Below are 288,358 nucleotides of genomic sequence, written 5' to 3'. Positions count from 1 at the left end.
AAGAATAAACAAGATGGCAAAAGTAAGCCCTTATCTATAAATTATTACTTTAAATGTAAATGGATTAAATTATCTAATCAAAAGGCACAGAGTGTCTGAATGGATAAAAAACAAGACCTAACTATATTCTGCCTACAAGAGACTCACTTAAGTTTCAAGGACACACACAGGCTTAAAGTGAAGGTATGGAAATTGATATTCCACACAAATTGAAATCAAAAAAGAGCAGGGGTATCCATACTTGCATCAGTAAAAAATAGACTTTAAGACAAAAACTGTAATAAGAGACAAATAAGGTCATTATATAATGATAAAATGGTCAACAATCAAGAGAATATAACAATTGTAAATATATATACACACATGATTGGTGCACCTAAATATATTAAGCAAAAACTAGCAGCTTTGAAGGAAGCAACAGACAACAATACAGTAGTATGGAACTTCAAAACCCCACTTTCAACAATGGATAAATCATCCAGACAGAAAATCAATACGGAAACATTTGACTCGAACAACACTTTAGACCAAATGGACCTAACAAATGATACAGAACATTCCATCCAACAGTAGCAAAATATACATTATCTTCAAGTGCACATGGAACATTCTCCAGGATAGATCAGATGTTAGGTGACAAAGCAAGTCTCAGCAAATTAAAAAAAAATAGAAATCATATCAAGTATCTTTACTGACTGCAGTAGTATAAAACTAGAAATCAATAACAGGAGGAAAACCAGAATATTTACAAATACGTGGAAATTAATCAACATGCTCTTGAACAACCAATGAGTCAAAGACAAAACCAAGAGGGAAATAAAAAAAAATCCCAAAACAAACAAAAATGGAAGCACAACATAATAATCTTATGGGATGCAGTAAAAACAGTGCTAAGAAGGAAGTTTACAGTGATAAATGCCTACATTAAGAAAAAGAGAGGTCTCAAATCAGCAATCTGGCTTTATATCTCAAGGAATTAGAAAAACAAGAGCTAACTAAGCCCAAAGTTAGCAGAAGGAAGAAGATAACAAAGATCAGAGCAGAAATAAATGAAATAGAGAGTAGAAACACAATCAAAAAGATCAATAAAACTAAGAGTTGGTCTTTTGAAAACAGAAACAAAATTGACAAACCTTTAGCCAGACTTACCAAGAATAAAAGAGAGAAGACTCAAATAAAATAAAAAATGAAAGAGGATACCTTAGAACTGATACCACAGAAATAAAAAGGATTGTAAGAGACTACTATGGACAACTATATGCCAGTAAATTGGACAACCAAAAGAAATGGATAAATTTCTAGAAACATACAATTTACCAAGTCTGAGTCATGAAGAAATAGAAAATCTGGACAGACCAATAAGAAGTAAGGAGATTGAATTGGTAATCAAAAACCTCCCAACAAAGAAAAGCCCAAGTCCTGATGACTTCACTGGTAAATTGTACCAAACATTTAAAGAAGAATTATCTCTAATTTTTCTCAAACATTTCCAAAAATTTGAAGAGGAGGGAACACTCCCCAAATCATTTACAAGGCCAACAGTACCCTGATACTGAAGCCAGAAAAGGACACTACAAGAAAAGAAAACTACAAGCCAATGTCCCTGATGAATATAGATGCAAAATTCTCAACAAAATACTAGCATAGCAAATTCAAAAACACATTAAAATAATCATACACCGTGATCAAGTGGGATTTATCTCTAGAATGTAAGGATGGTTCAACATATATGAATCAATTAGTATGATAGAGTGCATTAATAGAATGAAAGACAAAAATTGTATGATCATCTTAGTAGATGTAGAAAAACCATTTGACAAAATCCAACATCATTTCATGATAAAAACTAAACTAATTGGGGTATAGAAGATACATACCTCAACATAATAAAGGCCATATATAACAAACTTAGAATTAACATCATACTCAATGGTGGAAGTTTGAAAGCTTTCCCTCTAAGATCAGGAACAAGACAAGGGTGCCCACTCTCACCACACCTATTCAACATAGTACCAGAAATCCTACACAGAGCAATTCAGCAAGAAAATGAAATAAAAGGCATCCAAATCAGAAAGGAACATGTAAAATTGTCTCTTTTTGCTGATGACATGATCTTGTATATAGAAAATTCTAAAAACCCTACCAAAACACTCTTAGACCTAATTCAGTAGTTTCAAAATGCAAAATCAACATACAAAAATCAGTTGCATTTCTATACACTAACAATGAACTATCTGAAAAAAATAAAGAAAGCAATCTAATTTACAATAGTATCAAAAACAATAAAATAATTAGGAATAAATTTAACCAAGTGAAAGATCTATGTACCGAAAACTATAAGACATTGATGAAAGAAGTTGAAGACACAAATAAATGAAAAAATATCCTGTGTTCATAGGTCAAAAGAGTTGATATTATTAAAATGTCTATACTATCCAAAGCCATTACAGATTCAGTGCAATCCCTATCAAAATTCCAATGGCATTTTCACAGAAATAGAAAAAAACAATCCTTAAATTCATATAGAACCACAAAAGACTCTAAATAGCCAAAGTGATCTTGAGAAAGAACAAACCTGGTGGCATCACACTTCCTGATTTCAAACTACATTACAAAGCTATAGTTATCAAACACTATGGTACTAACATAAAAACTGATGCATAGACCAATGGAACAGAACTGAGAGTCCAGAAATAAATCCATGCATATATGTTCAACGAATATTTGACAAGTGAGCCAAGAATACTTAATTTGGAAAGCATAATCTCTTCAATAATTAGTTTTGGGGAAACTTTATATCCACGTGCAAAGGAATGAAATTGGACCCCTATGTTACACCACTCACAAAAATTAACTCAAAATGGATTAGGGAATTAAATGTAAAATTTCCAGAAGAAAATATAGGGGAAAAAATCCTTAATATTGGTCTTGGCAATGATTTTTTGGAAATGATACCAAAACCACAAGCAACAAAAGCAAAAATAGACCAGTGGGAATATATCAAACTAAAAACTTTCTACACGGCAAAAGAAACAATCAACAAAATGTAAAGGCAGCCTATGAAATGAGAGAAAATATTTGCAAATCATCTATATGATAAGGGGTTAACATCCAAAATATATAAGGAACATATACAACTAAATAGCCAGAAAACAAACAATTCGATTAAAAACTGCGCAGAAGACATGAATTGACATTTTTCCAAAGAAGACATACAAATGACCAATAAGTACATAAAAAGGTGCTCAACATTACTTATCATCAAGGAAATGGGAATCAAAACCACAATGAAATATCACCTCACACCTGTTAGAATAGCTGTTAGCAAAAAAAAGAAAAGATAACAAATTCTGGCTAGGATGTGGAGAAAAGGGAAACCTGGTGCACTGTTGGTGAGAATGTAAAATGGTAGAGCCGCTATATAAAACAGTATGAAGGTTCCTCAGAAAGTTAAAAACAGAACTTCCATGTGATTTAGTAATCCCACTACATATATATGTATATACATACATAGATATATATATGCAATATTTATCGTTATAGCATTATTACAATAGCCAAGACATGTAACAACCTAAATGTCCATCAAAGGGTGAAGAGATAAAGAAAGTGTGGTGTATATATATATCATATATATATAATGGAATATTATTATATTATTCCATCATAAAAATGAAGGAAATCCTTCCAAATGCAACAGCATGGATGGACCTTGAAGGCATTATGCAAAGTGAAGTAAATCAAACATTGAAAGACAAATACTGTATGGTTACACTTATATGTAAAATCTAAAATCATTGCCCTCATAGAAACTGAGAGTAGAATAGTGGTTTCCAGGGGCTGAGGAGTGGGGGAAATGGGGAGATGTTAGTCAAAGGGTACAAATTTTCAGTTATAAGATGAATAAGTTCTGGGGGTCTAAGGTAAAGCATGGTGACTATAGTTAACAATACTGTATTGTATACTTGAAAGTTGCTATGAGAGTACAATTTTAGTGTTCTCAAGTATAACAACAACAACAAAATGGTAATTATGTGAGGTGAAGAATGTATTAACTAACCTTACTCTGGTAAACATTTTGCATTATATATGTGTATCAAATCATCACATTGTACACTTTAAATTTATGACAATGTTATATGTCAATTATATCTCAATAAAAGAGGGGAAAAAAGACCAAGTATTCATGCACACGAATCAATATTTATTTGTTAATTCATTCATTCTTCTCATAAACAGTATTGAGACCACCATATGCCAGGCACTATTCCAGGTGCTGAAAATGCAGCAGTGAGCAAACTATACAAAAGTTAGTGATAAATGTCATGAAGAAAAAATAAAGCCAGCAGTGGAGGTGGGGACCCAGGAGTGGGAAGAAGGGGTATAATTTTAAATAAGGTGGCCAAAAAAGATCTTGCTAAAATGGCGATACCTGAGAACAAAATGAGGAAGCCAGCAAAATAAACATATCTTGGAGCATGCCAAATATATTAAGAAATATGAGTAATATGCATCATTTTTACTGTCCACAGACTTTTTGGAGAATTAAGCCATTTTCCAGATTGTAATAGCAATATGTACTTATGGTATAAGCAGAATATTTCCTATATTTCCAATTAAATAATGTATTTTTTAATAAAGCTCCAATTGGATTGTATTTAAGGTCCATTCAAGTCATAAATGAATGCCACACAGAGACAAGACACTTTTCTTAGCATGAATGGAAGGCGAATGAGGGAGAAGGTAAGCAAAGAGAAGGACTTAGGAGCCAGACAGAGCCACTCTGTTACTTACCATTTGTGGCTTTGGTTACATTATTTAACTTTTCCAAGACCTTAATTTCCTCATCTGCAAATGAAGATAATGAAACTCCTTCTTCAGGTAGAGTCCTCATTTACAATATACGTAAACTGCTTAGCATAGGCAATCTTTAGAATCCATTTGGCAGAAAGAAAATGGAAAATACAACTCAGTACCTTAAGCCAGTGGTTCTCAAACCTAGCAAATCATAAAAAATACCCTGGGAATGTTAAAACAACAACAGCAACAACAGAAATTTAGGATTTTCCCATTGGAGATTTTGATTTATCATTTCTTAGCTGAGGTTCAAGGATCTCTAGTTTTAAAAAGTTCCCCTGGTGATTCTTATGATCAATAGGGTTGGGGAAACACTGCAATAAACTATATACAGAGACAAACATGAGAACCAATTAATTAATTGCTTGTTGAAGGACTTCGCCAGTTTATTGGCCATGGGGCATCAGCTTCAGAGCTAAACTCTAGGATTTGAAATCCAGCACCCCCATTTGCGTGACCTTGAACAATTAAATTCTCTATGCTTCAGTTTTCTCATCTATAAAATGGGAATAAGATAGTATTCCCCATTGTTATCAGGGAGATTAAATGTTTAATATATATTTATATATACTTAATATAATAACTCATATAGGAAGATAGATAAAATATGTAAACTTATATTTATAGGTTTATACTTATGTATAATTATAAGTTTATACTTTTATAAGAAAATAGATTTGTGCTTTATAAATATGTTTATATATTATATATTTCAGTATATGAGTTATTGTTATTATTAAGTATATACTTATATATAAATATATATTTATAAAGATATATGTTTATATATATTTTATATATATCACTATAGAAGTTATTATTATTATTACTACCAATACTACTACTACTACTACTACTGTTATGTCTCACCATATGGAGCAAAGCTGATTCTGTGAAATTAATTGCCAATGGAAGTTATGTAAATCAGATCATATTATGTCATTAACTTCCATTAGGAAATTTGATGTACCCTGTGAAAAGCACAGAGGAAGTACCATAATATAGACTATCACAAATAGTACCATAAAAAACCTTGGAACCACATTTTTAGAGATGACAATACATTAGACCTGAAAGTGCCTTTTTGGTTATCTCACTCTGTGTAATACACCACCCAAAAACATAGTGACTTTAATATAACAATTTATCTCTGACAGTTCTGTGAGTTGACTGAGCTCATCTAGGCACTTCTCACTTGGACTCTTCCATATAGTTGCAATCAGATTGAAGCTGAGCCATGTGACCACTCCATATGCTTTGTTTGGTCTTCCTCGCAGCATGACGGTTTCAGTGTAGTTGGACTTCTTTTATGCAACTGAGCTCCCCAGAATAAGTAGTCCAAGGGACCCAGGCAGAAGTTGCAAGACTTCTTATGACCTAGCCTCTGAAGACTCAGAAAGTCAGTTCCATTACTAGGTCAGCCTAGATGCCATAATTTTGGAAAACTTGTATCTGTCAGCACGAGCATGATGGCTTCTCAATACCTAATGATTTTTCTGTTGAGATCATTGTTGATATTAACACACGTCGAGGTTTTTATATTTTGTACTGACATATGTCAACATTTGAAAGATCTGCATAACTCAGTGAGGCAATGTTTTTCAAAGGACTAACGCTTTATGTTACAAAACTATGCAGAGGTAAAAGACCCTTTTAAGGTACAAGACAGACAAATGTATTTTAATGTAACAGAATACAAAAGGTTCATTGATGTAGTTTCAGATTCTACATCACAACAAACCTTTAAGAAACTGCCATTTGTCGTTTTAGTACAGTATCAAAGAAAGTATCCACAGTTATTTGAAAAGTCTATAAGATATTCCTATCTTTTCCAACTACATACCTTTGTGAGGCAAGGTTTTCTTTATATACTTCAGTCAAAATAGCATATTGGAACAGGCAGAAGTCAAAAGAAGCTATGAGAACTCAGCTCTCCTCTATTAAGCCAGATATTATAAAGATTTGCAAAAATGTAAAACAGTGCCATTTTCCTTACTAAGACTTTTGTTTTTGAAAATACAGTTTTCATAAATATATGTTATTTATGTTAACATTTATGAAGCTTATAAATATTATTTTATTTTAAGATTTAAACACTTTATATTTCTCATCTTTAATTTGAATTATGGTATATATCAATAATTGTAACCCAAATAAACAGAAATCTTTGAGGTCCTCAATAATTTAGTAGTACTTTTTAATTGTCATAAAATACACATTACATAAAATTTATCATCTTAACCATTTCTTAAGCGTACAGTTTGGTGGCATTAAATACATTCACATCATTGTCCAACCACCACTATAATCCATCTCCAGAACTCTTCTCATCTTGCAAAACTGAAACTCTGTGCCCATTAAACAACAACTCCCCATTCCACCCTCCTCCCAGTCTCTGGCAACCGGCATTCTACTTTCTATCTCTGAATTTGACTACTCTAGGTACTTTATATTAATGAAATAATACAGTATTTGCCTCTTTGTGACTGGTTTATTTCACTGAGCATAATATCTTCAAGGTTCATCCATGTTTTAGCATATGTCTGAACTTCCTTCCTTTTAAAGGCTAAGTAGGGACGGCCCCGTGGCTTAGCGGTTAAGTGCACATGCTCCGCTGCTGGCGGCCCGGGTTTGGATCCCAGGCGCGCACCGACGCACCGCTTCTCCGGCCATGCTGAGGCCGCGTCCCACATACAGCAACTAGAAGGATGTGCAGCTATGACATACAACTATCTACTGGGGCTTTGGGGGGGGAAATAAATAAATAAATAAATAAAAGAGTCTTCAGGTAATTGTTTAAAAAAATAAAATAAAAAAAAAATAAAGGCTAAGTAATATTCCACTGCATGTATGTATATATATGTGTGTGTGTATATATATATATAAATCACATTTTGTTTATCCATTCATCAATTTGTGGACACTTGGGTTGCTTTTTTCTCTTGTAAATAATGCTTATATGAATGTGGATGTACACATATCTGTTCAAGTCCTGTTTTCAATTCTTTTGGGTATACACCCAGAGGGGAATTGCTGGATCATATGGTAATTACATTTTTAATATATGAGTAACTGCCATACTTCCATACTGTTTTTCATAATGTCTGCACCATCCTACATTCCCAATGGACAGTGTACAGTATTTCAATTTCTCCACATCCTTGCCAACACTTGTTATTTTTTTGTTTTGTTTTTTTCTTTAGTCATAGCCATCCTAATGAGTGTGAGGCAGTATCTCATTATGGTTTTGATTTGCATTTCTCTGATGATTGGTGATGTTGAGCAACTTTTCATGTACTTATATGTGATTTGTATATCTTCCTTGGAAAAATGTCTGTTCAAATCTTTTGTCTTTTTTTTTCCATTGGGTTGTTTGCTTTTTTGTTGTTGAGTTGTAGTAGCTCTTTATATATTCTGAATATTAACCCCTTATCAGGTGTATTGTTTGAAAATATTTTCTCCCATTCTGTGGGTTGCCTATTTACTCTGCTGATTGTGTCTTTTATGCATAGAATTTTTAAATTTTGATGTAGTCCAATTTATCTACTTTTTCTTTTGTTGCCTGTGCTTTCGGTGTCATATCCAAAAAAGCACTGCCAAATCCAAGATAATGAAACATTTCCTCTCTATTTTCTTCTAGGAGTTTTCTAGTTTTCGTTCTTACGTTTATGTCTTTGATCCATTTTGAGTTAATTTTTGTACATGGTGTAAGACAAGGGTCCCACTTCATTCTTTGCACGTAGATGTCCAGTTTTCCCAGCCATTTGTTAAGAAGACTGTCCTTTCCCCCACTGAATGGCCTTGGCACCCTTGTCCAAAATCATTTGATCATAATGTGAGGGTTAGTTAATGGGATCTCTATTTTATTCCATTGTCTGTCTTTATGCCAGTCACACACTTTTTTGATTACTACAGCTTAGGAGTGAAGGGATCTAGAATATACTACTGCGGCATACTAATTATTTTAAACTTAAGACATTTGAGATTCAACAGATGCATAAAGAAGCTTTTTTGGAGCTTCTCTTATTTTACTAGAGACAGAAACTTCTGAGAGAGAGGCTGCCATAAATCCTCTTTCTGGGAAGTTTTACTGCCCAGGAAGACAGAGAATACCATGCACACCTGCATAAACAAACATCACAAACTTTCTTATTTCTCATTTGCTCCCTTGAAAACTCATTTGTCTTTCCTAAAGAAACCATTTGATCTTCCCATAGAATCCCTTTTCTCCTCCCTCCCTTTCCTCTGTTGAGTTAGTTATATAAATCCCTATCTCTAATTATTGATCGAGACACTTCTTTTGTGCACTCCCATATGCATATAATAAACTGTCTTTTCTCCTGTTAACCTGTTTTTGTCACTTTAATACACAGGCCCCGAGTAACTAAAAGTAAGAGGGTAAAAGAAGTTTTTCCTCCCTCACAGGAGTAAGTTTGGAAATCAAAAAGTATGAGACCTCCAACTTTGTTCTTTTTCAATACTCTTTGGTCAACCTGGGGGGGGGGTCCCTTGAGATTCCATATGAATTTTAGGATGAATTTTTCTATTTCTGTAAAAAATGTCTTTGGAATTTTGATAGGGATTGCATTGAATCTGTAGATTGCTTTGAGCAGTATTGACATTACAACAATATTGTCATCCAATCCACGAACAGGGCATGTCTTTCCATTTATTGGTGTCTTTTGATTTCTTTCAGCAACATTTGGTAGTTTTCAGTGTACCAGTCTTTCATCTCTTTGGTTAAGTATACTCTTAGGTATTTATTATTTTTGATGATATTGTAAAGGGAATTGTTTTCTTAATTTCTTTTTTGGATTGTTCATTGTTAATGTATAGAATTTTGCATATTGATTTTGTTTCCTTCAACTTTGCTGAATTTGTTTTATTCTACTAGTTTTTTTTTGTTGTTTTTTGCAGAATCTTTTGTTTTCCCCATATAAGATTATTATATCTGGGAACAGATATAATTTTACTTCTTCCTTCCTAATTCAGACGCCTTTTTTTCCCTTTCCTTGCATAATTGTTCTGGCTTCCAGTACTATGTTGAATAGAAGGGGTACTCAATAATTTTTATAAGACTTTTAGGAACAAAAATTTCAAGAGAGTTGAAGAGGAGGAGGACAGAATCTTAAGAAGAAAAAAAAGATTGTCCATCTTCCCCCTCAATCATAATGATCTTCTCTTATACAAAGTAAATATTCTTTGTTTTTAACTTCATAGTTTTAGCTCTTGTAGAATTTAACCTAAGACAGTGTGGTTGCAAATAATTAGCAAAACTTCAATGAGGAAAGTTTTATCTTTCTTTTATCTTGTGTATGAACATTGATTATTTAAAAGCGTATGTACTGTACCAAAATATTAAATACAGGATCTTAAACTGTACCCTTGAGATACTTGTCATATTTATAAGAAAAACTATGCTTTAATGTGTTGCCTAGTCCTTTACATTTAATTTTTGTCTTTCTCTTTCTGGAAGTAAAAATTCTCTCTTGAAACTCCATGCTTTTAGCTGTTTCTCCTAAACAGGCTTATCAGTGTAATGTCACTTAATGTCTTGTATTTGAAAGCCTCAACTATTTGTTGTTAATGTACTTATTTTGTAAGTCCTCTATAGTGAAGGTCATAATGTCTCTTATGAAGTAAAATTATAAAGGAGATATTATCATAATAGCATATTTCCATAAGTATAGCTCCCTTTTTGATGTGTTTCTTTAAAGTGGGGAACTTTTATAGAGGCTATTTTATGGGGAGTCATAGCAACTGATGGACACTACCAATACCCACAAGTTCATGTGAAAAATATCCAGCCTAGCAATTTTCTGCCAGAGTGTAATAGGATGGCCAGGGCAATGTCTTGTCACAGCCTGCAGCTGAGTACAAAATCTACCAGTACTCTGACCTTAAACAGAGGGCATCAAAGGGAAAAGCCACACTGGCTAGAGTACCAGCAATATTGAGTGAAGACAAGGCTGTTGTTTGCTTTTTGTTCACCAACCTAACTGAATATGTGTTAATTTCTTTTCAGTATATTTCTATTTTTGTGAATTATTACTTTCAAAACAGAATACATTTTCCAAAGCATATTCCCATCCCCTAAGGAAAAAAAGATTTACATGATATGGATATAAATATTTAAACAATAATGTTTATATTTTAGGTATTTTTTGAGCTGAATTACTTTCTTAGTCAGCTGGAGCTGCTATAGCACATTATTGTAGACTGGGTGGCTTAAACAACATTCATTTCTCACAGTTGTGGAGGCGGGGAAGTCCAAGATCAAGGTGCCAGCAGATTTGGTGTCTGGTCAGAACTCTCTTCCTGGTATGCAGACACCCTTCTTGTTGCTGTATCCTTACATAGTAAAGACAGAGTGGGTTCTGGTCTCTTCCTCTTCTTATAAGGCCACTAATCCCACCATGGGGGTTCCACCCTCAAACCCTCATCTAAACCTAATTACTTTCCCTTGGTCTTACCTCCAAATATCATTACATTGGGGATTAGGGCTTCAATACTAATTTTGAGGAGACACAAACATTCAGTCCTTAACAATTATCAATATTACCAATGCATTAACAGAGATATAAAATAAGATCCATTTATAATGAATTATTATAATCAGATATATAGAAAGACTGATAAACTTTGAGCAAATAAAGTGTTTAAAAATTGTCCTACTCTTAAAATCGGACAGAATAAATCCCTGGGTGTCCTAGGCATTGTCTACCAAATCCTCTGGGGATTGTTTAATGTAAGAGGAGTTTTAACTTGGATTTTCTATTCACTAGGTTATTTCCTGTTTTGTAGAGGTAGAAGTTCTCTGGTGGACAACTGATAATAATACAGATAATTTTTGATCTAAGCTACACAAATGGATTTTGTCCAGTAAAAATACATTTGATTGCCACTTGGAAGGAAAAAATAATCCCATATATTACATTTTATTGTCCTATAAGATATAAACCTATTTTGCATATACTGGGAAATTTATTTCAGTATCCCTACTGACTCTTTATGTCTCTAATTTCTCTGAACCAGTCTTAATATATTACTGGTTTTCTCATTAACTTAGTATTAAATACAATTTTTAGCCTGTGTTCATTTTATATTTGCATGTGAGTTATGTTTTCAAATTTCTGAAAATTATACTTTAGCAGATATATAAAATATAATATATACTGAACAAAAAAGGCCTAGTCAGGCACTATTCTGTATAGGGTGCTGCTTACCCGGGCTGACCACTCTTTCCATTAGAATCATCAGTGTAATTGCCAGTTGTATCCTTTCAGTGGTGATATCTGTTTTAAAATGACTGAAGTGATTCCTTTACTTGTTTATATAAGATCCCAAAAGAATTAAAAAGAATGTCTAAACCTGTGGTACAGGAATAAAAAAAACTGTATAAAATATACTTAATAGTTAACTTATCAGAAAATATACACAGCAAATTTAAATATATATATATATTATATATATATATATATATATAAACTTCTAGTCTTTTAGGTATGGTTAAAGTAAATGGTTTTATAATGTTCTTCAGTGGATTCTCCTCTTATTTTGAGATCATGGCCTTGGGTGTTCACTTATGCTCTCTGTCCCAATACATTCCAAGTTCCATAATGTTAAAATGAGCATTACCTCATATCTGGGCTTTTATATTAATAACAGATTATTTTCAGTATCTCTCTCTACAATTGCTTCAAGTTCAGAATTTGTTACAGAATTGTGAGTAACCATATTTTGACATATCTGGGTTATATTTGGAGAGAAGAAAAATTAAAAAATAAGTTAATTGGCTGTTAAAGAATTTCTGTGTAGGAGGTGCTTAGGTAGGTATGAAACACTCTGACAGGAAGAGGACTAAGGAATTTTTCTTGAAACTGCACTTGGAGGGCAAGCAAACTGTTTCTATTGAGATTATTTATTTGGAATAACTATGGAAGGACTGGTGGGATTATGGGGAGAACTCCCCCAGCTGGTCCTTGGAAATGCTACTGAATAAGATGTCCAGTGATCCAAACGAGGCACACCTGTTAGTTATCAAGATAAAAATACTATACTGAAAAGAGCACCTGATTTGTCATTCTGGCTCAGCCATCTACTAGTAATATGACCCAGGTTAAATCAATTAACCTAATCCTTAGTTTCCTGAATCTGTAAAACTGACGATATCACTTGCCTACCTCACAGCTTTATTGTATGATCACATATATGTAACTACAAATTCATAACCAATTTTTTTCTATATAAATGTTAAGTACAGTAAGAAAAAAAATAGGTCAGGTTGAGAAATTACTTTTAAATAGCTACGAAACTTAAGAACTGTTTCTCCTTTATAAATACTAGATTCACTAGAATCAAAATAAAATTTAAATTTTATTTGATTTTACTATTTGCTAGACCCTGGGTGAATTTTGTCCTATAACTCGGCCCTAAGATTCCTTCCTCACACTACGGGGTTTTGCCTGCATCTCTTTTACCCTCTTTTAAGGTCTTTGTTGCTAGAAATGAGGAAAAAAGAAATCCCTCAATGGGTTTAAGACATCTTCAGAGACATTATTTTGCCATTCTCTATGTTTAGTGAAGGTGATTTCAATACAAGTTTTTAAATCTGGCCAGAGCTTTTCATCCCTTATCGCCAACTCTCCTCTTTTTTAAGCTTGTGATAAGTAGTTGCTGGGATAAGAAAGGGGTAGTGGGTAATTATGACGGCAGGTAAACCCACCCTGAGAGAGTCAAGTCCCTCTTCCTGAATATTTGCACTGCTATTAAATATATTCATTGTTGAAGTGTTAGGAAATTGTAAAATTAAGTATAGATCTTTGTAAAGACAAATCCTCTTCAAATAGTGAATAATAATACAGGATGCCCAGTTACATTTGAATCTCAGGTAAACAATGAATAATATTTTTAGTCTAAGCATATCTAAAATATTTCATGACATGTACTCATGACTCAAAAGGTTTCCATTGTTTATCTGAAGTACAAATTTAATCTGCTGTCCTGTGTTTTATCTGCTAGCCCTAAACACAGTCGGGGAGGTAAAGAATTTTCCAGAAGGGGGCAGAGTTCAAAAACCAGAGTCAACCCTTATTGGGTCTAGCATACGCCAATCAAATTTTTTTGACCAATGAGAATATGATTAGGACAGGAAACGTGTTGAAGGGGCCGTTCCTAGTAGGCTGGCGACAGTTGAAAGAGGATTCTGCCATTTGATAAGAGGAGAGGGAGAGTGAAAATATTAAAATCTGCTGGTTTAACTAAGATACAAGCCTTTCTGTCTTGTCAACAACTGATGATACTAGGTGAATGAACTTATATTTAATAAAGAAGTGAGGCAATTATTTATTACTTGCTTAGTATAAATCCTACTAGACCAAGGAAAGGAAACAGCAGGAGCGGCAGGAGCAAGAATAAATTGCTGAAGAGACTGATGGGCGTAAAGATTTTAGAGAGGGTTAAAGCAGTGCAGACGAAGTTCTTGCTTATGTGCCGTTTATAGTCTAGACAAGAATCTTAGGACCAAATTAAGTAACAAAATTCGCCGAAGGTATAGAGACCAGGCAAAGACAGATGGCAATACCTGAGAAGAATTTTCTGGAAACTAAGCCTAGAAGATGAAGAACTAGGTTATAGATAAAATTTAAACTCCACAATGCCTAAGAACTTGCTGTTCTTGGTAATAGTATTAAGCAAGAAAAATGTAAGTAAAGTTTAGTTATGTTCCTCAGAGAGAAAAAAGATGTCATGAATGTATGATTGAATTCTTAATTCTTTTTTCTTTTCATTTCCTCTTTGCTTTTCTACGGTTTCTTAGAAAAATTTCTGCTGAAAAATATTCATCTTGGGAATTTCACAAAATCTCCTCTAAGGTTAGCTTTTAAAATGCCTGTAACAATTCCATCAGGAAAAATTGAGAATTCTGGGAAGAAAATTACTTTGCTCTACCCTGAATCTATTTCTATATACCATGATACTGTTATTCTAAAAAATCCTAGGTCAAGGTATAGCATTCGTACAAATATTTTTAAACATTGTAGCTGTAAGTGGCCTCAGTGGATGAATGAATGCCTTTCAGATTTTTGTATATTGTTCCCCTAAATGTAGAAAATTAAATCTATTTTAAAATTCTATTACATAAGAAGCATAGTGATGAGTTAAATTATAAAGTTCATAATTATTTAGCTTGTCTAAAAATTTCCTCAAAATCAATTAAAAGTACTTGAAATTAAAACAAATTCTCAAATGCAGTTGTAAGCCTCTGCTGCTTGATTGTGACAATCTACTGGCAAATCTTTTTCCTGTTAAGTGTTATATACCAACACTTATAAAGAACCAACACTTATTAGAGACCAAAGTTTGGTCTCTCTTTGATAATATCTATAAAATATATTTAGACTATAAGCTGTTTCTAATGGCTCTCATTTTTCCCTGAGGCATTATACTCTATACCATAAGAAACGAAAGTGCCAACAATTGCTAATTTTTTTGTGGTTGATAAAGAGAAGTGCTAGAGAGTAGAATTTAAAACAAACATAGCTGACTTGCAGACACCATAGTGTGAAGAAAACTTGCATCGCTGTTTTTGACTACACAATGTGAGAAGCTTACCAACAAAGGTGAAATATTTCCCCTTCTATTTGAGTAAGTCCTGTTAAGCAAGGCTTTCTACCTAGAAAACATGTATTTTTTAGTTTCTATGACAGATATATGTATTTAGAAATTTTAGGAGATTTAGAAAATTGAGAGAGGTATCTTATGGTTCTTATGTTTCTTAAGGCAGATTTTCAATATTCTTCTCTTGGCATTGGATATGGTTAGAATGAACTTCCAAATGAACCCACTTAATCTGAGAGCTGGCCGTTTAAGAAGGCGGCGAAGAGAAAACGGTTCCGTTGGGGTTGAAAAGGAGGTACTGTAATCTTTGGACCTAAAATATCATTTTCCTCTCCCATTGGCCCTGGCACTTGAAATTACAAGCATTATAGTGTTATCTTTAATTTGTATTAAAAGAGTACTATTCAGCCAGACCCAGGGTGGGAGTGAGTGGGCGATACCATATCAGAATCTCAGAGAAAGAATGAAAAAGAGATGAGAGTTACATATTTATTAGAACATATAGAAAATAGTGGAGTATTAAAAAAAATCGTTTGAGGATGACTGGTTGTCTATTACCAGAAAATAAAAGTAAAACCTAACCTCACGCCATTTATTCAACAATTGCAGGTGAATTAAAGACAATTTTTAAAATCATATAAAATATTATAAGAAAATATAGAATAATATTTGTATATTTTTTTAGATAGAGGAGGCCTTCTGAAGCAAAACAAGAATTCCAAAAGCCGTAAATGAAAAAATTGATTTCATAAATATTTCTGTATGGCAAAAGGCAGCATCATTGAAGTCAAAAGACAAATGACAGTTTGAGTAATTGACTGCAACATGAAACAAAGTGTTTTCATTGTAAACATTGATCTCAGTAATAAACAAAATGCACTTACAAAATACAGTGAATAAAACAACCAATCCAGTGTAAAATGGGGGGAAACATAAAGGAGCAATTCATAGTTTAGGGAATGAAGATAATAAACATATCAAAAAGGCTAAGCAGCTCCGGTAATAAGAGGCGGGAAAATTAAAGTAACAATAAAATAACTTTTTTCTCATCAGATTTGTAAAAACGCTAAATGACTGATACAAGAGGATGTGCTTGGGCAAAATTGCATGGGTTTAAATAATGGCTCCACCACTTGCTAGCTGTGTGATCTTAGGCCAGTTAACAAACCTATCATTGATTCAGTTTCCTCATCTATAAAAATGATAATGGTTTCCATATCACAGGAGGTATTGATTATGCCCTTACAATGGTTTCTGGCACATTATAAGTCCAAATAAATTTTAGCTATTATTATTATTGTACTGTTATTGTTATTATTATTGATAATGGTGTTACTAGGACAGATATTACTCAACGTTTTTGGAAGGTAATCCAGCAGTGTTCTTTAAAATTATAGATTCATATCCCCTTTGAGTCCCATATTGGAGAATTTATTGGAAGAAATGAAAGTTATCTCTATGAAAGAGACTTGACCAAAGTATGTATTTCCATGTTGCTTGTTACAATAAAAAAAGCTTTAAGTGCCTTTGAGATTTATCAATAGGAAAATGAAGCAATAATATATGGTATAGTGGCAATGGAATGTGACCAAACTACTAAGAAGGATAGGGTAAATTTATATGCAAATACTTGAAAGAATGACCATGATGTTTTGTTAAGTGAATAAAAGCAATGTATAATAACATGTATAGCATGCTCCCACATTTGTACAAGACAAAACAAGCATCTACATGTACATACATGTTTGTGTAAGGAAAAGAAAAGGTATGAAAGGAGAGACATCAAGCTTTTGACCATAGTTATTCTGGGGGAAGGGATGATAAGATGAAAGTGAACCTGCTGATTTTACTTTAGGCACTTCTGGCCTTTTAGGGCTTGAATGCCAGCTCCATGAGGGCAGGACTTCACACATATTATTCACTGCTGTATATCGAGTGCCCAGAAATAAATATTTTTAAATGAATAAGGGAAGTTTAAACTGTCATGAGGGTATACATAACTTTTGCAATACAAATTGTGTCTTAGTGTTTTGTAAGCCATTAAGTACCATAAAAACATATGTTATTATAGTCATAGTTCTGACAATAACTTTGACCAATTTATGACTTCTGAGCCTGTTTCTACATCTCTCAAATGTTCTGTCTTACTTTCTTCAGAGGTATAAAATACTACCTGGTAGGCATGGTACTGTATACTAATCATCTGATAAATGAGCAACAACTACAGCAAGTGTGATTGTAATTTTAAGTTCATTCTTTTTTTTTTTTTTTTAAAGATTTTGTTTATTTATTTTTTCCCCCCAAAGCCCCAGTAGATAGCTGTGTGTCATAGCTGCACATCCTTCTAGTTGCTGTATGTGGGACGCGGCCTCAGCATGGCCGGAGAAGCAGCGCGTCGGTGCGCGCCCGGGATCCGAACCCGGGTCGCCAGCAGTGGAGCGCGCTCACTTAACCACTAAGCCATGGGGCCGGCCCTTAAGTTCATTCTTAATTAAAATTGATAAAGGACAATCAGTTTAATGACCCTTAATCTGTTTTTCCATTTTAGGAACCACCTATATCTTCTTATTCATTCTGTGGTAATATTTCCTAGTGTTACCAGTAGAGGGGTTTAGGTCATTGTATTTGGGGCCTTCGAGTTACCAATTCTCCCATTGGGGCCTTATACAAATTCTGTCATCTATACCACTTTATAAAAGGAAAAACTGGGCCAGCCCCGTGGCTTAGCGGTTAAGTGCACGCGCTCCACTGCTAGCGGCCCGGGTTCGGATCCCGGGCGCGCACCGACGCACCGCTTCTCCGGCCATGCTGAGGCCGCGACCCACATACAGCAACTAGAAGGATGTGCAGCTATGACACACAACTATCTACTGGGGCTTTGGGGGGAAAAATAAATAAATAAAATTATAAAATGGTTAATCTTATAAAAAAAAAAAAAAAAGGAAAAACTGAAATTTGAAAAGTAATTTACTCAAAGTCTCTCAGGTAAAAACTATCCCTGCAACTACTCTCAAAAGTATAACTTACAAGGTTATCAGTGAAACTTCTTGCCAACATTCGCTGCTTAGAAGGTCTATAAATGGTTTGTGGTTTGTAACGTCATGTGCCTTAACAATGCTTTTTTACTTTCTCCTTTCTTAAATCAAACTAATGTGCCTATAATCCAATATAGCAATTTAAATAGTTGAAGGGAGTAGGCATGACATTGGGTGGTGCATGTTTCTTAATTCTCATTTACAGATAACATATATGAAAAATAAAACTTTAATTCATAGAGAATATAGAAATATGAAGTTGTGCCACTTGCAGTTTTACACAGTGCAATCACATTTCATGGAATTCACAATATTTTTTCAAAAGGGAAATGTTTTACATATTAAGATATAAAATTCTGTGGAACATATGTACTCTGTGTTATAGATATAGACTTGGACTGTGGGCATTCACCTAGTCAGAATGGCACATCTGACAGCTCCATTTATACACATTCTTGAAGAAAACAGAAGAGAAATATAGTCTCTGTACACTGGGATTCCCATGCATTATCAACGCTTTATTTTGTGTAGGTCATTTTTTGTACTTGTTACCACAGTTTGCCTTTCCTCTTTCAGACAAATGGAAGTCTGAAAGAAGCTTATCTTTACATCCTGACAATATAATAATACCTGAATAGTGTAGGTAGCAATTGGACACCAAAATCCCACTCACACTCAAGGCTACATTCTTTTTCAGGACAATGACTCTCCACAACAGGAGGAAACAATATGTTTTCATAAATATTTGTAAATACTTAAAAATTGGCATTCAAAATGGAAACATATATTTAGGAACTTCTGAAAACACACACACTCATATGTACACACACACATAGGTGTAGAGAGAAAGAGGAATTGGGAGAATTAGATTTTACTATAAGGTTAGGGTTTGTTGTTTTTAAAACAAAAAATTAGCATTATAATTCAGTTTAGAATCAAAAAAAGGAAGAAAAGTAAGATAAATTGCAAAAACAATTAACAGTAATATTGCCGTGGTTAAGACTTGATAGTTGAAGTATATAGGTCACAGTAAATAATATTATTAGACATTAAAATGCTCTCCCATCACACAAATTAGTCAGCAAATTCAGGCATTTCTTACTGACCTATGAGGTCACCAAATGATATGAGGCTTTTGGAAACAATTTTTTGCTTTTATTGTTTCAGTGTCTTTCATTTTGGCGTGTATGGCATTTATTTTTGAGTTGTGTTTATCAGAAGCTTATGTTTTAGCATGATGAATGAAGCAAGGTAGAAAAATGTTCAGATTAAGAAAAGTCTCAAAGGCTTTAAAACTATTCAAAACACAAGTATGAAAATAACCAGCAAGATCTTAGAAAGTTCTATTTAAGTGGTTGTGCTTTTTTTCAGAGCAGATTTTCAGGAGAATTATCCACCTTCAGCATTTTTAAAGGATCCTGTGTGTGTGTGTGTGTGTGTGTGTGTGTGTGTGTGTCTTTGTCTGTAAAGGGTGCTGGGGTAAAGATAAAGATGGTTATTCAGTTGTCTTGCTCTCTCTGTTAGGATTCAGGAAAAAATACACCTGCAGTCCTGGAAGGAGGGGTGGAAGAGAACTCAGATAAGGTCAGGTATGTGAAGCCCTGAAGGGCTCTATTTGCAGCTAGAGATTTATATCCAGACCTTATTTCCTGTTTGCTATCTTGGATTCCTCTCCACCCCATTCCATTATCACCTTGATATCTATGTTTCTGGCCCAATTATGGCAACCTGACCTTGATTAATGCTGTTGCTTTAACAGTTAAGTTTGGTGGTGTTGGTCTCAGGCGATTTCACAAGAGCAATTAAGTCAGCCAAGTTGTTCAGCTATAAGTACCTAAGTCTATTCTGTTATGTTCTAAGAGTTAGACTTTTTAATGTAACCTTTTTCTCACTCTAAAAGTTAAAAAAATTGTACTTTGCATATATGTTTCCACTTCCATAGTAGTGGAAGTGGAAGTAGATTCATATGGTGAAATAAGACCAGGGATCATGCATTCTCTGAATGTAGGATCAAGTCATGATTTTGTCTTCTGAGATATTCTGTGACTTGGGCAGGTGCTGCTTACTTCAGGGCCTATCAGAAATAATCATAACAGCCAGTTGGAGGCAGTAAAGCCTAGCTGTAAATACCATGGACTCCAAAGTCAGGCTGCCTTGCTTGAAATCCTGACTCTGCCACTTACACATAAAAGTGTAACTTTGGAAAACTTACTTCTTTGTCCTTCAGTTTCCTCACCTGTGTAATGTAGATGACATTAGTACCTCATAGGTAACCAAGTTTGCTGTGTCCAAAGCCCTTGCTCTTTCCATTATACCATGCTGAGATAACTTATGTGAAAGCTCATTGAGATGGAGAAAGTAATATGAGTTAAAAAACATCTACAGAATGAAAAAAATGTAGTGATCAAAAGAATAAATAAATAAAAATAAAGCAGCATTTTAAAAAACGCATCTTGCCACCTCACTGAGGTAAGCGAGCTATTGAAAAAAAGGTCTTGTTTTAAACTTTTTTTAAAACAAAAAACAAAAGTGACTATCTGTCAAACCATAGCAGGCAGGAAATGCCAAAGATGTTGACCTTCTCCTGGAAACACGTGACTTCCATTGTTGGCAGTGTAAATCTGGGAACTTTTGTAGGAAGGAGATGAGCATATCTTAGTTATCATGAGGCTCCATAAGTATCCAGGTTTAAATCATGTGAGACTTCATAGATTACAGTCAGAGTTGCAGAGCTAGTAAAACAAAGAAAAACTTTCTTTTTTTAAATGTTTGATCTACCCATCTAGTTAAGCCTTGGTTCTAAGAGAAGTCTAAGCTTAAATAAACAGCAAAAATATATGTTTCTGTAACATCAAAACCACTAATTGATTCTGTCAAATAAGAAAAGAAAATGTTAATTAAAAAAAATTTAAAGCAAAACAAAAACAAAAGGAAACTGATTATTGGCATTGCATTGGTGAAACTTGTTAAATGAATCTTCCTACTTTTTAAAACTTTGAGCCTTGACTGACTATTTATGAACATTGTGACCATAACATTTGGTCAAAGTAATCAACTAAGTTGGTCTATTATGGTAGCATGATCCAGCCCTAACTTACCTGACCATGATTTGCATGTCTAAATTCCTACTTAACTTTTTAGTTAAATGACTCATGAATATCTCAAATTTGTCCAAAAAGGTACTTGATTCTTTCCCTATCCCTGCCCTTCTTTCTCATTTCAGTAAATGGGAATACTCTGGCCACTACTTTCCATCCCTAATGCCAACATTGTCCAAGCCATTATCATCTCCAGCCTGCACTACCCCAGTAGTCTCTTATATGGTCTCCCTTCTTCTGTGCTTCCACTCCTGACCTTCTCTGATCCATTCTTCAAATAGTAGAGAGATCTTTTAAAAATGTAAATGTAAATCAGACCAAGTTATTCCCTTGCCTGAATAAAAGTGGTTTTTCCATTGCAATTAGAATAAAATCCAAACTTCTGTCTGTTGCCTGCAAAGCCCTGCTTGGTGTGGCTTCTGCTTCTCTTTGTACCATCCCACCTTTTGCTCCCTACACTGTAGGCTTCTTTCATTTCCTTGAATACATCAGGCTCACTCCTGCTTAGCGTCTTTGACATTGCTGTTTCCTTTTCCTCCTGCAGGTGCTTCACATGGCATAGCTGGCTGCTTCTCCTCTTTGGGAGTCTCAGCTTAAATTTTACCTGAGTGAAGCCTTTCCTAATCATCCCATGTGAAGTAACTCTTACCCGTTATTTTCTGTAACAGCATCTTGTTGGTTTCCTTCATAATACTTACTACAAACTCTAATTATATTTTAAATTATTTGGTTATTTGCTATCCATCTTCTCTACTAAAACTTAAGCTCTTGAGGGCAGGGACTATGTCTGTATTGTTTACTGATGATTCCCTAGTGCTTAGCCAAAGTTTGGTATAGATAGACAACTAACAATTATTTGTTGAGTGAATATATCATTGTGTTTAATATCAAGTCTTTTAATTTATCCAATCCATCCCCAGAATCCTCGTGGGAGAAGACAAATTGTCCCAGGGTAACAAAGTACTTTGGAGGTAGAAATGACCAACTATGACTTAGAATTGCTTAAATTGCTTAAGATATATGATTGACCAAAGGTCTAAGGAAAAGTTGTTTTCATGGATTTTGCGTCAACAACTACATTAACATCCTTTGGAAATTTATGGGAGTGGATCCTAAACATCAAATTTCTCTTTTTATTGAATTATACTTACTTGAGGACATGCTTCTCCTCTCCAGAATACCTAGCTCAAATCTTTGTGTATCATAGATGCCCAATAATAACAATCAGTTGCCACTACCTACAATTTGGCGTCAAATGCAAAAGGGGAAATGGCAGAAAGGACTAGGCAGATTAATATTTTAGCATGAACAATAATAGCATATGAAACTATTATTCCATTGAAAGAAAACCCAAGTGTAGGCCTAAGAGAACAGAACATTTGTGGAGAGTCCTAATTACAACATCATTGGCAAACTATTTCAGACTTTTTTATGGCCTTCATTAAAGTAAAGAAAAATTCAAAACCAAGGTAAAAGAGACTACAAGGCAAATACTGTTCTCCATCTTCTGTCAGTTATCAAATTCATTCTTGTTTTAGTGAGAATAGGAATTCAGCTAATACAAAGATACTTTGCTGCCAAAGCAATTTTTATATGTTCAAATAAAATGGAGTCAGACAGAGGAGATATTTTTGCAAAGAGCCCTATAAAGCACAGCCAACTCTAGGGGTATGGGCTAGGGCCAGAGCTACTGTCCTCCAGAAGTGAGGCTCAAGTGAATAATAAATATAGCCTGAATGAGCGGGCCTAGTGAAGATGAGAGGGACTAGGGGAGATGTGTTATGAACTGATTCTAAGTTTCAGAGGCTGAGTGCTGATTTAAACAATTTTGGTACAAACATTTTCTCCAGTAACTTCCTTTTCTTAGCCACTGCCCAGCTAGCAGCTAATTATTTTATTTTTTTTATGCAAAGTGTCACTGGTGTTGTCCTACTGTTACTGTGGTCTATTTGTATAGCTTTTTATGGTTTCTATAACATTTTTATATACATTCATAAACTCACTTAATCCTCAATCAGCCTAAGAAATAGCCAGGACAAGTATCATTATGCCCATTGTACAGATGAAGAAAACCATATTCAGAGAGGTTAAGTGATTGGATCAGAGTTACACAGCTCGGTAGCCCCAGATACAAGACTCAAATTCAAAGCATTTTGACTTATTCCCAGTGTGCACTTGCTCTCACTCTCACTCTTTCCCTCCCTTTCTCCTACACCACGCTTAGCTACTTTTTAATAGTGAATTATATGATTACTTCTAGGCATTAAAGGATGATACTAAAATGGAAATTAAATAGCCTGTCTAGAAACTGGGTCAGTACATGCTGGTCTTTAAAGTTCTTTCCAACTGTTACATTCTATCTATGAATTTACCAAGGTCCTAGCTGATGCTCTGTTTCTTGTATTCTGGGAGAATCTAGTTCACTCCTGTGTTCTGTGATATGAGATACAACTAAAAGTTTCATGAAAGTATTTTGGCAAATTTAGTTTGGATTTCCTTTGCTTAAATTTGATAATGTTGGTATAAATATTTTGGAAAGGGATGATCTTTATAGTAGCTCAAAAGTAGATTTATATACTATCTGTTATATATTATAATAGATGTGTATATCTATTATCTATTATATATTAAAAGAAACATCAAATCAGCAGTTGAACTATTACAACATGTAAGATGAAAATTTAATTCAAGCCAAAGCATCCTACCTTAAGCAATGAATGCAGCCAAGCATTTTTATTCCCAAAGCAATAGTTGTTAAAAGTTTATATAGTTAGCACCAATTTATTGTTAAAGGATCTTCATGAGAGTTAAATCTAGATGCTATATTTTACTTCATAAGTAGTGTCAAATATGCTAGGAATGAGGTACAGCAGCTTAATAATTATCAGAAACTTTATAGTTATTTCAAACAGTTTAAATCCTATCATAGTGTATTAGCACTATTTTAATGTATTAACATAGTTCCTTTTCACATTGTTAAGTGGTAAATAAGAGTTATCTATTATTTTTATCGTTATTACATTATTATCATCTTAGCCTGTTTCTTTTTACCTTTAATTGGTAAGAATAAAAAAGAACATCTGAGTTAGAAATAAAGAACTTGGGGATAATTAAGTGGTGTTAGTTGTAAAGAATATATGGAAACAGACTAAATCATACTTCACTTTGAACCAGAAAATATTTTATATATGTGTGTGTGTTGTATGTTTACCAATGTATTAATATATATATTTGTAACTATTCTTGACATAATTTCAGAAATAACTAATCTAAAAGTATGGGTAATCCCTAACTTCTTTCCAAATATGTCACACAATTAAATGTGATTATTAATAAGTTAACATTGTATCATTACACACTCAGAGATAACTTTGTAAAAAAATACAAATTAATGTTGACTAAAAAACGATTGTCTTACCATAAATTGTAATTTTTGAAATTGACAATCTTCTTTAAGATAATAAATATATTTTATTGTAACAAAGTGAAAAAACAGATAATATAAGTAAATATTAAGGCTATATTGATTTTTCCATTTTCCTTTGATATACTTATTTTCTTTAGAAAAACAGTTTTTATGATGTCAAAAAGGCATTGTATAATTGTCATGGGCCAAATTTCCTAATATATCTTTGAGCCCCTTTGTGCTTATATGATATTACTTCACAAATGGCATTTTTGGAGAAGTCATGTGAACTTTTTTTACTTGTAGTCTCAATAGCATAATCCTTATTTATAATAATTTTAGGCTGAGTTTTATGTTATAGTTTTTGGACTCTGTAATTTGAAACACATTTAGTGCATTTACACACCTGAAATTATACAATAAAAAAAGATTGTGGATAGTATAAAATATATATGTATACACACTGTATTTAGTCTATATCTTTCCTAAGATGGGAATTACAATTTTTCATATTCAGAAAATTTACAGACAGACAATTTCCCACTGTGCACAAGGCACCACATGGGATAGAAAGAGGAGCAAGAGAAAGTCTCTATTACTAAGGAGCTAGTTGGAGCTGTGCCAGATATTTTGTGTTCCTATCTCTTCTTCAGAAGAATAATTTCTCCTTTGGACAGTTATTTTTGACAAAAAAATACACATACAGACATTGTAAATTCTACAGCTCAATGAATTTATCAGTTTTTCACTGGCTACTTGAAAGACTGGAACAAAATGTGAGACATGAGAGTAAGTCATTGTAGCACTTATAGCTTCTATTTTCTCTGTTAATTATGAATCACATTCATCTGATGAAAGTGAGCAAGTGAGATGAGGTAATGGTTGAAGAATTAAAGAGGGTGGGAGTAGTTATTTGATCAGAAAAATATAGTGAGATTGTCAGTGTGAGGAGCTTATTCAAGATGGGTGACCATATCTTTATAGTGTATGGTTGAGGTGGAAGGGAAATCATTAAAGACTAGAGTTTAGGATGGGTCATTCATGTGGATGTTCAATCCAACGAGGATGAGTCGTGAAAGAAGGTTATGAAGATGCTTTCCTCAAAGTGCTTTTTTATAGCTACAAAAATGCTTCATCTAGCTACAAGCATGTCATAGGTCTAGTCAACTCTAAATGAAGGAATGAAGGAGAAAAAAGCTGGAGATGTAGGGATTTCTGCAAAAGGAAAATGAAATGATTAAGAGTAGCTGAGGCAACTGGAAAAATATGTGTAAAAAAATCAATTCAAGAGTGTAGTTTGTGGTTTAAGTAGGATTTTGTTGGCAATTTGGAAATCTAGCCACCACGTAATACATGATTCTATGGGAAATACATTTTAATAACATGGAAGCATAAACGGTAAATATATTTATGTACTTTTTGAAGGCAACCTTGATTGAATTTGGGGGAAACTCTGATTGAATGCCTACTATAAACTGAGCAATGTGTGAAATGTTGTATAGAGTAGAGGTCAATAAACTTTTTCTGTAAAGGACTAGATAGTAAATGTTTGTGACTTTGTGAGCCATATGATCTCTGTTGCAACAACTCAACCCTCCTATTGTAGCATGAAAGCAGCTGTAAACATTATGTAAATAAATGAATGTGGCTGTGTTCCAATGAAACTTTGTTTACAGACATTGAAATTTGAATTTCTTATGATTTTCATGTGTCACAAAATAGTATCCCTTTTGATTTTTCCCAACCATTTAAAAATGTAAAAAGTATTCTTAGTCATGGCCCCCAATTTTCTTTATATAAAATCTAAATCTTATCTATTTCAACTCCAAATTAAATAATAGATTATTTGAATCTGAAGAATTTGGTATATAAAGACTGTAGATAGTTCAGCTTTATGAACACAATTCCAAAATGGGAGGATTAATTAACTAGAGTCATGTGTCACTTAACGATGGGGATACTTTCTGAGGAATGCATTGTTAGGCGGTTTTGTTGTTATGCGATCATAGAGCATACTTGCACAAACCTAGATGGTGTAGCCTACTACACACCTAGGCTATATGGTACTTATCTTATGGGACCTCTGTCATATATAGAGTCCTTCGTTGACTGAAACATTGTTATGCAAGGATGACTATACTTTTTTTTTTTAATTTTTTGTTTATTGCAGTAACATTGGTTTATAACATTGTATAAATTTCAGGTGTACATCATTATACTTCTATTTCTGCATAGATTACATCATGTTCACCACGCAAATACTAACTACAACCCATCACCACACACTTGTGCCCAATTATCCCTTTCGCCCTCCTCCCTCCCACCTTCCCCTCGGGTAACCACCAATCCAATCTCTGTTTCTATGTGTTTGTTTCTTGTTGTTATTATCTACTACTTAAGGAGGGAAATCATACGGTATTTGACCTTCTCCCTCTGACTATACTTTTTAATTGAAGATATTATCATAGTGAGTGGGAGATGGTGGTCTGCCCCTATGCCAGCCTCTAAGATGACTTCCTACCAATGATTCTCACCTCCTGGTATTTGTGTCTTTGAGTGGTCCCCTCCCACATTGAATAGGACTGACATGTGTAACCAACGGGACATTGTAGAAATGACAGTGTGTGTCTACTTAGTCTAAGTCATAAAAGACATTGTGCCTTCTGTCTTGCTCTTTTTTGGATTACTCACTCTGGTGGAAGCCAGCCACCATGCCATGGGAACACTCAAGCAGCACTATAGAGAGGTCCAGATAGCGAGGTACTGAGTTGGAAACATTGTTTTCAAAACAAAAGTAAATGAGTTACTGAGTGTGATGGGCTCTCTGATGTATTATGTTTTATTCTGAACTGTGATAAAAAGAGAGGGGAAAATCATAATTCTGCCTTAGAGATGAGAAAACAATCTTCATAAATTTAATGTTTGAGAAAAATAATTTAGCAAAAGGCTAATACTTGGTATACAAACCTAGGCGGTAGCTTGACATGGAAAAAACATTACACCAAGGATCAGGAGCTGTGCATTCTAATTCTGATTCTGTCACAACCCTGACAAGTTTTTTGAAGCCATGAGCCCTTAGTTCTATAGGTACAAAGGCATGTTTAGCATAGGTGGGCTTTAGCAGTCTCATGATTTTATGTGTAGACTTCCTTCCTTTCTCAGTCCATCACTTAGGAATTCAGCACTGATTTGAGTGCCATCTGTTTAAAAACACAAACAAAAATGGAAAAACAAATATTTGAAAAAGAAAACATCAGAATGTTTTGGAATTTTAAACTAGTAAATTCTGTACTCCAAAACTTACTGAGAGTTTAGCTAAACCTTGTCCCATTTAACAATAACTTTTCACTGCGTTATGAGTGAGTAGCAGTTCCCCTTTCAATTTTCAAAGATACTACCATTCCGTAACTGTGTAAATTAGGTTCGATTTTTTAAAGACAAAGGTTTCTATAGAAGGTATGTGACATGAGATCTAAATCAATGTATTTCTTTTTAATCATCATCATTTTTTATGGTATTGTAGAAATTTACAATCTCATCTACTCAACTTTATTTCACATACACTTAATGAAAATTGACATTGCCCAAACCCTGGGGATGATCTCAGCATCCATTACACATCACAGCACACATTTATTCTCTTTCCTTAATATAATATCTACCCTTTCACAGATTTTAAAACCATATAGATCCCAAGTAAGAATTCAAGTGTTGGGCTGGCCCCGTGGCTTAGCAGTTAAGTGCGCGCGCTCCACTACTGGCGGCCTGGGGTTTGGATCCCAGGTGCGCACCAACGCACTTCTCCGGCCATGCTGAGGCCGCGTCCCACATACAGCAACTAGAAGGATGTGCAACTATGACATGCAACTATCTACTGCGGTTTTGGGGGAAAAAAAAAAGGAGGAGGATTGGCAATAGATGTTAGCTCAGGGCCGGTCTTCCTCAGCAAAAAGAGGAGGACTGGCATTGGATGTTAGCTCAGGGCTGATCTTCCTCACCAAAAAAAAAAAAAAAAGAATTCAAGTGTCATGACTGACTCAAGATACTTAGATACAGGAACAAAGAGGGTAATATTCCTGAGCATCAACAATAGTGTCAGCATAGCTGACACAGAGGATGTAATATTATGCCAAATTTTGAATGTTCAAAATGTCTAATCACAGATAACCATTAGATGAGACAGTGCTTATAATGAAGATAATATGGTGGAGGTGGTATGGTATTAACTGAGAATTATTAAATTAGTTCATCTTCAGTTATTTCAGGCAGCCTCACTAGGACAATAACATGTGGAGAATATATGTGTATATGTATATGTATATGTATATGTATATGTATATGTATATGTATATGTATATGTATATGTTTTGACTTAGCCAGTTCTAGTTACAGGGGTATTTTAACAAACTTAAGTTGAAAAATTCCTCTTAATGCACATATTATTCAAGTCATCAGGAGCTGATGGTCATATGTTCTATTCTCAGGGATAAATCACTCAGAGTATTAAGCAACATCCTGAGGAAATTGAGCTATATCTTAAAGATGCCTGCAGCCTGGCTGGGACGCTTTTCTATAGTCAGAAGCATTTGATTGATCATGATTTTCCTTAAGAAAAATGTACACTGTCGTCATGACAATTGGTCAGCTACTTACAAAGGAACATTTTGGAGGCTTATCCTGACTAATGGAAAAATATTTCAGGATTTCTTATAAATTCTGTAGAAATTCAGTACTAACACCCTTTGGGCAGTTAGTTAAGGAGTCTTCCCTGCCCACTTTCTAAAGCAAAATTCTCCATCATTACCCACCAAAAAATGTCTTTAGTGTCTTTAGTGCTTGATTTATTTCACCAATCTCCCACTTTAAGATTTCAACTAAAGGTCAAAGGAAGATGTTCTCCACTAGAAAGTTTAATGATAAACAGCAAATCTTTACCATGTTTCTTTTGTCTTAATCAAAAAAAGTGAGGATAATATTAGATTCCGGAACTTTTAGGGGGCATTGTAAAGATTAAGTTCAGTAATGCATGTCAAGTGCTTAGCATAGTGCCTGGTGCATAGTTAAAATTCACCAAGTGTTTTTGAAGTCTTGATTCATGACATTCTCTGAGATTGATTTCTAGCAAAGATTACAAATGACAGCTTCATAATTGCTTACATTTAAATTTGATGAGCACCCTGGGCTAACATCCGTGCCCAGCTTCCTCTACTTTGTATGTGGGATGCCTGCCACAGCATGGCTTGATAAGTGGTGTGTAGGTCCATGCCCAGGATCCAAACCTGTGAACTCCAGGCTGCCAAAATGGAGCGTGCAAACTTCATTATGCCACTGGGCCGGCCCTGAGCATTTTCATTTTTTAATATTAAAATAATATATGTTTATAATTTTTCAAAAATGTGTTTACAGGGATACTCCAAGTCACTCTCTCCAGAGATGTCCATTGTTAAATTTTTGTATATATCTTTTAAGAAATTCAAATATATATATATATTTTTGAGTGAGTTCTATAGGTCCTTTTTTTTATTGTGGTAACATTGGTTTATAACATTGTATAAATTTCAGGTGTACATCATTATACTTCTATTTCTGCATGGATTACATCATGTTCACCACCCAAATACTAATCACAATCCGTCACCACACACATAAATACCTTATTTCTGAGTGATTTATTGGGATTTCATTCCAATTTGATCTTTGGTCTTCCTTCTTCCTTTATACTAATATGGTTACCCATTTCCAGGTGTTACTTACCTACTCAGATGCTATCTCTAATTAAATTCCAAACAAAAAAGCATTTTATTTTGTGTAGCCATTAAAAAAAAAAAAAGTGTATACACCCAAAACAACAAAGTCATGAGGAAAAATATACAAACATAGTCAATGAATTCAGACCATGGAAAAGCACAATGGGCTTGATCAATACTAAAAGTATTTTTTGGGGGAAAGGGAATTCCCAAATCATGATTTTAAAAGTTCTTAGTAGGCCGTAAATTGCCATATTGGAGAAAACTGTATTTCTTGTTGTAAAAAGTCATCAGATAATTTACAATATCTACATGCAGAATTCTATGTACAATAATTAAGAAATAATAGCTACCTAGAATAATTCATTTTTTGAGAAACAACTGCTGAAATCCAAAGGGTTTTTGATGGAATGAGTCAAATAACATAAAAGAAAGTAGGAATAAACTAACCTGGTAGACCATGCACTCTGCACTATTAATATATGTACTGACTCGTACTTACTGGTACTTTGGAAGAAAATATTATCAAATCAACCAGCAATTAGAAGCAAAGCAAAAAAGTATTTTCACTATCTCCGTGTAAAATCATGGTGCATATGTACCATTACAACAATATGTGATTCTGGTTGCCTTGCCTCAGGAAAGGTATAGTGGAATTGGTTTAGAAAAGAGTAATATAAATAATCAGTGTGATATGGGAGCTATTTATAAAGAGAGAATGAAAAAATTGGGACTTTTAACTCTACAAAAATAAAATTTGAAAGAGAATACATATCAAGTCAAAATATTAAATTACAAGAAAAGGGTGAATACTTCCTGTTAAAAAGTACTAAATGATTTAGGACAATCTTTTGTGTGTGTGTGAGGAAGAGCAGCCCTGAGCTAACATCCTTTACCAATCCTCCTCCTTTTGCTGAGGAAAATCGGCCCTGGGCTCACATCCGTGCCCATCTTCCTCTACTTTATATGGGACGACGCCACAGCATGGCTTGACAAGCGGTGCATCGGTCCATGCCCGGGATGCGAACCTGCGATCCCCGGGCCACCAAAGCGGAGTGCACGAACTTAACCACTATGCCATCGGGACGGCCCTAAGGACAATTTTAAGTGGTGCTAGACAGAGTATATAGTTTATGAAAATTATTTTCTCAAACTGAGTTATACAGATTCACAATAGGAAAGTCTTATAGAGCATTAGATATATTTATTAATGGTTTATTGTGTAAATCTGGGGTTAGTTTTCATCCATACCCTTGAAGGTTAACCTCCTGAAGGGCAGCCATGCCCGCCCCACCTGCCACTGCCACAGAAAACATCCTCAAATGACCGTTTCAGAATTTATGGTGGATTGGTTGGATCTTGGATCAAAAATTAATGTGATAATTATAAGGAAGAGATGTAAAAGATATATCTAACGTAAAAAGATATATTTAACATAAAATTAAAGGAGATTTGTCCTAAGCCATATGACTCTGCTTCACTACTTCTAGCTGCAGTTTCTACCAATACTGCAGATTGGTAATATTCTGCCATACTCATTAAGGATTCTTCACAGTTACCAAAGGGCAGCCACCAGAGTGCCTATGAAATCAATCACCTTATACCTTGAGAGAATTGGAGACCAAAACAATGATAACAGTGATAACTCTCAGGCTTGTTACTTTATATTTAAAGAGTCGAATTTATACACCAGCTGCAAATTTACCTGCTATGTGATCTGATACTTGTTTGATCTCCTCTGAACAGGAAGCAGGCTGAGCGAGGGATCAAACTCTTTGAGCATTTTTATAATGAGCTTTACCTTTCAGTCTTCTTCCTATATCTTAAAGGGGGAGCATGCTAAAATAAGACACATGGGCACCTAGGTCTTTTGAGGTAGAGCAAGTCAGTTTACAAGGCCTATGGGTTTTAAGCCGGTACTCACAAGTCTGTGCTGACCATCACATTCTCTCTGACTTGATCCTAGACCAACACTAAAGAGTGGTTCAGCAACTCACGACTTATGGGCTTTAATGAACATGTAGGTAGTCCATAAATTAATCTCTTACAACATTAATGTTTATATTATGTTATCATCAATGTTACTTTATTCTCTCAGGAAAATATAATTAATGACCTCACCTAACTACTCTTTCATCAAAAGCAGCAACATTTGGTCCATTCATAACTAAGAGAGGTTTTGTTTTGTTTTTAATTAATAGACTAGTTTTAGAGCAATTTTACGTTTACAGAAAGATTGAGAAGAGAGTGCGCATATACTTTGTCATCCCTCACCCTCCCAGAAACACACGTTTTTCATGATTATTAACATTTTGCATTAGTGTGGTATATTTGTTCTATTTTATGAGCCAATATTGATACATTATTAACTAAAGTCCATAGTTTACATTAGGGTTCACTCTTTGTGTCATACATTCTATGAATTTTGACAAATGTATAATGACATGTATCCACCATGACAGTATCACACAGAAGAGTTTTACGGCCCTAAAATTCCCCTGTGCTCCACATATTCATCCCTCCCGCCCTCTTCCCAAACCCTAACGACCACTGCTCTCTTTACTGTCTTTTTTTTTTTCCTTTTTCAAAATGGCATGTAGTTGGAATCACACAGTATATAACCTTTTCAGATTGATTTCTTTTACTTAGTAATATGCATTTTTTTATGGAGATGGCTTCTTTCCTTAAACCTCATGAACCAACCTCTGCTAGCTTCAGACTTTTCTTCTGCAGCTTCCTCACCTCTCTCCTCAGCCTCCATAGAATTGAAAAGAGTTAGGGCCTTGCTCTGGTATAGGCTTTGGCTTGAGGGAATGTTGTGGCTGGTTTGATCTTCTATTCAGAGCACTAAAACTTTCTCCATATCAGCAGTAAGGCTGTTTCACTTTCTTATCATTTGTGTGTTCACTGGAGTAGCACTTTTAATTTCCTTCAAGAACTTTTCCTTTGCATTCACAACTTGCCTAACTGTTTGGTGCAGGAGGCCTAGCTTTCAGCCTGTCTCGGCTTTTGACATGCCTTCCTCACTAAGTGTAATCATTTCTAGTTTTTGATTTAAAACGAGAGACATATGACACTTCCTTCCACTTGAACTTAGAGGCTGTTGTAGGGTTATTAATTGGCCTAATTGAACACATACATTTATGGATTAAGTTCGCTGTCTTATATGGACGTGGTTCATGGCACCCCAAAACAATTACAATAGTAACATTGATCTTTGGATCATTGATCACAGATCACCATAACAAATATAATAATAATGAAAAAGTTTGAAATATTGTGAGAATTACCAAGATGTGACACAGAGACACAAAGTGAGCAAATGTTGTTGGAAAAATGGTGCCAGTAGACTTGCTCAGTGCAAGCCTGCCTCAAACCTTCAATTTGTAAAAAATGAAATATCTGTGAAGTGCAATAAAGTGAAGTATGCCTGTATCTGGACCATATTTTCTAGTTTCTTTGCGTGTTGAAAACTGGATATTTTAAATAGTATAATGTGGCTACATTGGAAATCAGATTCTCCCCATTCCCCAAGATTTGTTTTTGTTTGTTTGTTGTTGCTGCTGCTGCTGCTGTTTATTCATTTAGTGATTTTCTTGAACTAATACTGTGAAGTCTGTATTCTTTATCATATCTGGCCACAGAAGTCCCTGCTCAGTTAGCTTAGTGGTCGGCTAAAGATTGTACAAAGATTTTTTTAAATGCCTGGAACCAGTAAGTCTCCTAGTCTTTGCAAAGGGGCTCTGTGTGCATTTTGGGACACGCCTTCAACCTTCAGCCAGGAAGTCGACAACTCTGCCTTAGCTTTCACTTCTTGCTTTTCAGAACCTCAAGGTCAGCCAGAAGTGAGAGCTTAGAGCTATCTTGGTCTTTCCTAAAAATATGCCCAGCCCTGGTCAGGTGCACTACCCTACGTGTGTATGTGGCCTTCTAGATTCCCAGGAATATATCAGAGCTTTTCAAAACCTATGTCCTATGGACATCCCATCTGCAACTTTTCCTTTGAGGTTTTTTTTTTTTTTTTTTTTGGTCAGCTTGTTGCTTGCCCCAACTACTATCACCACATCACGCAACTGCGATGGTAAACCATCACTACTGATTGTTTTTGATAAATGCCTTGTGTTTGCACTGGGCAAGCTCCATATCACATCAAATAAAGGCAACTCTTGTGAGTGGAGAATGACTAGACAAGTCAAATAATGACAGTTCTCTGGGAATGGGTCTTTGGAGAAGCCCCATCCCCATTCTGCCCCCTCTAGTGGCTATTAGGCTGCTGGCTCTCACATTTGTTGGGGACTGTTGGTTTTTAAGGCTACTACAAATCTGGGGAGGAGTGATGGGAATAGGGCAAATTAAAATGCCACAAAGCTTGCTGTTCTTACCAAGATTCAGATTTTTTTCTTTAAGAAATGCTACCTGGATTGTGGCAAGCCTTTTGTCAATTTCCAGAGTACTGAAAAAGTCGATTTTGACAATTCTTAGCAATGTTCTCATTGATTTTAAGGAGAAGAGGATTTTCTGAGGTCCTTACCCCACCATACCCACTGACATCCTCTCTACATGCATTTAGAACTATATCAGACAGAGTTATAATTTTGCTTCAACTGCCAAACAAATTGGAAAGCTCAAGAGATGAAGAAAAGTCTATTGTATTTAACCATACTTTTATTTACCTTGTTCTTCCTTCCTTCCTAATGTTCCTAGATTTCATCTTTTATCATTTGCCATTTAGAAAACTTCCCTTAGTCATTCTTTTAGGGTAGGTCTGATGACAACAAATTCTCTAAGTTTTCCTTCATCTTAAAGTGTTTTGGTTTCCCCTTCATTTCTAAAGGGTGATTTCACTGGATTTAAGATTCTGGGTTGACAGTTCCTTTTTCTCAGCACTTAAAAAATGTGCTCCTTTTTTCTGGTCTCTGTGGTTTTGATTTTGATAAATCCACTGTCATTTGAATTATTTTTCCCCCATAGGTAGGGACATTTTTCTCTCTCACCACTTTCAAGATTTTTTCTTTTTCTTAGTTTTCAGAAGTTTGACTGTAGTATGTCATAATGTGAATTTATTTGGATTTATTTATTTATCCTGTTTGGGGTTCACTCAACTTCTTGAATGTGTAGGTTTGTGTTTTTTGCCAAATTTTTGAAGGTTTCAACCATTGTTTATTTGAGTACTTTTCTAGCCCTGCCTTCTTTCTCTTCTTCAGTGATAATTATTCCATGAAAAAAAATCCTACTGGATTGTGTTGTATCACTATGAATATGCAGCCAGATAAGTGTACTTAATAATTTATTTAGAATTTTTATCTCTATCCATGGGTGGAAATAGTCTTTTTTTTTTTTTTTTACAGATTTTGGAGTTATGGTTTTGGTAGTCTTATTAAACAAATTGTGGAATTTTCTAAATTTTTCTATGGTCTGGAACAGTTTAAACCAGAAATGGTATTATCTAAATCCAAAAAATCATTTATTTCTTATGTCTTTCATATTTAATGTCATTGAGTTACACATGATATTGCTTATAATTTTTAATATCTCTTTTATATCTGTGGTTAATTTTGCTTTCCCTCCTTTTCCTTAATCAAATTTATTAGGGATTTGTATATTTAATTCTTTTTAAAAGGAATTATTTAACCTTTTAAAAGGATCAAGTAATATGCATGTAAATTTTCTTCATATCTTTTTGTGGCTTGATAGCTCATTTCTTTTCATTGCTAAGTAATATTCCATTGTATGGATGTACCACAGTTAGTTTATCCATTCACAAATTGGATTGGCATCTTGGTTTATTCCAAGTTTTGACAATTATGGATAAAGCTACTATAACCATTCATGTAAAGGTTTTTTTGTGGAAATAAGTTTTCAACTCATTTGGGTAAATATCAAGGAGTACAATTGCTGACCATCAAACTAAGGATAAACTTAGTTTTGTAAGAAACTGCTAAACTATCTTCCAAAGTAGCTGTATTCTTTTGCATTTTTACCAGCAATGAATGAAACTTCCTGTTGCTCCATATCTTCACCAGCATTTGGTGTTATCTGCATTTTGGATTTTGGCCATTCTAATAGGTGTATAGTGTAGGTGTAGTGTTTTAATTTGCAATTTCCTAATGAAATGTGATGTTGACAATCTTTTTATATGCTTATTTGCCATCTGTATATCCTCTTTGGTGAAGTGTCTGATCAGATCTTTTGCCTATTTTTTAATTGGGTTTTCTGTATTTTTACTGTTGAATTTTAGGGATTCTTTGTCTAATTTAGACTCTAGTCCTTTATTGGATATGTGTTTTGCAAAGATTTTCTCCTACTCTGTTTGTCTTTTCATTCTCCTAAGTGTGTCTTTTGCAGAGCAAAAGTTTTAATTTTATTGATGCCCAAATTCCCAATTTTTTTCTTTCCTAGATCATTCTTTTGGTGTTTTACCTTAAAAGCTATCACCAAACCCAAGTTCATCTGGGTTTTCTTCTATGTTATCCTCTAGGAATTTCATACTTTTGCATTTTACATTTATGTCTATGATCCATTTTTAGTTAATTTTTATGAAAGGTGTCAGATTTAGGTCTGCTTTCATTTTGGGGAAGTGGAGATAGGGGCATGTTGTTGTCCAGTTATTCTAGCACCAGTTGTTGAAAAGACAGCTCCCATTGAATTGCCATTGCTCCTTTGTCAAAGATCAGTTGACTATATTTGTGTGGGTCTAATTCTGGGCTATTTTGTTCCATTGATCTATTTGTCTATTCTTTCAATGATACCACTCTGTCTTGATTACAGTAACTTTATATATAGTAAGAATTAAAGTCTATGTCAGTCCTATGAATTTGTTCTTCTCTTTCAATATTCTGTTAGCTATTTTGGATCTTTTGCTTTTCATATAAACCTTAGAATCAGATTGTCAATGGCCACAAAATAACTCCCTGGGATTTTGATTGAGATTACATTGAATTTATAGGAGAATTTGGGAAGAACTGACATCTTTACAATATTGAATCTTCCTACCTATATAGAATATGGAATTTTTCTCCATTTATTTAGATTCTTTGATCTCCTTCATCAGAATTTTGTAGTTTTCCTTATATAAATCTCGTATATACTTTGTTAGATTTATACCTATGTATTTCAGCATTTTTGTTGCTAATGTAAATAGTATTATATTTTAAATTCAAATTGTTCATTGCTCATATATAAGAAAGCAATTGACTTCTGTATATTCACCTTGTAATCCTGCAACCTTGCTATAATCACTTACTAGTTCCAGGCGTTTTCTTCTTGATTCTTTGGGATTTTTCTACCATAGACAAACATGTCATGTATGAACAAAGACATTTTTATTTCTTCATTTCCAATCATTATACCTTTTCTTGTCTTGTTGCATTAGCTAGGATTTTCAATATAATATTGAATAAGAGTAGTAAGAGGGGTCTTCCTTGCTTTATTCCCAATAAAGGGAGAAAGGGTCTAGATTTCATCATTAAGAATGATGTATGCTCTGGCCAGCCCTGTGGCTTAGCGGTTAGGTGCGTGCGCTCCGCTGCTGGCGGCCCGGGTTCAGATCCCAGGTGCGCACCGATGCGCCACTTCTCTGGCCACGGTGGGGCCGCGTCCCACATACAGCAACTGGAGGGATGTGCAGCTATGACATACAACTATCTACTGGGGCTTTGGGGGAAAAATAAAATAAAAAAAAATTATAAAAAAAAAATGATGTATGCTGCTAAGACTGACGTCTAAGAGTGTACTGCCTATATTTTCTTCTAGGAGTTTTATGGTTTCAGGTCTTACATTCAAGTCTTTAATTCATTTTGAGATAATTTTTGTGTATGGTGTAAGATAATGGTCTACTTTCATTCTTCTGCACGTGGCTGTCCAGTTTTCCCAACATCATGTATTGAAGAGACTTTCTTTTCTCCATTGTATATTCTTGGCTCTTTTGTTGAAGATTAACTGTCCATAGATGTGTGGTTTTGTCTGTAGGCTTTGAATTCTGTTCCATTGATCTGTGTGTCTGTTTTTGTGCCACTACCATGCTGTTTTGATTGCTATAGCTTTGTAGTATATTTTGAAGTCAGGGATTGTGATACTTCCAGCTTTGTTCTTTTTTCTCAGGATTATTTGGCTATTCGAGGTCTTTTGTTGTTCCATATAAATTTTAGGATTCGTTGTTCTATTTCCATGAAGAATGTCATTGGGATTCTGATTAGGATGACATTGAATCTATAGATTGCTTCAGGAAATATGGACATTTTAACTATGTTTATTCTTCCAATCCATGAGCTTGGAATATCTTTCCATTTCTTTATGTCTTCTTCAATTTCTTTCAATAATGTCTTATAGTTTTCAGTGTATAGGTCTTTCACCTCGTTGGTTAAATTTATTCCTAGATATTTTATTCTTTTCATTGTGATTGCAAAAGGGATTGTAATCCTGACTTCGCTTTCTGTTAGTTTATTATTAGTGTATAGAAATGCAACTGATTTTTGTATGTTGACTTTGTACCCTGCAACTTGGATGTAGTTGTTGATGATTTCTAATAGTTTTCTGGTGGATTCTTTAGGGTGTTCTATATATAGCAGTATCTTTTTGAATACCGTGTTTACTCAGGCAAGAGAAACAAAAGAAAAAATAAACAAATGGGACTACATTAGACTAAAAAGCTTCTGCAAGGCAAAGCAAACCATGAACAAAATGAAGAGACAACCCACCAACTGGGAGAAAATATTTGCAAATCATATGTCTGACAAGGGGTTAATTTCCAAAATATATAAAGAACTCATACAACGCAACAACAAAAAAGCAAACAACTCAATCATAAATGGGCAGAGGATATGAACAGACATTTTTCCAAAGAAGGCATACAGATGTCCAACAGGTACATTAAAACATGTTCAACATCACTAATTATTAGGGAAATGCATATCAAAATTACAATGAGATATCACCCCACATGCATCAGAATGGCTGCAATTAAGAAGACAAGAAATACAGAGGGAGAAGGTCAAATACCGTATGATTTCCTTCATTAAGTAGTAGATAATAACAACAATAAAGAAACACATAGGGACAGAGATTGGATTGGTGGTTACCAGAGGGGAAGGGGGGAGGGAGGAGGGTGAAAGGGATAATTCAGTACATGTGTGGTGATGGGTTGTAATTGGTATTTTGGTGGTGAACATGATGTAGTCCATGCAGAAATTGAAGTACAATAATGTACACCTGAAATTTTTACAATGTTATAAACCAATGTTACTGCAATAAACAAAAAATTTATATAAAAAATAAATAAATAAATAAATAAAATAAAAAGAGAATTGGACACTGGAGGCCCATAGACCAAAATCGGAAAAAAAAAAAAAAAAAGAAGACAAGAAATAAATGTTGGAGAGGATGTGGAGAAAAGGGAACCCTCAAACACTCCTGGTGGGAATGCAAACTGGTGTAGCCACTATGGAAAACAGAATGTAGATTTCTCAAAAAATTAAAAATAGAAATACCGTATGATCCAGCTATCTCATTATTATTTATCCAAAGAACATAAAATCAACAAATCAAAGAGATTTATGCATCCCTATGTTCATCACAGCATTATTCACAATAGCCAAGCTGTGGAAACAACCCAAGTGCCCATCAACAGATGAATGGATAAAGAAGATGTGGTATATTTATACAATGGAATACTACTCAGCCATAAAAAAGACAAAATCGTGCCATTTGTGACAGCATGGGTGGACCTTGAGGGTATTATGCTAAGTGAAATAAGCCAGACAGAGAAAGACAAACACCATATGATTTCACTCATATGTGGAAGATAAACAAACACACAGATAAGGAGAACAGATTAGTGGTTACCAGAGGGGAAAGGGGTGGGGGGAGGGCAAAAGGGGTAAAGGGGCACATATGTATGGTGATGGATAAAAACTAGACTATTGGTGGTGAACACGCTGCAGTCTGTATAGGAACTGATATATAATAATGTACACCCGAAGTTTACACGATGTTATAGACCAATATGACCTCAACAAAATAATTTTTAAAGAAGATGAAAAGAAAAAAGAATGAGGTATGCGATATATTTTTTGTAGATAATCTTTATCAAGTTGAAGATGTCCCCCCTCTATTTTTAGTTTGTTGAGTTTTTTTTTTAATCATGAATGGTGTTGGATTTTGGCAAATGCTCTTTATGCACCTATTGACATGTTATGATTATATGATTTTTCTTCTTTAGTCTGTTGATGTGATGGACCTCATTATTTATTTTCAAATGTTGAACCAGTCTTGCACACATGGAATAAATCACATTTGGCCGTGGTGTATAATTCTTTTTACACATTATTTGATTCAATTTGCTAATATTTCATTAAGGATTTTAGCATCTATGTTAATGAGAGAGATTAGTCTGTAGCTTTCCTTTCTTGTAATGGATTTGTCTGGTTTTAGTACTAGGGTGATGTTGGCCTCATAAAATGAATTAAGTATTCCTTCTGCTTCTATTTTCTGGAAGAGGTTGCAGAAAATTGGTATAATTTCCTTTTTTTTTTAATATTTGGTAGAATTCACCAGTGGACTCATCCAGTCCTGGCCCTTCTGTTTGAAAGTTTATTCATTATTCATTCAATTTCTTTAACATGTAGAGACCTATTCAGGTTATCTATTTCCCCTTGAGTGAGTTTGTTTTGGTATATTGTGTTTTTCAAGGAAATGGTTCATTTCATGTAGGTCATCAAATTGGTGTTTTATGAACAATAAGAGTTGTTAATATTATTTCTTTATTACCTTTTAAATGTCCATAGGATTATTAATGATGGCATTTCTTTCATTTTTTATATTAGTAATTTGTGTCTTCTCTTTTTTTATCTTAGTTAACCTGGCTAGAGGTTTATCAATTTTATTGATCTTTTCAAAGAAAAAGCTTTTGGTTTCATTGATTTTCTTTATTGAATTCTTGTATTAAATTCTTTGATTTCTTTTCTAATTTTTATTTTTTCTTTTCTTCTGCATATTTTAGATTCCATATACTCTTCTTTTCTAGTTTCCTAAAGTAGAAGCTTATATTATTAATTTTAGATCTTTCATCTTTTCTAACATATGCATTCAATGCTACAAATTTTCTCTAAGCACTGCTTTTGCTACATCCCACAAATTTTGATAAATTGTGTTTTCATTTTGATTTAGCTCAAAATATTTTTAAACTTCTCTTAAAACTTCTTCTTTGATCCATGTGTTATTTAGAATAGTGTTGTTTAGGGGCCAAACCAGTGGTGTAGCAGTTAAGTGCACGCATTCCACTGCTGGCGGCCTGGGTTCAGATCCCAGTCATGCACTGACACACCACTTGTCAGGCCATGCTGTGGTGGCATCCCATATAAAGTAGAGGAAGATGGGCACGGATGTTAGCTCAGAGCCGGTCTTCCTCAACAAAAAGAGGAGGATTGGCATGGATGTTAGCTCAGGGCTGATCTTCCTCTCACACATACACACACACACACACACACACACACACACACTAAATAAAATAAATATTTTAGAATAGTGTTGCTTAATCTCAACATATTTTAGGGTTTTTCAAGCTACCTTTCATTGATTTCTAGTTTAATTTCATTGTGGTCTGAGAGCATACATTGTATAATTTCTATTCTTTTAAATTTGTTCAGGTGTATTTTATGGCTCAGAATGTGATCTATCTTGGTGACATTCCGTGTGAACTTGAGAAGAGTGTGTATCCTGATGTTGTCAGATAAAATGGTCTATAGATATCAATTAGATCCAATTAATTGATGGAGTTGTTCAGTACAATTATGGCTTCACTGATTTTCTGTCTGCTGGAACTGTCAATTACTGATATAAGAGTCTTGAAGTCTTCAACTATAATAGTGGATTTATCTATTTTCATGGCAGTTCTATTAGTTTTTCCTCATGTATTTTGATGTTTGTTGTGTGGCACATACACGTTAAAGATTGTTATATCCTATTGGTGAATTGACCCCTTTATAATTATCCAGTGCTCCTCTTTATTCCTGATAATTTTCCTTGCTCTGAAATCTGCTCTGTCTGAAATTAATACAAATTTTTTACTTTTTATTAGCATGATATCTCTTTCTCCATCCCTTTAGTTTTAATCTATATGTCTTTGTATTTAAAGTGAGTTTTTTTGTAGACAAAAGAGAGTTGTGTCTTGTTATTTGATCCACTCTGACAGTCTCTATCTTTTAATTGATGTGTTTAGACCATTGACATTTAAAGTATTGATAGAGTTGGATTAATAACTACCGTATTTGTTACTGTTTTCTATTCATTGCCCTTGTGTTTTTATTTATTTTAGTTTTTTGTCTTCCACTCTTTTTCTGCCTTCTCCATTTAAAAAAATTTTTTTAATTGAAGTAACATTGGTTTATAACATTATATAAGTTTCAGGTGTACATCATTATATTTTGATTTCTGTGGTAGACTACATCGTGTTCACCACCCAAAGACTAATTACCATCCATTACCATACATATATGCCCTATTACCCCTTCTGCCTTCCTCCCTCCCCCCTTCCCCTCTGGTAACCATCAATCTAATCTCTGTATCTATGTGTTTGTTGTTGTTGTAGTTGCCTTCTCTGGTTTTAATTGAGCATTTTATATGATTCCATTTTTTTCTCCACTCTCCTCTTAGCATATCAATTCTTTCTTTCCTTTTTTTTTTTTTTTCTTTTTTAGTGGTTGTCCTTGAGTTTGCAATATACGTGGGCAGCTAATAAAAATCCTTTTTCAAATATACTATACTACTTCTTGGTTAGTGCAAGTACTTTATAGCAGAATATTCTTAAGTTCTCCCTCCAGTCCCTTATTTCGTTGCTGTCATTCATTTTACTTATACATAAGCTAAAATCACTAAATAGTTTGTTGCTGTGTTCATCTTGAACAAACCATTATCTGTTAGACCAATTAAGTTTAAGGAAGATAAAATATTTTACCTTCATTTATTCTTTTCTAATGCTCTTCCTTTCTTTATATAGATTTGAGTTTCTAACCTATATTATTTGCATTCTTCCTGGATAATTTCTTTTAACATTATGTACAAAGCAGGTCTACTGGTGACAATCCTTTTTTTTTTGGTCTGAAAAAGTCTATTTCTCCTTTAATTTGAAGGGACATTTTGTTGGATACAAAATTCTAGGTTGGTGGGTTTTTTTTTTCCAACACTTTAAATGATTCTCTCCACTTTTTTCTTGCTCACATGGTTTCTGAAGATAACTACATTATAATTCTTATCTTTGCTTCTCTATAAAAAAGGATTTTTTTCTCCCTTGTGGCTTCTTTCAACATTTTCCCTCTGTCTTTGATTCTTTTCCAGTTGAATATAATATGCCTAGATGTTGATATTTTTGTTAATTATCCTGCTTGGTGTTCTCTCAGCTTCCTGGATCTGTGGATTGGTATCTATCTTTAATTTTGGAAAATTTTCAGTCATTATTGCTTCAAATCTTTGTTTCTTTCTTTCTCTCTCTCTCTCTGTCTTCCTCTCTCCCTCCCTCCCACCCTTCCTTCCTTCTCTTTCAGGCATTCCCACTATGCATATGTTACACTATTTTCAATTGCCTCTTGGTATGCTCCTCTGTCTTCTTCATTCTTTATTCCTCTTTGTATTTCAGTTTTGGAAGTTTTTATTTACATTTCTTCAAGCTCACTGATTCTTTCTTTGGCCGTGTCCAGTCTATTGATGAGGTCATCAAAGGCATTCTTCATTTCTGTTACAGTGTTTTTGATTTCTATCACCTCCTTTTGATCGTTTCTTAGAATTTCCACTTCTTTGCTTACATTATGCATCTGTTCTTGAATTTTGTCCACTTTTTCCATTAGAGCCCTTCACATGTTAATCATGGTTGTTTTAAATTCCTGGTCTGATAATTCCAACATCTCTGCCAGATTTTATTATGATTCTCATGTTTGCTGTGTCTCTTCAAACTGTGTTTTTTGTCTTTTAATACATTTTGTAATTTTTTGTTGAAAGCCAGGCATGATGCACTAGGTAAAAAGAACTTAGGTAAATAACCCTTTAGTGTGAGGTTTTATGTTTATCTGACTAGAAGTTAGGCTCTGTTTACTCTTTGCAGTAGCTGCAGGTGTCAGAATCTAAAACTTCCTCTGGTTTCCTTGATTTTATTTCTCCTATTGTTGTTGGGTTTCTCTAAAGATTTTTTTTTAAATTATGTCTGAGGCATGCAGTTCTTTCAGTTGTATTCTCCTGTTATTATACAGGAGCCTTATTGATGTAGTGGTAAGATATGGGGGGAGAGGAAGCATTTAATTATCCTGTGATTAGGTATTAGTCTTTTAGTGAACTTGTGCCCCTGAGCTGTGGCCTTCACAGGCTTAAAGGTAAATTGAAACTGATTATTTGATGGCATTAAAACAATAAAATTCTGTTGAAAATTTCCAACCACTTAGTTCCGCCCTACTTCTTTGTGTATAGACAGCCTCAGAGAAAGTGTTGGTGTTGACAGCTATATGTAGGTTACAAGCTACAGTTCATAGTTCTCTTCTTGAACCTGACATAAGTCACAGTTTGGAGATAGAAGCAGGGGTGAGAAAAGGGGGAGGGAAGTGTTTCCACTTCACCAAGCACTTTGCATGTCATTTGAATATCTGGAAATTTACCTCAGAATTTTTTTTTCTAGAAATGAGACTAATGCCTCTGAATATTAAGCTTATTGTTGAGATTCCTTATGTATGTTCTTTGTCATTTTTTCTGGGAATTTGAAATAATATTATTTGCTTAATGCTCTGAGATGATGTTAAGAATTAATAAAAAAATATCAAGCATCATGAAAATAAAGGACATCCATTAGGAGTAGCAAAATTACTATTTGGCATATAAATGAAATGTATTATGTTTTTCTGGATACAACCCCAATATATGCAAGGGAAAATATGAATTACTAACAAATACAGAACACAAAACAGAAATATATATGAGCTGTCAATATACATAGAAAATTATCAAAGGGACACAGTAAATGGACAATCTAAAAAATTCTCAGTGGATTCTGTTAGGACGAGCTAAATTTATAGAAATTCTGACTTTAAGTTCTAACAAAGAGTGAAATATAATTTGATTTTCCATTGTGTGTGGGGCCCAAACTAATGTTAGTGTGCAAGAAAAATATGTAAGTTCAAAGGTTTGGGAAGATCATGCACTGAACAATGGTTTCATAGGATATGAGGTAATTAATAGTTATTAAGCATGTATCTAGCACTAACTACCTATTTGATCCTGGGCCAGTCACATAAACTGTTTTATCCAATATCTACTCCAGTTCTGAAGTTCCATTATTCCTATATATATTTTTAAACTCACGTATTACACATTGTAAAGCCATCCTACAGCCTTAGCATTTAGTCAATAGCTAATGTAAATGAAAACCACTCCATCATTCTCCCCTGGAGATGTGAGTAGTTGTATGTACTATACAGGATACATTTGAGACAAATCATGTTTGTTCATCCTTATGGGTGACAAAATATCCCAAACTTCCCTAAACTATGCCTTCCAAATAGTCTAGCTTTCTGTCCCTATAAACCATTAAAATATTCTGTAGCTCCAAGATTGCCTCTCACAGCATCACAAAAATATTTTTATTCTAAGAGCCCTGGTTTTCTATTCACAAAAAGAAAAATATGATCACTGTAACTATAATTCAACTTCATGTTTTCTAAGGTTTTAGTTCACCTTGTACATTAGGTGACCATTCTGGAAAATAGCCCATTCTTATAACTATGAATGTAAGTTGCATTTAGATTATAGAGGAGACTGTACCAAGGTGAAGGAAAACATGCCAAGCTACAACAATGAATATCATTTAAATGTACAAATGTTTCTTTTGATTGTTGTTGTTGTTACATGCCATCAAGTCATCTCTGACTCCTGATGACCCTATGAATGAGTGATGTCCACAATGTCCTGTCCTCAACAGCCATAGAGGACTCATGCCTTCTGTAGACTCGTGCCTATGGCTTTCCTTTATGGGGTCAATCCATTTCATATTTAGTCTTCCTATTTTCCTGCTGCTTTCTAATTTTCCCAGCTTTATTGTCTTCTCCAAACAATCCTGCTTTCTCATGATGTTCCCAAAGTAGGACAGCCTCAGTTTTATCATTTTTGCCTTGAGCAACAGTTTAGGTTTAATTTGCTCTAGGACCCACTTATTCATCTTGATGGCAGTCCAAAGTATCTATCTGTAGAGCTCGCCTCCAACACCATATTTTAAACAAATCAATTTTATTCCTATCAGCCTTCTTTACTGTCCAGCTTTCGTACCCATACATAGTAATTAGGAATATGAGGGTGTGGTAATCTTAGCCTTAGTCTCTGGTGACACTTCCTTACACTTGATGATCTTTACTAATTCTTTCATTGCTGCCATTCCAAGTCTCAGTCTTCTCTTGGTTTCTTGGCTGCAATCTCCATTTAGGTTGATGACTGAACCAAGGTAAACAAAATCTTTAACAATTTCAGTGTCTTCATTGTCTATGTTAAAGTTGTGTAGTTCTTCTGTAGTCATGATTTTTGTCTTCTTGATGTTTAAATTCAGTCCTACTTTGGCACTTTCTTCTTTCATTTTTGTCAGAAGTCATTTCAAGTCATTGTTGCTTTCTACCAGTAGGATGATGTCGTCTGCATATCTTAGATTGTTGATATTTCTTCCGCCAATTTTCACTCCTTCATGTGAATCTCACCCAGCTTTTTGTATGATATTTTCTGTGTACAGATGAAACAGAGAGATAAAATGCACCCCTGTCTGACACCTTTGCCTATAGGAAACAATTCTGTCTTTCCATATTCTGTCTTGACAGTGGCTTCTTGTCCACAATATACAGGTTATGCATCATGACAATCAAGTGCTGAGGCATGCCCATTTCTTTAAGAGTAGCACATAGCTTTTCATGATCCATGCAGTCAAAGGCTTTGCTATAGTCTATAAAACACAGACTAACCTTCTTTTGAAATTCTTTGGAGCACTCCAAGTAGCCAACGAATAATCACAATTAGGTCTCACATGCCTCTCCCTTTTCAAAATCCAGCTTGGACATCAGGCATTTTTTGCTACGTGTAGGGTAAAAGGCTTTGTTGCAGCACCTTGAACATCACTTTACTTGCATTGGGAGATTAGAGCAATGGTCCTATAGTTACTGCACTCCTTGGCATCTCCTTTCTTGGAGATTGGGATATATATTGAGCATTTCCAATCGTTTGCATTTCCAACCTGTTTCCAATTGGGTCCTAGAGTGTTTCCTTTAAGCCACTGTTTTGTTTTCCATATTTGTTGACATATTTTTGTTAGGATTTTGACAGATTCGGTCTCTGTGGCTTGAAATAATTCTATTGATATCCCATCTACCCCTGGTGATTTATTTCTTCCCAGTGCTTTCAGGGCAGCTTTCATTTCACCTTCTAAAATTACGGGTACTTCCCCATAGGAATCTTCTTTGAAGGAATCTGTCATCCTTTTGTCTATTCTGTATAGATATTCAGTATACTGTTTCCACTTCCCGTTTATTTTCTCTTGATCACGTAGTGTGCTTCCCTGTTGGTCATTCAGCATTCCCAATTAAGGTTTAAATTACCCTTTGATTTCTTGAATTTTCTGGAAGAGATCTCTTGTTCTTCCTTTTTTGTTGTTTTCTTCTATCTCTTTGCATTGGCCGTTAGAGTACTTCTCTATCTCTACATGATAGTTACTGAAAAACAGCATTCAGGATTCTAACCCTACTTTTGTGACTTTTTACTTTTGCTTCTTGCATGTTCTTAACAGTTTTTAGTGTTTCCTTTGTCGTCATCTAGATTTTTCTTTTTACTTTAGGCGTTGTCTTTTTGCATTCTTCGTTAATATTATTTCTGGTTTCAGTCCATAGTTCTTCTGGTTCTTGGTCAATTAAGTTTAACAGTGCAAATTTGTTTTTTATGTAGATTTTAAATTCATTAGGAATGTTGTTTATGTTATATTTTGGCACTGTGATTTTTTCAATGCTCTTCTTCAGCTTTACTCTGATATTTTTGATATTAACAGTTCATGGTCTGTACTATAATCTGCTCCCCATCTTGTTTTGGCAGAGAGAATACAGCTTCTCCATCTCCTACTTCCAATTACATAGTGTGTTTGATTTCTATATTGGCCATCTAGTGATGTCCATGTATATAGTCGTCTTCTTGGTTGCTTAAAGCATGTATTTGCAATGGATAGATTGTTGACTTCACAGAAATCCACGAGCTGGTCTCCTGCTTCGTTTCTGACCCCTAATCCAAATTTTCTGACAATGTTTGATTCCACTTTATTTCCTGCTTTTGCATTCCATTCACCTATAATTATCAGCATGTCTTGTTTTGGTGTATGATCAATTTCTTCTTGGATACTTGCATGAAAACGTTCAATTTCATCTTTTTCAGCATCTGTAGTTGGAGCATAGACTTGGATGATGGTTATGTTAATAGGTTATTCCACAAATCTGATTGATATTATTCAGTCAGACCTTGCATTATAGCCCCTGTCTGTGCTACATCTTGCCTCAGTATTAGAGGCACTCTGTTTCTTCTGAGTTTGTCATTTCCAGAGTAGAACACTTTGTAGTTGTCTGACTGAAAATGTCCCAGTCTAGTCCATTTTAGTTCACTAATGCCAAGCACTGCAATATTTAAATGTTCCATTTCTTGCTTTACAATTTCCAGTTTACCTTGGTTCATGTTTCTCATATTCCATGTTCCAGTTGTGTGTGTTGTACAGCATCAGACTTTCCTTTCGACTTTGTGCACTTCAGCCACTAGACATCCTTCTGGCTTTAGTCTAGTTGCGTCATTAGCAACAGTGCTATTCATACTTGCTCTTTGCTCTTCCGCAGTAATCCTTCGAGTGCCTTCCTACTTGAGGGTCTCATCTTTCAACACTGTCTCACATTTCACTTTGGACTGTCTCATCATAGGGTTTTCAAGGTGAAAGAAAAGTTTAAAAGAGAAAGAAAAAAAAGGAAAATACAGCAGTGGTTTATGATTGCTTTCTACTGCATGGTGTGTGGGTCTAAACCACATGTGCTTGGATCTGTGGTGTCGCAATCACCAAACACCTAAGAAATGTAGGCGCCCCTGCAAGTCTCTTGATTGTTACCATCTTCAAATGTAAATGAGGTCAAAAGCACTGTTGGACATTTTGGAATTTACAAAAAAAAAAAAAAGTGTTGGTTTGAAATCAGCTGCAATCTGGCTTCTGTGTATAAAGCTGTAAGTCATGTGCCAAGTTAGTCATCGTTGTCTCCTTAGTACTCTAAAAAAATTACTCTATACAGTAAATATTTAATAAATGTTGGTATACATTGAATGAATGAGGGAACAAATGAGTCTTATATTCTTTGGTGTTCTAGAAGGAAATTGAGGGACCTTTTTTCTTCCCGCTGCCAAACCTGGAACAAATCTTAAGTCTCTCACTCCCTGCTTTCTATTCCCTGGGCCTTAGCCTCGCTGACTCATCTAACTCTCTATTGTCTAAGGTGCCTTGCAAGTCAGTGGCTCCGCCCTAAAGCCCTCAGTAACTCTAGCTCTTTTAGTTTTATACTCTAATTGTTACTAAAGTTCCTGGACCCCAGCTTTGTGATATGTTCAACAAAGAGGGATAGGAGGAAGAAGGTGAATTTCACCCAGTCTCTGCCCCAGTGTTACTTCTCTCATTATTTTTCTTCATCTTATGGGTTTATCATTTACTATTTTTTATATTTATTCAACATTTCTGTGATATCTCCTTACCTCTCCTATAATTTGTGCTTGATGCTTTCAAGGACCACATCATTGGAAGATTGGATGAGTAGAAGAGGACATGGAGTCTGTGTATACTTGGTTTCATAAATAATGTTCCCCATGGTCAATCCTGGCTGGATATCATTTAACATTTTCATCACTATTTCTGGATACCAAGAAACAAGCATCCTTGAAAGTAGGATAATAATTTAAGTAGCTAACTCCAAAGGACAAAAATGGATAAATAGCATTCAGAAAGTGTTTGTAAACCAATATATTAAAACTAGGTAGGGATAATTATAGTTGGAAGTTGTGTTTACAAACACAAATTATTTAAAATCATTTTAATGGATAGTGCATATCAAAAATCAAAACACAAAACATTGCATTATAGTTTATTTTAAAATGCAAGCATGCTAACAATAATGGTTAAAAGCCAGGACTTTGGACCTGGGTATAAATCCTGGATTGATCACATCTTTCCTCTCTGTAACATTGGGGAAGTTATTTAATCTCTGTAAGATGGAGTTCCATCATCTGCAAAATGGAGACTATATTACCTACATTACAGTGATTTTATGAGAAGTAAACAAGAGAATTTCTGTAAAGAACACTTCACACAATACCTGGCAAGTAGTGAACACTTAATACATAGTAGATGTTATTATGATTTTACTCACTGTAAGTCATTAGATCAACCTTAGCGTAGTCTAATGTTAATTCTCGTTTCTATGAATCATGAAGAATTTGAAAACTGCCAAAGTAACTTCAGGAATTGAGAAGAAAGACAAATAGTTTAAGGATTGGAAAATAAGATCTAGGAGGAAGAGTGAAAGGAACTGGAATTTTTTTTAGCATGGAATGAACTGAATCCATCTTTGTTCTCCTGTAATTACTGCTTTAATTTCCTGTTACTGCTAGGTGAACCACACCTTTTCAGTTTCTGAGCTTCAAAAATCTGGAGTAACTCTAAGTCTTTGCATTGTCTCCTACTATTGCTCCACCACAAATTCCTGCCAATTATTTCTTCCAAGACATTAGGATCTTGTTTTTCCCATGTTCACTTTGAAAAAATATGCATGAAAATATTTTTGAAGTATAAAACTCTATGCACATGTAAAATATTATTAAATCTATAATACTTGGTTGATTCCTTTGAGAGAACTTATCATTTTATAGTGTAGTTAACTGATTATGAATCTGTCTCCCTTGCTAGATTGTGAACACCTTGAAGTCAAGATCTATTTTCATATTGCCCATATTTTTAAAAACTGCTCCCCCAAAACATACGTATACATGCAACACACATACACATGCATGCACGCATGCACAGATAGGAGGTACTCAGGTTGTCAACAAATATTGGGCGAATCAATGAAGACATAACAATAGGGCAGGATACAGTATAGCGTAGTGGTTCAGAACATGCATTTTAACATCAGACAAATTTGACGCGAGCACCAGATCTCTCACTTATTTGTCTGTGTGACCTTGGAAAAGTTTCTTAATCCCTCCATTCCTCAGTTTCTTCATCTGTACAGTAGAGATAAAAATGGTATCTAATTTAGGATTTCTATGAAGATAAAATTAGATTATGCGTGGAAGGCACTTTGCACAATACCTCTCACATTCTAAGTATTCAATAAATGTTGTTACAATAATCCAGGGATCTCATCATGTCATTCATTCATCTACTAATTCAAGAAACGTTACCGAGTGCCAATCTAGTAAGAACTGTACCAAATTCTAGAGATATAAAGTCCCAGTCTCTGTCCTGAAGGAATTCACAGTTTAGTGGAAGAGAAAGACAAATAAACAATAGTTATAATACAGTATGTGTAGGTAGTAATGAGAGCACAGAGGCAGGGCACTGTACTAACATTGGGGAAGGCAAGGATGACTTCAGAGATCAGTGATGTTGGGCTAAGTTTTGGAATATGAATAATATCCAGGTGGATGATATTGGAGACTGGAGGATAAGAGAGAAGTCTGGGCAATGAGTATTTTACGTTTGAATTTTTGCAATGGCCTCCTAGTTGATCTTCTTAATTTACCTCCCCTATACTTTTTCAAGCTAATTTTTTTTATCATGTCAGTCTTAAAACTCAAAGTGGCAATGGATCCCTATTGCACATCTGCACCTGTTTTCATTTTCTCTTTCTGTCCACTTTATTTGTTTTGCTCTTTTTCTAACTTCTTAAGATGAGCATTTACCACATTAATTTTAAGAATTTAAATTTTTTTTCTAATATATTTAAGGCTATGAGTTTTTCTCAAAATGCTAATTTTGTTATATCTTACAAGTTTTTATAAATGATATTTTCATTGGCATTCGTTTCCAAGTTTTTCTTAAGTTTTCATTGTGATTTTTTCTTTATCTCATGAGTTATTTAGCAGCATATATTCTTTTTAATTACTAGATGGTGAAAGTATTGTAAACCATATATTTTTGTCACTAATTTCTAACTTAATTGTGTTGTGGTCAGAGATTTAATATGCCTGATACCAGTTCTCTGACATTTGTTGAAGTTTTCTTTATGGCCTAGTACATGATCAAGTTTTGTAACTATTCCATGGGTGCTGGAAAGAAACATCTATCCACAACTCATTGGTCGCATAACTCTCTCTGTATCCATAAATTTAGTACTTATGTTTCTCAGGTCATCATTTTTTTTATCTGTTTAATCTATCAACAATCAATAAAGATATGTTGAAATTTTTCCCTATGATAGTATACTTACCATTTTAAAGTTATTTCTCTTAGGTGCATACATGGTTAGTGAATCTTTTTTCACTATTTAATGACCCTTTGGATCCACAATAATGCTGTTTTAAGTCAATTCTTTCTGGTATTAATTGAGATACACTAGCTTTACTTTGGTTAGTGATTGTCTGATGTCTTTTCCTATTATTTTACTTTCAATATATGGGTGTTAACTGCAAACAACATATATTTGGATTTTTTTCCCTTTATCCCTACAGCGTACCCTACTGCATATCACTACCATGTAAAATCCAAACTTCTTATCCAAGGCCTTCTCTAATTGTATCCCAAGCTCCAAATTTACTAGTGTTATTTCTTACTTTTCCCAACTTATCCCACAACTTACCTTATTTTGCTCATTTTTTTTCCTGAACACAGTTTGTTTGTTTCTGTATCTTTGCATATGCAGTTCTCTCTGCCTCATACCTTCTGTCTTTTACATTCTTCAAAATTTGGGTGAAGTATTCACCTAATTTACCTCTATAAAACCATACCTAATTGCTCCATCTCATTCTGATTATTCTCTTAATATGACTCTCCAAAGATACTTTATGCCAATTTCTATATTAATTTAAAATACTTCTAATTTTCTTTTCTATAGATTTATGTTTCCTAAATCATTTTGTGATTGTGATGTCTGATTAAAAACTTGGACCATGTAATTGTACTGGGATATGTGGAGTTCAATGGAGTTCCTTAAGGAAGTGTTAGGCAGAAATATTTTGAATAATACCAGTTGCAGAAAATATTCAGAAAAATCAATTGTCTGTTAATAATCAGTTTGAGTAATAAAAATAGAACTCTCTAAAGAATTCTATTATTAGCTGGAATGATGATTGCATTACTGAAGCAAATCTAATGCACTGACAGAGAATGTTTCCAAGGCCAAAATTTGCCTGATTTTTGAGTTGTCTCACTATTATAAAGTATGATGTAGTTCCAATGATCATATTCTTTACAATGGGATACAGTTTACATGTGAGTATTTAAGATTACAAATACGTAGGATCAGTGCCACCATTTAATGCCAAGTAGCCCAAAGATCAATCAGCTATTACATACTAAGTAGCTACTGTGTGTAAGGAGCTTTATTTTGTGTTATGGGGGAAACAAAGGCGTCTAGATAAATCACTTATGACCTAGTTGAAATGATGAGGAGAATAAACTTGAAAAGGAAACAAGCAATGAAAGAGACTATAGCCGTGCTAAACAGAATCTTTAAGATACTAGTTCTTGACCATTTTAGCTCATTCATTTCTATAAAAATCTGATAAAAGGTATGAACTGTCTCCTAATAAGAATGCAGACAACATTTTAGCAGATTGAAGAACCTCTTGAAACCCATTCATGAACTCTATAGGGAATAAGAAATCCTGATATAAGAAAGAGGAGTCACTGAATGTGGAGCAGGTAAGATCTGAGATAAGCCTTGACAGATAAGTGGGATTTGAATAATCAGAGAGAAAGAGGTGATCATTCTCAGCAGAGAGAATGATATGAACAAAGGCAAAGAGGTAATAATGAATAAACTTTTGTTTCAAAAACTTGGCTCAAAATAGAGGGTCTCAGTTGGGAAGTTGTAAAAAATATAAATGGATTACTAAAGTTAGAATATAGATGGCCTTATACACCAGGGAGTGAGATAACCAAAATAACCTTCACCTCTATTCATATAGAATCTGCTCAAGTACTTCTCTCATCAATTTTACTAGCACTATTTCTCCCCTCATTGATCAGTGTCGCTTTGAAAGTGCAGCTAGTATCATAAACTTTAGGAGCTGGAGAAGAACAATCCCAACTGGGTGCTATTTCTACTTTTATTACAAAAGAAGTTTCTTGCCTACATTTTCAACTTAATTTAAGTCTAGCCTTTTAAGAGTAGGGCCTGAGGCATTATGCTTCTTCCCATAGTGTGCTGCAAAAAAACATATGCAATAATAGACGTGGCATTCACAGGAATGACTTTTTTTAGAAGCACAGCAAATTGCCCACAGCTTTTATTCACATCAGAATTTCTCTCTTGACTTACTATGTTTTGAATTGGTACTGGAGATTCACATTTTAGGGTGTTTGGAAATGTCGTTTGTTTTCTGGGAGAAATGAGAGCTTTAAATAGGCTGTCACTATAACATACGGAAATTATAGTGATACCTATTACACTGCATCAAATAAATATAACAGAACTAAATCACAATTTTCTGTATTAATGGAGTGAAGAGGTAGGGGAGAACATACAATAGATAGATAATCTCTGAAATCACTTTGATCTTGTTTGGGGCTACAGTCAGACACAGATGCATGTGGTTTCAACATCTGCACGGATTCTCTCTTCCTCTGCCCCAAACACACAGGATGGGAGTGAGAGGATTTGAGGACTAAGATGAGTTAGTCTTTGAGTCATTTGTACTCCTCTTGCAGCATATCCTTTCTCCTCTTGATTCCCTCCCTCATAGCCTCAGGACTTTCAGAGCTCTCATGCAGCATCAGCACCACAATGCTGTACCTATTCTCCCTAGATCTCTAGCTCTACCACAGACCATCTATATAATGCCATGTGCCTACTGGACACCACTTGTATATCTTACAGACACTCCAAACTCAACTCATTTCTTCATCAAACCCTCTCTTTCTCATGTGAGGACAGAATTCTCTGTGAGGTTTGGCATCTCCCCCTCTCTCATCTCTCATATCAGTTAAAAGTTTTTTGTTTTTTTTTTTTAAAGATTTTATTTATTTATTTTTTTCCCCCCAAAGCCCCAGTAGATAGTTGTATGTCACAGCTGCACATCCTTCTAGTTGCTGTATGTGGGACGCGGCCTCAGCATAGCCGGAGAAGTGGCGTGTCGGTGTGCGCCCGGGATCCGAACCCGGGCCGCCAGCAGCAGAGCGCGAGCACTTAACCGCTAAGCCACGGGGCCGGCCCTCAGTTAAAAGTTTTAATGGTGCTACCTCAGAAATGTGTCACACATTTGTCCTCACTTTTCTATTCATACTGCCACTACCTTAGTTCAGAGCCATGTCATCTGTTACCAGGGCTAATCTCTTTTCCGCCATCTTCATCAGGTAGAACCCTTCTCATTTCTTAAGGCCCAGTTCAAATGCTCTATTTTCCAAGATTATTCTGTTTCTATTTTTATTTAATGGTTATGTTCTTTGAAAGACTTCACAAAAATTTGTACATATCATATTCTGTCTTATATTTTAGTTCGGTGTACACCGCTTTGTTTAACCTTCAACTAGATTACAGGATCCTCAAGGGAGACAAGGACCAGATCCTAAATATATATTTGGGGAAATAAATTTAATTTTACTTATCGTTACATAGGTAAGTTTATAATTTTGTAGTGTAGTGATTTGTATATGTGACTAGTCTCCTTAATTAAACTATAAATTTTTTAAGAACAAATTTATTAAAATGAGGTTGAAAAGTACATCATGAATCTCATGTTAAGAAGTATGGACTATATGACAAAGACAGTAGAAAATCATCACAGGTTTTGGAGGAAGATAATGATATGATTTAAAATGTATTTTAGGAAGGTAGATCTGATGGCAGGTTGAAGGACAGAATGAAATAGCGAAGACTGGAAACAGTAGATTAGTTGAAAGGCTGATATAGTAGTCCAGTTTAGGGATGCAGTATAGATAGAGAAAAGAGATGATATACTGTAGGTTTTCTGACTTTAGGAAGCATGGTAACATTATTATGCTGAAGAAAATAAAATTCATTGTTACATTCAATTTGTTTGCATGTATTCGTGTTATGAAACCATATGACATTTCCTTTAGATTAGTTGATTAGAGAAATATTTAGCAAGAATCATCAGGTATATGAAAGATACCTTCATGCCATATTTCCAATGGGCAATGAAGAGAAATAAATAAAACCGAACTCTAGCATGAGGGCTTAAATTAAATTAAAAATTACTAGCTATTAATATTATTAAATTCTAGATTATGTCAGCCTTTGAGTTATTTAAAATTTCCTGGAGTACTCTTTAAAGATAAATTTCTTCTAAATTGTTGTAGGTTAGATATGAGCAGCCTTCCTTGTTAGAATATATATCTGTGTGGAAATTTTAGTGGTGCCTGAAGGCCCTCCTCACATGTGCATGTGCACACCCATACACATCCTCCCACATGATCCTCATTTTACCATTAATTTTACTTCTGTATTCATCCTCTATCCAAATGCAAATACTCTTGGGAGTAGTATCAGCTAGCTGAGGACAGGTTAATAAAGGAAGTGAAGGTAAAACTAGGTTCTGAATATAGTGCCCAGGAAGAGAGGGAAGACAGGTTGAGAGTATCTGGGTAATGTAGAGCAGTATGAGAGCATGATACCATATATGAAGTTATCACCAAAAGACAAATTGAGGGCAGGCACCAAAGATATAACTTACCTATGTCAAAACTCTCACTCAGACTACAGGTTAGAGCTAGCTTTTCCTGAAAAAAGTCTATGACTACCAAAGATCATATCCATATTTACTTCTAGTAAAGAAAAATAGCTTTCTTCTTCCTTTCCTTGGGTGTCTAGACAAATATTATGTCACAAAATAGGGAAGAAAAGCAAACATTTCAAAGACATACACAAGACTTATCCTTGTTTGTGGTTTAATTTATAGTTATTTATTGTGGGTTCAGACCTCATAAATTCTGTAGTGAGAAAATGAGACTTCATTATCTTACTGACTGTGAATTTTATAACCAAGCTTCTTGGACTGACATGCATAACTAGAATTATGTTGGCTTATTTTTTCAGTTCAGACCTAAATGATTCTGGAACTTTCCACTGAGAAAGTCCACACTGCTTTATAGTCTACAATTGAGCTTAATTAGTGATAAAAAAAAACTGTTGGCAAATTATCTTTAATAAATTATTTACTTTCTAAAGATGAACTATAACTTATAGCAATGGGTAGAAGTGAAAAGAGCAAATTTCAAATGGGACAATTCTGTATAATACAGAACCACCGTTTAGAAAGAATTAAAATTATAAAGTTGTTTGCCATCTTATAAAACAGTTGAATAGTATTCATTTCTAATGTGCTCAGACTATATAAGCAGGTATGTGGCTCTTGTATAGTAGGAACTATGTGATCCAAGAATAGTCTTGAAACTTTTTAGAATAATTCAAATCAGTAAAATATTTTGAACATAAACCCACAAAATATGTATATTTGGTATGTTTACACAGACATAAAATATATACATACACATTTAAGAAGAGTAACTTAAAGGTGAAATAAGAAATATTTTGAATGTCTTGACAGTTCTTATGATTTCATACCTTTGTTAGTGAATATGTCAAGATATACACTTAAGGCAAGACTTGTTAATGACAGTGAATATAAATTCATGCTTCAATTAGTCTTCACAATTTAGAATTTTTGGCTGATGTCCTGTTATATCTGATTAGATATGTATGAGGTTTTTTTTCCCTTAACCTTCTAATGTGGCTGACCAATAGTATTTTCAACTCTATTTTCCTGTTGTTTGCTTGCATTTGCATTATTGGTATCCTTTTCAATCTGCCATTTTTTGCAGGACGCAAACACACACATGCATGCCCACACAGCATCAATTTTCATTATTCGCGGTAGTTACATTCTACAAAGTCACCATGAATGCTGAATTAGCAAATACTGAAACACTGTTCCTTGGTGAAATTTAGGGCTAGGTTCCCTTTCATCAACTTATCAACACATAATCTTGTTTTCTGTGTGTTTCTGTTTAAAGACACCTTATTTAATATCTATTGTTGACTCATGAACATTGAATTCATGGCCAATAGCACAACAACTCATGCCTGAGGTAAGCTTATCCAACACACACATTTTTTCCCAAATGCACATCATAGCCTTCTTGTGCTTAGCAAAACCAGACAACAGTTCATCACTATGCTTGAGGGCCATTTTAAACAGTGAAATCACCAATAAAAAGCACAAAAATGCAAAAAATGTGGAACTAAATAGACTGCAAAAGGGGCACGTATTTACAGAATGAGAGTCAAAACAAGAAGGCAGAGCATTGCCTTCTTTGACCTCAGCTGGAAACAGGCATGTGACTCAGATTTTTTGCTGCTCCATGCATGTTTGCAAATGACCACAAAAACACTGTGAGTATTGGTTTTGGGGTTACAAACACGTTTTTGCCAGTAGGTCAATATTGAATTTTCAAAAAAATGAAATTGATCCTCATTATATACATACATATATGTATATATGCACATAAACACATATATAATGTAATATATACTATAATTTATATTATTATATGCATTACTGAGCATATTTTCACCACACAAGATGTTAACATGCTATAATAGTGTGACAGAAATATCAGAAGTTAAAGTGCCTAGATACTGTCAGTGTTTTCTGTTCTTATTTGTATGAAATGCAGAAAGTTAAAACAACATTTTCTGGTTTGAAACAAATGCATTTTCTCAAAAGGATGTTTTTCTGTTGAATACGTAGTTTAATTTTTTATACGTTTACCGTTTTTATTAATTTAAAAGAAATTATTCCTACTAATATATAACATTCCTTTAATAGATCAGCCTGTTTGGAGAGGCCGCTGGGGTCTAAGAATCTTGCTGTAAATAAATGAGCTCTACTATCCTTCTCACATGTACAAGCATTCCAGCTCCACACAGTCTTTATGCCACTCAGAACCAATTTTCATTTGCCATGTCAAATGTAGAGGTGAAAATTCTGTTACTACAGTGTCTGGGGGGAAGAAGAAGGGGAAAGATAAAGGATGGAAGGGTGGAAATAAAATTTTTGTTAACTTGTGAAGGTTTGGGAAAAAGTAGCCTGTTTGGGGGTGGGGAGCATTCTATGATTCTAAGATTTATATAGAGAAGACAAGTTGACCTAAGCTTGAGAGACTGTAGTTGAAATTTATCGATAGCACAGCATACCTCAAAGGGCTGAGGTGGAGTAGGCTGACTCAGGGTGAGAGAAAGATGCAGTGTCACAACCCAGTTGAGATCACAATTCAAAAGTGGCAATTTCTCAAGCAGTAAAAGGATCCACAAAGGCTGGAAATGTTTGACGCTTAGGTCATTCCGACAGTTGAAGTTTTATTTCACCTGCAATTGCTTCTGACTATGTCATAATTTCTTGGTTTGGTTTTGGAAAAGCATTTTAATATCATGTTTTTGATGAAGTGGGTTTTGAAAGGAACAAACAACAATAATGAAAAGCTTTGCTGTACCTTTTAGGTTTAGCAAACTTATTACTAAGAACTGCAAGTAATTATGCCATATTTAAATTAATCTTAATGAAGTTTAATTGAAAGCAGGCTCTCTTTGTGATGTTTGGAAATTGAAATGAATACACAAAGTTTACAAATTGCTTAGATTAATAAGGAGTTTAAAATTTGTATCTAGTAACCAGAAAGTGATGATTCACTTGATTATATATTTTTATGTATTTTTCTTACTACAATTTATTATTTTAGAAGTTTATATATATATGGCTCATTGAATCAGTTAATCTATTTCCCCATGTGAAGACCCATGATGCTTTTACATTCATTATTCAGTCTCATCAAATTTGATTTTCAAGAATTATCTAGCAGTAGATAAACATAAGGAAGAGCACAGACTGGAGCCAGATAGACCTGGTGCTTTGTGTCTTAGTTCCACCATTTAGCTGAGTCAGCCTTGGACAGTTTGATTTAAAGTATTGGTAATTGGATTCCTCAACCATTAGAATGAAGGTGACAATATGACGTTGAAAGATTATATTGAATATTAAATAATATATGTAAATTACTTGGTACATTTGATGTAGTCAGAACGATCTGGTTCTCCCTTCTTCTTTGCATGGCTTTCCCCTTTCTTCCATCCTTGCTTCTCAGGAGGAATATCTGGCACACTCACTACCATTTTTGGGTTCTCAAAGTTGCATTGACGTCATACATGTGTCCAACTGTTTGAAGTGTTAGAACCCAAGCTTGAAACGATTTTAGGAAACTTCATGCAACTTTCTCGGTAACATTTCATTTTCACTCTCCACCAAAATATTGATCTCTCTAGGGGTTCCTAATTCTAGATAAAAGGCATTGTTCATTACCTTCCAGTTGATAACGTATAATAGATATTTACATAAAAGTAAACTTTTGAGATTTGGAATTTGGGACGAAAGTGCAACCTTGAGCATAAAACCTGCTTTTGTCAAGTCTCTAACATACACTTCATGGAAGGTGTTTATGACTGAAACAATCAAGCTGTCCATGATGAAATTATTCTATTCTCTGAGGTTTACTAACTGGCACTATTCATGTAGTCAAATGACCCATGCTTTGTATGCAATCTTTCATAAGATTGCTGGGCAGTGTTGTAAAAATATGCTGAATTTTCACAGCATCAGCGTTATTTGAGGTAGATTCCTGCTAATCTTTTCATTATTATTGCAGTCGCATGTATTTCTTTTTTTTAAATAGCCTTATTAGGATATAATTCACCTAGTTAAAGTGTACAATTCAATGTTTTTTAGTATATTAACCAATATGTGCAACCATCACCACAGTCAATTTTCAAACATTTTCATTACCTCAGAAAGAAACCTCATACACTATAGCTGTAAACCCCATATCCATCTCCCCACAGCCCCCTACCCCAGCTCTAAGCAACAACTTTCTATCTCTTCAGATTTGCCTTTTCTGGATATTTCATATAAATTGAGTCATTTAATATGTGGTCTTTTGTGACTGGATTTTTTCACTTAGCATAATGTTTTTAAGGTTTATCCATGTAGCACCTAACAATACTTCATTTCTTTTTATGGACAAATAATATTCCATTCTTTGGGTATACTACATTTATTTATCTGTTCATCAGTTGATGGGCATTTGAGTTGTTTACACATGTTGGCTATTGTGAATATTTGTGTATAAGTTTTTGTGGGGGCATATGTTTTTAATTTAGAAGTATATGCCTAGGAGCGTAATTGCTGAGTAATATGGTAACTCTATATTTAATCATTTGAGGAGCTGCCAGACAATTTTCCAAAGCATCTGCACCATTTTATATCCCTACCAGCACTGCATGAGGGTCCCAATTTCTCCACATCTTCATCAACACTTGTTCTTATCTGAATTTTTGATTCTAGCTATCCTAGTGGGTATGAAGTAGTATCTCATTGTTATTTCTTTCTCAATCTTTTATCTTATTGAGATGAAATTCGTATAACATAAAATTAACCTTTTAATCTATACAATTCAGTGGCATTTAGTACCTTTACAATGTTGTGCAACCATCACCTCTATTTAGTTCCAAAGTGTTTTCATCATCCCCACAGGAGATGCCGTACTCATTAAGCAGTCGCTCCTCATTCCTCATTCTCCTCACCTCCTTGCAACCACTAATCTGCTTTCTGTCTCTATGGATTTATTTATTGTGAATTTTTCACGTAAATGGAATCTTATGATATGTGGCCTTTTGTGTCTGGCTTCTTTCACTTCTTATAACATTTTCAGAGTTCATCCACTCTGTGGCATGTATCAGTACTTTGATCCTCTTTATATGGCTACATAATATTTCATTGTATGGATATACCACATTTTGTTTATGCATTCATCAATTGATGGATATTTGGGTTATTTCCAACTTTTGGTTATTGTGAATAGTGCTGCTATTTGAAAAAAGCCGCTATGACTATCCATGTAAAAGTATTTATTTGAATACCTCTTTTAATTCTTTTGAGGTATATATCTAGACGTGAAAGTGCTCCATCATATGCTAAATCTATGTTAAACTGGTGGAGGAACACTAAACTGTTTTCCACAACAGCTGCACTATTTTACATTCCCACCAGGAATGTACAGGATTCTAATATCTCTACATCCTTACCAACACATATTTGTTTAAATATAGCCATTTTAGTGGGTGTGAGTGATATCTCATTGTGGTTTTGATTTGCATTTTCTTAATGATTAATGATACTGTGTACCTTTTCATGTGCTTGTCTGTCATTTGCATATTTACTTGGGGAAATGTTACTCAAGTCCTCTGTCCATATTTTAAGTATTTTCTTTGTCTTTTTAGTTCTTTTCATCTATGTAAACAAATATCTGGGCATATAGTTGTTCATAATATTCCCTTGCTATCCTTTTAATGTCCATATGACCAGTAGTGATGGACTCTCTTTCATTTCTGATATTAATAATTTCTATATTCTCTCTCTTTTCTTGGGTAGCCTTGCTAAAGGTTTATGAATTTCATTGATCTTTTAAGAAATCATCTTTTGGTTTTGTTGGCTTTCTCCATTAATTTACTCCTTTCAATTTCATTGATTTTTACTAAAATTTTTATTTCTTTTTTCTTCTTACTTTGGATTTAATTCACCCTTCTTCTAGTTTCCTAAGGCAAAAGTTTAATTATTTTTTCTAGCTTATTTGAGATATAATTGACATATAACATTGTGTAAGTTTAAGATGTACAATGTGATATTTGATACACGTATATGTTGTGAAATGATTACCACAGTAGGATTAGTTAACATCTCCATCATCTCACATAATTACCATTTCTTTTTTGTGGTGAGAACATTTAAGATTTACTCTCTTGGGGCCAGCCTGGTGGCGCAAGCGGTTAAGTGCGCCCGCTCCATTGCGGCGGTCCAGGGTTCGCCGGTTCGAATCCTGGGCACACACAGTTGCACCACTTGGCAAGCCACGCTGTGGCGGCGTCCCATATAAAGTGGAGGAAGATGGGCACGGATGTTAGCCCAGGGCCAGTCTTCCTCAGCAAAAAAAAAAAAAAAAAAAGAGGAGGATTGGCAGATGTTAGCACAGGGCTGATCTTCCTCACCAAAAAAAAAAAAGATTTACTCTCTTAACAATTTTCAAGTATATAACACAGTATATCTAACTATAATCACCATGCTGTTCATTAGATCCCCAGAACTTATTCATCTTATAACTGAAGATTATACCCTTTGATTGACATCTCTCCATTTCCCCCACCCCCTACCCCCTGGCAACCACCATTCTACTCTCTGTTTCTGTGAGCTCAGCTTTTTTAGATTTTACATATAAGTAATATCATACAGTATATGTCTTTCTCTCTTTGACATACTTCGCTTAGCATAATGCCATCGAGGTTTATCAATGTTGTCACAAATGGCAGGTTTCCTTCTTTCTCATGGCTAAATAATATTCCAGTTTATATATATACCACATCTTCTTTATCCATTCATCCATAAATGGACACTTAGGTTGTTTCCATAGCTTGGAAATTGTGAATAATGCTGCAATGAACATGGGAGTGCAGCTGTCTCTTTGAGATCCTGATTCCACTTCCTTTGGATATATACCAAGAAGTGGGATTGCTGGATCATATGGTAGTTCTATTTTTAATTTTTTGAGGAACCTCTATACTGTTTTCCATAGTGACTGTACCGACTTATATTACCACCAGCAGTGCATAAGTGTTCCCTTGCTCAACATCCTTGCCAACACTTGTTATCTCTTCTTTTTTTGATGATAGCAATTTTAACATGTATGAGGTAATATCTCATTGTGATTTTGATTTGCATTTCCCTGATGCTTAGTGATATTGAGCATCTTTTCATGTACCTGTTGGCCATTTGTATGTCTTCTTTGGAAAAATGTCTATTCAATTCCTCTGCCCATTTTTAAATTGGATTGTTAGTTTTTATGCTACTAAGTTGTATGAGTCCTTATATATTTTGGATATTATCCTCTTATCAGATATATGGTTTGCAAATAATTTCTTCCATACCATAGGTTACCTTTTCATTTGGATGATTGTTTATTTCCTGTGCAGAAGTTTTTAGTTTGATGTAGTCCCAGTTACTTATTTTTGCTTTTGTTGCTTATGCTTTTGGTGTCATTCCAAAAAATCATTGCCAAGACCAGTGTCAAGGACCTTTTTCCCTATGTTTTCTCCTAGGAGTTTTATAGTTTCAATACTTACTTTAAAATCTTTAATTCATTTTGAGTTAATTTGTTGTGAGTGGTGTAAGATAGGGGTCCAATTTCATTCTTAAGCATATAATTATCCAGTATTTTCAACATGATTTATTGAAGAGATTATCCTTTCCCCACTGAGTAATGCTGGCTGGGCTCTGTGGTTTGGTGGCCCTATTGGCTTGCCTCTGTGTTCAAGCAGGGCTTGTGGGTGAGCTCCCTGACCAGACAGGGTGCTGGTTGTTCTCTGTGTTCAGGTGGGGACACTAGCTGGGCTCTGCAATCACCTTTGCTCAGGCGAGGTTGCTGGCTGTGTTCCCTGGCAGGGTGGTGCCACTGGCTGGACTCATTGATTGGGCAGGGCTAAGGTCTTGACTCTGCAATCGTTTCTGGTCGAGTGGAGTCTCAGACTGTTTTCCCTGACTGGATGGTGCTGCTAGCTGGACTCTGTGTTCAGGTGGGGCCACATGCAGGGCTTCACATTCTGACAGTGACTAGGGCTGTGCTCTGCAATCAGGTGCAGCCACAGACTGTGCCTGTAGTTGGGCAGGGCTGCAAGCTGGGCTTCATGATCAGGTAGGTAGCTGAATGTGCTTTGCTGTTGGGCAAGGTTGCTGGCTGGGCTCTCTGTTCAGCAGATGCCTCCAGCACTATCCCTCCCTGGGCAAGGCCACAGGCCACGTTCAGCCATTGGGCTGGGCTCTGCTGAGGGGCATGTCTGTTGGCTGGGTTCCACTGGCTGGTGACCGAACCAGGCAGAACTGCCCACTGTGTTCCCCAGCCAGACAGGGCCACTGGCTTGGCTCTATAACTGGGCAGAGTAGTTGGCTGAGCTTTCTGCTAGGGTGCTGCTGTCAGTGCAGCTGTTGGATGGGCTACACAGCTGCCAGAGTTTCTGGTTATGCTTCCTGTTCAGGCAGGTCTAGGAGCTACATTCAGCAGCAGGTAGGGCTTTGGATTGGGTTCCCTGCCCAGCTGGGATCATAGAACAAGCTCCGTGGCTGGCACAACTTGCTGGATGGTGACCCAAACCAGGCAGAACTACCCACTGAAGTTCCTGGCCAGAGGAGGACACCAGCATGGCTGTGCAGATAGGCAGAGCCACTGGCTGGGATCTCCACTCTGATGCAGCTGTGAGGAAGAATGCTGTCTGCCAAGATCTGAGTGCTGGTTGCCTTAAGCCTGGCCTCCTTTTCCACTTCTACCTGATCCTTAGTGGTCAAGCCCCGCGGATTTCCCCAGTGATCCCGTGAGGTGAGACTCAAGTAGGCTTCCTGGGAAGCATCCTGAAATTCTGGGAGACCTGGATAGCCACCTGGACTCTTTTTTTCCCACTGGAGAAACCATCAGCCCAGGGGGGTTCTGTCAGTCTGGTGCTGTGTTGGCCTGGTTGGAGGGGTGATGCCCTCAGAGTATAGTCGCTCCATTTACCCTTATAATGCAGTCCTTCTCAGTCTCTGTTGTCCCGGGCAGGGGGGGGGGCGGTGCGGGGGGGGCTTCAGCCACACTCCCAAGTTCTGGGATTTTTAAAATGATGTCTTATCTGTAGTTACTAGTTGGTCTTCTTGTGAGGGGATAGAAGTTGGGAACAACTGATGTCACCATCTTGATGAAGTCACTTCTCCCTTGTCCTATTTTTCAATTAGGTATTTTTCCCTTTACTATTCAGTTATAGGAGTTATCTATATTCTAGTTACAAGTCCCTTATCAGATATATTATTTGCAAACACTTTGTCCCATTCTGTAGGTTTTTTCCTTTCATGATAGTGTCCTTGAAAGCAAAAAAGTTTTTAATCTTGATGAAGTCCAATTTATGTAATTTTTTTTTTTTGGTGTTCGTATTTTTGGTGTCATATCTAAGAATTTATTGCCAAATCCAAGGTAATGAAGATTTACCCTTGTTTTTTTATAAGAGTTTTATATGGGTGGCTCTTACATTTAGGTCTTTGTCTTTATTCTTTTGCACATGGCTATCCAGTGTCCTAGCACCATTTGTTGAAAAGAGTGTTCTTTCTCCCTTAAATTGTCTAGTCACCCTTACCAAAACTGTGTTGACCATAGGTACACGGTTTTACTTCTGGATTCTCAATTCTGTTACATTGATCTGCTGTATATGTTTATCTTTATTTCAGTAGCACTCTGTCTTGATTACCATTACTCTATAGTAAAGTTTTGAAATTGGGAAGTATGGTTCTTCCTAATTTGTTCTTTTTTGAGATTGTTTTGGCCATTCTGGGTCCCTTGCAATTCCACATTAATTTTAAAATCACCTTGTCAATTTCTGTAAAGAAGTCAGCTGGAATTCTGATAGGAATTTCATTGACTCTGTAGATCAATTTGGGGATTATTGCCATCTTAACAGTATGACATCTTCTGAATCCTGAAAAGGGAATATTTTTTCCATTTATTTAGATCTTCTTTAATTTCTTTCAACAATGTTTTGTAGTTTTCAGAGTATGTCATGCATTTCCTTTGTTAAATTTATTCCTGAGTATTTTTGTACTTTTGATGAAACTGTAAATGGAATTTTCTTAATTGCATTTTTGGACTTTCATTGCATGTGTATAGAAATATAGTTGATATTTGTGTATTGATGGTCCATCCTGCAACCTTGTTGAACACCATTATGAGGATTAATAGTTTTGTTTTAGTGTATTCTTTAGGATTTTCATCTGTGAATAGTGATAGTTTCTCTTGTACCTTCTATTTTGTCTGCTTTATGTTTCTTTTTCTTGCCTAATACTGGCTAGAACCTGCCAGACATGCTAGAACTTGCTAGAGTGTTGGATTTTGTGAAATGCTTTTTCTGTGTCTATTGAGATGACCATGTGGTTTCATTTTTTTATTCCATTGATGTAGTGTATCACATTATTTTATCTTCAGATGTTGTAACAACCTTACATTACTGGAATAAATCCAACTTGTTCATGATGCGTAATATTTTTTATATTAAGATTAAGTTTGCTAGTATTTTGTTGAGGATTTTTGTCCATATGCGTAGGAGATATTTGTCGGTAGTTTTATTTCCTTGAGATGTTTTGATCAGGCTTTGTTATCAAGGTAATACTGGCTTCTTAGAATGAGTTGAGAAGTGTTTTCTAATTTTTGGAAGATTTCATGAATAATTGGTGTTAATTCTTCCTTGAATATTTTGTAGAATTCAGTATCGAATTGTTCAGGCCATCTGGTCCTGGGCTTTTCTTTGTGGGTAGTTTATTATTATTATCATTATTATTAACAAATTAGTCTTCTTACTTGTTATAGGTCTATTCACTTTGTTTTTTCTGTCAGCTTCAGTAGTTTCTGTCTTTTTAGGAGTTTGTCCATTTCATCTAAGTTACCTAATTAACTGGCATACAGTTGTTCATAGTATTCTTTTATAAATAGGAATCTCTCCTATTTCATTTTTGATTCTAGTAATGTGTCTTCCCTTTTTTTTCTCTGTCAGTCTAGCTAAAGGTTTGTCAAATTTGTTGATATTTTCAAAGAACAAACTTGTGGTTTCATCAGTTTTCTCCTATTCTATTTTCATTAATTTATGCTCTGATTTTTATTTCTTTCCTTCTATTGGCTTTAAGCTTGGTTTTTTTCTTCTTTTTCCGGTGTCTCAAGGTAAGTTTGAGTTATTGAATTGAAGTCCCTCTTCTTTCTAAATATAAGCATCTACAACTATAAATTGCCATTTAAACATTGCCTTAGGTGCATCCCATATGTTTTGGTATGTTATGTCTTCTTTTTCATTCATCTCAATGTGCTTTTTTAAAATTTTCTTTGCAATTTCCATTGGTTAATTATTCATGTATTAGTTCCACATATTTGTGAGTTTCCCAGATTTCTTTCTGTTACTGATATCAGGTTGCATTTAATTGTCTTTGAAGAAAATATTTTGTATTATTTTAATTATTTTAAATTTATTGAGGTTTTTTTAATAACCTAATATATGTTCTATCTAGAAAATGTTCCTTGTATACTTGAGAAGAATGTATATTGGTTTTTGGTAAGAGTTTTCTACAGGTGTATGTTAGGTCTAGTTTGTCTTGTTTTTCAATTCTTCTAGCTCCTGTTGATCTTCTGCATAGGTGTTCTATCCACTATTGAAAGTGGGTATTGAAATTGCCACATATTACTATCGAATTTCCCATTTCTCCCTTTATTTCTGTCCATTTTTGCTTCCTGTATTTTGGTACACTGTTATTAGGTGCACATATGTTTATAATTGGTATATTTTCCTGATAGATTGACCCTTTGTCATTCTCAAATGTCTTTCTTTAAATCTAGTAACATTTTTGTTTTAAAGTCTCTTTTGTCATATATTGGTGTAATTGTACCAGCTTTTTTGTAGTTGTTGTTTGCATGATATATATTTTTCTATCCTTTTACTTTCCATCTATTTGTATTTTTGAATCCAAGATGTACAGACAGCATGTAGTTGGATCTTGCTTTCTTATCCTGTCTGACAATCTCTACCATTTGATTGGATTATTTAATCCATTCACATTTAATGTTATTATTGATATATTTGGGTTTATTTTCTGCCTTTATACATTTTGTTCTTTATGTCTTTCATGTCATTTTCTTCCTCTGTTCCTCCTTTAATTTTTTGTGAATATTTTCTATTGTAGCATTTACATTTTTCTAATAATTTTTTCACTATACTTTTGAGTTATTGCTTTAGTTTACTCTAGGGCTTACCATTTATATCTAAACTTATGAGAATCAGCCTCAGATTTATACTAACTTAATTTCAGTGAGCTGTAGAAATATTACTCCTATATAGCTCTATTTTTTCACCTTTTTTTGGTATCATTTTCACACATATAACATCTATAAATGTTACTAAGCCAACAATACATACTTACATCAGTTTATGTAATTTGTCTTTTAAAGAATCTGAGAAATGAAAGGATAGCAAGTATATATTTATACCTTTTGTTATACTAACTTTATTTATTTCCAGTTCTCTTTATTTGTTCTTATGGATTTTAGTGAACATTTGGATTCATTTCCTCAGCCTAGTACATCTTTGCTTCCAACAACCTCCTTTGTGCAGTTAATGGCAAATATTTCTATATTTTATAGGCTTAACAATTCATTATATACATATTGTTGTATATACTTGCTTTTAAAATCAGTTTAGAGAAGAAAGGAGACTGTGTGCATTTATACTGTTTTTTAAAATTACATAATCAGGAGGCGGAGTCAAGATGGCAGCATAGGCAGACTCTGAACTCACCTCTTCCCGTGGACACAGCCAATTTACAACTACTCGTGGAAAAATTATCCCTGAGACAGAACTGAAAACTGGATAAGAGGAACTCCTGCAACAACGGACAATCCTAACTGGGGTAGAAGAGGCAGAGACTCCCTTCCGGAGAGGAAAAACGCTGCCTTCACAAGCTGCCAGCTTCACGGCTGCCGGGAGCAGCTCACAGGTACGCACCCTTCCTGGAGGCACGGGGTCCTGACCCGGGGAGCGCCCCCGCTGTGGGCATTTTGTGGACCCAGCACAATCGAGACCAGTGGCATAATATCTGACTTTGCCTGCTACTAAAGCATTGGGGAGCACCCCCAGAAAACCTGGTTCACAAAGAAACTAAAACTGGCTCTTAAAGGGCCCGCGCACAAACTCGCCCGTTCCAGAAAGCATCCTAAAATGACCAGAAAGAAAGGTGCACAGTGCTTTGGTGACAAGAGACTCACCTAATAGGCCTTGAGTGCATCTCGGTGAGGGGTGAGACCTCTCCAGGGACTGGGACATTGGCGGCGGCCATTGTTGTGGCCTGGTGTGAGCGTGCTGACACAGATGCCATTGGAGTTCTCCCTGAGGCCTGCTAGCCCAGGGTCTGCTCCACCCACTAGAGCACCGATTTAATCCAGCTCAGCCAGGGCAGGCAGCCCACCCTAGAGACTGGCCCCACCCAACAACAAGCCCTCAGGCAACTTGTGGGCCTGCATAGATTGGTGACTGGATTCTCTGCAGCCTGGCAACTGAACCGACTTGAGCGGGGCAGGGTGTGCACAAGGAGCGGGTGGAGAGTGTGGGGCTCCCGCCGTGGAGAGACTGGGTCCGCTTGGGGAGGTCGGGGCGCTCACACGGGGCAGGACTGTGTTGACTGTGTGTGTGGACCTGTGGGCAACAGGGATTGTCAGCTGCAGAAGACTTGTGCTTCTCAAAGACCCACATAGGAGGTTTGCCCCACCTTCCAAAGCCTGAAACAATTGGGTGCTCCTGTGCCTGAGGCCAGCCCCACCCAGCTGCAATCCTCAGAGAGCTGACAAGAGACCTAATAGGCTAGAGGCTTACAGCAATTGTAAGGCCCTGAGCCTAACAACCTGCCATGCTGGGGGCCTACTCAGTTAAAAGAAATACTGCAACATAAATGTGGTATTAGAGCTTACAGCCAACTGTGCTGGGGCTCCCCATACCTGATAAAGAGACTGAAGGGCCCACAACAACTACAAGCAGCTGAGCATTACAACAGCTGGCCAGGAGCATAACTCGGCCTACCTGGGAACATACAGGGAGAGCAAACAGGCCACAACAGAAGGACACACGTAGCCCACATAGGGGCCACCCCTGGAACATTGAGAACTGAGGGAAGCACACTGGAAGCCTCCCAAGGCATCACTTACATAAGGTCACCTATCCAAGAGCAGGAGACATAGCTGACCTACCTAATACGTAGACACAAGCACAGGGAAAGAGGCAAAATGAGGAGGCAAGGGAAGACCTTCCAAGATAGGGAACAGGACAAAACCCCAGAAAAGGAACTAAGTGAAACAGAAATGAGCAACCTACCCAACAGAGAGTTCAAACTAAGAGTGTTAAGGATGCTCACTGATCTGGGGAGAAGAATAGATGAACTCAGTGAGAATGTCAACAAAGAAATGGAAGATATAAAAAAGAACCAATCAGAAATGACGAATACAATACTGGAAATGAAAAATTCATTAGAGGGACTCAAAAGCAGAGTAGAGGATACAGGAGAACGCAGCTGGGAGCTGGAAGAAAGACTAGAAGAAATTACCCAAGGTGAACAGGTAAAAGAGAAAAGAATTAAAAAGAGTGAGGACAGTCTAAGGGACCTCTGGGACAACATCAAGCGCACTAACATCCGTGTTATAGGTGTCCCGGAAGGAAAAGAGCGAGACAAGGGGGCACAGAATCTATTTCAAGAAATAATAGATGAAAACTTCCCTAACCTAAGGAAGGAAACAGACATCCAGGTACAGGAATCACAGAGAGCCCCAAACAAGATAAACCCAAAGAGGCCCACACCAAGACACATCATAATCAAAATGTCCAGAATTAAAGATAAAGAGAGAATCCTAAAAGCCGCAAGAGAATGTCAAGTTACATACAAAGGAAACCCCATAAGGCTATCAGCTGACGTCTCAGCAGAAACCTTACAGGCTAGAAGAGAATGGCACGATATATTTAAAGTGCTAAAAGGAAAAAACTTACAGCCAAGAATACTCTACCCAGCAAGGTTATCATTCAAAATGGAAGGAGAGATCAAAATTTTCCCAGATAAGCAAAAATTAAAGGAGTTTGTCACCAAGAAACCAGTGCTACAAGAAATGTTAAAGGGACTGATTTAAGGGGAAAAGAGAAGACCACAAATAGGAAAAATTATCTATTTCCATGATAAGAGGGAAATGGATACAAATGCACAAAAAAGAGGTTAGATATGATATCAAAAACATAAAAGGAGGGAGGAGGGGAGTTAAAGAGTACAGCTTTCAGACAGAGGTCAAACTAAAGTGACCATCAATTCTGTATAGAAGAAGTAAGGAACAGAGAAGGACTACTAAAACACTGAGAAAAAAAAAATTAAAAAATGGCAGTAAGTACATACTTAACAATAGTTACTTTAAAAGTCAGTGGACTAAATGCTCCAATTAAAAGGCATAGGGTGGCTGACTGGATAAAAAAACAAGACCCATATATATGCTGCATACAAGAGACACACTTCAGACCTAAAGACACTCACAAACTGAAAGTGAAGGGATGGAAAAAGATACTCCACGCAAATGGCAATGAAAAGAAAGCTGGGGTAGCAGTACTCATATCAGACAAAATAGACTTTAAAACAAAAACTGTAAAAAGAGACAAAGAAGGACATTACATAATGATCAAGGGAACAATCCAACAAGAGGATATAACACTTGTAAATATCTACGCACCCAATGTAGGTGCACCTAAATATATAAAGCAATTATTAACAGACATAAAAAGAGAAATAGAAAGTAACACAATAATAGTAGGGGACTTTAACACTCCACTTACACCAACGGATAGATCATCCAAACAGAAGATCAATAAGGAAACATTGGCCTTAAATGACACACTAGAACAGATGGACCTAGTAAATATATACAGAGCATTCCATCCAAAAACCGAAGAATACACCTTCTTTTCAAATGCACATGGAACATTCTCCAGGATTGATCACATATTAGGCCACAAAACAAGTCTCCATAAATTTAAGAAGATTGTAATAATACCAAGCATCTTTTCTGACCACAACGGTATGAAACTAGAAATCAACTATAGGAAGAAAATCAGAAAAGCCACAAATACATGGAGATTAAACAAAATGCTACTGAACAACGACTGGGTTAACGAAGAAATCAAAGAAGAAATCAAAAAATAGCTGGAGACAAATGAAAATGAAAATACGACATGCCAGAATTTATGGGATACAGCAAAAGCGGTTCTAAGAGGGAAGCTTATAGCGATACAGGCCTATCTCAACAAACAGGAAAATCTCAAATAAACAATCTAACAATGCACCTGAAGGAACTGGAAAAAGAAGAACAAACAAAGCCCAAAATCAGTAGAAGAAGGGAATTAATAAAAATCAGAGCAGAAATAAATGAAATAGAGACCAAAAACAATAGAAAAATTAATAAAACCAAGAGCTGGTTCTTTGAAAAGATCAACAAAATTGACAAACCTTTAGCTAGACTCACCAAGAAAAAAAGAGAGAAGGCACAAATAAGTAAAATCAGAAATGAAAGAGGACAGGTTACAACAGACACCTCAGAAATACAAAAGATTATAAGAGAATACTATGAAAAGCTATATGCCAACCAATTCGACAATCTGGAAGAAATGGATAAATTTTTAGAATCATACAACCTTCCAAAACTGGATCAAGAAGAAGTAGAGAATTTGAATAGACCAATCACCAGTAAGGAGATCGAAACAGTAATCACAAACCTCCCCAAAAATAAAAGTCCAGGACCAGACGGCTTCCCTGGTGAATTCTACCAAACATTCAAAGAAGACTTAATACCTATCCTTCTCAAACTCTTCCAAAAATTGAGGAGGGGGAAGCTCCTAACTCATTCTACGAAGCTGACATTACCCTGATACCAAAACCAGACAAGGACAACACAAAAAAAGAAAATTACAGGTCAATATCACTGATGAACATCGATGCGAAAATCCTCAACAAAATACTAGCAAATCGCATACAACAATACGTTAAAAAGATTATACACCATGATCAAGTGGGATTTATTCCAGGGATGCAGGGATGGTTTAACATTCGCAAATCAATCAACATAATACACCACATTAATAAAATGAAGAACAAAAATCACATGATGATCTCAATAGATGCAGAGAAAGCATTTGACAAGATACAGCATCCATTTATGATAAAAACTCTGAATAAAATGGGTATAGAAGGAAAGTACCTCAACATAATAAAGACCATATATGAGAAACCCACAGCTAATATCATCCTCAATGGTGAAAAACTGAAAGCTATCCCTCTAAGAACAGGAACCAGACAAGGATGCCCACTGTCACCACTCCTATTTAACATAGTATTGGAAGTCCTAGCCAGAGCAATCAGGCAAGAGAAAGAAATAAAAGGGATCCAAATTGGAAAGGAAGAAGTGAAACTGTCACTATTTGCAGATGACATGATTTTATATATAGAAAACCCTAAAGAATCCACCAGAAAACTTTTAGAAGTAATAAACGAATATGGTAAAGTTGCAGGATACAAAATCAACATACAAAAATCAGTTGCATTTCTGTACACTAACAACGAAGTAGCAGAAAGAGAAATGAAGAATACCATCCCATTTACAATTGCAACAAAAAGAATAAAATACCTAGGAATAAACTTAACCAAAGAGGTGAAAGATCTGTACACCAAAAACTATAAAACATTTCTGAAAGAAATTGAAGAAGACACAAAGAAATGGAAAGATATTCCGTGCTCTTGGATTGGAAGAATTAACATAGTTAAGATTTCCATACTTCGTAAAGCCATCTATAGATTGAATGCAATCCCTATCAAAGTTCCAACAACATTTTTCACAGAAATAGAACAAAGAATCCTAAAATTTATATGGAACAACAAAAGACCCCGAATAGCTAAAGGAATCCTGAGAAAAAAGAACAAAGCTGGAGGTATCACACTCCCTGATTTCAAAGTATACTACAAAGCTGTAGTAACCAAAACAGCATGGGACTGGCACAAAAACAGACACACAGATCAATGGAATAGAATCGAAAGCCCAGAAATAAACCCACACATCTATGGACAGCTAATCTTTGACAAAGGAGCCAAGAACATACAATGGAGACAAGAAAGTCTCTTCAACAAATGGTGTTGGGAAAACTGGATTACCACATGCAAAAAAATGAAAGTAGACCCTTACCTTACACCATACGCAAAAATTAACTCCAAATGGATTAAAGACTTGAATGTAAGACCTGAAACTATGAAACTTCTAGAAGAAAACATAGGCAGTTCGCTCTTCCACATCGGTCTTAGCAACATCTTTTCAAACACCGCATCTGACCGGGCAAGAGAAACAATAGAAAAAATAGACAAATGGGACTACATCAAACTAAAAAGCTTCTGCACAGCAAAGGAAACCATCAACAAAATGAAAAGACAACCTAACAATTGGGAGAAGATATTTGCAAACCATACATCTGATAAGGGCTTAATCTCCAAAATATATAAAGAACTCATGCATCTCAACAACAAAAAAACTACCAACCCAATTAAAAAATGGGCAAAAGACCTGCACAGACATTTCTCCAAAGAAGATATACAGATGGCCAACAGACACATGAAAAGATGTTCAAAATCACTAACTATCAGGGAAATGCAAATCAAAACTACAATGAGATATCACCTCATGCCCGTCAGAATGGCTATAATTAACAAGACAGGAAACAATATGTGTTGGAGAGGATGTGGAGAGAAGGGAACTCTCCTACACTGCTGGTGGGAGTGCAAACTGGTGCAGCCACTATGGAAAACAGTATGGAGATTCCTCAAAAAATCAAGGATAGAACTACCATATGATCCAGCTATTCCACTGCTGGGTATTTATCCAAAGAACTTGAAAACACCAATTTGCAAAGGTACATGCACCCCTGTGTTCATTGCAGCGTTATTCACAATAGCCAAGACTTGGAAGCAACCTAAGTGCCCATGAAGGGACGAATGGATAAAGAAGCTGTGGTATATATACACAATGGAATACTACTCAGCCATAAGAAACGATGAAATCCAGCCATTTGTGACAACATGGATGGACATTGAGGGTATAATGCAAAGTGAAATAAGTCAGAGGGAGAAGGTCAAATACCGTATGATTTCCTTCATTAAGTAGCAGATAATAACAACAATAAACAAACACATAGGGACAAAGAGTGGATTGGTGGTTACCAGAGGGGAGGGGGAGGGAGGAGGGTGAAAGGGATAATTCGGTACATGTGTGTGGTGATGGGTTTAATTAGTATTTTCGTGGTGAACATGATGTAGTCTATGCAGAAATAGAAGTACAATGATGTACACCTGAAATTTATACAATGTTATAAACCAATGTTACTGCAATAAACGAAAAATTTTAAAAAAAAATTACATAATCACTTTTATAATTCTAGTTTGTAAATGAGATGATGCTCTTTCATTTTGGTGTGAATTAGAATTACTGTCTTAGGTTATTTTCTATCAGCTTCACAAAATTTCTTTAATATTACTTGTGAGTGGGCCTTGCTAGCAACATATTCTGTCAGCTTTTGTTTATCTGGTTATGTCTTTTGTGTGTGTGTGTGTGTGAGGAAGATCAGCCCTGAGCTAACATCCTTGCCAATCCTCCTCTTTTTGCTGAGGAAGACTGGCCCTGAGCTAACATCTATTGCCAATCCTCCTCCTTTTCTCCCCAAAGCCCCAGTAGATAGTTATATGTCATAGTTTCACATCCTTCTAGTTGCTGTATGTGGGACGCCGCCTCAGCATGGCCGGACAAGCGGTGCATCGGTGCGTGCCCAGGATCCAAACCCAGGCCGCCAGTTGCGGAGGACACGCACTTAACTGCTAAGCCACAGGGCTGGCCCCTTATATGGTTATGTCTTTATTTCGCCTTCATTTTTGTAAGATGGTTTTTCTGTATATTTTATTCTTGTTTGACAGATTTTTTTCTTCATCACTTTGAATATGTTATTCTACTACTTTCTGGCCTCCATTCTTTCTGAGAAATCAGCTGTTAATCTTATTGCAGATCTCTTGTAAGTGACTACAGGCATACCTCAGATATATTTCAGCTTCAGTTTCAGACCACCGCATTAAAGCAAATATCACAATAAAGAGAGTCATGGTTTCCCAGTGCATATGAAAGTTATGTTTACACTATACTGTAGTCTATTAAGTGTGCAAATAGCATTATGTCTAAAAAAACAATGTACATAACTTAATTAAAAAATACTTTATTGGTAAAAATGCTAACCATCATCTGAGCCTTTAGCGAGTTGTAATCTTTTTGCTGGTGGGGGGTCTTGCCTCAGTGTTGATGGCTGCTGACTGAGCAGGGTGGTGGTTGCTGAAGGTTGAGATAGCTGTGGCAATTTCTTAAAATAAGACAATGATGAAGTTTGCCACATTGATTGACTCTTCCTTTCATGAATGATTTCTCTGTAGCATGTAATGTTGTTGGATTCAACATCTCAAACCCTGCTGCCACTTTACCAACTATGTTTATGCAGTATTCTAAATCCTTTGCGGGCCGGCCCCGTGGCTTAGCGGTTAAGTGCGTGCGCTCCGCTGCTGGCGGCCCGGGTTCGGATCCCGGGTGCGCACCAACACACTGCTTCTCTGGCCATGCTGAGGCCGCGTCCCACATACAGCAACTAAAAGGATGTGCAGCTATGACATACAACTATGTACTGGGGCTTTGGGGGAAAAATAAATAAATAAAATCTTTTAAAAAAAAATAAATAAATCCTTTGCTGTCATTTCAACAGTCTTCACAGCATCTTCACCAGGAGTAGATTCCATATCAAGAAATCACTTTCTTTGCTCTCCGTAAGAAGCAACTCTTCATCCATTAAATTTTTATCATGAGATTGAAGCAATTCAGTCACATCTTCAGGCTTCACTTCTAATTCTGGTTCTCTTGCTATTTCCACCACACCTGCAGTTACTTCCTCTACTGAAGTTTTGAACCCCTCAAAGTCATCCATAAGAGTTGGAATCAACTTCTTGCAAACTCCTGTTAATGTTGATATTTTGACCTCTTCCCATGAATCATGAATGTTCTTAATGGTATCTAGAATGGTGAATCCTTTCCAGAAGGTTTTCAATTGACTTTGCACAGATCCATCAGAGGAATCACTGTCTATGGCAACTGTAGCCTTACAAAATGTATTTCTTAGATAATAAGACTTGAAAGTTTAAATTAGTTCTTGATCCGTGGGCTGCAGAATGGATGTTATGTTAGCAGCCATGAAAACTAATGTACATTAATCTTGTACAATCTTGTACATCATCAGAGCTTTTGCGTGACCAGGTGCATTGTCAATGAGCAGTAATATTTTGAAAAGAATTACTTTTTTCTGAGCATTAGGTCTCAACAGTGGGCTTAAAATACTCAGTAAACCATGTTATAAATCGATGTGCTGTCATAAATGTCAGATGTGTTGACATTTTTGAGAGTCTGATGAAAAAACTCAGCGAGTTTATAGACCCCTATGAGATATTTACATGTGCCCAGAAGTACACAGATTCCAGGTTAAGAGCCTACTCTAGAGTGCAATTGCTGTATTGTTAATCTGAAGGACTCTCACTTTTGTCCCACCTCCATGAAGAGCAAGATTAGAGTATATCACAGTGCCTCTAACACAATACGCACTAAACGTGTGTGTAATGATGAGTGAATGAATAATCATGTATCATATCTCTGATCTCCTTCTGGAGATAGTTAATATATGTTGAGCCCACAGTGCATACATTTAGGAGAGAGCATAAAATGGTAGAGGGCCAACAGTGTTGCTCTGGAATAGAACATGTTAAAAAGTCTGTTTTTGCTAACTCTCTCATAATTCTTGTACATTTTCTCTTTTGATGATATAGAAAGCTGTTCTTTCCTACCATAGCCAATTTTCCTAGGCATGTTGTCCTGTTCTCTGCCTTCCTTAACTTAGTCCTGAATGCTTTCGTAACCCCTCACCCTTTTACTCCATCTGTAGCATCTGGCAGACTGCTACATAGTCAAATTGAACATCTGTTTTGGCATCCTTTGACTTAGTTCACTTCAGGCACATTGCCAAATAAAGCTATTATGCTTCATTTTGTTTCGTAAGTTGGTGACTTGTACAGTAAATAAAATTACCAGTTTATTTCACATTGGGTAATCAACAGGTGTCTGATAGTCGAAACTTACATTATAGCTAACTAAAACCTAATTTGGTCCAGTGACGTAGAGAAGCAACAGGCTCAGGGGCCCACCACCAAGTCTCTGAACCATTTATTTCCCTACATACTTGCAATGGCCAAAAAATTATTTTAGTTAATGCCACATTTATTTCTGAAGGAACTATCATCTCACATGATTTACTGTTAAAACAGTGATTCCAACATTTTTGGAGTTATCATATCCTATCTTTAATTCCTGTCTCCTGCCTCTTCCTAAGAAGTGCTATACAATATATGTGTTATTTTTTAAGTGAAAGGAAATGCAAATTCACTTTATTTTGAGAACTTCAATATATTCCTTGAGAAAAATCAGAAATAACATAGCATTATTTCAAATCAAATTGTGTGTCTGGAGGTGGGGGTGGGGAGTTTGAAATAGTATCTTTGTAAATGGTAAATAATAATGGGTTGTAAAAATATAATCTTTGACATAATATTGATTTCAAATATTTTCTTTGCCTCTCTGTAAAAGGTACAAATTAGGTTGTGTCATCATTTCCTAGACAAAATGAGAGGGTTTAATTTTTATTTTCTCTTTTATAAAACAGTTTCCCCTTCAGCTGTGTACCATCATATTTCAATGACATTTGTTCAGGGTTTGGTGATGCCTCAATAATAAGTACACACACATACAATAAGTGCATCTTTTTTTATAATGTCAGAAAGAAAATTTAAATTAAAAAATGCTCTATCATGGGAAAATTGCCATAAACCTTGTGATTATGAACACAATACAGTAAGGGATAAAGCATAACATAATCACAACAATGCTGAGAACAATATCTCATTTTTAAGTGGCACACTCGCTAGTGTAAGAGTAGTAAATAAAATAAGTTTTACCTTAAGGCTATTTCTAGGCCAAATACACAAACAAGAACACATAAAGAATGGTCTATACTAACCCCTGTGTATAGTAGGTATTACCTCAGGAAAGTTATTGTAAGAAAATAGTTATTTCATATGCTAATATCCAAAAGGTATTGTTATATTTATCCACATGTACCTATTTTTTCTAAAATGTCTTACTAAGAGTGTTGGTTTTACTTTTATTTTCACAACTGTTATTACTACTACTATTCTAATATGATAAATTTCTTCAGAAGCTCCAGCTCTTAAATATTTTAAACTTTTGAGACTGGCTCTTTAGAGAACTTTTTATAAAATGTCAAGGATGGAGATGTTTCAGATTATCAAATGCACTGTCAATAACAAATTATTTTTTGAAAATTGTGGGAGGAAATACCCCCAAAATAAGTTGGGGTATAGATAAATTGGAAGATACTTTTAAAAATATATAGTGGTAATGATGGAGGGAGGGTAAGAGTAGAATTGAGACTTACATTGTGGAATAGTGTACAAAGAAACCCAACACTAGAATAAATACTATTACTTAGTGCAAATGTGCTTGGAAACACATCTGTCTCTCTTTCCTTCTCTCTCTCTCGTCTATGCCCAATAGAGCAAGAAAGAGTTAGCTCAATTCAGTACTCTTCAATTAATTATAATCCTACCTATGGCAACAGAGTCTCTTAGTATGGAGATAGGTAGTTTTGGAAAAATAAGCATCCCTTAGTCTTTTTTAGTAACACTAAAAAATAATATCTGGTGGTATCTCATAAAACACACTGTGCCGGGCCATGTTCTGTTTTTTCTTCATGGAAATATAAATTTAAGTACTGATATATGCTTAAATACTTAGCCCATGCTTTTTGAGGAAAAATACTATGAGTGTACTGGATATTATACCTATTATACTTGTTCCTTGACAGCATTAGAAAATATTGAAAGCCAAGACAAATTGGAAATTTTACGTCGATGAAAAGAAGAGAATGAGGAGTAGGGAAACAGAAACTGTAATAAGTTCAGCCACAGGCCTTTTAGTAAAAGCTGGGGTTGATTTTTTATACCTAGAAAATGTTCTCAATCTGTAAGGAAAGAGTCAAATTTTCCTAGTTGGATATTTCTAAATGTTATGTCAAACCTCTCATCTAATATTCTATAATAAAGAGACATTGCACAAATTCCAGACATTGCCTATCCAAGTATACCTGAATTGAACAAGTCTTATAATGGTAGGTAGGGCTCATTTCTGACACACATCTTTATATGGGACTCTGTTCTGCAGAGCAGGGATGTGGAAAACACATCCTGCAACTTTGTCATTAAGACAGCCAACCTTGAATAATTACGCCAATGGAATATTTTAGTCACATATATATAGATTTGCCCAAAAACCAGTTTAATAACTTTTACAAAATGCTTCTTTAAATTAACAGCTTCCTATACCCCAGCATTTGCCAGAAACAAAGTGGAATGATCATATTGTTTCTTTAATTTAGGCTGAGAATAGATGACTGAAGTAATTTAAAATTTTTTTTAAAAAACTAAACTATTGCCCACTAAAAGAAACTTTTTAAAAAATATATTACTTTGATGTCTTGGATTAAGTCAAATAAAAAGGCATTGTTATCTAGTGATTTTTCTTTATGTAAATGAACCTTCATATTTCTCCTTCCTATGAGCTGACAAATCTCTACCACATAAATTCTCTAAGAACTAAGATACTAACCATTGTGATTGTGACCTCTAAATCCTATTTATGAATTTTTAAAGTATATTTTATAGTTTCTATTCATGAAATATAAGATGTACACTACTTGTATTCATTTCAAAATCAATACATAAAACATATTTGTATACCTTGTTATATAGAAATGAAATATTTTGCAAGAAAGAAGTGAGTTTAATAATCCCTCAATTGAAATTATTGATGTATTTATCCTATCTACCTAAACCTGAACTCAATTAAAAAGAATAAAAACAAAAGCTTTTAATCTGATCCAGGGTTTCTCAACCTCAGCACTATTGATATTTTGGACTAGGGGCTGTTGTGGGGGCTGTCCTGCCCCCACAGGGTATTTAGCAACATACCTGGCCTCTACCCTGTAGTTGCCAGTAGCAACTCTTCACCATTTTTGACTACTAAATGTGTCTCCAGACATTGTCAAATGTCCCCTGGGTGAAGGATGATACCCCAATTGAGCACCACTTACTAAAATGACCTTTAGAAAGTGAGAAATTGGGTCGAGATGACTGATGACAGTGTATTAGAGCTGGTATTAATATCCTTAATCACTCATTCAACATGTATTTATGGATTTCTTACTATCCACAAGGCATTTTGATGAATGTTAGGGATACGATGACGAACAGAATAAACAGGGTCCCTATTCATTAAAGTGGAGGTACATTAAACAAATTATGTAAAATTATGTAATAATAATTTATGCTATGTGCTAGGAAGGAAAAGTACCATGTGTTAGAAGAGCATAAAAGTGAGCCTCCCTTAGCCTATGCTGCTATGGATAGTTTCCCTGAGGAAGTGACATTGAAATAGAGAACTGAAAAATTGGCAGATGTTAACCAGGAAAAGATGGATAGAACTGAATTTTGCCTTTAAAAAATGCATTAATATTGATGGGACACTTTTCCTGCATCATTTAACATGTATGACAATGAAATTTCTAAATTGGTAGGAAACTCAGTTATTTTTCTTTACATATTTTGTATTATGCTTTTGGAAGTGTTTAACATCTGAAACCAAAGCAAATGCAAGCCAGTGGTTAGTTAGTTTTTCATTAATGAGAGACTTTGGTTTTTTCCCTAGGATCACAGCTTCTCTAATGTTCATTTAGCAATCAAGTTTTAAGAATACAGTTTACCTCTTGGCCACACACTTGGTCAATAAAAAATTAGAAATTTGATGAAGTCTAAATAACCCTTTTCAGGTATAGCCACATATCTCTTAGAAATTCTACTTTTAATAAATTTCTATTTTCTAATTAGTTCACTGTTACTGGCAATTATGTATAGCTACACCACAGTGGTACACTAAGAGTTGGCGGAAATGATGCTATTGCTATGATCTTTGATCCTACTCAGCATCAATTTTTAATCCATTATTATCATTTCAACATGAATCTCATTTAGAAAATACTAAATATCTTAGCAAATATATGAGCACAGATTAAAATTAACTGAAGAGATTGTCAACTAGTCTGTGTATGTTATGAGGAATATAATATTTTTATTATTAAAGTTATACATGCACATTATAAAAATTTCAAACAGCAGAAAAGGGTATAAAGTCATAATTAAATACCCTTTTCCCTCATATACAGAAATATGTTATTTTATACTAAGTAATGAAACTTTTTGTGGCCAAAGGAACAACAACTAAACAAATGTTGTAATTTCTTTGATGTATATAAGCAACAGAGTGCTTTGAAAGGATAAGAGAATCATATTACACTTTATGAAGATAAATGAAAAAGGGTGTAATCAACTGGTGACTGGCAGTGCCCAGAAGAGATATAGATAATGTAAATTTCCCAGGTTTCTTTGGCATTTATACACCTGAACTCAGTTAAGATTGTTATATTACTCTATTAAGAAAAGTTTTAATTTACTGGAAAGAGAAATATGACTTTAGAGACTAAAGCTTAATGTAGAAAATATGTTTTAGAAGCTTTAAAAATCCTTATAAACCATTTAATTCCGTATAGTCAGCATCAAAGAAGAAACCAATTATCATTTCCAAAAGAGTCAAGCTTATTAATTACATAAGCTTAATATTTATAGGCTCCTTGGTGATTCATTAAGAATTTTAGTGGTGGGCCGGCCCTGTGGCTTGGCGGTTAAGTGCACGTGCTCCGCTGCTGGCGGCCCGGGTTCGGATCCCAGGCGCGCACCGACGCACTGCTTCTCCAGCCATGCTGAGGCCGCGTCCCACATACAACAACTAGAAGGATGTGCAGCTATGACATATAACTATCTACTGGGGCTTTGGGGGAAAAAAGAAAGAAAGAAAGAAAGAAAGAATTTTAGTGGTTTATTAATGTGATGCTAAGGATAGGATTCAGTATTTCCCGGATATTGTGCCACAATTTTATTTTCACATCCTTTCCTTTTCTTGTTTCTTCTCAAGGTGCCTATAAAACATTTTTATACATTTACATTTTTTCTACTTGTGATAGGCAATTTTTTAATTGTGAAAACAACTATCTCACTCTACCTTTTATGTTTGCTCATTCAATTGGAGTAATCTTACAAGAACCAAATTTATAAAAATGATAAGAAAAATAGAAAAACTGGATGAATGAGAATATGATTGGGATTAAAGAAAGTTGTGCTCTTTGACTAAGCTTCTGTAAATATTCACGAGTGAGAGCAACTAGTGGAACAAAAGTGCCAGCTACCTGAAAGATACCCAAGTCCGTTTTTGTGGGGTTGCTCCTCCCCTTGATATTTAAATGGACTTGCTCTAGCCCTCCTTTCATGTTTGGCAGGAGACCCAGCATCTTTCACCTTCTTCTGAAATGTCATGGGCTGAATTGTGTCTCCCAAAATTCATATGTTGAAGCCCTAACCCTCAGTACCTCAGAACATGATTGTTTAGAGATAGGGCCTTTAAAGAGGTAATTAAATTAAAACGAGGCCATTAGGGTGGGCCCTAATCCAATGTGACTGATGTCTTTATAAGAAGAGGAAATTTGGTCACAAAGAAAGACACCAGGGATGCACTCAGAGACAAAAGGCCATGAGAGGACACAACAAGAAGGCGCCGTATGGAGCCAAGGAGAGAGGCCTCAGGAGAAGTCAAACCTGCTGACACCTTGACTTCTAACCTCTAGAACTGTGAGAAAATATATTTCTGTTTTTTAAGCCACCCAGTTTGTGGTATTTTGTTTTAGAAGCCCTAGCAAACTAATATGCTCAATATTTCTAGAATCATTAATTTGCAGCACAGCAAATAATTTAGAATATTAGACATCTCTATGCTTAAAATCCCTTGGCCATTGCCATCACTGGAAATTTCTCATTGCCCATTTCTTCCACTATTGAGCTGGATCCTATCTCTTTGTCTACCTGATCTCATTTTTCATATTTCTTCTTCTTTCCATTTTTCTGGCACCTCATTCTCATTCTCTCAGGCTGTGCCTAGAAGTTCAGAATCCCCTCAATTCATTATGCAAAGCAATTTATCCCCCCAACTCTCTCCTCCTGCCCTTTTTACTCTATATGGGCTTCTGCTTCAAGATGAAAACTCGTTTAAGTTGCTTCAGTAAACAAAGAACAAAGGATCCCACATATAAACTCTCCACCAAAAAAATAAAGCTCCTGACTTCGTAGACTATCAAATAAGTATATAATTATAACTCATGATAAACTACTATGAAAGAACATTAAAGATTATAACCAGAAAGTTATGTGATTCATTAAAGAGATTATAACATGATGACCTGATTTAGAATGGTATGTCTTAGAAGATTTCTTTGAGGAAGTGACTTTTTAGCTGAAATCTGAAGGATACTTAGGATTTAGCCAAGTGAAAAATTGCCAGTAGAGTTGTCTAAGAAGAGGAAACTAAATCTGTGAAAGTTCTGAGATGGGAAAGAATTTCGTTTATTTAAGGGACTGAAGCCAGTGTGGCTGAAATTCGGTGAGCTAGAGATAGAGTCAGTCAAGGTGATGCTAGAGAGTAGCATATATCAATGCAGGGCATCTATGGGTACAAATTATTTCTCTTATTGAACATCATTAAAGTCAATTTCAAAATTTCTGTCTTTAGTAACATGCCTATGAAATGTGATCTTGAAGGGCCCCTCCCTCACTGAGTTATCCCACAGATACATTTCCAGGTTTGGCCCTGATATGTATGAACCACATCAGGTAGGACTTTATAAGTCATAGTAGATTTTTATATTCTTTAATTTTATCCTAAGTGCAATGGAAAGCCTTTGAAATATGATGATCAATATCCCCAGATAGCTTACTTAGCATGGTTTCTGTTTTCTTTACCATCTAATCCCTTCCCTCTGGACAAGCTCAGTTCATCATGTTCTTAAGAGTAATGTGCCCTGGGGTGGTCTGACCAGCACACTAGATTTGGAGTACCATATTCCTTTTCTATACTTCAAACTCATTAATTTACCTGAGATCACATTGGTTATTTTTGCAGTCACATCCAACTATTGATGCAAAGAATCATAGAAATTTAGAATTTCAAGGAACCATTGAAATGTTTTAATCCAATCACCTCACTTTGAATATGAAGAAACTGAAGCTCAGAGAATGAGTTTATAATAAAATCCTGAAATAATTTTCATACTAACTGTTATAAAACATCTCCCTGTATTTTGTACTTGTTCAATTAGAAGTATATATTAAATCTCTTTTGGATAGATTTGGCCTTTTTTTCTAGCCTAAGAGATTTTTGCATATTAAATATGTCAAACAATATGTTTGACCACCCTCTCAGCTTCACTGCATATGTTTGTTCACATATGCACATATGACCATCACTGCCCCAAGTCAAGTCTTTCACAAAACTATAAAACAGAATAGGGCAGAAGACAACCCTTGGCCATACCATAAGAGATGTTCTTCTAGTGAGACCTTAATACATTAATTCTTTGTCTGGTTATTCAACTAGTTACAGATACTTACCTGTCTTCTTGACTTGCCTATGCATGTTATAGCACCAAATAGGCTAATCTCTTCACTGTACTCCACAAGACAGTACATTCAACTCAGTGTGATTGTACATTCTATTTGCTTAGTTTGGAATAACTTCACTCATCTATTAAGACTTCTTTATTCTTTAATGCCTAGACTTTCTCCATGTAGATTTCATGGATGACTTCAATCCCAGTGCTTCTCTTTTTAAGGGAAGTCTCTTTCCGTTTCTACTTTTAGTCTGCACTATACTACTCAATACATATTTGTATTCTGTCTTTTGTCTTTCTCTGTTTTGTGTGTGAGTATTGTATCACTAACTTTTTTCGTGATACTCAATTGACGAGCCTTGTGTTCCAAATTATCATCTCACAACTAAAAAGAACGTTCTTTTTCTTTCCTTTGGAAATTAATTTGTAGTGTGTCAGAACCACTTAAATGTTAAGTGATATAGTTTTGACATAAGAACGTGGATTCTTTCTGGGTTTAAATCCTGGATTTCTACTTACTTCTTGTGTGAACTTAGGAGTGATTATTCTCTCTGTGCTTCACAGTTTCTTCATCTGTAAAAAAGAAATAAAAATAGCACCAACCTCGTAGGGTTATTTTTAATTGGAATGTTTAGTACATTTACTCTAAAGTTATTCTTTTTTCTTTTATGAAATCCTGTGCTCACCCTGGAGTATGTTCTTTACTTTGACCTGTTGTGCATACTGGAAAGAACTCCTTTGCATTGTCCTCCCTGATCCTCCTTTGGCCCTGGGTGATCCTTCCTGTCTCTCATACTCAGTAGCCACATCTGAGGTGGGTGTTAGAGTGTATGTTCTCCTTGGTGCTGTAGAGTTTTCATCTACTCATTACTGGTTCAGATTAGGGGAGACACAGGGCTTACCTAGGCCAGTATTGTGGTTTATTCAGCAATAACATTCCCTCAGGAGCTTTTTTTAAAATTAATATTTTATTGACGTAACACTGGTTTACAGCACTATATAAATTTCAGGTGTACATCATTGTATTTCAACTTTTGTGTAGACTGCATCTTGTTCACCACCAAAAGTCTAATTGCCATCTGTCACCACACAAATGTGCCCTTTTTACCCCTTTTGCCCTCCCCGCCCCCACTCTGATAACCACCAGTCTATTCTCTGTCTGTGTATTTGTCTCTTGCTGTTGTTTTATAATCTTCCATTTATGAGTGAGATCACACAGTATTTGGCTTTCTCTGTCTAACTTTGCTTAGCATAATACCCTCAAGGTCCATCTTTGTTGTGCAAATGGAAAGATTTCATCATTTTTTATGGCTGAGAAGTATTCTATTGTATATATATATACCACGTCTTCTTTATCTCTTCATCCTTTGATGGGTACTTAGGTGGTTTCTAAGTCTTGGCTATTGTGAATAATACTGCAATGAACAGAGGGGTGCATATATCTTTTCAAATTTGTGTTTTTGTATTCTTTGGATAAATACCCAGAGGTAGAATACCTGGATCATATGATAGTTCTATTTTTAATTTTTTGAGGAATCTTCATACTGTTTTCCAGTGTGGCTGCACCACTTTGCATTCCTGCCAGCAGTATGAGGGTTCCCTTTTCTCCACATCCTCTCCAACACTTGTTATTTCTTGCCTTTTTAATAACAGCAATTCTGATGGCCGCGTGAGGTGATATCTCATTGTAGTTTTGATTTGCATTTCCTTAATAATTAGTGGTGTTGGACATCTTTTCATGTGCCTATTGGCCATGTGTATATATTATTGGGAAAAATGTCTGTTCAGATCCTATGATCACTTTTGAATCAAGTTGTTCATTTTTTTATTGTTGAGTTTTATGAGGTCTTTATATATTTTGGATATTAATTCCTTATCAGGTATGTGATTTGCAAAAATCTTCTTCTGGCTGGTGTGTTGTCTTTTCATTTTGTTGATGGTTTCCTTTGCCATGCAGAAACTTTTTAGTTTGATGTAGTCCCATTTGTTTATTTTTGCTTTGTTTCTCTTGCCTGAGGAGACATGATATTCAAAAAGATACTGCTAAGACTGATGTCAAAGAGCATGCTGCCTATGTTTTCTTCCAGGAGTTTCCTGGTTTCAGGTCTTACATTCAAGTCTTTAATCCATTTTGAATTAATTTTTGTGTATGCTGTAAGATGATGGTCTATTTTAATTCTTTTGCATGTGACTGTCCAGTTTTCCCAACACCATTTATTGAAGAGACTTTCTTTTCTCCATTGTATGTTCTTGGCTCCCTCGTCAAAAATTAGCTGCCCATAGATGTGTAGGTTTATTTCTGGGCTCTGAATTCTGTTCCATGATCTGTGTGTCCGTTTTTGTGCCAGTACCATGCTGTTTTGATTATTATAGTTTTGTAGCATATTTTGAAATCAGGGAGTGTATTATCTCCAGCTTTGTTCTTTTTTCTCAGGATTGCTTTGGCTATTCAGGGTCTTTTCTTGTTCCATATAAATTTTAGGATTCCTTGTTCTCTTCTGTGAAGTGTCGTTGGGACTTTGATAGGGATTCCATTGAACTTGTAGATTGATTTAGGAAGTATGGACATTTTAATTATGTAAATTTTTCCAATCTATGAGCATGGAATATATTTCCATATCTTTGTTTCTTCTTTGATTTCTTTCAACGTTTTATAGTTTTCAATGTACAGGTCTTTCAGCTCCTTGTTTAAATTTATTTCTAGGTATTTTATTCTTTTTGTTGCCATTGTAAATGGGATTGTATTCTTGAATTCCCTTTCTGTTATGTCATTGTTGGTATATAGAAATGCAACTGATTTTTGTGTGTTGATTTTGTACTCTGCAACTTTATTTTGTTCATTTATTATTTCTAATAGTTTTTTTGTGGATTCTTCAGGGTTTTCTATATATAAAATCATGCCCTCTGTAAATAGTGACAGTTTTACTTCTTCCTTTCCAAATTAGACCCCTTCTATTTCTTTTTCTTGCCTAATTTCTTGGGCTAGGACTTCCAATACTGTGCTAAATAAGAGTGGTGAAAGTGGGCATCCTTGTCTTGTTCCTGTTCTTAAAAGGATAGCTTTCAGTTTTTCACCATTCAGTATGATGTTAGTTGTAGGTTTGTCATATATGGCCTCTGTTATGTTGAAGTACTTTCCTTCTATATTCATTTTATTCAGAGTTTTTATCAAAAATAGATGCTATATCTTGTCAAATGCTTTCTCTGCATCTATTGAGATGATCATGTGATTTTTATATTCATTTTATTAATGTGGTGTCTCATGTTGATTGATTTGTGGATGTTGAACCATCCTTGCATCCCTGAAATAAATCTCAATTGATTGTGGTATATGATCCTTTTAATGTAGTGTTGTATTCGATTTGCTAATATTTTCTTGAGGATTTTTGCATCTAAGTTCATCAGTTATATTGGCCTATAATTTTCTTTTTTTGTGTTGTCCCTTTCTGGTATCAGAGAAATGGCAGCCTCATAGAATGAGTTAGGAAATGTCCCTTCCTCTTTAATTTTTTGCAAGAGTTTGAGAAGGATAGGTTTTAAATCTTCCTTGAATGTTTGGTAAAATTTACTGGGGAGGCCATCTGGTCTTGGACTTGTGTATTTTGAGAGGTTTTTGATTACTGTTTTGATCTCCTTACTAGTGATTGGTCTATTCAGATTCTCTGTTTCTTCTTAATTCAGTTTTAGAAGGTTGTATAATTCTAAGAATTTATCCATTTCTTCTAGATTATCCAATTTGCTGGTTTATAGTGTTCCATAGTATTCTCCTATAATCCTTTGTGTTTCCATTGTAATTTCCAATGTAATCCATTGTAATTTCTCCTCCTTCATTTCTGATTTTATTTCTTTGAGTCCTCTCTCTTTTTTTCTTGGTGAGTCTGGCTAAAAGTTTGTCAATTTTGTTTATCTTTTCAAAGAGCCAGCTTATAGTTTCATTGATTTTTTTTTCTATTGTTTTTTTAGTCTCTATTTCATTTATTTCTCCACTGATTTTTATTATTTCCTTCCTTCTACTGCCTTGGGCCTTCGTTTGTTCTTCTTTTTCTAGTTCCTTTGGGTATATTAGATTGTTTATTTGAGATGTTTCTTGTTTCTTAAGGTAGACCTGTATTACTATAATCTTCCTTCTTAGTACCAGTATTGCTGTATCCCACAGATCTTGGTATGTTGTATTTTCATTTTCATTTGTCTCTAGGTATTTTTTGATTTCTCTATTGATTTCTTTGTTGATCCAAAAGTTCAGTAGGATTTTGTTTAATCTCCACATATTTGTGACTTTCCCCTTTCTTCTTGTAGTTGATTTCTAGCTTCATATCATTGTGATCAGAAATGATGCTTGATATTATTTCAATCTTCTTAAATTTATTGAGACTTGTTTTGTAGCCTAATATGTGATCTATCTTGAAGAATGTTCCATGTGCATTTGAAAAGAATGTACATTCTGCAGTTTGGGGCCGTACTATTCTATATATTTTTTTTAAGTCTCTCTGGTCTAATGTGTCATTCAATGCTATGTTCCGTATCGTTCTTCTGTCTGGATGATCTATCCATTGATGTAAGTGGAGTGTTAACGTCCTCTACTATTGTTGTGTTACTGTCAATTTCTCCTTTTATGTCTGCTAATATTTGCTTTATATATTTAGGTGCCCCTCTGTTGGGTGCATAGATATTCACAAGCATTATAACCTCTTGTTGGATTGTTCCCTTGATGATTATGTAATGCCCTCCTTTATCTCTTGTTACAGTTTTTGTTTTAAAGTCTATTTTGTCTAATATAAATATTTCTACCTCAGCTTTCTTTTCATTCCCATTTGCATGGAATATCTTTTTCCATCCCTTCACTTTCAGTTTGTGAGTGTCTTTAGGTCTGAAGTGTGTCTCTTGTCTGCAGCATATATATGGGTCTTGTTTTTTCATCCAGTCAGCCACCCCATGTCTTTTGATTGGAACATTTAGTCCATTTACATTTACAGTAACTATTGATATGTACGTGCTGACTGCCATTTTGTTACTTTTTTTCTGGATGTTTTTGTAGCTCTTCTTGGTTCCTTTCTTGTTCTCTTGGTCTCTTTCCTTGGGATTTGATGGCTTTCTTTAGTGTTATGTTTGGGTTCCTTTCTCTTTATTTTTTGTGTATTTATTACAGTTTTTTGCTTTGTGATTATCATGAGGTTCATATAGAATAACCTATGTAAATAACAATCTATATTAAGTTGATGGTCTCTTAAGTTTGACCTCTTACTAAAAGCCCCTACACTTTTACTTTTTGATGGTGTCCCAGAGGTCCCTTAGACTGTTCTCATTCTTTTTAATTGTTTTTTTCTTTTTTTCATTCAACTTGGGTGATTTCCCATGCTGTGTCATCCAGATCACTGATCTGTTCTTCTGTGTCATCTACTTTGCTGTTGATTCCCTCTAGTGAAATTTTCATTTCCATTATTATATTCTTCAGCTCTGATTGGTTCTTTTTTATATTTTCTAATTCTTTGTCGAAGTTCTCACTGTGTTCATCTATTCCTCTCCCTAGTTCAGTGAGACAAAGGGGCAGAGAACTTATTTGAAGAGAGTGGAACAATATATTTAAAGTGCCTCGGGGATGGCCCAGTCACCTCCTACCTCTCTGGGCTATGCTCTGAACTTAGTAAGTGCATCTCTTTTACCAACGGACTATACACTTTTCTATCTGGTGTTTTTGTGCTGGTTTCTGGGTTGAGTGAGTCTGTGAGTGGGCCCTGTAAGAGCAGGTTTTCCTTTTCCTGAAGTTCTATAGTTTTTCCTGGACACATTCCCCATTGGTTTTCAAAGCCAGGTATGTTGGGATCTTGTATATCTTGTGCTGGATTTAAGGGCTGGGGTAACTAATGTGGAGCTCAAATCCCCTGCTCCTCCAGGAGAAGCTCTGTACCTTTGATATTACTCCCAACCATGAAACTCCATGGCTCAGGTGTGGGTTTTTCCTCAGCAGTGCTGTCTCTCTGCCTCTTCCACTCCTCTCTATGTTTTCTCTTGTTGTGAAGGTTCTTTTTACCCAGTTTCCTGATCTCTCTCAGAGGAAATTGTTCCACAGGTAGTTACAGGTTTGCTGTGTCCATGGGAGGAGGCAAGTTCAGGATCCTCCTACACTACCATCCTAAAGTAATTCTTGATATGGTTGAATTTAGACCTGCTATTTTATCTTTTTTTTCTCTTTTCCCCATCTCTTTTTTGTCCTGCTATTGCTCCTCTCTTTTCTTCTTTGGGGTTAATTTGATTTGTTTTAAGAACTATCTACTAGATTTTTAATTATACTTTTTTTGCATGACTTTTTTAGTGTTTCTTTGGATAGTATAATATATATCCTTACCTTTTTACCACCTAGTTAGTGTTAATATGCCACTTTAAGTAAAATGTAATAACCTTGCGTTTATATATGTCAATTTACTGATCCCATTCTCTGTTATAGTTGTCATATGTCTTACAACTACATACCTTATAAATCCCACAATAGAATGTTACATATACTGTTTTGCTTTAACCAGTTGGATGTAACTTAAAGATATTAAATGTATATTTAAACTTATATTAACCCAGTCACCAATTTCTGCTATTCTTCATTCCTTCTTAAAGATTACATTTCCCTTTGGCCTAAAGACATCCTTTAGTATTCTTTTTTTGGTAGTACAGTTCTACTGGTGATGAATTCTCTTTATTTTTCTGAAAATATATGTATTTGGCTTTCATTCTGGTAGGATATTTCCTCTAAATTTAGACTTCTATGTTGACTCTTTTTTTTCTTTCAGCATTTTAAAGATGATGTTCCATTGTCTTTGGGCCTCCATTTTTTTTTTCCTGATGAGAACTTAGAGGTCAGGATTTCCTCTCTCTCTGTTTTCAGAAATTTAATTACGATATGCCAAAGTGTGGTTGTCTTTATATTTAGTCTTCTTAGGGTTTACTGATATTTTTTTGAATCTGTAACTTAATGTCTTTCATCAAATTTAGGAAATTTTTGGCTATTATTTCTTCAAATAATTTTGTTGCCCCACTCGCTCTCTTCTATCCTTCTGAGATTTCAATTAGATGTATATTAGACATTTTCATATTGTCACACAGATCAACATAGCTCTTTTAAATTCTTTTTACTCTCTGTCCTTCAGATTGGATACTTCCTAGATTTCTATCTTTAAATTCTATAACTCTTTCTTCTGTTATCCTTTTCTGTTGTTAAGCCCATCTAGGGAATTTTGAATTTCAGCTATTGTATTCTTTTCCAGTCCAAACTTTCCATTTGATTCTGTATTATGGCTCCTATTTCTCTGCTATTTCCCACTTTTCTTTCCATCCTTGAACATAGTTATGATAGCTGCTTTAAAATTCTTATCTGCTGATGCATACATCTGGTTCATGTCTGGGTTGATCTCCATTGGTTGCCTTTTCTCTTGAGTATGGGTCGCATTTGCTTGTTTTCTCATGTCTAGTAAATTGGAATTTATCTTGGACATTGTGATTATACATCTCTATAAATTCTGAATTGTTATATTCTTTCAAAGAGTACCAACTTTTTCCTGTTTTTTAGTAGTCATTTACCTTGCCTGAAATAAAAAATTTAAACTATCTCACTTGCAGTTATAAGAAGCTTAAATTTTTGTTCAGTTCTTTTAGCGTTAGCAGGGCTGTTGGAATCAGCACCACACATGCATAGTTCAGCAAAAACTTTGGGTAGGGTATTTATACTCAGAATTTATGGGACCATCTCTGTTCCTCTCTTGTTGGGATTTTCTCTCTTCCTATCCATCTTTTGTGGTTACCCTGAACCGTATTCCCTGCTTCTTGAAGGCAATAAGACTATAGGTTTATATCCAACTTGTAGCTATCCCACAAGTGTGTAATGTGTCCTGCCTTCTGGCTCAAAGACATAAAAAGGAAAAACTTAGTCAATGCTGTTTCTTTTTTTCCAAGTATAGCCTCCTCTCCAGTTTCTGCTAGATCTTTGTCACTCTCTAGTAATCTTTAAGTACTTGTTTATTTTTTAATGTTTTGTCCAGAATGACAGTTATTATCTGCAGGAAAGTTGGTCTAATAGGAGCTATTCTATAATTTTTAGAATTGGACCTATCCCATAGATTAAATGATAAAATTCTTGAATAGTGTTTAGAAAAGTGCCTTGCACAGAGTTACGTATCAACAAATGTACATTTTATTAATATTTAAATGTGAATTCAGTCTAGACACTGCCCACATCATCCAGTAATTATTCTGTTTGCTTAGCTCTTGAGTATGGGTCATGCTTCCAATATGAAAAGTGATAGTTTAGCAACAAAGAAGTACAATATACACTTGGTCCAAAATCATTCTTATTAAATGAAAATTTAGGAATATTATCTCATGATTTTCTTTCATCAAACAAGCCAAACTAGCAAAACAATTCAGCAATATGTTTAATTCAGTTTCATAGTGAGATACTTTGCAAAAGAGATGATTACTGCATTGCTTAGTTGAGTTGTGTTTTCTTTTTTAAGTTTAATTTAATTTAATTTTATGTGATAGGACTATTTAACATAAGACCTATCCTTTTAACAAATTTTTAAGTGTACCATAAATTATTGTTAACTAGAGGTACAATGTTGTACAGAAGATCTCTAGAGCTTATTCATCTTGCTTGCCTGAAACTTCATACCCATTGATTAGTAATTCCCCATTCTCCCCTCTCCATAGCCACTGGCAACCAGTATTCTACTCTTTAAGTCCATAAATTTGACTATTTTATTGAGTTGTATTTTCTAAGTGGTTTCCCTATGCAGACATGACTTCATAGTCGTTCTATATTACAGTGGTATTTTCCCCTTAATTTTATAAATTATAGTCTTTGTTTTGCAGATTTACATGCTGTTGTTAGGGATAATACTTACTGTATACTCTTTACCCGGTTTTCCCCAATGGTACCATTTTGCAAAACTATAGTACAGTATCACAACCAGGATGTTGTCATGGATACAAACAAGATAAAAAACAATTTTCTAACCACATGGAACCCTCATGATGCCAAATCCACCCCCTTCTTGTCCCTAACCCCTGGCAATCACTAATCTGTTCTCCATTTATATAATTTTGTCCTTTCGGTAAAGTTATATAAAATCACACACTATGTAACCTTTTGGGAGTGGCTTTTTTCACTCGCCACAATTCCCTTGAGATTCACCCAAGTTGCTGTGTGTATCAATAATTCATTATCTTTGTTGTTGAGTAGCATTCTGTGGTATAGATACACCATAGTCTGTTTAACCATTCACCTATTAAAATACATCTGTATTGTTTGCAGTTTTCTGCTATTAAAAATAAAGTTGCCCTAAATATTTGTGTACAGTTTTTGTGTGAAAATAAGTTTATTTTCTTTGGGAAAAATACCCAATATGCAATTGCTGGGTAGTATTTCATTTTATAAAAAAACTGTCAAACTGTTCTTCAGAATTGATGTACCATTTTACATTCCCACCAGCAATATATGAGTGATCTGCTTTCTCCACATCCTCACCAACACTTGGTGTTGTCACTGTTTCTTATTTTAGCCATTTTGATAGGTGTGTAGTCATATCATCTCATTTTGATTTAAATTTGCATTTTCCCGGTGGTTAATGACGCTGAACACCTTTTTCATCTACTTACTTCACATCTTTATATCCATTTTGGTGAAATGTCTGTTCTTGTCTTTCTCCATTTTTTAATTTGGATTGTTTGTTCTTCATATTGTTGAATTCTCTATATATTCTAGGTTATAATCCTTTGTCAGATATGTGGTTTCAAATATTTTCTCTGTAGCTAGTCTTCTCATTCTCTTAAGAGACTCTTTTACAGAGCAAAAGTTTATAACTTTGACAAAGTCCAGTTCATTATATTTTCCTTTTATGGATCATGCTTTTGGTGTCAAGTCTATGAACTTTGTCAAGCACTAGATCCTAAAGATTTTCTCCTAATTTTTTCTAAATATTTTTTAGTTCTACATTTTATATTTAAGTCCATATTTCATTTTTAGTTACTTTGTATATAAAGTCTGAGATTTATGTCAAGGTTCTTTTTTTTACTATGGATGTCCAGTTTTTCTGGCACTATTTGTTGAAAGAATTATTATTTCCTCATTTAGTTATTTTTCCAACTCTGTCAAATATCAATTGGGCGTGTTTTGTGTGTCTACTTCTGGGTTCTCTATTTTGTTCTACTGATCTATGTGTAGTTCTCTGCCAATACCCACATAATCTTGATTACTGTAGCTATATAGAAGGTCTTACTATTGGGTATTTTGAGTAGTGTGATTCTTTTTCAAGACTATTTTAGCTATTGTCTTAGTCTGTGTGGGCTGGTATAGCAAAATACCACAGTATGGGCAGGTGTTTTATTTCTCACAGTTCAGGAGGCTGGGAAGTCCAAGATCAGGTTGCCAGCATGGTTGGGTTCTGGTCACAGTCCTCTTCCTGGCACACAGACAACCTCCTTCTCACTGTATCCTCATATGGTGGAGAAAGAGAACACACTGATTTCTCTTTCTCTTCTTATAAGGGCACTAATTCCATCATGCAGAACCCACTCTCACAACCTCATCTAGTCTAATTACTTCTCAAAGGTCCCACCTTCTAATACCATCACATTGGGGGTTGGAGCTTCAACATATGACTTTTGGGGGACACAAACATTCAGTCCATAATAGCTATTATAGGGACTGTGCCTTTCCTTATAAATTTTAGAAGAAATATGTCTATGTCTACAAAAAAATCTTTGCTGGAGTTGATAAGAATTTCATTAAACATATATATCATATATATCTATATATATCACACATATATAGTAATTGGTCCTGCTTAATGTAGCTCTGCAGTAAATGTTAACATTTTACTTTCATATCTCACTGTGCAGCCTTGTTCTCTCTCCCATACTCTCAAATATCCTTCTGTACCACAGAAGGAAAATTCCTCCCAATGTATTATTTTTGTACACACTTTATTGTGAATAAGCCAGTTATTCTACTTGGTATTATGGGTTTTTTAAATTTATGTCCATAATGATTGATTTATCTTTAGTTTGTTTATTTTCCTTTTTGAGTAGTATTTTATTCTATACCTATTTCAAAACATCTTTTTTTCTGCTACCGTATTGATAGGCATTTGTTTTTTGTTCCAGTTTCCTTCTACAACAAACAATCCCACTATGAACACTTTTGTGTATGTCTCCTCATATATAAGTGTGAGAGTTTCTCTTGGTCACATATTTGAGAGTGGAACCCTGGTTATTGGGTATATTCATCTTCAACTTTATTAAATGTTGGCAAAATGACTTTACTAATCATTTAAATTTAAGTACCTGTTAACTTCACATCCTAGTCAATTCTTGGTATTTTAAGGCTTTTTAATTTGTGTCAATTTGATGGATATGAAATATTATTTCATTTTTAGTTTTCATTTGCATTTTTTATCACTCATGATTCTGAGCTTTTCTTCACATTTTTATTGGGGATTCAGTTTTTCTCTTCTCTTCTGGATTGTTTGTTTACATACATTGCCCCCTTTTCAAATTTTTTTGGCTAAATTTAATGTTGTTGCGAAGTAGTTGCAAATAGTACCAATTTCCTATACAGGAAACTCTGCGTGTGAGTGTGCACGCGTGTGCAAAGAGAGACAGACAGGGGTTTTATGAGAGCAAAGTTTACTTATTAAAACAAAATTCAGTAAAATGTTTTGGAAAAACATAGATTTTTCCTCTAATGTAAACTTATTGCAGTTTTAAAAATCAAGAATAGGGGCCGGCCCCATGGCGTGGCTGTTGGGTGCACACGCTCCACTACTGGCGGCCCGGGTTCGGATCCCTGGTGTGCACCAACGCACCGCTTGTCCGGCCATGCTGAGGCAGTGTCCCACATACAGCAACTAGAAGGATGTGCAACTATGACATACAACTCTCTACTGGGGCCTTGGGGAGAAAAAGGGAAAAAAAAGGAGGAGGATTGGCAATAGATGTTAGCTCAGGGCCGGTCTTCCTCAGCAAAAAGAGGAGGATTGGCATGGATGTTAGCTCAGGGCTGATCTTCCTCACAAAAAATAAATAAATAAATAAATAAATACATAAATAAATACATAAATAAAAATCAAGAATAAAAAGGTAGCTTTCTTATATTTCGTCCTGAAAGAAGTTATTAGCATTATTTTTCTGCTTAGCCCAAATAGCGCACTTTTTCACATTTCCTTGTTACTTTGCTTTGATCATTCTAAACTGACAGCCATGCTTATGAGCTTACTTAGAAGAGATAGCTGGCATTATTTAGGTGAACTTCCAACTCTAAGAAGCATATTTTATTCATCTTCTTTATGAGAGAAGTGTAATTCCTTTTAACTCTTACAACTCTTAACCACCCTTCCGAGCATCCCAATATGTTCTGCCCATCCCATTAGCTAGCAATTTACTCAGTATTGAGGGCTATCAATTTTTTTTATTTTTTCATTATATTCTATGAGACTTAGGAATATGCCCAAATAAATTTTTCTAACAATAAAATCCTCTGAAAGAATGGTTTTATAATGAGAAATTGTATTTTTACATTGCTTATTTCTAGATGGCTGTCAATACCGTATAGATTAAATTGCTTTTCTTACCTTCACAATGTCGCTCAAGCTAAGGAAAGGGCATATTGTTCTTTACTTTCTTTTACAAAAGGAAAAGCTGAGGCACAATACAGTTTTTATGATTTTGCTCACACAAGTAAGTAAGGGAACTGAGAATAGGCTCAGTTCAAAGATTTCTCTCTAGATGACTATGCTACTTCCATTTTATGTCTTTATTCTAGAAATGTCCTTGAAGCCACATGCCCTGATAAACCTAGGATGCTCTTTTCAAATGGAATTTCACTCAAAGCATCTCAACTATGAGCTAGCTATAAGCCTTTCATGGAACTCATCATTTCTGCATGACCAAGTAGGCACTAATCAGATTTGAAATAAATGAAACTGTTCAATGGAGCTCTTAAATTATTATTAACTTCAATATATACATGTTTGCTCAGCTTTGATATTAATTGAGATTTCCAATTACCTGTGAAAAGCTTCAGGTCATGTTTTACGTTTGTATACGCAGTTTCATCTGTCCTCACAATTCATATCTCCAAGACAGCTAGAAATGTGGTTTACATAATATGTATCTTGTGAATGTCTTCAACCTGAACCTCAGTATTCTAATATGTAGTCATAAAAATGACTCATGAAATGTGTTCTACCTGTTGCTGTTTAGGTGAAACAATGTAATATCTAAGCAAGTACCAAACAGAATTATCCTTAAAACGTCTGACCTTGTAACCATGAGCTCAGTCTTCTATTCTATATAACAGTATAATTTTAAACTGTATTGAAATTACTTTGTTTCTTATTATACGTACTTCATATAGATTTTGTATAACAATTTTAATTTGCTTTCTTTCTAATTCTATATTCCTTTAAAATGTTGAGAACCCTGGGCTCTCACTAAAAGCATTTCCTAAACTCTTTCTTTCTGTCCCTCCCTTTTCCTCTCCCCTCTCCTTCACAAACATCTTTGTGTGAAGTGATCCACTCATAAGCTTTTACTTATCAACTCTTATCTTGAAAATTCCCAAATCTGTCTCTACCATTGATCTCTGTATTGAGCTCCAGATCCAAATTTCCAAATACCACTTGAACATATCTATGCCAGTATTTCACTGGGATGTCGAACTCAACTTATCCCAAACTAAACTCATCATCTTGCACATCTTTCACACCACCTGAGAAGCTGTTTCTACTTAATTTAGTATTTCCTATTTCATCATCAGCCTTTCAGTTATCAAGGGCAGAAATCAAATCATTATTTGTAATTCATGTCTTCATATCAACATCCACATGTAATCAGTCATCAGATGCTGTTGATGCTACTCAGTGATTTCTTTCATGATTTTCCCCAACTTCCCATTTCCACCACTCTGATTCAGGCCCCTATCATCTCTTATCTATGCTATTACAGCAGCCTCCTGATTTTTAGTTTTCCTCTCTTTTCTCTGTAATCCATCCTTCACACTATTGCTATATGTATCTTCCTAAAATTCAGATTTTCAGACTTGACTATAAATATCTCCCATTACTTAGCAATGCTTTGTTCATAGTAGGTAGTTGATAAATATTTCCTGAATTGAATTATCTGTGCAACCCTAGATATATGTACTTACTTCTCATAATCCATTGAATGCAAATATCTATAGAGATAGTGAATATATTTATACTCAAAATTTATACTCAGTAATTTTCTGAAGCCATTTATAGCTAACTTTTATATAATTCAACTGTCAAAGCTAAACCAGGGCATTATAATCAACATATATATTGAGTAATTACTTGTGAAAGACAGGTTACCAAGATGAAGTGGCGTATATTAATGTAAATTTCTTCTCTATATAGTGACTATGGGAATGTACATAATACACGTGTATATGTGTATAACTGTTGTTTTGAATGAATTTCTTAAAGCCAAAATATGTTGCTAAACAGATAACTGTGATTTTGTAGGTCTGACTTATATGTTCATACAGTTGAGTTACACTTTAGTAGAGATTGAAGTTCTTTACTTTCTTAAATTTCTAACTACTTGAAATCAGTGTGTGTGCTTGTGTGTGCATATCTGCGTGCTTATCAGCATCTAAATAAATCAGCATATAAAGAAGGCCATATGTGTTCCTTTGCCAGGATCTGGTGTGTTTATCTGTGTACTTGTGTAGTGATGGGAGAAGAAAAATTTATCTTATTGACTACTTGACATAGAATTTACTGCTTAAAGTTTTTTTTATTATGGGACATGATTGGGCATGTGTTATGTGTATGTCTGTTTCTCTGTGTTTTTACAAACACATATACATACCACATGAAGTCTGCATTGCAGGATTTGTATTTATGAAATACTATACTGTTCTGTACCCAGAAACTTGGGGGTTTTTGTTATTGAAATTTCTATATTTGTTGAAATTTCTATATTTTCTTTCAGGTATCTCTCTGCAGCTCTTTTCTCATTTTACAAAATGTTTAGGAAATAAAATTGTATTTATATAATTTTTATAACTATTTTATCATTATATTTAATAAATTAATAAATAAGTTAATATTTAATAAATATTAAATTAGATTTATTATTTATATAATTTTAATTATATAAAATCCTTGCGGAATTTAGATTTTGACTTTTCATCTGTAACTGTGGACATACTAATACAAACTATTATAGATAATTCAAATTCAGCCTTTGCCTGCTTCAGTTGTATCATATGTTGTCTCTTCATTATATATGAAGTATCTGGCATTTGAAAGCAGGCTTTTAAAAAGGCCAAAAACAGCCTCCAAAATAAAAAATTCTATTGAAAATAGCACACTGCATGTACACATACACACACATGCACACACTCATGAAAAAAAAAAACACTGTTCTGCCATTGTAAGTGCTATTTCTCTTCAAGTTTCCATTCTGAAATGAAGAAACAGGCTTCACTTTAAAATAGTAAAAATGATTCTAGTTTTTATTACTTATGAGTAAATATAATGTGTACAATTAGTTTTTTTAACTAAGATGGGCCCTGAGCTAACAACCATGCCCGTCTTCCTCCACTTTATATGGGAACGCCGCCACAGCATGGCTTGACAAGCGGTGCTTTGGTGCGCACCCGGGATCCGAACCTGTGAACCCTGGGCCATTGAAGCGCAGCGCACGCACTTAACCGCTTGCTCCACCGGGCTGGCCCCCCGAGATAATTTTTGAAAATTCTTTTTTAGGGTAAAATCTTGTGCCTCAAAACACTAAAACCACTTCTATTTAATCCAAAGTCAGTAAAATTTTAGCTCAAGGTAATCACCTTATGGAATAACTGATGTTCTTTTTCTCTTATACGCTGTTACCTCAGCATACAGGTTTCTGAGAGCTCATAGTCATGAAATAAACACTTCTTTATATAGTAATATCTTATGGGCAGCTAGAGAACTGGGACCAAAGTATAGATGATAGTGTGGCTTAAAAGAAAAATTTAGGAATCACTGACACAGAGATCACAGCTCATACAATTGAGGTGAATAAACTTTATAAGACAGTTAATGTAAATGAGTAAAAGCAGTGGGACAAGCCCGAAACCTGGGACCCATTCATGGGTAGATGTCAGGTGAAGAGGAGAGAGTGATAAAAACCAAGGCACACTCAGAGAGTAGAGAGAGACAGTATATTATGAAAGATAAGGAGGAGAAGGTTTCAAAATGATAGGATGGTCAGTAATGCAAAAGGTAAGCTCTTGTGAGCAAGAACAGTGTAATCATATTTGTATCTTCAAAGGCTGGTACATAGTAGGCACTCAATAAGTCTTTGTTGGATGAATGAATGAATGAATCCATAAATGAAAAAAAAAACCTGTTAAGGAAATAAGAAATGAGAAGAAATAGTTGTATTCAACTAGGAACATATCATTCATCATCTTTTTTGCCACCTTTTTATGAATGGCATAAAAAGGAAACAGGGACTGAGATAGCAGATGGCACACTTAACAATACAAGATGCAGATAATACAAGTCTTCCCAGAGCGAGGGTGCCCTTCCACAGGGTTTAATCAGGCATTAATTCAACGTCTGGTGGAGTCCTCAGTGGCTATATGCCTATGCAGTATCTCCCACGTGCTCTGGCTGCCCTCTCCTGATCCCAGCCCAGCTTCATCCCTAGACTTTGGCTGTCAGCCTCCTCCAACTTGAATGTTCCTTGAGACCTGCTTCTCAACTTCTTGTTTCTCCATCATTTGTTTGTTGAACGAATGAATGAATAAGAGCTGAGCAATTTGCTCACGGTCATAGTACTACCAAGTGGCAGAACCCACTTATTTCTCTGTTCAGCACTCTGCTACCCACTGTAGGGAATAGAGGAAAAACACATAATATATCCCCTTTCCCCTATTACTTATCTGGGTCCCAGTCAATCCTAATTATGTGCCTGGAAAATTGTCATGTGTAGATTCCTATAGATGTGTATATACTGTTATTTATAGAAGACTTAACCTAATTACTGTTTTGTTAACTCAGCAGTGGGTGGTTTTAGCTTCCAATACATAATATTAAAAAGAGAAAATATTTGTACATAGCTTGATATATATCTTCAGACAGTAAACTCAGGCTCCAAATGAATACAAAAATGTTTAAAGTATTTGAGTTGATATGTTGAACAAAGGTGATACATGGATTGTGATCAAAGCACAAGTTTATTTTTACCTCTCATTGGTCCTTTGAACATTATTTAGTGAGGATAATCGTCCTTGTCTCCCAGTTCCGTTGATTATTTAAAATACTGTTCTTAAATTGTGGTCTGTGGGCCACCTACAAAGTGAATCACCTAGAGTGATTGTTGAAAGGCGGATTTCTGGACTCTACCTGAAAACTAGTGAATCAGATTCTGCAGTTTTAATAGGTAACACGTGTAAAGTCTTGGCTCACTACAGTTTGAGAATAGGTGCATTCAAGTGAACAGTTTCAATATAGACATAGGGACAGCAGTCAAATTTGAAGGGAAATTAAGAGGGGAATAAATGGGGAAGATTTGTAGAAAGCTACTGTAGAACACCTCTAAATAACTTACCTATGAAATGGAATGAAAAGGGGATTAAAATCAAGTGATGATCTTTCAAAATTGAGTTAGCCTTCAGCAGTTGTTTTCAAACATTTTTGCTCCACATAACCCCTACAAAAAAGTTTGAAAAACAGTGTACAGCCTGATACATTACAAAGTGCACATTTAAAATGTTGCATCATGAATTTAAACAGTTGCAAAGGAAGCAATTTCCAGCATATATGTAAATACTGATATTTTAAAATAAATCTTTTAAATCACTCTTTCAAATATATCCAATGGAGTCTAAATACTGTGGTGATTTGTTAGCTCTATCATTCATTTAATAACACATGGAAAAACTTTTCTTTAGAAGCAGAAATTTTAAATAGTTCTTTCTCCTTGAACTTATATTTTTATTCCACTTTTATAAAAGAATTATTTCCTAACATAATATATTTTTGCTTAAAAGTATTTTATTGATTACCTTATCATAATTCCTGCAACAAAAACACATATATAAATTGAATTGTATTTTTTAAATTTCCTTTGACACTAAGTATAACTTTTTCATTGAGGGAGCATTATAATTAGTATAATAATTAAACAAAACAACATAGGTGTATTTTATATTTGTAAAACATATTAAATAATTATTAAAATTTTATTGGGAATACATCATTATTAGAGACGTGGGGCTGTTTTTGTACTCAGTTATTATCAGCAAATGAATATTACTTTTGGCTAGGGTGAGAGAGGAGTCAGCATCTTTTAGTTTATTTTTGTTTATTTGTTTGTTTTTACAGATGTGAGCACTGAAAAAAATTATTGACCTAAAGTGGATGTAAATGGAAGGAGTTTTTTTACAACAATGTCATTCAGTTCTTTGATCTCTTTTTGCAAGGTTCAGGAAACTGACTGGGGCTATAAGTCAATGTTAATGTTTTTTAACCTTCTTCAAAATTTTGTAGTGATTTTGGGTGCAGTGACTTAGGACAGGATGGGTTTAAAGTTGTCTATTTAGCATCCAAGCTTTCCAAATCAGACACTGCTTTTCTTTCCACCATTTTAGTGCTGCCCAATGTGGCTTGGGCCAAGTGAATAGTTCCACCTCAGGACCATAATAGGTTGTTGATGTGCAGCTTTTAATACACAGAAGTCTATGGCTATGTTATTTTTCTTTAAGTTGTGTAATCATATAACTATGGGAAAGAAATAAAACTAAGTGTTTTTTAGAAGTGGCTTTTTTTAATGCTTTTCTAATGAACTCCTTCCTTACTTGTTTTTCTTGTTTGTTAATACGAACAGAGAAGAACATAGCATTCTTTTTTTTTTTTCTCCCCAAAGCCCCAGTGCATGGTTGTACATCCTAGTTGTAAGTTATTCTAGTTCTTCTATGTGAGCTTCAGCCACAGCATGGCAACTGACAGACAGGTGGTGTGGTTCTGTGACTGGGAAATGAACCTGGGTCACCGAAGTGGTGAGTGCTAAACTTTAACCACTAGGCCATCTGGGCTGGCTCTAAGTATTCTTAAGTACATTCGAATAATGTTAACTTCTGAAGTGTCCTAGAAGCTGACTAATGTAATTTGCTGGCCAGGATTTTGCTCAGAATACAACATCAAGAGAGCGTGCTGCTGCTAAGTTGCCAGGAGATTTCAACTGGTTTTCAGGCTTGTTCTCCTACCTGTATAATCATTAATTATTTAGAAGGGTGTTTTACACCATAACCATTTTGCAGTTTTATTTTAAAATTCTAGCACTTATTGAGACAGTAAATTCATATGATAATAAATTCATTTAAAATTTGTCTTTCATTAATTCTACGTATATTAAATAGTTAATGGGTGCCAAGTAGATAATAAGGCAATGGGAATGAAATGATGAATAAGATATCATTCTTATCCTCAAAGACATTTTCTTTATTTCTGTTTGAATATACTTAAATCTTTCTTTTATAATCAGAAATTTAAAAGGAACTCTAATGCTTCATAAAATATTATTCTCTTCAATTATTTTCTAGATCTGTATATTTTCTTAGTCATTCTACAATTCTCTGTCCAAGATCTAGGAAAATTGCCATAATATGCATACTTTAAAAAGCACATTCTCGGTAGAATCATACAGAGTATTTTGCTATCAATGTTTAGATTTTGACAGGTATTAGTTACTCTTCATCTTACTGTAAAAGGTACACAGGGAAATACACAATTATATCCGAATCATAACAAGCTCAGGGAACGTATTAGAAAAGTAAGGTTGTAGACTGCTGGTATCCAAGAAGGTATTATTTAGAGCTACTTAAATGGCCAATTTAGTACTTCTTCTTGCACCTACCACATATTATTTGCATCTCTATTGTAACATTTTATTCATTCTGCCTGGTATTAAGTTTGCTTACTCTATGTCCAATGTTGTGTTTTAGGCACAGTGGTGAATACAAAGGTCTAAAACACAGATCTTGACTCCAAGGAGTTTACTTGGAATGTTACCTACCCAGAAAACAGAAAGGCAGTTCATGTTTAGTTGCCAATACTCATTGATATGTCTAGGGCTTATCAGAAGAACTATTTGAGGTTCTCTTTAATTATTTACGTGCTAAGTACTGGCAATAGACGACACAATCACCCAAGAGAGATGATGATAGATGCTAACACTGAGGCTTAAGGAACCTGTTGAAAAATAGGTTGGAAAGTTGGAGATGGGAATAACCTGTTTGTAACTGGTATAAAAAATCAACTATATATTTATCAGCGTGTATTTATTAATTTCTTAGTACTAGAAGAAACCCTACTATATCAGTCAGTGTTCTCCAGAGAAAGATATATAGATATAGATATAGACATACAGATATATAGATATTTATATGTATATATATATACAGAGAGAGAGAGAGAGATTGATTCATTATAAGGAATTGGCTCACATGATTATAGAGGCTGACAAGTCCCAAGAAATGCAGTCAGCAAGTTGGAGACCCAGGAGAGCCAATGGTGTAGTTCCAGTCCAAAGTCTGGCAAGCTTGAGACCCACGAACAGCCAACATTTCAGTTTGAGTCTGAAGTCAGGAAAAAAATGATGTCCTAGATTGAAGGCAGTCAGGCAGGAGGAATTTCCTTTTATTCAGGGAAGGGTCAACTTTCTTTTTATTCAGCCCTTCAGCTGATTGGATGAGGCCCATCCACATTAGGAAGGACAATCTACTTTACTCAGTCTATCGATTTAAATGTTAAACTCATCCAAAAACATGCTCATGGAAACACCCAAAATAATGTTTGACCAAATATCTGGGCACCCCATAGCCCAGCAAGTTGACACATAAATTTACCATTACACCTACAAAAACAAGAGTGGAAAGGGAAAGGTATAATTAGATTTATAGAAAACTGCAAGTAAGATATCTACCAAAACTCAGAAAAATATATTCATTTCATTCTCTATTTCCAAGTTTTTAAATTCCACTACAAGGAAAAACTTAGAAATCTGTTCAGCCTATCCATATTATGTATGAAGAAACTGCCATGCAAAGAAGTAAAGTGACTTGTCCAAGATCATACAGCTCATTAACCATAAAGCCAGAACTAAAACCAAAACCTTATCAATATTCTTTCTAAGGATACACTGGTACAATTTCTTCATTATCACCTGTATGCAGGACATGGAAGCTGGATAAAGTACAAACTAAGTTTCAAAATGGCATTGGTGAATGCATTCCTGATACATGACTATTATAGAAACGTTTACCTCTATACAAAGTAGTGATTCTGATTCAGATCTTGAAGTACTTTCTGCACCGTTATTACTGAATTATGTGGCAATTTGGAGTTAATTCAAATGTGCCTTTTTGCATTCTCTCATAAGGACTTTTGAACAAAGAAAATAGACCTTTAACACTTCCTGTGAAAGTAAAGATCATGATAAAGAGGTGTTTATACAGGCATGGAGCCAGAATGGACTATTTTTTTTCAAGCTTTTGTCACTGAGAGGAGACATCTCTTCTAACCTAACCAACTTAGAAAAACACTGCTCTCTTCCTTTAGGTGTAGATTTAAAATACCGTCAATACATCCCCCAGTGGGATGTGTGTGTTTAGTCATGGGTAACCAACACTTTCTTATGTTTCTGAAATTGTTCAGGTTTTCAAGCAAATATTTATGTAAAGACATTCACATTTTCAGATGTTTTGTAAAATTAACTACAAACACGCACAAAGGGACTGATGACAAGATGCTTTCCCTTAATGAACCATCTTCAAGATTTCCATAAGAACCCCAAAATAGATTGTAATGAATCCCCTGTTACAAATTCTCCTAGGACAAAGTGGCACATTTTTAGAAGTGGGCTACCGGAAAACGAATCTGGCAGAGGGTGGGTGAGTGGAGGGAATCTAGAAGGAAGTGAACACTTAAACGCTTTGCTTTTGCTCACTTGCTTGGGTTTAAGCTGCAGCTACTTCACTCGGTAAGGAAGAAGCTGGGTTAGATATTCAAAGTCCAGGCGGGAGGGCTGTGAGTGTGCAGAGCTAGCAGCTGGAGTGTGTTGTGGTAGCTGCTTTCCTGTGCTAAGCTGATTTACTTGTTTAAGGTCTGACCTCATCATCCTGTCAGTATGGGTTCCCACCTACACTGTTAGCTGCAGCTTTCTGCTTCAGCTGGAAAGCTAGAAGTATTCACAGTGTACCACAGGCAGCGGGGGTTGGGGGGAAGCAAGAAAGATTGCTCTCGGCACTTGTGCTTTTGTTAGTTCTACAGAAGAGGCAGAGAAACAAGAGATAACAAAGGCTCCATTTCCTTTCTGTGAGAGAAGGCTTTTGTCTCCTTCTGCAACGATGTCAGTGTCTGGCAAGAAAGAGTTTGATGTGAAACAGATCCTAAGGCTACGCTGGAGGTGGTTTAGTCATCCTTCTCAAGGTTCGCCCAACACTGGAAACTGCCTTCAGCAGGAAGGATATGAGCATAGAGGGACCCCGGTTCAGGGCAGGTTGAAGAACCACTCTCGGGACAGAAGCGGACTGAAGAAAAGCAACAGTCCTGTCCACCACAACATACTGGTACCAGTGCCAGGACCGTCCCCTGCCCATCAAATAGCCCTTCAGAATTGGCACCCACTAAACCTGATAGAACATCTTCGAGCAAATGAAGATACTCCTAAAGCAGTTTCAGAGGAGAATTTGTTCAAAGAAGCTTGTGAGAAACACTCACAAGATTTGGAGATGATGGCTGATGACAATACAGAGGATTCTACAGCAAGGTAGGAGTTTTCGATCGCGTAACTGAGAGCCATATCTAGGTTAACTTATCCTCTAAAAAACTCTCATTTAGTGTTTAAATAGAAGTGCTAAAATAAGCTCAGAATTTGTATGCAGCCAGTCAGGGTCTCCAAGAAACCCCCTCCTCTAAGTCTATAAAGGAAGACAGTAATAATACATAGGTTTTGATAATTAATGGGAAATATGTTTTAGGATTGTGAATTTACTTCTCCTAGTCCATTCTGATTCCATTAAGAATTCTGTTCCAGTTCTTAAAGACGTTTATTACAACTACTAATTTTCTGTAAATATCCTCTGTTGCTTGGATGTTCAAATAGTTGTGATTCTTTGTGCAAGTATGATGAATCACATAGAACTCTTTCTTACTTTGTGAGTTAGGCCAACTCTGACAAAATAAAAGCTCTGACTCCTCAGCACATCCTTATCTGTTCCTTAGTACATAGTTGCTATATTGACACTTGATAAGTATGTTATCTCTATGTGAGAATATGGAACAGCTTTTTTTTTGGCATTTGAGATTTATTTCAAGTCGTATTAGTTTCATAGTTAGTTTGCAGTCATGAAAATATTTTGCATAAAGCAGGTAATGTTGCTTACAGCAGTGACATCTTAAAGTAGGAAATAGGACATGTCAGCTATTTCTGGACATTAAAATGGAATAAGAGGTGATAATAAAGTATAGTTTCAGTATAGTTCAAAAATATTTGACCTTATCTTTATTTTTGTGTCCACCAGTATTGTTTGAGTGGAAGAAAATTATGTTCCCTCCTCTAATATTGTCCAGTCTAACTTAACCTAGTAGATCTCTACTTTTGTTTTCTTTTTCATTATCAAGTTTTATTTCCCCAACATGTTGTAGACACAATTGATGATCTTGGCAGTGTAATTAAAGCTTAAAAGAGCTGTAGAAAAAGAAATATTTTTATATGTTTTAAATTATATATATAACAGTTTAACATAAAGCTATGCTAATTTATTTGGAAATCTGGATATTTGCTATACTGTGTCTCTACATAAGCATAGAAGAGAAGGACTGGCAAATTTGCTTCTAGATATAAGTTTTTCCAATATATCTCCCTGGCAGTTCCTTGCTTTCAGAAATTCAAAACATAATATCAATAGAAAAAGCAACATAACATTGTGGCAAAAGACAAATCAACTGTGAAAATGATGCCCTTATAGGAACTCGATCTTGTTGAAATGTAAACATGCAAAAGACTTCGTGAAATGACTTTGAGTATAATATTAGATTGTTTGTGATACAGAGGTCTTAAGAAATAAAGTATGTATGTATGAATTTTCCTAAATATTTTCGTGATTACCCCAGAAAATGCTATATAATTGTTGGCATTGCAGGTTGTATTTAGTACAACTAATTGAATTTTCAAAGTAATATATGATCCATACTTTTAGATTCAGCAGGTTTTCAAATTATCTCTCCTCATCATGAATAACAATTTTAAAAACTGCTGAATTTGGCTGTTAATATTAAACTTATTGACTCTGTTGTAGAAAAATTTAAATTATCTGCTGTGACCTCCTGACAAAATTATTTGAGGATCCCTGAATTGATTTTCCAGCATGAGAATATATTTACAATAAATTAGTTGCTAAAAGAAAACGCCAGATAAAACGTCAAATATAACGTGTCACCAAGTAATATTTTTAAAAAATATGTTTCTCTTTTTATTTTATTCCTCATAGTTTTCATATTCTAAGGAAATGTTCTGTTAAATATCCTATGGTTAGAGTGGAAAGTTAATGTTTTCTTAAATAAATACAGGAAGTGGTTTTATAGATGTGCCAAGGATATTTTAAGTGGAAGAGAAGGGGTAAATTGAGGACCTTATTAATTGAAATATGATGGCTTATTAATCTATCATTACCCATTCTGAATTGCTATGTCTCGATTAACGAGAGTTTGAGAAACAGCTGTCTTATGTCCTGCTTCTCTAATGCCTCTCTTCTTCAGCAAGATTGGGGAGCAGGAGGAAAGGATCCTGAGAAGTTGGCAGCAGTCTGCCATCCCCTCAATAGAACTCTTGTGCTTAAAAAAAAACAGACAAACAAAACGGCAGTCAGTGTGGAGAATTATCACACTAGTACAAGATCGTCTCTAACACTCAAGGCAAAGTAAGGGTCTTTAAGCCATCCTGCTTTCTACAAATGTTGCAGGGAATGAATAGAGAATGGACTAAATTACTAGCAAATACATTTCTATATAGTTGAATTATAAATATGTACTTCATTTAGGAACAGCTCAGTATCGTGATCCCACACTGTAAGTATGCATCTACCAGCACGCCCGTCATCAGAGACCTGGGCTCAATTATCATTTTCTTTTTGTCCTAGTTATCTACTAACTCTGCATCTGTGCTTCTCCGTAACTACCTTGCTCAGTGTCCTTCCCTTATCTCATCCCTAGCATTCCCAAAATCAGAACAAATATTTTAACAGTGCATTATGATCATGCTTCTTATAGATAGAACATTTAGTTATGAAATTATATATATAAATATAATATTTTGTAACTGCTCAGAAAGAAATGATTGCATTAGTCCCCAGGTGTATGTCAAAGTGTTAAACTGCATTTGTTAAGACAAATGCAGTTATCTCCTCACTGTGCTTGAGAACATTGAGTAAAATGCTGATTACCTGTGTATGGACCCAGAACAACACGCCCCTGTACAAAGTTGGAGGTTCACAGGGCTGTTCAGTTTTCCTTAAAACTTTGCAGGAATGGGGATCATATCCTCATTCTACCTGCTGGGGCTTTAGTCTTTTGCATAACCTACCAACTGTACAATATGTAATTTTGTATATCTTTGCCAGTGTTGCATTATTAGACAAGATTCCAAATTCCCTCTCCACTTGAGTCCTTTCCAATTTTCAAGTGAGGTTTGTCTAAAATAAAAAGAGCAGCTGTCACTGTATACTGTGGTATCCCGAAGAAGGGGAGATTGGATGAATCAAGACTTAGAATTCATTAATAATTCATTCCACAAACATTGAGCACCCATTGTGTGTCAGGCATACTTCTAGGTGCCGAGGATAAAACAGGATCAAAACAGAGAACCTGTTCTCATGGAGTATACATTTTAATGGGGAGAGAGAGACAATAAAAATAAACCAAAAATATAATACTTAAATGGTTATAAGTAGTATGAAGAAAAAGTAATTAGAGGGAAGACAGTGAAGAAGGGATACTCCTTCAGATAGGGAAGCCCTTTCTGATGAGGTAACATTTGAGCAGAGATCTAAATGAAGTGAAGGGGGAAGCCATGAGAATGTCTGACTCATGAGGTCGAAGCAAGTGAGAGGTTACTGCTGCTGTGCCTTAACAGAGCCCTTAACCGCCATCCATCTTTTTCTATTCAAATCAATGTCACATGTCCCCACACAGTCCATTGATTAATGTCCAAAACATCCTTAACTGGTGAACTCAAAAATATGCCCTAACCTGTTGTTCATCACAGTCATGCACCGCATAACGACATTTCAGTCAATGACGGAACGCATATGTGACAGTGGTCCCATAAGATTGGTACCATATAGCCTAGGTGTGTAGTAGGCTATACCATCTAGGTTTGTGTAAGCACTCTATGATGTTCATACAACAACAAAATCGCCTAACGATGCATGTCTCAGAACATGTCCCTCTTGTTAAGTTACGCGTTACTATATAGTGATTTTAAGATTACACGCATTCCCATGGCCACAGAGGTGACTTTCCAGCCATCCTGTAACCACAGTGCCATTTTCTCCTCTGAGGATCTGGCTATTCAGTCAGCAGACCATGTCTCATGTATAGAGGCCTGTGCCCTTTGTGAAAACAGACACATGATGGTGTATTTTCTTTCTTAATAAAACTATTCAGATAGGGCCAAATATATTGTGCATCTTCATCCTCAGCACAAATCCATCTGTGATATGGAATATGCTTGGGAAATATTTATGCATAAGGGAAATCCTAAATCTTAAACGGTGAAACTTATTATAATAGTCTTTCTCATAAAGTAGGAAGTAAGCTATGTGTATGTTCATACACACACAGAGAAAGCTTCCCAGGAAGATAGAAAAGCAATTTCAAAAGCCATGAGATGGGAGTGTGCTTGATATGTTCAAACATAAGGAGGCCAGTGCAGCTGGAGTAGAGTCCTCAATGGGGAGAGTAGCAGGAGATGATTTTGGAAAGGTAGCAATAATAATACAGCATTAAAATTAATAAGCACCCTTTGTAGACACTTACTATGTGCCAGGCACTAAATACTTTACATATATTTTCTCATTCTCCCAAGGAAAATCTTTGAATGTGAAGATGGTGTTCACATTTACAAATGATATTTCTCTGGGTATTATTTTGTTGGCTATCTGTTGTTGTTTTATCTTCTTACAAGGCAAAAATAATGTGGGTTTCTAAAGTTAAGAACTAGGCCTGCTTTACTTAATTTTACACTGCGTTTTTCAGTAGAAACTGTTACTTCAAAGGAAGGCATAAGGAACAAACTACAATTTTATTGTTGTTTATAGAAAGTTTAAGGTTAAATCCCTTTGCCTATGGTTTAAAATATACCATAGAAAATTACATAAGTTATTCAATTGCTTTACTAATTTAGAGTATTTTAACAAATAATTTAAATTTAATGGAACAATTATTAACCTTTTTAGAGATGGAACGTCTATTGGTTGATTTTAAACCCTTGCTACTCACAGCTTCATTCCTGAGAGTGAGGTACCACGGTCTTCATGTCTCACTTCTAGCAGTGTGGTATTGGATATATATTTAAGTTAACATTAATTAAAATATATTTAATATTTGAAAAATTTGGGACTTCTTTCCATCTAGGAATCTGGCGATACCTTAGGGCCATGTTTCTTTAAATATTATGATTAAGCACCTATAGTTGTTATTTCTGATATTTGAAAGGCAAGTATCATTTCATGTCTACATTTGGAAATAGAAATAAAGGACTCAAAATGTATGGTACTATTGAATATGTGACTTCAAGAGCAACATATTAATTATATTGACCTATGACCCATTGCCTAAACGTTCAGTCACTTAGTATTTTAAAGTTTATTTCTTAAACTTGCATGTCTTATTTCTGACTTTTGTAAGGTACCTGCCCCTTAATGCTAATCTTGTTGATGTCTTTCCTATGACTTTATAAGTGAAGATAATGGCAATGTTATACACGCACACACGCACATTCACATATGCATATATATGTATATGTGTATATGTGTGTGTATGTATATATGTATACCAGTGTGAAATTCTTATATTTGAAGGAGATAAAAAACTGAAATCAAGGTGGAGGAGTGAGGAATACTGAATTCTTAATAAAGAAACTTAAGTCAAAATATAATATTTTGTAAGATGAACCTGGAACATCTTTTAGTCTGATAACGTAAGGAAGTCCTCAAAAAAAGAATGATGGGGGTATGTCAAGGGGACACAGGAACCAACTGAAAAAGCTTCCAGTGGCCAAAGCTGGAACAATTTTAGCAGCAAAATAAAATAGTATTGGATTATAAACCAAAGTAAAAAAATAAACATAAGTCCGTATTGATGTAAATAAATGATTGAATATATAAATAAATGAAAGAGAAAAAACAAATCTCTTGTGCAGAAGAATTCCAAATAATTTATGTACATACTCTGCCCTCAAAGAGGTGGAGCAAGTTCTGTGCCTTAAGTGTGGCCTGCACATAGTAACCTCTTTCCAAAGAGTAACTACAGTATGGAAGCATGGGGCTGGGGGAGAGTACATTTAGAGTGACAAATACTACCTCAGCCAGGTAATCAAGATTAACATCAAAAGTGCTCAGTCTTGTTGACAGTATGTACACTTGGTAGGATGTGATGCAAATGGCACTTCCTCTGCAAAACCCATCACCCCCTAATCTAATCATGAGAACAACATCAGACAAATCCAAATAAGGGGACATTTAAAAAAATGCCTAGTCTGTAATCCTCAAACTGTCAATGTCATCAAAAATAAGGAAAGTCTGGGGCCGGCCTGGTGGCGTAGTGGTTAAGTTTGCACGTTCTGCTTTGGTGGCCCGGGGTTCACAGGTTTGGATCCCAGGCATGGACCTACACACTGCTTGTCAAGCCATGCTGTGGCAGACGTCCCACATAAAATAGAGGAAGATGGGCACAGATGTTAGCTCAGGGCCAATCTTCCTCAGCAAAAAGAGGAGGATTTGCAACAGATGTTAGCTCAGGGCTAATCTTCCTCACCAAAAAAAAAAAAAAAATAAGGAAAGTCTGAGAAACTGTCACAACTAGGAGAAGCCTAAGAAGACATGACAAGTAAATCTGATGTGGAACAGAAAAAGGACTTTAGGTAAAAACTGAGGAAATCTGAATAAAGAATTGACTTTAGTTAATAATAATGTATCAATATTGGTTAATTAATTGTAATACATGTGCCATACTAATATAAGATATTAATAAATAGGAGAAACTAGGTGTGGGGTTTATGGGGACTGTCTATACCATCATTATACTATCACAGTTTTTCTGTAAAAAAGTACAATATTTTAGCAAGGACTGTCCTAGTAAATAGACTTCATATATCAACACTAGAAGACCACTCAGTTTTTGAGTGCTTGTGGTTTGTTTGTTTTGTTTATTTTTGTTGTTTGGCAACTGATTAAAGGGATACTAAATCAAAATCAGTGGGTTATTACCTCTTCCATGCAAAAATCTTATACATTGGCAACAAGATAATATCCTAAAGGCAATCCTAGGGAAGTCAGCATCTAAAAAGTACATGCAATTTTAAGTCCTATCCTGGTGATACTGATTGTGGCTATCATTTGGTGTGGACCAGCTTTTAAGTGCATAGCAACTAATAGGGTCATAGCTGAATATAACAGAAAATCATTTTTATTTAATCATTGAGGACACCATGGAAACTAATGAAGTGGCATATATTTATTGCTTCCAAACGAAAACTTGGCCTGCCACTTTTTTTTTCTATTTCTTGACGTTGCTGTCTATGGTTTACCTCTCAGGAGATAAACAGTGGCACATGTAAAACAAGCTTCCTTATACAAAAGTCTCTATCCTTCCATGCTAAAATAAAAAATTTAGCCATTGAGGGGCCAGCCTAGTGGCGTAGCGGTTAAGTGCGCCTGCTTCACTTGAGTGGCCCAGGGTTTGCAGGGTCGAATCCCAGGCGCGCACCGATGCACCACTTGTCAAGCCATGCTGTGGCGGCATCCCATATAAAGTAGAGGAAGATGGTCATGGATGTTAGCCCAGGGCCAATCTTCTTTAGCAAAAAGAGGAGGATTGGCATCAGATGTTAGCTCAGGGCTAATCTTCCTCGCACACACACACACACAAAATATATATATAGCCATTGAGTATATTTTATTCATGGCGATTCTGTTCTATTCAGATTATAATTTCACTAACGAGAATGGAAAATGTGTAGCCCTAACGGTTGAGAAATAAGATTTTGTAAATAGACTTAAAAAGAACTACCTAAGCAAAGGTAACTAAAAGTGAGAAAATTGAAATCAAATAGTTTTTAGTTATCTGACGTTTTAGGATGGTATAGGTATTACTGAAATCTTACACAAAAAAGCATTACGTAAGGTTTTATTCTGAAAACACTGTAAAATCTGTATTTCTCAAATCAGTATATAGACATAATATGTGTCACTAGCATTTGCACTGAAGAGAGCAATATCAATGATCATTTTTAATGAAACTATCAGAAGTGAATCCTTTGTTACTCCTGGTTAACCTTTCTTAGCCTGTTACTATTAGTCAAAATGCCTTATCCCTTGCATGCTTTAAAATGCTGCTGTACAGAATGGCGACCTCTTGGCATCCTCACACCCTGTCTATTGCTATTGCTTTTTCCATAGCCATATTAAACACCTTGCAACTTTTTTTCAGCAGGTCTTTAACATAAGTGATTGGTTCTTGATCATTCCACTGCTGTCTCACTCAATAGAAGCTATCTGTTAAATCTTTTGTCCACCTTTTTCCTGTAAAACTACACTCCTGTCAGCACAGTGGCATTTAGGTGTTCTTTTCTGGCTAATGTTGATTATAGTAGCTATAACAACACTAATAAACAACTGCATGTGTAACACACTGTCACATAAAACTATCAGCAACGCAACTATTTAATTTAGTCTGAGGCCTGTTGTACCATTCAACAAGCCAGTTGCTTAACTAAGACATTGGTATTTGTTTATTGTTTCCTCCATTCAACAAGTATTTATTGAACCCCTACTGTATGCATTATGTTTTCTTAGGCACTCTAGAATGAAAAGATAAATAATATATGCCGATTCCCACTAGAGGCTTACAATATTGTTGGGGAGATCAAGTGCATTCACGTGAAAGGATTCATGGCCATAAAAAAGGAGTATATTGGAAGAACAGTTTGAGTTGCTTGGTCATTGAGCCCTATTGGCATTCAAAGACAAGAAATAATTCATCTGACTGGAGCAACCTTAGAATACTTCATGGAGGTGCCGGCCCCGTGGCCTAGCGGTTAAGTGTGTGCACTCCTCTGCTGGCGGCCTGGGTTCGGATCCCGGGCGCGCACCAATGCACCACTTGTCAGGCCATGCTGTGGCGGCATCCCACATAAAGTGGAGGAAGATGGGCACAGATGTTAGCTCAGGGCCCGTCTTCCTCAGCAAAAAAAAAAGAGGAGGATTGGCATGGATGTTAGCTCAGGGCTGATCTTCCTCACAAAAAAAAATAAAATACTTCATGGAGGAGATATGATTTGAGATGAATCTTAAGGAATAGATAGCATTTTGATACAGATGTGAGGAAGAATGAATTCTAGGTAGGAGGAAAAACACAGAGTGCCTTCAAAAAGGCACTGAAACATGTAACTTTAAGGTGTGCTCAAACAGCAGATTTCAATTTGGTTGAAGTAAATGATATACACTGGAGAATGGTACAAAATTAACCAAGAAAGGAAAGTCAGGCATAGATTATGGAGGATCTTAAAAGACAGGATAAGGACTGTCTGGACTTTTTCTTAGAGGTCAGGGCTTATTAACCCCTAAGACTTTGCTGAAATATTTTGTGTCTGTGAATAATTTTAGGGAGAAGTTCCACTTGCTTTCCTGAGATTCTCAAACAATACCATTTCACAGGAATAACAAAGTAATGAATGGTAGCAAAGAAAGCATGTTAATAGACACAATACTTTAAAGAAAAAAATTTGGTGAGAAAATTAGAAAATACAGGACTCGACATGTGGAATATCCATTTTGGGATGTTTAGATCTAAAAAAGTATGATAGTTTTTATCAAGGTTTAGCTGAATGGAATTCTAGGATACTAGACAGTTCACTAATAAATTTGAATAAGTGACTTAATTTTAAAAAATCTTTTAGCTTTTGTTTTATTTTTTATTGTGGTAAGAACACTTAACATGAGATCTACTCTCTCAACAAAATTTTTTTTTTATTGATGTTTTAATGGTTTCTAACATTGTGAAATTTTGGGTTGTACATTTTTGTTTGTCCATCACCATATATATGACTCCCTTCACCCCTTGTGCCCACCCCCCAGCCCCACTGCCCCTGGTAACCACAGTCCAGTTTTCTCTGTCCATGTGTTGGTTTATATTCCACATATGAGTGAGATCATACAGTATTTGTCTTTCTCTTTCTGGCTTATTTCACTTAACATAATACGCTCCAGTCCCATCCATGTTGTTGCAAATGGGACGAATTTGTCTTTTTTTATGGCTGAGTAGTATTCCATTGTATATATATATACCACATTTTCTTAATCCAATCGTCAGTCGAGGGACACTTAGGTTGCTTCCACTTCTTGGCTATGGTGAATAATGCTGCAATGAACATAGGGGTGCATAAGCCTCTTTGGATTGTTGATTTCAGGTTCGTTGGATAGATTCCCAGTAGTGGGATGGCTGGATCATAGGGCATCTCTATTTTTAATTCTTTGAGGAATCTCCATACCGTCTTCCATAGAGGCTGCACCAATTTCTCAACAAAATTTTAATTGCACAATTGAGTAGTGTTAACTATAGGCACAATGTTGTATTGCGGATCTCTAAAACTTATTCCTCTTGTATTACTGAAACTTTATACCTGTTGAATAGTAACTCCCTATTTCCCACTCTCTCCAGCCCCTGGAAACCACCATTCTACTCTCTGTTTTTATGAATTTGATTATTTTATGTACCTCATATAAGTGAAATCATGCAGTGTTTATCCTTCTATGACTGGCTTATTTCACTTAGCATGATGTCCTTCAGAATCATCCATGTTGTTGCATATGGCATGATTTCTATCTTATTAAGGCTGAATAATATTCCATTGTATGTACATACCTCATTGTCTTTATGCATTCATCCATTGATGGACACTTAAGTTGTTTCCAAGTCTTGGCTATTGTAAATAATGCTGCAATGAACCTGGGAGTGCAGATATCTCTTCAAGATACTGATTTAAATTTTTTTGTGGATGTATACCCAGAAATAAGATTGCTGGGTCATATATAGTAGTTCTATTTTTAATTTTTTGGGGAAGTTCCAAACTGATTTCCATAGCAGCCACACCATTTTACATTCCCACCAACGTTGTACAAGGGTTCCAATTTCTCCGCATCATTGCCAACAGTTGTTATCTTTTGTGTGTTTTTTTTTTATAATAGCCATTCTAACAGGTGTGAGGTGATATCTCATTGTGGTTTTGATTTATATTTCCCTGATAATTAGTGATGTTGAGCACCTTTTCATATCCCTGTTGGCCGTTTGTATGTCTTCTTTGGAGAAATGTCTATTCAAGTCCTTTGCCCATTTTTTAATCAGGTTTTTTGTTTCTTTGCTATTGAGTTGTGTGAGTTCTTTATATAGCTTGGATATTAACCACTTACCAGATAGATGGTTTACAAATATTTTCATCCATTCCATAGGTTGCCTTTTCATTCTTGATTGTTTCCTCTGCTGTGCAAAACCTTTTTAGTTTAATGTATTCCCATGGTCTATTTTTGCTTTTGTTGCTTGTGCTTTTGGTGTTATACCCAAGAAATCATTGCGAAGACCAATATCATGAAGCTTTTCCCCTATGATTTCTGCTAGGAGTTTTATAGTTTCAGGTCTTACATTTAAATCTTTAATCCATTGTGAGTTCATTTTTGTGTATGGTGTAAGATAAGGTTCCATTTCATTCTTTTTCATGTAGATATCCAGTTTTTCCAACACCGTTTGTTGAAGAGGCTGTCCTTTCCCCATTGTATATTCTTGACACCCCTGTCAAAGATCAGTTAACCATATATGCTTGCTTTTTTTCTGTGCTCTCAATTCTGTTCTATTGGTCTATATGTCTGTTTATGCCAGTACCATACTGTTTTAATTACTGTAGCTTTGTAGTATATTTGAAATCAGGAAGTGTGATGCCTCCAGCTTTGTTCTTCTTTCTCAAGATTGCTTTGGCTATTTGGGGTCTTTTGTAGTCCCATACAAATTTTAGGATTGTTTTTTCTATTTCTGTGAAAAAATGCCATTGGAATTTTCATAGAGATTGCACTGACTCTCTAGATAGCTTTGGGTATTATGGGCGTTTTAACAATATTATTTTTTCCAATCCATGAACATGGGATGTCTTTCCATTTATTTGTGTCTTCTTTAATTTCTGTCATCAGTGTTTTGTAATTTTCACTGTACAAGTCTTTTACCCCCTTAGTTAAGTCTACTCCTAAGTGTTTAATTCTTTTTTGATGCTTTTGTAAATGAGATTATTTTCTTAATTTTCTTTTCAGATAGGTCATTGTTAGTGTATAAAAACACAACTATTTTTGTATGTTTATTTTGTATCCTGCAACTTTACTGAATATATTGATTAGTTCTACCAGTTTTTTTGAGGAGTCTTTAGAGGTATCTACATATAAGATCATGTCATCTGCAGACATAGATAATTTTTCTTGTTTCTTTCTGATTTGGATGGCTTTTATTTCTTTTTATTCCTAATTGCTCTGGCTAGGACTTTCTGTATTATGTTGGAATGAAGTGATGAGAGTGGGCATCCTTGTCTTTTTCCTGATTTTAGAGAAAAAACATTCACATTTACTTTCTTACTGTTGAGTGCGATTTTAGCTGTGGGCTTCTCATATATGGCCTTTATTATGTTAAGGTAAATTCCTTTTATACTTAGTTTATTGAGAGGAGTAGATGTTTTAAAAGTCTTATTATCTATTATCACATTTGCAAATTTTACTATAATAAATAAGAAAGATGTTTGTATCATCCATTAGCAAGTCATTTATGTTTTTTCAGGATTCCATGAAATGATATATTAATCATATATAAAGGGACCAGACAAGTTTTAGTATACTCATATTGAGTACAATTACTATTGTATTGAAGAATATAGTACCTTAACTGGAAGAGAAAAGTACTTCTTTTGACTGAAAAATTAGTTATAAGAACAATCAGAGAAACCTTGCTGTATTTCCTTAGGATAGTTTCATTAATCTTGAGCTTTTACTGTTAAAGTCTATATACATGAAGACTGCAATATAGACTACATGTGCTTCAGAAAGAAAATGTTATTTTTCAGAACAGTCATGACAGTCAGCATTATTATGTAAAAAAGGCTAGATATAGCAGATAACCTTATAAAACACCTAGAGACATAAAACCATACTCTTCTAATCTTTTTTCTTTGAATAAAGATAAAGTCAAAAGTATAAAATGGCAAAATAGCTTGGGAATACAATAAAGGTGTTCATTTTCTCTGGAGAAGTAAAGTCTATCTATAAAACCTCTAGGTCAATACAATGTAAATACCCTAATCTTTTTTTTTGGGGGGGGGGGAAGATCAGCCCTGAGCTAACATCGATGCCAATCCTCCTCTTTTTTGCTGAGGAAGATTGGCCCTGGGCTAACATCCATGCCCATCTTCCTCTACTTTATATGGGACGCCACCACAGCATGGCTTGACAAGCGGTATGTCGGTGCGTGGCGGGGATCTGAACCGGCAAACCCCAGGCCGCCAAAGCGGAGCGTGCGCACTTAACTGCTGCACCACTGGGCTGGCCCCAATACCCTAATCTTGAAGCACTTCCTCTTCCAGGTTAATTAGGCAACCAGGATACTACATTAGAAATTTCACCAAGTATAAGCAAAGAATCATCACAAGAGCCAGCCCAGTGTGATAATACTCATCTCCTTAGACATGTGACTTATACCTTAACAATCTACTCAATTTTCCCATTGCTAGCGATGACACTCTATTATTTTCACCTCCAAAATGGATCAGTAAAAGCCTTTCATGACTAAAAGTAACTCAAGAGCTTCTTGTTGAGTCATAATGAATGAATTAACCAAAATCAGGGTATACTCAAAAGGTTAAGAATATTAAAACCAGATCATTAAATAAAGGGAGCTTCAATGAGGAGTTATAGTCAGTTTACCTGGCCAAGGCCACAAAACTGGAGGTCTCAATCTGGGATAAAGGTGACAAAAAAACAAGAACGTGAAGCCAAGGCTAGAAACTCAGCAGGAATAGGAGGAAAAGCACCCCTGTTAAATCTCTAAAGTTACAAAGGCTGTAACAGAGTGAGGGAGGCAGATCATTTTCAGAGACACTAGTTAAATGAGCTACTCCTGGGACAATTCTCTTTCCTGATAGTGCAAAATAGGATCTTGGACTTCACTGTGTGCAAGAATCATCTGAGGGAGTTTGTTAAAAATGTACTCAGTATCCACCACCAGAGAATTTAATTTATTAGTTTTGAGGTGGGATTTAGGAATCTGAATTTTTAACAAATTTCTGAACGAAACTTTAAAAAATATTTGGTCAGCTCCTGCAAGCCCAATTTGTCAGGATTCCTATAGGACCCTACTACCTGATATATTGATAATGGTAAACACATGATAAATAAAATACCAAAGCTTAATATAAAGTATAATCTATTATACAGTATAATAATGGATTATACTTTATATAAGAATTGTAGATATGCTTTAATCTGTGATTTACATTGACAAGGTCTCAAGTATTGACTCGGAAAATGCTTTAAAAAAATTGTCAGCAGCATTAATTTGTTCTTACACCCTCTCATACGTAATGACCTTTATTAGGTTCTGTGAAAGGATGAAAAAGGAATAAAAACATAGATCCTACCCTTAAGGAGTTCATAATCCAGTTGGAATGGAAAAACCACTCCCCGCCAGTAAAAGCTTTAAGAGCAATTACAAGGCGGCAACTCAGTTCAGATCCCCTAGTGTTTAATACAGAGGCTACTCAGGATAGTTAAGATGGAAGTACGGTTAATAACTCAAGACATCTTGAAATGCAAACATAGAGGTGTTAATCCAAAAACAGAAACAAATTTCAACCACGCAGAAAATTTACATTTTCAATTTTTCAAACCTGGAAACAAAATAACCAATGACAGTATCATCACTAGGGTCCCTCAAGTCTCAGTTGAGCTATTTTGAAGGTTACTTGATGATGGACAATGATTACTAATATAATGCTGTATATACTATAGATATTTATTGAAAATACTGATTATATTCTGGCACAATGCCCACAGACCTACCTTCTCCTCTCAGTTCCCATAACTAATTGGCTGCTCTTCTGTTACTTTCTCCTTACTTTCTTTTTGGTACTTCAGAGATGCTCTCTTCACCTTCTATGTTTTCTTTCCTCTCTGCATGGGCTAACATAAAAGTATGTAAGTCTAAAAGTGTAACACAAACTGAAAAACAATAAAAAGAAGAAATGGTTTATTGTCATTTTTAAGGAAGCTAGAAAATGAGATAAAAATTAAGCCTTCTTTACAAATTATGAATCTAAAATGTTTAATATGTTAATTACTTTTCAGAAGCATTTTGCTGATCTTAATAACTTGGCTTGCTTAATGATGAAGAAAGTTTGATAGCAATTAACATACATCTTACAACTGATCAAGATGATTTTTATTTTTATACAAAGTATTGTACATACACTAGAACTTGCCACAGATGATCAGAGCAAGTACATATTCTATAATTATTTTCATAACTACTGTATATCTGAAGAAAAAGGAAATTTTTGCTCTGAGCTTTTTTTCATACTTTTTACTTTGACTGAATCGTGTCTATAATAATTGCATATTTACAGATATATTAGGATTTAAATTAGAAAGGACTTCTACAGAACTGCACAGGTGCAGAAAGTGAAGCCCAAAACAGAATGAATACCTTTAGCTAGTGGTAAAACTAGGACTATAAGTCAAATTTCCTAACTCCTGGACTTTCACCACCCTACTGTCTCAGCAGCATATTCGTAATTTTATCCTTCTGATAAAATTATATGAGTGTCCAATCATCATTATAGATGATGTTAAAAAGTGCTTAGATTAGGCTGATTACAGAATCTCTTGGAACTAAATATTTCAAATAATTGTGACATTTTATATCAGATAACTGGCACATCAAAGATATAAATTAGGACATTTCACAAACCTTGGTATCATAAAAATCGTTAAATGATCTTTTTCATTCCATTGTTTGCAGAAAATATCTAAAACAGTCAGTCAGTTCAGGAGTAGATGTTATGCTCTGTAAACTGTCTATCACTACATGGGGGCTTTTCCATACAGTTAGAAGTTCAAGAAGAAGGCAAAAAGGGTCTCTAGACGAGGAATCATCTACTCTTTTGGCTTCTTCTCATTAGTAGTATGCATAATCAAGAACTGAATGAGTTCATATTCATGAAGTTATTCTTAAGTAATCAATTTTGCAACTTTATTCAAGAAATGAGGAGATAATTCCAGTAACAGTTTCTCTGAAAGCTAACCGACAAATACACTAAAACAATTTAGGCCCTATTCTCTTACTCTCCCCTCAGCAATACAAAACCGATGATAAATATATCTACGTAAAACTTCTAAGGCAACTTTTGAAGTTACCCTTCAATTTTTTCTTCTTCAAGGCGAATTACCAGAATTGACATAAAATTCTTAAAATCTCCTTTATCACCCTCTATATAATTTAGTCTTCTGTGGACAGCTATACACTAGAAAGGGCCTGATTATCACAGATTTTTTACTTTTATGTTGAAAGTGCCTTGCAAAAATAAATGGATAAAAATTGCTGGTTCTACTCAAAGTTCTATGCTATTAAAATGAGAGGAAAATACTGGCAAAAACATGAAAATTCATGAAACATCTGGTATTGTTTCCAGTCAAGCTCAAATAATAGGTATTTTCCCTTGCATAAAATTATTTCCTTTTATCCTTCCAGCATAGCATAGATTTTTACAGGTGTATGAGAATTCTAGTCATTATTTAGGTAAAACATCAATCTGCCAAAAGTGTGGAAAAGGCCCATGTGGGGAATATACTATGCAAAATTAATACATAGTGTTTCTTTGTGTTTTCATTTTGAATGAATAAAATATAATAATAGTCATCCTACGGTTATATTAAAAGAAGACTGTGTTGATTGTCATTTTTAAATAGCTTGATCATCACATACTTTAAAAACATAATTTTACAGGTGTTTGTAAAAGTTAGAATTTAAACATGTATGTCTGCTTTTTTTAATTTTACACTAATTCACAAATATTAATTTATAAGTAAATAGAATTGCTCCTGTTTGTTGAAGGATAATTGCTTAATTCTGAAAGTGTATCTAAGAAGCATTTGTAAACTAACAGACTCCTAAGTATTTTTAATGATTAAACCATTTGCATCTCTAATATTTTTAAAGCTTTCCTTATTTTTTGATGCATACAATACCATTAGTGAAGTACACTGAAAGCTCTAAAGCACAGAATACATGAAATGGTTTATTAATAGTAGTGAGAATGGTATATGTGGGAGATCAAAATTGGCCACCCTGAAATATGTCTCTTTACCTTATTTTCTCTGACAGACATTTGACCTCCCCCAAACTGCCTAAAGAATTTAACATAGAAGACCTGTTCCAGGAAGGAGCCACTACCATATGATGGTTATAATATAATGTAAAATAGATGTTACAATCGGAAAGGCACCAAGCACCTCTTATCAAAAATTCTGTCTCTCTCAGGCCACATTCTCTAGGTGTCCCTGAAAAGAGTTGCCAGACAAACATTTACATTTATAAGGGAAATCTCCATTTGTAAAGGTATCTCCCTCTCTGTACTGGGAAGAGGGGAAGATGATCTTATCTCTGGAAACTCTTTTCAGTACAGAAGGAGAGGACTTAAATCTGCATACTCTTGTTTACTGTGCTTTTCTGGTAGTCTCTCATAGCTGTCTCCTCCCACATCCTCAACATCCTCCTTTGTCTACCTGAATATGCTATTTAAGGTGAAAACCTTTGCCATTTGTTGAGAAACTCGGTCTCCCTGGTTTCTCCCATGTATACATGTTATTAAACTTTATTTTCTCCTGCTAACCTGTCTTTTAATTATTTGGTCAGCCATAAGAACCTTAAGGGAAAGGGCGGAAGGGGATTCTCCCTCTTCCCCAACATATACATTGTGACATCAGAACACACTTTACTTATTGAATTCAGGCCTGTTATTTAATTTATTTGATTTAATTTATTTGAAAATACCTTCATTTTGAGAACCATATTAATCACTCATCTTTGCTACCACTATGGAATCTTCTACTTCTGAGGGCTTCTCACTATTAGCCAGTATCTGCTGCATTTAACAGGGTAGTGAGGAGGACATAAAACTATTTTTTTCTCAATTCAAACTTTTTGTCACCATTTTTGTTTAAATATAAAATATGTTCTGATTTTTTCCCAGAGTCTCCAGTTCTTTTTATGTCTTCTGCCTATCTGGAAAGTAGATTGATCTCTTCTGCTAAAACATCATATTCATGGTAATTTCTTTATCATTGTTTTGTTTAATACATCTGATTTTTACACTCAATGATTTTTTTTCTGAGCTTCAGCAATACTAAACACCATGCTTTTATGATTTTTTTTTATGATTTTCCATTTCTCTACAGAACACCTAAAATAATATGCCATTATAAAAATATACCTAGTTGATTTTCAGAGTGAGCTGTGACCGAAAAGCAGCAATAGAAATTTGCCAATATTAGTTTCTTGAATCAATATCTGTGAATTTTAAGCAGACATCACTGAAAGGTCAGACCTGAGCTTGTACATAACAAATACTCTCTTGCTGCTGTGCCAAATGCAAATCAGTTGTCCTCCTCTCTCTTGATCTGTTCTCTGCTGCTGGTTGCAAACATAGAGAATAATTGGTAATTGTTATAGAAAGCAGACAAAGTGTGACTTTGTAGTTTATGGTTTGTTCTCCCTAGAAGAATCATTATTTTCATAGTCTACCTCAGTTTGTATTCAATTTGCTCAAAATATCAGGCATTATTTGTTTTCTAAAACTAATGGGAATGAAAAAGCATCCTGACAAAAAGGCTAATATGCTGAAGAAAAAAATTAATTGACATGAGCAATGGAATTTATCTTCAAGTCATGCTAACCAACTTAAAATGCCCATTGTTTTCTGCAAAAAAAAAAAAGCTATTTATGGCCCCACACCCAACCCAAGTAAAGTGTGTTTGAGCCCTGGGGCATTTTTCCTACCACAACCCATATAAAAAAGCATGATAGGGTGCAGTCTGGATCAGAGTATCAGAATTCAAAGGCCAGTGCTGCTACTTATTTGTGTTATGACCTCAAGTGAGTTATTTGACCTTTTTGTGCCTCAGTTTCTCTCATTTTTAAAATGAGGACAGTACATGCACCTATCTTATATGGCTGTGTGGAAGATTAATTGAGACAATAAATATAGAGTCATTGGAACAGTGCCTCACATATAAATGCTCAATAAATGTTACCATTATCATTTTACATTTTTTGAACAATTTTCCTCATATCTCATTCATCATATGTGATAATGCAGATTGTTAAGCATACTTTAGTTTCTTACAGGTGATAAAAACTGCCTGCTAATTATTTAGGCGTTGCTTAATCATTTAGTTAATTATTTTATGATAGGTATAAATCATTGTTATTTTACCAATTCCTTCATTTAATTTCTCATTTGAAGAGATTTTCACATATCTTCATAACCTATTCAATTGCAAACATCTTTCCTATGTTGGGGAAGAGGGAGAATCCCCCTCCACCCTTTCCCTTAAGGTTCTTATGGCTGGCCAAATAATTCAAAAGACAGGTTAGCAGGAGAAAATAAAACAAAAAGTTTAATAACATGTATACATGGGAGAAACTCAGAAAGAGAACTGAGCAATTCATTCTGACTAAACTGCTTGCTTAAGTATTTTTTAGCTAAAGGCAGGAAGGTGTTGAGGGGGATAGTGGTTTGGAATTTCAGAGGGGAAGAAGACAATTCACAAGAAGATAGAAATGCAAATGTTTGTCTGACAACTCCTTTCAGGGCCACCTAGAGAACATGGCCTGGGAGAGACAGAATTTTTGATAAGAGGGGCTTGGTGCCTTTCCTATTGCAGCATCTATTTTATATTATACTACAGCCATCATATGGTAGTGGCTCCTTCCTGAAACAGGCCTTCTATGTTAAATTCTTTAGGCAGTTTGGGGAGGTCAAATGTCCATCAGAGAAAATAATCAAGGTAAAGAGACATTTCAGGGTGGCCAATTCTGATCTCCCACGTACATTTGCTAAAATGGGTATCTGGAATGGTAATGTTTAGCAGGTAACATTTTCTCATCATCCAAGAAGTGAATGGAATGTGAGAAATTTAAGAATCCATTTTAATACATCCTTGTGTTGTTTGGAATGTGGTAAAATCAAACTAATGAAATAAAGCATATAAGATAATAAAAACTTGTAAATCCTTGTTGTATGTTCTAGGAGCACATTGTAGGACATGAATGCAATGAAAATTTCAAAACAGGGGTAGGTAAACTTTTTCTGTAAAGGAACAGAGTAAATATTTGGGGGTTTGCAGGCCATCCAGTCTCTGTCGCAACTACTCAGCTCTGCCTTTAGCACGAAAGCAGCCAGAGATAACATGTAAATGATTAGTGTGACAGTGTTCCAATAAAACCATATTTATGGACATTGAATTTGAAATTTCATGTGATTTTCTTGTGTCTTTTTGATTTTGTTAACCATTTAAAAATGTAAAATGCATTTTTAGCTCATGAACCATACAAAACAGATGGCTGGCTGGATTTGGCCGATGGGCCATAGTTTGTCAACCCTTGTTCTAGAAGCACTTTGTGAGACATGAAGGGAATGTTTTCTAGAACAGACAACCATGAAAATTCTGTCATATTGACAGCCTTAGCTGAGATACTTTAAGTCTTGGACCTTCCCACTAGCTGAGTCTTGCTCATTTTTCAGAAGTGTTTTGATTTGATGCTCTATTTAGATTCAATTTTGGATGTCAAGATGTTCTCCCTACTGTTAAAGAAGCTAAAATAATTCTGACTGGAAGTTTTTTACACTGATACAAAACAGTAAATAAAAGTCAAAAAAGTTTATTACTGTAAATTCCTCTCATGTCTGGAAAACAAAAATCACATCAAAGTAAAAATTCGCCAAAAACTACTTCATTCATACATTCAATAAATATTTAGAATGCATAATATATCCAAAGTACCTTGACAGAGAGAATGATATATAAAGTAAATGCTTTCCAGTTGCTTACATTCTAGTAGAGAACATAAAATATGTATACCAATAACTACACTGCAAGATAGAAGGTAGTACGTGTTATAATAAAATATGTATACCAATAACTATACTGCAAGATAGAAGGTAGTACGTGTTATAATAGTAGCATATCCAATAAGCCATAAATAATGTTAGTATTTTGTAAAGTAAATTAGAAAAAAAAGTGCTTACAAAAACTGTACCCTTAGTATTAAAAAAAAACTACACCCTTAGTTTTAAAAAAAACTGTACCCTTAATCCCAGTATGTTAACTACTAATGCATTGTGTGTGTGTGCGCGCGCGTGCACGCACGCACGCACAACATGTTTATTTCTTTGGACAATAATTAGGTCCTAGTAGTTTCATAAAAAGCTAGCTGTTTCTCTATACTGAGGAAATGTTTATGTTAAGGTCAAGTCCAGTTACCTAAAGGAAGTGTTTCTGATCAGCATTTGCTTTTAGAGCCCAGTGACACTAGTGCTTCAGTCTTGCTTCTGGACTCCTCATAGTGGCCCCTTCAGTAGGCAAAGTGTAATTTGAGGAGTACTAGAAAAACATCTCATGGCTCTAATATTCCACCCTTATCCATCTCACTAATTTCCACATTTGTTTTTGGAGATGATAACTTCCTCTTTTTCAAAGCAATCATTGTTCTCTGTTGAGCCATAAATAGCCCTGGCTTCTGTGCTCCTGGTTTCAATAAGGATCATGTTTATTTGCAGGCCTCTGTTCCTATTTTCCATATGTTGTTAGGCTAATTTTACTATAATCCAAATAAGGGAATGATGTATCAAAATGGATTCTTAAATTTATCATATTCCATCCACTGCTTCAATTACTAAGATGTGTTACCTTGTAAACAGTACCATTCCAGAAATCCACTTTAGCAAATGAGAGAATATTTTAATTTAATTTAAACCTGAGACAGGGATATAATTGGAAATACAATCCAAAAGACAGAAAAGAAACTTTATCAAGAAGAACAAATTCTAGAAATTACCACAACATGTCAAAAATTACAAACCTGTATTAAGAAACACTTAACATTATGCTGGTATTGAAATACAGATATTGTGCATAGGTATCTCACCAAAGTTATTTAGTTGTAATATATTGACACCAAATTATAGAGACATGAATATGCATATTTTTGTAGGATTTTTCTAACAGAATTTTTTTATAGTCACATAATCAAAATAAAATGAATTGGGTTCTTGATCAACACCCATGTAAATCTTATGTAATACTACTGTTAATGTAGTGTTTACTTGTTTAAAAGAAAGCCTTTATTTACATTAAAAAAGATACAGGAAACAGCAAAAAAAAAATCAACAAAATGTAAACAACCTACAGAATGGGAGAAAATAATTAAATAATTGTAAACCATTTATCTGATAAGAGGTTAATATTAAAACATATAACTAACTCATACAACTCAATACTAAAATAATACTAAAATAATAATAATTTGATTTTAAAATGGGCAGCAGACTTGAATAGACATTTTTCCAAAGAAGACATACAAATGGCCAACAGGTACATGAAAAGATGTTCAATATCACTAATCATAAAGGAAATGAACATCAAAATCACAATGCGATATCACCTCACACCTGTTAGAATGGCTATTATAAAAAATATGAGAGATATCAAGTGTTGGCAGGGATGTTGAGAAAAGGGAACCCTTCTGTTGGCGTGAATGCAAAATGGTGCAATTGGTATGGAAATCAGTTTGGAGCATCCTCAAAAAATTAAAAATACAACTACCATATGATCTAGCAATCTCACTTTGGTATATATATCCTAAGGAAATGATATCAGTATCTAGAAGAGATATATGCACTCCCATGTTCGTGGCAGCATTATTCACATTAGCCAAGGCATGGAAACAACCTAAGTGCCCATCAATGGATGAATGGACAAAGAAAATGTGATATGTATATATATGTGTATATCTGTATATATATATGTATAACTGTGTATATAGTTTTATGCACTGTCTAAATGTATATATGTAGATATACATACATACAATGGAATATTATTCAGCCATAAAAAAGAAGGAAACCTGTCATTTGGGACAACATGGATGGACCTTGAGGGCATTATGCTAAGTGAAATAAGTCAGATAGAGAAAGACAAATACAGTATGATCTCACTTAAATGTGGGACCTAAAAAAAGCCAAACATATAAAAAGAGAGTAGATTGATAGATTGGTGGTTGCCATGGTCTGGGGGGGTGGGAAATGGGGAGATGTTGGTCAAAGTGTACAATTTCCAGTTATAAGATGAATAAGTTCTAGGGATCTAATGTACAGCATGGTGACTATAGTTAACAATACTGTATTATATACCTGAAAGTTGCTAAGAGAATAGATCTTAAATGTTCTCATCACAAAAATTAAATGATAATTATGTGAGGTGATGGAGGTGTTAACTAATCCTATGTGGTAATCATTTTGCAATATATATGTGTGTATCAAATCATCATGTTGTACACCTTAAACTTACACAGAGTTATATGTCAATTGTATCTCAATATAGCTGGGGAAAAAAAGGTGCAAGAAAGAAGAAAATATAAGGATACAACCTAGATTGAGGAAGGTAGTTGTAAAATGAAGCAAGGCATGATTCCATTATCTGAAAATAGCTAGAGATTTTGAGTATACTGTTTTTAAAATAAGAATTGAGACAGAATAGAAAAGTGATTGACAGGGGCTAGGCTGGGGGAAATAGGGAGAGGTTGGTAAAAGGGTACAAACTTTCAGCTATAAGATGAATATGGTCTAAGGATCTAATTTAACATGGTGACTGTAGTTAACACTGTATTGTATAATTGAAATTTGCTAAGAGAGTAGAACTTAATTGTTCTCACCAAAATTTAAATTAATTAGCTAATTAATTAACATATGAGGTGATGGATGAGTTAATTAACTAGATGGAGGGAGTCCTTTTGCAATGTATACGTATATCAAATCATCACAGTGTGCACTTTATCTTACAGTTTTGTCAATTATATCTCAGTAAAGCTGAAAAAAGGAATGCTGAACATATTTAATGTTTTAGCATACCCTGTACATTTTAGCATTTTAGCATACACCTACTAGTATGTTGTAATCTAATATATTATAGCTTATTCAGTGCTAAAAGTCCCTAGTGTGTAAGTTTATAACACTATTTCAAAATGTTCTGCCCTAATTAAGAAGATGGCATTTAAAAAGCACACACATTTATTTCATTTGATCCCCAACACTGTGAAGTAGGTTGTGATTATTACCTATTTTAAGTTGAGTTAATTATAAATGGCAGATTTGATATTCTCACTCAGTTCTTCTGACTTTAAATATGTTTTCTCCTCCCATACCAGGCAACCTCCCCGGCTGACGCCAACTATTATACACACACTCTCACACACACACACACACACACACACATTAATTATCCAATTTTAGTTTTGTACTTGTCACAAATTTGAATTTATTTATGAATCTATTTATTTATATCTTGCCTCATTCCAAAAGAGGGCTGAGGTGAGGTTAAATGTGCACACTGAACTGAACACTCTAAACAGGTGAATTTTATGGTATGTGAATTATAATTCAACACAGCTGTTTAGAAAAAGCACCTCACACGCATCAGAATGCCTATAATTACAAGACAGGAAATAATAACTGTTGGAGAGGATGTGGAGGAAAGGGAACTCTCATACACTGCTGGTGGGAGTGTAAACTGGTGCAGCCACTATGGAAAAACAGTATGGAGATTCCTCAAAAAATTAAAAATAGAACTACCATATGATCCAGCTATTCCACTGCTGGGTATTTATCCAAAGAACATGAAAATATGAATGCATAAAGATATGTGCACCCCTGTGTTCATTGCAGCGTTGTTCACAATAGCCAAGACTTGGAAGCAACCCAGGTGCCCATCAAGGGGCAAATGGATAAAGAAGATGTGGTATAGGGCCGGCCCGGTGGCGTAGTGGTTAAGTTTGCATGCTCTGCTTTGGCGGCCCAGGGTTCGCAGGTTCGGATGCCAGGGGTGGACTGACGCACCGCTTGTCAAGCCATGCTGTGGTGGTGTCCCATATAAAGTAGAGGAAGATGGGCACAGATGTTAGCCCAGGGCCAATCTTCCTCAGCAAAAAAAGGAGGATTGGCAACGGATGTTAGCTCAGGGCTAATCTTCCTCACACAAAAAAAAGAAGGTGTGGTATAGATACACAATGGAATACTACTCAGCCATAAAAAAGGATGAAATCTTGCCATTTGTGACAATGTGGATGGACCTTGAGGGTTTTATGCTAAGTGAAATAAGTCAGAAGGAGAAAGTCAAATATCATATGATCTCACTCATAAATAGAAGATAAAAACAACAAACACATAGAGACAGAGATTAGATTGGTGGTTACCAGAGGGGAAGGGGAGAGGGAGGAGGGCAAAAGGAATGACTAGACACATGTGTATGATGATGTATTGTAACTAGTCTTTGGATGGTGCACATGATGTAATCTACACAGAAATCGAAATATAATGATGTACACCTGAAATTTATATAATGTTATAAACCAATGTTACCACAATAAAAAATAAATTAAAAAAAAGAAAAAGAAAAAGCTTATTGCCAGCTTTCTTCTTAACAAATTGGATCTCAATATAATATGTATTTGGAAAACAAGTATTAATTTGGTCATCATTGCTATTTTATTTTACATGGAAAAATGATTAAAAACAGCATTTGACTTTTTTAAAGCACGATTTGAACTCTTGTTAGCCTTGGATTCCATAAATTAGAATTATTAATGGACCAGTGATACACTTTCAGTATACATGGGCAGTAGTAGTTCTTAAAAGCTTATACAATAAAATGATACTTCTAGAATCATTATGGCTTATGTTATTATTTTGACAAATCAAAATTCTATTTTAAGGACTTATTTTAATAAATTTTAAAATTTTAAATTGTATTCATTGAACTGGATATATGCACACCTGCTATTCCAAATAGGAAGTTAAGCATTAATCTCCATGCTGATAATGAGGGTTTTTTTTTATTGTGAATTAGGCTCGACTTTAAGAATAAGATTAATGTTAGCTATCTGCTGTCACAAAGAAAACCTTCCATTAACCATATTTTAATTATATTCTTGCATTTAGAATACATTCTTCAGTACTTAAATGGACAATATATTAAATTACCCCCTTCTAATTGCTCAAATCATTTAGTTCCTTGAGGTTGTTAGCTTACCATGTCATATCCATGAATATGGAGACATACTGAGATTCTTTTAAGACTTTCCTTTATAATTTTTAGGCCAAAAGCATTTTTATGACTTAGTACTCTGGGGTCTCAGCCAAGTATGTATTAAAATTATCAAGTATATTCAAGGCTCTTTATTGCGCCCAAATTTTTACAATACCTACAGGTGTTTCTGCAGTCTATTTCTATACATATTATGATTGTTCTTATACCAAACAAGAATAAAATCAGTCAATCTTCACTACAGAAATTAAACCCAATACTAGGTTATTATTATTTAATCAACAGCATATACTACTAGTACTTCAGGTACTTATCTTCTCTCCATCAACTAGTCAGTTCCTATCCATCCATTCATTCTCTGTCCTACATCACCTTGTTCTGTTTTCCTAGTAACACTAGTCATTGTTGAAATTATCTTGTTTGTTTTCTTGTGTGTCTAATCCCCCTTAACTTCAGAATATAAATTCTATGGGAATTGAAATTCTGCCTGTCTTGTTCACCTGGATATCCCAGTGCCTAGTACATAGAGGGTGCTCAATAAATATTTGTTGAACTGTACTTTATCAGAGAGTTCAATCATGAATTATCATCCGGTACTTTACAAATTCAATTGAAACCAGTGTTATATGAGAGAGACAGTATATAGTAGTGTATAAAAATCACCTAAGGACCATTTTTTAAAAACAGGATTCCTAGGCTTTGCACTAGGCATATTGCATCAGAATCTCTGGGGGTGTGACCTAGGGATCTATATTGTTTGAAAAGTTCACCAAGTGATACTGATGTAACAGTTCCACCAAATAGATCTGATTGGTGTTGGAGAACCATTGGTCTAGAGCACATGCTAATTTTCCATTCACTGGGTTTTGTGAATTTTGTTAATTCTGTCACTGCATTATCTTAGCTCATCCAAAAGCAACTATCCTGGGCCGGCCCCATGGCTTAGTGGTTAAGTGCGCGCACTCCGCTGCTGGCGGCCCGGGTTCGGATCCCGGGCGTGCACTGACGCACCGCTTCTCCGGCCATGCTGAGGCCGCGTCCCACATACAGCAACTAGAAGGATGTGCAACTATGACATACAACTATCTACTGGGGCTCTGGGGGAAAAAATAAATAAATGAAAAATAAATTACAAAAGCAACTATCCTGAATTTTATGATGTGGTAACCCAAACTAATGCCTTTACTGAATTTACAATTTAATTAAATGCCTTAAGTTTTACAGAAAGGTGTTAAGAGAAACATTGGTTTGTGAAATCTTTCTGTGTCTTTTATAAAATTAGTCAAAGAAATTGTCCTTTGAGTAACAAAATGTTCATTATTTAATGAGTCAGCAAACAGGCTTCTATTTACCTTTATGCCAAGAAAAAGCCTGTCTCTCCCAATGAACTTGTATGCTTCTGTTTCTTAGAAAATTATATGACAGAATGTGTTTTCCTTTTGATTTGGCTTACAGCAAGCTCAGAATAAATTTTACTGTTCAACTATAGTAACTAATTTACACCAGGTTCTGGGTAATTCACTCTCTTATTTTCAGTTGTTTCTTTGCTTGTTTTTAGAGCTGTCATAATTTTAAGTCTGATTGCAATGGTTCTTTAGTGTATATTTTAATATTTCCAGCCACCATAATCCTTTCTGGAAAAAAGTAGATTATAAATGATAAATATAGAACTTTCAACATAGAAATATTAAATGTACGCTTTCTCATGTCTATTTGTATGTATACATGTGCCTGTGTATTAGCTTACTGAAAAGCAACAACCTTGCATTATAGAAATTGAGAGAGCCACCAAACACTTTGCATAGAACCTTGAATATATTAAATACTTATTTTGTTAGTGAGTGACTACATGTGTAGACTAATGATCAAGTTGCAATTTATACCTGAGGAGGGGAATAACAAGTAGACAATTTGTGAATTTTATCTCTGCATGTGCTTTACTTTCCAATGGCTCTTTAAATAATATCTTATGCCTTATTTAGAACTGAGTGTTATGTGAAAGCTTTTGCCCAACCTGGCTCTCTGGTATGAAATGCAAAAAGGGGTAATTCAAACATACTTTTGTTTACCAAGAACCACAAATCTTAACTTTAAAACTGTTATCTTTGGAAATAGAAATACAAACAGAAATTCAAGTTATTGCTTAGCTGTCATTTTCTGCTGTGGGTATTAGCAAGTGTTTGTTAGCGCATCTGCTTGGCCTCCCTCCAAGCCAAATATTAGATTTTGTACGGTATTTTTCACAGTGTTATTTTGGCTTATCTATTTTTGAATGCTAGGAAACACACAGTAGTCAGTATGGAAAGATAGCTTCATTAAAATCATTAACACTTGTCACACAGAAAAGAAACATAAATCAACAACTCCATTGGGGATAAAGACACTCATAGGAAAATGCCTCTATAAAAGTTGACTTCTCTGAGAAAATAAATAACAAGCACATATGTTTTACAAGGAATGACTAGGCTGTAGGAAAAGAATAAAATTAAAAGATGGGAATGAAAAAATTTACATGCTACAAAAAAACTAAAGAAAACCATGGTTTTTGAAGCTTAAGCATTGTTAAAATTAGAAACGTTTTGTTTACAATTTATTTTATTTTTTATTGAGGTAACATTGGCTTATAACATTATATAAATTTCAGGTGTACATCATTATATTTCAATTTCTGTGTAGACTCCATCATGTTCCCCACTGAAAGTCTAATTACCATCCACCACCATACACATATACCCTGTTACCCCTTTCGCCCTCCTCCCTCCCCACATCCACTCTGGTAACTTGCATGATCGTATTTCATGCAGTGATTTCTTGTCTGAATCAAATCAGTGAACCACCACATTTTTCACAAGACTGGGGCCAAATATTCCTCCATACTGTTAAATTATTTGGCCAGTACTGGACTTTATGAAACTATGAAATAGCTCAGATTGTCTATCTACTTAATAAATAAATTTGAGGGTTTTTATGACCTTGATATCTTTTGAGTTTTGAATAATGGTAGGAAAATGTTCATCATGGTGCTTAAATCACAAAAAAAGGATTTTGAAAGGAAATTTTTTGTTATAGCAAGGTAAAAAGTATAGTTTAAAAAAGGATCCTTTAGAAATTTAATAAAATTGATGGAGAATATGTTAATATTATAAAACTATAAAATGCACAAATAATTGATTATTCATAAACTAGAATTTAACCCTTGAGGCTCATAGAAGTATAATATATGGCAAATAGAATATATTTCCAAGAGAGATGAGTTCTAAGATTATAAAATATGCACCATGAGAGTTGATACAGATTAAAAATAAATTATGTTGATAAGGGTTTACTTAAATTTATAGGTAACTTATGTCTAATAATTAGTTTATCAAAATCTGAACATAGTACTACCCTTTTTGAAAACTGTCAGTGAATTCAATTTCCTACTAACTTAAGCACAAAATTAGAACACAAGCATTGTTATCATCAACAGTATGCCACACACTGCCTTCCCAGACCTATTTGTCAAAATCCATTTGATCCTACCTCTTAAATACATTCACATTGTTGGACCTACTTATTTCACCACTTTATCCACTTTTCGATCTCTTTTTCATATTACCAGTAGAGTGCTGCTTAAAAGCATAAATCCAGTCATGCCGTTCCCTTTTGTTAAAATGCTTCTCTTTGTGCTTGGGAATACGTTGAAAATACATACCATTTCCTGCAAAGCCCTGATTAATCTGGCCTACCTCCTTGATTTCATCATGTACTAACCCCCTCTCTTTTGCCATGTTAGGCTGTGTTTGAGTTGATTCTAATCCAAAGTTTTCCCTAGGGAGAGTTCCAATTTATTCCTGTTGTCCTGGCATAATTATTGATAGCAACTCCCTTTCAGACTAAAAACTGTTCACATTTGCAAGATAAATTATGTGTTCACCTATACTTCATTTCTCTCAGTTCCATGAATCTGCCATGCTCTATCAGTGTCTTGTGGTTCCCTCTAGAATGCTTGCTTCCACCATTCCCCTTGAACGATTAGGAGAAGGTGAAATCCCCCTGCTGTATTCACAGAGCACACTATAATTTTCCTTCAAAATACGTATATTTGTAATTGTTTAATTAATATCATCATATTTCCATAATAGAGTGTAGCCCAGGGAAATGTCTCTTGTATTCACTACTGTATTATCAGCACTAAGCACAGTACCTTATTCATAGCAGGCAGTCTATACATATTGATTGACAGGCTCCTACATACATCTGATATATGCTTGTATACTGACTAACACATGGTTCAAAGGTTATGTATATTATCACCTCCTTTTTGAAGCCTTTCCCAATACTCTTAAGCTAGATATACTATCTTCTTCCTCTCAAGCCCGTGTTTTTATTTGTTCCTCTTTTACATTCTGTTTTTGAACTTACATTCCCTTAAGATCATAAATTCCTTTAGGAAAGGGACTGTGTCTCAGTCAGCATGTTTTCCTCTGCAGTGTATCTAGCACAGTACCTTGAACATAATAGATGTGCTCAATAAAATATTTATATTGTGGTAAAATTCACATAACACAGAATTCACCATTTTAACCATTTTAAAGTATAAAATTCAGTAGCATTTAGGACATTCACAATGTTGTGAAACTATCATCACTATCTAGTTCCAGAAGCTTTTCATCACCCTAAAAGAAAACATCATAACCTTTAAGCAGTCATTCTTCCTCTCCCTAGTTCCCTATGCCTTGGCAATCATTAATCTGCTTTCTGTCTCTGTGAATTTGCCTATTCTAGATATTTCATATAAATGGAATCATACAACATGTGGCCTTTTGTTTCTGGTTTCTTTCACTTAGCATAATGTTTCAAGGTTCATCCATGTTTTAATATGGATCAGTACTTCATTCCTTTACATGGCTGAATAATATTCCATTGTATTTACCACAATTCGTTTATCCATTCATCAGTTGAGGGATTTGGGTTACTTCCACCTTTTAACTATTGTGAATAGTGCTTCTATGAGCATTCATGTACAAGTTTTTGTTTGAACAACTCTTTTAAATTATTTTGAGTTTGTATCTAGGAGTGGGAATTGTTGAGTAATATGGTAATTCTGTATTTAACTTTTTTAGGATCTCCCAAACAGTTTTCTACAGTGGCTATACCATTTCGCATTCACACCAGCAGTATATGAGGGTTTCAGTTTCTCTACATCATTGTCAAAACTTGTTTGTTTTTTTTTAAATTATAGCCATCCTCATGAGTATGAAGTGGTATCTCATTGTGGTTTCGATTAACATTTCCCTAATGGCTAATGATGTTAAGCATCTTTTAATGTGCTTGTTAGCTATTTGTATATATTCACTGAAGAACTGTCTATTCAAATCCTTTGCTTGTGTATGAACTGGGTTGTTTGTCTTTTGGTCTTTAGTTGTAAGTGTTCTTTATATGTTATAGATACAAGTCCCTTATCAGGTACATGGTTTGAAAATATTTTCTACCATTATGTGGATTGTCTCTTCACTCTCTTGATTGGGTCCTCTGGAACTCAAAAGATTTTAATTTTAATGAAGTCCAATTTATTTTTTTCTATTGTCACCTCTACTTTTGGTGTCATATCTAAGAAACCATCACAAAATCCAAGGTAATGAAGATTTATCCCTATGTTTTCTTCTAAGAGTTTTATAGTTTTAGCTCTTACATTTAAGATCTTTGATTCATTTTGAGTTATTTTTCTGCATATGATTTTATGTAGGGGTCCAAATTTATTCTTTTGCATGTGGCTATCCAGTTTTCACAGCACCATTTTTGAAGAGACTATTCTTCCCCCATTGAATGGTCTTGGCACCTTTGTCAAAAATCAATTGATCATAGATACATGGATTCATTTTTGAACTCTCAATTCTATTCCATTGGTCTATGTGTCACTCCTAATGCAAGTACCACACTGTCATGATTACTGTAGCTTTTTTTTTTTTGAGGAAGACTGGCCCTGTGCTAATGTCTGTTGCCAGTCTTCCTCGTTTTTTCTTTTTTCTCCCCAAAGCCCTAGTACATAGTTGTGTGTCATAGTTGTAGAGTTGTACCTCTTCTGTGTGGGATGCTGCCTCAGCATGGCTTGATAAGCAGTGAGTAGGTCTGCACCCGGGATTCGAACCAGTGAACCCTGGGCCGCCGAAATGGAACGTGCAAACTTAACTGCTACGCCACCAGGCCAGGCCCCCTGTAGCTTTGTACTAAGATTTGAAATCAAGATGTATGAGTCCTCAAACTTCACTCTTCTTTTACAAGTTTATTTTGGCTGTGCAGTGCCCCTTGCTATTACATATGCATTTTAATATCAGATTTTCCATTTCTGCAAAAAAGCTTTAGCGATTTTGATAAGGATTGCATTGAATCTGTAGATTGCTTTGGGAAGTATTGCCATCTTAAAAATATTAAGTCTCCCAATCTATGAACACAGGATGTCTTTCCATTTGTTTACATCTGTTTGAATTTCTTTCAGCAATACTTCTTTTTTATCATTGTGATAAAATATACATAACATAAAACTATACAGTTCAGTGGCATTTAGTACACGCACACCATCACTACTATTCATCTCCAGAGCTTTTTCATCAACCCAAAGTGAAATTTATACCCATTGAATAATAACTCCCCATAGCCCTTCCCCTCAGTCCCTGATAACCACTGTTATACTTTCTATGTCGATGAATTTGAATATTCTAGGTACATGGTGTAAGTGGAACCACACAATATTTGTCCTTTTTGTCTGGCTTATTTCACTTAGCATAATGTCTTCAAGATTCATCCATATTGTAGCATATATCAGAATTTCAATTCTTTCTAACGCTGAATAATATTCCATTGTATGTATATATCACATTTTGTTCATTCATCAGTTGGTGGATATTCGGGTTGTTTCCACCTTTTGACTATGGTAAATAATGCTGCTGTGAACATTGTACAAATATCTGCTTGAGTCCCTGCTTTCCCTTCTTTGGGTATATATCCAGAACTGGAATTGCTGAAACATATAGTACTTCTATGTTTAACTTTTTAAGGAAACTCTATACAGTTTTCCACAGGGGCATAATTTTACACACCCACCAACAATATACAAGAGGTCCAGTTTCTCCACATCTTCACCAATACGTGTTATTTTCTGGTTATGTTTGTTTACTTGTTTCTTAATAGCTATTCTAGTGGGTATGAGGTGGTATCTCATTGTGGTTTCTTTCACCTTTAAGTTATGATGTTAGCTTTCAGTTTTTCATAAATGCCTTTTATCAGGTTGAGGAAGTTCCTTTCTACTCTTAGTGTCTTATTTAATCATGAAAAAGTGTTAGATTTTGTCAAATGCTTTTTCTGCATCAATTGAGATTATCGTGTGTTTTTTCCCCCTTCATTCCACTAATATGCTTTATTATACTGATTGATTTTTGACTGTTGAACTAACCTTTCTGGGATAAATCCCACTTGGTCATTGTGTATAATCCTTTTACTATGCTGCTAGATTTGGTTTGCTAATATTTTGTTGATAATTTTTATATCTATATTCATTGCAGATGTTTTTCCTATGTTTTCTTTTCTTGTAATATCTTTGCTTGTCCTTATCAACATGGCGATGTTGGCCTCATAAAATGAGTTGGAAAGTATTTCCCTCTATTCTATTTTTTGGAAGAGTTTGAGAAGGATTAATGTTAATTCCTCTATAAATGTTTAGTACAGTTTACCAATGAAGACATCTGGTCCTGACCTTTTCTTTGTGGGAGGTTTTTGATTAATGATTCAATCTCTTTAATTGTTATAGGCCTGTTTAGATTTTCTATTTCTTCTTGAGTCAGTTTGGTATCTTGTGTATTTCTATGAATTTTTCCATTTCACCTAGGACAAAATTTGTTGGCATACAATTTTTCATAGTCTACTCTTATAATCCTTTTTATTTCTAAAAGATCAGTGGTAATGTTCCCAATTTCATTACCAATTTTAGTGAGTCCTCTTTCTTCTCCTTAGTCAGTTTATCTAAAGGTTTGTCCCCTCTAAGAACAGCAACCAGACAAGGATGCCCACTGTCACCACTCCTATTTAACATAGCACTGGAAGTCCTAGCCAGAGCAATCAGGCAAGAGAAAGAAATAAAAGGGATCCAAATTGGAAAGGAAGAAGTGAAACTGTCACTATTTGCAGATGACATGATTTTATATATAGAAAACCCTAAAGAATCCACCAAAAAACTTTTAGAAGTAATAAACGAATATGGTAAAGTTGCAGGATACAAAATCAACATACAAAAATCAGTTGCATTTCTGTACACTAACAACGAAGTAGGAGAAAGAGAAATTAAGAATACAATACCATTTACAATTGCAACAAAAAGAATAAAATACCTAGGAATAAACTTAACCAAAGAGGTGAAAGATCTGTACACCGAAAAGTATAAAACATTTCTGAAAGAAATTGAAGAAGACACAAAGAAATGGAAAGATATTCCGTGCTCTTGGATTGGAAGAATTAACATAGTTAAGATTTCCATACTTCGTAAAGCCATCTATAGATTGAATGCAATCCCTATCAAAGTTCCAACAACATTTTTCACAGAAATAGAACAAAGAATCCTAAAATTTATATGCAACAACAAAAGACCCTGAATAGCTAAAGGAATCCTGAGAAAAAAGAACAAAGCTGGAGGTATTGCACTCCCTGATTTCAAAATATACTACAAAGCTAGAGTAACCAAAACAGCATGGTACTGGCACAAAAACAGACACACAGATCAATGGAATAGAATCGAAAGCCCAGAAATAAACCCACACATCTATGGACAGCTAATCTTTGACAAAGGAGCCAAGAACATACAATGGGGAAAAGAAATTCTCTTCAACAAATGGTGTTGGGAAAACTGGATAGCCACATGCAAAAAAATGAAAGTAGACCCTTACCTTACACCATACACAAAATTAACTCCAAATGGATTAAAGACTTGAATGTAAGACCTGAAACTATGAAACTTCTAGAAGAAAACATAGGCAGTACGCTCTTCGACATCGGTCTTAGCAACATCTTTTCAAGCACCATGTCTGACTGGACAAGAGAAACAATAGAAAAAATAAACAAATGGGGCTACATCAAACTAAAAAGCTTTTGTACAGCAAAGGAAACCATCAACAAAACGAAAAGACAACCTAACAATTGGGAGAAGATATTTGCAAACCATACATCTGATAAGAGCTTAATCTCCAAAATGTATAAAGAACTCATGCACCTCAACAACAAAAAAACTACCAACCCAATTAAAAAATGGGCAAAAGACCTGAACAGACATTTCTCCAAAGAAGATATACAGATGGCCAACAGACACATGAAAAGATGTTCAAAATCATTAACTATCAGGGAAATGCAAATCAAAACTACAATGAGATATCACCTCACGCCCGTCAGAATGGCTATAATTAACAAGGCAGGAAACAACATGTGTGGAGAGGATGTGGAGAGAAGGGAACTCTCATACACTGCTGGTGGGAGTGCAAACTGGGGCAGCCACTATGGAAAACAGTATGGAGATTCCTCAAAACATCAAGGATAGAACTACCATATGATCCAGCTATTCCACTGCTGGGTATTTATCCAAAGAACTTGAAAACACCAATTTGTAAAGGTACATGCACCCCTATGTTCGTTGCAGCGTTATTCACAATAGCCAAGACTTGGAAGCAACCTAAGTGCCCATCAAGGGATGAATGGATAAAGAAGATGTGGTATATATACACAATGGAATACTACTCAGCCATAAGAAACGATGAAATCCAGCCATTTGTGACAACATGGATGAACATTGAGGGTATAATGCAAAGTGAAATAAGGCAGAGGGAGAAGGTCAAATACCGTATGATTTCCTTCATTAAATAGTAGATAATAACAACAATAAACAAACACATAGAGACAGAAAAAAAAAAAGGTTTGTCAATTTTGTTGAACTTTTCAAAGATTCAACTTTTAGTTTCATTGATTCTGTTTATTGTCTTTCTATTGTCTTTTTTAAAAAAATTTCCATTGTAATCATTACTATTTCTTTCTTCTGCTAGATTTATTTTCACTTTGCTCTTCTGTTTCTGTTTCCTACAGGTGTAAAGATAAGTTATGACATGACATCTTTCTTCTTTTTTAATGTTGGTATGTACAGCTATAAAATTCTCTCTGAGCATTGCTTTTGCTGCATCCCATAAGTTTAAGTATGTTGTATTTTTTTGCATTCATCTTAAAGTATTTTTCAATTTCCATTGTGATTTTCTGTTGACCCAATGACTATTTAAAGATATGTTAACTTCCACATATTTGTGATTTTTCCATTTTTCCTTTTGTTATTGATTTCTCGTTTCATTCCATGGTGTTCAGAGAAGACACTTTGCATATTTTCAACCCCTCATAATTCATTAAGACTTGTTTTTTAGGCCTGACATATGATATATCCTGGAGAATGCTTCATGTGCACTTGAGAAGAATGTGAATTCTGCTGTTGTTGGGTGGAGACTTCTGTATATGTCTGTTAGGTCTAGTCAGTTTATAGTGTTGCTCATGTCCTCTGTTTCTTTACAGTTCTTCTGTCTGGTTGAAATTCAATATATTAAAGTTCCCAACTATTTTTTTTTTATTGAAGTATAGTTGATATACAATATTATCTTAGTTTGAGGGGTACAGCATAGTGACTCAACATTTGTATACATTACAAAATGATCACCACAGCTAGTCCAGTAACCATCTGTGACCATACAAAGTTATTACCATTATTGACTATATTCCCTATGCTGTACATTACCTACCTGTGACTTATTTATTTTATAACTGGAAGTATGTACCTCTTAATATTCTTCACTTACTTTGCCCATCCTCCCACCCCCATCACCTCTGGTGACCACTAGTTTGTTCTTTGTTTCTATGAGCTTATTTATGTTTTGTATTTGTTTTGTTTTTTAGATTCCACATATAAGTGAATTCATACAATATTTGTCTTTTTCTGTCTGACATATTTCACTTAGAATAATACCCTCTAGGTCCATCCATTTTGGCAAGATTTCATTCTTTTTTATGGCTAATATTACACTGTGTGTGTGTGCATATATATATATACCACATCTTTATACATTTATCTATAGATGGACACTTAGGTTGCTTCCATATCTTGGCTATTATAAATAATGCTGCAGTGAACATAGCGGTGTATATATCTTTTTGAATTAGTGTTTCTGTTTTCTTTAGACAGATACCCAGAAGTGGAATTGCTGGATTGTATGGTAGTTCTATTTTTAATTTTTTGAGGAAGCTGCATACTGTTTTCCACAATGGCTGCACCAATTTACATTCCCATCAACAGTGTATGAGGGTTCCCTTTACTCCACATCCTCACCAACACTTGTTATTTGTTGTCTTTTTGATAATAGCCATTCCAACAGGTGAAAAGGGATATCTCATTGTGGTTTTGATTTGCATTTCTCTGATGACTAGTGATGTTGAGCATCTTTTCATGTATCTGTTGGCCATTGTATTTCTTCTTTGGAAAAATGTTTATTCAGGTCCTCTGCCCATTTTTTAATCAGATTGTTTTTTTTTGTATTGAATTGTACAAGTTCTTTATTTATTTTGGATATTAACCCCTTATTGAATATATGATTTGCAAATATCTTCTTTCATTCAGTACGTTGCCTTTTCATTTTGTTGATGGTTTCCTTCACTGTGTGAAAGCTTTTTTGTTTGATGTAGTCCCATTTGTTTATTTTTGCTTTTATTGCCTTTGCCTGAGGAGACAGATCCAAAAAAATATTGCTAAGACTGATGTCAGAGCTGACTGCCTAGGGTTTCTTCCAGGAGTTTTGTGGTTTCAGGTCTTACATTTGTCATTAATTTATTTTGAGTTTATTTTTGTACATGGTGTAAGAAAGTGGTCTAGTTTCATTGTTTTGCATGTAGTTGCCCAGTTTTCCCAACACCATTTATTGAAGAGCGTCTTTTCCCTATAGTATATTCTTGCCTACTTTGTCATGGATTAATTGACCATCTAAGCATGGATTTATTATTGGGCTATCTATTCTGTTCCATTGATGAATGTGTCTCTTTTTATGACAATACTATACTGTTTTGATTACTATAGCTTTGTAGTATAGTTTGAAATCAGGGAGCATGATACCTCCAGCTTCGTTCTTCTTTCTCAAGATTGCTTTCACTATTTGGAGTCTTTTGTGGTTCCATACAAATTTTAAGATTATTTGTTCTAGTTATGTGAAAAATGCCATTGATATTTCTATAGGGATTACATTGAATCTGTAGATTGCTTTGATATTGTTACAATATTGATTCTTCCAATCCATGAGCTAGGTGTATCTTTCCATTTATTTGTGTCATCTTCAACTTCTTTCATCATGTCTTATAGTTTTCAGAGTACAAGTCTTTCATCTCCTTGATTAAATTTATTCCTAGGTATTTTATTCTTTTTGAATAAATTATAAATGGGATTGATTTCTTAATTTATCTTTCTGATAGTTTGTTATTAGTGTATAAAAATGCAACAGATTTCTGTATATTGATTTTGTATCCTGCAACTTTATTGAATTCATTTTATTAGTTCTAATATTTTTTTTGGTGAACTCTTTAGGGTTTTCTATATATAGTATCTGGTGGATTCTTTAGGGTTTTCTATATATAGTGTCATGTCATTTGCAAATAGTGGTAGTTTTACTTCTTCTTTTCCAATTTGCATGCCTTTATTTCTTCTTCTTGTCTGATTGCTGTGGCTAGAACTTCTGATACTACGTTGAACAAAAGTGGCGAGAATGGTCATCTTTGTCTTGTTCCTGATCTTAGAAGTAATACTCTCAACTTTTCACTATTGACTATGGTGTTAGCTGTGGGTTTGTCATATATGGCCTTTGTTATATTGAGGTATGTTCCCTCTGTACCTACTTTGTTGAGAGATTTTATCATAAATGGATGTTGAATTTCTTGAATGCTTTTTTGCATCTATTGAAATGATTTTGTGATTTTTATCCTTCATTTTTTTTTAATGTGATGTATCACATTGATTGTTTGCAGATACTGAACCATCTTTGCATCCCTGGGATAAATTCCACTTGATCATGGTGTATGATTCATTTAATGTATTGTTGAATTTGCTTTGCTAATATTTTGTTGAGGATTTTTGCATCTATGGTCATAAGGAATATTAGCCTGTAATTTTATTTTTCTTGTAGTGTCTTTATCTGGTTTTGGTTTCAGGGTACTGCTTGCCTCATAGAAGGAGTTTGGAAGTGTTCCTACTTCTTCAATATTTTGGAATAATTTGAGAAGGATAGGTATTAACTCTTCTTTAAATGTTTGCTAGAATTTCCCTGTGAAGCTGTCTGGGTCCTGGAGTTTTGTTTGTTGGGAGTTTTTTGTTTACTGATTCAAATTATATTACTAGTAATCGGTCTATTCAGATTTTCTATTTCTTCCTGATTTGGTCTTGGAAGGTTGTATGTTTCTAGGAATTTATCCATTTCTTATAAATTGTCCGATTTGTTGGCATATAATTGTTCACAGTAATCTCATGATTCTTGTATTTTTGGGGTGTCAGTTGTAACTTTTCTTTCATTTCTGATTTTATTTATTTTGGACCTCTCTCTTTTCTTCTTGATGAGTCTGGCTAAAAGTTTATCAGTTTTGTTTACCTTTTCAAAGAACCAGCTCTTAGTTTCATTAATCTTTTCTATTGTGTTTTTAGTCTTATTTCATATATTTCCACTTTGATCTTTAATATTTTCTTCCTTCTACTAATTTTGGGCTTTGTTTGTTCTTCTTTTTCTAGTTTCTTTAGGTGTATTATTAGATTGTTTATTTGAGATTTTTCTTGTTTCCTGAGATAGACCTGTATTGCTATAAACTTCTCTCATAGAACTGCTTTTGCTGCATCCTATAGATATTGGAGCATTGTGTTTCCATTTTCATTTGTCTCAAGAAATTTTTTTATTTTCTCTTTGATTTCTTTATTGACCCATTGGTTGTTTAGTAACATGTTGCTTAGCCTCCACATATTTGTGTTTTTTCCAGTTTTATTCTTGTAATTGATTTCTAATTTCATACTGTTGTGGTCAGAAAAGATGCTTGATGTTATTTCGACCTTCTTAAATTTATTGAGGTTTGTTTTGTGGCCAAACATGTGATCTATCCTGGAGAACGTTCCATGTGCACTTGAAAAGAATGTGTATACTGCTGGTTTTAGATGGAATGTTTTGTAATATATTACGTCCATCTGGTCTAATGTGTCGTTCAAGGCAAATTTTTCCTTATTGATTTTCTGTCTGGATGATCTTTCCATTGATGTAAGTGGGGTGCTCAAGTCCCCTACTAATATTGTATTAACTGTCAATTTTGCCCTTTATGTCTGTTAATATTTGTTTTATGTATTTGGATGCTCCTGTGTTGAGTGCATAGATATTTACAAGTGTTACATCCTCTTGTTGACTTGATCCCTTTATCATTATGTAATGCCTTTGTTCCTTGTTACAGGATTTGTTTTAAAGTCAATTTTGTCTGATGTAAGTATTACTACTTCAGCTTTCTTTTCATTTCCATTTGCATAGAATACGTTTTTCCATCCCTTCACTTTCAGTCTGTGTGTGTCTTTAGAACTGAAGTGAATCTCTTATACATAGCATATATATGGGTCTTGTTTCTTTTGTCCATTCAACCACTGTATCTTTTTTTATTGTAATTTAGCCCAGTTACATTTAAAGTAATTATTCATGGGTGTGTACTTACTGCCACTTTGTTAATTGTTTTTTGGTTGTTCTTGTAGTTCTTCTCTGTTCCTTTCTTCTTCTCTTGCTCTATTCTCTTGTGATTTGATGACTTTCTTTAGTGTTAGGTTAGTATTCCTTTCTCTTTATTTTTTGTGTATCGATTATAGGTTTTTCGTTTATGGTTACCATGAGTTTCATATGTAAAAACCTATGTATAAAGCAGTCTATTTTAAGCTGATGATCGCGTAAGTTTGAACACATTCTAAAAGCACTACATTTTTACTCCCCTCCCCCACATTTTATGTTTTATTTGTTTTGTTTTTTGCTGAAGATTTGCCCTGAGCTAACATCTGTTACCAATCTTCCTCTTTGTTTGTTTGAGGAAGATTAGCCCTGAGCTAACATCTGTGCCAATCTTCCTCTATTTTGTATATGGGTCACTGCCACAGCATGGCCAATGAGTGCTGTAGGTCCACGCCCAGGATCTGAACCCGTGAACACATTTTATGTTTTTGATGTCATATTTTACATCCTTTCATTTTGTGTATCCCTTTAACTATTGTAGATATAGATAATTTTACTACTTTTGTCTTTTAACTTTCAAACTAGCTATATAGATGGTTGATTCACTACCTTTACTGTATGTTTACCATTACCAGTGAGATTATTTTCTTTCATAATTTTCTTATTTTTAGTTATGGTTTTTTCTTTTCCATTTAAAGAACTTCCTTTAACATTTCTTGTAAGGCCAGTTCAGTGGTGATGAACTCCTTTACCTTTTGCTTATCTCTGCTTCAGTTCTGAATGATAACCTTGCTGGATAGAGTATTGGTTGTAAGTTGTTTCTTTCAGCATTTTGAATATATTGTTTCACTCACTCCTGGCTTGTAAAGTTTCTGCAGAAAAATCAGCTGATAGTCTTACAGAGGTTCCCTTGTATATAACTAGTTGTTTCTTGCTGCTTTTAAAATTCACTCTTTTTCTTTACCTTTGACATTTTAATTATAATGTGTCTTGGTGTGAGTCTCTTTGAGTTCATCTTATTTGGGACTTTCTGTGCTTCATAGACTTGGATGTCTGTTTCCTTTGCTAGGTTAGGGAAGTTTTCAGCCATTATATCTTCAAAGAGGATTTCTGTCACTTTCTCTCTCTTCTTCTTCTGCGACCCCTATAATGCAAATGATAGTATGCTTGATGCTGCCCCAGATGTCCCTTAAGCAATCCTCATTAAAAAAAAATTTTTTTTGCTGTTCCAAATGGGTGATTTCCACTACCATGCCTTCTAGATCACTAATCTGTTCTTCTGCATCATCTAATCTGCTGTTGATTCCCTCTAGTGTATTTTTTATTTCAGTTACTATATTCATCAGCTCTGATTGGTTCTTTTTTATATTTTCTATCTCTTTGTTGAAGTTCTCACTGTATTCATCCATTCTTCTCCCAAGTTCAGTGAACATCTTTATGACCATTACTTTGAACTCTTTATCTGGTAGATTATCTCCATTTCATTTAGTTGTTTTTCTGAGGTTTTGTCATCTTCTTTTGTTTGGAATATATTCTTTGTCTCCTCATTTTGCCTAACTCTCTGTGTTTGTTTCTATGTATTATGAAGATCAGCTATGTCTCCCAGTCTTGAAGGGGTGGCCTTATGTAGAAGGTGTCCTGTGGGGCCTAATAGCACAATCCTCCCTGATCACCAGAGCCAGGTGCCCCAGATGTGTCCCCTCTGTAGGCTGCATGCACCCTCCTGTTGTGCCTGAGCCATGACTGCTATGGGAATGTTGGTGTGCGGGGCTGGACCCTCAAGGTGGAAGCCACTTTTGAGGGGCTCTGGTGCTGGCCAAAGCCACCCACCAGGTGGGGCAAGGAGGAAGCCACCCAGCCAGGGCAGGTCTGCAGGGGAATTCTAGGGTAGGGCAAGCAGTGCTAACAAAGTAGATGGAGAGTGTCAGAAATGACACTCACCAGGGATGGGTCAGCTAGTTAGAAGGAGAGAAAAAAAATGGTGCCTGCCAGTGCTCTGTCCCCAGAGTAAGTTCCAATAGATCCCTACCCCCCTGACACATGCTTTAAATTAGTCAATGTACCTCCTTCATCTATAAGCCAGGTACTTTTCAAAATGCTGCCTCTGCACTAGGACCTGGAATATGTGTTTGTGCATGTGCCCTCTAAGAGTGGAATCTTGGTTTCCTATAGCCCTCCAGCTCTCCCAGATGTAAGCATTACTGGTTTTCAAAGACAGATGTTATGAGGATTCATCTTCCCAGTGCAGGTTCCCCGGGCTGGGGAGCCCAATTTGGGGCTCAGGCCCCTCGCTCATCTGGGAGGACCTCCATGGTTGTGATATCCGTTCTGCTTGTGGATCTCAGAGCCAGGGGTGTGGGTCCTGACTAGACTGTGTTTCTGTCCCTCCTACCCATCTCGATTTGGCTTTTTCTTTATACCCTAAGTTGTAAAAAATCTGTTCTACTAGTCTTCATGTAGTTCTCAGCAATAGCTGTTCTATATGTAGTTGTAATTTTGGTGTGTCGGTGAGCTAAGGATCTTGCTACTCTGCCATCTTGATCCAATCTCCTCCAACTATTATTGCTGCAATGTCTATTTCTCCCCTCAATTCTGTCAGTTTTTGTTTCATATGATTTCTTGATGTGTTGTTGGGTATGTATATGTTTATAATTGTTATATCTTCCTGATGGATTAATACTGCATCAATATATAACGTCTTTGTCTTTTATAATAATTTTTGACTTATCTATTTTGTTTGATATTAGTGGAACCATACCAGGACTCTTGGTTACTATTTGCATTAAATGTATATTTCCTTCCTTTCACTTTCAAACTATTTGTTTCTTTGGATCTAAAGTGAGTATCCTGTAGACAGCTTTTACGTTGATCATTTTTTAAATCTATTCTGCAAAACTATGCCTTTTAATTGATTTACAGTTAAAGTAATTTCTGATAAGGAAGGACTGCCACCATTTTTCTATTTGTTTTATATGTATTGTATCATTTTTGTTATTCAATTCTTCCATTACCATCTTCTTTTGTATTTAATTGACTTTTTTTCTAGTGTACTATTTTAATTCCTTTGTCACTTTTCTGTACATATTTTAGTTCTTTTGTTAGTGGTTAGTCTGGAGATTATAAATTAACATCTAAAATATATAACAATCTAGTTTGAATTACTATTAATTTATCTTTAATAGCATAAAAAGCTCTGTTCTTATACAGTTCCCCCCTTCATGTTGTTACTTTCACAAATTAATCTTTATGTATAGTGTCCAACTAATGGATTCAAAATTATTGTTTTATTAATTTGTATTTTAAATCATATAGATAAAAATAAGAGTTATAAACTAAAAATACAGTAACACTGAATTTATTATTTTTTTTTACATATTTAGTTACCTTTACCAGTGTTCCTTATTTCTTTGGATGGCTTCAAGTTACTGTCTAGGGTCCTTATATTTCAGCCTGAAGGAATCCATTTTGGATTTCTTGTATGGCAGATCTACTAGTGACCAACTCCTTCAGCTTTTAATTTTCTTAGAATGTCTTAAATTCTCCTTCATTTTTGAAGGATAGTTTTGCCAGATAAAGAATTCTTGTTGGACATTTTTTTTTTACTTAGCACTTTGGTTGTTTCATTCCACTGACATAGTTTCTAATGAGAAATCTACTGTTAATCTTATAGAAGATCCCTTGTATGTGAAGATTCACATCTCTCTTGGTGCTTTCAAAATTCTCTCTTTGTCTTTGCCTTTGGAGAGTTTGATTATATTGTGTTTCATTGTGGATCTCTTTGAGATTATACTACTTGGCGCTCATTGAATTTCTTTTTTGTGTGTGGTAAGAACACATAACATGAGACCTACAGTATTGTTAACCATAGACCCTATGTTGAACAGCAGATCTCTAGAACTTATTCATTTTGCATAATAAAAACTTCATTAAAGTTTTGTTGAGTTTCTTGTATGTGTAAATTCAAATCTTGGATCAAATTTGAGATGTTTTCAGCCAATATTTCTTCAAATATTCTTTCTGTCCCTTCTATCTTACTTATTTCTGGGACTTTCATTATGCATATATTGGTATACTTGATGGTATCACACAGGTCTTAGACTCTGTTCATTTTTCTTCAAGTGCAGAATTTCATCAGAAATTATTTAGGTTCTTTTTACAAGTTCTGACTTTATCAATATTCTCCATTTAGTGAGCCATCATTTTTCTAGTTTCTTTTAGATTTTTGTCTAGGGTCTCCTTTAGCTCTTTGAGCATACCTAAAACAGTTGATTTAAAGTCTTTGTCTAAGACCAACATCTGCATTTCCTTAGAAACAGTTTCCATTGATGTCTTTTTTTTCCCAGTGAGAGGGTCCTACTTTGTTTCTTTGCATGCCTCACAATGTATTGTTGAAAACCAGACATTTTGAATATTATAATGTGGCAACTATAGATATCAGATTACAATTCCTGCTGGTGTTTATCGTTGCTGCTTTTTGTAGGTTGTGTTTGTTTGCTTACTGAATTTCTAAACTATCTTTGTAAAGACTGTATTCTTTTTCACGTACGGTCACTAAAGTCTCGTTCTGTTTGCTTAGTGGTTAGCTAGTAATTTGACAAAATTCCTTAAAATTCTGGAAAAATAAATAATATTCCCTCAGTCTTTGCAGATTGGCTCTGTGTTGAGGACCTCTTTTAACACTTAGCAAGCCTGTTTATAACTTTGCCTTAGCCTTCACTTCCTGCTTGCATGGAGCCTATATGTCATCCTGAGGTGAAAGCTCAGGGTCTCCTCAGGTCTTTTCTGAGCATGTGTCCAGCCCTGGGCATGTAAATGGCCTTCTAGATTTCCAGGTTTATGTGAGAGCTTTTCAAAGCTCATATTCCACCATGTATCTCCTTTCCCAGACTTTTCCTTCTCAGGCTTTTTTCCCTTCTCAGGATTTGAAATTAGGATGTGTGAGTCCTCAAACTTTATTCTTTTACAAGATTGTTTTGACTATGCAGTGCCCCTTTCTTATTACATATGCATTTAATATCAGGTTTTCTTTTTCTGCAAAAAAAAAGCTGTAGTGATTTTGATAGGGATTGCATTGAATCTGTAGATTGCTTTGGGAAATATTGCCATCTTACACAGGAACGTAGGAAATAAGGAGATATTGGTCAAGGAGTATACACTTTCAGTTATGAGATGAGTAAGTTATGGAGATCTAATGTACAGCATGGTGATATGGTTAATAACACTGTATTGTATACTTGAAATTTGATAATAGAGTAGATCTTCAGTGTTCCCACCACACACACACAAAACAGTAACTATGTGAGGTGATAGATGTGGTAATTAACTTGATTGTGGTAATCATTTCACAATATATATGTATATGAAATCATCACATTGTAAACCTTAAAAAACACATTGTACAACCTAAATATTCAATTTTTATCAATCATACCCCAATAAAGCTGGGAATAAAGAGAAAAAATATCAAGGTCTTCCCTTTGTCTTGCCTCTATCACTTTGAGCTATCACAAGTCTGTGTGATCCCCAATCCCACCCCTCTTCCCAGAAACTACATATTGCTGTTGTAATAGAGACCCACTAGAGTCAATTGGTGTTGATGTCATCCAGAGATGGCTCCTGAGAAATGCTGTCTCTGGAATCTCTCACTACACTAAACCACAATGCTAAAGTTACAAAGCTTTTCAATTATTTTGGTTTTTTTCTTATTGGATTTCATAACAACCATAAAAATCTCTCTTTTCCCACCAATGTAGACCTTGTTTCTTCACGTTTAAGAAATTGCCAAAGATTCGCTAGGGATTTCTGGACTCCTAAATATTTATCTTCAAAAGGAATAGAGGAGAACTAACCTCCCCAGTGTCACGGTTTTAGATCTGTCTCTGTTCCAGGAAGCCAATAAAATACTATGACTCATTTTCTTTTCTCCTCTCCTCTCTTTGGGCTCCTCATTATATGGTACTTAGTGCTAAAATCTTTTACTTCCCTTCATGCAGAGAGAGAGTCTCATGCCTTCTTCATAAGGGCTGATTATGAGAGATTCACTTGGGCATTTCTACTTATACATCCTGACACTCGAGCTCTGCACAATATGTGTGTACAGTTTCCGTGATCTGTGAAGTGGGATTCAAATCAGCCCACTTCCAACTAAGTTCAGACTATGTCCTTTATTGAAAAATGCCCTTAGTTGAAGGATAAATTCTAAATTATATCCTTGTCTGAAGTTTTAAGTAGCCTCATTCATTATCCTATCCTATCTGAGGTGCATGAGCATAATACTCTTGAATATATAGTCATGCATTCCCCACTTATTTTTTTCTGGAGGACAGGAATGTTCAATGCTTCACCAGGGCCTGTCAGGCATATTCTTCAGCCCTTATTTGTCTAGGCTATATGAGTAATAATTTCCCCAAAAAAGTGAGTGGCTTTTGGATGATATATTGTCAATTTATACTCATTCTTATTTTTACTATCTTAAAAATTAGAAGAAATGATGCAAAATAGTATCTAATTAGATTGCTGGAGAATAATAGCTAATTGAAATATGATAATGCAAACTAATTATATTAAATATAGATATAAAGTATAATGTATATAATGTTTTCTTTTTAAAATATTTCTACATAAGCTATAATGTGAAACTAAAATTGATGCTTACTCATAAAAATATGGATTTTGTTTTATTTTATCATTTTAGTTACACAGGACATAATTCATCTCATGAAACCATGGGTTGGGGAAGGCCCTCCATGTATTTCTTTTTTTTTTTTTGAGTAAGCATTTAATAAATATTTGTTAAATGGATGAATGAATTCCTATACTCTTTTTAGAAAATCATTCAATTAGGAAGATACTAAATAGCCTTCAATAAAGAAATTACCTAAATGTGTCCAAAGATGTTTAGAAATTAAATTATATGAGAGTTGAAGGGTAGTTTACTTCCAAATATAGTATAGATACAATAAATAGTATGAATACAACCATGTCCTTCACAGCTGTTAGTTAAAATATGGCTATGGGGAGGCAGAGCAAAACTCAGTGGGGCTTTTGAAGTTTTGCTTCTCTCTGTAGGTTTCTGCAACTGTTAACTTCCAATCTATATGTAAGAAAATTGGAATCACAAACTATCTCTTGGGCAACCTTCCAACTTCTGGGATGCCTGAAAGAATCTGACATATGCTAGCTGTTATAATTATCCAGATCCTGACAAAATTTAGTATATGGTTAGTCATTATTAGTCTGCATTTAATCTCTGAAATTAATCAAGAAAGAGACAAATGAAACCAGATGCTCTAGAAAGAGAGGTGATTTTGTTCAGTAGTTAAAGACTCTGGCCCTCTAGAGAAAGACTGCCTGGATTCAAATTCTGATTGTGTTGTTCAGCAGCTTTATGACAAGCAGTTTACTTAACTACTCTGCACAGCCTGTTTCTTTATCAATGAAATTAGTATAAGAGCAGAGTTGTTGAGAGAATTAAATAAGTTATTTTACATGGACTACTTGGAGAAGTACCTGTTACATGACAATTGATCATTCAGTGTTAACTATGATTATTATTGAAATTCACACTGTAGCTAGAATTCATTCCAGAACATAAAGATTGCCTTAACATAAGGAATTGAAATTCTCGTACCTGCTTCTCACCTTTATATAAATAGGAAGAATAATAAAATCATGATTTGCTTGTCTTTGCTTATATTTCTAGGTGGCATAGGTATTAATACAAACCTTTCTGGCATAAAACCTCTTCAACAGCACCATGAAATTCCAGGCTTAACTTTTATTTAACCTTATTCCTCTTGAGTTTCTTCTCAATATTCAAAAAGTTAGTTTGACTGAAATTCAGTAAGGGAAATAAATTATGGTAAGTTTAGGCATACAGAATACATGTGGAGAGGGGATAAGATAGTGGTTACTTCAAGACAACACTATTCTGTTTTGGTTCATATTTGTTTTAGTGTTTGTAGAAACATAAGACAACACTAGGCTGTGAACATTGTTTCTTGAGAATCCGACTGTAAGACCTTCTATAGAAAGTGGTAGGCTGTTCACATGTGTTATGGTGGATGATACATCAGTGCAGTGCCTTGTACATAGGAGGCTCTCAGTATTTGCTAACTTGAATGAATCAGCAATTTACATATTATTTTCCACGAATATTGAAAAAGTGCTGTCTTCCCATCATTTGATATTCAGTGCAGAGGAATCATTCCATAGACAAGAACATTAACTTCATAATGTTTTTCTTGTGTAGAAACATCTGTTCCTTCAAATTTGGTTTCTTTCCACTAATTAGTCTTAGTGTTGCCGAGCAAGGGCTCTCTCTACCCAATGTACACAGAAGACAGTATCTGTGGTACACCAGTCTTTGAGGGAGGAAGCAGTTTATTACACAATCAGTTGGTAAGGTGACAGAAGGCTCTCAACTCTGTATTCCTGATTCAGGGTATGGGGTAAGGTTTAAGGAATCAGGGAAGGCAGGCTGGTATGCAGAAGCGCTGGCAGGCTGAGTTTCGATTAGCAGATCACAATTTTCTCTTCTGCGCGTGCCCCCGGCTGGCTTTCATCCCCCCAAAATAGCCTTAACATTCTGTTAAAATGAGGTGACAGATAAAAACTAGACTATTGATGGTGAACACGATGCAGTCTGTACAGAAACTGATATATAATAATGTACACCTCAAATTTACACAATGTTATAAGCCAACATGACCTCAATAAAATAATTTTTTTTAAAAATTAAGAATAGAAATACCATATGATCGAGCTATACCACTTCAAGTACTTACCAAAGAACACAAAAACACTAATTCAAAAAGATATGCACCCCTATGTTCACTGCAGCATTATTCACAATAGCCAAGACTTGGAAACAACCTAAGGGCCCATCAATGGATGAATGGATAAAGAAGTTGTGGCATATATATACAAAGGAATACTATTCAGTCATAAAAATGGATGAAACCTTGCCATTTCCAACAACATGGATGGACCTTGAGGGTATTATGCTAAGTGAAATAAGTCAGATGGAGAAAGCCAAATACTGTATAATTTCACTCATGTGGAAGATAAAAAAACAACAGCAACAACAACAAACACATAGATACAGAGAACAGATTGGTGGTTACCAGAGGGGAATGGGGGAGGAGAGAGAGTGAAAGGGGTAAAAGGGTACGTGTGTACAGTGATGGATGGTAATTAGTCTTTGGGTGGTAACACGATGTAGTCTACATAGAAATAGAAATATAATGATATACAACTGAAATTTATATAATGTTATAAACCAATGTTACCTCAATAAAAAAAAGATGAGGTCAGCATGGTAAACAAGGGTGACGTTGTTATGTAGATTTAAGTCATTGCCCTCTCTATTGATAAGAGTTTCTAGAGATTTAGTCATCCTCTCCTTCCTGGCGCAGAGAGGAAAGCATCCTTACAAATGGAGATTTTTCTTAGAAATGTGAATTTCCCTTACAAATGGGTAAGTTCTCCTCAGTTTTCAGAGCTGCTTCTCCTATGTCTGCAGTTTCTGAAAAATAATCAGCCCAGGAGCCGGCCTGGTGGTGTAGCCATTAAGTTCACGCATTCCGCTTCGGTGGCCCGGGATTCACCGGTTCAGATCCTGGGCATGGACCTACTCACTGCTCATCAAGGCATGCTGAGGCGGCATCCCACATTGGAGAGCTACAACTCTACAACTATGATATACAACTATGTACTGGGGCTGTGGGGAGACAAAAGAAAAAGAGGAAGATTGGCAACAGATGTTAGCACAGGGCCAATCTTCCTCAAAATAAATAAATAAATAAATAAATAAATAAATAAATAATCAGCCCAAAATAATTCTTATGCCAAAGAAGCATATTTTGGGGTGGCAAATTCTCCTCCTGGTCATGTGGTTACATTAGATGACACAACATCATAGTAATGGGATTCTGATTCCTACATTGTTTCAAAAAGAAATAAAATTGTTTTAAATGCATATGGCCTAGTAAGAACATTAATTAAATGTCTATTCAAGAATTATTTGTATATCAAAACCCAAACTGTTCTTCTCTTGCATACTAACGTTATATTTTTGGTTTTAAATGAACGTTTCTAATCTACTTTAAAACTGTGTCTTCTCTTTAACTGGTATTTCCCTTTCTTCTTGATTAATTAGCTTGGTAAACTCTTTTCAACAGTATTAGTCTACCATCTGAAGTATTACAAATTCTAAATTAGGGAAGTCCAAATTAATCAAGTTGGACAGATTGATTATAATAAGTAATATGAATATAGAATATACTGATACTTTGGCATTCCATTTAGTAAAAACAAATGGCAATAGGTCCGTGAATTAACCATGAATAGGTTAATTAAGTAAAGCAATCCAATAATTTAATAGAAAGAAGACAATAGTTTATTATCTACTTCCTTAAATGTCATCTCATTTAATTTTTGCAAAATAATTAGAAAGGGGATAATGTACCGATGTAGGAAAGAGATAGAAGTGAATAAAATCACTGAGCATATTAGAAAAATAATAGACATTATTTTGAGAATTATTGAAACTCTTAGCTTGGCTTTTAACCCAATCAAATGAGGGAGGACAAAATTAAAATTCCCACTGTTATGATGATGTTAAAAAATATATGACCCTAACATAATAGATTCTGATACTTTAATTTTGATATTCTTTCCATCCAAAGATTAGTAAAATGCTAGATCCTTCTGTACTTCCCTGTTAACTAGTAGTGGGACCTGAAATATTTATGCATGCTAAAAATGGAAAACTAAAACTTCCAAAAAAATGTACAGTGGAATACTTTATAACCTTGTGTGGGAACCAGAAATAATAACCATTTTATGGCTAAACCATGGGAAATAAAACACACATATTTTGTCGTGTTTTTAGGTGGCTTGATTTGCTTTATGGATTATTGAAATTAATACAATAATTTATAATATGATATGATATTGTCGGGGCAAGAGGGAGAATCTCCCTTTGCCCTTTCCCTTAAGGTTCTTATGGCTGGCCAAATAATCAACAAGACAGGTTAGCAGGAGAAAATAATACCAAGTTTAATAACATGTATACATGGGAGAAACTCAGAAATGAGCAACTCGTCCCTCTGTCTAAGCTGCTTGCTTAAGTATTGCAGCTAAAGGCGAGGAGTGTGTTGGGGGCGGGTAGTGGCCTGGGACTTCAGAGGGCAGGAGGACAATTCTTTTCAGGGTCATCTATAGATAATGTGGTCAGGGAGAGACAAAGTTTTTCATAAAAGAGGCTTGGTGCCTTTTCTATTATAACCTCTATCCTACATTATCTTTACAGCCATCATGATAGAAGATCTGTTCCAGGAAGGAGCCACCATGTGAAATTCTTTAGGCAGTTAGTGGGGGAGGTCAAATGTCCTTCAGAGAAAACAATCAAGGTAAAGAGATATATTTCAGGGTGGCCAAATCTTGATCTCCCACAATATATAATGGTTTTATTGTGGCATTCTTTTTTTCCATTGGTTCCTCTTGAGTTTCTCATGTTTAGACTTTTGACTTCATGCCTTGTCTTTCCATAAATCTCTGCCCACTTCATCCTTGCTTATCTGCCTGTATTGCTGGCTCTTTGCTTTCTGAGATTTTCACTTGTTCTTTTGAAGTCCCTACTGACTGACTGGATCCTGACACATTCCCTTACCTAGATATCTAAGTGCGAAATTCATAAGTACTATGAAAGGGAAAAAAAAACATTTCCCAGAAACATTCAACTCAGTCTAAAAAACATATTTTGCTTTTCTAGATTCAAATTTAATCCAGCTTTAAGAACTAAAATAACCTATTATTATGTTCTTCAAAACTTACGTGCCATGTATGAATTACATTTCTCTTTTAATTCATAAATCAACATTCTGAAAAATACCACTTTTGTTCCTTTTCTACAATTACAGGCCCTGAATATTTTAAACATCTGAGGTAAACATATAATCAGATTCACTTGATCCTATAAATTGTTTAGAAATATGAAAAATATAAGTAGCAAACAAAACAGTGATGTGATTCTCAGAGAGTGCCAAACATGGGCTTAGAGTATTGTATCACCTCTGCTGCTTTGAATAGAGCATTCTTAAATCACTGGGAGGGTGCAATTATTACTTCAGCTCAGCATTTCTACTTCTGTCACTACCTCATCAGCAGCTCTACTTTGGGTTTGATGATAGCATCAGTCTCTGAAAAAAGAACTAAAAACACTGTGCATGGCCTAAGTATTCAAATAAACCATGTATGCAAATTGCAATAAAGTCATCCAACTCTATTAAAGAGGAAATCCATTATACAGTGTTTATTTTTTCTTGTGGTTCCTGTTTTCCAAATACAGTACAAATCAAAGATTTGGTACAGGAGTCTAAAAATATAAATCAAAATCAAAAGACTTCATCATCAATCTGAAAATACTACTTCAAAGAGAAACATCATTCCCTCCTTTCATGTGTCTCCTCTAAAATCTGGTAATGAACAGAATTTTTTTCTTTAAAAATATCCACAGATAAGATTTTTTCAGAGAACGGTAAATGACATAGCTTCAAGAGCCCTCTCTTCCTGAAACAAGCTCTAAAACTAAAGGATCTAAAATGCTAAAATTAGTATGTCAGCCCAGGAAACTAATGCACTTCTCAAATGACTTCTAAACCAAGCAATCCCCAAATCTCTTGTCTTCCTACCTTAAAATATCTTGAGCTAAAAGTGTTATTAATTTGTAACCCTTACATTTTATCAGTAAAATAAACTATTTAAGAAGGTTTCAGAAGATAATATAATTTCTGAAATTATAGTTCAGAAATTACAGAACTGCTGTCTCAAACAAATTTATCTTTTCTAAGATTTTCTTTAGAATAAATATGTACTTTACCTATACTAGCCTAAATTACAACTGTTTAGAAGACAATACAAAGATTCCAATATCCTATAAGTTAAATGTGCAACGTAATGTAAGTACTTGAATGGTATTGTAATTAAATGGAATATTAGAAAGAAATCACCCTTAGGATCAGACAGACCTTAGTTTGAAATCAAACTCTTCATTTACTAGCTATGTAATATTGGGAAAGTTTTTCATCTTTCTGAGCCTGAGTTTCCATATCCGAAAAATGTGGATAAAATTTAACTTAGAGACTGTGAGTATTAAATGGGTTAATATATAAGAAAATATCTAGCATATTGCCTGGCTCATAACTGACACTCAATAAATAGTCTATTATTATTATTATCATTATATTGATAATGTATGAGAGTGTGTAAGTGTTCCTTTTCTGATAAGTGTAGATAAAAATAAAAGACTATTTTATGTTTCATGGGAACTTGCACCATAGTTAAAATTATAAAGTATATAGTTCATTATAAAGTGAATTTAGATATACTGCTGTTCAAATTGTGTCTCCTAATATGCAGCAACTCTGAAGAGAAATAGGCTCATAATAGGTACCCGATAAGGCAAGTGTCAGTTCTGTCAGCCACCATGCCAGCCTCATGAGGAAGTTTTTGTTTTGTTATCTTTACAAAAGCTCTTTTGGATATAAAAGAGCAAAAGCTCTTTTTATAATAAGTTTTTTCACTTGGTTAGCATGCAAACATTTATTTTACTTTGCTTAAAGAATGCATATTTGGAAGACATTTGAATATTACCCACAGTAATATCTTAGCATGACCCTATTATTCTCCCTACACAACCTCTCCCTACTACTAATTTAATTATAGTTTATTTAGGCATGTAAAATGGATAGAAAAATCGTTAACTGTATTTCAGAATGAAGAGAGAGAGGTCACAAATACAGCATGAAAAGCAGTTATTTAAGAACTAACATTATTCTATAATGTTTATCATTAAAATTCTCTATCAATAGTTTTCCTTACTTTATCTTGTGGATTATTTCTCTCTTTCCTTAAATTTTATTTCAAAACTAAGAAAGACAACAGGAAAATCAAATAGTATTTGAAGTACAAGGTACTCTAGGTAGTAGCACTTCAGTTTCCAGCATTCTCCTGGGAAGACTTTTAAAAATATATTCTTTTGTTTTTATTTGATGATATGCAAAGCCTTAGTTTTATATTCCACAAATATATCTTTATTACAGTCTATCTAATTTTCATTCGGGGCATAAATGAGAATATACATTTTTCTTTTTATTCTTTAGATATACATCTAGATCTAGGACTTGATCTTGATATTGACTTAAAATACTTGGTAGCATACTTTCACTAAGATGCAGAACTGTGATGTGTGTATCTGCAGACACATCAACATTAACTTTAGATGACTTTTGTAATACAGCATTAAGGTTATACCAAGGAAGCTTGGGAAAGGAGGGTGCTAATGGGTCTTTTTATATATAACAAATAGCCTTCTGTGATGATACCAAAAAGGGAAAAAAAAACTGCATGCACTCCTGGCAGACTTACAAATGTATTGGAAACAAGTATAGCTCTTCACATTTGGAATACTTCAATATGTTCTATTTTCAGCTTTAACAGATTTTCTGCTTATGTTAAATGAAACACTTGATAGACATCATAGATTCAATATATTGTGGGAAATGTGGAAAATATGCCTTAATTACAATAACTTATCTAAAAGGAATCTTGTACCAGCATGTACCAATACTTAGTGAGTGATTTGGCTTCATTACTTGAAAATGATTATACCAGATTTCATAACTTATGAGTCAGTGCTCTATAATTGTTCATTTTTTATTAGTAGCTTAAAATCATTATTTTTAATAGAAATGTATTCATACATAATATGAAAATCTGGAGTAGAATTACAAATGTAATTCCTGTAAGAAAAATGAAGATATTTTCTAGGATAGGGTCATTCATAATAAAATGTATTTATATTTTAAAAAATGTCTTATTAAAAGAATTCTATCTAATGCAGAAAATTGACCTCTGTATTTCATAAAAATCACTCACAAATTTTGTAAATCTTTTTTTTTTTTTTTTTTTTGTGAGGAAGGTCAAGCCTGAGCTAACATCCATGCCAATCCTCCTCTTTTTGCTGAGGAAGACCGGCTCTGAGCTAACATCTATTGCCAATCCTCCTCCTTTTTTTCCCCAAAGCCCCAGTAGATAGTTGTATGTCATAGTTGCATATCCTTCTAGTTGCTGTACGTGGGACATGGCCTCAGCATGGCCGGAGAAGCGGTGCGTCGGTGCGTGCCCGGGATCCGAACCCGGGCCGCCAGTAGTGGAGCACGCGCACTTAACTGCTAAGCCACAGGGCCGGCCCCTTGTGAATCTTATAAAGCAAATGAAGAACAGTAAGATTGTAACAAAGTACTATCAACAATCTTATAAAACCACATTAAAACAATAAATAAGCAAACATTTTAATATCATACTAAAAACTGGTTGGAGGACTGTCTACTTCCCCTTGCCTTACCCACTGTTTCTATTGAAAATCCCAAGGCTTTAGCAATTGTTGCATAGGTCTTTCACCAGCCTCAACCAACATAACATATCAATCTTCATATCTAAGGGGTTGTCATTTATGTATAGATTGTGTGAATGTCTCATCATTTTGGATTTATTAACCTCTTTTCAGACACATTTTGCCCAGTATGGTGTAACAACAACAAAAAGCATGAGGTTCCCTTCAGTTAAATAACTTTTCCCCAAACAAAACACAACAAACGAAAAAAAGATCACCAACCTCTCTTGACCCTGCTGCTGTTTAAATCACAATTCTATATTATTCTCTTTGTAGTCCTTGCTGTATTTCATTAAAACTAATGTGTAATTGTTACTTGTTGCCTTCACTTTTGTTTCACACGTAATCTGTATACCCCAGTGAAGTTTGTCAAATGCTGGTGCTGAACATGCTGTGCACTTTTCTGCCCCCAGGTATCTGACTCAGAATTGCCATTATTTTACTCAGGGAAGACCTTCAGAAGGGAGCCTCACTGCAGCCAAATGTTAACTACATTCACTCTCCTTGCTTCTTTGTCAAGTCACTGTCAGCTGTAATCTAGAATGCCCTTTAAGACTAACTCATTCTGAGCAACTCCTTCCTATTGGCTCAATTCCTGACCCCAGATTTCCCTTTTCTCAGTTTTCATTGCCCACACTAGGTTTTAAATGACCCTTGTTTTTCCTGGTGTTTAACCTCTGTTTATAGTTTACCTTTGACTTTGTTGCTTCTACGTTCCTTCTAACATCTAAGAGAAATCTAGCTGGGTCAAATAACAACAGTTACAACACTTACAAGGTATTGTTCAGCTGGTTCACTATTCCTCAAATGCCTTTCTCACCCTTTTCTACTCATCCAGACCATGTCTATCCTTCAAGGTTAAGCTTGTCTGTATTCTTTTTGTATCCTTCTAAGGGCACCCTGTATTTTTAGTGTTGCTTTTACTGATTATGACAGCCCTACATGGTGATTATGATGATAATGATGATGACAGTGGTAGTGGTGATAGTGCTGGTGCTGCTGGTGACTATGATATCTAATATTTAATGAGTATTTTCTGTTGCATTCAAAAAAGCTCTTTGGAGTTGGCAATATATTACAGATGGAAAGAAGTGAGCATTAGGGAAATTTACTAAATTTCTTAAAGTCACTTAAGATTTGGGACTGAAATTAAGTATTCATCTGAGTAAAAAGCCTAAATTCTTATTGACTACACCATGCTGTCTCTTCTCAAATTTTATTTTTACAATACAATTAATAATAGTGTTTTAAATCTCTTGTGATTTTGTCATATATTATTAAATACATAGACTTGCTATCAGCGAGTGTTTATAAGCTAATGGAAAAAATTACCTGACTGTATATTTAATTTTATATATAGCTTGCAAAAGTTTGCTAGTACTGCCATAATAAAATACTACAGACTTGGTGACTTAAACAACATTAATTTATGCACATGACATGATTCCACATATAGAAAACCCTAAAGAAGACACCAAAAAAGTATTAGAAATAATGAATACAGTAAAGTTGCAGGGTTCAAAATCAATATACAAAAATCATTTGCATTTCTATCTACTAATAACAAACTAGTGGAAAGAGAAATCAAGAATCAACTCACATTTATGATCCCCAAAAAAGTATAAAATACCTAGAAGTAAATTTAACCAAGGAAGCAAAAGACCTGTACACTGAAAACTATAAGACATTATTGAAAGAAATTAAAGACAACATAAGGAAATGGAAAGATATTCTGTGCTCATGGATTGGAATAATAAACATAATTAAAATGTCCATATTACCTAAGGCAATCTACAGTTTCAATGCAATCCCAATCAGAATCCCAATGACATTCTTCATGCAAATAGAACAAAGAATCCTAAAATTTATATGGAATGAAAGACCCTGAATAGCCAAAACAATCCTGAGAAAAAAGAGCAAAGTTGGAGGTATCAAACTCCCTGAATTCAAAATATACCACAAAGCTATAGTAATCAAAACAGCATGGTACTGGCACAAAAACAGGCACACAGATCAATGGAAGAGAATTGAGAGCCCAGAAATAAAACCATACATCTATGGACAGCTAATCTTCAACAAAGGAGCCAAGAACATACAACGGAGAAAGGAAAGTCTCTTCAATAAATGGTGTTGGAAAAACTGGACAGCCATGTGTAAAAGAATGAAAGTAGACCATTATCTTGCACCACACACAAAATTTAACACAACGTGATTAAAGAATGCAAGACCTGGAACCATAAAATTCCTAGAAGAAAACATAGGCAGTGCACTCTTCAACACTGGTTTTAGCAGTATCTTTTTGAATACCACGTCTACTCAGGAAAGGGAAACAAAAGAAAAAAATAAACAAATGGGACCACATAAGACTAAAAAGCTTCTGCACAGCACAGGAAACCATCAACAAAACAAAAAGACAACCTGTCAACCGGGAGAAAACATTTGCAAATCGTATATCCAACAAGGGGTTAATTTGCAAAATATATAAAAAGCTCATACAACTCAACAACAAAAAAAAATGAACAACCCAATTAAAAAATGGGCAAAGGACACAAACATACATTTTTCCAAAGAAGATGTAAAGAGGGCCATCAGGCACATGAACAGATGATCAACATCACTAATTATTAATGAAATGCAAATCAAAACTACGGGATATCACCTCATACCTGTCAGAATGGCTATAATTCACAAGACAAGAAATAACAAGTGTTGGAGAGGATGTCAAGAAAAGGGAACCCTCATACACTGCTGGTGGGAATGCAAACTGGTGCAGCTACTATGGAAAGCAGTGTGGAGATTTCTCAAAAAATTAAGAACAGAACTACCATATGATTCAGCTATTGCACTACTGTGTATTTATCCAAAGAACATGAAATCAATAATTCAAAACATATGTGTACCCCTATCTTCATCACAGCATTATTCACAATAGCCAAGACATGGAAGCAACCCAAGTGCCCATTAATGGATGAATGGATAAAGAAGATGTGGTATTATATATACAATGGAATACTACTTAGCCATAAAAAAAGACAAAAGCATGCCATTTGCGACAACATGGATGGACCTTGAGGGTATTATACTAAGCGAAATAAGTCAGAGAAAGACAAGTACCATATGATTTCACTCATATGTGGAAGATAAACAAACACACTGATAAGAACAGATTGGTGGTTACCAGAGGGGAAGGGGATGCAAGAGGGCGGAAGGGATAAAGGGGCACATATGTATGGTGATGGATAAAAAGTAGACTATTGGTGGTGAATACAATGCAGTCCACGAAGAAACTGAAATATAATAATGTACACCTGAAATGCACACAGTGTTATAAGCCAATATGACCTCAATAAAATAATTTTAAAAAAACAACTATTTATTTTGTAACAATTCTGGAAGCTAGAAATCCAAGATCAAATAAACTTTAGAGGCCTAGATGAAAGTGTTTTCAACTTTGATGCCATCATTATTTATTATAATTAAATAACAGCAAAACTTTAAAATATATTATCTTAAATATTAATAACAGATATGCCTACATAGATAGCCATATGCTTTGGATTTAATGGAAACATTGTATGCTCTTGCTTTTTTGTCCATATATAGTACATCCTTTCAAATAACAATTTTAATCATTTACAACAGCATAATATCTTAAAATATATTCACATGTTATATATTAAAATACTTTTTTCACATAAAGGGATGCATCATTTCTTCAAATTTTCTACCTACTATAGGTTTAGTATGTTGGCTTAATTTATGCCACTTAGAATCATAATATTATCTGCATTACTGCAAGTTTCTTAATATGTACCATAGCTATCTCAGCAAGAGGAAACTTTAAGTTTGTGATTTGTTGTTGAGATTTAATTCATCCATTCCCAAGACTCCAAGTGTAGTAAAGTTCAAACTGAAATAGTGTTAAAATATGTGCATAAATTAATATATTCATCAGACATTTAACTGAGTGCCTTCTGTTTGCCAGGAAAAGCACATGGGTCAAGCTTTAACAGCTCTCCAAGAGAGTCAGTACAAAAATTTTATTTAAGCAATAATGTTGTCCTCTGGATTTCAGAAAGAATTTTTTATGTAGTCAAGCATCCCCATGTACAAAAAAAAAAAAGGAATTAATTTTTCTGTGCAGCTTTACATTCCCTCAGTAAGATAATAATATTTTCTATAATGAGTTTTGGGAACTTAGGCAGCACCATTAGAAGAAGGCTGAGTTTCCATTTAACCTCTATGGCTCACTTGAAAAATGGAACAAACACCTGACAAAATAAAACCAGAAAAAATATTATGAAGCTATTTGAGAACAGAGATGCCTAAATATTAATTATGCACTCTATGTTAGCACCACCTGGTCCTGTGCCTTTACCACATATGAACTATACTCTCTAATATAATTGCATTCAGATTTTCAACTTTAAACTTGGAGGCTTCTTTGAGGTTCCCCAAGAATGTCTTTAGAGAGTACGTATATTTTATTTTTTTAATTTACATTAAAAAGAGGCTGCCAAAAAATTAACACCCTCACCAATTTTTTAAGATAATGCTTTCCATTCTTTCTCAAAGTAAACTTTTTCAAAATAGCTTTTTAGCAAAAGAAATTTTAAAGGTTTATTTTTCTGATGTCTGTTTTACTACTACTCAGAAAAAGACAAGAAGACAAGAACTTCAAATGTTCTCATTAAAATTAAATAAAATCAAGCAACAGTACCTTCTGTGATGTCATCACGATGATGGATTAAGAAGCTCCAGATGCTCATTCAACCATGGAAATATCAAGTAAACGACTACAGACTGATTAAAATAGCTTTGTGGGAGCTCTGCAAATAAGTCAAAGATGTGCAGCAACAAAGGAAATGCCCAATCAAGAAAAAGTCACATTCAAATCAGTAGGAAATTTCATGGCATTTATGCTTGCTCTTGTACCATCCCCTTTCCAGGGTGGCATGGCATAATAGGAAGAAGACAACTTATTTCTTGAGTTCCTTGTCAGGATACAAGCAAAAAAGTGGAAATTGTCTGCAACACTCTGACCCATCTCTAGGCTACCCAAGAAACTGAATTCAGTATTGCCTAACTCAGAGCTCAGAGGAGAATGGCAGTATAGTTTGAATCTCGGGTTGGAAGCCACAGAAGGTAGTGGCAGGCACCACAGCACATAAAAACTGCAGAGGGATTGCAGACCCTTAGACACCTTGGGGCAAGAGATTATGGGCAAAGGAATACAATAGAATATCTAAGGCCCCAAGAAGAAGCAGTGGTGAGACTTAGAGAAATTAAGACATGTATAAGCAGCTGTATATATGAGAGATTGGGGTAAAAAGCATACATGCAAACTCACAAAAAATGCATGCCCAGAAAAGGCCTGAGAAGACCTCAAACCTTCATGCCGGGCTGATTAGTGAAAGACTTCCCCCATACAGAGCCATTATGCAAAGATTAGGAAAGGTGATTATTTTTCCAAATGCCCAATTTTAACAAAAGATCACAAGGCATACAAAGAAACATGAAAATATGGCTCATTCAAAAGAAACAAAATAAATATCCAGAAACTGACCCTAAAATAAATAGAGGTTTTGGATTTTCTAGACAAAGAACTTAAACAACTTTCTTAAATATCCTCAAAGAGCTAAAGGAAAACACAGGAAAAGAACTAAAGGAAATCATGATAACAATATATGAACAAATTAAGAACATCAACAAAGAGTTAGAAATTATAAAAAAGAACCAAACAGAAATTCTGGATCTGAAAAATACAATACTGAATTGAAAAATTCACTAGGGGACTTCAATGTCAGACTCAAACCAGCATAAGAAAGAATCTGTGAACTTGAAGACAGGTTATATGAAATTATCAAATCTGAGAAACACAAAGACAAAAGAATGAAAAAGTCAATGGAGCCTTAGGGACATATGGGACATCATCAAACAGACCAACATATGCATAACTGAAATCCCACAAGGAAAAGAGAGAGAAAAAGAGGCAAAGAGCTTCTCTGAAGTAACAATGGTAGAGTTCCCCAAATTTGAAGAAAGATACAGATTTAAAATACAAGTAGCTAAATGAGGGGCCGGCCCTGTGGCATAGCGGTTAAGTTCACGCATTCTGCTTTGGTGGCCCAGGGTTTGCTGGTTTGGATCCTGGGCGTGGACCTACTCACCACTCATCAAGCTGTGCTGAGGCGGCATCCCACATAGAACTAGAAGAACCTACAACTAGGATATACAACTATGTACTGGGGCTTTGGGGAGAAAAAATGAAAAAGAGGCAGATTGGCAACAGATGTTAGCTCAGGGCCAATCTTCTTTTTCTTCAAAAAAATGTTTGTTGAGTGAATAAATGCATAGATAAATAAAAGAAATGTAATTGACAAAATTCTTAAAAAAAAAAATACAAGTAGCTAAATGAACTCCAAGTAAGATAAACCCCAAAGAGACCCAGACAAGACACATTGTAATCAAACTGTCAAAAGTGAAAGACAAAGCAGCTTGAAAGCAGCAAGAGAGAACTGACTCATCACATACAAGGAATCATCAATAAGATTATCAGTAGTTCCCTCAGCAGAAACCTTGCAGGACAGAATTCAACAGGATGACATATTTAAAGTACTGAAAGAAAAAAAACTATCAACTGAGAATTCTCTGTCTGGCAAAAGTGTCCTTCAAAAATGAGGGACAAATTAAGATATTCTCAGATAAACAAATACTAAGAGAGTTTATTACCACTAGACCTGGCCAACAAGAAATGTTAAAGAGAATCCTTCAAGTGGAAATGAAAGGATGCTACACAGTAACCCAAAGCAAAATAAAAATATAAAGTTCTCAGATAAAGAAAGATGCATGACAATATAAAAAACTATTATTTTAACATCAGTTTATAACACTACTTTGTATTCATTTACAGGATTTAAAAGTCAAAATCATAAAAAGTGATTATAAATCGATGGTAATGGGTACACAATACATAAAAATGTAATTTGTGATGTCTATAACAAAAAAGGAGGGGCACAGTTTTAAAGGAATAGAGTTTTTCTATGTGATTAAAGTTAAGTTACTATCAGATTACAATAGATTGTTATGACTTTAGGATGTTATATGTAATCTCCATGGTAACCACAAAGAAAATACCTATAGAATATTCACAAATGGAAATGAGGAGGAAATCAAAACATTTCACTACAAAAAATCAACTAAACAGAAAGGCAGTAATGTCATAAATGAGGAACAAAAAAGCTATTATAAGACATAGAAAAAACAAAGAACATAATAGTAATTTTAAATCCTTTCCTATCAGTAATTACTTTAAATATAAATGGATTAAACTCCCCAATCAAAAGACATGGATTGGCAGAATAGATTTTTTTTTAAAGGATTGACCTATATGCTGTCTAAAACAAACTCACTTCAGATCAAGGACATACAAGGATGGAAAAAGCTATTTGATGCAAATAGCAAACAAAATAGAGCAGGGGTAGCTATTAAACAAAATAGACTTTAAGTCAAAAACTGCTACAAAAGTCAAGGAAAGTCATAATGATAAAAGGGTCAATTCACCACAAGATATAAATTATAAAGATAGAAGCAACAAACACCAGAGCTCCTAATTATATGAAGCAAACATTGGCAGAACTGAAGGGAAAATTAGGTGGATCTACAATAATTTTAGGAGACTTCGATACTCCAATATCACTAACCCATAGAACAACCAGACATAAATTTGATAAGGAAATAGAGAACTCCAACAACACTATAGAATAATTAAACCTAACAGACATATACAGAACAATCCACCAAACAATAGAAAAATACAGGTTTTTCTCGAGTGCTTGTGGAATATTCTCAAGGTTAGACCATATCTTAGACTGCTAATGTATCTTAGACTGCATAATATCTTAATAAATTTTAAAGATTGAAATCATAAAAAGTATCATTTCTGATCACAATGGCATAAAAATAGAAATCAATAGCAGAAGGAAAATTAGCAAATCCACAAATATGTGGAAATCACAATACACTCTTAAACAACCAAAAGGCAAAGATGAAATCACAAGGGTAATTAGAAAATATCTTTGAGCTAATGAATGAAATCTCAACATACTAAAACATTGGATGCAGCAAAAGCACTGCTAAGGAGGTAATTTATAGCTATAAATGCATACATTAAAAAGGATCAAAAAGCTAACTTCATTCCTTAAATAACAAGAAAAAGAACAAACTAAACCTGAACAGAAGGAAAGAAATAATAAACATTAACACAGAGATAAATAAATCAAGAATAAAAACAAAAACAGAGAAAATCGATGAAACCAAGAGTTGGTTCTTTGAAAATATCAACAAAATTGGCAAACATTTATCTGCATTGACTAAAAAGAAAAGAGAGAAGATTCAACTAAAATCTGAAGTTAAAAGAGAGGACATTACTATTGATTTACAAAAATAGAAAAACATTATAATTACTATGAACAGTTGTATGCCAGCTTTTGGATAACCAAATGAAGTGGGCAAATTCCTAGAAACACAACCTGACAAGAATGAATCATGAAGAAATAGAAAATATGAACTGACTTATAACTAGTAAAAGGCGATTGAATCCATAGACAAAAACCTCCCAACAAAGAAGAGCCCTGGACTACATGGCTTCACTAGTGAATTCTACCAAATATTTAAAGAAGAATTAATAATAATCCTCTTCAGACTCTTTCAAAATATTGAAGAGTAGAGAATACTTCCAAACTCATTTCCCTGATTCCAAAGCTAGACAGACACCACAAGAAAAGAAATCTTAGACTAGTATTTCTTATGACTATAGATGCAAAAATCTTCAACAGAATACTAGCAAAAAGAATTCAGTAGCATGTTACATTAGACACCATGATCAAATGGAATTTATTCCTGCAAGGCAAGGTTGGTTCAACATATGAAAATCAATGTGTAATACCCCACATCAACATAATGTAGGGGAGAAAAAAATCATGATCATCTCAATTGATGCAGAAAAAGCATTTGACAAAATTAAACACCCTTTCATAATAAAAGAAAAAAACACTCAACTAGCAAAAGAGGGAAACTACCTCAACATAAAAAAGGCCATTTCCATAATGGAAATCCTACAGCTGACATCATATCAATGGCTACTGAAAGTTTTTCCTATAAGTTCAGGAAAACGACAAGCCTGCCCACTTTTTCCCCTCTTATTCAACATAGTACTGTTGAGGACTTTTGCATCTATGTTCATCAGCAGTATTGGCCTGTAATTTTCCTTCTTTCTGTTGTCCTTGTCTGCCTTTGGTATCAGGGTGATGTTGGCCTCATAGAATGTATTAGGGAGTGTTCCATCTTCCCCTATTTTTTGGAGTAGTTTGAAAAGAATAGGTAGCAAATCTTCTTTGAATGTTTGGTAAAATTCTCCAGAGAAGCCATCTGGTCCTGGACTTTTATTTTTGGGGAGGATTTTGATTGCTGTTTCAACCTCTTTACTTGTAATTGGTCTATTCAGATTCTCTATTTCTTCTTGATTCAGTTTTGGGAGGTTGTACGAGTCTAATAATTTATCCACATCTTCTAGATTGTCCAGTTATTTAGCATATAGTTTTTCATAGTATTCTCTTATAATCCTTTGTATTTCTGTGGTATCCATTGTAATTTCTCCCCTTTCATTTTTAATTTTATTTATTTACACCTTCTCTCTTTTTTCCTTAGTGAGTCTGGCTAAGAGTTTGTCAATTTTGTTTATCTTCTCAAAGAACCATCTCTGTTTCATTCCATGAAGAATGTCCTTGGGATTCTGATTGGGATTGCAATGAATCTGTAGATTGCTTTAGGTAGTATGGACATTTTAACTATGTTTATTCTTCCAATCCAGGTGCATGGGATATCTTTCCATTTCTTTATGTCATTATCAGTGTCTTTCAATAATGTCTTATAGTTTTCATTATATAGGTCTTTCATCTCCTTGGTTAAATTTATTCCTAGAGATTTTATTCTTTTTGTTGCAATTGTAAATGGAATTGTATTCTTGAGTTCTCTTTCTTTTAGTTCGTTATTAGAGTGTAGAAATGCAACTGATTTTTGTAAGTTGATTTTGCATCTTGCATCTTTGCTGTAGTTGTTGATTATTTCTAATAGTTTTCTGATGGATTCTTTAGGGTTTTCTATATATAAAATCATGTCATCTGCAAACAGCAAGAGTTTCACTTCTTCATTGCCTATTTGGATTCCTTTTATTCCTTTTTCTTGCCTAATTGCTCTGGCCAAAACCTCCAGTACTATGTTGAATAAGAGTGGCGAGAGTGGGCGAGTGGCAAGAGTGGGCAGCCTTGTCTTGTTCCTGTTCTCAGAGGGACGGCTTTCAGTTTTTCCACATTGAGTATGAGGTTGGCTGTGGGTTTGTCATGTATGGCCTTTATTATGTTGAGGTACTTTCCTTCTATACCCATTTTGTTGAGAGTTTTTATCATAAATGGATGTTGGATCTTGTCAAATGCTTTCTCTGCATCTACTGAGATGATCATGTGGTTTTTATTCCTCATGCTTTAATGTGGTGTATCACATTGATTTGCAGATGTTGAACCATCCCTGTGTCCCTGGTATAAATCCCACTTGATCATGGTGTATGATCTTTTTAATATATTAATGTATTGCTGTATTATTTAGTGTGGGACTATTCAATAAGCACATGTTTCCAATAAGCATCTTTTTTATTCAGGGGTATAATATTATATAAATTTCAGGTATATATCATTATATTTCGATTTCTGTGTACACTACATCATGTTCACCACCCAAAGACTGATTACCATCTGTCACCATCCACATGTGCCTGATTACCATGTTTGCCCTCCTCCCTCCCTGCTTCCCCTCTGGTAACTACCAATCTAATCTCTGTCTCTATGTGTTTGCTGCTGTTGTTGTTTTTAACCTTCCACTTATGAGTGAAAGCATACAGTATTTGACTTTCTCCTTCTGACTTATTTCACATAGCATAATACCTTCAGGGTCCATCCATGTTGTTGAAAATGGCTGGATTTCATCTTTTCTTATGGCTAAGTAGTATTCCATTTTGTATATATACCACATCTTCTTTATCCATTCATCCACTGATGAGCGCTTAGGTTGTTTCCAAGTCTTGGCTATTGTGAATAGTGCTGCAGTGACCATAGGGGCACAAATATCTTTTGACATTCATGATTTTGTGTTCTTTGGATAAATAACCAGAAGTGGAATAGCTGGAGCATATGGTAGTTCTATTCTTAATTTTTTGAGGAATCTCCATACTGTTTTCCATGGTGGCTGTAGCAGTTTGTATTCCCACCAGCAGTGTATGGGGGTTCTCTTTTCTCCACATCCTCTCCAATACTTGCTGTTTCCTGTCTTGTTAATTATAGCCATTCTGATGGGCTTGAGGTAATATCTTGTAGTTTTGATTTGCATTTTGTTAATAATTAGTGATTTTTAACATCTTTTCATGTGCCTGTTGGCCATCCATATATGTTCTTTGGAACATCTGTTCAGATCCTTTGCCCATTTTTTAATTGGGTTCTTTGTAGGTTTTTTTTGTTGAGTTGCATGAGTTCTTCATATACTTTGGATATTAACTCCTTATCAGATATATGCTTTGTAAATATTTTCTCACAGTTGTTAGGTTGTCTTTTCCTTTTGTCGATGGTTTCCTTTGCTGCGCAGAAACTTTTTAGTGTGATGTAGTCCCATTTGTTTATTTTTTCTTTTGTTTCCCTTGCCTGGTGAAAAATCGTATTCAAAAACGTACTGCTAAGACTGATGTTGAAGAGCATACTGCCTATGTTTTCTTCTAGAAGTTTTATGGTTTCAGGTCTTACATTCAATTCTTTAATCCATTTTGAGTTCATTTTTGTGTTTGATGTAAAATAATGGTCTACTTTCTTTCTTTTGCACATGGCTGTCCAGTTATCCCAACACCACTTATTGAAGAGATTTTCCTTTCTCCATAGTATGTTCTTGGCTCCTTTGTCAAAGATCAGCTGTCCATAGATGTGTGGGTTTACTTCTGGACTCTCAGTTTTGTTCCATTGATCTGTGTGTCTCTGCTTGTGTCCGTACCATACTGTTTTGATTAATATAGCTTTGGGGTATATTTTGAAGTCAGGGAATGTGATACTTCCAACTTTGTTCTTTTTTCTTAGGATTCCTTTGGCTATTCGGGGTCTATTGTTGTTCCATATAAATTTTAGGATCTTTGTTCTATTTCCATGAAAAATGTCACTGGGACTTTGACAGGGATTGCATTGAATCTGTAGATTGCTTTAGGAAGTATGGACATTTTAACTATGTTAATTCTTCCAATCCATGAGCACTGTGTATTTTTCCATTTCTTTCTGTCTTCTTTGATTTCTTTCAACAATATTTTATAGTTGTCAGTGTGTAGGTCTGGCACCTCTTTGGTTAAATTTACTCCTAAATTTTTTTTTTTTTTTGTGATTGTAAGTGGGATTGCATTCTTAGTTTCTCTTCCTGCTATTTCAGTGTTAGTATATAGAAATGCAACTGATTTTTATATATTGATTTTGTATCCTGCAATTTTACTGTATTCATTTATTATTTCTAATAGTTTTTTGGTGGATTCTTTCAGGTTTTCTCCATATACAATCATGTCATCTGCAAATAGTGACAGTTTTACTTCTTCCTTTCCAAATTTATTTCATTTTCTTGACTGATTGCTCTGACTAGGACTTCCAATACTATGTTAAATAAGAGGGGTGAAAATGGGCTTCCTTGTCTGTATCCTGTTCCTAGAGGGATGGCTTTCAGTTTTTCACTCTTGAGTATGATGTTAGCTGTGGGTTGGTCATATATGGTTCTTAATACGTTGAGGTACTTTTCTTCTGTACCCATTTTTTTGTGTGTGTATGAGGAAGATCAGCCCTGAGCTAACATCCATGCCAATCCGCCTCTTTTTGCTGAGGAAGACCGGCCTTGAGCTAACATCTATTGCCAATCCTCCTCCTTTTTTTCCCCTTTTCTCTGCAAAGCCCCAACAGATAGTTGTATGTCATAGTTGCACATCCTTCTTGCTGTATGTGGGACACGGCCTCAGCATGGCCAGACAAGCAGTGCGTCAGTGTGTGCCCGGATCCAAACCTGGGCCACCAGTAGCAGAGTGTGTGCACATAACCACTAAGCCACGGGGCCGGCCCTCTTATGTACCCATTTTATTCAGAGTTTTTATCATAAAGGGGTGCTGTATATTGTTGAATGCTTTCTCTGTCTATTGAGAAGATCATGTGATTTTATTCTTCATCTTTTAATGTGGTATATCACATTGATTTGTGGATGTTGAATCATCCCTGCATCCTTGGAATAAATTCCATTTGATCATGGTGTATGACCTCTTTAATGTATTGTTTTATTCAATTTGCTAGCATTTTATTGAGGATTTTTGCATCTATGTTCATCAGTGACATTGGCCTGTAATTTTCTTTTTTTGTGTTGTCCTTGTCTGGTTTTGGTATCAGGGTAATGTTGCCCTCATAGAATGAGTTAGGAAGCATCCCCTCCTCTTCAACTTTTTGGAAGAGTTTGAGAAGGATAGGTATTAAGTCTTGTTTAAATGTTTGGTAGAATTCACTGGGGAAGCTATCTGGTCCTGGGCTTTGTTTTTTGGGAGGTTTTTGATTACTGTTTTGATCTCCTTACTAGTGATCATTCTATTCAGATTCTCTGTTTCTTCTTGATTCAGTTTTAGAAGGTTGTATGATTCTAAGAATTGTCCATTTCTTCTAGATTTTCCAATTTGTTGGTATACAGCTTTTCATAATATTCTTTCATAATCCTTTGTATTTCTGCGATGTCTGTTGTAATTTCTCCTCTTTCATTTCTGATTTTATTTATTTGAGCCTCCTCTGTTTTTTTTCTTGGTGAGTCTAGCTATAGGTTTGTCAATCTTGTTTATCTTTTCAAAGAACCAGCTCTTAGTTTCATTAATTTTTTCTATTTTTTTTTAGTCTCCATTTCATTTATTTCTGCTCTGATTTTTATTTTTCCTTCCTTCAACTGATTTTGGGCTTTGTTCTTCCTTTTCTAGTTCCTTTAGGTGTACTATTAGATTGTTTATTTGTGATGTTTCTTGTTTCCTGAGTTAGACCTGTATTGTTATAAACTTTCCTCTTAGTACTGCTTTTGCTGTATCCCATAATTTTGGTATGTCATATTTTCATTTTCATTTGTAGTTGTTCAGTATCCTTCTACTTAATCTCCACATATTTGTGACTTTTTCAGTTTTCTTCTTGTAGTTGATTTCTAGTTTCATATCATTGTGGTCAGAAAAGACGCTTGGTATTATTTGAGTCTTCTTAAATTTATTGAGACTTGTTTTGTGGCCTAATATGTGATCTGTCCTGGAGAATGTTTCATGTGCATTCAAAAAGAGTGTGTATTCTGCAGTTTTTGGATGAAATGTTTTGTATAAATCTATTAAGTCCATTTGGTTTAATGTGTTATTTAAGGCCAACATTTCCTTATTGATCCGTTTGGATGATCTATCCATTGATGTAAGTGGAGTGTTAAAGGCCCCTACTATTATTGTGTTACTGTCAATTTCTCCTTTTGTGTTTGTTAATAATTACTTTATATATTTAGGTGTTGGATGCGTAGATATTTACGAGTGTTATATCCTCTTGTTGGATTGTTCCCTTGATCAATATGTAGTGCCCTTCTCTGTGTCTTGTTAGTTTTTGTTTTAAAGTCTATTTGATCTGATATAAGTATTGCTACCCCAGCTTTCTTTTCATTTCCATTTGTATGGTGTATCTTTTTCCATCCCTTCATTTTCAGTTTCTGAATGTCTTTAGGTCTGAAGTGTGTCTCTTGTGTGCAGCATATATATAGGTCATTTCTTTATCCATTCAGCCACCCTATATCTTTTGTTTGGAGCATTTAGTCCATTGACATTTAAAGTAGCTATTGATGAGAATGTATCCATTGCCATTTTGTTTCCTTTCTGGGTATTTTAGTAGTTCTTCTCTGTTCCTTTCTTCTTCTCTTGCTCTCTTGCCTTGTGATTTGATGGCTTTCTTTAGTATTATGTTTTTGCTCCTTTTTCTTTATTTTTTGTGTATTTAGCATAGGTATTTGGTTTGTGATTACCACGAGGTTCATATGTAATAACCTATGTAAATACCAATCTATATTAAGTCAATGTCTCTTAAGTTTGACTTCTTACTAAAAACCCTACACTTTTACTTTGCCCACACATATTTTATGTGTTTGATATCATATTCAACCGCTTTTGTGTGTATGTGTATCTCTTAACCTCTTACCATAGAGCTAGATATTTTTAGTACTTTTGTCTTTTTTTTTTTTTTTTTTTTGGTGAGGAAGAGTAGCCCTGAGCTAACATCTGTTTCCAATCCTCCTCTTTTTGCTGAGGAAGATTGTCCCTGGGCTAACATCTGTGCCCACCTTCCTCTACTTTACATGTGGGAGTCCTGCCACAGCATGGCTTGATAAGCGGTGCATAGGTCAATGCCTGGGATCCGAAACCATGAACCCCGGGCCACTGAAGTGGAGCATGAGAATCTAACCACTACACCACTGGGCTGGCCCCAGTACTTTTGTCTTTTTACTTTCATACTAGCTTTTTAGGTGGTTGATCCACTACCTTTACTGTATATTTGCTCTTACCAGTGATATTTTTTTTTTCTCCAGTACTTTCTTTTTTTTAAATTTTTTGTTTATTGCAGTAACATTGGTTTATAACATTGTATAAATTTCAGGTGTACATCATTATACTTCTATTTCTGCATAGATTACATCACGTTCACCACCCAAATACTAATTACAACCCATCACCACATACATGTGCGGAATTATCCCTTTCACCGTCCACCCTCCCCCCTTCCCCTCGGGTAACCACCAATCCAATCTCTATCTCTATGTGTTTGTTTATTGTTGTTATTATCTACTACTTAATGAAGGAAATCATACGGTATTTGACCTTCTCCCTCTGACTTATTTCACTTTGCATAATACCCACAATGTCCATCCATGTCACAAATGGCTGGATTTCATCGTTTCTTATGCCTGAGTAGTATTCCATTGTGTATATGTACCACATCTTCTTTATCCATTCGTCCCTTGATGGGCACTTAGGTTGCGTCCAAGTCTTGGCTATTGTGAATAACGCTGCAACGAACACAGGGGTGCATGTACCCTTACGCATTGGTGTTTTCAAGTTCTTTGGATAAATACCCAGCAGTGGAATAGCTGGATCATATGGTAGTTCTATCCTTGATTTTTTGAGGAATCTCCATACTGTTTTCCATAGTGGCTGCACCAGTTTGCACTCCCACCAGCAGTGTATGAGAGTTCCCTTCTCTCTACATCCTCTCCAACACATGTTGTTTCCTGTCTTGTTAATTATTGCCATTCTGACGGGTGTGAGGTAATATCTCATTGTAGTTTTGATTTGCATTTCCCTGATAGTTAATGATTTTGAACATCTTTTCATGTGTCTGTTGGCCATCTGTATATCTTCTTTGGAGAAATGTCTGTTCAGGTCTTTTGCCCAGTTTTTAATTGGGTTGGTAGTTTTTTTGTTGTTGAGGTGCATGAGTTCTTTATACATTTTGGAGATTAAGCCCTTATCAGATGTATGGTTTGCAAATATCTTCTCCCAATTGTTAGGTTGTCTTTTCGTTTTGTTGATGGTGTCCTTTGCTGTGCAGAAGCTTTTTAGTTTGATGTAGTCCCATTTGTTTATTTTTTCTATTGTTTCTCTTGCCTGCAGACATGGTGCTTGAAAATATGTTGCTAAGACGGGTGTCAAAGAGCGTACTGCCTATGTTTTCTTCTAGAAGTTTCATAGTTTCAGGTCTTACATTCAAGTCTTTAATCCATTTGGAGTTAATTTTTGTGTATGGTGTAAGGTAAGGGTCTACTTTCATTTTTTTGCATGTGGCTATCCAGTGTTCCCAACACCATTTGTTGAAGAGACTTTCTTGTCTCCATTGTATCTTCTTGGCTCCTTTGTCAAAGATTAGCTGTCCATAGATGTGTGGGTTTATTTCTGGGCTTTCCATTCTATTCCATTGATCTGTGTGTCTGTTTTTGTGCCAGTCCCATGCTGTTTTGGTTACTCTAGCTTTGTAGTATATTTTGAAATCAGGGAGTGTGATACCTCCAGCTTTGTTCTTTTTTCTCAGGATTCCTTTAGCTATTCAGGGTCTTTTGTTGTTGCATATAAATTTTAGGATTCTTTGTTCTATTTCTGTGAAAAATGTTGTTGGAACTTTGATAGGGATTGCATTGAATCTATAGATGGCTTTAGAAAGTATGGACATATTAACTATGTTAATTCTTCCAATCCAAGAGCACGGAATATCTTTCCATTTCTTTGTGCCTTCTTCAATTTCTTTCAGCAATGTTTTATAGTTTTCCGTGTACAGCTCTTTCACCTCTTTGGTTAAGTTTATTCCTAGATATATTATTCTTTTTGTTGCAATTGTAAATGGGATGGTATACTTAATTTCTCTTTCTGCTACTTTGTTGTTAGTGTATAGAAATGCAACTGATTTTTTTATGATGATTTTGTATCCTGCAACTTTACCATATTCGTTTATTACTTCTAAAAGTTTTTTGGTGGATTCTTTAGGGTTTTCTATATATAAAATCATGTCATCTGCAAATAGTGAGAGTTTCACTTCTTTTCCAATTTGGATCCCTTTTATTTCTTTCTCTTGTGTGATTGCTCTGGCTAGGACTGACAGTGGGCATCCTTGTCTGGTTCCTGTTATTAGAGGATTAGCTTTCAGTTTTTCACCATTGTGCATGATATTAGCTGTGGGTTTGTCGTATATGGCCTTTATTATGTTGAGGTACTTTTCTTCTATCCCCATTTTATTCAGAGTTTTTACCATAAATGGATGCTGTATCTTTTCAAATGCTTTCTCTGCATCTGTTGAGATGATCATGTGATTTTTATTCTTCATTTTATTAATGTGGTGTATTACGTTGATTGATTTGTGAATGTTGAACGATCCCTGCATACCTGGAATAAATCCCACTTGATCATGGTGTATAATCTTTTTAACGTATTGTTGTATGTGATTTGCTGGTATTTTTTTGAGGATTTTTGCATCAATGTTCATCAGTGATATTGGCCTGTAATTTTCTTTTGTTGTGTTGTCCTTGTCTGGTTTTGGTATCAGGGTAATGTCGGCTTTGTAGAATGAGTTAGGGAGCTTCCCCTCCTCCTCAATTTTTTGGAAGAGTTTGAGAAGGATAGGTATTAAGTCTTCTTTGGATGTTCGGTAGAATTCACCAGGGAAGCCGTCTGGTCCGGGACTTTTATTTTTGGGGAGGTTTTTGATTACCGTTTCAATCTCCATACTGGTGAGTGCTCTATTCAAATTCTCTACTTCTTGATCCAGTTTTGGAAGGTTGTATGATTCTAAGAATTTATCCATTTCTTCCAGATTGTCGAATTGGTTGGCATATAGCTTTTCATAGTATTCTCTTATAATCTTTTGTATTTCAGAGTTGTCTGTTGTAATTTCTCCTCTTTCATTTCTGATTTTACTTATTTGTGCCTTCTCTCTTTTTTTCCTGGTGAGTCTAGCTAAAGGTTTGTCAATTTTGTTGATCTTTTCACAGAACCAGCTCTTGGTTTTATTAATTTTTTCTATTCTTTTTTTAGTCTCTATTTCCTTTATTTCTGCTCTGATTTTCATTATTTCCCTTCTTTTACTGATTTTGGGCTTTGCCTGTTCTTCTTTTTCCAGTTCCTTTAGGTGCATTGCTAGATTGTTTATTTGAGATTTTTCTTGTTTGTTGAGATAGGCCTGTATTGTTATAAACTTCCCTCTTAGAACTGCTTTTGCTGTATCCCATAAATTCTGGCATCTTGTATTTTCATTTTCATTTGTCTCTAGGTATTTTTTGATTTCTTCATTGACCCGGTCGTTGTTCAGTAGCATTTTGTTTAATCTCCACGTATTTGTGGCTTTTCTGATTTTCTTCCTATAGTTGATTTCAAGTTTCATACCGTTGTGGTCAGAAAAGATGCGTGGTATTATTTCAATCTTCTTAAATTTATGGAGACTTGTTTTGTGGCCTAATATGTGATCAATCCTGGAGAATGTTCCATGTGCATTTGAAAAGAATGTGTATTCTTCGGTTTTTGGATGGAATGCTCTGTATATATCTACTAGGTCCATCTGTTCTAGTGTGTCATTTAAGGCCAATGTTTCCTTATTGATCTACTGTTTGGACGATCTATCCATTGGTGTAAGTGGAGTGTTAAAGTCCCCTACTATTATTGTGTTACTGTCTATTTCTGTTTTTATATCTGTTAATAATTGCTTTATATATTTAGGTGCACCTACATTGGGTGCATAGATATTTACAAGTGTTATATCCTCTTGTTGAATCGTTCCCTTGATCATTATGTAATGCCCTTCTTTGTCTCTTCTTACAGTTTTTGTTTTAATGTCTATTTTGTCTATGAGTATTGCTAGCCCAGCTTTCTTTTCATTGTCATTTACGTGGAGTATCTTTTTCCATCCCTTCGCTTTCAGTTTGTGAGTGTCTTTAGGCCTGAAGTGTGTTTCTTGTATGCTGCATATATATGGGTCTTGTTTTTTTATCCAATCAGCAACCCTATGCCTTTTAATTGGAGCATTTAGTCCATTGACGTTTAAAGTAGCTATGGATAAGTATGTACTTACTGCCATTTTTAACTTTTTTTCTCAGTGTTTTAGTAGTCGTTCTCTGTTCCTTTCTTCTTCTATACAGAATTGATGGTCACTTTAGTTTGACCTCTGTCTGAAAGCTCTACTCTTTAACTCCCCCCTCCCTCCTTTTATGTTTTTGATATCATATCTAACCTCGCTTTTGTGCATTTGTATCCATTACCCTCTTATCATGGAAATAGATTATTTTTCCTATTTGTGGTCTTCTCTTTTCCCCTTAAATCAGTCCCTTTAACATTTCTTGTAGCACTGATTTCTTTGTGACAGACTCCTTTAATTTTTGCTTGTCTGGGAAATTTTTGATCTCTCCTTCCATTTTGAATGATAACCTTGCTGGGTAGATATTTTTTCTTTGATAATTTTCTTATTCCTTTTTGTGGTCTTTTCTTTTCCACTTAAATAAGTCCCTTTAACATTTATTGTAAAGCCAGTTTAGTAGTGATAAACTTGTGTAGTTTTTGCTTCTCTAGAAAACTCTTTATCTATCTCTCCTTCCATTCTAAATGATAATCTTGCTGGGTAGAGTATTCTTGGCTGTTTAAGCTTTTTCCTTTCAGCACTTCGAATATATCGTGCCACTCCCTTCTAGCCTATAAGGTTTCTGCTGAGAAGTCAGCTGATAGTCTAACATGGTTTCCTTTGTATGTAACATTGCCTTTCTCTCACAGCTTTTAGGATTCTCTGTTTATCTTTAATTCTTGACATTTTAATCATAGTGTGTGTTGGTGTGGGTCTCTTTGGGTTCATTTTGTTTGGTGCTCTCTGTGTTTCCCGTACCTGGATGTCTGTTTTCTTCCTTAGGTTAGGAAGTTTTCAGCTGTTATTTCTTCAAATAGGTTCTCTGCCCCTTTGTCTATCTCTTCTTCCTCTGGGACACTTATAATATGGATGTTAGTTAGTATGCTTGATGTTGTCTCAGAGGTCCCTTATATTGTGCTCATTCTTTTTAATTCTTTTTTCTGTTCAGCTTGGACGATTTCTTCTACCCTTTTATCCAGCTCACTGATCTGCTTTTCTGTGTCATCTACTCTGCTGTTGATTCTCTCTACTGATTTTTTCATTTCCATTATTATATCCTTCAGTTCTGATTGGTTCTTTTTTATATTTTCCAATTTTTATTGAAGTAGTTACTGTGTTCATCTATTCTCCCAAAATCAGTGAGCATCCTCATGACTACTGGTTTTTACTCTTTATCAGGTACATTGTTTATCTCTGTTTTGCTTAGTTCTTTTTTTGAGGATTTTTCCTATTTTCTTATTTGGAAGATATTCCTTTGTCTCATCATTTTGCCTACTTCTCTGTGCTTATATCTATGTGTTTGGTATATCAGCTATGTCTCTCAATCTTAGAAATGTGGCCTTATGTAAGAGACAACTTATGGGGCCCAGCAAAGTGTTTCCCTCTTGTCACTTGTTCCAAATGTTCCTGGAAAAATGTCTCTTCTGTGGGCTTCATGTGCCCTTCTGTTGTGACTGGGTTGCTTTTGCTGCAGGCACATGGGTAGGCTAGGGTGGCCCCTAGACTGTCTGGTTGTAAGGCTCAGCCATGTGTGGCTGCTATGGTCACTATATTGTGTGGGGTAAGCCCCTGCACAGCTGGCTGTGATGTCTAATAGCACACAACTACTGCTTTTTTGCTGTTAAGCAAGTCAAGCCCCCAGTGTGGCTGGGTGCTGGCTCAGGGGCTCACAATTGCTGCAGCCCTCCAAAGCAGCTCTTTGTACCACACAGCTGTTGCTGGCTCTGTCAGGAGCACAGATAGGTGGGGCCAGCCCCAGACATGGCAGCACACAATCATTTCAGGCATTGGAAGGTGGAACAGATCCCCTGTGTGGCTATTTGAGATGGCCAGAGGCACAAGTCTGTTGTGGCCAACACACCCCACCACCCGCAGGCCCACACACCCCACCAATGCAGGCCCACCCTGTGTGTATACCCTGCTGAGGCAGACCCACTCACCCCACTGCAGAAGTCCCAAACACCCCTCCTATGCGGGTCCGGGAGTTTGCTCTGGGCTTGCTGGTGGGTGGGGCCAGTCCCTGGGGCAGGCTGCCTGCTCTGACTTTGCTTCATTGAATTAGTGCTCTGGTGTATGGGGCAAACCCCTGCACTAACAGGCTAAAAGAAGGAATCCAGTGGTGTCTGCCAGCATCCATGTCAGCACTACTGAACTAGTTCACAATAATGGCTGCCACCAGTGTCTCAGTCCCTGGGGTGGGTGGGCCCACCCACCTCCTGACTCTCTGAGATGCACTCAGAGCTCAGTAATTGAGTCTCTTTTACCAATGGACTATGCACATTTCTTGTGTTTTTGTGCTGGTTTCTGAAACCCATGAATCTGTGTGTGAGCCCATTAAGAGAAGGTTTTTCTTTTTCTAAAGTTTGATAGTTTTTCTGGGGGTATTCCTTGTTGGTTTTCAAAGCCAGCAAAGCCAGATATGATGGGATCTTGTCTCAGTTGTGCTGAATCTAAAGTCTGGGATGCCTATTGTGGCATAGATCCCTTGCTCAGATCCCCCACTCCTCCATGAAAAGCTTCTTACCTTTAAGATTGCTGTCAGCCAGGAATTGCTGCAACGAGAATGTGTTTTTTCCCCTCAGCAGAGGTGTATTTCTGCCTCTTCCACCCCTTTCAGTGTTGTACCTTGTTGTGGGGTTCTTTTTGTCTACTTTCCAGATCTCTCTCAGAGGAAATTGTTCCACAGGTAGTTGTAGATTTGTTGTGTCCATGGGAGGAGGTGAATTCAGAGTCCTCCTACTCTGCCATCTTCCCCAAAATAAGCATTTAAACTGCATCTCTGAGTGCTTAAAGCAAGATTTCTAACAATAATCTTTTGCCTCTCAATGTCTTATGAGCCCATTTTGAATGCCCAATTCCTTGGAGGACATAATGTGGCTTGTATATTGTATGACACTATGGGTATTTAAGGAAAAATTATTTGATTACTTTTCTGTTTTCATTAGAGTCTATTTGAAGCATACTGATAGGAAAAGAGTAATTGTATTAGTGGCAATTGATTTTTTTAATTCTGTTTTGGTTTTTATTTTGGCTTACAATTCTCATTCACACATTCAATTTCTAATATCCTAAATTTATACTCTATCTAAGATAAAAACAGTTTTTATTTAAGTTGGTGATATTCATGTGAAAGTGTTGCTTAAGCACAAAAGAGTATAAATACCTTGTGCACTAAAGTGGCACTTGGATTTTAATATTAAAATACATTTTATTGGGTTAGTATATACACGTATATTTCCATTGTCTGTCAGTTGAGAAAACCTAGAAGCCATAACACCCAGTAACAACAAGCATATCTAGTGCTCAGATCCTGATTTCTAATACCCTTCTCCAATAAAAGGAACTAAGGTTTCTTGGAGAAATGGCTGATTCTACACAAGATGAGCCTAGGATACCTTCTAGTGTCAGAAAGTAAGGAAGTGCTGAAAATAACCCCACAATAATTGGGTATGTGAAAGGGACACAGGAGCCAACTGCGAGAGCTCCCAATGACCAAAGCTGGAACAATTTAAACAACAAAATTAATAAATTTAGTATTGGATTATAAGCCAAAGTATAAAAGAAATATCCATGAGTTGATATTTATATAAAAGATAGATAGATAGATAGATAGATAGATAGATAGATGAGAAAAAACATATCCAATACAGTAGAATTCCAAACAATTTATGTAACTACTCTACCTTCAGGGAGGTGGACTATAATGTCTTACTCCTTAAGTGTGGGCTGCACATAGTGACTTCCTTCCAAAGAGAACAAGATGGAGAGGGGGCAAAAAGAGTACCTTTACAGTGAAGAAACTTGACCAACACTACCTCAGTCAGGTGATCAATGTTAACATCAACAGTGATAAGTCATGTTGACAGAATGCACCCTTACTATAATGTGATAAGAATGGCATTTTATCTCTGTGGTCTTCCTACTGAAAATCCGTAACCCCGCCTAATTATGAGAATAAAGCAGACAAATCCCAATTGAGGGACATTCTATAAAATACCTGACCCGTACTCCTCAACATTTTCAATATCATCAAAAATAAGGAAAGTCTTAGAAACTGTCACAGCCAAGAGGACCCTAAGGAGATATGGTGACTAAATGTGGTATCTGGATAAGATTTTGGAATAGTAAAGGACATTAAATAAAAAGTGAAGAAATTACTTGAATAAAGTATGGACTTTAGTCAATAATAATGTGTCAATATTGGTTTATTAATTGTAAAAAATGTACCATACTAATATAAGATGTTAATAATAGGGGAAACTGAGTATGGGTATATAACTTTCTGTTATCATCTCAATTTTTTGTAAATCTAAAACTCTTCTAAAAACTAATGTTTAAAAATAAACACAACTGGGCCGGCCCCGTGGCTTGGTGGTTAAGTGCGCGCGCTCCGATGCCGGTGGCCCGGGGTTCGGATCCCGGCGCGCAGCGAGGAACCACTTCTCCGTCCATCCTGAGGCCAAGTCCCACATACAGCAACTAGAAGGATGTGCAGCTATGACATACAACTATCTACTGGGGCTTTGGGGGGAAAAAATAAATAAATAAAATCTTTACAAAAAAAATAAAAAAATAAATAAACACAACTTTTGGTATGGTAAATTTCATTTAAAATAATGGTTCTGGGCCGGCCCTGTGGCTTGGTGGTTAAGTGCGCGCACTGCGATGCTGGTGGCCCGGGTTCGGATCCCGGGTGCGCATTGAGGCACCACTTCTCCGTTCATCCTGAGGCCGAGTCCCGCATACAGCAACTAGAAGGATGTGCAGCTACGACATACAACTATCCACTGGGGCTTTGGGGGGAAAAAATAAAATAAATAAAAAAAAATCGTTAAAAAAAATAATAATAAAATAATGGTTCTTTGCAACGATAGCCCAAATTTCCCTCCTCATTCTCAGAACTCAATAAATTGACTCATTTTGCCATAGCAAAAAAAAGTTAATATAATGTTTAGTCACTGAAATTTGGCTTGAATATTAAATCTGCAATTAACATGTTCATTGTGTGCAAGGTATTATATTAGGTGCATTCTTATAAAAAAATTTTTAAACATAGTCCCTACTTTCAAAGGCTTAAAAGGCTAATTGTAGAATTAAGGGGTAAATCAGAGTTTCTCAAACTTGGCACCATTGACATTTTGGGGTGAATAATTCTTTATTGTAGAGGGCTTCCTTGTGCATTATAGGATGTCTACTAGCATCTCTGGCCTCTACCCACTTGATGCCAGTAGCACCCTTCTCTAGTTGTGACAACCAAAAATATCCTCCCACTTGTGACAAGAAAAACTAAGGAATTCTCCGTAGTTCTCAAATTTTCTGTAATCTTATAACTGCTTTAAAAAATAAAGTCTATTAATTAAATAAATAACAGTTCAAGACAAAATGTTTTTAAAGATATTTTTGGAAATAAGCACATCTTCATAGTTAGGAGTAACTTAACACAAGACTTTAACATCTGTACAGAGACTTTCGTGTACATTAATTCATGTAATCACCTGAAGAGTCCTGTGGCATTAGCATTATTGTTGGTAATATTGGTATTAGTATTATTTTCACCCCCATTTTGTAGGAGAAAATTAATGCTTAGAGAGATAAAGTGACTTGCCCAAGATCATTCAGCTTGTAAATACAAGAGCAGGAAATAAATCCAGGCATTAATGCTCTTTTCATTCCATCATGCTGCCTCCCATGTCACAATCTAGTTACCATACAATGAAGAAAAGGGAATAACATTCTTTAATGCCGTGGCTTCCATTGTAACTTTTGACTTGACATCACAGTATCTAAAATGGGGGCAAGATAACTGTAATTTATGAGCCCTGGGAAATTATTAAGATCAGATTAAGTTTCAATAGACTAGTTTATTGTTGTTGATTTGTTTTATTACATTCTTCTTAGATAATGATCAAGAGCAGATTATAATATTTTTATATCTTTAGATTAATATGTCTTATATTTTGGATGCTATAATTTGATCTACCCATATCTCTTTGAGTACTAATTTCTTATTTCTTGATGAGACACAAGATAAAGTTACCTCTGTCTTTTGAAACCTAACAAAATTATGTGTGGTTCATACTGATAGGATTTTTAGATTCTAAAAATATATAATAAATTTACTGTGCCCCAGTGAATGCATCCCAAACTAGCTAGTAATTAAAGACACTTTTTTGTCCTTAACCGAATTAGGCTGAAGAAAATTCATAGAATAAAATTATTTTCTGGCCAGAACTTCCCAAAACATCTTCCTCCTTTAGAATATGCCCCTCTCCAATACATGATGGAGTATATGTGAGGTTAGCTAAGATAATTAGACTTTGAATGTTTGACTCAATGTGAATCAAAGCATTACTTGAGCATTTTGTAGCAGGCAATTTTTAAGGATATTCATACCATGTTACCCTGATTATCCATACAGTATTGTGACTGAATATCCCAAGGAGTCTAAAGGTTAAGAAGATTCAGAGATGAATCTTTTATTTGAATTAAACAAAGAGAGTAATGTCACCCTGGACCAACTGTCTTCAAAGAAACACAGGCTGAGTTGAGGGTGGGGGAAACTAAAACTAATCCTAACTGGTGGTTGGAAAATGATGCCTGGAAGCAAGAAAGGTAATGAGCAAAGTATTTAAGTGTGTTCATCCAACCATCAAATTTTTAAGCTTCTACTGATTGTAGGCCTCCATGTGCTTGTGTCAGTATTTAAATTCCACCATTGTGTGATATTGAAAAAACATGTAGACAGCTTGCAGTATTATAAATTCAACAGTCATCATATTTGCCTAAATCATCAAAGGGTACAAACTTCCAGTTAGAAGATGAATAAGTTCTGGGGATCTAGTGTACAGCATGGTGACTACAGTTAACAATACTCTATTGTATACTTGAAAATTGCTAAGAGAATAGATCTTAAATGTTCTCACCACACACAAAAAATGGTAACTATGTGAGGTGATGGATGTATTAACTAACCTCACTGTGGCAATCATTTCACTATATATACGTAGATCAAATCATCATGCTGTACACCTTAAACTTACACATACCTTATGTCAACTACATCTCAATAAAGCTGGAAAAAAGATATAGAAGATGGAAATATGTATATTTTCTTCATGGGATTGACATATTGTAAAGAATGTTATGGGATTCTTAGGCTTGAGATTCTTCAAGAAATATTCTGATGTGTAATGAGAAAAAGCTTCTCCATGGAAAAGCCTCAGGACATAATCAAATCTAAAAAGTATTTTCAATCATACCTATAATTTCATGCCTAATAACATAATTGTGATACCAATAACAATCAAAGAAAGAGGCTGGTATTTGGAAGTTTATGTTTGTGCATATAACAATTACCACTAGCCCTATAGCTGAACCATACATAGTTATGGTTCCATTTCAGATATAAATACTGACAATGACACTTCTCTTTAGTGGAAGGTTAGGCAGTAATCATGGTGAAATATTTAAGATCAGAGGGCAAATTTTAAGTTTAATCCAATATATTTCTTTTAGACGTTGATGTGCCTATATTTCCAATGGACATTTGCACACTTACTAAGAGAATAAACTATTTTCTCACTCTTTCCTCCCTCTCAGATTGGATACACAACATCCTGAAGAAATGGATGTCAGCACATCTGAGGAGCAGTTCCTTGCTGTAAACCATGCAGAGCAAACTCTCCATAAAATGGAGAACTACCTGAAAGAGAAGCAACTGTGTGATGTGCTACTCATTGCTGGACACCTTCGAATCCCAGCCCATCGGTAAGTATTGTTCTGCAGGCAGAACATTTGGTGAGTATAGCAAGTATGAATGAGAAAGAATCAGTCCATTGATTACACATTGGAACACTGAGGAAAATAGATTTTTATCTTCCTATATTTAAAAAGCATTAGCATATATGATCCATTTCCCTGTGTGATATTTAGAAGTGCCAAACTTTAGAGAAATTGATGAAGGAAAACAGCACAAATCCTCTGAAAGAAAATCAACTCAATTTACTTTGTTAATTTCACTATACTTTACTGAATTGAGAAAGATTTATGCAGAAAATAGACTCACCAGTGTTGCAAACTTACTGACTGCATTTCATGCTTTGCAATGAGATTATGCACTGATTTAAGTTCCTATGAAACATTCCTATTTCCAGGTTGGTTCTCAGTGCAGTGTCTGATTATTTTGCTGCAATGTTTACTAACGATGTGCTTGAAGCCAAACAAGAAGAGATCAGGATGGAAGGAGTTGATCCTAATGCGCTTAATTCTTTGGTGCAGTATGCTTACACAGGTAAGTGCTTGGCATGTATTAACTCATTCGATCCTCATAATAAACCTACATTATATAACCCACATTATTATTATTCCTTCTCTACAAGTGAGAAAACTAAAGGATAAACCAGTGAAGTAACTTTCCTAAGGTAATAAGGGGCAGAATCAAGATTTAAATTCAATACTATATAAGAGCAAGAGGTAAATAATATGCTATAAACATTTCTTAACCATGAGACAATAGAGCTATTTTAACACAAAGATACAAGAATAGGTCTCTTTCCCTCTTTAATGGTGTGGGTACATTCTCATTTGTAAAAATGAGAGTGGAAGTGGGATATTCCAACTCTATGTTAAAGATTTAGTCAGGGTCTTCCTTTGAAATAATAATCATATTTACTCAAACTATAAAACAAAGGTAACGAGTTTGGGGGCCAAGAAGTATTTATTTATTTATTCCAACTTTATCAAGGAATAATTGACAAATATAATATATTTAAAGTATACAAAGTGATGATTGATATACATATACATTGTGGAATGATTACCAAGATCAAGATAATTAATGCATACATCATCTCAAATAGTTAACTCTTTTTTTTGTGATGAGAACGCTTAAGATATATATTCAGCAACTTTCAGGTATACAGTACCCAATATCATATTATTAACTATAGTCACCACTCTGTATATTAGACCCTCAAAACTTACCTACTTATGAAAGTTTGTACTCTTTGACCTACATCTCCCCATTTTCCCCTCCTAGCCCCTGGCAACCACCAATCTACTCAGTTTCTATGAAATCAGCTTTTTTTTTTTTTTTTTTTTTTTAGATTCTGTGCACAAGTGATAACCATACAGTATTTATCTTTCTCTGTCTGGCTTATTTCACTTAGAATAATGCCCTCCAGGTTCATCCATATTGTCACACATGGCAGGGTTTCCATCTTTCTTATGGCTGAATGTATTCCATTGTATATATAGATACCACATTTTCTTTTTCCATTCGTCTGTCAAAGGACATTGAGGTTGCTTCCATATCTTGGCTATTGTGAATAATGCTGCAATAAACATGGGAGTGCAGATATCTCTTCAAGATCCTGATTTCATTTCCTTTGGATATATACCCAGGAGTGAGATTACTGGATCATATTGTCGTTCTCCTTTTTAATTTTTTCAGGAACCTCCATACTGTTTTCCATAATGGCTGTACCAATTTACATTCCCACCAACAGTGCACAAGGGTTCCCTTTTTTCCAGAGCCTTGCCAACATTGGTTCTCTTGCCTTTTTGATAAAAGCCATCCTAACAGGTGTGAAGTGATATCTCGCTGTGGTTTTGATTTGCATTTCCCTGATGAGTAGTGATGTTGAGCAGCTTTTCATGCACCTATTGGCCATTTGGATTTCTTTTTTGGAAAAATGTCTATTTGGGTTCTTTGCCCATTTTTTAATTGGATTATTTGCTTTTGTGCTATTGAGTTGTATAAGTCCTTTATATATTTTGGATATTAAACCCTTATCAGATATATGGTTTGAAAATATTTTCTCTCATTCTGTAGGTCACTTTTTCAATTTATTTTTGTTTCCTTTGCTGTGCAGAAGCTCTTTAGTTTGATGTAGTCCTTCTTGTTTATTTTAGCTTTTGTTGCCTGTGCTTTTGGTGTCTTATCCAAGAAATCATTGCCAAGACCAATGTCAAGGAGCTTTTTCGCTATGTTTCCTTCTAGGAGTTTTATGGTTTCATTCATTAAGGAATGAATATTCTTAGTATAATACCCTTAGGGTCCATCCATTTTGTCGCAAATGGCAAGATTTCATCTTTTTTATGGCTGAGTAGTAGTCCATTGTGTATAAATACCAGTCTATACGCAAGTTGAAATATAACGATGTACACATGAAATTTAGATAATGTTATAAACCAATGTGACCTCAATTTTAAAAAGTATAAAAAAAGAATATTTTTCTTGATAACCAGGCCAAGGTTCAATGTGTATAGCAGGTGATTCTTTGGATCTGAATCTGAGAATAGTTCATACTTCTCTGGATTCCATGAGATATGGGCAGGGCTCTCCCTTCAAAATCCAGGACTAGAGACAACACAAGAAAGTCTGCTGATGGACCGGACCCCCTTTACAACATATTTTAGAGACTGAACCAAATATAGAGCATCTCACAGTATGTATTACTCTTTTCTTTATGGTTATGCAACCATATACAATCCATATTAGGGTATTTTACAAGGTAAAATTATAAAGGAATAGTTTATGGTTTATAGAATCCATATGAAATATCATTCTTTATAACTTACCTATAGCTTGGCTAAAACAAAAAAGGAGGAATATCACTTATCAAACTAACTTATAACATTTGCAGTTATTCATCAATAATGCTTGCTTCAAAAATAATCCAGATATGTCAGTATAAAGGGAACAGCTTAAATTGCTCTGATCTCATTTTTAAAAATCCTTTACAAGTATTTTTAAGCCAAGCTTGTTTTTTATACCTAAGAAAATAATCATATAAGCAATTCTTTATTCGAGGACTCTTGGCAACATTTTCTTTCTTTTGAGACAATGACAGGCATCAATTCCAGGCGTAATATTTGGGCAAAGTCATCATTATCAGCTAATAAATGAGACGCAAAAAAAAAAAATGGACCTATAAACTCAATGCTCTTCTTACGTGCCAAGATATTTTTCCACACAAATGACAGTTACCTGTATGGCCAATTGTATGATCCTTATACAATATGACACGATGCTCCTCAAGTCATAATGTAGACAGTTTTTGATATAAGATTTAGATGCAGGTCTAAGATGATAAAGAAATAACAAGTTGCTGTTCTTTGCAATAATGGTGCTCACTATTCATTTGCTACAGTTGTTTCAGATAATCTAGTCTGGCTCCCTTCAGCCATCTTATTAGTGTATATACAGACTCCCTTGTATATGTTGGCCTCAAAAGGTATTCCCTGAGTGGTTATTGTACACTAGAAAAAATAGCCCAGTAATGAGAGAAATTGAAAAATTCAACTAGCTAGCATATTTGTGTCTTACTTTATGGGACACATAGTCATTCTTTACTTTTTCAAACCATCTAGGTGTCCTGAAATTGAAAGAAGACACTATTGAAAATTTGCTGGCTGCAGCTTGTCTCCTGCAGCTGACTCAAGTCATTGAAGTCTGCTCCAATTTTCTCATAAAGCAACTCCATCCTTCAAACTGCTTAGGGATTCGATCATTTGGAGATGCCCAGGGCTGTATGGAGCTCCTGAACGTGGCACATAAGTATACAATGGTAAAACCAATTGCTTCAAGTTAACTTGTAATAATAATATATTAACAAAATATCTAATTTACTGATTTGTTTACTGATATGTGTGTGTGTATAAAACCTTTCCAAAGTAAAGATTATAACGTTGGGATAAAATTAAAAGGCAATGTAAACTTAAGTAATTTGCAAATGACTTGCACATAATAGATATTAGATCAAAATATTTGTCTGGTTGAGCTGTACCCAAGCGAGTTTCTCATTTTTGAAACTAAAAAAGTTTAATTAAATCTCAAAGCTTGGAGAAATGAAAATACTGCCGAAAATTAAATTGTACAAGTGCATATTTCAAGTAGAATCCACAGTATTAAGAAAACATAATTTCCCTGATGTTTTTGCACTATTAGAACTTTAGTTTGTAAAACTGTACAAATTATGCTTTCTAATGAAAGTTAAATATCATTCAATAAAGAAAAAACTAATATTAATGGATAGATATTAACTGGAAAAGCTTAAGAACAATTCAGACAGTAAATCAGACAATTCTATTGAATGGACTTTTTATCTCTTAATGAAAACATGTATTTTGGCTAAAAACAATTTGCAGTTCAATCCTTTAACTTAACGAACTTAAAATCCCTCTTAATTCTATTAGTAATATAATAAATTAAATGAACATGTTTGTATGTGTTAATACGAATCAAGTGACAGTGACATGACATATAGATTGTAGGGAGACAAGAAAAAGTAGACAGAGGATATTAAATGAATGTTTACCATTAATGCTAATAATTCCCTGATGCAAAGAAGAATATGAAATTTTAACCTCTGAAGCAGGGAACAACACAAGAGATCGATCTTTCTCTGAAACTCAACCAAAAGATAAATATTTCAAGCTAAGAAAATTGCTATAGTTTTTTAAGATTCAAAAATAAAAAGCAAGTACATAAAAGTGAACAATAAAGAATCACGTTTAAAAATAACAAAATTTACATTAGAACTTTAGGATTGAGATGTATATAAATAAAGAGTATTTTTCTAGAGTTTTACATAGACCTTAAAATTTTCAAATTTCTAATATTTGAATTCTCTAAAAATTTCTTATAAAACTTCCCCCCTCTTCTTCCCACTCCTGCTCATTGTTCAAAATTTGAAGTTTCAAACATATTCCTGAAACAATACATTATGTGGAGAATCACATCATAATGAGTTGGCATTTTAACATGTCATTTAATTATGCTACTTATATTCCTATGTCCTAAATACAGATGCCATATAATCTATAGGAACAGCAGTTATATAGTTCAAAGGTTAATCCTACCACAAAAGCCAAACATGAAAACTTCCTGTTAAATTACTTAAATTCTTGAGCTAAGTATTGACAGTTTCCTGTCTGGTATCTTACTCTTGCAGACAAAACACATTCTGATAAACAGCTTGAATTATTTTTGTTGCTCAAAATGAACTTGTCTTCCTTTTCCTATTATGTGACTTAAACTGAGCGTTAAAGCAGGATGTGCATAAAAACACAATGCTATTGTCTCCTTTAGTTATTTTAGTGTCTATTATAAATGTAGTAAAATAGGTAAAGGTCTTGCTTTAATGATGTTTTTGTAATACTGTATTGATAGTATAAAATGCAAATAATTACAGTCATTTGAACTGTAGATTGAGTAAAACAGATTGCCCTCTCTAATGTGAGTAGGCCTCATCCAGAAACACCCTCAGAGACACACCCAGAATAATGTTAGGCCACAAGTCTGGACACTCCACGGCTCAGCCAAGTTGACACATAAAATTAACCATCACAATCATATAAATAGTAGTCTGCATTGATAAAACATTCTGCAAGTATGTTATATTCATTTAATAAGTTTTACAACGATATGTGTGGATTAAAAAATTAATATCAAATCAAAGGTATAAAAGAAGATTCTTGGGAAAGTTCATAGAAGATAGTGTTTGCCTTGAAATTAGGAGCAAAATAATTACAAAGTAAAACAATTTAAAATTAATCTTTAAACAACTGAATATTTCTCTCTAGTACTAGATATTGCAGTGCCATATATAGATACTTTAAACCAATACATTTATTTTTTATTTAGATTAATTTACTATATTGCCAAGCAATTTTCAGTAGTCTCTTCAGGCAGCCACTCTGAAGCCATAACAAATTCTATCAAAAAATCTAATTTCTGGATATAACATAAATATGACCATCATATAAAGCATTTTAATCATTTCTTAACTTTCTCAAATCTATAACCAAATTTGATAGACTGTACTATGATCCACATTAGTCACTGAGTAGGTTTTACATACTGGCCCAATCTCCCTTTCTCTCTGTCTCTCGCTTGCTCACTCTTACTCTCGCTCTCTCATTTACTTTCCTTTTTTCTTTTCTTTCAATGGAGAGTGGATAGAAAGGAGAATGAGACATGGGGTCTTCCATAATATTAACAGTTTCAGAGTTTACACACACTATCAGTAATAGATAACCACAAGTTTTAGAGTGTTATATCTTTTTCTTAACCCTTTCATAAAAATTATGTCACTTATGAAAGGCAGTTGTAGTATCAAACAAAATGAAGTAGACCTGAAGGCTTAGGTGTGAGTCCATACTTTGCAATTTACTGCACAGGATATCAGACGATTCACATAGCCTGTTTTCTCATCAGAATAATTCCACCTCCCACCAAATCACATTGTTGATGACTTAATGTTTGTGAAAGAATCTGTAAAGTGTGAAGTGCTATACCAGTGTAATATATTATTAGTTGTACTACTAGCTCCGGTATTTTGCTATAGGTGAGAGGGTTTTCAACCAGAGACATCCGCTACAGTAAGAACAGCAGTTCTCTCTCAGTTGTTTATCTTAGTCACAAGAGGGCTCTTTGTCTAAATAGGCAAGGTAACTTGGAATTTATGGTATCAGAGCTTCCTGATGGGTCTATCAAACTTGACGATTGTTGCATGGATAATTTGCTGTTAGGCTAACTCAGTTTCACAACGACTAAACTCAGAGTGGAGCTGGGGGAGTGATTTGATTTACCCAGATCCCCCAGTTATTTAGAGGCTGTCTTAAGCTGTTCCCAGAATATCTATTTATTGTGCAACATAAATCACCCACTAGACATGTTTATCTCCATTTCAGAAATATATTTTATTGCATCTAAAACTTGAGACCTTTACTACGAAAATGTTGGAAATGATAATTGTGCTGTCAAAGAAAAATATATAGCATAATAAATTGGAAAAAATATAGTGTTTTGATGAAAAAAACTAAAACACAGCTGCCTGAAATTTGATACTTAACAAAATACAACACAACACAATGACAGAAAGGAGAATTGAGGTATAATATATACAAATTGAAAGACAGCTTTACTCTCCTCAAAAAAATAATTCCTTAGCAGTTCCTTTTAGATTATCCTGAATCTATAGATTGTTACCCATTGTAAAAAATATCTTTGCCTTGGTTAATAGAAGATCATGCCTTTCCATAAGAGAAAAGAGTTTTTCTTCAATCTCTTTTTCTCATCTCAAAGGAATTCAGTATGTTGCTCCCTAAAATGCAAAGCCAGAGCTACCTCTCCCAGGCCTTCCAGATAGTCTCCACCTTAAAAACTTGCAGCCTTTCTCTTAAGGTTTTTGCATAAAGACCAACTTGACAGCAGTCCCAGTTCTGGAGTCATAAGCTGTTTTCACCCACAACAGCTGAGAGAGAAAAGCACTGGTATCAACTCGCACACTATCCATGTGACTTGGGAAGCAGTTAAGGCCTTTCCTTGTCTTCAATAAATAATTCCCAGTGGAAGCATTTGGCTCCTCAGCTTCAGAAGGCTTCCTCATGCCCCCGTCATGGGTAGCAATACCACCTATTTGTTATAAATACATGTATCTGTCTCTCTGGCCTTTTCTGAAGTTTGACAAAGTGAAATGCTTTGATATGATTACTTTGTTAAGACGTTTCTAAAGTACAAAGTTATAGTAGAAGACCTTTCTTTTCTAGGAACACTTCATCGAGGTTATAAAGAACCAAGAATTCCTTCTGCTTCCAGCTAATGAAATTTCAAAACTTCTGTGCAGTGATGACATTAATGTGCCTAATGAAGAAACCATTTTCCACGCTCTAATGCAGTGGGTGGGACATGATGTGGAGGCTAGGCAAGGAGACCTAGCGATGCTGCTTTCTTACATCAGACTGCCTTTACTTCCACCACAGGTATGGAAACTTACCCAGGTAATGTAAATTATAGTTCTAAACTACCACTAAGCATTAATCCATTTCTTATTTGTCTAATTTTATTTTATTTGGAGGATTTCTGGTAATTGGAGTGTATAGGATTTGTTTTGCAGAAGGACATATCCAGCCTTCAATGAGCAATATTAATGATGAAGTGAGAGGAAACAAGGATTAAAAAAAAACCCTAGAGATAATCCCTAAACTTCAGCATTCTCATTAGCTTTCAGTTTCCTCTCTCACCAAACAGCACTTGTAACAAGCAGACAAAATGACTAGGCTAACTCCTTTTCTTTTCTTGCCCACTTTCTAGGCAAGGTGATAATAATCAGTATAACAATATCCCAGAGGAGACTCTAGGAAGGAGTTAAGATTCTGGATAATACTTACTGCTAGGTAATTAGCTGCTATGATTGAAAGCATACTATAATAGTTTCAGATTCAGGATTGACCCATCTACTACTGAATTTTAGTATGTGAAGTTTAGTGAGATGTGGAGTGCAGTCCCACTACATAATTCTACTATTGGTGATAGCCACAATTTTTTCTCTGTAGCAATTTGGTCAATAGTAAATATCATTTATGTGTTATATATATGAGTATATTGCACATATGCACACTTCATATATTATATAGCTTGTAGCTAAAGTCTTCAAATGTCATCCACATTGGCATTTGGAAGGGCCTTATCTGGACTTAGTGGATCAGTAGTTTCATAAACATTAAAATTAATCAATTTTGAACAAAATTACTAATTAAATGTTAATATTGAAAAATAGAATGTTAATGTGCTGATGATTTCTCTACATTTTTTTTACTTTTAGCTGTTAATTAAATTCCATGGAACTACATATTTACTCTAAGAATCTATCCATAAGCAATGAAAGAACATTGACTGCCCTCCTGGGTATAGCACATTTATTCAAAGGGCAAGGCAATAGCAACACCAAAAAGGAAACATTGAAATAGACAGTAATTTTAGAACCAAAGTTCAGAATCTACAGAAATTTTATGTTTGTGTGAATGTGTGAACACTTGTGTTATTTTCAAGAGATAGTCTATATAATTTATCAGATTCGCTAAGGCAGTGCTACTCAAAATGTCCCTGGCCCAGCAGCATAGCATTGCCAGGGAGCTTGTTAGAAACTCAGGTTCTCAGGCCTCCACCACAGACCTATTGAAACAATTTCGAGGGGTGAGGCCAAGGAATCTGTGTTTTAACAAGTTCTCCAGATTATTCTTAGATATGCAAAAATTTGAGATGCAGTGGTGTATGCCTTATGCATAGCATGTGGACTGTGTGAACTTTTCCTGATGATGGTAGTGGTGGGTAATGGCATACAGAATATAGATTTTCCAAAACAATTTCAAAAAGTGACCTTAAACAAATATTCTAAAAATGAAATGTATGAAGAGAATGATATAGATCTCTGAAGGATATTTTTGAAAGAAAATTACTTAGCCCAGTTTTCAAACTATTTTCAGCAGCATATGCATTAAGGAAATGCCTGGGGGTCTCACCAACCAAGTCAAAATAACGATCCATCAGAGATTACGGGTGGTGTGAAAACAGAGCTGGGATTAACCAGTGCAGAACAGGAAACTTCAGGGAAGTTGCATGGAGTGAGATTAGTGCCTCCATTCCAACTTCTTGCTATTCCTCTCAATGTCCTATGATACTATGGACCCAAAACTCCAAGGAACCAATCTAAATGACCGTTGGTAAAATTCTGAAACAAACTCTTAATTTCTCCTCAACTCATCTCAGGAAATATATTTTACCTAGCTTTTATCCCATTCAGTTAGGATCTTATTGTCTGCCAGACAATGATGGTTAGAAAGTATTGATCATCTACTACTGCTGATGTATTGGCTAGTTACTAACACATGTACTTTACTGATGGACACATGTACATGTACAGATAAAAAGCACCTGCTTTCAGAATACTTTACAGAAGTGATTTGATGATAAAGATGCAGTCCTCTATGGGTGATATTTTATTGTAACTGGGCAGGTTTGTACCACCTCCCCTAAATCCACCAAAAAGGGGGCTACTTCTTTAGCTACATGCAGTAGACTGGGAGATGCTCGCTTTGTGCAGACACAGCCATTCTTTCAGATAGCTTTCAATAACACATTTTATGAGTGCTTCTTTACTTTCATTCCTTGAGGTTATATGAGTACATATTCAAAAGATGAATAATTTGTCAAATCTACACAGATCATGAGCTACTGCCAAGAGGTTTTTAATCATTTAAATCATAAGTGAACATAAAAATGCTACTAAGTAACTTAAAATATTAAATAATAACACTTCTACATTTGAATTAGCTCCGGTTTTCTCCAAAGCAATATAAATGAAAACATGTTCTTTCTAATGGTGGGCTCTTCACGTCATATACCATTCATCATTACTTCTCAGTTACTGGCTGATCTTGAAAATGACTCCCTGTTTACTGGTGATCTTGAGTGTCAGAAGCTCCTGATGGAAGCTATGAAGTATCATCTCTTACCTGAGAGAAGACCCATGATGCAAAGCCCTCGGACGAAGCCTAGAAAATCAACTGTGGGGGCACTTTATGCTGTGGGAGGCATGAATGCTATGAAAGGTAACAGGAACAAATTAATTAATTTAGGAAGTATCATTCAAAAGAGATATATTCTCAACACCTTCCAAATTATGAGGGTGGTATTAAAGCCGTATTTAAATGTGTGCATCTAAAGCTAATTTTCATAAATATGGTATTTTGTGACCTTTTTTTCCTTATCTTATGGAATATAACCCTTTAATTAGTGTTGTCTAATTAGATACTTTTATATTACGGCAGCAATTTTTAAATTTGAGTATTTGCTGTGAAATATAAGATCTTGTCAAGGAAAACTTATTTAAGGTTTATCGTAATTGAAAGGGACGAGGTCCTCCAAATTTGTTTTTTGAAATAGAACTGTCCTCTAACTCCTTGCTGTCAATTTCCTGTTAGATGCTCAAAGACCAATTACAAAGAATCTTGAAGTGTTGATAACAAGATCAGCAATTCAAATCTGGAATAAAGTACTGATTTTAGATAAGAATTTTATCAAAGGGAAAAGTTTCTGAAGCCATCGTCTCTATCCTGAACCCTTCTTAGCACTTATTTTTGTATAGTTCTGCCTTTTTACACTTGATTTCTCAGTCACAGACCCATGTTGTCAAAACAATGAGGCAAGGATTTTGTAATTAAGAGTTGGCTGTGTAGGAAATAAAATCAACCCACTTAAAATTTGCCAAATCATATATAGAAATATCATTTGACACCTTGTAGAAAATGAGGCAAAAGTCTAAGTTCTGTGCTACTGGAAACCAATTTTTTTCTTTTGAGATGTGTAACTGGAAATTGGAAGACTATATAGGAAATATGCCAATTAATCATAAACCTATAAAACAAGAGCTTGCAAATGCAATTATTTCCAAAGTACTAGAGTCACTTCACAGAACTAGTGTTCTTCAGAAAATAACAAATACAATGAGATCCTATAATTAATTTCAAGTCTAAAAACTTGATATTTTATTGCATTTTGTTGAATAGAATGAATATTAGCATTTTAAAAGGCGTCTTGTTTGATATTTAAATTAAAAGGTTACTAAAGACAAAATGCAAGCATAATTATCCTTAGTCTCTGATTTTTTTTAAAAAGCCTAACCTGCAGAGTGAGAAATGGAAAATTTTGTGTTTTTCTGGTTTTTGTGTTGGTTTTCTATTTTTTTTTATTTTTTCAGGCTTCTGTTGTTACATAAACAAATGTGTCGCAAAAAATGGTAATAAGTATCTATAACTACTTATCAGCTTCTAAAAATGAGTGTAATGTGAACCTATAATCCCTTGACTCTATTACCAGTTTGATATGGAAGGAAGTAAGGCCATCATTTTGAGACTCTTTGAGTACCTAGTGTAGGGAGACATAAAAGGCTCTATGGGAAATTGCAGGCAATTACAATAATAGTAAAAACTACTGTTTTTGAGTACCTGATTCTTGATTGGCCTTCTGCAAACATCATTTATAATCCGCACAATAATGCTACAAGATTACCCCAATTTGGCAGATAAGGAAACTAAAGCCCTTATGGTTAGATAGCCAACCCAAGGACAAACATCTAGAAAGACCAGAAATGGAATTCTTACTCTCTCTTCCTTTTTGCTATACTGCCACTATTTTAGAAGAAAGAGCAACAGCAACAAAACTAACCCTTCTTGTTGAGGGTCTTAGAATCTATTGAAAAACCAGAGTGAGCACTTAGGAACAAAAAAAAGAAATAAGAAAAGAAAGAAAAAAACTAAGTATAGCAAAAACATTCAAAGGGTAACGTTGATCTATTAAATCAGTATTACATTTAAAAAACAAACCAATTTACATTCTTTCATAAAACTATAAAAAAGAATTTCTATATATATGCCTTTTCTTACAGTGTGTTGTTTCATTTATCTTTTTTTTAAAGATACTTTTTGAACTTTCACCTTTTGATGTCTAGGAAATACAGTACTTCCTCAGTCTTTAATTTCCTCTCTGACTCATATAATTAACTTGGAATTAGTTACTAAATATAGATATCACACAAGTGGCTGGAGTTAACAATAACTCCTACCATGTATATTAAAAGAATCATCAGAAAGTTGTAAGTACGATCAGAGTCAAAATTTTAAAAATGGTCAAATGGTAAACTTTGGGCTTTTGTACATACAAGGTATTCAGTAACTTTTCATTTATTAAAATACAATGAATTCCTAGAGATAGTATGGCAGGGGACAAATTAAAGTCTAATGTAGTCATTTTTAGATCATTTAAAAAATAGATGGAGGAAATCACTAAATCAGATACCACAAAGTTTGGTTGGTTTTGTTCCTTCTTGAATAGATCATAAATGAGGGTTGAAAAGGAGCTTAGAAATGAATTGAGAAACAACATTTGCAATGTTTTAGGGCAGAAGGGCAGTTTACACAGAACAGTTATAAAGTGGGTCCTAAGAAGAGATACCAGTAAAAAATCTAATTTGAGTTTTCCCATCAAATATAGAGCTGCTATAGTAAGTCAGCTAGAGGATTTACATTTTGATTAGTTGGAGATTTAGTGGAGGTGGGCAAATGGGCTGAAGAAATCTTCAGAATTCAAGATACAGAACTACCAGTCATATATGTTTATATAAGAGATGTGGGGTAAGTTTATATTCTATATTTAATCTAACGCCTGGAAAAAATTAACCTGGCATAAAGCAGACTTCTACATCCTTTCAGTGTATAAATCTTCTATATATAGCTGATTAATGTAGCTTTGTACAATTTCCTAATTACTTCATCATTTAATATCTCCATAATCTTAATAATTAGTGCAGCAGCCTTCATTTCCTAATCTAAATTGGCTCATTGGTAAATTCCACTAATGAAAAGAGTTTGAAATAAAAAGTTAAAAGAAGAAGGAACAGATAGGAAGACAGATTTGGGAAGATTGAAATGAGGAAGTGTAAAGATTGAAAACATTCAGAGAAAATTGGCTGGTTGACAGAGTGAAAGTAGATGTGAGTTTGTTCGTAGATATTCCAGTTTTAACAGTATCATCCAGAGATATTTAGTGGATAAAAGATACTCTTCTAGGTGGTGGTATTTGACTTCTCATTAGTAAATATAGTCAATAGAGCAATTGCTGATCTGTAAATCAGCATTCAGCCAAATCCATGTTATCAGTGAAAGATGCAGGGATTAAAGAGAAAGAGTAAATGAATGCCTGTATATTCATAAGTTTTTATTTTGAAAACCTAAACTCTTGAGACATAAATACTTAAAGTGTACTATTCACCAGAAAAGATTTAAACTTAGAGAAAAGAAACAAACACTGTTTTCACTAATCCAATATACATAGAAAAGCTTTCAGAAGCAGCCATAGATATAAGATATAGCACTCTGCTTAAATTTAATTAATTAATTTATTTTTTGTGAGGAAGATCAGCCCTGAGCTAACAGTCATGCTAATCTTCCTCTTTTTGCTGAGGAAGACCAGCTCTGAGCTAACATCTATTGCCAATCCTCCTCTTTTTCCCCCAAAGCCCCAGTAGATAGTTGTATGTCATAGTTGCACATCCTTCTAGTTGCTGTATGTGGGATGCGGCCTCAGCATGGCCGGAGAAGCGGTGTGTCGGTGCGTGCCCGGGATCCAAACCCAGGCCGCCAGTAGCACTTAAGTGCGGAGTGCGCGCACTTAACCACTAAGCCACGGGGCCAGCTCCACTCTGCTTAAATTTTGACTTGATATGGCCCCATACCATAGCCCTATAATTGGCCAGTGGATACACTTCAGATGTTAACTATATTTTCATCATAACTAATGGATTATATTTTCTCCACAAATCTCCCAGTAGAACAACTGAAAAGTGTTTTTGCTTATTCCTATGGTTGGCTTTATGCAATTGGGATGAAATTCCCTAAGCCTGTCACAAGCTGTCTTAGGTACACTGTATGTGTGAATAATAATTCTTTCATTTTTCACCTTGGTTATTAGTCAGAAACTTCCCTGTTGTGCAAAATCAACTTTTACTAAAATATAGCAGCAGCTATTGTGAATGACTGGTAAAAAGCATTGCCTACAGAACTGACAATTTATTATGAAGTGATGATAATTTACTATGGCAGTAGTGATAGTATACTATGGTAGTAAACTTAGTATTTCAGTAACTGAGTAGAAAATGAACTTTTATTAACACATAAAGGAGGTAATACCTCAGGATTATTATAATAAAAAATAAATAATAATTCTATTCTTGATTATAATTCTTTGTGTTATCATCACAGAACATTGAATGAATCAACACCAAAGGTCCATTTAAAAGGAATTTTCATTCTTGTTCCTTTAGAAATTTGTATTTTAAATCAACACACACACCCCAAACTGAATAAAATAAAAGGGCATAAATTAACATATTGAATGATCACATGTAATTTAAACCATAATGGATGTGTAAACAGTCAGTAATATATTCCAAGGTAATATTTTATTGTAAAATATGGTAATTGACACTTGTGTTAGTACTACCAGTAGCATAATATAGCCAAAGAAGCCATTATGAGTGTATAAACCATATAAATTAAATACCCTATTTTATTCTAACTCTTTGATTTGGATCCAGGAGTGGTAAAATGTTACCCTCGCCTTGTCTGCCAGGTTAGAGAATCATCCAAGCTACATACTTTAATTTGACTTGCAATTACTGATTCTATGCTATAAATTGTAGGTACATAAATATAGTGCGAATGATGCCAATTAAAATTTCTTAAACAAGCGGTTTTTACCATTGTTCAATATCCCTTTAACAGGTACCACAACAATTGAAAAATATGATCTCAGGACCAACAGCTGGCTACATATTGGCACCATGAGTGGCCGTAGGCTTCAGTTTGGAGTTGCAGTTATTGATAATAAGCTCTATGTCGTGGGAGGAAGAGATGGTTTAAAAACTTTGAATACTGTGGAATGTTTTAATCCAGTGGGCAAAAGCTGGACGGTGATGCCTCCCATGTCAACACATAGACACGGCTTAGGTAAGAGTTTAACATTATACAGGCATACCTCGGAGATAATGCGGGTTTGGCTCCAGACCACTACAATAAAATGAATATCAAAATAAAGCGAGTAACATGAATTTTTTAGTTTCCCAGTGCATATAAAAGTTATGTTTACACTATACTGTAGTCTATTAAGTATGCGATAGCATTATGTCTAAAAAAACAATGTACATACCTTAATTAAAAAATACTTTATTGCTAAAAATGCTATAACCATCATCTAAGCTTTCAGTGAGGCGTAATCATTTTGCTGATGGAGGGTCTTGCCTCGATGTTGATGGCTGCTGACTCATCAGGGTGGTGGTTACTGAAGGTTGGGTAGCTGTGGTAATTTCTTAAAATAAGATAACAATGAAGTTTGCTGCATTGATTGACTCTTCCTCTCACGAATGATTTCTCTGTAGCATGCAATGCTGTTTGATAGCATTTTACCCACAGTAGAACTTCTTTCAAAATTGGAGTCAATCCTCTCAAACCTTGCTGCTGCTTTATCAACTAAGTTTATGTAATATTCTAAATCATTTATTGTCATTTCAGTAATCTTCACAGCATCTTCCCCAGGAGTAGATTCCATCTCAAGAAATCACTTTCTTTGCTCATCCATAAGAAGCAACTTCTCATCCATTAAATTTGTATCACGAGATTACAGCAATTCAGTCACATCTTCAGGCTCCACTTCCAATGATAGTTCTCTTGCTATTTCCACCACATCTGCAGTTCCTTCCTCCACTGAAGTCTTTAACTCCTCAAAGTCATCCATGAGAGTTAGAATCAACTTCTTCCAAACTTCTGTTAATGTTATTTTGACCTCTTCCCATGAATCACAAATGTTCTTAATGGCATCTAGAATGGTGAATCCTTTCCAGAAGGTTTTCAATTGACTTTGCCCAGACCCATCAGAGGATTCACTGTCTATGGCAGCTATAACCTTACTATAAGAATTGATTATTACTCCTTGATCCGTGGGCTGCAGAATGGATGTTGTGCTAGCAGGCATGAAAACAACATTAATCTTGTACATCATCAGAGCTCTTGAGTGACCAGGTGCATTGTAAATGAGCAAGAACATTTTGAAAGGAATCATTTTTTCTGAGCAGTAGGTCTCAACAGTGGGCTTAAAATATTCAGTAAATTATGTTGTAAACAGATGTGCTGTCATACAAGCTTTATTGTTCCATTTATAGTGCACAGGCAGAGTATACTTAGCATAATTCTTACGTGCCGTAGGATTTTCAGAATGGTAAATGAGCATTGGCTTCAACGTAAAGTCACCAGTTGCATTAGCCCCTAACAAAATAGTCGTCATGTTCTTTGAACATTTGAAGGCAGGCATTGACTTCTCTCCAGCTCTGAAAGTCCTAGATGGCACCTTCCAATATAAGGTTATTTCATCCACCCTAAAAATTTGCTGTTCAATGTAGCCACCTTCATTAATCATCTTAGCTAGATCTTCTGGATAACTTGAGGCAGCTTCTACATCAGCACTTGCTGCTTCACCTTGCACTTTTTTTTTTTTTTTTTTTTTTTTTAAAGATTTTATTTATTCAGCTTTTTCCCCCCAAAGCCCCAGTAGATAGTTGTATGTCATAGGTTCACATCCTTCTAGTTGCTGTACGCGGGACTCGGCCTCGCGTTGGACGGAGAAGTGGTGCCTCCGGGCGCTTCCGGGATCCGAACCCGGGCCGCCAGCATCAGAGCGCGCGCACTTAACCGCTAAGCCACGGAGCCGGCCCTTACCTTGCACTTTTATGTCAGAGATGAATTCTTTCCTTAAACCTCATGAACCCACCCCTGCTAGCTTCAAACTTTTCTTCTGCAGCTTCCTCACTTTTCTCAGCCTTCATAGAATTGGAGAGAATTAGAGCCTTGCTCTGGATTAAGCTTTGGCTTAAGGGAATGTTGTGGCTGGTTTGGTCTTCTATAGAGACCACTAAAACTTCCACCAAATAAGCAATGAGGCTGTTTCACTTTCTTATCATTCATGTGTTCACTGGAGCAGCACTTTTAATTTCCTTCAAGAACTATGCTTTTTTTTTTTTTTTTTTTTTTGTGAGATCAGCCCTGTTCTGACATCTGCCAATTCTCCTCTTTTGCCGAGGAAGACTGGCCCTGGGCTAACATCCGTGCCCATCTGCCGCCAGAGCATGGCTTGCCAAGCAGTGTGTCGGTGCACGTCCGGGACCCAAACCGGCAAACCCCGGGCCGCCACAGCGGAGCGCGCGCACTTAACTACTTGCGCCACCGGGCCGGCCCAAGAACTATTCTTTTGCATTCACAACTTGGCTAACTATTTGGTGCAAAAGGCCTAGCTTTCAGCCTATCTCAGCTTTCGACATGCCTCCCTCACTAAGCTTATTCATTTCTAGCTTGTGATTTAAAGTGAGAGACATGAGACTCTTCCTTTCACTTGAACATTTAGAGGCCATGGTAGGATTATTAATTGGCCTAATTTCAATATTGTATCTCAGAGAATAGGGAGGCCTGAGATGAAACAGCCTTATATTGAAAGAGGGAGTGATTCGGGAATGACTGGTCAGTGTAGCAGTCAGAACACACACATATATTGAATAAGTTTGCTGTCTTATATGGGTACAGTTTTGGCAATCAAAACAATTATAATAGCAACATCAAAGATCACTGATCACCATAACAAATATAATAATGAAAAATTTTAAATATTGTGAGAATTACTGAAATGTGACACAGAGACATGAAGTGAGCAAATGCCATTGGAAAAATGGCACCGATAGACTTGCTCGATGCAGGGTTGCCACAAACCTTCAATTTGTAAAAAAAAAAGCAATATCTGCAAAGTGTACTAAAGTGAAGTGCAATAAAATGAGGTATGCCTGTATAGTTTCTAAAGAATGTACAGTTAGTAAAGTTTTTTAAAAATTACATTCAGCTGCATATTATTGGGATTGAGCCAAACCCTTAGTCAAAATGTCTCCAAAGTGCTGAAAAGCTTAAGCAAATGGTAAAAGCCTGTGAAACTTTTCTTGTTTCAGATGTCACACTTGTTAATCCTGCCTCCTTTCCCCCAGTATTTTAACGGCATCCCACTTTAGGAAGGATAAAACTTTTAGAAGGAATATATTATTGAGGAATATGAAACTACAACAGGGAATTTTTTTCTAAGCTCAAATTTAGAAAAAAGGGCACTTGATGATTGAGAGACGTTGTCTTTCTAGTTAGATGAATCATGTTAATTCCCATTGGAAGTAAACCTATTATTTCATCAAAAGCCTCAGGATGCAGGTCCAAGGCAGAGATATTTAGAAAAAACACTGGTTGACAGCAGCTCTAAGTTATACTTAAGCCAGAAGTTCCCAAGAAGTTTAAGAAAGATGAAGTGGAAACTTCTGGAACAGTGGGGAACTTTGATTTTCCTGAGTATTTGTCAGGGTACATCTTTCTTCATGCTATACTCAATACGCTTTCAATATCATAGTTTGTTTAAAAAAAAAAATTTCCTTGTTTTTTAAGAACTGACTTTTATACTAAAAAGTGCTAAATACTAAAAAGTGGCAGATCTAGGACTGATATTGTTTACCCCAAGTTATCTGATAATTTGTCTACGTCAAATGATAGACTATATAATTATCCAGTTGGGTTGTGTCAGTGTGATTCCTAGATGTAGCTTAGAAAACATATTTTACAGAGAAATCAGAGCAAGTTTTTAAAATCTAATTGATATTACTAAAGAGGTAGGAGAGGTGATGAGGATATACCACTGAGAGGCTGATTGAGATGGTGAAGAAGGTGGGCAGGAGGGAGACAATTATGTGAATTCCCAGAGTAAATGAGAAGCAGTTAGAAAGGGGCTATTCATAGTATCTAATAGAACAAATTTCCAACTAAACCTCAGAAAGGCCTATTTAGTTATCTCACGGGAATCTTTTTTTTACCTCTATAATAAAAGGCAGGGATTAGAAAGACCTACCACAGTTAGCCTACAATTCTAAGATTTATGTAAGATTCAGTATCATCTCATCTATCCCTTACTTTCAAAAAATGGCACTGAAATTATGCCAGAAAAAAATCAGTGTCTATTTTCTATTACATCCCTAGAAATGGTGTGTTTCACTACCTCCTTTGACTTCAGTATTACAGTACCGTTCCATGATACAGTAACTATGCTTGAAAATTTCCTAGGGTTACAATACCATATTTAGTTTCATATCAAGATCAGCAAATTATCCGTGTACATAAAATCATTTAAGAAACAAAAACAAATGTTTAAGCAGACAGTTGCTTGCAAAATAAAACTATCCATTATGTGTGGCATACCTAGGTGAGCCATCATGCTATTTTTATCTTTTAGGTGTAGCCACACTTGAAGGACCAATGTATGCTGTTGGTGGTCATGATGGATGGAGTTATCTAAATACTGTAGAAAGATGGGACCCTGAGGGACGTCAGTGGAATTACGTGGCCAGTATGTCATCTCTTAGAAGCACAGTTGGTGTTGTTGCATTAAACAACAAGTGAGTAACCCCAAACATGCATGCTCTTTGCTCCCAGGTCATGTGATACAGCATTTCAGTGTTGCAATCCATCGATCCATAAGCATTCCCAATGATCAGGATCCTAGTTATCAGTAATAAAAGGCCTTTGTTGGAACTGACATTTTAAAGTTTATGGGAGAACTGTTATAGCCAATATATCTCGAAGGAAAAAATCTGGTGTCTAGGTTCTATCTTATTCCCTTAGTTGTTTATTAAGTTAATGTCTTCTTAGTGACAAATGTTTTTATACTAAATAGTTTATAAAAACAACAGGGATTCTGAAGCTAGGCAACTGAACCTAGCTAAAGTCGTAGGGTTGCCAGAGTTGGTCTTTGGAAACATCCTACCTTTTATAGTTCATTTCTCGTGGGATCTTTTAATCTAGTATGTCAAAGTAACTTTCACAAAAATGATGAAGTGGGGAGGTTTGAGGTAAGACAGACCTTAACAAGTGCCTTCAGGTAACTATCCACTCATAAACTCAAGCCGTCCGTTACAAAATACTAAGGGAGTAGAATATATAGCTAGAAACTTGAAATGCTTTGTGCAAGATTCTTTCACTTTCATTCTTTGCACAAATAGGAAATGTTATATGGAAATTTATACATATATATGTACACACATACACGCAAACACATACATACACATTTCTGTCTTTTTTCTAGGCTATATGCTATTGGTGGACGTGATGGAAGTTCCTGCCTCAAATCAATGGAATATTTTGACCCACACACTAACAAGTGGAGTCCATGTGCTCCAATGTCCAAAAGACGTGGAGGTGTGGGAGTTGCAACATACAATGGATTCTTATATGTTGTTGGGGGTCATGAAGCCCCTGCTTCTAACCATTGCTCCCGGCTTTCTGATTGTGTGGAACGGTAAATGTTTCTATTTATTTATGTCTGTATTTATTTGATTATTTTTGCAGAAACGAGAAAGATTTTTAGGCTACCAGAAAGTACTCTTCCAAGTAAGTGTTAATCCATTTAGAGGATTAATCCTTTGTAAAACTGCACACTTACTCCTAGGTTCATAATATTTTGAAGAAATACTCCTAATGCGTTTCACATCCATCTTAAAGAATATATTAAAAAATGCAGTTTTATTGATAGACACCCTATAAGACAAAAGGCATGTAAGAATAAAGAAATTTTGTGCCAAGCTATGATCACTCCACCTATTCAGCAGCTCAAATCAAAATAACTTGACTGTTTTGAAAATCAAATCAATCCTCAAAACATGAAGACCTACCATCACAAAACATACATAAAGAATTCCCAGAGAGATGTTAATAATTTTCTGAACAATCACTCTATTGCATTAAGTATTTAATTTCCCAAGGGTAACTTCTTTGAGTGGGAGATATTCATTTGGATGAAGAAAGTAAATATGTTTGTTAACATAAGTCAGTCACATGACTTTGTAGTTATACCTTCACATTCCCTTTCAAGATAGAATATATATATGCAAACATAATAGTTAAATAATATTAACCTAAGACCAAGTGACAAATTTACAGTCAGTAAGGTTATCAGAATTCAGAAGACCAAGATCAGTATGGGATGGTGTCCTCAAGGGAAATTCATGGCGAGGGTAGAATTTGTACTTGATAAGTATACAAAAGAATGGAGGGAATTTCAGGTCTAGGAAAAAGCACAACCAAAACCATGGAAGTAAACGAGAAGGCTTCCGAGATAAGAGCAGAGACTTTAGGTTGAAATGTAATTTGAAGGGCAGTTCGAAACACAGTTAAGCACCAGATTGTTTGATGGCCTGAAATGTCAAGGTGGAAGCTTTTGGATTTTACCTTGTAGGCAAAGGGATAATTAAATTTGGAGGAAGTGGAATATCACAAAGAAAGCAGTTTGGAGGATATACAGTGATATATAGGATAGAATGTAGGAAGAAGAGACTAAAGGAAGGAATAAGCACATTATTGTTTTTCTTCTGAGAAGCATATCACTAAATCATAATTGATAAAGCTAATTCTTATAGGAAATAATTGATCTGTGGTAGTATTTTTTTTTAAAAGTTTAGTCTTCCTGCTACTCAGTGTATATCTGGAATGCTTCTCCTGAGATCAGTTTTTAAGAGATGCAAACAAATTTTATTTTATCTTTATGCAAAACATAAATAAGGTCAATCATTGCCTCAAAATATATTATATATATTATATTATAGCCAATATATATAGCCAAATATATGTGACACTGCGATTATCGACACCAGTTCTCCCCATAGTTAGCAAAGTAAGTTGATCACTTCTTCATTTAGCTAGATTATTTTTTAACTGTGGCAAAATATACGTAACATAAAATTTACCATTTTAACCAGTGTACAGTTCAGTGGCATTAAGTACATTCACATTGTTGTGAAAACATCACCATCATACATCTCCAGAACTTTTTTCATTTCCTCAAGTTGAAACTCCATACTCATTAAATTCCCATTCGTCCCTCACCTCAGCCACTGGCAGCCACCATTTTACTTTGTCTCTATGAGTATGAAAATTCTAGGTACCTCATAAAAGTGGAATCATAAGTTTCCCTTTTGCAACTGGCTTGTTTTACTTAGCATAATTCTTCAAGGTTCACCCATGTTATGCCACTTGTGAGAATTTCCTTTCCTTTTTAAAGCTGAACAATATTACATTATATGTATATACCACATTTTGTTTATCCATTCATTCATCAATGGACAATTGGGTTGCTTCCAACTTTTGGCTGTGAATAATGCTCCTGTGAATATAGGTGTGCAAATATCTGTTCGAAATTCTGCTTTCAATCCTTTTGTATATATACACAGAAGTGGAATTGCTTCATCATATGGTAATTCTATTTTTAAATTTTTGAGGAAGCTCCATACTGTTTTCCATAGTAGCTACACCATTTTATATTCCCACCAACAAAGCAAAAGTATTCCAATTAATGCACATCCTCAGCAACACTTATTTATTTTTTTAAAGTTCTTTTTTTTTTATTATTGTGAGGAAGATCAGCCCTGAGTTAACTTCCGAACACAATTCTCGTCTTTTTTGCTGAGGAAGATTGGCCCTGAGCCAACATCCATGCCCATCCTCCACTACTTTATATGGGATGCTGCCACTGCATGGCTTGACAAGCAGTGCATTGGTGCAGGCCTGGGAGACGAACCAGTGAACCCTGGGATGCCGAAACCGAGCGCACACACCTAACTGCTTGCACCACCAAGCCTGCCCCATTTTCTGTTTTGTTTTGTTTTCAGTGAATTTGAAGTGGTAACTCTTTGTGGTAGTGATTTGAGTTTCCCTAATGATTAGTGATGTTGAGCATCTTAACAGGTGCTATTGGCCATTTGTATATCTTCTTTAGAGAAATGTGTCTTCAAGTCCTTTGCCCATTTTTTAATTGGGTTGTCTTTTTGTTGTCGAGTTGTACGAGTTCTTTATGTACTCTGTATATTAATCCCTTGTCAGATATGATTTGCAAATTGTTTCACCCATTCTGTGGTTTGCCTTTTCATTCTGTTAATAGTGCCCTTTGATGTGCAGATGTTCTTAAGAGTCCAGTTTATCCATTTTTTCTTTTGTGGTCTGTACTTTTAGGGTCATATCCAAAAAAAATCATTGCCAAATCCAATGTCATGAAACATTTCCCCTATGTTCTTATCACAGTTTTATAGTTTTAGCTCTTATATTCAGGCATTTGATGCATTTGAATTAGTTTTTGTATTGAAGTGAGGTAAAGATCCAACTTCATTGTTTCATATGTGGATATACAGTTTTCCCATCAGCATTTGTTGAAAAGACTGTCCTTTCTCCATTGAATGATCTTGGCCCCACTGTTGAACATTATTTAACCATGTATTTGAGGGTTTATTTCCGTGCTCTGTATTCTATTTCATTGGTGTGTGTCTATGTATATATATCTGTCTTTATGCCTGTACCACACTATTTTTATTACTGCAGCTTTGTAGTAAGTTTTGCAATCAGCAAATGTAAGACTTCAAACTTTGTTCATCTTTTTCAAGATTATTTTGGCTATTCTGTGTCCTTGACATTCCGTATGGATTTATAATGGACATTCTTTATTTTTGCAAAAAATGTTATTGTGGTTTTGATAGAAATTGCATTGAATCTGTAGATCATTTGGAGTGGTAATAACATCTTAACAATATTAAGTATAATCCAGGAATATGAGGTATCTTTCCACTTATTGGTGTCTTTAATTTTTTCCTTTCCAATGAGGATGCATTTTGTTTCTTTCTCACCTAATTGCTCTGACTAGGAGTTTCAGTAATATGTTAAATAGAAGTGGTGAAAACTGTCATCCTTATCTTGTTCCTGATCTTAGAGGAAAAGCCTTCTTTCACCACACCACAGAGTATGACATTAGCTCTGGGTTTTCCATATGTGGCCTTTGTTACGTTGAGGTAGTTTTCTTCTATTTCTAGTTTGGTTAGTGTTTTCATCAGGAAAGTATGATAAATTTTGTCACACAATTTTTTCTGCATCAGTTGAGATGATCATGTGGTTTTTTGACATTCATTCTGTCAATGTGGTGTATTACATTGATTAGTTTTTGTAACGTAATGCATCCTTGCATTCCAGGAATAAATCCCATTTTATTATGGTGTATAATCATTTTAATAATGATGGTGAATTCAGTTTGCTAGTATTATGTAGAAAATGTATGCATCAGTATTCCTTAGGGATATTGGTCTGTAGTTTTTTCTTATAGTGTCTGTGTCTGGCTTTGGGATCAGTGTAATGCTGGCCTTACAGAATGAGTTCAGAAGTGTTACTCCTCATCAGTTTTTTGGAAGAATTTGAGAAGGATTGGTGTTAATTCTTCTTCTCTAAATGTTAGGTAGAATTCACCAGCAAAGCCATCTGGCCCTAGGCTTTTCTTTGTTGGGAGACTTTTGATCTCCTTACAATTATAGATGTCTTCACATTTCCCATTTCATCATGCCTCAATATTGGTAGGTTGTGTGTTTCTAGGAAATTGTCCATTTCATAAAGGTTATCCAAATTGTTGGTGTACAATTGTTCATAGTACTCTTATAATCCTCTTTTGTTCTGTAAAAGCAGCATTAATGCCACTTCTTCCACTTCTGATTTTAGTTATCTGAGTTTTCTGTTTCTTGTACTCAACCTAGCTAAAGGTTTATCAATTTTGTTGATCATTTTGCAGACAAACTCAATGTTATTTTCTCTTTTCATTTTCTATTCTATTATATATCTATGCTCTAATCTCTACTATTTCTTTCCGTATGCTAGCTTTGGATTTAGTTGCTCTTCTTTTTCTAGGTTCTTTTATTTTTTTATTTTCTTATTTTTATTTTTTTATTATTTTTTGTTGTCGTTGTTCAGTAGCTTTTTTATTTTTTAATTTTATAACTTTTTTAATTTTTTGTTTATTGCAGTAACATCGGTTTACAACACCGTACAAATTTCAGGTGTACATCATTATACCTCTATATTTCTAGGTTCTTAAGAACTTAGATTGTTGATTTGTAATTTTTCTTCCTTTTTAATGTAAGCATTTCCAGCTATAGATTCTCCTCATAGCACTGTTTTCTCTGCATACCATAAGATATAGTATGTCATGTTTTCATTTTCATTTGTCTCAAGAAATTTTCTAATTTCCCTTATGATACATTCTTTGACCCATTGGTTGTTTAAGTGTGTGTTCACTCATTTCCATATATTTGTGGATATTCCAGTTTTCCTTCTGCTGTTTATTTATTGTTTCATTCCATTGTGAAAAGACCTTGCATGTTTTCAATCTTTTTAAATTTATTAAGACTTGTTTTTTGGCCTAACATATTATCTACACAGGATAATGTTCCGTGTTCACTTGAGAAAAAATGTGTGCCATTTTGTTGGCTAGAATTTTTTATATGTATTTGTTAGGTCCACTTGGTCTATAATGTTGTTCAAGTGTTCCATGTACTTATTGATCGTCTATCTGGTTACTCTATCCATTTTAGAAAGTGGGGAATTAAATTCTCCTAGTATTACTATAGAGCTATTTCTCCCTCAAATTCTGTCAATGTTGGTTTCATGTATTTAGGAGCGCTGGTGTTTGATACTTTTATGTTTATGATTGTTATATATTCTTTGTGAATTGAGACTTTTTGAATTATATACTGTGCTTCTTTTTCTCTTGTAACAGTTTTTGTCTTGAAGTTTATTTTGTATTATATTAGCATCATTACCCCTGCTCTCTTCTGGTTACTGTTTGCTTTGATTACTATTTGCATGGAATATCTTCTTTCATCCTTTCACTTTGGACCTATGTTTCCATAGATCTAAAACGAGTCTCTTGCAGACAGCATATAGTTGAGTCCTGTTTTGTTTGTTTTTTTAATTTAATCCATTCTGCAAAGGTATGCCTTTCAATTGGGTAGTTTAATACATTTCCATTCCATTTTCTTATTTATTTTCATATGTCTTACAGCTATTTTTTTCCCTCATTTCCTCTCTTCTTGCCTTCATGTGTCTAGCTGGGTTTTCATAGTGACAGTTTTGATTCTCTTCTCAATTTTTATTTTTGGGGTATTCTATAATTATTTTCTTTGTGGTTACCATGGGGATTACATATAACATCCTTTTGCCAATCTGTTTTAAAATGATACCAACTTAACTTCAACTGCATAAAAATACTCTATTCTTCAGAGCTCTGCCTTCTCCCCTACTTTATGTTATTGATATCACAAATTATGTCTTTATACATTATGTACCCATTAACATAGTTTTATAATTATTTTCATGCTTTTGTCTTTTATGACCTGTAGAATAAAAAGTGGAGATACAGCCAAAATTAAAATAATAACCAGTTTTTATATTTGTCTGTGTATTTACCTTTGCCAGAGAAATTTATATATTCATATGACTTTGACTTACTATCTAGTATCCTTTCATTACAACTTGAAGGACTGCCTTTAGAATTTCTCGCAGGGCAGGTCTACTAGTAATGAGCTCCTTTACCCATTGTTTATCTGGGAATGTCTTAATTTTTCCCTTCTCTGTGAAGGACAGTTTTGCCAGATATAGAATTCTCAGTTGATAGGATTTTTCTCTCAGCACTTTAAATATATCATCCCACTGCCTTCTGTTTTCTGAGAAATTTGCTCATAATCTTACTGAGGATCCCTTGTATGTCAGGAATTGCTTTTCTCTTGCTGCTTTCAAGAATGACTCTTTGTCTTTGATGTTCAACAGTTTCATTATACTGTATCAGTGTTGGTCTCTTTAGGTTTGTCCTACTTTAAGTTCACTGAGATTCTTGTATTTGTGGATTAATGTGTTCTTCAAATTTGGGATGTTTTCAGCTATTACTTCTTCAGATATTCTTTCTTCCTCTGTCTCTCTCTTATTCTTCTGGGACTCCCAAAATGCATATATTTATCTACTTAATGTTGTCTCATAAGTCCCTTAGACTCTGTTCACTTGTTCTTCATTCTTTTTGCTCCTCAGACTTAATAATTTCAAATGATAATTTCAAGTACACTTATTCTTTCTTCTGCCTGCCTGAGTCTCCTACTGAACACCTCTACTGCATGTTTCAGTTCACTCATTTTCTTCTTCAGATCCAGAATTTGTTTGGTTCTTTATAATTTATTTTTCCTTGTTGACATTGTCATTGTGTTCATTTATCATTTTCCTGATCTCCTTTAGTTCTTTGTTTTCCTTTTAGGTCTTTGAGCATATATAAGACAGTTATCTTAATGTCTTTATCTTGTATGTCAGATGCCTATGTTTCTACAGGGATGGTTTCTGGGGATTAATTTTGTTCTTTTCAATGAAACTCATTTTCCTGTGTGTTTTACGATCTTTTGTTGAAAATCGGGCATTTGAAATAATAGATACCTCTCCCAGGCTTTGCAGATTGGCTCCATGAATGGGAAAACCATCACTAAATAGCAGGTCATGTTTTGTGCCTGGAATCAGCCCAGAATAAAGACTTGAGGTCTTCAAAGGCCCTTTCTGAGCTCGTGCGTTTCCTGGGCCAGTGTGTGTGTGTGTGTGTGTGTGCGTGAGATTTGATTCACTATATACATGGCTGATTTTAAATGTCTTAATTTCCTTAAGAATCTCAGCCCTGCTGCTTCTCAGGGCCTTAGCTGTTCTACTGTAGTCTTCAATCAGTAATCTCTTGCCCCAGTTGTGTATGCATCTGTAATCCCCCCACAGCTTTCATGAACCATTCGCACTTTTCCCCATGGCTTTTCCTAGCCTGAGATCTGAGTTGTGTCACTTTTGACTGTCTGAGCTCTGATTTAGGTAACACAGAGAATAATCCCTTAGACAGCAACCAGACAAATTAGATTGTTGCATAATAGGTCTGCTCTTTTCTCTTTGGTTCAAGGAAAGGAACTAGGGTTGGGCCACTGCTTTCTCTAATCCATACAATGACTTGCTGGGGGAGGGATAGGTCAAGGCAAGTAAAAATGTCACAAAATTTCCTACTGATTTGAATGTAGCTTTTTCTTGAGTGAGCATTTATTTGGTTGCTGTGGATCTTTGACTGATTTCCAGAACTGCTACAAAGTTATTTTAGCCAGTCTCTATTTGATTTACTGTTTCTGTGAGAGAATAAGCTACTAGAGATTCCTAGTCTACCATCTGGCTGACCAACACTCCCCAGTGATGCAACACTGAAAACAACATAAAAAACACATGAAAATCAGCTTGAGTTGCCTACATATTTAACAGATAAAGCTGAACTCACTCTTCCCTTTATTTATATCCAGAAGCACAATAATGAAATGATATAGAATTACTAATGGAAAGAACCTTGAAAATCTAGTACATCCCTACACCTTACAGAAGTGAAAGTTGAAGCCCTCTCTAGTTCAATGGCAAACAAATGGCAAAAGGGTATTTTTCATATAAGTGGAGTTTGTAAAAGTTTGGAAACCAATCATATTTGACTTTCCATTTTGGTATAAAACCAAAAGTTCACTATATTACGTGTGTGTGTGCATGCGTGTGTGCATGTGTGTGTGTGTACTCCTGTAACTAACGGGAATTATGTTTCCCTTTTAGAAAGACCAGAAGAATACAATAGGCTCAATATTTGATAAACATTCACTATAAGAAGTTGTGAAAAGGATAGATTCTATTGAAATTTTAAATTGCCTAGATAATTTACTGATGCGTTCCCTAGACCACAAAAAACTACAGACAACACAGAATTCACAAAAGATTAGGTACAACCCCACCTGTCAGAGAATATATACATACACTCAAAAAACCTATACTTGTATTAAAAAAAAATAAGTATAGTTTTCATTTTAAGTAATGGTATCTAGACATTGAATTCTGTTCTTATGTCTAAAGACATTTATTTTTCTATACCTGAGAATAACTATAGCCTCTTTTCTTTTTTTTTTTGGGAGGAAGATCAGCCCTGAGCTAACATCCATGTCAGTCCTCCTCTTTTTGCTGAGGAAGATGGGCCCTGAGCTAACATCTATTGCCCATCCTCCTCCTTTTTTTCCCCTTTTTCTCCCCAAAGCCCCAGTAGATAGTTGTATGTCATAGTTGCACATCCTTCTAGTTGCTGTATGTGGGACGCTGCCTCAGCATGGCCGGACAAGTGGTGCATTGGTGCACACCCGGGGTCTGAATCTGGGACGCCAGTAGCGGAGCACGAGCACTTAACCGCTAAGTGATGGGGCCGGCCTCCTAGCCTCCTCTTTATAAGACTGTTGATAATGTACAAGAGTAAATCACTTCCTATAAGCTAAACAGACAATATCAGGAAATTATTATATTTCAGAAAACTTGATTTGGTCAAAAGTCCAAAAAAGTCCACGTAAAAATAATTCTACTATATTAAGTTTCCATTAATACTTAAAACTATTTGAAGTGATAAATTCATGGGAGGGAGAGGTCAAAGAGTGATATTGATATGGAGAATTCACGTTGTTCTTTACAGAAACACTAAAGGTTTTCTAAAAGAATTTTATACAAAATAACACAATACTGTGCAAAATTATATCTAATAAATAAAAGTCATGAAGATTTGTTACTATGAAAATCAAACCTGACTTCACAAAAATTTCTTGTGAATTGAAAGTTAAATCATGTAAATATATAGACAGTAAGAAAGATAATACTCTAAGCTCTTATAATAACAATTTCTTATAATAAGTCCAAATTAGTAACAGATTTTCTTTATATATACTAGATCTATGCTTTTTTTCTATTGCAGTTTTGGAGGCTTTTTGTTCATTCTTAGTGGTATAACTTGTGTTGCATTTGCTTGGTTCCTTGTATCTAAATATATAACACTACAAAACTAGGTTTGGTTCAAAAAGTATACATTTCATAAGGAAAATATCTAGAATACATAAAATATTTTAAATAAATCACCATGTTCTCTCCCATTGTTATGCTGGCATTTTCCTGGCTTTACTTCATTAACTCCTGAAATTGTGAAATTCTATGTTGAGACCTGAAAGAGAGAGGAATCGGGCTGCATTTTAGCACTGTAGAGTGTTCACAGTAAAATTAGCCTTACAGTGGCTTGAAGTGTCTATACCAATTTAAATAGGTATTTACACATACAACTAGAAAAATATAAGCTCAGTTCATATTTTTTGATATAGAAAAGTTCATAATGCAGACTATAAAATTAAATATTTATAAGTATAGCCTAATAATTAAATGTGTTTAACTTTACTGACATAATTAAATTTCCAAATATACTGATTCTTTTAAATTCACATGCACTTAAAAATTTTTTAAATGGGAAAAAAGAGCAGTTCACATATACCAAAAAATTTACAATATACTAGTTAAAAGCACTGCATTTGGAGTCAGACAGATCTGAGTTCAAATCCCAGGTCTACTATTTACAAGTTATGTGACCTTGACCCAATTACTTTACATCTCTAAACATCAGTTTCCTCATATGAAAAATGGGAGTAGTTATAGTATCAACTCCATAGGATACAATACAATAAATGTTAATGCACGTAGCACATTGCCCGGCACATATTAAGTACTCAATAGAAGTCAGTTGTTAGTGTATTGGTTTTGTTTGTATTATTTTTGTAACCAGTGTTATTGTTATTACTGTTATTATCCCCTTATGGGCATTTTCCTTGAGAAAATGGCTAGTGCTAAAGTGAAACATTAACGTGTCAAAGATTTTATGTGTTTCATGAATTAATGAGGTAACCCATAAGATGTTAAAACTGGTTAAAAAGAGTCTTTGAAGAAAAGATATATAGACAATTAGGAATGCTGGAAAAAACTGTTAATAGACGCAAAAAGAGATAATATCCTATAGGGAATAAAATGTAATCTTTGGGGGTCACCATTTCTACATGGTGGAAATTCTATCTCTGTCAGGCAAAATTCATTTGTATTATTATGTATAAGAATCACAAGAAAACTCAGTTTTCTACAATGTAACTTCCCTAGTTGTAAAATAGCTTTGTCAGTAGAAATTCAATCAAAAGTGCACATCCTACAGAACCAGACAGTCTTCATTTCCATGCTTTAGACAATGTTCCTGACACTATCTTCTATTAAACATTGTTGGCCTACCCAGTACCTTATGAGTCTCATCCACTTATTTAAACATAATTTAAATTAAAGGTTTCTAAAACCATCACATAAATGTACGTTGCTTGGGTCAGAGATTACTATTTCTATAATGTTGATGAGAAAATTGAGGCGAAGAAATCAAGCAAATTATCCCTTATTACTCTAAGTGGAGGAATAAGACCATGACTCATTCCCTTTACTTCAGGCTCCATTTTATTTCCACTAGAAAATATACACTCGTATCCAAAGTAAGGAGAGCCAGAAAAGCAAAAGATAAAGAAAAAAGGAAAGCTGTGACGCAGTTTTAATTTGAAAGTGATGTAGCGGCTAACTTTTTCTTTAATAACTGCTTTTGTTTGTCTTTACAGATAGTAGCCATATTGCCTTTTTTTTATTAGAAAGATTCAACATTCGCCAAACCCCTCTTGAAATCAGTCAGTACCCAGATTATATTAACATTAGCCAGATTTTTGAGCATTATCACGCAAATGCAGAAAAGACTTGGGTTTTCTGCAAATCTTTAAGGATTTCTCATGCAAATCTGTAAGGAAATCCTTCTGTGAGCCCTGGTTCACCATTTATATATGGGTATACTTTGTTAGCTGAGTGCAGCATCAATTAACAGTAGCAATTGTGTTGAAGATTCAGCTTAAGTAAAGCATACAACTATGATTTTTCTCATTCTGGGTTTTATTATAACATCAGAATTCAAGGTGATATGCTACATGGCACTCAACAATATGTACCGCATATTGAGGTTATCTTAATTATTGCTGATTTCAGAATTTATTAAAAATATTAGTGGATCTGAGGCCAAGTTCAAAAGAAAGCTGGGATCAAATAATTTAGAATATGATTAAAGAGATAAAAACAGTTTGAGGGGTAATAGAAATACATGGAAATTAGTAAAAGGCAATAAATGAAAATCTCTTTTGGAAAATAAATCTTTTTTTTCGAGTTTTACAAATAGGCCAATATAAAACCAGAGGGCATTTCCATGAATAACTACGTGAGTTTTCTTTTATTGTTCACCCCTTTTAGATTTTAGTATTATGTATGTTGTTAAAAAAAATAAGCTTCAAATTTTAGGAACAAATTCCAGGGAAAGATTTTAATTAATATTACTTACTGAATTGTTTTTCATTTTGCTTACAGAACAAATTTGGAGATAAGGAGTTCACCAGAAAAACGGAAAAAATCCTAGGCTCCTGTGAAGATAAATAAGAAGTCTCATAGGGGAAAAAGATAGGATAAGACTATGGTCATCTAAACTACAAATAGTATTAAAACCAGAGTACTACATTCTGTAAAACAAAAAAACCAATTATATTCAGATTTACTTAAAATGTAAGGTCTCTTATAACCAGGATTAGGCATATCATGCATAATTTTGATAAACAAAGAATGAAAGAAAAAAAACCCCTCCAACTAGCATACTAAATGGGAGAGGGGGCATTTTTCACATAATGTTAAGATGCTGATCTGTGACATTTTCTCATAGAGAATCTGAGTACTGATCAAAGAAATGCATGGTATTTTGCAAAGGAAATACATTTTCAGTATGCTTTGAGTGACCTCTGGTGGCTGAAGAGAATTTCGTCATGTACTTATCCTTAACATTTATTAGTCAAACTACACTTGATATTTATAAGGTGTTTCTAATTCATTATATTAGATAAGTATACATTTTATTAATGCCTATTATTTTTAATTTTAACACTATTGGACTTCCCCTCTCAATTGTCTTCCTAAACCTCTTAAGGTATGATCCAAAAGCTGATTCGTGGTCAACTGTGGCGCCTCTGAGTGTTCCTCGAGATGCTGTTGCTGTATGCCCTCTTGGAGACAAACTGTATGTGGTTGGAGGATATGATGGACATGGTTATTTGAACATTGTTGAGTCATATGATGCACAGAAAGATGAATGGAAAGAGGTATTCTCATTAAAAGTATTCAAATTAGTATATTTCAGGTGTTAATAAAAGATTTTAAAATAGATGTTTGTAATTAATTCCATTCTCTTCCTCTCTAGGGCCTAACCAGATTCTTTTAGTGAATTTGTAGTACGTGCTTTACCTATGCTATAATTACTAGTTGATCTAGTTGATCATTAGCAGGATCCTTCAGTACTTATATGAAAGGAGATAAAATATTGTCTTGTCTTCATGGACTCATTCCTTTCACAAAAAAGCGAATCAGATTCAATAATTCAAGAGCTTTACTCTCTGACCAACTTTCTATGTATGTATTATGACTTGAGAACCAAAAAGCAATGTCCTCGACCACAAATGTGTGCCCCTTCTTCTTTTTCTTTTTTTTTTTTTGGTGAGGAAGATCAGCCCTGAGCTAACATTCGTGCTAATCCTCCTCTTTTTGATGAGGAAGACCAGCTCTGAGCTAACATCTATTGCCAATCCTTCTCCTTTTTTTCCCCCAAAGCCCCAGTAGATAGCTGTATGTCATAGTTGCACATCCTTCTAGGTGCTGCATGTGGGACGCCACCTCAGCATGGCCGGAGAAGTGGTGTGTCGGTGCGCGCCCAGGATCCGAACCCGGGCCGCCAGTAGTGGAGTGGGCACACTTAACTGCTAAGTCATGGAGCCGGCCCCTGTCTGCCCCTTCTTATTGGCTGGTGCCCAGGAGAAAAATCTTTCAGTCCCCTCCTTATAGAGATTGTACAAACTGCAACACTCCTAACTCCTAATCAGTCACTCAAGGAATTTAGTGCACAGTAAGAGACTGGAAGTAAACCCTCTCAAAAGTGTTGGGTATCTAACAAAAGAAATTCTAAAGAGGGTACAAGAAGGGGCACTGAACAGACATCTTGGGGATGCTAAAGGCAAACTCGATACTTCTGACAGTTTTCCTAGTGATAGCTCTAGATTTGTTCCAAACTCTCTAATGGTGTTTTTTTTTTTTTTTTTTTTTAAAGATTTTATTTATTTATCTTTTTCCCCACCAAAGCCCCAGTAGATAGTTGTATGTCATAGCTGCACATCCCTCCAGTTGCTGCATGTGGGACGCGGCCCCAGCATGGCCGGAGAAGCGGTGCGTCGGTGCGCGCCCGGGATCCGAACCCGGGCCGCCAGCAGCGGAGCGCGCGCACCCAACCGCTAAGCCACGGGGCCGGCCCTCTAATGGTGTTTTAATTAAATGATGGATTAATAAAAAATGAAGTATGGAGGGCCGGCCCGGTGGCGCAAGTGGTTAAGTGCGCATGCTCCACTGCGGCGGCCCAGGGTTCACTGGGACGGATCCCGGGCGTGCACTGACGCACCGCTTGTCAAGCCATGCTGTGGCAGCGTCCCATTTAAGTGGAGGAAGTTGGGCACGGATGTTAGCCCAGGGCCAGTCTTCCTCAGCAAAAAGAGGAGGATTGGCAGATGTTAGCTCAAGGCTGATCTTCCTCACAAAAAAAAAAAAAAAAAAGTATGATTCTGGTCAGCCCCGTGGCCAAGGGGTTCAAGTTCCACATGCTCTGCTTCGGCGGCCTGGGTTTGGATACCAGGCACGGACCTACTCCACTCATCACCCATGCCGGGAAGGCATCCCACATACAAAACAGAGGAAGATTAGCACAGCTGTTAGCTCAGGGCTAACCTTCCTCAAGCGGGGAAAAAAAAAAAAAGAGGAAGATTGGCAACAGATGTTAGCTCAGGGCGAATCTTCCTCACCAAAAAAGAAAAAAAAAATGAAGTATGATTAACTCTTCACCATTTCCACAAACAGGCCAACCTTGTATTTGGCATCAAACTTCACCTTCTCGTATACTTACTTCATGATGCTTGTATTCTACACAGTAAGCTGGTTACTGTTTTAAATAAATGTGTTAATATAATGACAGCTCATTATGTGTTTCTATTTCCTCCAACAATTTGATTCATTAAGATCCTCAGAAAGACTCAAATTCTGCCATGCATGTAGCTCCTTACTTTATCAATGCTGAGGACCAGATAGAACTGGAAGAAAAAATTGTAGGAAACAAGGAGTTAGGTCAAATACAATAATCAAAATGTTTGTCAAAGCCTGTGGAATTTACTTTCTGAAAATTGTAGAATAGTAGCTAAGAGACCTAGATACTATTGCTGGCTTTTCACTGTTTCATTGTGTGACTTTAGAAAGAGAACTAACAGATAATAGGATTATAACTACTATATGCCAAATTATTTTCATTTATTATCTCACTTAACCCTAACAAAAACCTTAAAGGATGAGTGGTATTAGCTGTAAATTTTCAAGTGAGAAAATTATCAGAGAGGTGAAACTTACCCAAGATCACCTGCTCCCCAAACTCAGGTCTACATCATTTAAGAGGCTATGTTCTTTCCACCACACTGGACTGTTATTTGGGCTGCATTTTCCCTTATCTTTATACAAGGTGAAGGTTGGACCAGAATAGCCAAGGACTTTTACAACTTGACACGCTATATTATGCTAAAGACAGAGTTCATCCAAACAGTATTTCTTTCCTTGATTTTGTTTTTTGTGTTAGGAAGTTCCTGTTAACATTGGAAGAGCTGGTGCATGTGTTGTGATGATGAAGCTACCATAAAGCTATCTTTTTCAAAAGGAAGGAAACTGGATAATTTCAAGAAATGGAGTAGGATGGAAAAAAAAGAAGAAACATGTTTTATTTCCTTCAATTAGTAATCAAACATGAAAATTCTTGTGTCATTTTAATATGTAGTTACAATTGCTCTCATTTGTGAAACCAAAACAAGTTTTCAAACATGAATTACATATAGGTGTTAAGTGTATGTGTTGTTGTAGCTGATAATATAAGTGGAAATCTGATCATCTAGGTTTAGCCTCATTACTTTAAAATGTTAAAATCTTTAAGAGAAATTGACAGTGACCAAAGTATGAAAGGTTATAAAGGCATTGGTAATTTTTAAGTTTAGAGTGTGAGAAGTTAAAAACATTTTCTATTTCCAAAAAAAGGTACTCTATTATCTGGAACATAACTAATATGAAAGAGAACATCTAAAGTTTAAAATATAAAGTCTGATTTTCAGTAAAACATCATTCTCTTATTCAAACAATACCCCAAATAGCTAAATAATACCTCACAATTACCAAGAGGAAAGCTTTTACTCTGTTGAGGCTAAAAAAAACAAACAATAGCTCATTGATACAGTTTGTTATGCTGATCACAGTACGTTAAAATTTTCACAGACTTACTCTTTTACTGCATCATCTTCCAAAGCACACATATACATTTGGCATTCCTTACGATGTATGTTGTCTTGTCAAATTATTATTGTAATTTCATACACACAATCTGTGCAATAAAATAGTGAATATCATATTGATACAAATTGTGACCTCAGCTTTAGAGTGTCAGGGCCTCACTTGTATACAAAGTAATATTCTCCTCAAACATTTCTGTGAACTCTATAAACACCTACCATCAAGTTAAACAAGTTTTAAGAAACAAAACAATTTTAAAAGTGCATTAAAATTGAGAAGATATTCTACAATATTAACACATGGAAACAACAAATGTTCAATAGCCATGGTTAATTCTATAATTATCTTTTATGTACCAATACATGTTCTTCTGTTAATGGTTATATTCATCCAGTAGAAAATGTTAAGGATATATGCACTACAAAAAACTTTTAAAATTAAAAAACAACAAAAAAGGCTAGTTGGGTAGTATTTTACCTTTAAATTTTTACTTCTGTTTATTCCATTATAAAAATATTTAAGATAAAATGTTGAAAAAACTTCTTTATGAAAGTAACTTTTCAAGTAAATGTACGATTTTAGAATATCTGCAGTATGTTCTTTTAAACAGGCTTTGCATTGTAGTATGTAAAACCAACAAATAAAATCCAGAGAGACACTTATAAAATGTACTACTACCTTTTAAGTTTTACAAAAAGCAACATAAGTTGTACAAAGATATTTGTACTTTGACAAATTGAATTTAAATAAAATCTATTTCCTCTGGTTATAAAGAGTGTGGCTTTAGATTATGTCAAGTGCAGCTTGAATGACTTTTTGATATTTATTGTCCCAATATCTAAAATATTTAAACACGAAAATAAAATTCTCCTCCTTTGTTTCTTATCCCTGCCATTGTTTTTAATTCTAAATAGAGGGCTATAGACATCTTCAGTTCTAGGCGTAGAGATGGAGGCATACAGATGCTGTAAAAAAAATAAACACACACACAGCTCTGTTGGATCTTTAAATTCATACCTTATCCAAATCAATGTAGAAGTAGAGTTACGTAAACCTTTATTCCCAGACCACAGCTTGGCCTGTCAAGTTAAACTGGAGTGTAAGCCAGTGGGAAAAGAAAACATCAAAGGACCTATCACAACCCAGCTTGCCAATGCTCCAGTCAGAGCAAGATGGCACTAATAGGGAGATATGTCCAGAGTCAGGCCTGGTAAGGCAAGTCAAGACTGAATACCATCTTCTTGATGGTCCAGTTGGGCTTGCTTCATTTTGATCAGGTATTGACTAGTAGGAGAGAGATGTATGTTGCCCAGGGCTACTGCTGCACAGCTGCATTTGAAAATCATGTTTAGGCCACTATGGTCTAGATGGCATGCCAAAATCTGAGCAGATCTGAGCAGTCAGAACAGAGAGCTGCAGAGGTTCAGGACACTAAAACATAACTGTACTTGCCTCAGTCAAACCTATGGGAAAAGCAGTTAATAGAGGCAGGCCCCTTGCTACCATGGCATAGTGGAGATCACCGATCAGGCTGGTTGGAGCTAACAAGGATAAGAAAAGGAATTGTTAATTTATATATTCTTTCAACAAGTGTAAGGGCTGACACATTTAGACACTATACTCAGATTGGAAAGCAAATGTTGGTTATTGATTTTTCTGTAATCACTGACCTTGCTCAAGATCCCCCACTCTACAGCCCTCAGCCTGTATCATGATGACTCTCCAGACAACACCATCAGCTACTTTCCCTGTATTTCCATAGGATGTGCAAGAACTTCTAAATACCTTCTATATCACACAGGAGCCAAAGGAGACTCTGAGCAAGTAAACTCGGTTCCTCCCTCTGCCTTCCTATGCCATCCATCAACTTGACTCAGATGTGGCTGCCGCCCCGTTTTGATACGGAGGGAACACTGAAAAGAAATCTCCTCCTACAGTCCCAAATTGGGTATAGAACAAAAACTCCTCTGATTTCAGATTTTCCCTTAAGCTCTCTAATAAGAATCCTACACTGAGATCTTAGTCTAGGAAGAGACAAAAGACCTATGGTTCCCTAGCTGTCATCATACTGTCCTCTTTCTCTTACCACAGTCATTTGAGATAGAGGGACAGGTTTTCCAGCTACTTATCTGCTATGTAATGGACTTCCTCAATATCATATCCCCCTTGCTGGAGACACTAAGCCCCAAACTGAATGATGGAAGGAGTATCTCCTTTCTAGTCTGTGGAAGATACCACATCAACTTCCTGTTTCACCAACCTGGCTCTCCATATGTCAAAGTAAACTTTAAAAAAGTTTTTATAGCTTTTTTTCTGTCTTAACAATATTTGTTTTTTAAGATTATTGCCTGCTGCAGACTAGGAAAAAATCCTATTCTACATGCTAAAAGTTTAATATTGACATTCTTTTTTTTTTGCATTCCTGCTATAATCCTAACCCGCTCCCTTACTCACACACATATATACACAGAGCATACACAAACAATGAGGGAAATAGGCACATTAGCAAAATATGGAGAATCTCGTGAGTAAATGTTAAAAGGTAAAAGCACATCAATATTCTTCAAAAATAGTATGCCTATGTCACAACCACTTATTAACGATCTACTATGTCTTATGCGCTAGTGATATATACATAAATTGGGGCTAAATTTATGAAATCTCTACCAAATCCAGGTCTACTAGTTTAGATTATATTTCAAGTGATGGAGAATCAGAACTTGATGGCCTCTTCTCTCCAAAGGCCAGGTGAATTTGCCAAGTTCACATTTCATCTAAGATCATAGAGACCCTTACACAAACAACCTAGTTCCATATGCTAAATTCAGTATCTTTCTAAGCGGTTAAATAATCCTTTCTGGATCATAACTAATTGGACCTTACCAGAATTCTGGCCATCAGAGCACAACTAGTCTTATTTAAACATAGGCCTGAAAGGACAAAATCAGGAGGAGATCTCTGAGGATAGCGAAGTTAGCAAAATGGTGGCATAGAAATTTCTACTGCTTGTTCCTCTCTGCCCCGCACCAACACAACCCAAAATCAACTTGAACTATCCATGGATGAAAATACCTTCACAAGAGCAAGGATTCCAGGAGAGGGATCACGGCACCTGAGTAAAGCACAGAAATAAGAAAGGATGCATTGAGGAAGGTAAGATAGATAGATTCACACTACCTCATTACTCCTCCCCAAGCCCAGGCAGGACAGCATGGAGAGAGACACCTTTCTCAGGGGAGAAGGAGGGTAAGGTGAGTGCTCAACTTCACTGCGGACCATGGAGCGGACCCACCCCAGCACCAGGCTGACTCTGGCAGCTCTAGGTGGCTCCCTGCAGACCCCCATGAACCCAGACCCCCACACTCGCCCTGGTACCTGTTGACTCCAGCTGCCACAGGCATTTCCAGCAGCCCCAAATGGCATCCTTGGCACCAGGCTCCCAGCGAGTTCCCATGAACGCAGACCCCAGCTCACCCCAATGCCTGTCTATTCCAGAGGCCTCAGACAGCTGGCACAGCTCCAGGCAGCTTCCACAGCAGGACTCCTGGTGGGCTCCCACGAATCAAGGCCCCTGCTCACTTCCTCACTTGCCAACTCTGTCAGCCCCAGGTAGATCCAGTGACACCAGGCTCCCAGGCACCCAGGCCCCCATCTCATCCTACTGCCTGCTGGTTCAGGCAGCCCCAAGTGGCATCTTTGGCACAAAGTTTCTGGTGGGCTCCAGTGAACCAGGCTCACTCTGGCACCGGCCTACTCTAGCAGCCCCAGGCACTTCTCATGGTTCCAGGTGGCTTCCACTGCAAGGAACCCAGGCCTCCTGTCCACCCAGCTGCCTGACAACTCTAGCGGCCACAAGTGGCTTCTGCAACACTAGGCTCCCAGCTCATCCTGGTGCCCACTGGCTCTAGTGGCCCCAGGCGGTGTCTTTGGTACCAGACACCAGGTGGGCCCCTGTGAATCCAGGCCCCCATCTCACCCTGACACCTGCCAGCTCCAGTGATCCCAGGTGGCTCCCACTGCACCAGGTGGCGCCTGTGGCACCAGGCTCCCAGCAGGCCCCTACAAATCCAGACCCCCAGCTCATTCCAACAGCCGCTGACTCTAGTGGCCTCAGGGAGCTCCCGTAGACCCAGGTGGCTTCTGTAGCACCAGCCTTTCAGCAGGTTCCCACGAAGTCAAACCCCAGTCTCACAGTGGTGCCTGCAAGATCCAATAGCTCCAGGTTTTCAGAGGGTCCCTGCAAGCTCAACTTTCCAGCCCACTAGGGAACTAGCGAGCTCCAGCAGTCCCAGGTGGCCAGTGACCACAGGTGATTCCATGGCTACAGGCAGCTACCTTGGCTTCAGGCGCCTACCAGCTGACTCTCCTGGCACCAGGTTTCTGACATGCTCCCATGAACATAGGCTCCCAGTTTAACTCAGCACTAGCCAGCTCAAGGGGCCCTGGGCAGCTCCCATGGCAACAGGTTCCCAGCAGGCTCCACCAGGTTCCAGCACATTCCAGCACCAGCTGGTTCCTGCTGCTCTGGGTGACTCCTGTGGCCTCAGGTTCCCAATTGATGCCTGTGACCCAGGCTCCAGGGGGGCATTTGTGAACCCAGGGACCCAGCAGGGCCCAGTGCCAAGCTGACTACCCTGTCCCAGGCTTTCAACCCACTCCAGTACCAGGGTGCCCAAGGATTCCAGCAAGGAGGAGGAGTCCTTGTGAATGTTTAATTGGGACAGAGTTTCAGATGGAATAATGAAAAAGTTCTGGAAATGGATAGTGGTGATGGTTGCACAACAATGTGAATATACTCAATGCTACTAATTTGTAAACTTAAAATGTTTAAAACGTTAAATCTTATGTAACGTATATTTTACTACAATAAAAAAATAAAAAGTAAATGGATCATAGACCTAAATGTAAGAGATGACATTATAACCCTCTTAGATCAAAATATAGGAGTTAATTTGCATGATGTCTGGTAGGCAATGCTTTCATAGAAATGACATCAAAAGCACATTCACAAATGAAAAAAAAATTATACTTGATCAAAATTAAAAATGTTGGTACTACAAAGGACGCTATCAATAAAGTGAAAATACAGCCCACAGACCGTGATAAAGTCATTGCAAATGTGCTATCTGGTAAGTGGCTTGTATCCAGAATAAATTTTAAAAAAACTTAACTCATTAATAAAATGGTAAATAATCCAATTTAAAAATGAGCAAAGGATTTGAAGAGACATTTCTCCAAAGAAGATATACAAATGCCCAATAAGTACATGAAGATATACAAACGTCCAATAAGCTTGTCCAAGAAGCTCAAAATCATTAGTCATCAGGAAAATGGAAATCAAAACCATAAAATAATACTTCACACCCACTAGGATAGCTAAAACTTAGAAAGACAGGGTATAAGAGATTTGGCAGGGACATCAGGTCATACGTGGCCAGGGCTAAAACTATGTCTGCCAGCAGGTCTGGAGCCAGGTCCATGAGTGGACGGGGGTCCCTCCAAGACTGCATGCAAGCAGGGACAGAACCAGGTCTTCAGGCAGCAGGGGTGCTTCTGGGTCTACAGTTAGCAGGCGTGCTATCAGAGTCATGGGTGGGCAAGACTCCTGCCAGGTGTCCAGAAAACAGAATTACCTTGGGTCTGTGGTTGAATGGGGATGAAGACAGATCATGGGCTGATTCCAGTTCCACATCCAGGTATGCAGTCAGCTGGCTTCTTATCTGGGGCATAAGTGGGCATGACTCCTGCCAGTTCCCTGGGCAGACAGGACTGCTTTTGGGATAGTCAAGTGGGGTTAGATCTGGGTCATGGGGCTGCTTTAGAGTCTACAGTCAGGTCTGCAACCAGTGGGACTATTATACGGATGTGAGTGGACACAGTTCCTGCTGAGTCCTTGAGCAGTTAGGATTGCCTCCATGAGCATGGGTGAGTGTGGCAGGGGCCGAGTCCACATGGGGATGGGGCTGCTTCCAGGTTTATAGTTGGGTATGTGTTTGGTGGGCCTCCTTCCTGGGGCACAGGCCTGCCTTCTCAAAGCAGCTCTCCTTAGTCTTGGGCTACACCATGGTGTCACGATCTCCTACCTAGATTCTGAAACTCCCACAAAGGTTCTTTTATCCATGAATAGGTGTCAAATGGAGTTTTCTGTGGAAAGATGAAGGCTGGGAACCTCCTATTCTGAGACTTTGCTGACTTCATTCCTCTACTTCTTCCTTTCTATACTCTCCTAAAAGGGATGGTATAACTCAGAAGTTTATTGCATGTCCTGTTCTTCAGATAAATTGGACATATTGGCAATACTTTGTTGTTAACACTTGTCCCAAGTCACATAATTGCATATTTACTTAGCGGATATAAATCTTAAAATGCAACCTCAGGTTGAGAAAATAGTCTTTTTATTTGCTATAACTCAACAAATTTCTGAATCCAAACTTTAATTCTACCAGGCTATCAAGAAACAAAAGCAAAAAAAGAAAAACAATATTTAATTTAGCGTTCTCCTCTCTAGCTAAAGAAGTCAGTGTATCCATCTGCACGGTCATCTCAGGCCTGGGCCTTCTGTGACTTCTATTCCCTGCCTTACACCCCTGAATCTTCACTCAAGCTGCAAGTTGTCCAGTCCTCTGAGATGCACCACTCAGTCATTCCTCTCTCAATTCTGGTCACTGACTTGGTGTCACTTGCAAGTACACACACCATCTCTGTTTTTGGATCTCACACACCTCTCTCAAATACCTGCTTTTTTTTCCACCATACAGTATCATTTTACTATCTAGTAGAAAGTTCTCTCTTTTTTTATTTCTTAAAGATATTCTGTATCTGACTGTAAATTCTTTTCTCCTAAGGATTTAAACTTTGAGAATCTCAAGGTCAGAAAGAATTTCAAACTGTATCTGTTTTCCTGCCTGCCACCTATTTGCCCTAAGGCAATGAAAGCCAAGTTGCTTTCATATATTAGAAGGGAAAGAGGGAAACAGAATGAGAAAAGAATAAGTTAATAACTCCAAATATTACCAAGTCACACCAATATCTGTTCTAATTTGGTTACAGTAGAACCTGTTCTGATTGCATCAGGGCATTTTTGGATGATTTATGCGGGCCTAGGGAGACTTAGTATAGAATAGACAACTGATCTAAATTACCTGAAGACTATAACACTCCACTGATTCATAAAATAATTTTTGTAGCTGAGAGTGGAATGAGATTTTTTCACTTGGAGGGCATGGGTTGGGCTGTAAGGAGGAGAGTTAGATGGATTGAAGAAGTGGGTATTCTAATCTCACCATTTTGGATGTTTCTATGTTCTCAATGTTTGTGTTCCCCCAAAATTTATGTGTTGAAATCCTAATGCTCAATGTGATGGTATTAGTATGTAGGGTCTTTGGGAGGTCAGCAGGTCATGAGGGCTAGAGAAGCCATTTAGCCTGACTTCTATAGCAGGAAAATTTAGCAGTATTAAGATATCCATCCTTATCACAGAATGATAGGTACTCTCAGCAGTGGCAAGAGTGAGGTTCAAAGAGAAGTGGCAATTACAGAAGAGAGGGATCAGTGTGGAGAGGAATGCCATGTGATGTTTATAACTAAGATGTTGGTTTAGGGGCACATGTGAGGTCCTCTTTGAGGATTCAGAAATGAACTGACACAAGGGAACAAGGGAGATAGTACTGTTATCATGTGGATGGGGGCCCAAGCGATTGTGGTTTGAGAATTAAAAGTTAATATGAGGAGACTGACATCAGCAAGATGGCAGACTAGGAAGCTGCAGGCCCTATTTCCCAATGGAAATGACAAATAAACAAGAACATATGGACAAAAGTAGCTACGTGGGATCTCTAGAAACCATTCAAGAAACTGCAGTAACCAAGTGAATGCCTAACCAAGAAAAAGACACACACAAAACAGTAGGAAATTTCATCAAATGTTGGCTCTCCCTTTCCCCAACCCTTTCCAGAGCTACATAGCATAGCACAGTCCCAATTCCTGGGACAAAATCAGGACAAAAGGCAAGAGTGGAACATGCTTGCAACATACTGGCTTGACTGGGAGCTGTCCAAGGGAATGGTTTTCTGTCTCGTCTAAATCAGGGCACTGAGAGGAATGGTGGCATAGTTTAGGTGTCAGGTTGGAGACCAATGAAGGCAGTTGGTGGGGGCCTCAATGCATGAAAGTGGAGGGGAACTGCACACATGTGTGTGCCTGGGAGCAAGAAATTACAGATAGATGAATACAATAGAACATGTAAGCTCCGAGAAGCAAAGGTGAGACTCCTAGGGAAATTAAGACATTTAAAAACAGCCATGCATTTGGGGAAATTAGAAAAAAAAAGCACACACATATACTTACAGAGGATGCATCTTCAGAAAAAGCCTGAGAGGACCTTGAGCCTTCATGATGGGATGATTACTGAAGATCTTCCCCTGCACACAGCCAGTATGCAAAGACTGGGAGAGGGGGATGTTTTTCCAAATACTGAATTTCCAATAAAACATGGATACCTGCTTTCACCAGTTCTATTCAACACAGTACTACAAGATCTAGTTGGAGCAATTAGAAAAAAAAATAAAAAGCGTCCAAATTGGAAAGGAAGAAATAAAATTATCTCTGTTCATAGACAATACGATATTATATGTAGACAACTTAAAGATTACCCAAAAAACTGTTAGAATTAACAAACATTCAGCCAAGTTGCAGGATACAAAATCGACACACATAAATCAATCTCATTTCCATACACTAATAATTTACAATACAAAAAGGAAATTAAGAAAATAATTCCATTTTCAATAGAATCAAAAGGAATAAAATGCTTAGGAGTAAACATAAAAAAGGAGGCAAAAGACTTGTACACTGAAAACTACAAAATGTTGGTGAAGGAAATGAAAAAGGACACATGTAAATGGAAAGATACCCAGTGTACATGGGTTGGAAGACTTAATATTGTTAAGATGACAATACTACCCAAAGTCATATACAGATTCAATGAAATCCCTAAGAAATCTCAATGACAATTTTTTCAGAAATAGAAAAATCCATTCTAAAATTCATATGGAATCACAAGGGACCCCCAAATAGTCAAAGCAATCTTGAAAAAGAAGAACAAATTTGGAGGACTTACACTTCCTGGTTCAAAACTTATTACAGAGTCACAGTAACCACAACAGTGTAGTACTGGCATAAAGACAGACATATAGACCAATGGAATAAAATAGAGAGTCCTTAAATAAACTCTCACAAATATGATCAGATGATTTCAACAAGAGTTCCAAGACCTTTCAATGTGGAAAGAACAGTCCTATCAACAAATGGTGCTAGTAAAACTGAATATTTACATGCAAAATAATGAAGTTGGATGCTTACTTTACTCCTTACACAAAAATTAACTCAAATTTGATCAAAGAATTAAATGTAAGTGATAAAACTATAAAATTCTCAGAAGAAAACATAGGAGAAAATCCTGATGAAATGAGATTTGGCAATGATTTCTTAGATATGACACAAAAAGCAAAGGCAATAAAAGAAAAGATAGATAAATTGGGCTACATCAAAATTAAAAACTTCTGTGCATCAAAGGACACAATCAATACAGGGAAAGGTAACCCACTGAATAGGAGAAAATATTTGCAAACAATATATCTGATAAGGGATTAATATCCATTATATACAAAAATTCCTACAACTCAACAACAAAAAGACAAACTAATTAAATAATGTACAAAGGACTAGAATAGGCATTTCTCCAAAGCACATATACAAATGGCCAGTGAGCACATGAAAAATTATCAATATCACTAATTATTAGGGAAATACAAATCAAAACTACAATACCACTTCACACCCATTAGGATGCTTATTATTAAAAAACAAACATAAAAAGCAAACATTGACGAGGGAGTAGAGAAATTGGAACACTTACGCAATGATGGTGGGAATGGAAAATGGTGTAGCTGCTGTGGAAAACAGTACGAAGGATCCTCAAAAATTAAACATAAAATTACCATACGATCCAGCAATTCCACTTCTGGCTATATACCCACAATAATTGAATGTATATTCTCAAAGAGATGTTTGTACACCCATGTTTGTAGCAGCATTATTCATGATAATGAAAATGAAGGAGTAACCAAACTGTACGTCCATGGCTGAATGGATAAACAAAATATGACATCATGTATATATAATAGAATATTATTCAGCCTAAAAAAAGAATGTTATTTGTATACATGCTACAGCATGGATGAATATTGAAGATAATACGCTAAGTGAAATAAGCCAGTCGCAAAATGATAAATACTGTATGATTCTACTTGTATGAGGTACCTAGAGTAGTCAAATTCATAAAGACAGAGACTAGAATGGTGCTTTTCAGGGGCTGGGGAATGGTGCAATGGAGAGTTGCTAATTAAGGATATAAAGATTTTAACTTTGCAAAATGAAATGAGTTCTGGAGATTGCTTGTAAACCAATGTGAATGTACTTAAAACTACGGAACTGAACACTTTAAAAATGAATGGTTAAGGCAGTAAACTTTATGTGTATTTAATGATAATTTTAGAACAAAGGCTAATGTAAGAACTTTTGTTGGCTCTCCAATAGTTCTATCATGGGTCTTTCTGTTTCTGATTCTGGTTTTCTTGTCCCGGGAAGATGCATAATTTTCTCTCTAACCGATGCCCAAAGTCTTCTGGAGTATCTCCATACTTGGAAGTTTGTTCCACTAATTACTAGCAACAAAGCATAATTATTCAGAGTATCAAATCTGAAATTAAACTACCTGTGTTTCAGTCCTGGTTCCACCATGTAGGATTGTATCTCTATATAACTGTACGCTTTTTTCAACTGAGGAAATGATATGTTAGGTAAATTGAATATGAGCCAAATCCCATATGCAGATATAACAAAGTAAATGTGCAAAAATATATTCTATGAATCTTGAAACTCCTCAGCCACCTTGAGAATATAAAAATAGGATCACAGTGGAAGAGGACTGGTGAAGAAGTTTTTTGAAAAACGAGGAAGATTGACTTCAAGAGAACTTTGAAATATATTTTCTGCAACAGGAAGACACAAAGACTACAGGCTAACTCACACCTGAGAAAGAAAAAGTAACATATGTAAGCAAAATAAAGGTGGTTGGATAGCTTTAGGACTGCATGCCTCCGAGCCACACAGAAATTAAATCCACTATTGATCTGTAGTTAATATATTCTAATTCAATCTCTTTGGATGCCTATTCTTATCCCAGAATCACCCTATCCTGATTACTGTAGCTTTGTACTAAGTTTGGAATCCGAATGTGTTCTGGGTTCATTGTATTTCCATTTATTGTAAAGAAATGGACCTCAATTTTTATAGGAGTTTGTGTTGAATCTATAGATCTATCTGGGGAGAACTGCCATATTAACAATTAACAAAAGTTTTTTGATCCATGTATTCAATTGTCTCTCCATTTATCTCGGTCTTCTTTAATTTCTTTCAACTATGGTGTATAGATTTTAGTGTACAAGTCATTCACTTATTGGCAAAATAAAAAGATAATAATTATATTACAATTTTCTTCTTCTTCTTACTTTTGCTGAGGAAGATTCACCCAAGCTAACATCCGCTGCCAATCTTCCTCTTATTTTTTATGTGAGCCACTGTCACAGGATGGCTGCTAACAGATGAATTGTGTGGGTCCACACCCAGAAACCGAACCCGGGCTGCCGGGCTGCCGAAGCGAAGCATGCCTAACCATTATGGCACCAGGGCTGGCCCTATTTAATTATTTTCGAAGCTATTGTAAAGGTAATTGCTTTCTTAACTTTTTTTTTTTTTTGGCTCAGGAAGTTTTGCCCTGAGCTAACATCTATGCCAATCTTCCTCTATTTTGTATGTGCATCGCCGCAACAGCATGGCCGCAAACAAGTGGTGTAGGTCTGTGCCTAGGAACCAAACCTGGGCCACCGAAGCGGAGAGCGCTGAACTTAATCACTAGACCACGGGGCCGCCCCTCTTAATTTCATTTTTAGATTGTTCACTCCTAGTGTATTTAAATAGACTTTATTGTTGTATATTAATATTGTATCCTGCCACTTTGCTGACCTTGTTTATTAGCTCTGAAAGGTTTTTCCATTGATTCTTTATGATTTCCTATATGTAAGATCATGTCATATGCACAGGGAGATAGCTTTGCACCTTCTTTTCCAATCAGGTTTCCTTTTATTTCTTTTTCTTTTCTAGAACCTGCAGTACAATAATGGATAGAAGTGGTAAAACCAGACACCTTATTTGTTCCTGAACTTAGGGGTAAAGCTTTCAATCCTTCACCTCTAAGTATGAAGTTTCACCATTAACTGTGAGTTTCCAGACATGCCCTTCATCAGGTTGAGAAATTTCCATTCTATTCATAGTTTGCTGAATGTTTTAATCATGAAACCTTGTTAGATTGTGTTAACATACAATTGTTCATAATATTCCCTATAAGCCTTTTATTTCTATAAGGTCAGCAGTGATATCCCCTCATTCATTATTCATTTTAGCAATTTGAGTATTCTGTCGTTCTAGGTCCGTTTAGCTAAAGGTTAACAAGGTCAACCTTGTTAAATTTTTAAAAAGACTGAATTTTTACTTTGGTTGATGTTTTTCTATTGTTGTTCTACTTTCTATTTCATTTACTTCTGTTCTAGTCTTTATTATTTCCTCCCTTCTGCTTTCTTTGCTTTTAGTTTGCACTTCTTTTCTACTTTCTTAAGGGGAAAGTTAGGTTACTGATTTGCTATGATATATTTACAAATAACTTTGTTTTTGTTTCTGTCTGTGTCATCTTTTTTGTTCCTCTCTTCTTCTAATACTTTCATTTGTACTCAGTCGATGTTTTTATGTGTAGCATTTTAATTCCTTTAAAGATCTTTTAAAATAAAATTTGAGTTATTTTCTTAGTAGTTGCTTATGCCTTACAATATACATCTTACCTTATCAAAATCTGCTTCAGATGTATAATACCCTAATTCCAATGAAATGCAGAAATTTTACTCCTATATAGCTTCATCCCTTTATCCCCTTTAGTATACAATTATTGCTATACACATTACACTTATATATTTTACAAAACCAGCAATATATTTTTAAAATCATTACTTTAGATTATCGTTGTTTTTCAAGAAGTTTTAAGAAGTTGTGTGATGCTAACTAAATACTAGCAAACTGAATACAACAATACATTAAAAAGATCATATACTATGATCAAACGGGATTTATTCCAGGGATGCATGGATGGTTCAACATCCGCAAATCAACTAATGTGATATACCACATTAATAAAATGAAGAATAAAAATGACATGATCATCTCAATGGATGCAAAGAAAGCATTTGACCAGACACAGCATCCATTTATGATAAAAACTCTGAATACAATGGCTACAGAAGGAAAGTACATCAACATAAAAAAGGCCATATATGACAAACTCACAGCTAATATCAATCTCAATGGAGAAAAACTGAAAGCTATTCCTTAAAGAACAGGAACCAGACAAGGATGCCCACTTTCACCACTCCTATTTAACAGAGTATTGGAAGTCCTAGCCAGAGCAATCAGGCAAGAAAAAGAAATAAAAGGGATCCAAATGGGAAAGGAAGAAGTGAACTGTCACTATTTGCAGATGACATGATTGTATATATAGAAAACCCAAATGAATCCACCAAAAAACTTTCAAAAATAATAAATGAATATGGTAAAATTGCAGGATACAAAATCAACATACAAAAACCCGTCGTGTTTCTATACACTAACAACGAAACAGCAGAAAGAGAAATTAAGAAGAAAATACAATTTGGGGATGGCCCGGTGGCACAAGTGGTTAAGTGTGCGCACTCTGCTGCGGTGGCACGGGGTTTGCCGATTCGGATCCCGGGCACACACAGACACAACTCTTGGCAAGCTATGCTGTGGTGGTGTCCCATATAAAGTGGAGGAAGATGCACATGGATGTGAGCCCAGGGCCAATCTTCCTCAGCAAAAGAAAAAAAAAAAAGAGGAGTATTGGCAGATGTTAGCACAGGGCTGACCTTCCTCAGGAAAAAAAAGAAAAAAATAATAAAATCCAATTTACAATTGCAACAAAAAGAAAAAAATACCTAGGAATAAACTTACACAAAGAGGTGAAAGATTTCTACACTGAAAACAATAAAACATTGTTAAAAGAAATGGAAGAAGACATGAAGAAATAGAAAGATATTCCATGCTCTTGGATTGGAAGAATTAACATAGTTAAAATGTCCATACTTCCTAAAGCAATCTACAGATTCAATGCAATCTTTATCAAAGTTCCAAGGACATTTTTCACAGAAATAGAACAAAGAATCCTAAAATTTGTATGGAACAACAAGACCCCGAATAGCCAAAGGAATCCTGAGAAAAAAGAACAAAGCTGGAGGTATCACACTCCCTGATTTCAAAATATACGACAAAGCTATAGTAATCAAAACAGCATGGTACTGGCACAAAAACAGACACACAGATCAACGGAACAGAATCGAGAGCCCAGAAATAAACCCACACATATAGGGACGGCAAATTTGACAAGGGACCCAAGAAGATACAACAGAGAAAGGAAAGTTTCTTTAATAAATGTTGTTGGGAAACCTGGACGGCCACATGCAAAAGAATGAGTAGACCATTATCTTACATGATACACAAAAATTAACTGAAAATGGATTAAACATCTGAATGTAAGACATGAAATTATGAACCTTCTAGAAGAAAACATAGGAGTACGCTCTTTGGCATCAGTCTTAGCAGCATCATTTCAAGTACCATGTCTGACCGGGAAGGGAAACAATAGAAAAAATAAACAAATGGGACTACATCAAACTAAAAAGCTTCTGAACAACAAGGGAAACCATCAACAAAATGACAGGTGACAACAAAATGAAGATATTTGCAAACCATACATCTGATAAGGGGTTAATCTCCAAAATATATAAAGAACTCATACATGTCAACAGCAAAAAAACTAACAACCCAATTAAAAAATAGGCAAAAGATGATGATTGGATCAAGAAAATGTGGTATATATATACAATGGAATACTACTCAGCCAGAAAAAAAGACAAAATCGTCCCATTTGCAACAACATGGACGGGCCTGGAGCGTATTATGTTAAGTGAAGTAAGCCAGAAAGAGAAAGACAAACACTGTATGATCTCACTCATATGTGGAATATAATCCAACACATGGACAGAGAAAACTGTATTGTGGTTACCAGGGGCAATGGGGGTGGGGGGTGGGCACAAGGGGTGAAGGGAGACATATATATGGTGATGGACAAACAAAAATGTACAACCCAAAATTTTACAATGTTAAAAACTATTAAAACATCAATAATAATAATAAAAATATCAGCCTGAAAAAAAAAAAAAAGGGCAAAAGATCTGAACAGACATTTCTCCAAAGATATACAATGGCCAACAGGCACATGAAAAAATGTTCAACATCACTAATTAACAAAGAAATGCAAATCAAAACTACAATGAGATATTACCTCAAGCCCATCAGAATGGCTATAACTAACAAGACAGGAAACAACAACTATTGGAGAGGATGTGGAGATAAGTGAACCCTCATACACCGCTGGGAGGAGTGCATACTGGTGCAGCCACTATGGAAAACAGTATGGAGATTCCTAAAAAAATTCCTAACATGCAATCCAGCTATGCCACTGCTGGGTATTTATCCAAAGAACTTGAAAACACAAATGCATAAAGATACATGCACGCCTATGTTCACTGCAATATTATTCACAATAGCCAAGGCTTGGAAACACCCTAAGCGCGCATCAAGGGACGAATGGATGAAGAAGATGTGGCATATATACGAAGAAGATGTGGTATATGTACACAATGGAATACTACCCAGCAATAAACAATGATGAAATCTGACCATTTCTGACAACATGGATGGACCTATACTAAGCGAAATAACTCAGAGGGAGAAAGTCAAATACCATATGATCTCACTCATAAATAGAAAATAAAAACAACAAACACACACATACGGACAGAAACTGGATCAGTGGTTACTAATCCAGTATGGGAAGGGGGGAGGGAGGATGATGAAAGGGGTGATTAGGCAGATGTATACGGTGATGGATTGTAATTAGTCTTTGGGTGGTGAACATAATGTAATCTACACAGAAATCAAAATATAATGATGTACACTGGAAATTTATATAATGTTATAAACCAATGTTACTGCAATAAAAATAATAATAATAAAGAAGTTATATGATAACTTTTCACGTGCAAAGATATGTCAATTATGTCCTTTTAGGTTGAAAAAGAAAAACCAGTACACTTGGTTTGTTACAAAAGAAATTTGCCAAGTTAACAACTGAATTAAAAGATATTACAAATTGAATATCTTCAATATTGACTAGTTAATATGAGGGAATGCCTATATATGTACATTTTTATAACGGCCTTATAGTGATATGAATGACACACAATAACATTCACTCATAAAATGTACAATTTAGTGTTTGTTATATTCACATGTTGCAAATATATCATCACTATCAAATTCCAGAACGTTTTCATCATCCCAAAAAGAATCACCCTACCCATTAATTGTCACTTCCCATTCCCTACTTCCCCATGACAACCACTAATCTTTCTCTTTATACGAATTTGCCTATTCTGAACCTTTCATATAAATGGAATCAGGCAATATGTTGTCATTTGTGTCTGGCTTTTTTCACTGAAGATATTTTCAAGGTTCAGCCATGTTGTAGCATTGTCTCAGTACTTTCCTTTATATGGCTGGATAATATTTCATTGTACAGATATATCACATCTTGTTTATGCATTCATCAGTTAGTGGACATTTGACAGCTTCTAGTTTTGGCTTGTTATATATAAAACTTATGTGAACATTCAGGTACTGTTTTAATTTTTACAAAATAGTTCTGCTGAACATAAGATTCATGTTGACAATTGTTTTTTGTTTTTAATTTTTACGTAAAACAACTTTGAGTATGTTGTCCACTGCCTCTAGGTCTGCATTGTTTCCGATTAGAACTCAACGGTCAATATTATTGGGGTTCCCTTGAAGTGAGTAGTTATTTTTCTCTTGCTGCTTTCAAAGATTTCTCTTTGTCTTCTACTGTGATGTGTCTGGGTGCATATGTCTTTATGTTTATCACAGTTGGAATTAATTGAGCTTTCTGGACATGTAAATTAATGTTTTCACCAAATTTGGTAACTTTTCATGCACTATTTCTTTGAATATTCTATTTCTTTTTCTCCTCTCCTTCTGGTATTCCCATTATGCATATGCTTGTACACTTAATTGTGCCCCACATTTTTCTAAGGCTCTGACCTTTTTTCTTTTTTTCATTTTTTCTCTCTGATCTTTAGATATCATAATATCTAATAACTTATCTCTAAGTACACTGATTCCTGTTTCAGTCAGCTTAAATAAACCGTTGAACCTCGCTAGTGAATTTTGCATTTTGCTTGTGGGACTTTTCAACTTCAGAATTTCCATTTTTTTTATAATTTCTATCTGTTGATTGATATTCTCTAAATGATGAGACACTGTTATCATACCTCCCTTTACCCCCTTAAGTCTGGTTTTCTTGAATTCTTTGAACATATTTTATAATAGCTCCTCTAGGACTCATCCATGATTGTTTCTATTGCTCACTTTTTTTCTTGTGCATATGTCTCAGTTTCCTGCTTCTTTGCATTTCTCAATTTTTTGTTGAAAACCAGACATTTAAAAAATGTGTTTTACATGCTGCAGCTTTGAAGAAGCTAAGATTAGAATATTACTCACAATTAAAGCCATACAAAGCTAGATCACATAGCTCAAGGACCAGAAATTTGACAGATTGGGCCAGGGGGATTTGTTAGGGAAGACCTTCAAGTACTCTAGTACTAGATGCTATTTTATGAAACTGTTTTTTATACTATAACTCTGTAGTATGGGTATCCTTTCTGGTTTTAGTATTACGAAAAATTCTGGTAAGGAGAAAGGTAGGAATATGCAAACCTAACCTCAGTACATTTTGCATAAAAAACACATGACATGGATGCTACAAGATACGGTGACAAGGAGAGATGTTTTCCATTACAGTACTTTTTCTCCCAAGCGTATGCTTCCTTGCATAACACTATAGCATTCTGCATTGCCCTAACAAAGTGTGGACAGATTCAAAGTCCTGAGAAAGATGAAAGCTTTCAAATTAGCAGTGTTAGACATATTGCCTGCCTTTCCACGTTGACACATCTAAGATAGAGAGTTCAAGATTTACTACTGACCTCCTGAGACAATGTTGTGATTAGAAGCAGAGGCCTCCTTTGTCTCGATCTAATGATGGTCTCACATTTCTGGAACCATGCTGTATGTTTTCTAGGGCTTTGTGCCCTTGTTTACATACCAAGTTGGTGTATGAGTTTTTACAGTCCTTACTGTTTGGGACCAACCTGACTATTCCTCATTTGCACAAAGTACTAGATGCTGTTCTATTGTTTGCTGGCTTTGACTGTCCCTGGTTTGCCTTGTAAATCTGAGGCACTGCAGCCACCCAGACAGTCCCCATAGCCCTATTAAGAGAGGAACAGCCTCCTTCATTCCAGTAATACAAACATCGTCCCTGGATTACCTCAGGAAGGATAATCTCCAGGTTTGGAGATGTTTCACCAAACAATCTCCAATCTAAAACACACTTTCCAAGCTTTGCATTTCTCTTGTCATTCTCTCACTTAGATGACAAATGCCACCACCACCATCCTGGTCTGCAAGGCTAGGATTTAGCACCACATAAATATGTTGTTTTAAGCATTGTCTCTATCTTTCATGGAAGGACCTGCCAAGCTGGGATGTACTTCACAGGAGTTTACCAAACACTGTGAAAGAAGCACAAAATATTAGATCACACAGAGATAACCATAAGTCTACAAACAAAAGGCCTGTCAAAGTCTTCAGTTTCTGATCCTGACATAGTAAGCTTATTCCCCAGGCTCTGTAGGGTGTGCTACTGAATAGATGCCACTGAGGATATTTACACTCTAGCTACAGTTACCAGACTTAAAAAATAAAGACATGAGATAACCAGTTAAATCGGAATTTCAAATGAACAAGTAATGTTTTAGTGTCTCTAGGTTCCATGCAGTACTTGAGACATAAGTATAGTAAAAATGTATTCATTGTTTATCTGAAATTCAAATTTAATTGGGTTTCCTATATTTTTTTGGCAACCGTACCTCTAGCCCAAAAGGAGAGGCAGATACTCAGTTACGTTGCTTCAGTTCCTTCTTTACAAGTTCCCACCTTGCCTCCATGAAGAAGGCATTATCATTCCATTCATCCTCTAGGGCACCCTCTTATACTTCTTGACTCCCTAGTACTAAGGGAGAACACAGTGTAAAAATCAGAGCTCATATTATACCTAGTCTCCTAGGCACATTGTCCTATTCGTAACTATTGTCTATGGAGGGATTCCAACAAGTTACAAAGCTATCTAACCTGAAAAAATTTATCTCCCAAAGTTTGTAGTACCAAGAAGCAAAGGCCTGGAGAAAAGGCCAGCTGATGAGCGACATCTCAAATTTCAGGAGAGGAGGAAGAAGACAGGATTCTAATGAGAATTGATTTTCTGTGATCAGCTGCCAGGGGAGGAGGGCATGGAAGGAAAATCACATAGGGCTAATGACCCCAGAATCTATAACCCCCCAAAATCTCAATACCTGTTCCTCAGTGCTTTCCTGACTAGGAGAATTAAAAACTGGTGTTCAAAAATTTCTATTTTTCAAAGACAAACAGGAATCATAAGTAAAGATATACACTAGATGGCTCCACTTCTATATATTTATATAGAGAAGTAAAGATTATCAAGTTTTGAAAAATTTCCACTCTTTTATTGTTTTCATTTCTGGGTCAGATGAGTCACTGCTGTGTGAGTCTCATTAAATTTTATTGGTCATCATTCCCAGTGATGGATGAAACATAACATTTCATGTTACACAGTTGTGTAATAATAGGGGTCAAAAAGTACTCTCAGGACAAAAAGCTATTCTTCTTAATCAGGAGATTTTGAGAGATGCTTCAGTGATCCACTGAAACAAATTTAAAAAAGAAAACATCGATTTGCTACATAATAAGGAGTGAAGAATTTAAATATCAGATTTAACAGTCTAAGTTTGTCATTTAGCCCTGTCTGAACATCTGGGAAGATGGGTAAAAATTTCACTGAAATGAGGCCCTTTCAAAGCTGTATGCATTAAATGAGACAGTCTGAGGTTATTCAGTGTTAGAAAAGTAGTACTCTTTTGGTCACATAGGCTTCCCTTCACTAGCTTTTTGTTTTTTGTTTCATTGGAACTCAGCCATGCTCATCCATACACATACTACAATGGCAGAGTTAGGTAGATGCAACAGAGACTGTATGTGGTCCACAAAGTTGAAAATATTTACTATCTAGCCTTTACAGAAAAAGTTTATTGACATCTGAGGTATGTCCTGAGAGAGGTTTTTCTAGATTCTTCTACCCCTCCTTTAACACATGATAGGATGATCCCAGATGAATCCACTTTTTTTACCATTTCTGGGCCGGACCCGTGGCTTAGCGGTTAAGTGCACACGCTCCGCTACTGGCAGCCCGGGTTGGGATCCCAGGCGTGCACCAACGCACCGTTTCTCCAGCCATGCTGAGGCTGTGTCCCACATACAGCAACTAGAAGGATGTGCAACTATGACATACAAGCATCTACTGGGGCTTTGGGGGGAAAAAAAAAAGGAGGAGGATTGGCAATAGACGGTAGCTCAGAGCAGGTCTTCCTCAGCAAAAAAAGAGAGGAGGATTAGCATGGATGCTAGCTCAGAGATGTTCTTCCTCACACACACACACAAAAAATACCATTTCTGGCTTTCTAGTTCTGGATGTAAAGAGCTTAGAAGTCACCACTCCACTCGAACAAGGAAACAGCTGAAAGATTGAAAAATCAACAATTCTCCTAGGATCCATAAGAGAGGTGAGGACACAGGGAAAAAGAGTTAGCGTCAGGACTGAAGAGACAGGGAAATACAGGAAATCACAACTTACCAGAGCAGAGAATGTAAAACTGAAATGGCAAGAAAGGAGAAAAGACTGAATCATACAGAATGCCCAATTAAAAACAGTAAAGGCAGAAAAAGAGTGAAAGGTAAAAACAGGAATAAAGAACAAGGGTAAGAAATAGAAAACAGTAACAAATATGGTTGATATTAATCCATTATATTAATCATTTTGAATGACAATGCTCTAAATTCACCAATTGAAAGACAGAGATTGTCAGAGTGGATCAAAAAACAAGACCCAATTATATGTTGTCTACAAGAAACCTATTTTAAATATATAGATTAAAAGTAAATGGATGGAGAGAATTATATCACGCTAAAATTTATCAAAAGAAAGCAAGAGTGGCTATATGAATTTCAGATAGAACATTCTAGAAAGCAAGAAAAAGTATTAAGGATAAATAAGGGCATTAAATAATGATAAAGGGGTCAATTCTCCACGACATAACAATCCTTAATGTGTATGCAGATACAGCGATGACTTTTTATGTTCAACACCAAAGGTACGATAAATGGAAGAGATAATTGATAAACTGGATTTCATTAAAATTTAATACTTCTGCTCTGTGAAAGACAATGTAAAGTGAAGGAGAAGTCAAGTAACAGAATGGGAGAAAATATTTAGAAAAGACACATCTGATTAAGGAGTGTTATCCAAATCATAAAAAGAACACCTAAGACTGAACAATAAGAAAACAAATAACCCAATTAAAAAATGAGCCAAAGACCTAATAGACACCTCACCCAAGATACAGATGGCAAATAAACATATGAAAAGACGCTACACATCATATGTGATCAGGGAAATGCAAATTAAAACTATCATGGGACACCATTACACACCTATTAGAGTGGCCAAAATCTAGAACACTGAGACCAAATGATGGTAAAGATGTGGAGCAACAGAAACTCTCATTGCTGGTGGGAATGCAAAATATTATAGCCGCTTTGGAAAATAGCTTCGCATTTCTTATTAAACTAAACACACTCTTACCATATGATCCAACAATCACATTCCTTAGTATATACCCAAAAGAGTTGAAAAATTATGTCCACACAAAAACATGCACTAGGATGTTCATAGCAGCTTTATTCATAATTGCCAAAACTTGGAAGCAAACAACGTCCTTCAGTAGGTTAAGGGTTAAATAAGCTGTGGTACATTAAGACAATGAAATATTATTCTGTACTAAAAAAATAAAAAAGGGCTATCGGGCCGGCCCGTGGCTTAGCGCGCGCTCCGCTGCTGGCGGCCCGGGTTCGGATCCCGGGCGCGCACTGATGCACCGCTTCTCTGGCCATGCTGAGGCCACGTCCCACATACAGCAACTAGAAGGATGTGAAACTACGATGTACAACTATCTACTGGGGCTTTGGAGGAAAAAATGAATAAATAAAATTATAAAAAAAAAAAAGTGCTATCATGTCATAAAAAGATATGGAGGAATCTTAAGTGTATATTACCAAGTGAAAGAAGGTAATCTGTAAGGGCTATGTAGGGGAGGAGGAACTATTCCTATACCCTCTAGGTTCTTCTGGCTGCTCTAAGAATTAAATTGACATGAGATAGAATAGCAGGAGAATATCAAACAAATTTAATAACATGAAAACATGGGAGAAAACCAGGAAAACTGTGGAACTTGCCACAATGGCCAAAGCCACCACCTTAAATACCATCTACAGCTAAAGACAAATGATGATGTTGGGGGTAGTGGTTTAGGACTTTGAAGAGGAGGAACACAATTCACATGAAGATGGAAAAGGAAATGTTTGGGAAACAAATGTTTGCCATGCTTTGCAGAGACAATGGGACATGGAGAAGACTTTGATCAAATGGGCCTTGTTAGGTTCCTCCCTGTATACCACACCTAGTTCATATTATATTCTAGTTATCCATGGTGATAGCTCCTTCCTGGAACAGGCCTTCTACCTTAAATTGTTTTAGGCAGTTAGAGGGAAGGTCGAAGTTTTTTTCTGAGTCTTTTGTACTTTAAAATAATTAAATCAAATAGACACATTTTGGGGTGGCAAAATCTGATTCCCCAGCTACATACTCTGTGATTCCAACTATATGACATTCTAGATAAGGCAAAACAATAAGGATGGTAAAAAGATCAGTGGTTGCTAGGGGTTGGAGGTGGGGAGAGGGATGAATAGGCAGAGCACAGGGGCATTTTAGAGCAGTGAAACTACTCTGTATGATATTACAATGATGGATACATGTCATTATACATTTGTCCAAACCCATTGAATGGACAACACCAAGGTTATTCAGTGTTAGAAAAGTAGTAGTCTTTTCTTTGTAGAGAAGCCCAAGGTAAACCATGAAGTTTGAGGGATTATGATATATCAGTGTAGGTTCATTAACTGTAACAAATGTGCCACTCTGGAGAGCAATGTTTATAATGGGGAGGCTATCCCAAATTTAGTAGCTTAAAACAAAAACCTTTTTATGTCACAGTTTCTGATGGTTAGGAATACAGGAATGGCTTAGCTGTGTAATACCGTCGCAGAGTCTCTCATGAGGTTGCAGTCAACCTGTAGGCTGGGGTTGAAATCATTTTAAGGTTTGCAGTGTAAACTCATCCAGATTCTGCATATACCAGCTGAGTGGTCTTGACTTCTCAGAACCTATTTCCTCATCAGTAGGACTGAGATAATAATTGTTCTCACTTCATTTACAGAGCTAGGGTGGGGATCAAATTAAGCAAAGAATAAATATAGATATATGATGGATAAATATTATATATATATACACATATGTATATAATCACTTAGTCCTGCAAAATGCTCAATGAATGGTAACAATTGTTGTGATATTTTTATGTGCATGCATGTGTGCATGTTGCCTGCCCAGCAGCTAATCATTTTCGAAGAAGCATGGGCTTTGAGGTTAGAAAAAACTGGATTGGTGCCCTGGCTGGCTCTACCATTTAATAGCAGTCTAACTGTCTTAGTCTCTTCAGGCTGCTATAACAACATACCACCAACTGGGTGGCTTACAAACAAAAACCATTTATTAGTCAGAGTTCTGGAGGCTGGAAGTCTGAGATCAATGTGCCAGCACGGTCGGAAGACAGCCCTATTCAGGGTCCCAGACTTCTTGTGGTATCTTCACATGGCAGTAGGGGCTAGGGAGCTATGTGGGTCTCTTTCATAAGAACACTAATCTCATTCATGAGGACTCCACTCTCATGACCTAATACCTACCAAAAGCCCCACCTCCTAAAACTATCACATTGGACATTAAGATTTCAACATATGAATTTTGAGGTGACACAAACATTTAGACCATAGCAGTGACGTTTACAGTCTTCCATCTTCTCTAAGATTCAGTTTCTTTATCAGTAATGTGTGACTTTAATAATAGTATCTACCTCAAAGACAGCATACATCCTAACTTCTATCACATTAGAAAGAAAAGCTAGCAGTGCCGCTACTAGTACTGCCCAAATAAATTTGCTGCTACTACTTTCTCTCACCTTTCCTAACCAGCTTCTCTTCACTGCATGGCAATCCTGAGACAGGAAGGAATACAGATGCACACACATGTTTACACACATACAGAGGCTTATAGCTCCCTAATCATACACTGGAAGCTGGAGAGCAAACTGTTGCAGTTGATGATTCTTTACAGGAACTTCATGGTGCATTTGTAGTACCTTCAGACCACAATTCCACACTCCTGAGCCAATAAAATCTGGCAAAATCAGCAGTAAATGGCCTATTAGTGGAATTCATGAGACTCTTCCTCCCACCCACATCACCAATCCAACTGTTCTCATCTAAATTACCTAAACCTCTCTCTGGTTCAAGGCTTAGCACAGGGACTCGATAGGACCGGGGTGAAGTCTGAGGCCTCCCTAATTCCAACCAGCACACGACTGCACTATATTCTCTACCAAGTTCATTGCTCAAGGCACAACAATATTGACCCATGTAAACTAAATACATAAAAGATGAGGAAATGTAAATGGGCATGTGTCTTTTGTTTTCCCCAGGTATAAGCTTTGTGTTAGACTGATGTTTCCCAAAGAGGGTTCAAGGATCACCTGCATCAGAATGACCTGGGCTGTTTGCTTAAAATACATATTCTTGGGCTGCACTCCAGACCTACTGTACCAAAATATGCAGAGTGTGATAAAAAAATCTGTATTTCAATCCAAGAATCCAGGTGATGCTGATGCTACAAAAGTTGAGAAAAACTGCTTTTGTCACATTTTCTGTAATCTCAGATTTTCTCAGTAGATGGTGTTATCTAACCATTTTTCTTTGTATTTCTATCATGTTAAAAGTATGCTACCAGTATCAAAAGAGGTGGCAGATTCTGTCTCTCCATACTCTTCCCACTGTTTGATAAATTTACATTTTCTTAGTCTCACACATGCTATTTTCACAGGAGACACACAAAAAATGTATAAAATTGAGATGTTGTCCAAAGTTAGAATAGGTAACTAGATCAGGGGTTGGCAAACGTTTGCTATAAAGGGCCAGGTAGCAAATATTTTAGGTTTAACAGGCCATACTTTCTCTGTAGCAACTACACAACACAGCTGTTGTAGCATGAAAACCACAGACAATATGCAAATGAATGTGTGTAGCTTTGTTGCAATAAAACTTTATTTATGGACACTGAAATTTCAGTTTCAAGTAAACTTTACCTAGCACAAAATAGTATTATTTTAATTGTCTTTCAACCTCTCAAAAATGTAAAAAACATTCTTAGCTCATCGGTCATACAAAAACAGAGAGTGTGCTGTATTTGGGCTGCTGCCTGTAGGCAGCAATTTACTGATCCCAGATGTAGATACTTTTATTTGTTCAAACCAAAGTAGCAGTTAAGAGCTTGGGTTCTGATGTTAGGCAGTCTGGGTGCAAATGTTGGCTGAGTAAAGTTTCTTTACATTTCCAAGCCTTCATTTCTTTTTTTATATACTTTTTTTTGAGGAAGATCAGCCCTGAGCTAACATCAGATGCCAATCTTCCTCGTTTTGCTGAGGAAGATTGGCCCTGAGCTAACACCCATGCCCATCTTCCTCTACTTATATGGGACACTGCCACAGCATGGCTTCACAAGCGGTGCGTCAGTGCGCACCAGGGATCTGAAGGTGCAAACCCCGGGCCGCCCCCAAGCCTTAATTTCTTCATCTGGAAAATGGGAATAATCATTTGTGTGATGCTATGCTATTTAATAGAGCTAAAATTTCTGTTTTAAAGAATTACTGAGATTCACAGTCAACATACTACTATGTTTATATAAAATAGCTTGTGAAATTCAAAAGCATATGATGGTATTACGGTTAACTTCATGTGTTGACTTGGGATGCTATGGTAAATAGTTACTCAAATAGTAATCCAGGGCTTACTGTGAAGGTATTTTGCGGATGGGGTTACCATCTTTAATCAGCTGAGTTTAGGTAAAGGAGATTGCCTTGATAACGTGGGTGGACATCATCCAATCATTTGAAAGGCCTTAAGGGAAAAACAGAGGTTTACCTGAGGAAGAAGAAATTCTGCCTCAAGACTCCTATGTCAGATCCTGGCTGTGAGTTTCCAGCCTGCCGGCCTACCCTAAGAAGTTGAGACTTGCCAGCCCTCACAATTGTGTAAGCCAATTCCTTGAAATAAATCTCTACTGGTTCTGTTTCTCTGGAGAGGCCTAATACAGATGTAGTTTTGACATATGAAAAAAGCCAGGTATGTGTTCGTTTGTACATATAACCAGGTTTTCTCACACTCTCCTCTCTTGGAGGGAAAACTTAAATGACAGTAACAGTCAAAAAACAAGATTTCTCTGACTTTGCTCTCTCTATAGCAGCATTTCTCAACTGCGAGCAATTTTGCCTACCCAGGGGATATTTAGCAAACTCTGAAAACACTTCTGTTTGTCACAGCAGATGGGTATATCCAGCAGCTAGTAGGTAGAAATCAGGAATGCTACTAAACATCCTACATTGCACAGGATATCCCCCCACAACAAAGAACTGTACATCACAAAATGTCATAGCACTGAAGTTAAGAAAATCTGCTCTACAGGAATATAATCCCTTTCAAAACCTTCTCAAATCTTTATTGGAGTCCCCAGGTGGGAGCATAGAGAAACTCTTTTCCACACTAAGTCCTCTGTTTCTTCACTCATCCAATTTATCTTCCCTGTTGCTGCTGATGCGCAAAGTAGCAACTATACCATCATTGTCCAAGAACTGCTGAGCACTGGTGCTAGGGTTTGCTGAAGGTAGAGATGCTGTTGTGAATGCCCATTGGTATCTGGGATGAGGCTCCAGATACCTAATATCTGGAGTCCAAGTGTCAGTGCTGAGGACATCAACTCTCATCATTGCTGAAACTGCTGGAACCAGCATTGCGAATACCAGGGCCTTCTTTACTCTCACCACCCCTACTCTTCTCATTTTTCTCTGTTTTATCACAGCCTTCTCCTCCTGAGACTCAGGAAACAACCTGAGGGCCACTCACCATGCTCTATGCAGTCACTCTCTACCTCAAACTGGCCCATTTTCCTAGAACCAGGTTAAGTTCCTCAACTACATGAAATCTCTTAGAATGAAGTCTCTCCCAGAAGTATTCTATATCCCTCATTCTAATCCGTAATGGACAAACATCATCAACTTTCTAAATATGCTAAGATGTACCCAAACTTTAAGGTAAGCCACTTTTGGCTCAGATGAGGATTCCCTGCTACAAGAGACAATTGATTATGCCATTTGACTATTACACATATATTTGTGGAGCACCACTAATGTATTCAAAAAAATTATCGAACAGCTAGCATGTGATAGGTAGTATTGTGACAAATGAGGATACAGCAGTGGCAAAACAAGAGAAGGTCTTTGCCTCCATGGAGCTCACTTCCTAGTTGGAAAAGAAATTTTTAAAAAGTAAATAAACAAGAGAATTTAGGAAAGCAATGATTACCTTGAAAAAATAAACAAAGCTGTATACTGTGACTTGTAATGGAGAGATGATTCTTTGAATTGCGTGGTCAAAGAAGACGTTTCTGAGGAGATAATTTTTAATCGGACACCTGAATGATGTGAAATTCCAGAGAAGACAAATTTCAAGAAGTGGGAATAAGTGTAATCAAGAAACAGAAGAAAAAGCCCCTGTGACTGGAACATGGTAAGCAAGGGAGAGTTTAGTGCAAGATGAAATCAGTTTGGCAGGCTCCAGATAGTGTAGATCCTACAAGTTCCAAGCACAGTGCTATATACTGGGATAGCTGGGTAAGCCACATATATGATGGACTTCAGAGCATAGCAAGGAAGATATACATTAATCAAAATTCACACAAAAAACATATAATTGCAAAGTATAGTAAGTGCAATGAAGAAATTATCTAATATTATGAGAATATATGCGCACAACCTGATCTGATTAAAAAGGAAGGCTACCATGAAGATCATGAGCTGGTGAGAATCCATTCTCACCAGTCAGTGTCATGCAATACTGGTTGTTAAATATTTTTAACATCATATCTTCAGAATCTCAGTATCTTGTTCTTTCTTACTGTATACCCCTATTTTGCTGGAAAACATGTTCTCATGATAGATATTCTACGAATCTCCCTATTTTCCACCCTTTATCTCTACTATAAATGCTTCCTCCAGGTCCTGAACTTCGTTCTGTGGGGACCTATCAGTTCATTTTTCTATCTTACAACAATTTGTTATTGTAACCTACTGTATATTGATGTCCCTTCATTATTATCTTTGCCTCTAAGTGATTTGTACAATTTTCATTTATTTAAATTTAACTTTAATCATTAAAACATGACCATAATGCAAAAAGCTGTTAAAACATAAATGATAATGATATTAATCTCAATTTAGAAAAAATTTTAGTAAAATTGTCCTGTAGCTTCTTGTTTTAAAAAGCCCCTTGCCTTTACAGCTAATTTTTCCATTGTAGATTTAAGTCAAAGAAAATTACTAAGAATAATCTTCCTGAACTAAATTTAGTAGTCAAATTAAGTCCTCTACACAGAAATTTCTTTTTTAAACATCAAATATTTTAACAGAATTGGAAATAACTTACATTAAATCCCAAGTTAGAACTGGATACAGATTGTCTGGAAGGCATTATCTATTATACAGACAGGGAAAATGTTTCAGAAACATCACATCTCAATGCTTGGTATATGAACCAGAAAAGAGAGCTTTAGGAAGACTTCTAAGGCTTTGGGGAGAGTAAACAGCATAACTCTAGTAAAACCAAGTCTAAAAATATTGATGTAGACATTTCCATGAGATTTCCATGTTTCTTTCCTGTCTAATTTGGCTAATCAACTTCTAATGAGGACTATAATCCTTTTAGACACAAGGAAAATTTCCTTTCCCAACTGCTTCTCCATCCCACCAAAAAAAATACCAGCACAGCTCTTCCCAAAAACTCGAAATTTAAGAATATCTTAAAATATAATTTCTAAATCAAGTGTGATATTTAACTCGGGATTCCTTATACAACTTTTCATGTGTTATGTATTACATGTGACAACTCTCTCCCAATAGTATAAAAGTTTTTGGAGGGCAGTTATTCATCCATCAATACTGAATACCTACAATTTATCACGCAGTATGCTGGGCATTAGGAGATAACAACAGTGAATAAAACAGGACCTGTCTCTCATATGTACCTAAGAACACATGTGCTGAAGTCAGATAAGCCTGGTTTTGAATCTCACCACTACTACCTGTGTGACATTAATGATATCTACTTAATAATTTTAACCTCATGAGTTACCAGACACACAGTGAGCTCTCAATGAATGTTAGCTGCTATTATAATTATTATTATTACCATTATTAGTTTTTGTTGTGTATCTTTGAGCGTCTGTGTGTTAAGTGTACTAAGTAAATAAGTGGAAAATATTTACGCACCTTAGTGCTAAGGAACGTGTGAGGAGAAGACTACTTAATCAGGAAGTGTATATTTTTTAACTTTTAGATTTTACTTTAATTGAAAAGGATTCTCAGCAAAAAGAGTGACAAAACTGAAAGTTGATGAAAGCAAAATTATTATAAAGAACATGACTAAGAAAGTATTTTTAGAATACACTGTGTCCTTCCCTTTTTATCAAAATGAAGTTGAGGTTTCAATGCCACTTGAATAGCAAACCGTTCTAAATATTGGTAATGGCTTTGAGAATACTCATGAGAATATTAGACTTGAAAATCAAAGAGCTTCTGATGAACAAACAAGGCTCCATTCGAGGTGCAGGTGACAGTTTAAATGGCAGTAAAGGGAAATTAGAAATGAGATGAAGAGAAATGTGGATATAAACAAAAAACTGTGATCTTAAAATGTGTTAAACTTCTGAAACAAAAAACGTGGAAGGGTTTAAAAGATCCTAAAGAGAAAGGAATCTGACAGTATTTGAATTATTTCAAAGAGGAAAAGCTTTAGCTCTGAGATTGAGTTAAAGTGTGTTTTTCATTCTACTTAGAACTTCTTACCTCAGTATCTTGAGATAAAAAGTGTTTTTGCAGATTTCATATCATTTGTTGTTCTCTCATATGAGGATCTTCAAGTCCTTTATAACATAATTTTATAACTCCAACAAAAACAGGATGGACAATCATAACATATATAGCCAAAGTGTTAAGATTTCTAGACATTATGTAACCGCTGAACAGGTGGGCCTAGTTGCAATGGAATGGCATAAAGAGCTCAAACAGTTATTGTATTTGATTTAACAAGGGAACAGACAACAAAGAAAGAAATGTCTTCCCATGTGGAAAACTACCAGTCTGTCTGAATATTACACTGCATCAGGTCACAAGGGCCTTCTTATAGCTAGAAGATGCTCAAAAATTTATCAACAGCCAGAGGTTTTCTTCAATGTGATAGAATAAAATAGATTCTCCAAAGAACATATGAAAGGAACATTGAAGGGGAAAAAGTTTCCTTCTTTTTAAAAAATGAATGAGTATAGTCAAGATGAACTTGTTACCTGACTGCAATTTCCCAAGAAGATTCTGTCTACTGCCGATGTCTATTCAGGGCTTTTGCTAACTATACCACTTTAAAAAAGGCACAGGTGTTTCTATAGAGCAATATCATTTTACCTCATGAAAGATTAAAACCTTAAAATGTCAATGTTTTTCTTCCTCTAATATCATCACCCAATCTTTTCTTACAGATTGAGTGTTTTTATTAAGAGGAAAAGGTGTACACATGTTAGATTGGATCTCTAAAGGATGCCCCAACCCAAACATCACAGTCAATTAGCCTTGGGTGTGACCCAAGAGAAAGAAAAACTTCATAAGACTCTGGGCAATTTGCTGTATGACCAGATGACATTCAAAAGGAGTAGAAAGTTTTAATTTGCACTATTAAGGGATTAAAGAAATTTCAATTGCACATCAAAGGGACCCTTTATACAGGAGGCCCACTAGGCATTCAAGACGAAGTTTCTAATTCAGTTCAACCCTTCTTATGCACCTTACACTTTTCCTCAGGGTTAATATTCTAGGGATATATGACACTTTGAAATTTTCCCAAGATCACTGAGCTAGTACGTGATAAACCTAGGATGAAACACATATTATCTGACACTAGTCCAATGCTTTTCCTACAGAGTAATGGAAAGAGTTTGCAAAATAAGGGATATAGGAGTAAATGTAAGACAAGAAGAAAAGAGCCTATTGAGATAGAGAGCTTAAATGTTCTCAATCCCAGACAAACGTTTTACACTTTTTCTATTAGATACAATTTGAATACACTGAAATCCATATGTTTAAGAAGAGAAGTTGATTCCTTTTTTTAACAATGTAAACATGACTCTAGTCAAAATACAGAACATTTCCATCACCTGGAAAGCTTCTTCATGCCTGCTTTTAATCAATCCCAACACCCATAGGCAAACACTATTTTTATTTCTAATACCAGGGATAGGTTTTGCCTGTTCCCGAACTTCTTAAGGTTGAAATCGTACAGCGTGTACAATTTTGTATCTGGCTTCTTTCAATCAGCACAATGTTTTTCCATTCATCCATGCTTTGGCATCTATAAGTAGTTCACTTTTTTCTTTTTGTTTGCAGAGTACTTATCCACTATATGAAAATCGATAATCTGTTTATCTTTTGCCCTGAGGAAATAACTATGAGTAGGAGTGGGTCATAAGATAGGCATGTGTTTAACTTTACAAGTAATTTGCCAAAACATTTTCCAAAGTGACTGTACAATTTTCCACTCCACCAGCAATATATTGTAGTCTCATTTAATTCACATCTTCATAAATATTCGATATTTGTTGGTCTTTTTAATTGTAGACATTTTAGTTGATGTGAAATTACGTCATATAGTGATTTTAATTTGCATCTAGCTGCTAAATAATAATAGTGTGTGGGGCCAGCCCAGGGCATAGTGGTTAAGTTCTCGTGTTCCACTTCGGTGGCCTAGGGTTCAGGGGTTTGGATTCCAGGCGTGGACCTAGACACTGCTCAACAAGCCATGCTGTGGCAGCAACCCACACACAAAATAGAGTAAGAATGGCAGAGGTGTGAGCTCAGGGACAATCTTCCATAAGCAAAAGAGGAAAATTAGCAATAGATGCTAACTCAGGGCCAATCGTTATCACCAAAAAATAAATAAATAGTGTGCACATTTTCATGTCTTAATGACCATTCTATATCTCCTTTTCACAGCGTCTATTCAGTTTTTTAACCATCTTTTTGGGGATGCTTCTTTTGGTTATTATTGACTTGTAAGAATATATTTTGGAATAAATTTTCTGTCAGATATATGTATTTCAATTTCTTTTTCGTTCTGTGGCTTGCCTAGTCATTTTTAACTTTTTTTTTTTATTAAAGTATAATTGACATATTACATTAGTATCAGGTGCACAACATAATGATTCAATATTTGTATTCATTGTGAAATGATCACCACAATAAGTTGAGTCAACATTCGTCACCTTACATAGTTACAAAAATTTTTTTTTTTGGGCCGGCCCCGTGGCTTAGCGGTTAAGTGTGTGCGCTCCGCTGCTGGCGGCCTGGGTTCGGATCCCGGGCGCGCACCGACGCACCGCTTCTCCAGCCATGCTGAGGCCGCGTCCCACATACAGCAACTAGAAGGGTGTGCAGCTATGACATACAACTATCTACTGGGGCTTTGGGGGGAAAAAATAAATAAATAAAATAAAATAAAATAAATTTTTTTTTGAGATGAAAAATTTAAGATCTACTCTCTTAGCAACTTGGATACATGGAATACAGTATTATACAGTATTATTAACTATAGTCACCATGTTGTACATTATATCCTCATGACTTATTTATCATATAACTGGGAATTTGTACCTCTGACCTCTTTCACCCATTTCACCCATCCACCCACCCCCTACCTCCGGCAGCCACCAATCTGTACTCTTTAAGCTGTTTTTTTTGTTTTTTTAGATTACACATATAATTGAGATTATATGATATTTGTCTTTCTCTGTCTGAATTATTTCACTTGGTATAATATTCTCAAGGTCCATCCATGTTGTCGCAAATGGCAAGATTTCTTCTTTACAGCTGAATAACATTCTATTGTGTGTGTATATATATATATATATATACACATACATATATCACATCTTCTTTATGCATTCATCCATTAATGGATGCTTAGGTTGTTTCCATATCTTGGCTATTATAAAGAATGCTGCAATGAGCATGGGGCTGCATATTTCTTCTCAAGTTAATGTTTTCTTTTTCTTCACATAAATACCCAGAAATAGAGTTGCTGGATAATGTAGTAGTTATATTTTTAAGTTTCTGAGGAACCTTCATACTGTTTTCCATAGTGGCTACACCAATTTACATTCCCACCAGCAGCAAACAAAGGTTCCCTTTTCTCCACATCCTTGCCAATGGCTCTTATTTCTTTTATTTTTTCTTTTTTTTGATAATAGCTATTCTGACAAATGAAAGGTGTTATCTCATTGTGGTTTTGATTTGTATCTACCTAATGATTAACGATGTTGAGCATCTTTTTATGTACCTGTTGGCCACCTGTATGTCTTCTTTGGAAAAACGTCTATTCATATGTTCTGCCCATTTTTTAATCAGATTGGTTTTTTGATACTGAGTTATATGAGTTATTTATACATTTTGGATATTAACCCATTATCAGAGATATGATTTGCAAATATTTTCTTCCATTCAGTAGGATTAGGTTGCATTTTCATTTTGTTGCTGGTTTCCTTTGCTGTGCAGAGAAGCTTTTTAGTTCGATGTAGTCCCACTTGCTTATTTTTGTTTTTCTTGCTTTTCCTTTTGGTGTCCTATTCATTTTCTTAATGGTACTTTTCTGATGAGCAGATTTCTTTTTCCAAATTTTCACATAATCAAATTTATAAATTTTCTTTTATGTTTATTGCTATCTGTGTCCTGTCTAAAAAGTCTTTGTGTACAACAGATCATGAATATATTCTCCTTTAATCCAGAGCCACTATAGATTTAGCTTTTAACTTAAGGTGAATGATATATATCTAATTATTTTTTATTGTATAATGAGAGGTATGGATGAAAGTTCTTTCTTTTCACTTGAATATATACTTCTTCCAACACCACTTGTTGAAAAAAGTATCCTGTCCACATTAAACAGAGTTGGCACCTTTGTCAAAGATCAATTCATGGAGTGACATCAGAGGAAATGGTGGTGTAGGGAATTCCAAGAGTCTACCCTTGCATAGAAGCAATGAAAATCCTGTCAGAATCAACTTTTCTAAAAAAGTTGATCATGGATGCAAACCAAAGGCTTATATCAACTTGGGGAGTGCTTATTCCAGATAATCAGCTAAATCTTGGTAAAATAGCAAGATTTGTGGCATTTTAACTTAGTATAGTAGCATTCCTCAGTAGCTAGCTCAGTGATAGCCTTGAAAATAAGAGTCCACATTCCCAGTACATGCCCTCAGGTAGAGAAGAACAGCCTCATTTGCAAAAAACTCTCCTTATTTTATCTGTCTGGTAGCTTCCTGAGGGAACTTCTCAAAGGACTTATCTTTATTTTGCATAACTCAGAACTCTCCCAGAGCAGAGGCACCTACTTGGGGGAGAAGAGGGGCATTTATCAAAAACATTTACAAGTAAATGTAATAATTGCTCCTGTCTGGGGTACTTCACATAAATTGGGGTAAATGATAAACTAGCCAAAAGCTTGGGAGGAAAGGCTGAGGAATGAGATGTGTTGGAGAATAAGTGCTTTGAAAAGCTCTGACACATTCCTGGGCATAGAGAAGGCCACACATGCACAGTGCTGTTCATAAGCTCATGAAAGACCTAAGAAAGCACTAAGCTTTCACATCTGGCTGGCCTAGAGTGCCCACACAAGCAGGAAAGTTAAGGCAAAGGCAGAGTGGTAAAGTACCTGGCTGAGTGCTGAAGGCATGCCACAACATGCACACAGAACCCCTCAGCAAAGACTGTGAAACTTATTAATCACCCATGTTTAAGGAAGTCTCTATGGAAGTATTAGATGACCACTAAGCTAACTGAGTAGACGTCGACGGCCATACAGGACAAAGAATACAGACTGTAAAGGATTAGTTCAGAAAAGACTATGAAAAAATAAACAGCAAGAATGACAAGAAAACCATTAGGTGGGAGGAATCTGATTTCCAGACCTGCCATATTATATTTTTTAAAATGTCCAATTTCAACAGAAAATTACAGGACATGAAAAGAAACAAGAAAGTATGGCCAATACCAGGAAAAAAAAAAAAAAGAAAGAAAGAAAAGAAATAATCAATGTAATTAACTGTCCCTGAGAAAACCAAACAGAACTTACTAGAAAAAGTCTTTAAATCAACTATTTTAAACATGTTCAAAGAGCTAAAGTAAACAAAGAACTAAAGCAATCAAGAACTATGAACCAAGAAATAGAGAAAAGAAATAGAGAAGAACATTGAAAGAACAGTTTGAAGAGGAAACAAGTAGAAATTCTGGAGTTGAAAAGTACAATAACTAAAATGAAAAATTCACTAGAGAGGCTCAAGGGCAGATTTGTCAGACCGAAGAAAGAATCATTAAACTTGAAGATAGCTGAATTGTGATTATGCAGTCTGAGGAACAGAAAAAAAAAGAATGAACACAAATAAATGGAAGCTCAGAAACCTTTCGAACAATATGAAACATATGAACATATGCATCAGGGAAGTTCTAGGAGAGAAGGGAAAGAAAGGAGCATAAAGAATATTTGAAGAAATAATATCCAAAATATTCCCAGATTTGATGAAAAACATTAATCTACACATCCAAGAAGCTCAACAAACTCCAGGGCCGGCCCCGAGGCTTAGTGGTTAAGTGTGCGCGCTCCACTGCTGGCGGCCCAGGTTCAGATCCCTGGCGCGCACTGATGCACCACTTCTCTGACCATGCTGAGGCCGTGTCCCACATACAGCAACTAGAAGTACGTGCAACTATGACATACAACTATCTACTGTGGCTTTGGGGGAAAAAAAAAAGGAGGAGGATTGGCAATGGATGTTACTTCAGAGCAGGTCTTCCTCACCAAAAAGAGGAGGATTAGCATGAATGTTGCCTCAGGGCTGATCTTGCTCACAAAAAAAAAAGAAAAAAAATGCACGTAAAGAAAACAGATAGCAAAATGGCAGGTATAAATCCTAACTTATTAATAATTTCATTAAATGTGAAGGGATAAAGCTCTCTAATTATACGGCAGAGAATGGCAGAATTGACGAAAAAACAAACTTAAACCAACTACATGCTGTCTATAAGAGACATGCTGTAGATGCAGAGACACAAATAGTTCAAAAGTAAAAGGATAGAAAAATGTTACATGCAAATAATGACGAAAAGAGAGCTAGACTAGTCATAGTAATATCAGAAAAAACAGACTTTAAGAAAAAAATTGTCATGAGAGGCAAAGGACATGTTATAACAATAAAAGAGTCAATCCATCAAGAAGACAAAATTATAAAAATAAACATGCAACAAATGAAGCCCAAAGTACATGAAGAAAAACTGAAATAACTGAGAGGAAAATTAGACAGTTCAAGAATAATAGTTGGAGAATTTGATACTCCACTTTCAATAACTGACAGGACAATGAGACGGAAGATCAGCAAGGAAAGAGAAGACATTAGCAAAACTGTAAAGCAAGTAGATCTAACAGAAAACTATAGAAACAGAAAACATTCCACCCAACAATAGCGGGATATACATTCTTCTGAAGTGTACACTATAGGATAGACCATATAGTGGGCCCAAAACAGGTCTCAATAAAATTAAAAAAGTATATATCATACAAAGTATGTACTCCAACTACAACAGAATAAAATTAGAAATTAATAACAGAAGAAAATCTGGGAAGATACATAAAAATTAAAGAACATACTCTAAAACAACCAATAGGTCAAAGCAGAAACCATAAGGGAAATTAGGACGTACTTTGAGAAAAATTTCTACACAAATACAACTAACCAAAACTTATGAGATGTAGCAAAAGCAATACACTGAGGGAAATTTATAGCTGTAAATGCCTACAATAAAAAAGATCTTGGGGCAGGCCCAGTGGCGCAGTTGTTAAGTGGGCGCACTCCACTTCGGCGGCCAGAGAGTTTGCAGGTCCCGATCCCGGGCACAAACCAATGCACCACTTGTCAAGCCATGCTGTGGTGGTGACCCACATACAAAATAGAGGAAGATTGCCACAGATGTTAGCTCAGGGCGGATCTTCCTCACACAAAAAAAAAAAGAAAAAGAAAAAGAAATATAATGCAAAATCTAAAGCTCCAAGTGGAAGCCACCATGAAATTCCATAGGAATTAAGACTTTTATAAGTAGTTGTGTATACACGAAAATTGGAAAAAAGCACACATATAGGGCCACGCATAACACATGTCAAGAAAAGACCCGAGAAGGTCATAAGCCTTCACCCTGGGTTGAGCCCAAGATGAAAACCATGTCTTACTAAATAGTGAATGTTTTCCCCATCCACCTGTAAAGCAGAGAGAAGTGGTTGTTTTTACAAAAAACAAATTTTCAACAAAGGATCACAAGGCACACAAAGAAATTGGTAAATATTGCTCATTAAAAGGATCAAAATAAATCTCTGAAACAATCCCTGAAGAAACACAGAAATCAGGCTTACTAGACAAATACTTTAAAACAATTGTCTTAAATATGCACAGAAATAAACGAAAATGTAGACAAAGAACTAAAGAAAATCAGGAAAACTATACATGAACAAAATGTGAATATCAACAAGGAGATAGAAGTTATAAGAGGAAACAAGCAAATTCAAAAGCTGAGAAACGTAATAAGTAAACTGAAAGCTTCATTGGAGGGGTTCAAAAAGAGATTTGAAGGGGCAGAAGAAACAATCAGTGAACTTTCAGACAGGTCATTTAAAATTATCAAGTCTCAGGAGCAAAAAGAAAAAAGAATGAGGAAAAGTGATTATATTCTAAAGGAATTATAAAACACTATAAAGTAGACCAATACACACATCATGGAAGTTACAAAAGGAGAAGAGAGAGAAAAACCTCATCCCTATCAGTAATAATGTTCAATGCAAATGGATCAAAATCTCCAATCAAAAGACATAGATTGGTAGAATGGATTAAAAAAAACAGGATCGGGCCAGCCCTGTGGCTTGGTGGTTAAGTGCGCGCGCTGCGATGCTGGCGGCCCGGGTTCGGATCCCGGGTGCGCATCGAGGCACCACTTCTCCGTTCATCCTGAGGCCGAGTCCCACATACAGCAACTAGAAGGATGTGCAGCTACGACACACAACTATCCACTGGGGCTTTGGGGGGAAAAAATAAAATAAATAAAATCTTTAAAAAAAAAAAAAAAAAAACAGGATCTAACTATATGTTATCTACAAGAGACTCACTTTGGATGTAAAGATATGCATGCATGGAAAGTGGATGGATGGAAAAAGATATTCCATGCAATAAGTAACCAAAAGAGAGCAGAGATGGATATACTAATATCATACAAAAGAGATTTAAATCAAATAATGTTACAGGAGACATAAAAGGATGTTATATATGATAAAAGTGTAAATTCACCAAGAAGATATTACAGTATAAACGTATATAAACCAACCATCAGAGCTCGAAATATATGAAGCAAACACTGGCAGAATTGAAGGGAGAAACAGACAACTTCACAATAATAGCGGAAGGCTTCAATACCACATTTTCAGTAATGTATATAAAAACCAGATAGAAAAACAAAAAGGAAATAGAGGACTTGAACTAATACTATAAACGAATTAGACCTAAGAGACATATACAGCACACTCCCCTGAACAAGACTAAATACACATTTTCTCAAGGGGACATGAAACATTTTCTAGGAGAGACCATATGTTAAGCCACAAAACAAGTCTCAATACATTTAAAAAGGGTGAAATCATGCAAAGTGTCTTTTCCAATCACAATAAAATAAACTAGAAAACAACAGCAGAAGGAAACTGAAAAAAGCAGAAACATGATAAAAACAATCAGCAAACTAGAAATAGAAAAAAAACTACCTCATCATAAGAAAGCTATATATATGAAAAGCCTGAAACTAACAGCATACTCAATGGTGACAGACTGAAATTATTTCCTCTGATATCAGCAACAAGACAAGGATGCCTCCTTTCGCCATTCCTATTTAACATAGTACTAGTAGTGCTAGCCAGAGCAGTTATACTAGAAAAAGAAAGTAAAGCATCCAATATGAAAAGGAGGGAACAAAATTATCTTTGTTTGCAGATTACATATTATATATAGAAAACCCTAAAGAGTCCATACCTAAAAAAAATACTGTTAGAACAAGTAAGCAAATTCAGCAAAGTTGCAGTATACAAAATGAATACAAACAAATCAGTTTTGTGTCTATACACTAACAATCAACAATCAGAAAAGAAAATTAAGAAAACAATTCCACTTACAATAGCATCAAAAACAATAAAATACTTAGGAATTGACTTAACCAAAGAGTCAGAAGACTTATACACTGATAAGTATGAAACATTGCTCAAAGAAATTAAAGACACATAAATGGAAAGACATGCCATGCTCATCGACTAGAAGACTTAATATTGTAAAGATATCAATACCACCTAAAACAATCTACAGATGCAATGCAATTCCTATCAAAATCCCAATGACATGTGGTATGAATATTAAAATTCATCATAAACTTTATACAGAATCTCAAGAGATCCTGAAAAATCCTGAAAACGAATAAAATTAGAGGTCTCACACTTCCTGATTTCAAAACTTACTAGAAACCTATAGTAATCAAAACACTGTGGCACTGGCATAAAGAGAAATATATAGATCAATGGAAAAGAACAGAAATCTGAGAAATAAACCCTTGCATATATGGTCAAATAATTTCTGACAAGGGTGCCAAAACCACTCAATGAAGAAAGGACATTCTTTTCAACAAATGGTGCTGAGAAAACTGGATATCTACATGCAAAATAATTAAGTGGGACCTTTTTCTTACATCATACACAAAAATTAACACAAACTAGATCAAAGACCAAAATATAAGAGCTAAAACTCTAAAACTCTTAGAAAAATTATGTAGGAGGAAAGCTTCACATTGTATTTGCTAATGCGATCTCGGATATGACAAAAAAAACAGAGGCAACAAAAGAAAAAATAGATAAATTGTACTTCATCAAAATTTAAAATGTTTATACATCCAAGGACACTATTGAGAGTGAAAAGTCAATCTATACGATGGGTGAAAATATTTGCAAATCATGTATCTGATATGGGATTAATATTCAGAATATATACAGAAATGCTACAACCCAACAAGGAGAAACGAACAACCCAATTAAAAACTGTACAAAGACATGAATAGATATTTCTATAATGAAGATATACAAATGGCCAAAAAGCACATGAAAAGGTGCTCATTATTACTAACCATTGGGGAAATGCAAATCAAAACTACAGTTTGATACTACTTAATACTCATTATGATGGCTATTATCATAAAAATATATAAAAAGCAAGTACTGGTGAAGACGTGGATAAACTGGAACCCTTTTGCATTGCTGGAAGGAATGTAAAATAGTGCAGCCACTGTAGAAAATAATATGGTGGTTTCTCCAAAAATTAAACATATAATTATCATATGATCCAGCAATTCCATTCCTAGGTATATATCCTAGGTATATAAAAGAATTGAAAGCAAGAACTTGAACAGATATGTATATACTCTTGTTTACAGCAGCATTATTCAGTTAGTCAAAAGGTGGAAGCAATTCAAGTGTCCACTGATGCATGAACTGATAAAATGTGATACATACAATGGAATATCATTGAGCCTTAAAAAAAGAGAAATTTTGACCTATGATACAATATGGATGAAACTTGGAGACATTATGCTAAGTGAAGTAAACCAGTCACAAAAAGGACAAATATTTTATGATTCCACTTATATGACGTACGTTGATTTGTCAAATTCTTAGAGATAGAAAGTAGACTGGTGGCTGCCAGGGTCTGACCAAAGGCAGGAATGAGGAGTTATTGTTTAATTGGTATAGAATTTCAGTTTGGGAAGAGGAAGACGTTCTTGAGATAGTTGGTGGCAATAGTTGTACAACAAAGTGAATGTTCTTAATGCTACGGAACTGTACATCTAAAAGTAGTTAAAATGGAAAATTTCTTGTTATATATATTACCACAATTTAAGAAAACCTCAAAAATACTCTTACTAGACCCTTCTGTGATGAGGTTCACAAATTCTGGTTGTTCTGTTATTCCTAACCCCTCAGCATTTTATATTGTACATTAAATTGCAATAATTGAATGCTACTTTATAAATGCTCTTAACTTTTAAAATGTGTTTCAGTATATATGATTTGTGATTCATTATATAAGCTCTGAAAGTGTCATGACTCCTACAGTCAAGTTTATAAGGTGGGCACTCTTGTTTGTTGCTATAATACACAAAGTTGATATTTTGTAGAAGTTGAAAAGTATTTAAAATTCCAAATGCTACAGAGCGGCAGGAGGGAATTGTAGACAGTGATTATTTTGAGGATTCGAGGGAAAGAATATGTATTCAATAGATTTACGGTTATAAATATCTATTTAAAAAGCAAAAATCCACGTATTGAAAGCTACAAATCTCACCTTCAGATTGACAACAAATATCAGGGCACCTTTTAAATTACAATCTTATTTATTTCAGTACGTCTCTCTCTTCTTAAATTTAAAATGTACATAGTGACTGTCCTCAAAACAAATATGTGCCGAAATGCAAAAGTAATTGTTTGGAAGTATATTTAGAGACAATAAACACAAACTAAACATGTACATTTTAAGAATAATGACAGGTCACATCCAAAACATCTCAGCATTCATAAAAATATTAGTTTTGCAATATATTTTTCAGGTGGAAACATAATTTGACAGTTTATGCTTTAGTTTTAACGCTTCTTTAACATGACAGAGTAAAAATTGGATGCATCACTTACATACTTGTTCAAATAGTAAGAAATCTATATTTCATCATTTTTCAAAGAGTAGGAAATTTTACTTTACTTTCAGTACCTTCTAATGGATTATTCACTCTAATCACAAAGAAAAAAATTTTGTTCTGCTAAAAGTTCAAATAAGAAAAACAGAATTCAAATTGAATTTCTGTAACCTATATTAGAAGGGGTACTTGAAGAGGATACTGGTGCATGTATTCAGAATATTGGTAAACAAAAATCTGTAAAATAATGGCTACTTTTATCTTACTAGGCTTAGACTTTTACAGTTTCTTTAAAACTTTCCAAGGTCTACAAAGGCCTAATCAATTTAATTTTCTTCTCTGAATCTGTAGAACTTGAAAATGGTAGGGGATGCACTCCCACACCTAGTCTCACAGTAAAGAAAGGAATGTCCAATTATTTGCTGATCATGGTGACACCACGGTACACAATCTGCTATCAAATCTTGCTCCTATTGTTCTCTCAAAGCTAGATTCCGAGCCTTTTAAAAATATTTATAGCATATTTATCTCTCTTACCTAACTTCCTGCTTCTTATACCAGCACTTTTGATGCTGTCAATATTCATTCATTCAGAAGATATATATTGAGTGTCTATTAAGTATTTAATAGTGTTTTAGCACTGACAATATAACAGGTACAAGAGAGATAGAGCCCCTGCCCGCCAAGAGCTGATAATCTAGAGGGAGACAATACAATGATGTAGTCTGTCAGTATCATCATTCTGGGTCTCCAAAGACTTCCTCAGAATAGTTAAGACTACTTCTGTGCCTTTGTATAGCCAATCATAATGCTGTTGGGACACACCTAAGTTATTATAAGCCAACAATAGGTGCTTTCAGATGGTGATGGTAATTGTTTTCTAAAGCCTAGGTTGGCTTTTTGACACACTTTTAAAAAGAGAAGCGAAAAAATAAGATTTTGCAGCTTGTGTAATAGAAGTGAAATTTGTAGGTACTGAACTAGAAGATATTAACAAGTCTAAAGGAAAATTTTATAGTGGATTCTTTGATATTTGTTTAAAATTTAAGCAAAGTATGACTTTATTTCAAAAGACAAAATCCTTTAATGAACAAGTAAGAAAACATGTGAAAAAAGGTCATTTTAACATTAAATAAAATTCAAGACAAAAACTGCATTTTAAGGAAATAAATGCATCAGAGAACTACATAGTATCTTGTTTCTCTGAAATACAGACTATTATGTACAGGTTCCTCATTTACAGCTAGAAAATAGTTCAGGCTCTATAAAAATCAAGTTTTTGTGTTACAAGCCACTAACTTCTTTGGAGAAAAAACACTATATATCTAAGGTATTCTTAGCAATTTTCTCTTCCTCAATTCATGGCCCTTCAAGGTTTTTATAAGATTTTATTCTCAAAATCCAGATGCTAGATTTTGTAGGGGGAAGAGGGAGAATCTCCCTCTGCCCTTTTCCTTAAGGTTCTTATGGCTGGCCAAATAATTAACAAGACAGGTTAGCAGGAGAAAATAATACCAAGTTTAATAACATGTATACATGGGAGAAAGCAGGGACACTGCGTTTCTCAACACAATAGCAGAAAGTCTAGTTAAACATCATCAGTTGAAACTCTTCAAAGGTTAAAACAGCGCCATACTGACGTCGTATAGAGAAAATTTTCACATCAACTTCCATCGTCTAGACTAAATGTTTCATTCTGCTTAATTTATTTTAAGGTATCTTCATATTATTTTATGGGATGCCACATAATGAGATGTATACAGCAGAACTGACCATAGAAAATGATTGGCGAAATTAGTGTTCTAAAACAATGTCAAAAATGATACTCCTACCACTATTATTTTACTAATTCTATTACTACAAGTGTCCACTAAGATATATTAAACACTTACCATGCACCTGGTGTGGTGCCAAATGCTTTACCCATATTATTTCAGTTAATCTCATATTAATTCTATGAGTTGTCTTATAATCCCCATTTGGGGCGAGGAAATTAAGTTTTAGAAAATTTTAGTAACTTGTTCAGGGTCCCACTACTAAGTATGAAGGCCAGAGAGATAATTCTGGTATTTCATGCCTGGTATTTTTAACCACATTATACAATACTATTGTACTCCACACATACTCCATTCATGGATCGTAGGTCTTTTGTTCATCTTACTTTGTTGGGCCACTTGCTACCTTACATAGGACAAAAGTAAGAACATGATCAACCCTTCTGACGTGAATAGCAAAATTCTCAACACATAGACAAGACAGGATATGGTGAACTCCACAATATCATACATATTTATGGAGACTCTGGTTTTAATTCTGAGACTTTCACACATTTTTTTCAGTTATACAATAACTCATCAATTAAACAATTATGTCTTAATCTACAGGGATAAGAGACAAGACAATATTGTCAAGACAAGATTTATGATGCTTCTTTGCTAAACATAGGTATAAACATATGTCTTGTCATTCTTTACAGTAATTCTTTCAAAGAATATATATTACGTATCAGCTATGTCTCAGTCACTGCTTTAAGTGCTAGAGATACAGTGATAATAACAGAATTTATTAGTGGGAGACAGAGAATATAAATAAAAGAGACATGTAATAAAATGTCAGGAACTAATAAGTTTAGTAAAGAAAAATTAAATAGAGGAAAAGGTTAGAGAGTGATGGCAGGGTAGGGAAGGATGGTTACATTAAATGGAATGGTCAGAGAGGACCTCTCAGAGGAGGTGATATTAATTTAAGCTGAGAATTTTATTATGAGACATGGATATCCAATTCGAAAATCTACGGGAAGAACATTCCAGGAAGAGATAGCATCTGAAGCAAAGACACAGGCAGGAATTATTACGGTAGGTTTCAGATCATATGGAAGATCAGAATGACCGAAGCACAGTGAGCTTATGGGAGAAGGACAGGAGTTGCGGTTGGAGAGGTGGACTGAGGCCAATAAAAGCAAGGCCTTGCAGATCCTTGGATTTTATTCTGAGTATGATGAGAATTCAGTAAAAGTTTATGAACTGAGGAGTGATGTGATCTGATTCATGTTTTAAACTGATCATGCTAGCTGCAATATTGAGAAGAAATTGAAGGAGTGTGAAACGGAAATCAGGAGGCTATTGCAGTAATTCAGCTGAGGTGATGGTACTTGGGTATTGATAAAGCTGGTGAGTAGTGGTCAGATTTAAGGATATATTTTGAAGTAGTGTTAAAAGATTTGACGATGGACTAAATTATGAAATATAAAGGGAAAAGGCGGAATCAAGGAAGATTCCCAGTTTTTTATTCTGGGCAACTGGGTAAACAGTGGTGCCATTTACTGAGATGGGAAATGAGGAGAAACAGATTACGCAGAGGGTGGTATAGAGGAAAAAGCAATAATGAAGATTTCCATTTTGGCTCTGTTTTGAGATGCCAATTAGACCTCTAAATAGAAATCTGAATCAGGGTTCGGTATATGAGTGTGGAGGTCAAAGGGGAACTGTAGGATCAGGATATTAATTAGGGATCTGTCCTCATACAGGTGGCATTTAATGCTACAGGAATGAATGTGATCGCCTGGGAATGAGTATGAATAGAGGAGAAGAAAATGAGAGAATGAAGACTAAGAAAGAGAGAATAGAGACATTCATGAATAGCTCTGTATTAGTTATCTATTGCAGCATTATAAATTGCCCTAAAATCGAGCAGTTAAAACAACATACATATTATATCACACTGTTTCTGAGGATAAAGAATCTGGGAGTGACTTAGCTGACTGGTTCTAGCTCAGTCTCCTACAAATTTGTAGTCAAACTGTTGGCTAGATCTGCTGTCATCTTAAGGTGCAACTCTTTCGGGTGTTTACAAAAGGTTTCACTTTCGCACTGGCTGTTAGTTGGCAGCTTCAGTTCATCATGTGGGCCTCTCACTAGAACTGCTTATAACATGGAAGCTTGTCTACCCAGAGTGAGTGGTCCAATACAGAGGGAGAGAGCAAGTGTACCCAAGATAGTAATTGTGTCTTTTTAACAACTAATATTGGAAGTGTCTCGCCATCACTTCTGCTTATTCTATTGTTTAGAAGGGAGTAACTAAATTTAGCACATCCTAAAGAGGAGGGGAATTAAGCCCCACCTTTTAAAGGGAGGAATATTAAAGAATTTATGGACATTTTTTGTGCGTGTGTGAGGAAGATTAGCCCTGAGCTAACATCCATTGCCAATTCTCCTCTTTTTGCTGAGGAAGATTGGCCCTGGGCTAACATCAGTGCCCATCTTCCTCTATATGGGATGTCACCACATCATGGCTTGAAAAGCACTGTGTCAGTCCAAGCCTGGGATCTGAACCTGTGAACCCCAGGCCGCCGAAGCAGAGCATGAGAACTTAACTGCTACGCCACCGGGCCGGCCCTGGACATATTTTTAAAACTGCTACAGTGTTCTAACACTTAAAAAGTTACGAAGATCAATGTTATAACAAGAATATGATTTTATAAGTAATATATAATCCTTGTGTAGCCTTCACTGTGTAGAATGCACCCAATAAACACTCTGTGAAACAGCTTTATTTTAAGGTGAAGATAAACAGAGTCAAAGAAATTAAGCCCTCTTCCAATGCCACACAGTTATTAAATAGAAAAACCAAGTTTTCTGACTCAAATTCCAGTGTTTCCCATTAATTTTTTCTGGACCATAACTTGAAGGAAATTGAAGCTGTTTTTTAAAGTATGGGTAAATATAATCTTTTGACAAAACTTAGTCAAATTTGCTTAGTCAAATACGCTTTATAAAACTGACTACAGAGCTAGCACAAAGACAAACATTTCATAAGTGACTAGCTCAAAATAAGTTAGATAATAGTGTAAAAGTTCCTTTCCCTAAGCCTAGAGACTCATATGTCAAACAAAAACCCTAAAAAAAGGACGTTCTTGCAAAGACTTGCTTGGGGCTCTAGAACTGGTTCAACTGTGAATAGAAATGCTGTAACAGTTTAAATATTCAGCCCAGGGTCAACTATTTGCCATAATGCTGCTATCATGACAGGCAAAGCCTATTTTTTGGTAGGTTAGCTCTAGTTAACCATTAAACTTAATAATATCATCATCATCATCATTATCATAAACCAGTATAGGTTACTGGTGATTAACACAAGCTCTGGAGTCAGAACGTCTGACTGTGATCATCATAAGGGTCCAAAATTTCAGTTATAAGCTGAATAATTTCTAGGATCTAGCACACAATATGGTGACTATGCTTAACAATACTGTATGGTATACTTGAAAGTTGCCATGAGAGTAGAGCTTTAATGTTCTCCCCCTAACAACAGCAACAAAATGGTAATTATGTGAGGTGAAGGATGTGTCCACTAATCTTATTGTGGTAAGCATTTTGCAATGCATACTTGTATCAAATTGTCACACTGCCCACCTTAAACTTGCACAATAAAAAAAATGTCTGATCTTTAATGGTCTCTCCTATTGGTTTAGCTGCAGGAAAACCAAACAGCGGGACTGAATATTAAAACTACTCATTTTTCTTATTCAAGAAAAGACTATTTTTGGCCAAAGCCCCAAGTGGTGAATAAGTAACCACCACTAAGTAAAGATAACTTGGAAGCAGCAGATACGCTCAGAAAATCAGCCCATCAGCGACGGCGTCCCTCCAGTGGCCATGTTTCTGAAAATGAGACAGTCAACAACAAGCTCACCCCAGTAACTTTGCCTTTGAAAGTTAGCAAATCAATGACAGTCCCAAAAGTCAGTGACAGCATCACTCTTCTAGACAATAGCCAATCAGCAAATGTCTCACTCCGGTGACCATGCTTCTGAAAGTTAACTGGGCTGCAGCAGCCTTACTCAAGTGACCACAGAAACAGAGGTGAAATTTCTACAATCCCTAAACATTCATTCCTGCTTCTGAAAGTCCATCAATCCCTGAACCCCTAGGCTAAACAAAACCTTATATAAAATCAACTTTGGCTTTGTTTGAGAAGACAACACTTTATAAGACAGCTCTCCCTCAGGCAAACAGAAAGTTGACCATTTTTACATCAGATATCTAGTTCCATTTTTCATTAGTTCATGACCCTGTCCATGTTCCACCCTAGCTTATGTATGATTAGTTATGGGTTTGGACGTGTGAGTGACACACTGATGTTGACATGAGACGAGATTATCAAGCTGAATCTTTCAACTCTTGCAATGGTTGCTATCATCTACTTTTTGTGTATATTTCATCAGCAAATGCCAAAACACAAATGTAAATTTTGTGATGAATTTTCTGAACAATGAGCACTTATTAAACAAGAAACACAGTCCTTTTGAAGCTCTTTGTGTAGTATGTGAGTGTTCATTCAATATAAACAATGGTGGAAAGTCAGATATAAATCACTATATACTAATAGCGAAACATAAGATATATGTGATTTCCTCAACTAGTACTAAAGAGAGTGATAAAACAAATATTTTGATGAATAGAAATTCAGATGACGAAGATAAAATAATCGCAGCAAAAGTTGCAATGGCCTTCTGCACCATACATCAATCTTGCAGCAAAAATGACTGAACATGCTGCTACCAGAAGTGTTTTCTGATTTTAAAATTACAAGCAGATTTCCAAGTTCCAGTATGAAACCTACTGTAAAAAAAAAAAAAAAAAGTAAACTGCTCCACTTTCTCTTAAAGGGATTACTAAAGATCTAAACACCCCACTTGTTTTTTTTTACAGAATACCCACGGATCCAAGTAATCACAATGCAGGAAAAAATTTTCCGTTACTTGTGACATATTTTCTCACAAAAAAAGGCTTGCTTACAAGACTATTGGAAGTAAAACTTCAGAAACAGCAAATTTTTGCATAAACCCTCTTACTGAGTTAGGAGTTAATGAGAAAAATTATACTGCTTTTGGTGCAGATAATACAAATACAGATTTTAGTGGATGTTTGTGTAATGGTCTAACGAGTATTCAAAGTTGAAGGAAAGTATGAATGATTCAGTGGAAGGTGTTGGCAATCCTACTCATATTCCGCATAATGTTGTTCAAATAATATTTGATGTCCTTTCTACTGACACTGCAGAAATTGCCATAAAATTGTTCTCTTCAGCATGTACAGAACTCAAACTGAGTGACTAAAGGATATTTTTTTAAATTTTGGTATTGGGATTCAGAATTCTTCAACTGTCTCATTTAAAAACCTAGTGGCTCTATTTAACAAACGCAGTTGAGAGAATCCTCAGTTGTTTTGGAAACACTGAAATCACACTTTAATTCTGAAGAAAAGCCCTCAAAAATTCTTAACATTTTCAATAATCTACTGAGTGAAGCCTACTTATTTGTCGTTTATAGTTTTTAATATACTGTTAGCAATAGAATTATGCAAATTGAAAGGGTAAACAGGACTATAGAAATACTCTATTGTTTAAGGAAATTATTGAATTTGTTCAAGAATGAATTGGCAAAAATTTTATTCCTTTAGGTATCAAGGGTATTCTTAAAAGGAACATTACTTATTAAAAGGAAAAGAAATTTCAACGTGAACTAGACAGTGTTATGGCACTTATTATGACAATATTTTGAAATAGATATCATTCTTTAAAGAATTTCATTCTTTATATGGATGTCATTAAGTACTATTTCCAAACGGAAATAAGCGTAATCATCATGTATAGTGTTGAAGAAGAGTGAGAAAAAAATCGACAATGATGCTCATTTTTGTCAGGGGACAACATTTTAAAAAGTCAATCAAAAGATACAAGGTAGTCTTGGCTTAGCGGTGAGGTGCGCGTGCTCTGCTGCTGGCGGCCGGGGTTCGGATCCGGGCGCGCACTGACGCACCGCTTCTCCGGCCATGCTGAGGCTGCATCCCACATACAGCAACTAGAAGGATGTGCAGCTGTGACATACAACTATCTACTGGGGCTTTGGGGGAAAAAATAAATAAATAAATAAAATTATAAAAAAAAAAAGATACAAGGTAGTCTTGGCGATGGTCCTGGGGCGTAGCGGTTAAGTGCGTGCGCTCCGCTGCTGGCGGCCCTGGTTCGGATCCGGGAACGCGCCAACTCACCGCTTGTCAGGTCATGCTGTGGCGGCGACCCACGTAAAGTGGAGGAAGATGGGCAGAGATGTTAGCTCAGGGCCAGTCTTCCTCAGCAAAAAAATGAGGAGGATTGGCATGGATGATAGCTCAGGGCTGATCTTCCTCACAAACAAAAAAAAATGTTAAAAGGTAGTCGTGAAGAATGGAAAAGAAAGTTATGCCACAGAAGATGGTATTATGCACATCAAAAAATAAAATTTGAGTACCATTTCTCATAGTTGTTAATTTTGTCACTACATATTCAGTATATTTGCTCATAATACTAATATTGCCTGTATTTTTTCACTAATGAATGTTCAATGCAATAAAAAAATGAAATTAAGTTGGATGTGACTGCTATAAAAGCTATATCACAATGTAAATGGAAGAAAGACTATAATTGCAAGAAATTTTATACGCAAATTCTGAAAAATACAGAATTATGGAGACCCAAATAAGAGGAAAATGTAATTGTAAAAAGAGGTATTTAATTTAGATACTTATTAATTTCAGATAAATATCAAATAATTTTTAGTAAAAGTATGTCTCATACAATATTTTTCTTTGATCTCAATGTTCATATGCATAGGAAAATAGAAATTATTCAAATTTACCCGGGCATCCTGTATTTTTGTGTACTACATCTGGTAACTCTAAAAGCATTTATTTTCTGAAGTCAGTCAGAGAAAAACAAATATCTTATGATCTCACTTATTTGTAAAATTTGAAACAAACAAATAAACAAAACCCAGCTCATAGATACAGAGAACAGATTGGTGGTTGACAGCCATGGGGGGTGGGTGGGGGAAGGGGGTGAAGGAAGTCAAAAGGTACAAACTTCCAGTTATAAGTCACGGGGATGTAATGTACAGCATGGTAGCTATAGATATAATAATACTGAAATGCATATTTGAAAGTTACTCAGAGAGTAGATCTTAAAAGTCTCATCACAAGAAAAAAAAATATTTGTAACTATGTCTGGTGACAGATGTTAACTAGACTTATTGTGGTGATCATTTTTCAATATATACAAATATCAAATCATTTTGTTGTACACCTGAAACTAATATGATGTTATATGTCAATTATACTTCAATTTTAAAAAGGACAAAAAGTAGCTATTTTCTCAAACTTTCACCTGAGCTTTATAGAAAAACACTTAATTTTTCCATTCTAAGGTAAAAGATAATATGATGGGTTTAATTTACTAACACTGGTAAGGTTTAGTATATTTTCATATATTTTTTGGCTATTTCCTCTTCTGTGACCTGACTGTCCATATATTTAGCACATATTTCTATTTTGTTGCTTTTTTAAAATTTGTAGGTATCTCTTATTTATTCTGAACATTTATCTTTTATTTTGTACACATATTTTAAACTACTTGGAAATAAAAAGTTAGGTAATTAATTTATACCAATGCCAAGATATTTTCCAGAATAATTTCAGAGATACAATATAGAAAAGTGAAACTATAAGATAATGAAGAGGTGAACATTTATATAATCTAAAAGTAATGGAGATGTTTTAGGTATATGTGCAAAGGCAAGAGTCATAAAGGAGAGGAGCAGCTGGTTAGATTACATTAAAATAAAAAATTCTTCATATTAAAAAACAAATGCAAGTAAAAAGCAAATTATATAGATGTAAGTCTATGTATATGCACATATATTAACCAAATTTACCAACATCTAAAAAGGAAAACTGCATAGGCAGGCTATGTAAAATAAGGCCAAAATTTATTTTAACATTCAAAAGAACTAGTAATCAAAGAAAACCAAAGTGAAGTAACAACATAATACTTTCTGCTTATCACATTACCAGACTAAAAAAAATTATTACCTTCAGTGCCAACTTGATAAACTCCTCCTGAAGACAATTTTATGAACTCACCCCTGCCCCCTGCCTTTTAACATCTGCCTATCTTAATTTTATCCACTCTTTTTGTTCAGTATTACATATGAAACCTAAGTCTGTTTCCTGACAAATCTGCTCAACAAATTTAATACACTTACATTATTTACTAAGGGACCAATCATTTTTATCATATTTGCAGTCGACTCCAGAGGTTTTAATGGATATATTTACAATTTCTGTTTGTTTCTGCCTGAAGGATTCTCAGGTGTCTTGCCCGGGCCATAAGACTAGTTTTCACTCTCAAGTAGATGACTATTTCCCTTGCCAGTGATCAAGTCAGTTGAACTACTGCTGTTCTATTATTTACTCTGCATCAGTACCCACAATTTTCTTTCATATGTATTCAATTAAGGGTTTCATCCTGTCATTTGCCACAGTCATTTATCTCTTTGCTGTAAGCAGAACCACTGTTACAAATGACCTCACATGCCCTTACATTTCTACCATGACATAAATATTCGGTCCGAGGAATCTTTCCATCTACAAAACATACTTGGTGCTTATTGGCATGTTTCAGGGATCAGAACATCTTTGACTTTGTTCAGTTTTTTCTTTGGTGTGTGACGTTCAACAAATGTTCGACAATTGCTACTTTGCCCACTCTCAAGAACTCTGAAAGGTCTGAGATTTCATCCTACTTGCAAGTTAGTAAGTTAGCCTGCAACAATTTCATGAATACAGGCAGAAGCCACGAGAATCCTGGGTCAGAGAAAAAGGACTTTATTACTCTTGGCATAACAGGCAGCATGAACTTTGTGTTCACATCAACTTCCCCTGTTGCCCAAGTCAGATGGGAAAACTGTTGGGTCCAAGAAGATGCTGAGCACAAAGTCAATTTGTGTCAGAGCTGAGAAACTCTGAGCTTAGGAAACCCTCAATATTATAGGAGAGCTGATAGGAAACTTGCCCAGCCTTTGCCCCAAAGGTGTTGTCTTTCTCATACTGGACAGTAAACAAACCTGCCCTCTGCTCCAGAGGAAGATACAATGCTATCTTCCAGGGCTGTTTGCTATCCAAATATCCTTGAAAAGCTATCAGTGCCTCTGTTCACAAGACATGCATAAATGTGAGAAACCCGTGGAGAATCGTCTCCCAACACCCATGACACTCTCACAAAAACAAAACATCTGAATTGCTACAGTTCTTCCTGAAGATGGGAGGACTTATCCCCTAGATGTAAGTGCTGTCCAGTTTGAACTTAAAGAAATACGTGTGTTATGGTCTCTGGAAAATCAATGATATGTGCTTTAGAAGGAAAAGGAGAAGGTTTAGAGTCAGGGAACCTGGTTCTGAGTTTTGGGTATAGTCTTGGGGCCAGTTACTAATGTTCTTTTTCAGAGCCTCAGTTTAATCACTTATAAAACATGGGAAAATTTACTTAACAGGATTCCTATATTTGATGACAAAATAAATGTGGAAGAGAATTGTCAGCTTTAAAGGGTTTTACAAATGCTATTTGTGTCTATGTGAATATATTCATTCATTTCTTCAATAATTTATTTAATGGATAAATACTCATTTCATGCTTAAAAAAGTGAAATATGTAGCACCATTAGCTTCAAATGCTAAATTAAGTTTAATTCAGTATAAGCTACAGTGACATAGTTATGTCTTTTTATGATTGCCAGTTAACATTGAGAGTAATGACAAACTTGAGGTGAGTCCCCTGGATTTTAATTTTTATTTTTTTTTCAGTGTCTAACCATTTGGTCCTTTATTCTTTTGTAATTGAAATATATTCGACATGTAATACTGTGTGAATTTAAGGTATAAAACATGTTATTTCGATACATTTATATATTGTAATATGATTGCTATTGTAGTGATATTTAGCAACTCTATCATGTTACATAATTATCATTTCTTTTAAATGGATGGAATGATTCAGTTCTAGTCTCTGAGCAAGTTTGATGATTATAATACAATATTGTTGTCAATATTCACCATACTGTGCAACTTATTTACTACTCATTGCAAGTTTGCACCATGAAACAACAATTGTCCTATCCTCCCACCCCCTATTCCTGGCAACCACAATTTTACTGTTTTTACAAGTTCGTTTTTTTTTTAGATTCCACATATAAGCGGTATTATACAGTATTTGTCTTTCTCTGTCTGACTTATCTCACGTAGCATAATGTTCTCAAGATCCATGAATATTGTCACAAATCAAAGGATATCTTTCTTTCCCATGGCTAAATAATATTCCATTTTATACCGTAGTCGCCGCCTTATCCATGGTTTTGCCTTCAACAGTTTCAGTTACCCATGATCAACGGTGGTCCAAAAATAATCAATGGAAAATCTCAGAAATAAACAATTCATAACTTTTAAATTGCACACCATTCTGAACAGCATGATGAAATCTCGCACCAACCCACAAGTCCCGCTCAGGACGTGAATCAGCCCTATGTCCAGCATATCCACAATGTATCTGCTGACCATCCATTATTCACTTAGTAGCCATCTCAGTTATCAGATTGAGTGTCATGGTATCGCAGTGTTTGTGTTCAAGTCACCCTTATTTCCCTTAATAATGGCCCCAAAGCACAAGAGTAGTGATGCTGGCAATTCGGACATGCCAAAGAGAAGCTGTGACATACTGCCATTAAGTGAACAGCTGAAAGTACTAGCCTTAGTAAGGAAAAAAAGAAAATCACATGCAACCTCAGGTTGCTAAGATCTACAGTAACTTTTATGACAGTATATTATTACAATGGTTCTATTTTATGATTATTGTTGTTAATCTCTTACTGTGCCTAATTTATGAATTAAACTTTATCATAGGTATGTATGTATAGGAAAAACATAGTACATATAGGATTCAGTACTATCCGTGGTTTCAGGCATCCACTGGGGATCTTGGAACATATCCCCCACGGAGACGGGGGGATTACCATAAATCCCCCTTCTTCTTTATCCATTCATCCATTGATGATGGGCCCTTATCTTGACTATTGTGAATGATGCTGCAATGAATAAAGGAGTGCATATATCTCTTTGAGATCCTGTTTTCATTTCCTTTGGATAATACCCAGAAGCGGAATTGCTGGATCATATTTTTAGTATTTTGAAGAACCTCTATATTGTTTCCCATATTGGCTAAACCAATTTACAATCCCACCAATGGTGTAAAATGGTTCCCTTTTCCCCTTGCCAACACTTATCTCTTGTCTACTTGATGAAAGCCATTCTCACAGGTGTGAGGCGATATTACATTATGGTTTTGATTTGCCTAATGATTTCCTTGATTAGTGATGCTGAATATATTTTCATGTACCTTTTCGCCATTTGGAGGTCATTGGAAAAATGGTTACTTAGTGCCTGTGCCCATTTTTTAATCAGATAGCTTTATTGTTGTTGTTGTTATTGAGTTGTATGAGTTCTTTATATATTTTGGACATTAACTCTATATCAAATATATGGTTCATAAAAACTTTATCCATTTCTGTAGGTTGCCTTTCCATTTTGTGAGAGCCACATGAGACCACTGGAGCTGGCAGGTGCCAGGGTGAGAAAGGGTTCTGTGTTCACAGCAGCCTGGTGCCCAGGAAACTAACTGGGGCTATGAGAGCTGTCTGATGCCACTGGAGGTGGTGGTGAAAGCTAGGAGCGTGGATTCACAGTAGCCTGCTGAGAGCCTGGTATTAAGGATGCTGTCTGGGGCCCTTGGAGCCAGGAGGCACCAGGGTACGGCAGCGGCCTGGGTTCACAGGAGCCTGTAGGGATCACCCTGGGGCTGTGGAAGTTGGCCTGGTGCTGGGGCAGGCTGGTTCTGGGGTCCACAGTGATGTCAGGTGCTCACTTCACTCTCCTTCTCCCAAGAGAGTCTCTCTCCACACTGGGTTGCCCAGGCTTGGGGAAGGGGTGATGGAGATAGTGTGAATCTATCTTTTCTACACTTCTCAATGGATCTTTTCTTATTTCTGTGCTTCACCCAGGTCTGTAACACCTCACCGGGAATCTTTGGTTCTGGTGATGGTATTTTCATGTGTGGATAGTTGTTCAAATTGAAGTTTCTGAGAGGGGATGAGCACTAGAAATTCCTATGCCACCATTTTGCTGAGTCACTCCAGACCACTCTCAGCACCACTGTTATTCAACACTGTACTGGAAATTCTAGCTAAATCAATAAGACACTAAAAGGAAAGAAAAGGTATAGATTGGAAGAAAGAAATAAAACTTTGTTCACATCACATAATGCTCTACATAGAACATCCCAAAGAGTCAAGACAAAGTTCCTGGAACTAATAAGCGACTATAGTAAGTTTGCAGGATACAAGGTTAATATACAAAAGGCAATTACTTTCCTATATGCTGACAATGATTAACTAGAATTTGAAGTGAAAACACAATGCCAGGGACAGCCCAGTGGCGTAGTGGTTAAGTTCGCACGCTCTGCTTCGGCGGCCTGGGGTTTGCAGGTTCAGGTGCTGGGCATGGACCTACACACTGCTCATCAAGCCATGCTGTGGTGGCGTCACATATAGAAAAGAGAGGAAGATGGGCACAGACGTTAGCTCAGGGCTAATCTTCCTCAGCAAAAACAGGAAGATTGGCAACAGATGTTAGCTTAGGGCCGATCTTCCTCACCAAAAAAAAAAAAGAAAAAAAACACAATACCATTTACATACACACCAAAAAAATTTAAATACTTAGGTATAATTCTACCAAAATATGCATAAGATATATATGAGGAAAACTACCAAATTGGTGAATGAAATCAAAGAAGAACTAAATAAAAGCAAAGATATTCAATGTTGATGGACAGAAGACTCAATATTGTGAAGATCTCAGTTCTTCCCAACTGAATCTATAGATTCAATGCAATCCCAATCAAAATCCCAGCAACTGATTTTGTGGCTATCATGACATGATTCTAAGGGTTTTATGGAGAGGCAAAAAACTCAGAATAGCCAGCACACTGTTGAGAGAGAAGAACAAAGTCGGAAGACTGACACTATTCAACTTTGACTTACTATAAAGCTATAGTAATCGAGAAAGTGTGGT

At 35.4% G+C, this 288,358-nt stretch overlaps 1 protein-coding gene and 1 long non-coding RNA gene across 3 annotated transcripts; one reads left to right on the top strand and one right to left on the bottom strand.

The window, feature by feature from the left end:
* The first annotated feature begins 109,764 nt into the window (after nt 1-109,764).
* KLHL4 (kelch like family member 4) lies at nt 109,765-230,566 on the top strand. Its single transcript, XM_004436747.3, has 11 exons — nt 109,765-110,295; nt 193,777-193,944; nt 194,331-194,467; nt 197,551-197,747; nt 201,733-201,945; nt 204,387-204,573; nt 209,302-209,526; nt 213,875-214,037; nt 214,724-214,936; nt 227,369-227,540; nt 230,099-230,566. The coding sequence occupies exons 1-11, from the start codon at nt 109,874-109,876 to the stop codon at nt 230,156-230,158; spliced, it is 2,157 nt and encodes a 718-aa protein (XP_004436804.1). The 5' UTR covers nt 109,765-109,873; the 3' UTR covers nt 230,159-230,566.
* Nucleotides 198,646-269,587, bottom strand: LOC147911863 (uncharacterized). Of its 2 annotated transcripts, none has more exons than XR_015550396.1 (6): nt 233,869-269,587; nt 229,382-232,337; nt 226,736-226,814; nt 224,425-224,506; nt 211,288-223,792; nt 198,646-211,047 (listed from the first exon to the last, which is right to left on the bottom strand). It is a non-coding gene; the product is annotated as an uncharacterized LOC147911863 (long non-coding RNA). The 2 variants fall into 2 exon arrangements; XR_015550395.1 differs by having other exon boundaries at nt 229,382-233,908; nt 236,430-269,587.
* Between the last annotated feature and the right edge of the window lie 18,771 nt (nt 269,588-288,358).

This window comes from Ceratotherium simum, chromosome X, assembly GCF_057802395.1.
Source record: "Ceratotherium simum simum isolate JZ-2026a chromosome X, ASM5780239v1, whole genome shotgun sequence".
NCBI classification, from domain to species: Eukaryota; Metazoa; Chordata; class Mammalia; order Perissodactyla; family Rhinocerotidae; genus Ceratotherium; species Ceratotherium simum.
The sequence above is the reverse complement of the archived record's forward strand: the minus strand, read 5'-3'. Positions and strand labels throughout refer to the sequence as shown.

What these genes read in the sequence shown, in the direction of transcription:
- KLHL4 (XM_004436747.3), top strand. Translation starts at nt 109,874, where the DNA reads ATGTCAGTGTCTGGCAAGAAAGAGTTTGATGTGAAACAGATCCTAAGG. An exon ending in GTTGTTGCATTAAACAACAA is followed by an intron (nt 214,038 to 214,723) that starts GTGAGTAACCCC and finishes TCTTTTTTCTAG; the next exon opens with GCTATATGCTATTGGTGGAC. An exon ending in CTTTCTGATTGTGTGGAACG is followed by an intron (nt 214,937 to 227,368) that starts GTAAATGTTTCT and finishes AAACCTCTTAAG; the next exon opens with GTATGATCCAAAAGCTGATT.